This window comes from Neoarius graeffei, chromosome 3 (genome assembly GCF_027579695.1).
Source record: "Neoarius graeffei isolate fNeoGra1 chromosome 3, fNeoGra1.pri, whole genome shotgun sequence".
Classification (NCBI taxonomy): Eukaryota; Metazoa; Chordata; class Actinopteri; order Siluriformes; family Ariidae; genus Neoarius; species Neoarius graeffei.
In genome coordinates this window covers 61,683,681-61,972,038 of record NC_083571.1, presented here as the reverse complement: position 1 = coordinate 61,972,038, position 288,358 = coordinate 61,683,681, and the positions used below count along the sequence as shown (strand labels likewise).

The 288,358-nt window shown below is 43.2% G+C and overlaps 7 protein-coding genes and 1 non-coding gene across 12 annotated transcripts in view; 5 read left to right on the top strand and 3 right to left on the bottom strand.

Moving 5' to 3' along the window:
• The first annotated feature begins 78,470 nt into the window (after positions 1–78,470).
• On the top strand, positions 78,471–140,226 carry dctn1a (dynactin 1a). 3 transcript variants are annotated; one of them, XM_060917075.1, is made up of 29 exons: positions 78,471–78,608; positions 79,046–79,091; positions 101,899–102,147; positions 102,290–102,371; positions 104,285–104,319; positions 109,643–109,666; positions 110,402–110,566; positions 110,805–111,002; positions 111,677–111,881; positions 112,080–112,158; positions 112,504–112,663; positions 114,931–115,035; positions 116,593–116,784; positions 116,906–117,022; positions 118,709–118,861; positions 119,005–119,165; positions 119,248–119,416; positions 119,545–119,613; positions 120,329–120,541; positions 120,639–120,800; positions 120,930–121,061; positions 121,201–121,326; positions 121,548–121,690; positions 121,774–121,940; positions 122,049–122,179; positions 124,072–124,264; positions 124,650–124,723; positions 124,805–124,894; positions 138,866–140,226. In XM_060917075.1, exons 3-29 carry the CDS (start codon positions 101,923–101,925, stop codon positions 139,001–139,003), a joined length of 3,708 nt encoding a protein of 1,235 aa, XP_060773058.1. In that variant the 5' UTR covers positions 78,471–78,608; positions 79,046–79,091; positions 101,899–101,922; the 3' UTR covers positions 139,004–140,226. The 3 variants fall into 3 exon arrangements, with proteins under 3 accessions (XP_060773058.1, XP_060773057.1, XP_060773059.1); XM_060917074.1 differs by lacking the exon at positions 79,046–79,091; XM_060917076.1 differs by lacking the exons at positions 79,046–79,091; positions 109,643–109,666.
• Positions 140,227–140,833: 607 nt separating this feature from the next.
• epdl1 (ependymin-like 1) lies at positions 140,834–150,311 on the bottom strand. The gene is made up of 6 exons (XM_060917081.1): positions 150,151–150,311; positions 147,374–147,408; positions 145,574–145,708; positions 142,103–142,280; positions 141,603–141,690; positions 140,834–141,426 (listed from the first exon to the last, which is right to left on the bottom strand). Exons 1-6 carry the CDS (start codon positions 150,224–150,226, stop codon positions 141,309–141,311), a joined length of 630 nt encoding a protein of 209 aa, XP_060773064.1. The 5' UTR covers positions 150,227–150,311; the 3' UTR covers positions 140,834–141,308.
• On the bottom strand, positions 150,289–197,743 carry alpk1 (alpha-kinase 1). 2 transcript variants are annotated; one of them, XM_060917078.1, is made up of 15 exons: positions 197,630–197,743; positions 196,692–196,841; positions 192,969–193,123; positions 191,101–191,299; positions 190,959–191,018; positions 183,732–183,818; positions 174,823–174,899; positions 169,988–170,083; positions 169,660–169,764; positions 167,568–169,455; positions 155,660–155,813; positions 155,313–155,475; positions 152,929–153,115; positions 152,577–152,794; positions 150,289–150,369 (listed from the first exon to the last, which is right to left on the bottom strand). In XM_060917078.1, exons 2-14 carry the CDS (start codon positions 196,789–196,791, stop codon positions 152,598–152,600), a joined length of 3,468 nt encoding a protein of 1,155 aa, XP_060773061.1. In that variant the 5' UTR covers positions 196,792–196,841; positions 197,630–197,743; the 3' UTR covers positions 150,289–150,369; positions 152,577–152,597. The 2 variants fall into 2 exon arrangements, with proteins under 2 accessions (XP_060773061.1, XP_060773060.1); XM_060917077.1 differs by lacking the exon at positions 150,289–150,369 and having other exon boundaries at positions 151,306–152,794; positions 197,630–197,742.
• Positions 197,744–197,787: 44 nt separating this feature from the next.
• cldnd1a (claudin domain containing 1a) lies at positions 197,788–209,787 on the top strand. Of its 2 annotated transcripts, none has more exons than XM_060917079.1 (5): positions 197,788–197,978; positions 200,721–201,393; positions 201,492–201,599; positions 202,329–202,466; positions 205,481–209,787. In XM_060917079.1, exons 2-5 carry the CDS (start codon positions 201,096–201,098, stop codon positions 205,699–205,701), a joined length of 765 nt encoding a protein of 254 aa, XP_060773062.1. In that variant the 5' UTR covers positions 197,788–197,978; positions 200,721–201,095; the 3' UTR covers positions 205,702–209,787. The 2 variants fall into 2 exon arrangements, with proteins under 2 accessions (XP_060773062.1, XP_060773063.1); XM_060917080.1 differs by lacking the exon at positions 197,788–197,978 and adding an exon at positions 199,418–199,496.
• Positions 198,144–198,238, top strand: trnar-ucu (transfer RNA arginine (anticodon UCU)). Its single transcript has 2 exons — positions 198,144–198,180; positions 198,203–198,238. It is a non-coding gene; the product is annotated as a tRNA-Arg (tRNA).
• A 753-nt stretch (positions 209,788–210,540) lies between the features above and the next one.
• On the bottom strand, positions 210,541–222,843 carry LOC132882581 (N-acyl-aromatic-L-amino acid amidohydrolase (carboxylate-forming) B-like). Its single transcript, XM_060915674.1, has 7 exons — positions 222,808–222,843; positions 220,423–220,670; positions 217,185–217,380; positions 216,674–216,767; positions 214,619–214,726; positions 214,305–214,417; positions 210,541–210,738 (listed from the first exon to the last, which is right to left on the bottom strand). Exons 1-7 carry the CDS (start codon positions 222,841–222,843, stop codon positions 210,541–210,543), a joined length of 993 nt encoding a protein of 330 aa, XP_060771657.1.
• Positions 222,844–233,182: 10,339 nt separating this feature from the next.
• dctn6 (dynactin subunit 6) lies at positions 233,183–239,558 on the top strand. Its single transcript, XM_060915954.1, has 7 exons — positions 233,183–233,243; positions 233,876–233,940; positions 236,297–236,402; positions 238,192–238,280; positions 238,423–238,470; positions 238,791–238,933; positions 239,248–239,558. Exons 1-7 carry the CDS (start codon positions 233,215–233,217, stop codon positions 239,344–239,346), a joined length of 579 nt encoding a protein of 192 aa, XP_060771937.1. The 5' UTR covers positions 233,183–233,214; the 3' UTR covers positions 239,347–239,558.
• A 12,944-nt stretch (positions 239,559–252,502) lies between these two features.
• The window catches only part of rbpms (RNA binding protein, mRNA processing factor), a 76,376-nt gene continuing 40,520 nt past the window's right edge, over positions 252,503–288,358 (top strand). The window contains exons 1-3 of the mRNA XM_060917073.1: positions 252,503–253,019; positions 274,530–274,607; positions 286,082–286,120. Coding sequence (XP_060773056.1) covers positions 252,963–253,019; positions 274,530–274,607; positions 286,082–286,120 — 174 coding nt within the window. The 5' untranslated portion in view covers positions 252,503–252,962. The remainder of the gene's footprint in view (positions 253,020–274,529; positions 274,608–286,081; positions 286,121–288,358) is intronic.

Sequence of the window (288,358 nt, the reverse complement as noted above, 5' to 3'; positions counted from 1 at the left end):
GAAGCTGACTTAAATGAGTAAGTAGCTGATGTGCCAAAGAGCTGCAAAACATCATCAGGCAGCTTGTGCTCATAGCAAGCCTCACCAGACAGCTTCAGACCAAATCGGACATACAGGATGGAGTTAAGGGTCTGCAAGGACATCCGATTTCTAAGTTTGCTTTTTACCACACTCATCTGACTGAATAATCTCTCGACTTCAGCATTCGAGTGTGGCAAAGACAACACAGACACAGCAGCCATGGCAAGTTCCTGAAACGGGTTATCAGCTGCATCCCTGAACTTCCAAATCTCACTCCAGATGCCCACTGTGTTTTTTGTTTCATTCCACTTACTAAAATGGATGACACACCATTGCTGGACAAGCTTGGACATTGGACATTAACTTTGAACTCTGTCTTATTTTTTGGACACTTAAAAGCCTGTGATTTTTTTTCTGTTGGATTTTGTAACCTGGGACTTGATCTTTAGATTCCACGGTCTGCTGATTATAAATTATTTTTGAACTTTGAACTTTTGTGCCAAGTACTGTTTTGCCATTTTGATTTTCTAATTTTTTTTGTGCTTTTTTATGACTGACCTTTTTGCCTATTTGGAACTGGAGTATACATGCTAAAGATTTATTTTGATTGTTTGACCTGTTGCTCTCAGTAAAGACTTCCTTTTTTGAAAACGCTAATTCTCTGCATCTCTGTCCTGAATCTCTGTCTCCTTCCGAGGGTGGCCTTGAGGTTTAAGATGTTCAATCTCCATCTCAACCCAAACCGTGACACTTGGTGACTGCGAAATGCAGTTTAAGCACCTCCCACTGGTCCAAAATGCGTGAAACCGCTGGTTCAATGGAGAGCCAACGTGTAGTACACACCTTGGTTATTTGTAAGGGTTTCTCCCCACAGTTGATAGTCTCATATAGTGCTTTGTAGGCCTCCCTGCACTTTGGAGACACTGAAAACCAGTTATAAGTCTTCCGTACCACATACTCCACACTACGGGGGATGGTGTCATTGGAAGCATGGCTCACAGCAAGCTGCAGAGAGTGACATACTGTACACAGCACATAAGAACCAGATCTTTAAGGCCATACTCCTCCTTCAGCATTATATGAACCCCATTGTTAATCCCAGTCATAACGGAGGCATTGTCAGTCCCTATCCCCAGGAGTTTCTCTTTTTTAAGACAACACTTCTCCAGGAAAGCCACAACAACTCAGGCTATAGATCTGGCATCTCCTCCCTCCAACTCAACTAGCTCCAGAAATGTTGAGACAATTGTGTGTTTGGTGTCACTGAAGTACCTTATCACAACCCCCAAGTACTTAGAAACACTTACATCCATGGACTCATTGAGGAGAAGGCTGAAACACTGGTCACCCATATCTGCAACCAACTTTTTTAGAAAGTATGGTGCTAGAACACCATTAATCATTTCCGTGCACTTTGTCCTGTGCATTTTGAAGTGAGTAGCAGCAGTGGAGTCTGAGAAAGCAGCTTTACATGCTTCCCCAATGTGATCACATACCAGCAGGGAACAGCGTTCAGTAAGAGCTAATGCCATGGTGGCTTCAGCCTTTTTTGCAGAGTCAGTTTTTTTACACATTAATGGCAGCTTGCTTTAGGTGGAACTGTTATAAGGCTTTGCCTTTTGAGTATGTTTTTGAGTTGCCATGTGTTTTTGGTTTTTTTATGCCACAAAGTTTGGTGTAGAAATCAGCCTTACAATACAGGCAGTATGCCCGTGTATCATCCCCAATAAACTGTTTCAACCAGCCTTTGAATTCAGGGTTTGATTCCCACTCCTTTCTGTATTTCTGAGTGTACAGTTTAGACTGAGACATGATGAGCTAGCCAGCTAGATGTTTAGCTTACACTGGGGCAAAAAAGTATTTAGTCAGCCACCAATTGTGCAAGTTCTCCCACTTAAAAAGATGAGAGAGGCCTGTAATTTTCATCATAGGAACACTTCAACTATGAGAGACAGAATGGGGGGAAAGAATCCAGGAAATCACATTGTAGGATTTTTAATGAATTAATTGGTAAATTCCTCGGTAAAATAAGTATTTGGTCACCTACAAACAAGCAAGATTTCTGGCTCTCACAGACCTGTAACTTCTTCTTTAAGAGGCTCCTCTGTCCTCCACTCGTTACCTGTATTAATGGCACCTGTTTGAACTCATTATCAGTATAAAAGACACCTGTCCACAACCTCAAACAGTCACACTCCAAACTCCACTATGGCCAAGACCAAAGAGCTGTCAAAGGACACCAGAAACAAAACTGTAGACCTGCACCAGGCTGGGAAGACTGAATCTGCAATAGGTAAGCAGCCTGGTGCGAAGAAATCAACTGTGGGAGCAATTATTAGAAAATGGAAGACATACAAGACCACTGATAATCTCCCTCGATCTGGGGCTCCACGCAAGATCTCACCCCATGGGGTCAAAATGATCACAAGAACGGTGAGCAAAAATCCCAGAACCACACAGGGGGACCTAGTGAATGACCTGCAGAGAACTGGGACCAAAGTAACAAAGGCTACCATCAGTAACACACTACGCCACCAGGGACTCAAATCCTGCAGTGCCAGATGTGTCCCCCTGCTTAAGCCAGTACATGTCCAGGCCCGTCTGAAGTTTGCTAGAGAGCATTTGGATGATCCAGAAGAGGATTGGGAGAATGTCATATGGTCAGATGAAACCAAAATAGAACTTTTTGGTAAAAACTCAACTTGTCATGTCTGGAGGAGAAAGAATGCTGAGTTGCATCCAAAGAACACCATACCTACTGTGAAGCATGGGGGTGGAAACATCATGCTTTGGGGCTGTTTTTCTACAAAGGGACCAGGACGACTGATCCGTGTAAAGGAAAGAATGAATGGGGCCATGTATCGTGGGATTTTGAGTGAAAACCTCCTTCTATCAGCAAGGGCATTGAAGATGAAACATGGCTGGGTCTTTCAGCATGACAATGATCCCAAACACACCGCCCAGACAACAAAGGAGTGGCTTCGTAAGAAGCATTTCAAGGTCCTGGAGTGGCCTAGCCAGTCTCCAGATCTCAACCCCATAGAAAATCTTTGGAGGGAGTTGAAAGTCCGTGTTGCCCAGCGACAGCCCCAAAACATCACTGCTCTAGAGGAGATCTGCATGGAGGAATGGGCCAAAATACCAGCAACAGTGTGTGAAAACCTTGTGAAGACTTACAGAAAACGTTTGACCTCTGTCATTGCCAACAAAGGGTATACAACAAAGTATTGAGATGAACTTTTGTTATTGACCAAATACTTATTTTCCACCATAATTTGCAAATAAATTCTTTAAAAATCAGACAATGTGATTTTCTGGATTTTTTTTCTCATTCTGTCTCTCATAGTTGAAGTGTACCTATGATGAAAATTACAGGCCTCTCTCATCTTTTTAAGTGGGAGAACTTGCACAATTGGTGACTGACTAAATACTTTTTTGCCCCACTGTATGTCAGAGGCGTACACACAGTGGACGATGTGAGTAAGTGACTGAGGCTGTGTGAGTAAAATACAGTGATTTATTTTAGTGTGACAGTGAAGAAACATTTACATTTACATCCCACTCTCTAAGCCAGGGCGGGAATAGCAGCGGCTTTGCACATGATGCGCGATTCATTAGAAGTCTGGAGCGGAGAGGAGAGGAGTGCCCCCACCACTCCTCTCCGCTCTGACTGCAACTGGGACTGCTGCGCAAGGCCGCTGTGACACTGACTTCCTGTGAGTGCTGTGGGACGGTGGAGGGGCTCACGGCAGCACCTGCTGCTCGTTGAGGACAGTACCTGCAGAAATATACGTGCGTTCATGTCAGAGTCTCCAAAACACAAGAAAAGTCTCCAATAACACCAGTAAATTCACTAGATTTGTCGCTAGTCGCTTTTGACAATAAAAGTCAGCAAGAAGATTTGTAAAGTCGCCAGATTTAGCGAGAAAGTCATCAAGTTGGCAACACTGGAACCGGCTCTCCTGTGTTGAGCCATGCGCCTGTGAAGCGGTTGTTTTGTTTCCCCAATATACGAGTCCATGCATTCCTCACTGTACTGAATTGCATACACTACGTTGTCCTGTTTGTGTATGGCTATTCTGTCCTTAGGGTGGACCAGTTTTTGCTTCAGGGTGTTACTGGGTCTGAAATGTACCAGAATGTTGTGTTTACAGAAGATCATCCTGAGTTTCTCAGATAGACCAGAAATGTAGGGAATGACAATGTTCTTGCATTTGTTCCTGTTATCCTCCTTGTCCATTATGTTCCTTTTTCTGCTCTTGAAGAAAGACCAGTTGGGATACATGCAGTTCTGAAGTGCTTTCTTGATGTGATTCTGCTCCTCTCTTTTCCCTCTACCGTTGTAGGAATGTTCTGAGCCCTGTGTTGCAAGGTCCTAATGACCCCCAATTTGTGTTCCAGTGGGTGGTGAGAGTCGAAGAATAGGTACTGGTCTGTGTGTGGGGGTTTCCAGTAGACCTCGATGCTAAGGCTTCTGTCTTGTCTAATGTGTACATCACAATCCAAGAAGGCTAGCTTATTCCCACTGATGTTCTCCCGAGTGAAATTGATGTTAAAGGAAAAGGCAACTTTTGTACAAAATCACCACAAATAGACAGATAAATATATAAAGTAATCGATCATGGAATTTATAGAGAAAGAACAGACCGCATAACAGTATCTTTTAACTTTTAATAATATGGGCTTGCGCTGAGCTCAGCAAAGATGCGTTACGCCATATTGATCTACTGCGTGACGTCATGCGGCCCACCACTGAAAAGAACTCTTCAGTGCTTCATGGTAATAAGGTAAAAAACCAGTACAATCGCTTCTTCAAAGTTTCACCAAATGGTTTTATTTATGCAACTTAAAGCTCATAATACTGTATAACTTTGGTTGAGTAAAAACACGGAGCAAAAACATGGCTGAATCCTGAATGACTCCTATTTGGATTTGTCCTACCAAGCCTACTGCGCATGCGTGAAGCGGCTCGGCTCGGTTTTCCCTTTCGGGCGCTCTCGTTTTCTGTTAGAATTTGGTAAAGAAAAAAATAAATAAATATTATTTACCAGCTTACCGGGTCCATGAACATAAATCTGACAGCTGACAAGGTCGGGATATAAACGAATCGAATACAAGCCACCCGCCGGGACTCCTAATCACAGTAATCTGTTTGTAAACACTGTTTTCATGGGCTCAGTGATGTCACAGATCAGAGGGAGGCGCATTAATGAAAGATTCTGATTGGTTTATAGTTGCCCACAATCTCAAAATGGCTGCCTCCTCCAACTTCGACTCCTCTGTGTCAATTCATGATTTCAAAGTTAAAAATATTTTTTCATGTTCGATATATAATGGAAATAATTAACGGAATTGATTACGTATATGTTTTTCTCCTATTACACACCTGGTTTGTACAAAAGTTGCCTTTTCCTTTAATATCCACTGCATTGATGTGCTTAGAGAAGGCTTCCACCTCATGGGTTTTGATTTTAACCCAGGTGTCATCCACATATCTGAACCAGTGGCTGGGAGCAACTCCTGAGAAAGTGGTCAAAGTTTTATGTTCCACTTCCTCCATGTAAAGATTGGCCACAATAGGGGACACTGGTGAGCCCATGGTACATACATGCTTCTGTCTGTAGAAACTTTCATTAAACTGGAAATAAGTGGTAGTCAGGCAGAGGTCAAGCAGGGTGCAAATCTAGTCCGTGGTGAGTCGAGTTGCTCTCTTTTACCACCCACAGTTCCTCAGGCCAGGACTGTGCTGTCTATCTTCATCTTAACAACAAAGGACACTCATTTCAGGATTGCAACGTACACATTTTAGCCAGAAAGGATCATTAGTATGAGTGAGGAGTTAAAGAAGCCATTTTTGTCAACCTGGAACGGCCATCACTGAACAGAGGTGTGATCTAAGGCTACATCCACACGACAACGGCAACGAGATGTTATTTAAAAATATATCGCGTCCAAATGGGCAACGATCAGTAAAATATCAGGTCCATATGGCAACGCAACGCTTGCTGAAAACGATGCAATACACATGCCACACCTCTAGGGGCGCTGTAAGACGGTCCCTTCGGAGACACCAGAACAATAGAAGAAGTAAGGACGCATGCGCATAAACTATTATGCGCGAGACTTTATATTAGCCACAAAGTCAGGAAAATCTGTTCATAAAATTACATTATAATGACCAAATACAATGAAAAGTATTTTTCCAGTCTCACCTGTGAAAGGTAATCCCATGTGATCTCGTTTGGACGGCAAACCTGTTGGTACAGTTAAACGCAGCTAATCTTTATTCTCCACTTTGACCTTTCCAATATGGCGGCGAGGATGACGTATGATTCTACGCGGAAGCCGGCGTCTTTAATGGTCCGGAATAAATTGAATACTACACGTTGATGGATTAATTTGTTGTTTCTCACCTGTGAAAGGTAATCCTATGTGATCTCGTTTGGACAGTAAACCTGTTGGTACAGTTAAAGGCAGCGCATGAATCTTTATTCTCCGCTTTGACCTATCCAATATGGCGGTGAGGATGACGTATGATTCTACACGGAAGGCGGCGTCTTTAATGGTCCGGAATAAATTGAATACTACACGTTGATGGATTAATTTGCTCCTCTACGCCCTTTTTGAGGAATGTACTGTAGGACTAAAACCAACATCTGAAGAGGTGAGATCGCTCCTTTTTTCCCCTATTTTTGCTGGCGGGATTGACTCTGCCCTAAGGGCAGAGTCTCTCTCTCTCTCTCTCTCTCTCTCTCTCTCTCTCTCTCACTTTGCACCATTACACAATAAATATTCACAGTGAAAATCTTTTGTAAGCGCGTTTCATGAACCAAGTTATAGGATTTGTTGACAACTCGCATCACATCGCAATGAGAAGATCATTGGCACTACTGGTGTTAAGAATCAGACCATTTCATAAATGAATATTTTGCTGTAGAGCTGCAGTGTTTGCACAATTGCATGTTTTTGCTTCACTATTACTGTCACTATTCTGCTTCTTGCATTACTACTGTGAACTAACACTGAACATAATAATAATAATAATAATAGTAATATCCAAGCTCGTGTTTCACTCTCACTAGTACTCTGTAAGGCTTTTTCCTGGTGATATCCTGGTGATATTCGTTACACTTCTACCCGGCGTGAAGCACTCACAGTCATGTGGTTGTGACGTCATCGTAAACAAATCCGTTCTACTCATCCAGACGACTTCACAACGGCAACGTTGCCAGATCTTTCCACTCTGGAACCCGTTCTCAAAAAGATTGCGTTTTGGGCACCCAAAACGCCAGTGCCGTGTGGACGCCAGGCCTAAACGATAAGCAATTGTATCGGAGTCACCTGAATCCATTGCCGTGTGGACAGGGCCTAAGACATCATTTATCAGCCACCTACAATGCAGTCCTTGGTACACTTCCCAGACAACTGAATGCACACCAAAACCCAGCTGTTTTCAGTGACTCACAGGAGGACAGAGAGAACCAGCAATCCATTGATCACCCTAACGACTCTCGAGGCCATTCACACCCAGCCCCCAGTGACCCACACCAACAGGATGGCTCACAGACACCTTAGGATTGCTTTTCATCAATGAGAGGATAAATACCTGATACTCCCTAGTCAGACAGAACTGAAGAAGCCTTTCGGATAAGAGGTGAAAAGTCTTCAAGAATCTTCAAGCAAGTCCAGTTGCTCTCTTTTACCACCCACAGTTTACTATGACCTGGATGACTGAGAATCTTCACAGACTTGCAAGCTAAGTTATTTATGTTAGCAGCTTTAAATAGGCCTTCCCTGATTGGATGTTCTCTTTTTTCTCTCTTTTGAAGTTGAAAAGACAAATGAAAAACACTGTACGTCATATTACCAAGAAACTGGAAAGTGTGAATTTCTGAAGACTTTCTCTGTGGGAGAAAACTTACACACTTGCAAAGTGCTGCCACTGGCAACTCCTTCAATAAAATATTACATAAGTACAGTATCTCCTTACAGAAAACATATCAGTGAGGATACACTATGTGTTCAATAGTATGCCATCTGACCACCATACCTATATGTGCTTGTTGAGCATCTCGTTCCAGATTTAGTCCTCCTTTTGCTGTTAGAATCATCTCCATTCTTCTGGGAATTTTTTTTAAAGCATGGCTCTGGGGATTTGCCCATTCAACTGCAAAAGCATCTATAAATCTGTGAAGTCAGATACTAATTTTGGGTGCAGTCTGCGTTTCAGGTCAGGGTCCTGTGCAGGCTGCTTGTGTTCTTCCACTCTAATCTTGGCACACTATTTATTGTGCAACTTTATTTTAAAATAAAATTTAAAGTGCAGTAAGAAGCTATGGATGTTTTTCTCTCACATTGTAACTACATGACTGAAAAATCAGTCATTTATCTCTGGTCTTTACTCACAAAGATGGTTTGTGTTCTGTGCTTGTAGCCAGATTTGGACAGAGATTGTGGGAAGACTGACAATCAGTAAGATCTTTTATAGCCTTTGTCTGAATGAAACTGCCTTATCATATGTAGTGTGACTATTTTTATGTGTATAACCTGCTAAGTCAGCATTAATTAAAAAAAAAGTTTATTAAAATGTATGCAAAAAAATAAAAAACAAAGTGCATTAAAACAAACTCAACTGTAAGATACTGTAAAATAAAAAGCTATAGTATATATTTCAGTTAACTGTAAAATACTTTGAAAGTACTTGAAAAAAATTCATATTGTATTTTTCATGAACAGTACGAATATGTACATTTTAGTGACAGTAATGTTAATTTTACAGTAATAATGACAACTGTATTGGCAATTTATTATTATTTGTTTTTACAGTGTACAGTTTATGAAACTACATTTACAAATTCCAGCTCTTCTTGTCAGGGATTGGTAGGAGACGGATGCAAGTGCAGAAGTGTTTATTAAGAACGGAGTGACAACAGGCAAGTTGAGACAAGCTCACAAACGTTAAACTAGCGAAAGGTCAGGCGAGGCACAGACTAAATCAGACAGAGACAAAAACGGAAACCAGGAAACCTTACACGGTGAATAAGGTTCGGTAATGCACACTAACGTGACGCAATACTTCGCACTGAGCATGCGTTTAAACAGTCTTTATATAGGTGCACAGATTGCGACTTAATCACGTGTAGGTGTGCCTCATTAACAGCGCACTTGCAAGCATCCGCTTGGCGCATGCGCAGTCCGGAGCGCGCCCAAGAGTCATTTAAACCGGCTCATCCAATGCGTGAAATTTTGAGGAGTGTTCGAGTTAGCCCTAGGAGGCAAAGACGAAACTGAGGGCTCCAGTCACCGTGGTGTTTTTCTGGGTTTGGTTGACTTCGTGACACACACACACACACACACACACAGTCACAGAATCAGTTCACTTTTGATGTTTTCAATGTGCATTTTTATATTTGCCACACTTTGCTCTGAGAATTAGCACTTTGGTAATATCCTTGGTAAATACCAGTAATTGCAAGATCTAAAGATCCACTCATCTATTTATTCAACTGCTATTGTTATGTTAGCCAACTATTTCCAATGTTTTGTTACAGTAAGTGCACTTTCCTGTTGTCCTTAAGTTGCACAGTCTGTAAAATTCTTGCTGGTCATGGAGTTTGAAGTACAAAATCTATTTACAGAACATTCTGTAGAACAGTACTTTCAAGATTGGCAAATAAATATGTATTAGTTTTTAAAAATATGGTTTCCTTTCTTATTTAGTTGTTGGACATACCTTTTATAAAGATATCATTCACATCATACAACATTGAAATAATGTGAATAGTGAATAGGGCGGGGCGGCACGGTGGTGTAGTGGTTAGCACTGTCGCCTCACAGCAAGAAGGTCCGGGTTCGAGCCCCGTGGCCGGCGAGGGCCTTTCTGTGCGGAGTTTGCATGTTCTCCCCGTGTCCGCGTGGGTTTCCCCACAGTCCAAAGACATGCAGGTTAGGTTAACTGGTGACTCTAAATTGACCGTAGGTGTGAATGTGAGTGTGAATGGTTGTCTGTGTCTATGTGTAAGCCCTGTGATGACCTGGCGACTTGTCCAGTGTGTACCCCGCCTTTCGCCCGTAGTCAGCTGGGATAGGCTCCAGCTTGCCTGCGACCCTGTAGAACAGGATAAAGCGGCCAGAGATAATGAGATGAGATGAGTGAATAGGGCGTAATTGGAATTGGTCATTGTGGAGCCAAATTATTCTTCGATTGTGAATGTTGTTTGCAACTTTACACCACAGCCTATAGCTTAGGTAGCTACAGGGAAAAGATTTCTGTAATGTGCTGCCATCTAGTGGACAGAAGTGGCATGGAACTGTGATATGCAGAGAGAAAACAAAAAAAGAGGCAATAATGTCTGGCTACCTATTAATGTACCTGTTGAATGAGTCACCTTATGACATTATTGGATAATTTTCTCCTCCTGAGAAAATTTTCAGGACCCGCCACTGGGGCATAGTTTAATGTATTCTGGTAGTGTAGGAAGGGGCATAGTATTTCATGTTTAAGGAATACAGTGCCTTGAAAAAGTATTCATACCCCTTGAATTTTTTCACATTTTTCCACCTTACAACCACAAACTTAAAAGTTTTTTATTGAGATTTTATGTGATAGACCAACACAGAGTAGCACATAATTGTGAAGTGAAATGAAAATGATAAATGGTCTTCAAAATTTTAAACAAATAAAAATCTGAAAAATGTGGTGTGCATTAGTATTCAGCCCCCTGTACTCTGATGAGAGGCGAAACGTCTTCAAGAATCTTCAAGCAAGTCCAGTTGCTCTCTTCTACCAACCACAGATTACTATGTAACTGGATGACTGAGTATCTTCACAGATATGTTTCTACACACTTTGGGATGAGACCCCTTCGACTGGTGCGGGAGTATGAGAGGACTTCCAGAAAACTGGCAGACATCTTAGGCAGAGAGGATCATTCATTTTTGTCAACCTGGAACGACCATCACTGAACAGAGGTGGTGTCTAAGACATCTTTTATCAGCCACCTACAATGCAGCCATCAGCATTCTGATTCGGATTCTATGATGATCCATGAGAGGATAAATACTTGATACTCCCTATTAGTCAGACAGAACTGAGGAAGCCTTCAGATGAGAGGCGAAATGTCTTCAAGAATCTTCAAGCAAGTCCGGTTGCTCTCTTCTACCAACCACAGATTACTATGTACCTGGATGACTGAGTATCTTCATAGATAAGCACCCTGAGGCATTTATGATCATTTTTGGGGACTTTAATCATGCTACTTTGGACTCTACTTTGGCTGCTTTTTACCAGGCTGTGGACTGTCCAACTACGAACAACAGGACAATTGACTTGCTGTATGCTAATGTGAGGGATGCATACAGAGTCACACCCCTCCCCCCACTAGGGAAGTCTGACCACAACCTGGTTCGTCTACAGCCGAAGTACACCCCCCTGGCCCAAAGACAGCCTGCAACAACTAGCTCCATCAGGAGGTGGTCCCCTGAAATGGAAGATGCCCTCAGAGACTGCTATGACACCACAGACTGGGATGTGCTGCTTAGCCCACACTGTGAGGACATAGAGAGGCTGACACACTGTCTGACAGATTACCTCAACTTCTGTGCAGACGTGGTTTCCCCCACTAAGACTGTACGGTGTTACCCTAAGAACAAGCCAGGGGCAACACAGGAAGTCAAAGCTGTTCTCAACAGGAAGAAGGCCGCCTTCAGGAACAGGGACAGAGAGGTGATGAAAGCAGCACAGCAGGAGGTGAAACGCTGCATGAGGGAAGCTAAGGACAGCTACAAGAGAAAGGTGGAGCAGAAGCTGAAGGAGAACAGCATGAGGAAGGTCTGGGAAGGTGTGAAAACCATCACAGGCCACAACACAAAGACCAGAGTCGTTGAGGGGACAGTGGAGCGGGCGAATGAGTTGAATGACTTCTTCAACCGGTTCAACCAGCCCACGACCCCCACACCCTCCCCCTCACTGCAGCCATCTCTCCTTCCCTCAACACACCTCCCCGCAGTCATTGCAGCAGCCCCCTCCTCCCCTGCCTCAACACAGACTCCTCCATGCATTACTGCAGACCAGATCAAAGGTCAACTGAGGAAGCTTCACCCCAGGAAAGCAGCAGGCCTGGACAAGGTGTGTCCCCGATTACTGAAGACCTGTGCTGCTGAACTGGGTGAACCACTCCAGTGCATTATCAACCTCAGCCTGCAGCTGGGGAGAGTGCCCACCCTCTGGAAGACATCATGCATCATTCCAGTTCCCAAGAAGAACCGGCCCAGCGAGCTGAACGACTTCTGACCGGTGGCACTCACTTCACATCTGATGAAGACGTTGGAGCGGCTCTTCCTCAGCCTCCTCAGACCCCAGGTGCAACATGCCCAGGACTGTCTGCAGTTTGTGTACCAGGCAGGTGTTGGTGTGGAAGACCCCATCCTCTACCTGCTACACCGAGCCCACTTGCATCTGGATAAGGGAAATGGCACAGTGAGGATCCTCTTCTTGGACTTCTCGAGTGCCTTCAATACCATCCAGCCCCTTATGCTTTAGGACAACCTGCACAGGATGCAAGTGGACACCTGCCTGGTCACCTGGATCGCCAGCTACTTCACTGACAGGCCGCAGTACGTCAGCCTGAAGGACATCACGTCTGATACTGTGATTAGCAGCACCGTAGCACCCCAGGGCACGGTGCTGGCCCCTCTTCTCTTCACCTTGTACACCGTAGACTTCTGCTACAACTCGGAGCTGTGTCACATTCAGAAGTTCGCCAATGACACAGCCATCGTGGGGTGTATCAGGGACGACAGACAGGAGGAGTATAGGAGCCTGGTGAGGGACTTTGCTGTTTGATGCAACAGGAACCATGTGCAGCTCAACACCTCGAAGACCAAGGAGCTGGTCACTGACTTTGGGAGGTCCAGACCAAGGTCGCGACCAGTTCTGATTGAGGCTGTGGATTCCTACAAGTACCTCGGGCTGTGGCTGGACAGCAAGCTGGACTGGACTTGCAACACCAACCACCTGTACAGGAAGGGATAGAGCAGGCTGTACTTCCTGAGGAGGCTGTGATCATTTAACATCTGCAGTAAACTCCTGTGGATGTTCTATCAGTCCGTGGTCACCAGTGTCCTGTTTTACACCGTGGTGTGCTGGGGGAGGCAGCACATCCAAGAAGGACACATCCAGGCTGGACAAACTGATCAAGCGGGCCGGCTCTGTGGTCGGCATGAAGCTGGACTCTCTGGTGATGGTCGCAGAGAAGAAGACTATGGACAAAATACTGAACATCATGGACAATGCCAGTCACCCTCTGCACACTGTTATCAGCAACCAGAGGAGCCTGTTCAGTGACAGAATGCTCCTTCCCAAGTGTAGGACTAACAGACTTAAAAACTCCTTTGTCCCTCACGCCATCAGACTGTACAACTCCTCTCTTGGGGGGAGGAGGGGTAACAGGAGGACAGAGGACGGGAAGGAGCAGTAGCCTAGCCTAACAATAAGCAATACCGGACAATGTGCAATATAATGTGCAATATAATATGCAATACCACTTTTGTTGGACCTTTCCGCCCTTCCTCTTCCCCGTATCTTATTCTTAGCTTTGATATTTGTATATGCAAATGCCTAATTTAATTTAATTTATCTAGAAGTTTTTCTCTATTTGTATTCACTGTTTATCCTGTAATGATGCTACTGGAATTTTAATTTCCCTGAGGGAACCCTCCCAAAGGGATCAATAAAGTTCTAATCTAATCTAATCTAATCTAATCTAATCTAATCTAATCTAATCTAATCTAATCTAATCTAATCATTTGTGACAGCAGGGGTATGGAGTTTGCAGTTTACTGGCAATTTACTTTTGTTTGTTTTCTGTGTGTTTGCGGAGTACGGAAGTGTATTGCTGCCAGACTCAAAAAAAAAAAATTGGCTTATGGCCCTTTTCCACTACCCTTTTTCAGCTCACTTCAGCTCGCTTCAGCTCACTTCAGCCCGACACAGCTCGCGTTTCGACTACCAAAAACCAGCACGACTCAGCTCGTTTCAGCCCTGCTTAGCCCCTAAAACTCGCACCGTTTTGGAGTGGGGCTGAAGCGAGCCAAACCGTGCCGACTGAGGTTGGGGGCGTGAGCAGACACTCCCCTGTGCACTGATTGGTGAGGAGGCGTGTCCTCACATGCCCACACACGCCCCGCGAGCACGCTGGGATCTGTAAACACCGCAAACCCGGACGGAGAATAATTATGAATTACGAGAATTTCTGAAGCCTTATGCGCCTCGCCTCATCTATACGCTCTTGCCAGTATCTGTTGGCGTTGTCGGTGACAACAAGCCACAGCACCAAGACCAGCAACACTAACGACTCCATGTCCTCCATGTTTATTGTTTACTATCCGGGTCGTGAGACTACCGCTTAAAAGCTCACTGAATCAGTGACATACAGAGCATCGTGGACGAGTTCGCGGAGCGCAAGGCTCGTCGTATGCCCTTCAAATAATGCGCGCAGTATAGGCTATTGATGTTTTATTATGAGCCATGTACAGTATGTCGCCTAATGTTTTTTTGTTTCTGAGTTACATGTTCGTTTGAAGGACTTAATGTACAAAATAACATAGTTGCACCCCGTAGTGTTGAAATTGGTAAACACAGTGCATTCAGTGAGGTTTGCACCGCCCTCCTTTTATTTCTGACTCTTCCTGTCACCGTTGCAACCTCTGAGCGCTCATTCGTATGCCCTTCAAATAATGTGCACAGTATAGGCTATTGCTGTTTTATTATGAGCCATGTACAGTATCCTAATGTTTTTTGTTTCTGAGTTACATGTTCGTTTGAAGGACTTGATGTACTAAATAACATAGTTGCACCCGGTAGTGTTGAAATTGGTAAACACCGCAGTTGCGGACATTTTGTAGCCTAAAATGATGTTATGATAAGCTTTAATAAAGGGCCCGGTCATTTGCCCCGCCCCCGGCCCGGCTCTGACTTGTTCCGCCACTGTCACTGATGTCACTGTTTGCGCTGCTTAACAACATCACGTGACGTCCACCCACTTTCGCTAACTCCACCCAATGTGTCCACCCACTTCCAGCCAGCACGGTTCAGCGCGGTTGTAGTCGAAATGCAACTCCAACAGCCCCGCTCAGCTCGACTCAGCTCGACTCGGCACGGCACGGCTCAGCCGCGTTTGTAGTGGAAAAGCGGCATTAGTATCAAGTAATTACGTGAAAACTTTCCTTCTGGGGGCGGCACGGTGGTGTAGTGGTTAGCGCTGTCGCCTCACAGCAAGAAGGTCCTGGGTTCGAGCCCCGTGGCCGGCGAGGGCCTTTCTGTTCGGAGTTTGCATGTTCTCCCCGTGTCCGCGTGGGTTTCCTCCGAGTGCTCCGGTTTCCCCCACAGTCCAAAGACATGCAGGTTAGGTTAACTGGTGACTCTAAATTGACCGTAGGTGTGAATGTGAGTGTGAAAACTTGAGCAATGTAATGAAGTACCGTTTGTTGCTATTTTGTTTTATTTTATAATGTTGTGACACTCTTGCAGATTAGGGAATGAGGAAGTGGGAGACAGGCTTGACAACTCAAGGTGTGTGTTATTTTTACTTTGGGATCACTTTTCAGTGACTTTCTATTCCTGCTTTTAGCACGCACGCGCACACACAGAGAGAGAGAAAGAGAGAGAGAGAGAGAGAGAGAGAGAGAGGGGAGAGAGTATCAAGTAATTACGTGAAAACTTTCCTTCTGGGGGCGGCACGGTGGTGTAGTGGTTAGCGCTGTCGCCTCACAGCAAGAAGGTCCTGGGTTCGAGCCCCGTGGCCGGCGAGGGCCTTTCTGTGCGGAGTTTGCATGTTCTCCCCGTGTCCGCGTGGGTTTCCTCTGGGTGCTCCGGTTTCCCCCACAGTCCAAAGACATGCAGGTTAGGTTAACTGGTGACTCTAAATTGACCGTAGGTGTGAATGTGAGTGTGAATGGTTGTCTGTGTCTATGTGTCAGCCCTGTGATGACCTGGCGACTTGTCCAGGGTGTACCCCGCCTTTCGCCCGTAGTCAGCTGGGATAGGCTCCAGCTTGCCTGCGACCCTGTAGAAGGATAAAGCGGCTAGAGATAATGAGATGAGATGAGACTTTCCTTCTGGTGCGCGTGCCAAAGCATGGAGGACTGACACTTCTGTTGTAGACTTTTTTTCTAAATTGCACAGATTCCATAAATTGTAGTCAAACTGTTTTTAGTATTTTTCAGTGAATTAATCATTTGTTTGTTTAGTGAAATGAATCGTTCAAACTGAAAACTTGAGCAATGTAATGAAGTAAACCGTTTGTTGCTATTTTGTTTTATTTTATAATGTTGTGACACTCTTGCAGATTAGGGAATGAGGAAGTGGGAGACAGGCTTGACAACTCAAGGTGTGTGTTATTTTTACTTTGGGATCACTTTTCAGTGACTTTCTATTCCTGCTTTTAGCACGCACGCACACACACAGAGAGAGAGAGAAAGAGAGAGAGAGAGAGAGAGAGAGAGAGAGAGAGAGAGCTCTGGGTAGCTCAGCTTTCTCTTTCTGATTACTGACTTCTCTCTGCTATGGAAGCGTATTGCTGCCACACTCAAAAAAAAATTGGCTTAGTATCAAGTAATTACATGAAAACTTTGTTATAACAATATCTTATCACGTTTTTACAATATATTTATCATGTAATAACATGATATCACGTAATTTCATGATATGAAATTATCACGTAATTTCACGATACAAAATTGTTATTTCATGATATGAAATTGTTATTTCATGATAATTTCATATCATGAAATAACATGACAATTTCATGTTATAACATGATAATTTCGTATCACGAAATAACATGATAATTTCATATCATGAAATAACATGATAATTTATCATGAAATAACGTGATAATTTCATATCATGAAATAACGTGATACTATCATGCTATTTCATGATAAATATATTGTAATAACATGATAAGATATTGTTATAACAAAGTTTTCACGTAATTACTTGATACTAAGCCAATTTTTTTTTGAGTGTGGCAGCAATACGCTTCCATAGCAGAGAGAAGTCAGTAATCAGAAAGAGAAAGCTGAGCTACCCAGAGCTCTCTCTCTCTCTCTCTCTCTCTCTCTCTTTCTCTCTCTGTGTGTGTGCGCGTGCTAAAAGCAGGAATAGAAAGTCACTGAAAAGTGATCCCAAAGTAAAAATAACACACACCTTGAGTTGTCAAGCCTGTCTCCCACTTCCTCATTCCCTAATCTGCAAGAGTGTCACAACATTATAAAATAAAACAAAATAGCAACAAACGGTACTTCATTACATTGCTCAAGTTTTCACACTCACATTCACACCTACGGTCAATTTAGAGTCACCAGTTAACCTAACCTGCATGTCTTTGGACTGTGGGGGAAACCGGAGCACTCGGAGGAAACCCACGCGGACACGGGGAGAACATGCAAACTCCGCACAGAAAGGCCCTCGCCGGCCACGGGGCTCGAACCCAGGACCTTCTTGCTGTGAGGCGACAGCGCTAACCACTACACCACCGTGCCACCCCCAGAAGGAAAGTTTTCACGTAATTACTTGATACTAAGCCAATTTTTTTTTTTTTGAGTCTGGCAGCAATACACTTCCGTATTCCGCAAACACACAGCAAACAAACAAAAGTAAATTGCCAGTAAACTGCAAACTCCATACCCCTGCTGTCACAAATGATTAGATTAGATTAGATTAGATTAGATTAGATTAGATTAGATTAGATTAGATTAGATTAGAACTTTATTGATCCCTTTGGGAGGGTTCCCTCAGGGAAATTAAAATTCCAGTAGCATCATTACAGGATAAACAGTGAATACAAATAGAGAAAAACTTCTAGATAAATTAAATTAAATTAGGTATTTGCATATACAAATATCAAAGCTAAGAATAAGATACGGGGAAGAGGAAGGGCGGAAAGGTCCAACAAAAGTGGTATTGCATATTATATTGCACATTATATTGCACATTGTCCGGTATTGCTTATTGTTAGGCTAGGCTACTGCTCCTTCCCGTCCTCTGTCCTCCTGTTACCCCTCCTCCCCCCAAGAGAGGAGTTGTACAGTCTGATGGTGTGAGGGACAAAGGAGTTTTTAAGTCTGTTAGTCCTACACTTGGGAAGGAGCATTCTGTCACTGAACAGGCTCCTCTGGTTGCTGATAACAGTGTGCAGAGGGTGACTGGCATTGTCCATGATGTTCAGTATTTTGTCCATAGTCTTCTTCTCTGCGACCATCACCAGAGAGTCCAGCTTCATGCCGACCACAGAGCCGGCCCGCTTGATCAGTTTGTCCAGCCTGGATGTGTCCTTCTTGGATGTGCTGCCTCCCCCAGCACACCACGGTGTAAAACAGGACACTGGTGACCACGGACTGATAGAACATCCACAGGAGTTTACTGCAGATGTTAAATGATCACAGCCTCCTCAGGAAGTACAGCCTGCTCTATCCCTTCCTGTACAGGTGGTTGGTGTTGCAAGTCCAGTCCAGCTTGCTGTCCAGCCACAGCCCGAGGTACTTGTAGGAATCCACAGCCTCAATCAGAACTGGTCGCGACCTTGGTCTGGACCTCCCAAAGTCAGTGACCAGCTCCTTGGTCTTCGAGGTGTTGAGCTACACATGGTTCCTGTTGCATCAAACAGCAAAGTCCCTCACCAGGCTCCTATACTCCTCCTGCCTGTCGTCCCTGATACACCCCACGATGGCTGTGTCATTGGCGAACTTCTGAATGTGACACAGCTCCGAGTTGTAGCAGAAGTCTACGGTGTACAAGGTGAAGAGAAGAGGGGCCAGCACCGTGCCCTGGGGTGCTACGGTGCTGCTAATCACAGTATCAGACGTGATGTCCTTCAGGCTGACGTACTGCGGCCTGTCAGTGAGGTAGCTGGCGATCCAGGTGACCAGGCAGGTGTCCACTTGCATCCTGTGCAGGTTGTCCTAAAGCATAAGGGGCTGGATGGTATTGAAGGCACTCGAGAAGTCCAAGAAGAGGATCCTCACTGTGCCATTTCCCTTATCCAGATGCAAGTGGGCTCGGTGTAGCAGGTAGAGGATGGGGTCTTCCACACCAACACCTGCCTGGTACACAAACTGCAGACAGTCCTGGGCATGTTGCACCTGGGGTCTGAGGAGGCTGAGGAAGAGCCGCTCCAACGTCTTCATCAGATGTGAAGTGAATGCCACCGGTCAGAAGTCGTTCAGCTCGCTGGGCCGGTTCTTCTTGGGAACTGGAATGATGCATGATGTCTTCCAGAGGGTGGGCACTCTCCCCAGCTGCAGGCTGAGGTTGATAATGCACTGGAGTGGTTCACCCAGTTCAGCAGCACAGGTCTTCAGTAATCGGGGACACACCTTGTCCAGGCCTGCTGCTTTCCTGGGGTGAAGCTTCCTCAGTTGACCTTTGATCTGGTCTGCAGTAATGCATGGAGGAGTCTGTGTTGAGGCAGGGGAGGAGGGGGCTGCTGCAATGACTGCGGGGAGGTGTGTTGAGGGAAGGAGAGATGGCTGCAGTGAGGGGGAGGGTGTGGGGGTCGTGGGCTGGTTGAACCGGTTGAAGAAGTCATTCAACTCATTCGCCCGCTCCACTGTCCCCTCAACGACTCTGGTCTTTGTGTTGTGGCCTGTGATGGTTTTCACACCTTCCCAGACCTTCCTCATGCTGTTCTCCTTCAGCTTCTGCTCCACCTTTCTCTTGTAGCTGTCCTTAGCTTCCCTCATGCAGCGTTTCACCTCCTGCTGTGCTGCTTTCATCACCTCTCTGTCCCTGTTCCTGAAGGCGGCCTTCTTCCTGTTGAGAACAGCTTTGACTTCCTGTGTTGCCCCTGGCTTGTTCTTAGGGTAACACCGTACAGTCTTAGTGGGGGAAACCACGTCTGCACAGAAGTTGAGGTAATCTGTCAGACAGTGTGTCAGCCTCTCTATGTCCTCACAGTGTGGGCTAAGCTGCACATCCCAGTCTGTGGTGTCATAGCAGTCTCTGAGGGCATCTTCCATTTCAGGGGACCACCTCCTGATGGAGCTAGTTGTTGCAGGCTGTCTTTGGGCCAGGGGGGTGTACTTCGGCTGTAGACGAACCAGGTTGTGGTCAGACTTCCCTAGTGGGGGGAGGGGTGTGACTCTGTATGCATCCCTCACATTAGCATACAGCAAGTCAATTGTCCTGTTGTTCCTAGTTGGACAGTCCACAGCCTGGTAAAAAGCAGCCAAAGTAGAGTCCAAAGTAGCATGATTAAAGTCCCCAAAAATGATCATAAATGCCTCAGGGTGCTTATCTGTGAAGATACTCAGTCATCCAGGTACATAGTAATCTGTGGTTGGTAGAAGAGAGCAACTGGACTTGCTTGAAGATTCTTGAAGACATTTCGCCTCTCATCTGAAGGCTTCCTCAGTTCTGTCTGACTAATAGGGAGAATCAAGTATTTACCGTAAAATACCAAATAATAGCCGAGTTCCAATTAACCGCCGAGTTCCCTTTAACGGCCGGGTGTACGCGTGTGTTGTGACAAATAAAGGCCGGTTCCGAATACCCGCCGGGGTCTAAAAAAAAAAAAAAGCGTCCGAACGTTCTATCTAGAATCTTGAGGCCCAGCACTTTTCTGGTTTTTAAACGATTTTGCATTGCATAGTTTTCTACCGAAACAATATGAATGAATGAATGAATGAATGAATGAACTTATTTCTATAATACTGTTTACAACATTTTGTTACGTGATAATAAACATGCCATTTCAATGTTATAATCTTGGTCTACCGTAATATTTCTTGAGGAATGCAACTCTGTAACTTTTGACAGATGTCTTAGCCACCCCTTTGGGTATACCCAACGAAAGCCAGCGTGTGTGGTGACATTGAGGACTGCGGGTTTCCAAGGTTGGACTGCTGCTTCTGTTAAACGACCTAAATTGCCGAATGCATGCGTCAAAGCACACACTGAGTTTTATTAAAGACCTTATACCATTTCACTTGCCCTTACCCATTCGGATCTGGAAGACGCTTTACAAAAAAGGTGAGAGCGTTCTAACATGCATTTCAGTCTGCTCGCGGCCAATCTAATCCAAGGGGCCTTTTCAACAAGTAATCTGTCGTGCAAGTTGGGCAGAAGCACGCGTCAGGCAGGCAACATGTAGGCCTACAAGTCAGTAACCTATTCAACTAACTTTCATCCGAACTTTAAGTTTTCTACGGGGTCGAGCCACCGTACCAACTCACTCGGGGAATAGGCTCATATCGGCCAAATAGGGAGACGTCTTGGAGAGAAACGTGATGCAAGATGACAGTATGTAGCCACTGCAGGTCACTTATTTTTTCAGCATAAGAAAAAACCCTTTGGTTTGACACTTCGCACCCTAATTATGTTGCTTCAACGTCGCGCCCTCCATGCAATTTCAGATTGACAGACATCGCGAAGCGCAAAGGGTGGAGGCTGCATGGGTGAGGGTGATAGCAAGTGACCATAACTTTGCAGAGTAATTAAATCATAGTGCTGCGCACAGACAATGGTGTGGTTTCTTGATTATTTTGTAAAGCATGCGCTTAACTAGTCATTAACAGGAAAAGGTGTGTGATTTATCCTTTATCCACCCCGACTGTGCCATGCGAAGATGCATTCTGCGTCTTCAAAATTCCCCGAAGTCGGCACCGTGCTATCTGTAATCTAACTCTAAACAAACTGTAAGTTATACTGGTTAAAAGTAGGCCTATCTGAGAATGATTTTTTTCCCCGTTTTGAGGTAGATTTTGGGGAAGGTATTTGTGAAGAAGGAATTAATCGCCTGTTCCAAATAGCCGCCTAGTCTCTAATACGCGCCGGGTCTCTTACGTGATTGAGACAAATAATCGCCCGGGCTATTATTTGGTATTTTACGGTATCCTCTCATGGATCATCATAGAATCCGAATCAGAATGCTGATGGCTGCATTGTAGGTGGCTGATAAAAGATGTCTTAGACACCACCTCTGTTCAGTGATGGTCGTTCCAGGTTGACAAAAATGAATGATCCTCTCTGCCTAAGATGCCTGCCAGTTTTCTGGAAGTCCTCTCATACTCCCGCACCAGTCGAAGGGGTCTCATCCCAAAGTGTGTAGAAACTTATCTGTGAAGATACTCAGTCATCCAGGTACATAGTAATCTGTGGTTGGTAGAAGAGAGCAACTGGACTTGCTTGAAGATTCTTGAAGACGTTTCGCCTCTCATCAGAGTACAGGGGGCTGAATACTAATGCACACCACATTTTTCAGATTTTTATTTGTTTAAAATTTTGAAGACCATTTATCATTTTCGTTTCACTTCACAATTATGTGGTACTCTGTGTTGGTCTATCACATAAAATCTCAATAAAAAACTTTTAAGTTTGTGGTTGTAAGGTGGAAAAATGTGAAAAAGTTCAAGGGGTATGAATACTTTTTCAAGGCACTGTATTCATTAAACATGAAATACTATGCCCCTTCCTACACTACCAGAATACATTAAACTATGCCCCAGTGGCGGGTCCTGAAAATTTTCTCAGGAGGAGAAAATTATCCAATAATGTCATAAGGTGACTCATTCAACAGGTACAGGTATAGGTAGCCAGACATTATTGACTCTTTTTTTTGTTTTCTCTCTGCATATCACAGTTCCATGCCACTTCTGTCCACTAGATGGCAGCATATTACAGAAATCTTTTCCCTGTAGTTACCTAAGCTATAGATAGTTTTCATTGACGTCACAGCATTCTGGGGAACGCCCCCCCAGCCGCCATCTTGGGGGGCAAACAAAACGGACCATCGCCATTACCAGCTACGTTATCTCGGACGAATTTATGAAGTTATATAGTCAGTTTTCTAAAATAAAGATCAATGTCGGCAAAATCAAGCAAACGGAAGTATATAGATACATTGGATGACATCTCACGACAACGGTATGCAGCCAAACTGGCCATGATTGGGGGAATTGACACCTACAAAGTGGACAAAGATGCATTTTCAAGTGACTATGCAGGGCTGCCAGCCATATCGTACCCTGATATTGTGAACTATTTCTTGAATAGTAAAAGTGCCTACACACTTGACGACCTCAAAGCATACAAGTCGCTGGAGTCATACAATTATTTTGTCTGTGGCTGGGTCCGTGAAGTCCACCATATAAAAACAAGTGACAGTCGTGTCCTAATTATTGCCAAGGTATGTAAACATTGGAATTTTAGAGCTCTCAACACTGCATATAAATATGTGTGTGTATAATATCGAGTTGATTTAAGACAAATTTTACATCCATTAGTGGTATTACAGTACACTCAGCGGTTCCAGTTAGGCATTCTCCAGAGATTGTTTACATGATGTTTTGGTTTCCAAAAATAAACTTAAACACAATTGATTGTTTATTTAAACAACTTACCATTTATTAAATGATCGGAGCAGACTTTGCTGTGTTTGGAAGGCTGATAATCCTTGCGGTTGATTCTCGCAATCCATAGATTTCTCCTTTGTATGCTGAGTTTCTTTGTTTGCTCGCCTTCGTGCTCCCGTACAGTGGGAATTCCATAAAAGCTCCACTTGACTTCATCATCTGACCTATTACGACAGCCGTGAATACAACAGGTGTGCATCATTGCTAGCTTTAAATAGTAATAATGTAACTATAAATGTAAATAATATATAAATAAATGTAACTCACGCGTTACTATAATGACAGGCGTACTAACACCTTCTGCGCGCTTCAGCAGCGCATTGATACGGAGCTCAGATAACAATGCGCTGCCGAAGCGCGCAGAAGGTGTTAGTACGCCTGTCATTATAGTGCGGACTTTCCATAGCATAGAAAATCGTTACGTTTCAATTTGTGTAACTGAACTTGTTTCATATCATTGGTCATATAAACCTATGTAAACAGGAAAAACGCGGAAGAGTTTGGTCGCATCTAACTACAGCCCCCAAAAAAACCGTTGGCCATACTGAGCCTAGCTACATTGCTAACAGGAGTGACAGCGCGTCTGACTGCGTCTGACTGACTGGGAGGTCGCGCGAAGCTCGGACAGGTACAGAGCAGCTCGTCTCAATTCAGAAAAGAGCATATTTCATTATGGAAGTACGGTGGGCTGTTCCTTTAAGTCTAGGCTGAAAACATATCTGTTTAGTCAAGCCTTTGGTTAATGGTGTTTATGAGGTAAAGGAGTAGATCTGGAGGGTCCTCAGACATAGTGTTTTGGTAAACTTGGATGTATGGATGCTGTCAGCCCCCCACTCACTTACTCACTCGAGTTTGTTGACCATGTAGTGGCTGGCTGCTTTATGTCCTGGGGCTCCCTCATGCTTGTGTTACCTTCTGGCTTTCCCCTTTTAGTTATGCTGTCATAGTTAGTTTTGCCGGAGTCTCTGCTTGTACTCAGTGCAAAATGTATACTGTTCCTACTTATTCAGGTGACATTGGGCATACCTAACAACCTGTGTTTTCTCCCCCCAATCTGTCCCTCTGAGTTACATGTCAATCCTGAGATTGAGATGCTGACCTCTTCTGCTCCTCGGACCTGCCTGATCCATCCTGATGTGCTACGTCTAGTTGGAGTCTCATCACATCGCTCCTGTGGAGGACGGCCCCATATGGACAGTTGAAAGTCACACTTGGAGGATGCTCTGGACTCTTACAGTAATGCATTTATGGCTGAGGACTACAGTTGACTTGCTAACTTTAGAACTGCAGTTGTCATGAACAGTTTTGCACTCAAGTTTCCTTCAATGAAGAGTTATAACATCAACGAAACTGACTTCATGTTAAAACTGTTAATGTTATAGCCATGTTGACTGCTGTTGCCCATATGAGGATGGGTTCCCTTGTGAGTCTGGTTCCTCTCAAGGTTTCTTCCTCATGTCATCTGAGGGAGTTTTTCCTTGCCACCGTCGCCACAGGCTTGCTCATTGGGGATAGATTAGGGATAAAATAAGCTCATGTTTTAAGTCATTCAAATTCTGTAAAGCTGCTTTACAACAATGTCTGTTGTTAAAAGCGCTATACAAATAAACTTGACTTGACTTGACATTCTGAACATTTTCCTTTTGTTTTCTGACATCTGATGAAACACAAAAGTATTTCCTATTGAGTTAATAATTCGCCATGTCAAAATAAGCGAAACTTTCCTCCTCCTTCTGGCATGAAGAGAGGTAAGCAATTTATTATATATATATTTTTTCCATCAAAGTTGCATTTTGTGGCTTCGAAGCTAAGTTTTAGTGTGCTGTTTCTAGAACACAACATCAAGAAAACGTGGAAAAATACACTATGGCAGAGTGATCGACATTGACAAGATTGTTGACATCTTTGCCATTCGTCATCCACGACACCTTTTACTTAGAAACATTTTGGCCGATGAGCAGGAAGACAACAAGAATAGAGAGATCTGCATCTGTTGACTAGGGTAAGATGTTGAGCCACTATCCATACACTACCGGATAAAGCTGATTTGGCCTAATCATTGTCCGACATCTCAACAGCTCGCAACATGAGATGAAAGAATGATGCAAAGACCGCGTTATTTTCTGAAATGTATTCAATGTATTTTTTCATTTACAAACCTGCAGGTACAGTATGTACTCAGGCTGCCAGTCGGTGTGTGACCCCCCCTTTGAAAAATCCTAGCTATGCCCCTGTGAATGACTACAAAATGTCAATTTTATTTGTTGGAGTATATCACCTGTAGAACAGGATAAAGAGGCTAGAGATAATGAGATGAGATGAGATGAGATATCACCTTTATCTTTTGGCATTGTATCAAAGAGAAAGTAATATTTGCTTGTTTAAATATGACAGACACTTCTTCTAAGGAAAAATCTGGCAATTTTTAATTGTGTAAACACTGGTGAGAACCAGAACACTGACTTAAATTAACCTTAAAATTAACCAGACTCTGAATACGAGGAACTTTCAACTTATAAATATTAATATAACTTTTGGACTTACAGTAATTCACTAATTATGAAAACACATTGTCTGTAATGGTGCTGAAATGTTAATGCAAATTTGTGTTATGCCTTTCCTACTGTATCACTGATAAATATTATGAGCAGATGAAGATGTGCTTTAACCTCTTTGGGATAAAATACTGCTTCAAATCAATTTTAAAACCTTCAACAAAACAACACAAGCATACCTGACAGTAAATAAAGGAAAGAAACATGAATAATTGCTACAGGTGGGCTGGAATCTGGGGGAACAGCAAAAATTTAGAAATATATGAATGATCTTCGACCTGGCGACTTGTCCAGGGTGTACCCCGCCTTTCGCCCGTAGTCAGCTGGGATAGGCTCCAGCTTGCCTGTGACCCTGTAGAAGGATAAAGTGGCTAGAGATAATGAGATGAGATGAGATGAATGATCTTCAATATATAATTCTATATATAATATAAATTTCATTTTGGTTAGGGATTGGGTTTGGTTTAGGCTGCATTCATTGTTGAAATTGCTTTATTATTCAGTTCTACCCAGAAGCAACACAATTTATATCCACTTTATTATCATTATATAGATTATACATAAGTATGCAATGTAAGAGGATGCCAAACAAACAGCGTACAACATCGAAGTGTCATCAAATTATCTACTGTCTCATTAATGGAATCACACAAAATAATATAAATGGTCATCACTAAACCATCTTCTCCCTCAAGTTAAATGTTTGTTCATAAGCACATGTTCTAAGTTTTTGTAGTTCTAATAAAATTGTAGCAGCCAAATATCCAGATGACTACATAATTTATCAATGTTAATATCACATTAAGATTTAGATTAATGTCAATATCACTGATATTGCTCAACAGCTGCAAAACAAAACCTTTGAAAAAAAATAATCATGTTTTATATTTGGGGCATAAAAGGACCATAACACTGCCCCTCACTGCCACCAGTCATTGCCAAATTGCTTCACTTCTCATTTAAATCAAGTTAAATGTCATGAGGATGCATAACAGTTAATGCCACATTCCAAGTATTTTTGTCATGTCTTTTTTTCTTGTCTTTTACATCATGTTCACACAGGAATTTGTGATTCAGACAGGTTTACATTTCTCCCAGTAAGTTATCCATATCTGTCTTTCTCGTGATATTTATACATGCTCTATCTATCTATCTATCTATCTATCTATCTATCTATCTATCTATCTATCTATCTAATGTTTGGACACACCTACTAATTACATTGTTTTTCTTTATATTTATTAGTTAACGATACTTCATGTCTTAAAGTAATGATGGATGTCATTTCTCTTTACTTAGTCGAGCAGTTCTTGACAAAATATGGATTACTACAGTTGTCGAATAGGGCCATTTACTGTATCTTTATTATTTACTATTTACTGTTTGATTATTTAAAACATATTAAGAAGGCAAGACCTCGGAATGAGTAGGTGTGTCCAAACTTTTGACTGGTACTGTATGGTATCTGGTCATTTCGCACAAAAGTCTTTTCACACAAGTCACTTCGTACAAATGAAATGACATTTACAGACTAAAAGTTCAAGCCAATTTTATTGTTTTATAACAAAGACAAGGGCGGGTGGTGCATAAGGGCGATTGGGTGACGCACTGCCAAAACGAAAAAAAAAGTGTTTTTTTTTTAAACAAACTTTCACCAGTGCTGCTCTAGGCCATTTTAATCTGTCTCTGGGTATCATTGTCCAATCAGGGTGGTCTTGCTTCTAGAGTACCGCCCCTTTTGGGGCGATTTCAGTCACGTTGAAAATCGCCCAAGAGTTTACTGATAGAGTCCCATGTTAATATTTTTTTTTTCTCCTAACTGACACTTCAATGCAATCTCTACGGGTTCGGGGGGGGGGGCTTGCCCTAACATGCTTTCGTCACTGCGAAGCGTGGCAAAGTTGCGTTCGATCCTCTCAGTTTCTGAGGTGAGATGGATGTGGAAAGCAATTCAGTGCGGTCCTTAAAAGAAGTTCCATTTAGTTAGCGATCAAATCGAGCTAAATTGGCAACAAAACAAGCTGGACCCCCTCGACCAAATCTAAACATAAAACAAATTTCGACAAATGGGGGAAATCATATACTCGAGGTTTTACTTCAACATGGTACCAGCGCAAATCCTGGCTAGCTGGCTGCAAGGACGCCTCAGCGGTTTTCTGCTACCCCTGCTTACTTTTCCACCCTGGAGGTGGCTCCACGGACAACACTACTTGAACGGTCACTGGAGTTTCGGGCATGCATCATTTGTCGGAGAAAATAAAAAAACATGAGTCATCAAAGATTCACATGGGCAGCTGCCTGAAATTTTCGGCTTTTGGGAGAGTGAACATCGCTACACAACCGGATGAGGGCTACAGACTAGCAGTTCGCTGCCACAACGATGAGGTGAGCAAGAACAGGCACATATTAAACCGGCTCATCCAATGCGTGAAATTTTGTGGAGTGTTCGAGTTAGCTCTATGAGGCAAAGACGAAACTGAGGGCTCCAGTCACTGTGGTGTTTGTCTGGGTTTGGTTGACTTCGTGACACACACACACACACACACACACACACACACTGACTACGTTTACATGCACATCCAAATCGAGCTGCTGTCGGTAATCGAGCTGAAGGTCCCAGCAGGGTGCCAGAGAAATCCAATCGTACATGCACACAACTGAAATCGGGCTATTGTGTGAGGTGCATTGTGCACCCGAGCCACAGGTGGCGCAACATGCCCCATCGTGTTGGTACACTTCCGGTTGTCGTCATGAAGAAGAGCTATTCAAGAGTGTAAACAAAGTTATCAGTTCCGTGTTCTCCATTGCGCGTTTTTCTCCTGTCCATGAATTTTAATATATTCAACTCCTTAAGCTGAATGAGCATGAACTCTGTCTCCTCATTGCTCCAGAAGTGCACGTTTCTGCTTGCCTGTGGCAGTGGGGGCGTGGTCAAGTGCCGGTCTGTGACAGGAGGGCGGAGCCAGGGAAGGTAAGTGTCAGAATCACTTCACCTGACGGTAATTAACCTGTGTTTGTGTGTCTTCCCAGTAACCGCGCCCTATTTAAGGAGGCAGAGGGAGAGCAGAGGGGACAGCTCATCCCGGGACTAGAACACAGCGCACGCGCGTGTGTGTGTGTGTGTGTTTTTCTCTCAAGAATAAAAGTAGGCTGTTAAACTGAAAAGTCTGACAATAAAAAGCCTATTAGTACCAGAAGCTTTGTCCTGCCATCCTCTGTGCTCCACCCACACTTCAGAGAGCTCTACATCACCATTTTCTCTTCTTCGTTTGTTCCTCCTGACCTCTTCTGCTGCTCGCTACTACTGTTGTCATGCCGACCGAGGCTGTTGTGTTTCCCGCTTGTGGTCTCGTCACTCGTCACTTCCGGAAGTAGCTCGACAACTAGCTCGATAGGGTATACATGCACAAAGTAGCTCGGCAGAAATCGCATAAACTAGGTCGTGTAGCTCGATTCCGAGAAATCAAGTTCGGTTCAATTTCAGCCGAATTAAGGTGTATACATGGCATTTTGAACTTCGATTTCAGTCGAGCAACAGCAGAAATTCGATTCTCTCTATGTGCATGTAAACGTAGTGACAGAGTCATAGAATCAGTTCACTTTTGATGTTTTCAATGTGCATTTTTATATTTGCCACACTTTGCTCTGAGAGTTAGCACTTTGGTAATATCCTTGGTAAATACCAGTAATTGCAAGATCTAAAGATCCACTCATCTATTTATTCAACTGCTATTGTTATGTTAGCCAACTATTTACAATGTTTTGTTACAGTAAGTGCACTTTCCTGTTGTCCTTAAGTTGCACAGTCTGTAAAATTCTTGCTGGTCATGGAGTTTGAAGTACAAAATCTATTTACAGAACATTCTGTAGAACAGTACTTTCAAGATTGGCAAATAAATATGTATTAGTTTTTAAAAATACACAAATTTATAAAAAAAAAATAAACACTAGATAAGAACTACACACAGACTAAACACTCAAATAGACAATATAAACAGTATAAACACTCTAGATATGAACTAGACGTAGACTAAACACTCATATGTACACACACACACACACACACACACACACACACACACACACACACACATAAATTGGTTCAAATAACCAAACAGTCAAGGGCACTTGAGGTATAGCAGGTAAACATGAAACATGAAATAAGCAGTATAAACAAACTAGCAGCTGTTAAGATGAGGTAGTGTGGAATAGTGCAAATGAGCAAGGTAAAGTGAGATGTGCGGTCACCTGAGTTCAGTTCAGTGTGTTAATGAACGATGAGATGTATGTATGTGCGTGTGTGTGTGTTGGGGGGGGAAACTGTGAGGATGACATGTCAGATGCTGAAGGGGGGTGTGCGAGCAAAATCTGTGGCAGGGGGCAGAGGGGGGAGGAGGGGCAGAATAGGGAGGGAGTTGAGCCTCCTGACTGCCTGGTGAAAGAAACTGTTCTTGAGCCTGCTGGTTTTGGCCCGGAGACTCCGCAGTCTCCTCCCTGACGGCAGCAGGCGGAAGAGGCTGTGAGATGGGTGGGTGGGGTCACCTGCAATCCTGATGGCTTTGCGGGTGAGGCGGGAGTTATAAATATCCATTAGAGAAGGGAGAGAGACACCAATGATCCTCTCAGCTGCTCTCATGATGTGCTGCAGAGACTTGCAGCAGGACACAGTGCAGGCGCCGTACCACACGGTGATGCAGCTGGTCAGAATGTCCTCGATGGTGCCTCTGTAGAAAGTGTGCATGATGGGGGCCGGGGCTCTTGCTCTCCTCAGTTTGCAGAGGAAGTACAGACGCTGTTGGGCTTTTTTGCCCAGTGATGCAGTGTTGTTGCTCCAGGACAGGTCTTCAGAGATGTGCACACCCAGAAACTTGGTGCTGCTCACCCTCTCCACTGCACTTTTTTGAAAGCAAAAAAGAGTGAATAATGTCTGGCTACCTATAATGTACCTGTTGAGTGAATCACCTTATGAAATTATTGGATAATTTGCCCCTCCTAGAACTGCCACCTTATTGTGGTGGAGGGGTTTGTGTGCTTGAATGATCCTAGGAGCTATGTTGTCGGGGGCATTATGCCCCTGTCAGGGTTTCCCAAGGCAGACAGGTCCTAGGTGACAGGCCAGACCAAGAGCAGTTCACCAAAACCCTTATGGAGAAACCATCAAGGACCGTGACGTCCCCCGGTATGGCGCAGCCGGGGCCCCACCCTGGAGCCAGGCCGGGGGTTGGGGCTCGTATGCAAGTGCTTGGTGGCCGGGCCTTTGCCCATGGGGCCCGGCCGGGCTCAGCCCGAAGAGGTGACGTGGGCCCGACCTCCTGTGGGTTCACCACCCACAGAGGTAGCAGTAGGGGACTGGTGCAGTGTGGATTGGGTGGCAGTCGAAGGCAGGGGCCTCGACGACCTGATCCCCGAATACAGCAGCTAGCTGTTGGGACATGGAATGTCACTTCGCTGGGGGGGAAAGAGCCTGAGCTTGTGCGGGAGGTTGAGAGGTACCGGCTAGAGATAGTCGGGCTCACCTCCACGCACAGCTTGGGCTCTGGAACCCAGCTCCTCGAGAGGGGCTGGACTCTCCACTTCTCTGGAGTCGCCCATGGTGAGCGGCGGCGGGCTGGTGTGGGCTTGCTTATAGCTCCCCAGCTCAGCCGCCATGTGTTGGAGTTTACCCCAGTGAATGAGAGGGTGGCCTCTCTGCGCCTTCAGACTGGGGAGAGGGCTCTTGCTGTTGTTTGTGCCTACGGGCCGAATAGCAGTATAGAGTATCCGGCCTTCTTGGAGTCCCTGGGAGAGGTACTGCGGGGTGCTCAGACTGGGGACTCCATTGTGTTACTGGGGGACTTCAATGCTCACGTGGGCGACGACAGTGACACCTGGAGGGGCGTGGTTGGGAGGAACGGCCTCCCTGATCTGAACCAGAGTGGTGTTTTGTTATTGGACTTCTGTGCTAGTCACGGTTTGTCCATAACGAACACCATGTTTGAGCATAGGGGTGTCCATAAGTGCACGTGGCACCAGGACACCTTAGGTCGGAGGTCGATGATAGACTTTGTTGTCGTTTCATCTGATCTCCGGCCCTATGTCTTGGACACTCGGGTGAAGAGAGGGGCTGAGCTGTCAACTGATCACCACCTGGTGGTGAGTTGGATCCGCTGGCGGAGGAGGAAGCTGGACAGACCCGACAGGCCCAAACGTATGGTGAGGGTCTGCTGGGAACGTCTGGCCGAGCACTCTGTTGGGGAGGTCTTTAACTCCCACCTCCGGGAGAGCTTTTCCCAGCTTCCGAGGGAGGCAGGGGACATTGAGTCTGAGTGGACCATGTTCTCTACCTCCATTGTGGACGCAGCTGTTCGGAGCTGTGGCCGCAAGGTCTCCGGTGCCTGTCGTGGCGGCAATCCCCGAACCCGGTGGTGGACAGCGGAAGTAAGGGATGCCGTCAAGCTGAAGAAGGAGTCCTATCGGGCCATGTTGACCTCCGGGACCCCTGAGGCAGCTGACGGGTATCGGCAGGCCAGACGTGCTGCAGCTCGGGCAGTTGCGGAGGCAAAAACTCGGAACTGGGAGGAGTTCGGGGAGGCCATGGAGAAGGACTATCGGTCGGCCGCGAAGAAATTCTGGCAAACCGTCCGGCGCCTCAGGAGGGGGAAGCAGTACTCTGCCAACACTGTTTACAGTGCGGGTAGGGAGCTGTTGACCTCGACTGGGGACATTGTCGGGCGGTGGAAGGAATACTTTGAGGATCTCCTCAATCCCACCGTCATGTCTTCCATTGAGGAGACTGAGGCTGATGACTCAGAGGTGGACTCATCCATTACCCAAGCCGAAGTCACTGAGGTGGTTTGCAAGCTCCTCGGTGGCAAGGCACCGGGGGTGGATGAGATCCGCCCTGAGTATCTCAAGTCTCTGGATGTTGTGGGGCTGTCTTGGTTGACACGCCTCTGCAACATCGCGTGGCGGTCGGGGACAGTGCCTCTGGAGTGGCAGACTGGGGTGGTGGTCCCTCTTTTTAAGAAAGGGGACCGGAGAGTGTGCTCCAATTATAGGGGAATCACACTTCTCAGCCTCCCGGGGAAAGTTTACTCTAGGGTACTGGAGAGGAGAATTCGACCAATAGTCGAACCTCGGATCCAGGAGGAACAATGCAGTTTTCGTCCTGGTCGCGGAACACTGGACCAGCTCTATACCCTTCATAGGGTGCTCGAGGGTTCATGGGAGTTTGCCCAACCAGTCCACATGTGCTTTGTGGATCTGGAGAAGGCATTCGACCGTGTCCTCCATGGTATTCTGTGGGGGGTGCTTCGGGAGTATGGGGTTCGGGGCTCTTTGCTAAGGGCTGTCCGGTCCCTGTACGAACGGAGCAGGAGTCTGGTTCGCATTGCCGGCAGTAAGTCAGACCTGTTCCCAGTGCATGTTGGACTCCGGCAGGGCTGCCCTTTGTCACCGGTTCTGTTCATAATTTTTATGGACAGAATTTCTAGGTGCAGCCAGGGGCCGGAAGGAATCCTGTTTGGGAACCACAGGATTTCATCTCTGCTTTTCGCAGATGATGTTGTCCTGTTGGCTTCTTCAAACCAGGACCTCCAGCATGCACTGGGGCGGTTTGCAGTCGAGTGTGAAGCGGCTGGGATGAGAATCAGCACCTCCAAGTCCGAGGCCATGGTTCTCAACCGGAAAAGGGTGGCTTGCCCTCTCCAGGTTGGTGGAGAAGTCCTGCCTCAAGTGGAAGAGTTTAAGTATCTCGGGATCTTGTTCACGAGTGAGGGAAGGATGGAGCGTGAGATTGACAGGCGGATCGGTGCAGCCTCCGCAGTGATGCGGTCGCTTTACCAGTCCGTCGTGGTGAAGAAGGAGCTGAGCCAAAAGGCGAAGCTCTCAATTTACCAGTCGATCTATGTTCCAACTCTCACCTATGGTCATGAGCTTTGGGTAATGACCGAAAGAACAAGATCACGGATACAAGTGGCCAAAATGAGTTTCCTTCGCAGGGTGGCTGGGCACTCCCTTAGAGATAGGGTGAGAAGCACAGTCACTCGGGAGGAGCTCAGAGTAGAGCCGCTGCTCCTCCACATCGAGAGGAACCAGCTGAGGTGGCTCGGGCATCTTTTTCGGATGCCTCCTGGACGCCTCCCTGGGGAGGTGTTCCAGGCATGTCCCCCCGGGAGGAGGCCCCGGGGAAGACCCAGGACACGCTGGAGGGACTATGTCTCTCGGCTGGCCTGGGAACGCCTCGGTGTTCTTCCCGAGGAGCTGACCGAGGTGTCTGGGGAGAGGGAAGTTTGGGCTTCCATGCTTAGACTGCTGCCTCCGCGACCCAGTCCCGGATAAAGCGGAAGAAGACGAGACGAGACGAGAAAATTTTCAGAACCCACCACTGAACAAAGATAGACACACACTGACTGCTCTGAAGAAATGTGGACAAAGGCATATCAAGGCATGTTACAAGTTTGAATGTGTGTCTGATAACTTTTATCCTTTACAGTCTATTCAGTCTTATGAGATCATGGCTGCATTGTTTCTGCATTGTTGTTGCATTTGGTTTAATTTTGGGTTCATCAAACAGTTCAAGCTCATAGGCAAGATCAATAGTGTTTCATAGGAGCTACAAAAATATAAGAAACATACCGATGCCCTTCACTCCCCTAGTCATCACCAAATTGCTTCACTTCTCATTGAAATAAGGTTTAATGTTATGAGTGTGCATAACAGGTAATTTCACAATACAAGCGCTTTTGCTCAATTCATGTCATGTTCACATCCTGTCTTTGTGCTTCAGATGGGTTTACATTTCTCTTTGTAAGTTAGGTATATCTGTCATTTTTGTGAACAATCTCAGCCCTCTCTGCCTTTTTCCCATTCTTGCCATGCATATAATTCACAAGTGTCACCACCAAAAAAAGCTACATTCACGTAAGAAGCCATCACTGCAGTGGCCTGATTACTCTGTGGGTGTCACAAATCTTATAAGGCCATCTGAAATCCATTAAAAAGCTAACTGACTGTGTTTCTTTTGATTAAATTCTTTCTGCCATTTAAAAACAGACTGAAATGCTAATGAATGAGCAAATAGGTTTAGCAGGTAGGCATACAAGGTGGGAAGATTGCATTTTGTCAATTCGCATTTACATATTACGAGTCCTTTTAGATATATTTTATGGAATGTAATCAGGCTTATAAGCACATTAAGCTCTCACTGTAAAAAAAAAAAGTCAATGTAATTTAAGGTGAAATACTTTTGAATAGCAACATCTCATCTCATCTCATCATCTCTAGCCGCTTTATCCTGTTCTACAGGGTCGCAGGCAAGCTGGAGCCTATCCCAGCTGACTACGGGCAAAAGGCGGGGTACACCCCGGACAAGTCGCCAGGTCATCACAGGGCTGACACATAGACACAGACAACCATTCACACCTATGGTCAATTTAGAGTCACCAGTTAACCTAACCTGCATGTCTTTGGACTGTGGGGGAAACCGGAGCACCCGGAGGAAACCCACGCGGACAACATGCAAACTCCACCCAGAAAGGCCCTCGCCGGCCACGGGGCTCAAACCCCGACCTTCTTGCTGTGAGGCGACAGCGCTAACCACTACACCACCGTGCCGCCCTGAATAGCAACAGTAACTGTAAATTAAAAAAAAATCAAAATATCAAAACACCCTACAATGTTGTAAATAGTAATAACAATCCTTTTATTTTTACTGTAACAATTTGTAAAACTAAACACATTTTGCTATATAAAATACTGTCTACCTGCAGAAGTAAAGGTGAAATAATGTGTTAAACAAATTTAACCTTCAATTTTAAATGCTCAGAATGTTACATTGTGATGGCCCGCTGGCATGTCTGCATCTGCATTTGTGTTCTGTTGTTGTGTGTTGTTTCAGTAGGCATGGCCGCATCCCATTGCTGGAATTGGAGACACCTGGGCGTGGTGTCTCCACGCCTTTAAAGGGCACATCTGGGGTAAATTCAGGAGCAAAATCAATGTAATTCTCCTATTTTATATTAAACTTTGGTCAAGTATCTGTCACATTTTGTATTTTGTGAAATATTTTTACCTTGCGCAATACCAGAAAAATTCAGTTGAAATCAAGCCATTTGGGGCGAATTGGTCCACCTCTGAAAAAACTTTGCATTTGAATTTCCCGGGAAACATTGATTTTCGTGACGTCACGTGTGGGACGCCTCCTTCTGAATCCTACGTCAGCGCTGGTTTCTTTATGAGGAAACGACCTGGTGGTTTTCTGCAAATTTCTTCAACGTTATCACGTAATTATTAAAATGGTTAATAGATGTATCGTAGGAGGGTGTAGCAACACCAATCATGATGGGATTAGTACTCAGCGTTTTCCAAAAGACCAGACAATGAGAAAGAAATGGGAGCGCTTCCTCTACACGGGCTGTGCACTGAGACTGCATAAAGCTCTCTCAGCCTGCTGGTGGTTCTGCAGGTAACATCACGAATCTGGCTCCAGACTCCCTTGGGATTTTTCCAGACGCGTTTTGTTATTTTATTTTTTTCTGCTTTAGACAGATGGCCTTGTGCAAAATTACCCTTCTGGATGAGTGTGTAAAGCAACATACTTTCATATTAAAAAAACGAAAATGGTCCAGGATATGCACTTTAAATCTGGCTTCCCCCTCATCCCAGTGGAGCTCTCTTTTCTCCCATCACCGCTTTGTTTCGTTATGTCTGTCTATATTGATGTTATTTTGTTAGAATAAATTGCTTGTTATTTCGGCCTTAATACTGTGTCCTTGCTTTTTGTCATGGCTCTTAAGCCAGGTCATGACAACATATGCAGACTTTACTTGGTAATTTGGTGTAACACTCTTGCAGGTGACCAAAAGGCGAAGCTCTCAATTTACCGGTCGATCTACGTTCCGACTCTCACCTATGGTCATGAGCTTTGGGTAATGACAGAAAGAACAAGATAGCGGATACAAGCGGCTGAAATGAGTTTCCTTCGCAGGGTGGCTGGGCGCTCCCTTAGAGATAGGGTGAGAAGCACAGTCACTCGGGAGGAGCTCGGAGTAGAGCCGCTGCTCCTCCACATCGAGAGGAACCAGCTGAGGTGGCTCAGGCATCTTTTTCGGATGCCTCCTGGACGCCTCCCTGGGGAGGTGTTCCAGGCATGTCCCCCCGGGAGGAGGCCCCGGGGAAGACCCAGGACACGCTGGAGGGACTATGTCTCTCGGCTGGCCTGGGAACGCCTCGGTGTTCTTCCCGAGGAGCTGGCCGAGGTGTCTGGGGAAAGGGAAGTTTGGGCTTCCATGCTTAGACTGCTGCCTCCGCGACCCGGTCCTGGATAAGCGGAAGAAGACGAGACGAGACGAGACTCTTGCAGGTTAGGGAATGAGGAGCTGGGAGACAGGCTTGAGAAAGTTTTGCTGATGCATTTTATTTTTACTATTTCACTTTTCAGTGACTTTAGTTTTGTTTCTTTTTCACACATGCACAGAAAAACATGGTGCTGGCTAAGTCACCAGGTCATCGCAAGGCTGACACATAGGTGGTGTTTACATTAGACCGTATCAGCGGATCATCAAATTAACGTTTTTACAACGATTCGCGTGCACACAGCAACGCCAATACACGATTCGCATGCACACAGCAACACCAATACACGGATACGCTCGGCTCCGCAGGCATCCTGCGCTCCAAATCACTCTGCCCTGAACAGCGAGTGCACTCTGGAGGGTGCGCACTCCGGCCCTGCGCAGCTCACAGAGCGCGCGAGTGAAGCGCACAAGCAGTGATTTGGGACAAATAGCAGGAAGTGAAAGTCCGTGCCGTTTTTCAGCAGTTGCATCACATGACCAACGCCAGCGAATCAAGAAGGTGGATGTCACAGTGACGTTGTCCAATGACGATGTCAGCTAGAGCTCAGCACAGCGTATCCTCGTTCCTCAATGTTTACACAGCACCGGATCAGATACGAACTGGATTGAATACGTGGGCCCTGGCGGATTCAATAATAGTTTATGCGCATGCGTCCTTACTTCTTCTATTGTTCTGGTGTCTCCGAAGGGACCGTCTTACAGTGCCCCTAGAGGTGTGGCATGTGTATTGCATCGTTTTCAGCAAGCGTTGCGTTGCCATATGGACCTGATATTTTACTGATCGTTGCCCATGTGGACGCGATATTTTTTTAAATAACATCTCGTTGCCGTTGTCGTGTGGATGTAGGCTAACTTGCATGTCTTTGGACTGTGGGGGAAACCAGAGCACCTGGAAGAGAACATGCAAACTCCACACAGAAAGACCCCCCTCGGCCACTGGGCTCAAACCCAGAAACTTCTTGCTGTGAGGCAACAGTGCTAACCACGACACCACCTTGCTGCCCATTGAGCAAAACATGTCCGTATGAATCACAAAAAAAAAAAAAAGTGTCTTAGTGTTTCATAACCTGTTCTCAACTCAATATGCCATGGTTTTTGTTAAAGTAAAATTTAACAAATTATGATTATTCAAAGTTTTATGTACATTTTTTTAAGAGCTGTGTTAAAAGCTATATGCTCTATAACTCTTGATATAAGTTACAGGGCAGCACGGTGGTGTAGTGGTTAGTGCTGTTGCCTCACAGCAAGAAGGTCTGGGTTCGAGCCCCATGGCTGGCGAACGCCTGTCTGTGTGGAATTTGCATGTTTGCCCCGTGTCTGCGTGGGTTTCCTCCGGGTGTTCCGGTTTCCCCCACAGTCCAAAGACATGCAGGTTAGGTTAACTGGTGACTCTAAATTGACCGTGAATGGTTGTCTGTGTCTATGTGTCAGCCCTGTGATGACCTGGCGACTTGTCCAGGGTGTACCCTGCCTTTTCAAACCCTATCAAACGCCTTTTCAAGGTCTACAAATGTTAAGTACAAATGTTTTTGCTTGGCCAAATACTTTTCTTGTAGCTGTCTGAGGATGAAAATAGCATCAGTGGTACCTTGTCCTGGACAAAACCCAAACTGCATTCCATCAATGTTGACATAACCTCTGATGATTTTCTCCACCACTCTCTCAATGATCTTAAGTACCTGTTTTGTAAGCTTCAAGCCTCTGTAGCTGCCTCGAATCAATGCATCGCCTTTACCTTTAAGCAGACTAAGGATTATGCTTTTGTCCCAGTCTGTAGGGATCTTTTCCTCTCTTACAATAGCATTGGCCAAATCCACAACAACTTGGCAACACACCTCGGGGGATGCACGCAACATTTTGACAACAATGCCAGAAGGACCAGCTGCTTTGACCGTTTTCATTTTCTTCAGTGCATCGAAGACCATTTAATGAGTGATATAACATGGTGGTCCCGCGACAGGATCTGCTGGGGGAAGGTTTTGAGACCAAGGAAATCCGATGTTGAGTAGCGATTCATAGTGTTGTTTCCAGGCCTTCTTTTTAGCATCCTCATCAAATGCCATGTTGCCATTATCATCAAGAATACATTTCTCACCTACTACATCTTGGTTCTCTCTGCGCATTTGTTTTGCCACACGGCAGATGCTGTCTGTGCCTGAATCTATGCCAGCAAAGGTGATCTCTTCGGCATTCCTCTTGGCAAAATAAACTGCAGTTCTAGCCTGTCATTTAGCTGCCAGGTAATCCTCTTTGCTACGCCCATTTTTCCAGGCTTTCCACAGCTTGCATTTCTCTTTCACTGGGCTGCTGACATCCTCATTCCACCACCAGGTTTGTCTTCTCCATAACCCCTTCTTTGTCCAGCCACAGGTCTTATCAACAGCATATAGGAGGCTGTCTTTGAGTTCCGTCCATATATGTTCAACATCACCACCTACCATGTTGTTAACACGCTCCTGAAAACAGGTCTTAAACTCATTGCATACGTTGTCCTCTTTCAGCTTCCAGACACACCTTTTAGGCACAAACTCTTTCTGCCGATTCACCGAGTGTGACAGCTTGACATCGCGTACCACTAACTTGTGCTGGATAACACATTCCTCATTTGGAATCACTTTTGCATTGCGCACCAGTTTGAGGTTGCATTGCTTGACCAGGATGTAATCCATTTGACCACGATTGCCCCCAGACTCATACGTCACCAGATGATTATCTCTCTTCATGAAATGGGAGTTGGCTACAACTAGGTTGTTGGCAACAGCAAACTCAAGTAACCTTTCACTCTCTGTGTTTCAAGTGCCATAACCCTTTCCTCCATGAACACCATCATATCCAGCAGCCATCATTCCAATGTGTCCATTGAAGTCACCACATTGGAAGAGGATCTCCAAAGCACCTATCTTGGCTACACTGTAAAAAAGAATAGTTGAGAATACTTGAAATTTCAAGGCAACAGTCTGCATTAATAATTTTATGTTTTGCCAACGATGTGCCCATGATAATCCAAACTATGATAACACTGTTATCTTTATTAAGAATTCTTAATTAAGTCAATTTTCAATTCCTCATTCTGCCAACATAGATTTCTCTTTTTGCTGAACAGTGGCATTCACAGTAGTACAAAAAGGCAATTGAGGTTCTCACAATTTTTGGGGGGGCTTTTTTCACCTTTATTTGGATAGGACAGTGTAGAGACAGGAAATGAGCAGGAGAGAGAGATCAGGAAATGACCTCAGGTCAGAATCAAACCCAGGCCCCCAGATTTATGGTATGGCGCCTTATCCACCTGAGCCACGACAACATGAGCTTCAACCGGAGAGAGAACCACATTGCCCAGCCCTTGCATTTGGGAGCGGAAACCACGTGTCTTGGTCATTCAGAGCATGCGCTGAATAAACACCTGTGACAATTATGTATTTTCAATTCAGATTATTCACTATTGTATATTTACACATCATTGAGGTGCACCCTATCAGTTTGATGTGGATTTTTCTTGATGTGGATAATTCTAAAAAATAGAATTATGCTTTGTTCAAGTAATTCCATATTCACAATTGAATGGACAAGAAAATATGAATAATTATTAACGAACAGAAAAATCCACATCAAACTGATAGGGTGCACCTCAATGATGTGTAAATATGCAATAGTGAATAATCTGAATTGAAAATACATAATTGCCACAGGTGTTTATTCAGCACATGCTCTTAATGACCAAGACACGGGGTTTCCTCTCCCAAATGCAAGGGCTGGGCAATGTGGTTCTCTCTCTGGTTGAAGATCATGTTGTCGTGGCTCAGGTGGATAAGGCGCCATACCATAAGTCCGGGGACCTGGGTTTGATTCTGACCTGAGGTCATTTCCCGATCTGTCTCTTTCTCCTGCTCATTTCCTGTCTCTATCCTATCCAAATAAAGGTAAAAAAAAGCCCCCCCCAAAAAATTGTGAGAACCTCAATTGCCTTTTTGTACTACTGTGAATGCCACTGTTCAGCAAAAAGAGAAATCTATGTTGGCAGAATGAGGAATTGAAAATTGACTTAATTAAGAATTCTTAATAAAGATAACAGTGTTATCATAGTTTGGATTATCATGGGCATACATCGTTGGCAAAACATAAAATTCTTAATGCAGACTGTTGCCTTGAAATTTCAAGTATTCTCGACTATTCTTTTTTTACAGTGTACAGTTGCTAGTAGATCTTGATAGAAAGAGTCTTTCTCATCATCACTGAGGCCAGCTTGTGGAGCATAGGCTGATAGCACAGTCACAATACATTTTCCAACAGTGAGTTTGATGAGCATGATTCGATCGGATACACGCTTCACATCATAGACATTTTCCACCCACTTTTCAGCAAGCAGAATACTAACACCTCCAATGCCCTTCTCATTACCAACCCAAAATAACTTGTACCTTGAATCTTTCCCTGTGATCATTCTGGCGGATGCTCCTCTCCACCGGACTTCCTGAATGCCACAGATGTCAATGGTCTGCCGGGACAACACTTCCACTACTTCGCCTGATCTCCCTCTCATTGTTCCGACGTTCCATGTGCTAACTCTAAAATTCTGATGTGGTCGCTGACTATTGATCTGACTGGGTCCACATCTAACACCAGTCCTACCATATGACACCTTCAACCATATGGTTTCCAGTCCCACTCTTACGAACTTTACTGATAACTGCCATAAGAGAAAAATTGAAGCAATATTTTATGGTTGGATGCCCTTCCTACCACCAACCCCCAACCTGGAGGACCAGGAGATCACACTTAGTCTAGCCTCTACACTTCGACCTGTAAGGCATGGGTGGCCCTACCAGGAGTTTAATACTCCAATTGACATAGTTCTAGGAGTCACTGAAGCACACAAACTACCCTACCACAATAAGGTAGTGATCTCTTTGGGGTAGAGCATGACAATTTTGATGGATGACAATATTGGGCATAAATCATTAAATAATTACTAACATATTGAAGACAGTTGACATTTTTATTTTCATTATATAAGATAATATCTTTTAGAGTCAGGGCATTATGGCACAGTGGCTAAATCTTTACAAAAAGACCTGCTGCATTCAAAAAACAAATGAATAAATGTTTAACTACCATGAATAAATTCTTCTAAATGTCTTCTGGTGTTTGATAATGTCACCATGCGGTCACAGGCAGGGAAAAATTCAGATCAACCAATAAAATCATGTCAGTTCTCACAGTCTTATCAAATCCTGATGAATAAAAAAACAAGCAGTTCAGCCCAAGTATTCCATGTCATTTTATAGCAGAACAAGATGGTAAGATTTCCATTTAGGATCGTCGTTGAACCAGTTTCATACCATACAGCCCCGCCTAGCAGTATTGGCACCCCTTAATTTTATTCACAACTTTTGTAATATCTCCAGAAATAAATGGAAATGGACACAATTTGCAATACCAAGATCTTTTAATTGAAAGTCCAAAGGAACTGAAAAGTTGTTTTCGTTCAAAATAGGCATTTTAATTTCTAAAACAACAAAAAACAGAAATACAGCAGGTGCAGGAATATTGGCACCCCTCCTTAGTATTTGGTTGCACACCCTTGGGCAGCGAAGATGGCCTCCAAATGTTTCCTGTAGCCATCAATGAGCTTCTTGCATTTGTCTTGTGGTATTTTCTCCCACTCTTCCTCTGCTATGCGCTCTAGGTCTTGGATATTTGAAGGATTCCTTCTGCCAATGGCAGATTTCAACTCCCCCCAAAGATTCTCAATTGGATTGAGGTCTGGACTCATTGCTTGCCATTTCAAAACAGTCCATTTTTTCTTTTCTAACCATTTTTGTGTGCTTTTAGATGTGTGTTTGGGGTCTTTGTCCTGCTGGAGTACCCAAGATCTTCGCCTCAAACCGAGCTTTCTTACACTGGGCAGGACATTTTGCTCCAAAATCTGTTGATAATCTTCAGATTTCATAATCCCTATGACATGGGTAAGGCCTCCAGTCCCAGATGCAGCAAAGCAGCCCGACAGCATTATTGATCCTCCACCATGCTTGACTGTTGGTAGGGTGTTCTTTTCTTTGAATGCTTCATTGCAGTGCCTGTAAACATACTGCCTGTGAGAATTCCCAAAAAGCTCTACTTTTGTCTCATCTGTCCACAGGACATTTTCCCAGAAGGACTGTGGCTTGTCCAGGTTCTCTTTCGCAAACTCCAGATGCTCCTTTTTGTGTCTTTTTTTCAATAATGGGGTCTTCCTTGGCCTCCACCCACGTAGCCCTGCTGTGTTGAGTGTGCGCCTTATGGTGCTTCTTGAAACAGTTACCCCAGACTGTTCCAGGTGGGCCTGCAGGTCCGTAGATGTTAACTGAGGTGATTCTGCCACCAATCGCACCAACCTTCGACGACTTCTATCAGTGATTTTTCTCTTACCCCCACGCCCAGGGAGGTTCTTGACAGTTCCATGCTTCAAAGATTTCTTAATAACATTACGCACTGTTGACACAGGGATACCAAGCTCTTTGGAGATGGCTTTATATCCTTTGGAGCTCTTGTGTTTGTCAACAACTGCATTTCTTGTTTCTTCAGACAGCTCTTTTGTCTTCACCATTGTGAAAAAGGGACTGAGTGAAACAGTTGGTTTTTCAAAACACAAATCTCATCATTCATTGGCCATTTCATGTCACATGGGCACAGACAGGTCTTCACAGGTGATTTCCATTTGTAATTTACCATAGGTGAGTCAAATTAGGTTTAGTTAGATTAGGTTTTAGGACTAACAGCAAAGGGTGCCAATACTAGTGATACAGCAAGATTTACCTTTTTCATTTTTTTCACTCCAATTGTTTATTTTTTTATTTTGTTGATACTTTGCTCTTTTATATTAACCACGAGCTATCTGTAGAAAAATTCTGCATCACTACATCACTTTTGTTCAGGAGATGCTTAACTTTAAGTACATAAACTTCAAGGTTGCCAATACTACTAGGCGGCACTGTACATAGCACAAATAAGGTCATAGAGCTTGAATGCACAAATACCCTGACAGATTGGGGCGGATCCAGGAAAATGGGAAGGGAGGGCGTCAAGCCAGTAAAGGTGGGGTTCTGGGGGGCCACCAGAGGCTCAGTTCTCAAGACTCAAGGGATTTCAAGCAGATATTCTTCAGAGTTGTTGCAAAAATCAACATCTCTCACATACCTATCCAGCTGTTGTCGTAAAAATCAAAGTGCGGCTCGCCCCCAAACGGCACATGTACCATGTACATACACAGGGTATAGTAAGTACAGGGATATCCTATTAATGAATACAAGCAGTGGCTGGACAGCCAACATGCGTGTGTACGCAGTAAGTCTGCTGCAGCATCTTATCATTTTGGCTTGTGAACATGTATGTTAATGATAACAAACATAAAAGCATGGCGCACAGCCTTTACATGCAGTCTACAGTGTAGTCCAGGAGTACAGTATGTTATTACAGTGCAGGATATAAGGAATTTTAAGCAGACTGTCACAGGACAGACAAGTCTGAAAAGGGTCGCAGGCAAGCTGGAGCCTATCCCAGCTGACTACGGGCGAAAGGCGGGGTACACCCTGGACAAGTCGCCAGGTTATCACAGGGCTGACACAGAGACAAACAACCATTCACACTCACATTCACACCTACGGTCAATTTAGAGTCACCTATTAGCCTAACCTGCATGTCTTTGGATTGTGGGGGAAACCAGAGCACCCAGAGGAAACCCACGCAGACACAGGGAGAACATGCAAACTCCACACAGAAAGGCCCTCGCTGGCCACTGGGCTCGAACCCAGGACCTTCTTGCTGTGAGGTGACAGTGCTAACCACTACACCACCATGCCGCCCCTAGTGTACCATTTGGAAGAAAATTAGAAGTAGATTCGACCCATATCTTTACAATTTTTCATGGGCCATCTGGTTTGATGCTTTTGAAATACAGATGGACAAATGTGAAAATTACCAGTTAATGTCCCCCAGTACAGCATTATTTCCCACAAACACTGTTATTGTGTCAATGCAAGAAGTTCCCACACCCTGTTAAACTCCAACAGGACTCACCCAGCTCGCTTTTCACTGCATTTGTGTCACAAGTGAAAAAACCTAAGCTAGGACTTACTATTACATATAAATTTATACCATAAACTCTTCAGCGCAATCCCACATAATGATTTATTTAGTTTATTTTTTTAACCTCCTTAATTAAATAAAAAGCGGTGGGCATATCTTAATATCTGCAATACTAAAACTTTTTTTTTTCTGGACGGGGGGCCCTGGGTGCGCTCTCACCCTTAAATCTGCGCCAGTCAGATCTCATAATATCTCTGTATTTAAAGGCACAAATGATGAAGATCTCATGTTCTACTGTGAATCAGCTATCTCATAAATGTCTTGGTGACATAACCCTTGTTGCTGTCTTGTGACTTACTGGAAGGAATAAAAAAGGCAGCCAGAAATTCCCAGTGTCAACATGAAGCAGGAAATATATTTCCACTGTCAACAATAAGTTCTTTTCACGCCCAGTGACACATTTGCATGACCTTTCATTTTATGTTGTCTCTACACTTCAGCATATTCATTCCTCCATTCCTCTGTCTCATACATTCCTGCTGGATTTACCCCCGAAGGTTTCTAATGTGTATGAGAACACAGTAAGATGTTTATCGTAAATATACAGTAATTAAATAGTTAACATGCAGCACAGATTTGTTGCTAAATAATTGCACATAATGTTGATTTGAAATTAGCTTATTACAGATTACAATAATGCCATGAATGAGGCATGAAAATAAACTATAATAGATTAAAAACAGGAAAATTGAGTTGACAAAAATATTGATGTAAAGTGGATTGTTTGCTCAAAACCGTGTAGGTTTTATAAAACATTAACTGTGGTTTTCATTAGGACTATCATTAACATGCGACATGCCCACCAGTGAGTTACAAGAGAGTCGAATCTTTGAACCAGGTCTTTTAGGTGAATGTTGAGACCTGACTTGATTTTTCTTAATTAAGGACACAGCAGGCTCAATAATATGAAGCCATTTGGGAGTCAGAAGTGTCGACCTGACACTGAAAAGAGTTGGAATACATGATTATGCATCAACATCTTCTTCTGCTTCTTCTTTGGCTGCTCCCGATTAGGGGTCGCCACAGCAGATCTTTCGTCTCCATTGCTCCCTGTCTTCCGCATGCTTCTCTACTACACCTGCCACTTTCATGTCCTCTCTCACCACATCCATGTATCTCCTCTTTGGCCTTCCTCATTTTTGTTTGCCTGGCAGCTCCATCCTCAACATTCTCCTTCCCACATGCTCTACATCTCTTCTCAGGATGTTCCCATACCATTGAGTTGACAAAAATATCAATGTATTTTTGTCAGTCTCATCTCTCTTAGCTTAATTCCCAAGCTCTCCACATGTGCTGTCCCTCTGATGTGCTCGTTCCTTATCCTGTCCAACCTCGTCACTCCCATCGCAAACCTTAACATCCTCAATTCTGCCACCTCCAACTTTGCCTCCTGTCTCTTCGTTAAGGGTACGGTCTCCAATCCATACATCACAGCTGGTCTCACTACTGTCTTATACATCTTACCTTTCACTTTTGCTGGGACTTTCCTATCACAAATGACTCCCGAAATCCTTCTCCAACTGCTCCACCCTGTCTGCACTCTCTTTCTCACCTCACTATCGCAGCCTCCATTTTTCTGCACAGTTGACCCCAGGTACTTGAATTCACCAACTTTCTTTATGTCTACTCTTTGCATCTTCACTACACTCTCATCCCCATTCTCATTGATGCACATGTATTCTGTTTTGCTACTGCTCACCTTCATTCCTCTTCATTCCAATGCATACCTCCATCTCTCCAAACCCAACTCAACCTCCTTTCTACTTTCACCACATATCACAATATCATCCTCAAACATCATGTTCCATGATGACTCTTGCCTCATTTCGTCCATCAAGCTATCCATCACTATGGCAAACAAAAAAGGACTCAAAGCAGACCCTTGATGGAGTCCCACCTTCACCTTGAACCATTCAGTTGTTCCAACTGCACACCTCACTGCTGTTTCACTGTTCTCATACATGTCTTGCACCACTCTAATATACTTCTCATTCACTCCACTCTTTCTCATACAATACCATAACTCATCTCTCAGCACTCTTATCGTATGCCTTCTCCAGGTCTATAAACACACAATGTAGCTTTCTCTGGCCTTCTGTGTACTTCTCCATTAACATTATTAAAGCAAAAATTGCATCTGACATGCTCTTCCTTGGCATAAACCTGTACTGCTGTTCACAGATTGCTACCTCTCTTCTCAATCTCACCTCCAACACCCTTTCCCATAGCTTCATGGTGTGGCTCATCAATTTTATCCCTCTGTAATTACTGCAGCTCTGTACATCTCCCTTATTCTTGCATATTGGGACGAGCACACTCTTTCTCCATTCATTCGGCGTTCTCATTCTCAAGGATCTTATTAAACTATCTTGTTAGGAACTCCACAGCCGTCTCACCCAAACATCTCCAAGCCTTAATCGGGATACCATCTGGTCCGACTGCTTTCCCAGTCTTCATTCTTTTCATGGACTGCCCTCACCTCATCCTTACTAACCAACTCTGCTTCCTGATTTGCTGTCTCTAACGAATCTGACCTTTTCTCTCTTGGATTCTCCTCATTTAATAAATCCTCAAAGTACTCTTTCCACCTTCTTAATACACTCTCTTTGTTTGTCAGCACATTTCCATTTACAAGCCCGATTCCAAAAAAGTTGGGACAAAGTACAAATTGTAAATAAAAACGGAATGCAATGATGTGGAAGTTTCAAAATTCCATATTTTATTCAGAATAGAACATAGATGACATATCAAATGTTTAAACTGGGGGGGGCTTGCCTTAACGTGCTTTCGTCACTGCGAAGTGTGGCAAAGTTGCATTCGATCCTCTCAGTTTCTGAGGTGAGATGGATGTGGAAAGCAATTCAGTGCGGTCCTTAAAAGAAGTTCCATTTAGTTAGCGATCAAATCAAGCTAAATTGGCAACAAAACAAGCTGGACCCCCTCGACCAAATCTAAACATAAAACAAATTTCGACAAATGGGGGAAATCATATACTTGAGGTTTTACTTCAACATGGTACCAGCGCAAATCCTGGCTAGCTGGCTGCAAGGACGCCTCAGCGGTTTTCTGCTACCCCTGCTTACTTTTCCACCCTGGAGGTGGCTCCACGTACAACACTACTTGAACGGTCACTGGAGTTTCGGGCATGCATCATTTGTCGGAGAAAATAAAAAAACATGAGTCATCAAAGACTCACATGGGCAGCTGCCTGAAATTTTTGGCTTTTGGGAGAGTGAACATCACTACACAACCGGATGAGGGCTACAGACTAGCAGTTCGCTGCCACAACGATGAGGTGAGCAAGAACAGGCACATATTAAACCGGCTCATCCAATGCGTGAAATTTTGTGGAGTGTTCGAGTTAGCTCTATGAGGCAAAGACGAAACTGAGGGCTCCAGTCACTGTGGTGTTTGTCTGGGTTTGGTTGACTTCGTGACACACACACACTGACTACGTTTACATGCACATCCAAATCGAGCTGCTGTCGGTAATCGAGCTGAAGGTCCCAGCAGGGTGCCAGAGAAATCCAATCGTACATGCACACAACTGAAATCGGGCTATTGTGTGAGGTGCATTGTGCACCCGAGCCACAGGTGGCGCAACATGCCCCATCGTGTTGGTACACTTCCGGTTGCCGTCATGAAGAAGAGCTATTCAAGAGTGTAAACAAAGTTATCAGTTCCGTGTTCTCCATTGCGCGTTTTTCTCCCGTCCATGAATTTTAATATATTCAACTCCTTAAGCTGAATGAGCATGAACTGTCTCCTCATTGCTCCAGAAGTGCACGTTTCTGCTTGCCTGTGGCAGTGGGGGCGTGGTCAAGTGCCGGTCTGCAACAGGAGGGCGGAGCCAGGGAAGGTGAGTGTCAGAATCACTTCACCTGACGGTAATTAACCTGTGTTTGTGTGTCTTCCCAGTAACCGCACCCTATTTAAGGAGGCAGAGGGAGAGCAGAGGGGACAGCTCATCCCGGGACTAGAACACAGCGCGCGTGTGTGTGTGTGTGTGTGTGTGTGTGTGTGTGTGTTTTTCTCTGAAGAATAAAAGTAGGCTGTTAAACTGAAAAGTCTGACAATAAAAAGCCTATTAGTACCAGAAGCTTTGTCCTGCCATCCTCTGTGCTCCACCCACACTTCAGAGAGCTCTACATCGCCATTTTCTCTTCTTCGTTTGTTCCTCCTGACCTCTTCTGCTGCTCGCTACTACTGTTGTCATGCCAACCGAGGCTGTTGTGTTTCCCGCTTGTGGTCTCGTCACTCGTCAATTCTGGAAGTAGCTCGACAACTAGCTCGATAGGGTATACATGCACAAAGTAGCTCGGCAGAAATCGCATAAACTAGGTCGTGTAGCTCGATTCCGAGAAATCAAGTTCGGTTCAATTTCAGCCGAATTAAGGTGTATACATGGCATTTTGAACTTCGATTTCAGTTGAGCAACGGCAGAAATTCGATTCTATGTGCATGTAAACGTAGTGACAGAGTCACAGAATCAGTTCACTTTTGATGTTTTCAATGTGCATTTTTATATTTGCCACACTTTGCTCTGAGAGTTAGCACTTTGGTAATATCCTTGGTAAATAACAGTAATTGCAAGATCTAAAGATCCACTCATCTATTTATTCAACTGCTATTGTTATGTTAGCCAACTATTTACAATGTTTTGTTACAGTAAGTGCACTTTCCTGTTGTCCTTAAGTTGCACAGTCTGTAAAATTCTTGCTGGTCATGGAGTTTGAAGTACAAAATCTATTTACAGAACATTCTGTAGAACAGTACTTTCAAGATTGGCAAATAAATATGTATTAGTTTTTAAAAATATGGTTTCCTTTCTTATTTAGTTGTTGGACATATCTTTTATAAAGATATCATTCACATCATACAATATTGAAATTATGTGAATAGTGAATACGGCGTAATTGGAATTGGTCATTGTGGAGCCAAACTATTCTTCGACTGTAAATGTTGTTTGCAACTTTACACCACAGCCAGTGAAAAGATTTCTGTAATGTTCTGCCATCTAGTGGACAGAAGTGGCATGGAACTGTGATATGCAGAGAGAAGTCAAGTCAAGTCAACTTTATTGTCAAATATGCTATGCATGCTCGACATACAGCACAGATGAAATTTCAGTTCTCTCTGACCCACGGTGCAAACAGGCAATGCAATAAATAAAAACAGAATAATTGAAAAAAACAAACAACAATATAAACAGTATAAACACTCTAGATAGGAACTAGACATAGACTAAACACTCCGACAAACAATATCTCATATCATCTCTAGCCGCTTTATCCTTCTACAGGGTCGCAGGCAAGCTGGAGCCTATCCCAGCTGACTATGGGCGAAAGGCGGGGTACACCCTGGACAAGTCGCCAGGTCATCACAGGGCTGACACATAGACACAGACAACCATTCACACTCACACCTACGGTCAATTTAGAGTCACCAGTTAACCTAACCTGCATGTCTTTGGACTGTGGGGGAAACCGGAGCACCCGGAGGAAACCCACGCGGACAACATGCAAACTCCACACAGAAAGGCCCTCGCCGGCCCCGGGACTCGAACCCGGACCTTCTTGCTGTGAGGCAACAGCGCTAACCACTACACCACTGTGCCACCCTCCGACAAACAATATAAACAGTATAAACACTAGATAAGAACAAGACATAGACTAAACACTCAGACAATATAAACAGTGTAAACACTAGATAAGAACTACACACAGACTAAACACTCAAACAGACAATATAAACAGTATAAACACTCTAGATATGAACTAGACGTAGACTAAACACTCATATGTACACACACACACACACACACACACACACACACACACACATAAATTGGTTCAAATAACCAAACAGTCAAGGGCACTTGAGGTATAGCAGGTAAACATGAAACATGAAATAAGCAGTATAAACAAACTAGCAGCTGTTAAGATGAGGTAGTGCGGAATAGTGCAAATGAGCAAGGTAAAGTGAGATGTGCGGTCACCTGAGTTCAGTTCAGTGTGTTAATGAACGATGAGATGTATGTATGTGCGTGTGTGTGTGTTGGGGGGGAAACTGTGAGGATGACATGTCAGATGCTGAAGGGGGGTGTGTGAGCAAAATCTGTGGCAGGGGGCAGAGGGGGGAGGAGGGGCAGAATAGGGAGGGAGTTGAGCCTCCTGACTGCCTGGTGAAAGAAACTGTTCTTGAGCCTGCTGGTTTTGGCCCGGAGACTCCGCAGTCTCCTCCCTGACGGCAGCAGGCTGAAGAGGCTGTAAGATGGGTGGGTGGGGTCACCTGCAATCCTGATGGCTTTGCGGGTGAGGCGGGAGTTATAAATATCCATTAGAGAAGGGAGAGAGACACCAATGATCCTCTCAGCTGCTCTCACGATGCGCTGCAGAGACTTGCAGCAGGACACGGTGCAGGCACCGTACCACACGGTGATGCAGCTGGTCAGAATGTCCTCGATGGTGCCTCTGTAGAAAGTGTGCATGATGGGGGCCGGGGCTCTTGCTCTCCTCAGTTTGCGGAGGAAGTACAGACGCTGTTGGGCTTTTTTGCCCAGTGATGCGGTGTTGTTGCTCCAGGACAGGTCTTCAGAGATGTGCACACCCAGAAACTTGGTGCTGCTCACCCTCTCCACTGCACTTTTTTGAAAGCAAAAAAGAGTGAATAATGTCTGGCTACCTATAATGTACCTGTTGAGTGAATCACCTTATGACATTATTGGATAATTTGCCCCTCCTGAGAAAATTCACCCCTCCTAGAACTGCCACCTTATTGTGGTGGAGGGGTTTGTGTGCTTGAATGATCCGAGGAGCTATGCTGTCGGGGGCATTATGCCCCTGTCAGGGTTTCCCAAGGCAGACAGGTCCTAGGTGACAGGCCAGACCAAGAGCAGTTCACCAAAACCCTTATGGAGAAACCATCAAGGACCGTGACGTCCCCCGGTATGGCGCAGCCGGGGCCCCACACTGGAGCCAGGCCTGGGGTTGGGGCTCGTATGCAAGCGCTTGGTGGCCGGGCCTTTGCCCATGGGGCCCGGCCGGGCTCAGCCCGAAGAGGTGACGTGGGCCCGACCTCCTGTGGGTTCACCACCCACAGAGGTAGCAGTAGGGGACTGGTGCAGTGTGGATTGGGTGGCAGTCGAAGGCAGGGGTCTCGACGACCTGATCCCCGAACACAGCAGCTAGCTGTTGGGACATGGAATGTCACTTCGCTGGGGGGGAAAGAGCCTGAGCTTGTGCGGGAGGTTGAGAGGTACCGGCTAGAGATAGTCGGGCTCACCTCCACGCACAGCTTGGGCTCTGGAACCCAGCTCCTCGAGAGGGGCTGGACTCTCCACTTCTCTGGAGTCGCCCATGGTGAGCGGCGGCGGGCTGGTGTGGGCTTGCTTATAGCTCCCCAGCTCAGCCGCCATGTGTTGGAGTTTACCCCAGTGAACGAGAGGGTCGCCTCTCTGCGCCTTCAGATTGGGGAGAGGGCTCTTGCTGTTGTTTGTGCCTACAGGCCGAATAGCAGTATAGAGTATCCGGCCTTCTTGGAGTCCCTGGGAGAGGTACTGCGGGGTGCTCAGACTGGGGACTCCATTGTGATACTGGGGGACTTCAATGCTCACGTGGGCGACGACAGTGACACCTGGAGGGGCGTGGTTGGGAGGAACGGCCTCCCTGATCTGAACCCGAGTGGTGTTTTGTTATTGGACTTCTGTGCTAGTCACGGTTTGTCCATAACGAACACCATGTTCGAGCATAGGGGTGAGAAAATGTATCATTTAAAGAGAAAAATTAATGATTTTAAATTTCATGACAACAACACATCTCAAAAAAGTTGGGACAAGGGCATGTTTACCACTGTGAGACATCCCCTTTTCTCTTTACAGCAGCCTGTAAACGTCTGGGGACTGAGGAGACAAGTTGCTCAAGCTTAGGGATAGGAATGTTAACCCATTCTTGTCTGATGTAGGATTCTAGTTGCTCAACTGTCTTAGGTCTTTTTTGTCGTATCTTCCGTTTTATGATGCGCCAAATGTTTTCTATGGGTGAAAGATCTGGACTGCAGGCTGGCCAGTTCAGTACCCAGACCCTTCTTCTACACAGCCATGATGCTGTAATTAATGCAGTATGTGGTTTGGCATTGTCATGTTGGAAATGCAAGGTCTTCCCTGAAAGAGACGTCGTCTGGATGGGAGCATATGTTGCTCTAGAACCTGGATATACCTTTCAGCACTGATTGTGTCTTTCCAGATGTGTAAGCTGCCCATGCCACACGCACTAATGCAACCCCATACCATCAGAGATGCAGGCTTCTGAACTGAGTGCTGATAACTTGGGTTGTCCTTCTCTTCTCCTCTTTAGTCCGAATGACACGGCATCCCTGATTTCCATAAAGAACTTCAAATTTTGATTCGTCTGACCACAGAACAGTTTTCCACTTTGCCACAGTCCATTTTAAATGAGCCTTGGCCCAGAGAAGACGTCTGCGCTTCTGGATCACGTTTAGATATGGCTTCTTCTTTGAACTATAGAGTTTTAGCTGGAAACGGCAGATGGCACGGTGAATTGTGTTCACAGATAATGTTCTCTGGAAATATTCCTGAGCCCATTTTGTGATCTCCAATACAGAAGCATGCCTGTATGTGATGCAGTGCCATCTAAGGGCCCAAAGATCACGGGCACCCAGTATGGTTTTCCAGCGTTGACCCTTACGCACAGAGATTCTTCAAGATTCTCTTAATCTTTTGATGATATTATGCACTGTAGATGATGATACGTTCAAACTCTTTGCAATTTTACACTGTCGAACTCCTTTCTGATATTGCTCCACTATTTGTCTGCGCAGAATTAGGGGGATTGGTGATCCTCTTCCCATCTTTACTTCTGAGAGCCGCTGCCACTCCAAGATGCTCTTTTTATACCCAGTCATGTTAATGACCTATTGCCAATTGACCTAATGAGTTGCAATTTGGTCCTCCAGCTGTTCCTTTTTTGTACCTTTAACTTTTCCAGCCTCTTATTGCCCCTGTCCCAACTTTTTTGAGATGTGTTGCTATCATGAACTTTCAAATGAGCCAATATTTGGCATGAAATTTCAAAATGTCTCATTTTCGACATTTGATATGTTGTCTATGTTCTATTGTGAATACAATATCAGTTTTTGAGATTTGTAAATTATTGCATTCCGTTTTTATTTACAATTTGTACTTTGTCCCAACTTTTTTGGAATTGGGCTTGTACATCTTTCATCACTCTTACCTGCTGTACATCCCTCGCTTCCCTGTTTCTCTGCCGAGCTAATCTGTACATGTCTTTCCCTCTGTTGCGCTTTGTATGGGTGGGTGGAGCACAGAAGGACGACAGGCCAGAACTGAGTTCACAAAACTTTTATTGTTGCTTTTCAGCTTTCTTTCACACTCTCCCAGTCACCTGCACGCACACACACAAGTCGTCTGGTTGGGGAGAGAGCTCCCTTCCTCTACTCTCTCTCTCTCTCCTTATGTAGGGCACGGTTACTGGGGAAGACACACAAACACATGTTAATAGACACCGAGTGCAGTGATTGTGCCACTTACCTTCCCTGACTCTGCCCTCCGGTCACAGACCGACGCTTGACCATGCCCCCACTGCCACATACCCCCACCACCTGACTCAGGCTGGGCGGCCGACTCCCCCCCCCCCCCGACGGGAAAGGAGGTCCGCCACGACCATTTGCGCCCCTGGCCTGTGGATCACCTTGAAGTTAAAGGGCTGGAGTGCCAGATACCAACAGGTGATCCGCGCGTTGGCATCCTTCATGCGGTGGAGCCACTGGAGAGGTGCGTGGTCCGAACAGAGGGTGAAAGGGTGTCCCAGCAGGTAGTAGCGGAGGGCGAGGACCACCCACTTGATGGCAAGGCACTCTTTCTCGATGGTGCTGTAGTGCCCCTCACGCACCAACAGCTTTCTGCTGATATACAGCACTGGACAGTCCTCCCCCTCCACCTCCTGGGACAAAACAGCCCCCAGCCCTCTGTCCGACGCATCCGTCTGTAACATAAAGGGGAGCGAAAAGTCAGGGGAGTGTAACAGTGGCCCCCCCACACAGTGCAGCCTTCACCTCAGAGAAAGCCCGCTGGCATTGCTCCATCCACTGGACCGGATCTGGTGCCCCCTTTTTAGTGAGATCAGTCAGCGGGCTGGTGACATCCGAATAATTATGTATAAACCTATGATAGTAGCCAGCCAGCCCCAGGAACTGTCTCATCCCCTTTTTGGTCTTGGGCCTCGGGCAGGCCGCAATCGCTGCTGTCTTGTTAATTTGGGGACGCACCTGCCCATTGCCCAAGTGGAAGCCCAGATACCGTACTTCCACCCGCCCAATCGCACACTTCTTCGGGTTGGCTGTGAGACCCGCTCGCCTCAGCGACCTAAGGACGGCCCTCAGGTGTTGCAGATGCCGCGGCCAGTCATTACTATAGATTATTATGTCATCTAAGTATGCGGCCACATAGGTGGCGTGGGGGCGGAGGACCCTGTCCATAAGCCGCTGGAACGTAGCGGGCACAGCCCAAAAGGAAGTGTAACATATTGGTGTAAGCCAAACGGTGTGGAAAAGGCCGTTTTTTCTCGGGATAGTGGAGTCAAGGGGATCTGCCAATAACCCTTTGTCAAATCCAGTGTCGAGTAAAAGCGAGCCGTGCCTAGTCGATCCAGCAACTCATCAATACGAGGCATTGGGTACGCATTGAATTTAGACACCGCGTTGACTTTTCTATAGTCTACACAGAACCGGACCAACCCGTCGGCCTTGTGCACCAAGACCACTGGGCTGCTCCAGTCACTGTGGGACTCCTCGACGATGCCCATTTCGAGCATGGCCTCGGGTTCTTCCCGAACCACTTTTTTCTTGTGTTCGGGTAGCCTGTAAGGGCGGCTGCACACTACCACCCCCAGGGGCGTCTCGATGTGGTTTTCTATGAGGTTGGTGCGGCCAGGCAGGGGCGAGAACACGTCCGAAAATTCGGTCTGCAACTGGGCAACCTCCGCGAGTTGGGTCGGGGAGAGGTGGTCTCCACAGGGGACCGGAGAGGTATGTGATGTCAATGTTCCCCTTTGAACCTCCGGCCCCAGCTCCGGCTTCTCCGGAACCACCGACACCAACGCCACGGGGACCTCCTTGTTCCAGAGTTTGAGCAGATTTAGGTGGTAAATCTGTAGCCCCCCACCCCTGTCCATTCGCCTCACCTCATACTCGACGTCCCCGACTCGCTGTGTGACCTCAAAGGATCCTTGCCACTTGGCGATCAATTTGGAGCTCTATGTGGGCAACAGTACGAGTACTTTATCTCCCGGTGCAAACTCCCTAAGGCGCGTACCCCTGTCGTACAGGCGGGTTTGCCGTTCTTGGGCCTGCCGCAAATTCTCCTGGCTCAGGTGTGTGTGTGTGTGTGTGTGTGTGTGTGGAGTTTTGCACGCAGGTCAATAACGTATTGAATTTCATTTTTGCTCAGGGAAGGTCCCTCCTCCCAATTTTCTCGCAGTACATCTAGGATGCCACGCGGCTTACACCCATATAATAATTCGAATGGGGAGAACCCCATGGAGGCTTGTGGGACCTCTCGCACTGCAAATAACAAGGGTTCGAGCCATTTATCCCAATTACGTGTGTTCTCGTGAACAAATTTTTTAATTATATTCTTGAGTGTGCGATTGAACCGTTCGACTAAACCGTCTGTTTGTGGGTGATAAACGCTGTTGCGGATCGGCTTAATTCCCAATAACCCATACAGTTCGCTCAGTGTGCGTGACATAAACGAGGTGCCTTGATCAGTCAGAATCTCTTTGGGGATTCCGACTCGGGAGATGACGCGGAAGAGCGCCTCCGCAATACTGCGTGCTGAGATATTACGAAGAGGCACTGCTTCCGGGTATCGCATTGCATAGTCCACCAGAACTAAAATAAAGCGGTACCCTCATGTTGACCGATCTAATGGCCCGACGAGATCCATCCCAATTCTTTCAAACGGGGTCTTGATTAATGGGAGAGGGCGCAAAGGCGCTTTTGGAATGGCCGCTGGATTTACTAATTGGCATTCGCAGCATGCCGTACACCACCTACGGATGTCGCCGTGAATCCCTGGCCAGTAGAACCAGGCCATTATTCGGGCTAGTGTCTTATCCCGCCCCAAGTGTCCAGCCATGGGATTAAAGTGAGCCGCCGGGAATATTAATTCCCGGCGGCTCTTTGGAATCAAAAGCTGTCATCGGCTCCTTAGTCTGAGTGTCCTGCGTCACTCGGTATAATCTATCCCTCATAATGGAGAAATAGGGGAAGGACGGGGTGGTGTTTGGCTGGAGCGTTTGACCATCGATTACTCTCACTTGGTCAAACGCATGCCGCAGAGTCGCGTCCCACGACTGTTCTAACGGGAAATCCGCAAGGGATTCCCCAAGAGAAGGAGGAGGAGCCTGCGGCTCCTCCCTCTAACACGGTGATGACGTCGACGGCTCTGTGACAGCTGCTCCAGCCAATGCCACACCGGGACCTCCCCCTGCTGAACTACGGCAGGATCCACTCTTCACTAAATTCCTCGTTAACTCCCGAAATCCCGGCCAATCAGTCCCCAAAATTATCGAGTGGGTAAGGCGAGGACTAACTGCCGCCTTTACACTAAATTTTTCCCCTTGAAAAAGAATGTGGACTGACACTAAAGGGTAGTTGTGAACATCCCCGTGCACACACAACACCTTCACCAGTTGTACTCCCCCCAATGCCTCGTCTTGCACCAGGCTTTGGTGGATTGAGGTCTGATTACAGCCAGAGTCCACCAGCGCCTGATATGTATCCCCTTGGATACTCACCGGTATGAGATACGCTCCGGCCCAATCGAGGGTGGCTCCTGGCGCGTAGGGGATCCAAACCACCGCGCCCACCTCCGTTGCCGAGCACTGCTGCTGGAGGTGGCCCGTCTCCCTGCAGCGCCAGCAAACCGGCCCGGGCTTTCTCTCTGCATCGGCGCTCTAGGGCTCACTCACCTGAGGGGGGGGAAGAGAAAGACACAGAAGTGGGAAACGGGAGGGCACCGTGGGTGCAGCGGGCCAACTGGGGTGGAGCCAGCCCCCGCGGTGAGGGAACGGGGCAAGGACGAGACACAGAAGGGGAGGGGGAGAGAGAGAGAGAGAGAGAGGAGAGGGGAGAAGAGGAGATCTGCTGTCCTGCCATCAGAACAGCCGCCAAATGGTCCTCCGCCAGCTCGATGGCCTGATCCAGCGACGCCAGGCGATGGCACTGGACCCACTCCGCGGTCCCTTTGGGTAGTCGGGCAATGAACTGTTTCAGTACCACCTGATCAACGATTCCCTCGGCGTCATGATTGTCAGCCCTCAGCCACCGCCAGCAGGCGTCCCGGAGTTGCTGGCCAAACACGAACGGCCGGCCGACTTCCTCCAGGTGCAGAGCATGGAAGCGCTGTTGGTGTTGTTCGGGGGTGCGCTCCACACGCTGGAGGATGGCCTGGCGGAGGTCCGTGTAGACCAGCTGGCTGTCGGCGGGGAACTGTAGCATGGCCAGCTGCGCCTCGCCCGTTAGCAGGGGGAGGAGGCGCGCCGCACGCTGTTCCACCGGCTAGCCTGAGGCCTCTGCTGCCTGCTCAAAGAGCGTGAGGAAGGCCTCAGGGTCGTCATGCGGGCCCATCTTCGTTAGGGTGAGGTGGGAAGGGCCCGCGGTGGTGGAGGTGGTGGACCCCGCCGACGCAAGGAGGTGCCGGAACGCCTGTCGATCTTCCTGCTGTGCCAGCACCAGGGCCTCGAACCTTTGCTCCTGCTCCTTCCGGAGGGCGAGCAGCACCTGGTGCTGGCTCTGCTGGGCTGTGGCAAGGGCGTGGACCAGGTCTGCGAAGGGGGAGGACTCCATGGGGCTGTTCTCCTCTGTGCTCCGTCCTGGGTTTCGGCACCACTGTTGCACTTCGTATGGGTGGGTGGAGCACAGAAGGACAGCAAGCCAAAACTGAGTTCACAAAACTTTTACTGTTGCTTTTCAGCTTTCTTTCACACTCTCCCAGTCACCCGCGCACACACACACACACACACACACACAAGTCGTCTGGTTGGCGAGAGAGCTCCCTTCCTCTACTCTCTCTCTCCTTATGTAGGGCCCAGTTACTGGGGAAGACACACAAACACACGTTAATAGACATCAGGTGCAGTGATTCTGCCACTTACCTTCCCTGACTCCGCCCTCCAGTCATAGACTGACACTTGACCATGCCCCCGCTGCCACACCCTCCTTCTTTGGTCTCCAGTCTTTCGTACAACTCCTGGTATGCATCTGCTTTCGCCTTCGCTACCGCTCTTTTTGCCTTCTGTCTTGTCTCTCTGTATAACCGCCTGCTTTCCTCGTCTCTCTGATCATCCCAATTCTTCTTTGCTAGCCTCTTCTCTTTTATAATTTCCTGCACTTCTTTGTTCCACCACCATGTCTCCTTGTCTTCCTTCCTCCTTCCCGATGACCACCCTAGCACCTTCCTTGCTGCTTCTCTTACTAGTACAGCAGTAGTATCCCAATCTTCTGGCAGACTTCCATGACCACTCAATGCTCGTCTCATTTCTTCCCTAAACTCCTTCTGATGTTCAACCTCTTTTAGTTTCCACCACTTAATCTTCGGCTCCACTATTTCATGCTTCCTCTTTTTCACTTTCAAGCTCATCCTGCACACGACCACTTGATGTTGTCTAGCTACACTCTCCCCTGCCATCACTTTACAGTCTCCAATCTCCTTCAGGTTACCCCTTCTGCAGAGTATGTAGTCCACCTGTGTAGATCTTCCTCCACTTATCTGTGAAGATACTCAGCCATCCAGGTACATAGTAATCTGTGGTTGGTAGAAGAGAGCAACTGGACTTGTTTGAAAAGTCTTGAAGACGTTTCGCCTCTCGTCTGAAAGGCATCCTCAGTTCTGTCTGTCTAATAGGGAGTATTAAGTATTTATCCTCTCATGGATCATCATAGAATCCGAATCAGAATGCTGATGGCTGCATTGTAGGTGGCTGATAAAAGATGTCTTAGACACCACCTCTGTTCAGTGATGGTCGTTCCAGGTTGACAAAAATGAACAATCCTCTCTGGCTAAGATGTCTGCCAGTTTTCTGGAAGTCCTCTCATACTCCCGCACCAGTCGAAGGGAACTCATCCCAAAGTGCGTAGAAACATATCTGTGAAGATACTCAGTCATCCAGGTACATAGTAATCTGTGGTTGGTAGAAGAGAGCAACTGGACTTGCTTGAAAAGTCTTGAAGACATTTCGCCTCTCGTCCGAAAGGCATCCTCAGTTCTGTCTGTCTAATAGGGAGTATCAAGTATTTATCCTCTCATGGATCATCATAGAATCCGAATCAGAATGCTGATGGCTGCATTGTAGGTGGCTGATAAAAGATGTCATAGACACCCACCTCTGTTCAGTGATGGTCGTTCCAGGTTGACAAAAATGAACGATCCTCTCTGGCTAAGATGTCTGCCAGTTTTCTGGAAGTCCTCTCATACTCCCGCACCAGTCGAAGGGAACTCATCCCAAAGTGTGTAGAAACATCTCTGTGAAGATACTCAGTCATCCAGGTACATAGTAATCTGCAGAGGTGGAAAAACCCGGGTGCAGAAAGTGAAAACCCTGCCACATTTTTGCTCCAGCCAATTCAATGAACCAGTTGATCCTAATTACCACATCCCCTAAGCCAGGTTGATGAGCTAATTGGTGAAATCACCTGTGTTGAGAGCACAGGCAGAAGGAAAACCTAAGCAGGACTTTTACTTTGTCAATCCAGTTTTTCCACCTCTGGTAATCTGTGGGATGAGTTCCCTTCGACTGGTGCGGGAGTACGAGAGGACTTCCAGAAAACTGGCAGACATCTTAGCCAGAGAGGATCGTTCATTTTTGTCAACCTGGAATGACCATCACTGAACAGAGGTGGGTGTCTATGACATCTATCAGCCACCTACAATGCAGCCATCAGCATTCTGATTCGGATTCTATGATGATCCATGAGAGGATAAATACTTGATACTCCCTATTAGACAGACAGAACTGAGGATGCCTTTCAGACGAGAGGCGAAACGTCTTCAAGACTTTTCAAGCAAGTCAAGTTGCTCTCTTCTACCAACCACAGATTATCTTCCTCCACTCTTAAATGGTCACCCTGTGCTGCTCTTTCTTCTTGAAGTATGTATTGATTATTGCCAAATTCATCCTCTTTGAAAAATCAACCACCATTTGCCCTTCCACATTTCTCTCTCTTACACCATATCTGCCCATCATGTACTCATCTCCTCTGTTTCCCTCACCAACATATCCATTGAAATCTGCTCCTATTAGCACGCGCTCCTCCCTCAGTATACTTTCTACCACTTCATCCATCTTTTCCCAGAAAGACTCTTTCTCTTCATTCTCACATCCAACCTGTGGGGCGTATGCACGCACAACATTGATTACCACTCCTTGAATCTCCAACTTCATGCCTATCACTCTATCTGACACCTTCTTCACATCAATCACACTGTTGATCAACTATCTCCTCAAAACATTACCAACACCATTTCTCTTTCCATCCACTCCATAATAAAACAACTTGCATCCATCTCCAATGTTCTTGGCCTTGCTTCCTTTCCAGCTCGTCTCCTGCTCACACAAAATGTCCAATTTCCTTCTTTCCATCATACCTGCTAACTCTCTCGCTCTGCCAGTCAATGTTCCCACATTCAATGTTCCTACCCTCAATTCTAAGCTCTTTCCCTTCCATCTTTCACGCTCTCTCCTAACACACCTCCCCCTCTCTTTCTCCTTCTCCGTTTTGGCACAACAGTAGCGCACTTTCCACCGGCACCCTGTTGACCAACAGTACCAGAGGCGGTCACTGTTGACCCGGACCCCGACCGATCCGGTATGGTATTTCTCTTTTCATTGCGCATGTTAGATTTGGCACAGTTTTACGCCGGATGCCCTTCCTGACGCAACCCTCTCCAATTTATCCGGGCTTGGGACCGGCGCCAAGAGTACGCTTATGCACCCCCAGTGGCTGGATTGATTATGCATCAACATGGCAGTAAAAATTTCTTCAATAAGTTTCTTTTTCAATATCGTGCTGATGAGAATCTCAGATGAACAGACAAGCTGAAACCATAATGCCACCTAGAGGCGTAGCAAAAAAAAATTACTAAATTTAATTTAACTTCCTGAATTTTAAAATTATATTTTATTATGATGTACATATAGATAGATATATAAAGTCAGTGGCTTAATGAAATAAAGGGTTTTTAATCATAAAATAAGAGCAATTATTACCTTTAAAATACAACCCCAATTCCAAAAATGTTAGGACACTGTAAAACATAAATTAGAAAAGAATGTGAAGATTTGTAAATCATGGACACCTTATATTTCACTGAAAATAATACAAAGACAATATATCAAATGTTGAAACTGAGAAATGTTATTGATTTTTGAAAAATATATGCTTATTTTGAATTTGATGCTAGCAACACATTTCAGAAAAGTTGGGACAGGGGGCAACAAAAGACTGAAAAAGCTGTGTAATGCTAAAAAACAAACAAAAAAGACCCCTAATTTGGTTAATTGGCAACAGGTCAGTAACATGATTGGGTATAAAAAGAGCATCCTAGAGAGGCAGAATCACTCAGAAGTAAAGATGGGGAGGGGTTCACGGCTTTGTGAAAGACTGCGTGGGCAAACAGTGCAACAATTTAAGAATAATGTTCCTCAATGTAAAATTGCAAAGAATTTGGGGATCACATCATCTATGGTCCATAATATCATTAAAAGATTCAGAAAATCTGGAAAAATCTCTGTATGCAAGAGACATGGCTGAAAACTGATACTGGATGCTTGTGATCTTCAGGACCTCAGGCAACACTGCATTAAAAGCAGACACGTGTCTGTAGTGGAAATCACTGTATGGGCTCAGGAACACTTCAGAAAACTATCATCTGTGAAAACAGTTAATTACTGCACCCATCCACAAATGCAAGTTAAAACCATATCTAAGCAATATCCAGAAATGCCGCCACCTTCTCTGGGCCTGAGCTCTTTTATAAAGGACTGAGGCGGAGTGGAAAATTGTCCCAAGGTCTGACAAATCAAAAGTAGAAATTCTTTTTAAAAATCATGGACACCACATCCTCCAGGCTAAAGAGAAAGGGATCACCCAGCTTGTTATCAGTGCACAGTTCAAAAGCCAGCATCTGTGATGGTATGAGGGTGCATTAGTGGACATGACATGGGTAGCTTGTACATCCAGGAAGGCATCATTAATGCTGAATGATACAGTGGTCCTTGAAAGTTTGTGAACCCTTTAGAATTTTTGATATTTCTGCATAAATATGACCTAAAACATCAAGTTTTCACACAAGTCCTAAAAGTAGATAACGAGAACCCAGTTAAACAAATGAGACTAAACTATTATACTTGGTCATTTATTTATTGAGGAACATGATCCATTACTACATATCTGTGAGTGGCAAAAGTATGTGAACCTTTGCTTTCAGTATCTGGTGTGACCCCCTTGTGCAGCAATAACTGCAACTAAACAGTTCTGGTAACTGTTGATCAGTCCTGCACACTGGCTTGGAGGAATTTTAGCCCATTCCTCTGTATAGAACAGCTTCAACTCTGGGATGTTGGTGGGTTTCCTCACATGAACTGCTCGCTTCAGGTCCTTCCACAACATTTCGATTAGATTAAGGTCAGAACTTTGACTTGGCCATTCCAAAACATTAACTTTATTCTTCTTTAACCATTCTTTGGTAGAATGACTTGCGTGCTTAGGGTTGTTGTCTTGCTGCATGACCCACCTTCTCTTGAGATTCAGTTCATGGACAGATGTCCTGACATTTTCCTTTAGAATTCGCTGGTATAATTCAGAATTAATTGTTCCATCAATAATGTCAAGCCATCCTGGCCCAGATGCAGCAAAACAGGCCCATGATACTACCACCACCATGTTTCACAGATGGGATAAGGTTCTTGTGCTGGAATGCAGTGTTTTCCTTTCTCCAAACATAACACTTCTCATTTAAACCAAAAAGTTCTATTTTGGTCTCATCCATCCACAAAACATTTTTTCAATAGCATTCTGGCTTGTCCATGTGATCTTTAGCAGACTGCAGGTGAGCAGCAATGTTCTTTTTGGAGAGCAGTGGCTTTCTCCTTGCAACCCTGCCATGCACACCATTGTTGTTCAGTGTTCTCCTGATGGTGGACTCATGAATATTATCGTTATCACAAACATTTGCACCCCACATGGATGTGTCCTCAGCCCCATCCTCTACACCCTGTTCACCCACGACTGTGTTGCCTCCCACAAGGACAATATCCTGAAGTTTGCAGACGACACCACAGTGATAGGACGCATCACTGGTGGAGACGAAACGGCCTACAGGAGGGAGGTGGCCAGTCTGGTGTCATGGTGTGAGGACAACAACCTCACCCTCAACACGGAGAAGATGAAGGAGATGATAGTGGACATGAGGAAGGAGAGGAGACCTCATTGGCCACTGTTCATCTGGGAGCTTGAGGTGGAGAGAGTGAGCAGCTTCAAATATCTGGGTGTTCAAATCAGTGAGGACCTCACATGGACACCTTACACCACACAGCTGGTTAGCAAAGCTCAACAGTGACTGTACTTTCTGAGGAGGCTAAAGAACTTTGGTATGTCGCCCAAGATCCTCAGCAACTTCTACAGCTGTGTGATTGAGAGCACCTTGACCAACTGCATCACTGTGTGGTACGACAGCACTACGGCTATGGACTGCAAATGCCTGCAGAGGGTGGTGAAGACTGCTGAGAGGATCACCAGTATTCCACTGCCCTCTCTGCAGAGCATCTACCACTGCAGAGTCCACAGGAGAGCTGCCTCCATCCTCAAAGATCCCACCCACCCCCAGCATGGATTGTTCACACTTCTACCCTCAGGCCGGAGGTACAGAAGTGTGAAATGCATGACTGTCAGACTAAATAACTCTTTCTTTCCCACCACCATCAGACTCCTAAACAGCTGACAGGAGTCTATAACCATGGACTACCTCCCTGTAAACTGTCCTTGACTGTTTACATCTGTTTGCACATGTTTGCATATTACTGTCCTTTTCGCTGCTCCGTTCGATCATTGTCTTATTTTTGTATTATACTGCCAATTTTGCACTCAAAAGCGAGTCAAAGAGTCCCATATATATGTTTTGGGTACGTACGTTGGGGGAGTGCCTGTTAGAGAACACACTCTGTCTAGGCCGTCGGCATGGTGAGGTAGGGTGGCCAGTTCCTTTCCTCGCCGCCTTTGACTTTCCCAGTGTTTTTCCACCAGGTCCCCATTCACTGCTGGGTGGAGCAGTGAATGGGGACCATGCGAGCCCCAGATCCCCGTTGAGCTGAGGCTTGAACCGGGGACCGTTCGCTTAGCAGCCAAGCGCTCTAACCACTTGGCCACCTGCGCTCCTATTTTGCACTACATTACCTTTATCTCTCATCTCATTATCTCTAGCCGCTTTATCCTTCTACAGGGTCGCAGGCAAGCTGGAGCCTATCCCAGCTGACTATGGGCGAAAGGCGGGGTACACCCTGGACAAGTCACCAGGTCATCACAGGGCTGACACAGACAACCATTCACACTCACACCTACGGTCAATTTAGAGTCACCAGTTAACCTAACCTGCATGTCTTTGGACTGTGGGGGAAACCGGAGCTGTGAAGCTGTGGAGCTTTTGTGTTTTACAGAAACCAACAGGGAAAAGTTTACACAGACACAAGATGGCAGCATTTTGTGTCCACTGGATCTAACTCAACTCGGCTGTCTGTTTGTTTCCCCAGAGCATATACAACGTGTGGTATACTGGTATATTCTTACTTCCATGTGAAATATATTTGCAGACAGACTTCAAATTGGTGGACATTTTAATTAGAAATGTGTGATAATTGTAAATTAATTATTATATAATAATATTACAATCTATTTAGACATGACCTATATAGACAATTATGTTGAAGGTATTTTCTCACTTAAGCTGAAAAATAGCTTAAATATCATATTATGAAATAAACTCTATTATACAATCAACGGCCTGTGTAAATAGTGCGCAGACTTGACACAGAGAATGATGAAAACTGTTCCTGGCGCCGGTGACTGTCGCAAACATAGATATACACTGAACAAAAATATAAACGCAGCGGTCCATATTTTATGAAATACAAATGTTCAGATAGAAATTCATTTTCATTTTTATTTTCTATGTGCCTGAGCCCAGTCCAGACGAGAACATCGTCGCCCAGCAGTCAGGTCCAATCCTCGATGAGGTCTACGTGCATGGAGGCCAGCTTCTCTGAGTCGGTTTCTCACAGTTTGACTGCTGACCCTGCAATTGTGTCTCCCCATGGTCTCATCTGCGGTCCGTGTTGCAGTCCGGCACCGATCATGCAGGTGGGTCAGACGGATATGCCGGTCTTGTGCTGGAGTGGTGACACGTGGCCTGCATGCATGTGGCATGTTGTCTGTGGTGCCATGCTGCTGAAATCGTCGTCGGAGGCGGACTATCGTGGAATAGCACCCCCAATTGACTCCCTACAGCTCTGATGGACATTCCAGCCTGCAGCATGCCAATGGCTCGTTCCCGGTTGATTCTGGTCATCTGTGGCATCTTGACATTTGAACATTGTCATTTTAGGGTGGCCTTTTATTGGCCCCACATAAAGGATGGTCATGACATGCATTACTCAGTGAAATTTTTGTCTGCAATGGTCACACCCGACTGGATCATGGATTATCTCAAGTCTGGGCACTGCTCAGAACTTGAGTAGAGGGACGTTTTTTTTTTCAAAAAATGTTTACTGGTATGCTATACTATCATTTGATGTGGGCAGAAAAAAAAAATCAGTATCGGATGTACAAAATAAATAAAATCTTTAGGTGCTGCGTGTATATTTTTGTTCAGTGTACATAGAAGACTCGATGCCTCGTCCCCGTTGCCCGTCAACGAAGTCGAACGTCTGCACATGGCGGCCATCTTACCTCAGACAGCTGGCTTACCCATTACATTGTGTTGGTAGCGATATGTACTTTTCAGATGACCGTAACTTCCTCAAATTTCAATCGATATTCAAACGGTTTGGTTTGTTATATAAAAAAAAACCAAACGGAAGTATATATTTATGATATTAATGATGAATAATCATTTTATGTTTTAAAAAAAAAATACATGCTGAAATTCCTATGCTGTGAGAAGCCTAACACTGCATACTTATGGATAACTGCGGCCTTAGGACAAATAACCATACAATTTATTTCCAATTTTTAGTGAAAATATTTTTACATGTGATAGGGCCGTAGGGGAAGCTAAAGTTAAATAAACAGCTTACTCACTTACAACCTCACACCCAAATGTAACAATACAGTATGATACTGTTGTCCTAGCCCGGCTGCTCATATCAGGAACTGTATTGGACATTATTTCACTAAGTAAATAACGCTACCGATCTCGTCTCGTCTCGTCTTCTTCCGCTTTATCCGGGACCGGGTCGCGGAGGCAGCAGTCTAAGCAGGGAAGCCCAAACTTCCCTTTCCCCAGACACCTCGGCCAGCTCCTCGGGAAGAACACCGAGGCGTTCCCAGGCCAGCCGAGAGACATAGTCCCTCCAGCGTGTCCTGGGTCTTCCCCGGGGCCTCCTCCCAGGGGGACATGCCTGGAACACCTCCCCAGGGAGGCGTCCAGGAGGCATCCGAAAAAGATGCCCGAGCCACCTCAGCTGATTCCTCTCGATGTGGAGCAGCAGCGGCTCTACTCCGAGCTCCTCCCGAGTGACTGTGCTTCTCACCCTATCTCTAAGGGAGCGCCCAGCCACCCTGCGAAGGAAACTCATTTCGGCCGCTTGTATCCGCGATCTTGTCCTTTCGGTCATTACCCAAAGCTCATAGGATAATCGGTAGCGTCCCCTCCTTGAACTGCCACCTTATTGTGGTGGAGGGGTTTGTGTGCTTGAATGATCCTAGGAGCTATGTTGTCGGGGGCATTATGCCCCTGTCAGGGTTTCCCAAGGCAGACAGGTCCTAGGTGACAGGCCAGACTAAGAGCAGTTCACCAAAACCCCTATGGAGAAAAATCCGAGGACCGTGACGTCGCCCGGGATGACGCAGCCGGGGCCCCACCCTGGAGCCAGGCCCGGGGTTGGGGCTCGTATGCGAGCGCTTGGTGGCCGGGCCTTTGCCCATGGGGCCCGGCCGGGCTCAGCCCGAAGAGGTGACGTGGGCCCGACCTCCTGTGGGTTCACCACCCACAGAGGTAGCAGTAGGGGACTGGTGCAATGTGGATTGGGTGGCAGTCGAAGGCAGGGGCCTCAACGACCTGATCCCCGGACACAGCGGCTGGCTGTTGGGACATGGAATGTCACTTCGCTGGGGGGGAAAGAGCCTGAGCTTGTGCGGGAGGTTGAGAGGTACCGGCTAGAGATAGTCGGGCTCACCTCCACGCACAGCTTGGGCTCTGGAACCCAGCTCCTCGAGAGGGGCTGGACTCTCCACTTCTCTGGAGTCGCCCGTGGTGAGCGGCGGCGGGCTGGTGTGGGCTTGCTTATAGCTCCCCAGCTCAGCCGCCATGTGTTGGAGTTTACCCCAGTGAACGAGAGGGTCGCCTCGCTGCGCCTTCGGATTGGGGAGAGGGCTCTTGCTGTTGTTTGTGCCTATGGCCCAAATAGCAGTATAGAGTATCCGGCCTTCTTGGAGTCCCTGGGAGAGGTACTGAGGAGTGCTCAGACTGGGGACTCCATTGTGTTACTGGGGGACTTCAATGCTCATGTGGGAGATGACAGTGACACCTGGAGGGGCGTGGTTAGGAGGAACGGCCTCCCCGATCTGAACCCGAGTGGTGTTTTGTTATTGGACTTCTGTGCTAGTCACGGTTTGTCCATAACGAACACCATGTTCGAGCATAGGGGTGTCCATAAGTGCACGTGGCACCAGGACACCTTAGGTCGGAGGTCAATGATAGACTTTGTAGTCATTTCATCTGATCTCCGGCCCTATGTCTTGGACACTCAGGTGAAGAGAGGGGCTGAGCTGTCAACTGATCACCACCTGGTGGTGAGTTGGATCCGCTGGCGGAGGAGGAAGCTGGACAGACCTGGCAGGCCCAAACGTATGGTGAGGGTCTGCTGGGAACGTCTGGCCGAGCACTCTGTTGGGGAGGTCTTTAATTCCCACCTCCGGGAGAGCTTTTCCCAGCTTCCAAGGGAGGCGGGGGACATTGAGTCTGAGTGGACCATGTTCTCTACCTCCATTGTGGACGCAGCTGTTCGGAGCTGTGGCCGCAAGGTCTCCGGTGCCTGTCGTGGCGGCAATCCCCGAACCCGGTGGTGGACACCAGAAGTAAGGGATGCCGTCAAGCTGAAGAAGGAGTCCTATCGGGCCATGTTAACCTCCAGGACTCCCGAGGCAGCTGACGGGTATCGGCAGGCCAGGCGTGCTGCAGCTCGGGCAGTTGCGGAGGCAAAAACTCGGAACTGGGAGGAGTTCGGGGAGGCCATGGAGAAGGACTATCGGTCGGCCTCGAAGAAATTCTGGCAAACCGTCCGGCGCCTCAGGAGGGGGAAGCAGTACTCTGCCAACACTGTTTACAGTGCGGGTGGGGAGCTGTTGACCTCGACTGGGGACATTGTCGGGCGGTGGAAGGAATACTTTGAGGATCTCCTCAATCCCACCGTCATGTCTTCCACTGAGGAGACTGAGGCTGATGACTCAGAGGTGGACTCGTCCATTACCCAAGCCGAAGTCACTGAGGTGGTTTGCAAGCTCCTCGGTGGCAAGGCACCGGGGGTGGATGAGATCCGCCCTGAGTATCTCAAGTCTCTGGATGTTGTGGGGCTGTCTTGGTTGACACGCCTCTGCAACATCGCGTGGCGGTCAGGGACAGTGCCTCTGGAGTGGCAGACTGGGGTGGTGGTCCCTCTTTTTAAGAAAGGGGACCGGAGAGTGTGCCCCAATTATAGGGGAATCACACTTCTCAGCCTCCCAGGGAAGGTTTACTCCAGGGTACTGGAGAGGAGAATTCGACCAATAGTCGAACCTCGGATCCAGGAGGAACAATGCGGTTTTCGTCCTGGTCGCGGAACACTGGACCAGCTCTATACCCTTCATAGGGTGCTCGAGGGTTCATGGGAGTTTGCCCAACCAGTCCACATGTGCTTTGTGGATCTGGAGAAGGCATTCGACCGTGTCCCCCGTAGTATTCTGTGGGGGGTGCTTCGGGAGTATGGGGTTCGGGGCTCTTTGCTAAGGGCTGTCCGGTCCCTGTACGAACGGAGCAGGAGTCTGGTTCGCATTGCCGGCAGTAAGTCAGACCTGTTCCCAGTGCATGTTGGACTCCGGCAGGGCTGCCCTTTGTCACCGGTTCTGTTCATAATTTTTATGGACAGAATTTCTAGGCGCAGCCAGGGGCCAGAAGGAATCCTGTTTGGGAACCACAGGATTTCATCTCTGCTTTTTGCGGATGATGTTGTCCTGTTGGCTTCTTCAAACCAGGACCTTCAGCATGCACTGGGGCGGTTTGCAGTCGAGTGTGAAGCGGCTGGGATGAGAATCAGCACCTCCAAGTCCGAGGCCATGGTTCTCGACCGGAAAAGGGTGGCTTGCCCTCTCCAGGTTGGTGGAGAAGTTCTGCCTCAAGTGGAGGAGTTTAAGTATCTCGGGATTTTTAAGGATAAACGCTACCGATTATCCTTAAAAAAATGATGTATTATCTTACTGGTGAAAGGTGATCCCGCGTGCCCTAATTTCCAGACATCGCCGGTTCAAGCAACCGAAAGCCGCGCAGAAGTCTGGCATCTCGTCACAGTCAGTAATTTAATTTCCTCTAGAAATCATAATGTAAGTTGTTTTAAATTAACCAACCCCAAAATGAAAACCATGTGCAAGTGCAACTTCAGTTATTGAAAATATTATCTCATGACCTTCCATGTAAAATTACTTGGTGCTACGAGCTAGCCTAGCATGAAACACAACTTTGACAAAGCTGCATTAAGTCGTTTTTGAAGAGAAAAGGTACGATTTTAGCATGTTCAAGTACCCAGAATTACAACCACATTAATAATGTTTTAAGAAATCAAACCATTTGTATATACGTCAAAATTTCAGCGAGATAAGAGTATAAACATTTAAGCATCTCAATGGTCTTACCTCAGTGTACCGCAAATTCTGTGGAAAAGCTTTCCTGTGGTAAGATGGCCGCCCTGTGCGGACATTCTGGAATACGCGGTGAGGCATCTAGTTTTCTATGTATGTCTATGGTCGCAAACACAGGTATTCCAGACACGTTAGCATTGTCGCCATGTTGGAGGGGGCAATCGTGCAAAACAGGCTCAAGGACTTCAATCGTTAACAACAGAGGTGTGTGAGGGACTGTTGTTTAAATGCCACTCCTGTTCCTGCACGCACTCTGCATTTCTTTACTCAACATGTAGCATGGTGGATTTGTACTTGTAACAGGTTCTATTTTAATATTATTCATTCCTGTTACTTCTCGTTATGGAAATTAAAAATAATTGTCTTTGATTCATTACACTGGTTCGATGTTAGTAATCTGTTATTTTAAAACACTGTTTACTTACTATTTTCTCAACAGTAAATTTGTGATCATATCTAATTTTTGGTCGACTCAATCCAGTGTTTTTAGTTTTTTTAGTTTTTTTTTTTTTTTAGATTATGGCGTGTTCTTTTTCCAATGGTTTAGAGTCTTTTTTTTTTAGGTTTGGGTGCTCTTTAATCCAAGGTATTCTAGATCCACAGCCAAAAGAGAGAGAAAAAAAATCTCTGACTAAGGCACTCCAAATTAAAATGTCTTTAATATTTTAGACAAGTCCTACATGGACAAATTAAAAACAAAGGCTTTGTTTTTAATTTGTCCATGTAGGACTTGTCTAAAATATTAAAGACATTTTAATTTGGAGTGCCTTAGTCAGAGATTTTTCTCTCTTTTTTGGCTGTGGATCAATCCAGTGTTTATCATGACTTAATTATAATACAAAGTTACTTGATCAGTTTATTTAGACTATATACCAGTGCTTTCCTAACAGATTTTAAGGGTCAAAGTATTAAAATGTATATTTATTCATTCATCATTAGGAACCACTTTATTTTGTTAGACTGGCAGTGAATCAATTGTATGAATACACACTAGATGGGATGCTAGTTCATCAAAGGGCACCAAACACAATTATTCACACTGAAGGGTAATTTAGCACAACTGAGCCACTTTCTTGCATCTTTTAAAGAAGTGGGAGGAACCTGGAGAACCTGAGGTACTTATGATCAAAGCCAGAATCCTGGAGTTGTGAGGTGATGAGATGATGCAAGATCAACCATATCAGCTTTGTCTAGTATTGTGTTTCTTGATGAATTCATTTAGAAATGTATTATATATGCAACAAAGCACATATTTCAAAAATAAAATAGAATTTAAAGTGAGTTGCAGCCAGTTTAATAATCATCTCTTGGACAACAATCCATGGCAGGGCATACAGAGCATTATCAACTACAGAGGCCATGTAGTGACACCCATGCCCCTTTTCCACCAAAGCAGTTCCAGGGCTGGTTCGGAGCCAGTGCTTAGTTTGGAACCAGGTTTTCTGTTTCCACTGACAAAGAACTGGTTCTGGGGCCAGAAAAACTGGTTCCAGGCTAGCACCAACTCTTTGCTGGGCCAGAGGAAAGAACCGCTTACGTCGTGGGGGGGGGCGCGGAGTTGTTAAGACCAACAACAATCGCAAGACCGCGAAAGGTCGCCATTTTTAAGCGCCAAGAAGCAGCAGCTGTACAAACACGAAGTCATCCATTATTATTGTTGTTGTTGCTGCTTCTTCTTCTCCGTGTTGTTGTTGCTTCGATATTCACGCCAAGGTTTATGCAAACGCAGCAACGTAACTGACGTATACAGTGACATAACTGACGTATACAGCGACGTAATGACGTGGCTCCCCTTAGCACCACAAGCTATGGAAAAGCAAACTGGTTCTCAGCTGGCTCGCAAGTTGAACGAGTTGTGAACCAGCACCAGCACTGGCCCCAAACCAGCCCTGGAACTGATTTGGTGGAAAAGGGGTACCAGAGGTTCAGATGTATCACTGGCAGAGGAGCTGAACTGCTTTTTTGCACGCTTTGAGATACAACAGCATATAGCCACTCCACCGCTGCCTGCACCAACCTCTAGCCCCCCTCACTGACTGTCGAGGAGCATGACGTGAAGCGGGTGCTCAGGGCAGTGATCCCCAGGAAAGCTGCTGGCCCAGATGGAGTGCTGGGGAAGGTGCTCAAGGCATGTGCTGACCAGCTCTCAAGAATTTTCACTTCCATCTTCAACTTCTCCCTGTTACAAGCTGTCGTCCCATCCTGCCTGAAATCATCCACAATCATCCCTGTTCCAAAGAAACTTACCACAGACAGTCCCAAGGACTATCGCCCAGTCGCTCTCACACCTGTCATCACAAAGTGATTTGAGAGGCTGGTTCAACATCATAAAGCCTGTCTCCCTCCCAGCTTCAGCTTACATCAGTATGCCTACCATGCAAACAGATCTACTGAAGATGCAATAGTCACAGCTCTACACACTGCCCTATGCCACCTGGAGCAGCAGGGGAGCTATGTGAGAATGCTCTTCATAGACTACAGCTCGGCTTTTAACACCATCATCCCAGACATACTAGTTGTGAAGCTGTTGGACTTAGGCCTTCCCTCACTCACCTGTTCCTGGATAAAGGACTTTCTGACAAATCGCCCCCAAACAGTGAAACTCGGCCTTCACTTTTCCTCTTTCCACATGCGCCGCACCAGCTCTCCCCAGGGCTGCGTGTTGAGCCCCCTATTCTATTCTCTTTACACACACGACTGCACTCCTGCCTACCCTGGAAACACCATCATTAAATTTGCTGACGACACCACTGTGGTTGGGCTGATCTCAGGCAGTGATGAGGTGAACTACAGGAACGAGGTCCTGAGGTAGACAGAGTGGTGCTCAACAAACAATCTGTTACTGAACACCTCAAAAATTAAAGAACTCATTGTCGACTTCAGGAAGAACAGGGCTGGCCTCACCCCCCTCTACATCAACTGTGACTGTGTAGAGAGGGTCAACACCTTCACGTATCTCGGCACCCTTATCTCTGAAGACCTCTCCTGGTCTGCAAACATCACAGCAGTTATCAAGAAGGCCCAGCAGCAACTACACTTCCTGAGGGTGCTCAGGAAGAACAACCTGGATAGTAAGCTGCTGGAGACCTTTTACAGATCCTGCATCGAGAGCCTGCTGACGTACTGCATCTCTGTGTGGTATGCCATCTGCACTAAAGCAGACAGGCAGAGGCTGCAGAGAGTGATTAAGACAGCGCAGAAAATCGTCAGCCACCCTCTCCCCACCTTGGACAATATCTACAACTCTCGCTGCCTCACCAGAGCTAGAAAGATTGTTAAGGACAGTTCTCACCTGGGGGCGGCACGGTGGTGTAGTGGTTAGCGCTGTCGCCTCACAGCAAGAAGGTCCTGGGTTCGAGCCCCGGGGCTGGCGAGGGCCTTTCTGTGCGGAGTTTGCATGTTCTCCCCGTGTCCGCGTGGGTTTCCTCCGGGTGCTCCGGTTTCCCCCACAGTCCAAAGACATGCAGGTTAGGTTAACTGGTGACTCTAAATTGACCGTAGGTGTGAATGTGAGTGTGAATGGTTGTCTGTGTCTATGTGTCAGCCCTGTGATGACCTGGCGACTTGTACCCCGCCTTTCGCCCATAGTCAGCTGGGATAGGCTCCAGCTTGCCTGCGACCCTGTAGAAGGATAAAGCGGCTAGAGATAATGAGATGAGTTCTCACCTGAGCCATCAGTTGTTTGACCTACTGCCCTCTGGGACGTGTTACAGGTGCATCAGGTCTAGGACTAACAGACTCAAGAACAGTTTTATCCCTAGAGCCATAACCCTGCTGAATGCCAACATGCACTAAACCCACTCCCTGTTGACTGTTCCATATTATTTATTATCTATCATTAGTTATCTACCTCAATAGTGCAATAATAACCAATGCAATATCCATCCATTATCTGTAGTCGCTTATCCTGTCCTACAGGGTCACAGGTGAGCTGGAGCCTATCCCAGCTGACTATGGGCGAGAGGCGGGGTACACCCTGGACAAGTCGCCAGGTCATCGCAAGCAGGGCCGTTGACAGCTTTGGCTGGGCCCGGGACAAAATAATCTGAGGGCCCCCCCCCACACACACATACGCGCACATCGCCACACAGCAACCACCCACACCCAACCCCTCTTTTCACAGTCTCCATTCACTCCAACCCTTAAATAACAGGTATTCCAAGCCCATTATAACAGTCAACCATTTTATTTCAACATTTCAACATATTTACAGTTTGAACATTTCCTTAGTCTGCAACTATTCAGGTGCAAAATGCAATGCGCCGGACTTTTGCTGTGGCAAAGTCGTCAATAAGATCATTGAAGTCCAGCTTCTTTGCAAGTTCGCGCTCTATAGAGAGCATAGCCAGCCCATTGAGCCTCTCCTGTGACATGTTTGAGCGCAGGTAGTTGATAAACCAAAATGATTGTTTACGGGATGGAACTGGGCCTCAATGAGAACGGAGTTATGGCTTTCCCAAAATCTGAACATAGAAGCATCACCACTAGTGATGTGTACAGTGAGTTTTTCAGTGTATTTTTTTGTCTTGTTTTTCATAAACGTCCTTTCCGTACTCGATTTAGAATGTTACAAAAAAAATTGACACCCTCCCAACCACGTAACATTAGCCTATCTGACCTGGGGGCTGACACGTTTATTACGGATAAACCAAAAGGATTACAACGCTCCCTGGATATAGAACTGGACCGAGAAGATTTCAAAATCTTAATGTGTAAGCAACAACAATAAAACAGAGGTTGTTTTATTCATTTAGGGCTTATTAGGCTACTTTCATTAATTGCGCTTTTCATACAGGCCTATCATTTTTCACTTGAGCAAGGGAATTGTTTGAAGAGTATCCAGTCTAAGTGAAAGTTTAATGTTTTGCAACAGACTAACCTCAAAACACCCCATTTATAGCCCATTCGTTACATTAAACTCTATCTAGCTGGCAATGTCACATGCCGTCGTATCTACACGGGATGATTTCCAACAAAATAAGGTTTAATTAACAAGAGGCAGCGTTCCACGGGCTTTCAGCTAACCGGAGTCCAGCTCAGCGCAGCTCAGCAAGTGTGCCTAAAACATTTGGATATGATTGCCACATACATATACAAACAGCCACTCAAATCTCCACTGCCAAGCCTCTACCTCTCCAACGCCAGATCCATGTAAACAACACGGACGATTTGGAATTACCTTATTCTATTCTATAATCGGCTGGTCAGTGCTATACTCAATACTTAAGTGACTTACCCATCCAGTGAGGATTATTTTGTTTACAAGATGCCACATCTGAGTCACTGACAAATCCTGAATTTCTGTAAAGATAACTGTGCAGAGGTTTATAAGCACGCAGTGCTTCACCACTGAACAGCGAGGGAAAGTTAATGAGGTAATTATACACGTCCGGGTATTCCGCTGGCAGTTCAAAATCCGGTCGTGAAAACTCCGTCCGGAAAGCCATAAGGGTCACAAATCTGTAGCTCGTTTATTTTAGACATATATCTAGTTATCTGTTCATTAGAAAAATGAGCCGTGTAGTCCGTCGGTTGAAACTTATCCATTCTGTACACGAGTGCAGCAGTATTCAGCGGTGTTTTTGACCGACAAGATGGCGGTTGTGTACTTTCCGGTCACGTGACTGCAAGATCTCTATAGTGCCGTGTTATTTGGCGCCTTAATCAAAGACCAAACCATTTCTGCATTAGGGGTGGTACGTGGGTTCTTGAATCTATTTTCGAAGACAATAAAGGCAAAAGAACCAGAAATCATTCATTGAATGCAAATATAGCACATTTTTCTCCCCCAAATCAACACATTTTGAAATGAAACAGAATGATTAATGGCATCTTCATGAGGGACCAGTTCTGGGCCCCCCCTCATGCCTGGGCCCAGGACAAAATACCCGGTTGTCCCCCCCTGTCGACGGCCCTGATCGCAAGGCTGACACATAGACACAAACAACCATTCACACCTACGGTCAATTTAGAGCCACCAGTTAGCCCAACTTACATGTCTTTGGACTGTGGGGGAAACCAGAGCACCTGGAGGAAACCCACGCAGACATGGGGAGAGCATGCAAACTCTACACAGAAAGGCCCTCTTCGGCCGCTGGGCTCAAACCCAGGACCTTCTTGCTATGAGGCGACAGTGCTAACCACTACACCACCATGCCGCCCCCAATGCAATATGCACTTTAAAAAAAAAAAAAGATGTATGTTGTGTGTTGTATGTTTTGAGGACTGTTGTATTTTGTGGTCTTTTTTTTTTAATTTATGTCATCTTGCACTTTAAGGTTAGCTTTAAATTTCGTTGTATGTATTACAATGACAATAAATTCTAGGTGACATGGTGGTGTAGTGGTTAGCGCTGTCGCCTCACAGCAAGAAGGTCCGGGTTCGAGCCCCGTGGCCGACGAGGGCCTTTCTGTGTGGAGTTTGCATGTTCTCCCCGTGTCCGCGTGGGTTTCCTCCGGGTGCTCCGGTTTCCCCCACAGTCCAAAGACATGCAGGTTAGGTTAACTGGTGACTCTAAATTGACCGTAGGTGTGAATGGTTGTCTGTGTCTATGTGTCAGCCCTGTGATGAGCTGGCGACTTGTCCAGGGTGTACCCCGCCTTTCGCCCGTAGTCAGCTGGGATAGGCTCCAGCTTGCCTGCGACCCTGTACAACAGGATAAAGCGGCTAGAGATGATGAGATGAGACAATAAATTCTGATTCTGAATAAGTAGAAGGACCTTTCCAATATGGCGGACGCGTTGTCGTATGCTTGTACCTAACATCAATGGCGTCCTGCGCAATTTTTGCGCAGCTTTGACACAGAGAATGACTCCGTCTGCTTGTTTCCGGCGCCGGCGACTGTCGCACCTATTTGTGTTGGTGCTTTATTATTGTCCTAAACAAGCGAATGATTTGTTACTTTCAGCTGTTTAGAGTGAAGCTGGACGCTTTTCTGGGGTAAACAGTTTATAAGAGTTATCAGGTAAGGGTTGAATAAACTGTTTTGTTTTTGTTAGGTAAATCACTATAGTGCTCACGTCATCTACAGTTTGCCGCTGTTTTCCTTAGCCATCATGCTAAAGGTGAATTTTCTTCTGAATTGCAGAGAAGGTTTTGAACGACTGATAGTTTTAAAGAGCAAAAACAAACTACTTTTAAAAAAACTGGAGTGAATATGGGGAAGGTTGAACTAGCTAGCTAGTTAGGAAGTTGACTAGCTTGCAGAGAGGTAAGGGTTAATGTTAGCAAGAAAACACTTTTTCTAGATAACTCGAATTATGGGTTAAAAGTGTGAATTATTTATATTACATTTATTTATATAAATGCGGAATTATTTATATAACACTGATAAATGTATATGCGTTGTTTCTGCTGAATTCTTGATTCTGGTTCGCCTGAAGGTATTAATTCATTCTCTAGATAACAGCAGCTGAGGAAGTAGTTCCGGCTGGAGGACAAATCACAGGTTTGGATTAATGCGCCTGATGGAATACGTCATCGTTTATATAGCAACAGCTTGCAGTGGGACTTGTACAGTGGGCGAGTTTCATAATTGAACCTCATTTACAAAGAAAAATGTTTATTTGATTAAAAAAACCCTAAAGCTTTCTGGAGGGGGAGTTTTTGGAGATACGTGTGTGTGTGTGAGAGGACTATCTCGGTTATTCAGCAAAACATCCAACTTTTTTTTAACCCCCCTCTCTTAGTAAATTAAACCCTAGTAAAGAAAACTGCATTTATACAGAAGTATAAATCAGTCACCTTCCGCCCGTTTACAAAATACAGACAAATCATGGGAAATAAAAAACATATAGTGCAAAGCACAGATCTTTTATTCATGGATATACTCATCTCATCTCATTACCTCTAGCCGCTTTATCCTGTTCTACAGGGTCGCAGGCGAGCTGGAGTCTATCCCAGCTGACTACGGGCGAAAGGCGGGGTACACCCTGGACAAGTCGCCAGCTCATCACAGGGCTGACACATAGACACAGACAACCATTCACACTCACATTCACACCTACGGTCAATTTAGAGTCACCAGTTAACCTAACCTGCATGTCTTTGGACTGTGGGGGAAACCGGAGCACCCGGAGGAAACCCACGCGGACACGGGGAGAACATGCAAACTCCGCACAGAAAGGCCCTTGCCAGCCACGGGGCTCGAACCCGGACCTTCTTGCTGTGAGGCGACAGCGCTAACCACTACACCACCGTGCTGCCCTAATGTATTATTATATATTTTTTTATTTATTAAGGAGTCCAGTCTTCTTACGTCATCAAATAGTTTAAAATACAAAGTCTTCCCAAACCCTAGATATAGTAAGTCTCCTTAATAGAAGTAACATATATTATGAACTGGGTTAAAAATTCTAACCCATGTTGAAAAATTCCACCTGACCTTCAATTCTGGCCTGTAACATATCCGTGAATAAAAGCTCTGTGCTTTGTAGTACATTTGTTATCTTCCTCGCCGGCCATGGGGCTCGAACCCAGACCTTCTTGCTGTGAGGCGACAGCGCTAACCACTACACCACCATGCCGCCCCTATTCATGGATATATTTTCTGTGAAATATAAAGAAAGCACAACTTTTATTCATCACACGCAGGGGCGGACTTACCATTAGGCAAACCAAGGCGGTTGCCTAGGGCCCCCAAAATTTGGGGGCCCCTAACAGTCAGCCCCGTCACGGTAAACACCAAACAATATATATGTAATCTTAATTTGTCTCTGATATTAAGTAGTCAACGATATAAATGGAGAAACGCACCAAAATAGCATCAGAATATCGAATTCATGTGTATATAGTATTTGTCCCAGCACCCCCACCCCCCCACCCCCCACCCCCCGGTTGTTTTACATTGGACTAGTCCATGATCTGACGACGTAGACAGGTGCGCGACGGAAATTCAAACCAAATCAGAGGGAACTGTAAACAAGATGAAGCGCAGTTATATGAGTGGTTGCGCTAAACGAAAAAAAAAGGGCACAAAGCAAAAAGAATGCAGCTGCACTTCTGAAACTAACTACCTTTTTCAAATCGCCTGAGTCTGCTACAGCCTCAACCTCCGCTGTTGAGGAATGTTGTGCTCCAAAAGACTTTGGAGAAGCCAGCAACAAGTAGGACTTTCTCATATGATTATGATAAAAATGGACATTTGGAGATAAAGGACTTTTCAGTAATGTACTGGCTGCAACCTTTAAAAACTCATACCTCTCTCTTTCTCTACCCCCCCCCCCCCCCCCCCCCCCCCCCCAAACACACTCTCACTCATACACACACACACACACTCACCCACCCACCCCATTATGGAATGGTGATGGAATACATGAACAATGGAATTTTGAAGATTAAGGACATTTCAATAAAGTACTGGCTGCATCCTTTACAAACTCTCAATCCCTCTGTATCTGTCTCTCAACCACTGTATTGCCTGTCACAAATTGGCTCTCTCCCTCCCTCACTCACTCCCTCTCTCTCGTACATTTATCTTGGCATCAGTCTTATCCCATTGAAATGTAGAGGTTTCGATAGAGTAATATCCATTTGTGTTGTAGTTCTGATAACAGTAAGATCATTTTGTATCTCTGGTAATGTGTATCTGGTAATATATCCATTTGTGTTCTACTTCTGATAAGAATAAGATCATTTTATATCTGGTAATATGTATCTGTGGAGTAAAAATAATAATTGGATTTCAGATATCCTTGTTTTATTAAAATATGGAGATTGACTCTTAAAATTGGCTATCTCTCTCTACTGTCTCTTCTTTTTCTGTTTGCCTTGCCGCTCTCTCTCTTTCTGGTTTGATCTGAGCAATAAACACTGTCAGAATTTTGGCAAATGCTGGAGTAATCTCAAACCTGTTTCACTGTGGAGCTTATTTGGGGCACATTGTTAGTGGCAGTTTGCTATCTTTTTTTCTGAATTTACAGCAAGGAGATATGGCATGTGCCAAGTAGGGATGACCATTATTCTGTATGTGTGTTTCAAGACTGACTTTTGAGGGCCCCATGTCTGTATTTCGCTTAGGGCCCCAAAATGGCTAGAACCGCCCCTGATCACACACTTGTGAAATTCCTCTCTGCATTTAACCCATCTGAAGCAGTGAGCGCACACACACACCCAGAGCAGTGGGCAGCCATGCTAACATTGCCCGGGGAGCAGTTGGGAGTTAGGTGCCTCGCTCAAGGGCACCTCAGCCCAAGGCCGTCCCATATTAACCTAACCGTACGTCTTTGGACTGTAGGGGAAAATGGAGCACCTGGAGGAAACCCATGCAGAAACAGGGAGAACATGCAAACTCAACACTGAAAGGCCCTCGCTGGCCGCTGGGCTCGAACCCAGAACCTTCTTGCTGTGAGGTGACCGTGCTAACCACTCCACCACCATGCTGCCCACATAGTTAAAATTAAATAGTAAATTAATAAAGTAAGCATACAAACGCATGGATTAAAGTTTTCCGTCGTGTGACGGATTTCCATCAACTGAACTCTCCCAAGTCCAAATGTGAGGTCGGTGCTGATCTGAGGAGAATTAAAATGACGGGTGGTTGGGTAGAGATCGGGTTATAACACTGTGTTGCAATATCATCAACTATCAGCAGGGTTTATTTAACTTTTTTGTTTTTGAGCCATGCTTTGTGTCGTTCATTTCCTATGTTTGATCATGTTTAAACGTTCGCTGTCTACGGTGCGGCATTAAAAAAACATGCGCTGTCAAAATTGGCAAAATACATTCCCATGTGCTTGGCGTGCTTGTGTCTGACCATTTCTGTTTTGTATTAAATTAAATCTTGCCAAAATGACTTAGTTCAAACCTGGACAGATAGAAATAGAGCATGTTAAAAAATAAACCCCGGAAAGCCCGCTCCTCTGCTTCAGCCAGACTTGAAGACCCGACGGTGCAATGCTTGCAGACTGTCAGAAGTAATTAGACCTAAATTTATAGCTAACAAATCAGCAGACGCCCAACAATTATTATTTTCGTTAGGCCAATGTGTAAGGTATGTTAGAACCGTGCCTTATAGCCTACGTTATATCACAATTTAAAGGACGTTTGAGGAGTTGGAAGCTGCGAGCGCAATGATGTTCCGACATGCGCTAAACTTTATTCCCTGAAAATCATACACCAGCGTTCAATGCCCCAAACAGTCAAAATGTCTAGAAGACTACGGTTAAATAATAATCATAGCCTACTAAGTTAAATTACGTCAAAACATCTGTTTCTGGCCTATGAAATGATGGAGGAAAATGAGAACGAACGCAAAGTCGATAGCAGCCAACTTCACGCGATCTTTTAGGGAACTTAACACTCGTGTTGGCCACAATATTTCTCTTAATACAATCTTGAATTGTTTTTGAAGTCGTATTCAACACAAAGTAAGGTCAAATTATAATTTTAATTTAAGCAAAGATCCAAACTTTTTTCTATATTGACATCGAGCACAGAGGAGCACGTCATTCTGCTTTCGGTTTCGGCAGCATGGATGCGCTTTACATGAAAGAAGGCACTGATGTGTCTGCCATCGATAAAGGTGTAAAAACAAGTGGAGGTGGGCTTGGCTGTACGAAATAGGTGAAAACGGAAAGCCATTTAGTTCATGGTGCAAAAAACTAAACATTGCAGGCGCTTGCATTTGTGTGGTTTGCCACAAAAATAATATACGGAAGCAATAGAAAGAAAGTGCAATAAATTGAATATATTAATCCATTAATTAATTGATAATAAAGTCATCAGTTCTAAGTTAACCATTCTCAGAATTTCATCGAAATCCACCCATACCCCCCCCCCCACCCCCCGTAAATTTTCAGTCAAATAATTTTTTTTTGCTTTAATCCATGCAAATGTAGGTAAAATATCAGGCCTTTCAATTACATGAAACTTGCGACGGATAACGTCGTAGGTGCTCAAATTAAGGTCAAGCGCCCAAAATATGCTACTGAAAGTTTAAAAAAAAAAAAAACGAAATGTTGATTAAATAAACTTGGCTGCATAAAACCCAATGTCTTGACTTTCTTCTTTAAAAACACTGGAATTAGCATGTATTTCTCGTAATTGATGCGAAATCCACACCATTCCCATGTTGTTCCGGGTATATCGAACTAGCCGTAAGCCTCACACAGAGCATGAATTCTCCATTAACAGCGATCGGCATATCATGATTTCGTGGAGGAGCGAGACTCGCATACCAATGACCAGAGCAGGATTTCCACATTAGGTAAATCATCTTTCTTCTTTTTTTATGGCGGTTGGCAAACAGCTTTTAGGTGCATTACCGCCACCTTCTGGACTGTGAACCAGAACGTTTCACACCCTGTTGTGCTAAATTCTCCTAATAATTCCTGTATCATATAAAAACCTAAAAATAGCCCTGTATTGCACATTATCTGTCCTCAACTGCAATATCTCTCTGATACCTAGTGTCATATGATTTAAATCAGGTAAAAGACTGAATAAAAGAGAGCTATTCAGGACACGACTGTGTGTATTTAATATACAGCTTGCATCTTAAGGCCTCTGCATGCTCTTGCGACAAGGCTTTCGGAGATAGCTTTTCGCAGACAGTTGTAATTTATCATTGAGCGGGGAGTAATAGGCGTGCGCAATGTTATTCACCGCCACAACACAAGGGGGCGCGAAGTCGCGAAATCGCTAGGAGTAGTTGGTGGGTGTGGTTAGTGGAGTGTTTATCCTCCGGTTACTTATAATGACTAGAACTGGAGTCGTATAGATGTACGTACTTCCTCGATCAACCGCTCTTCGTGCTGCTCCATCTTCGCTCGTGTTTTTAAAAATGGCGGTCGTGAAAACAAACCAAACCGGGAAAGTAGGGAAGCGGAAGTGCATGTACAGCAGATGTAGAGTGGACCAATCAGAGCCCTCTTTGTCTGCGAGGCTGTCTGTGGTGGTCACAATTTTTGGGAGGTGCGCGCAGAGCATCTGCGAAAGGGGGGGGCTACGCAGACGCCATCTGCAAGGACTGGGTTGTCAGCGTAAATTGGCCTTTACACTTGCGCAACTGTGTGTATTTGGGTGGAATCAGTGACTTGTACCCCTTTTCCACCAGATCAGTTCCAGGGCTGGTTCGGGGCTGGTGCTGGTTCACAACTCGTTCAACTTGCGAGCCAGCTGAGAACCAGTTTGCTTTTCCATAGCTCGGCGTGCTAAGGGGAGCCACATCATTACGTCACTGTATACGTCAGTTACTTCGCTGCGTTTGCTTGGCGCAAACATCGAAGCAACAACAACACGGAGAAGAAGAAGCAACAACAGCAATAATAATGGATGACTGCTGCTTTACTGCATCCATGATATCTTGTCGCTTATTTAAAAATGGCGCCCTCTCGCGGTCTTGCTATTGTTGTTGGTCTCAACAACTCCGCCCCCCCGCTGACATATATGCAGTTCTTTTCTCTAGCCAGCAAAGAGCTGGTGCTACCCTGGAACTGGTTTTTCTGGCCCCAGAGCCAGTTCTTTGTCAGTGGAAACAGAAAACCTGGTTCCAAACTAAGCACTGGCCCCAAACCAGCCCTGGAACTGCTTTGGTGGAAAAGGGGTAATGGAGCTTGGTCCTCTTGTTGTTGATAGTCTTAGTTTAAATGAAAGGCCAGTGTCTAAGATCTTTTACCCGACTCCATACTGTGAATTGCGCTGCCGATTCTTGTGATGTGACTGCAAAACCTTTTGTGTCGCAGGTCGGCTACAGGTTTCTCTTTGATGGCAACAGTGCAGAACTTGCTTTTTCATTCCCAGGCTCCTTTCCTCCAGGCTCTCCTCAGGCCCCGACACATCTTTTAAATACTAACTAACTGTATTCTAATTATTTTTGTCATGTACATCAGGAGGAATTAATGCTGTAGACATTTTGTAATAAAGGTAAAAATAATTTATAGATTTCTTTATTTATTCATAACTTTTTGTAGTTAAAAAAGCAGCAGCAGGTTTAAACAGAGAGCGCTGGGAAAACAGCACTTTGCGCATGCGGAAAAGCCCAAATTACCCTGGATCATGACGGGAAAAGCCCAAATTCAGAAATACAGGGTGTAGCCCAAATTATGTAATTGAAAGGCCTGAATATTTTTATAATGAACTTCGGTGGTCCAAACATTTTAATTGTTCTAGACTTCTTAATTTGTGTTTTTTTTTTTTAAATAACTGAGTTTACAATTCTGGCATCTCGGATTGAACCATTTCCTGCATTTTGTACAATTGAACATAAATCCAAATCCTGGCATTCTACCCAGTGTGGGGAAATAAGGCCGAACCGGGGGACATTGATCGATAATTTTCAAATGTGTGTCTGTATTTCAAAAGCATCGGACCGGCTGGCCCATGAAAAATTGTAAAGATATGGATCTAATCTACTAGCAGTTTTCTTCCAAATGTTACACTGGGAGAATACATTAGCTATGTCGTAACACAGTTTGTGAAACAGGGCCCCCCGGAGGCCCGACTTAAATTCATAACTCTGCCACCAATTGTCCTAGCCCTGTCAAAATTTACAGGCATCGCCCTTTCGAACCAGCCCAGGCACGGCCTGGTCCTACCAGGGCTCAGCTTGTTATTCGCCAAGGAGTCTCCAAAAACTTTGTGAGCACTGGTTCCATCTGCAGGGATTTAAAAATTCATAACTCAGCCACTGAAGGTCCCAGCCCCGTCAATGTTTACAGGCACATCCCTCTCCCCGAGACCTTTCAAATGAGCACAGGTGCGGCCTGATCCAACGTTAAAAGCCAGCGCAGCTCGCGAAAAACTTTAGCACGAGCCCTGCTTCCAGCCGCACGCGCTCAGGGATTTAAAATTCATAAAACTGCCACCGAAGGTCCTAGCTCCGCCAAAATTTACCGGCACGTCCATTTCCCCCAAGTGGCGCACTAAATAAGACGACAATAATACACTCATTATTCACTGTTTTTATTGCACGATGCAGCTGAACTAGTGTTTTAGGGTTGACAGTATCTGATTGATCCAGTCAGTTGATTTAAGAGTTCAGTTTACATGAAACTTTGCAGTACAGTATTAAGTGCCAAACTGCCAATCAGTGGTTGTGTTGCGTGCTTTTCCCCCTCCTCCCCCCTCTATCTCCTGTCAATCAGTAAGGTCATATTTATCTACTTTTCCGTGAGGTAAAATGAAATTCACATTACTGTCACATAAATTCTCATCCTCCGCAATGGACACTTAATTACCGTTATGTATAAAAACGCACAGATTTTTTAAAAGCTTTTATTTCTCAGAGACATGAATTTCTTCATTTTGTTATAATATGTTCCTTAAAGAGGAACTGAAGTCATTTTAAACTTGCTTTTATTTCTTAATTAGCGTGTTATTCAATTACATTTTCGGTTTTAGTAACCTTATATCGTGACTCGTATTGGCAACTAATTACAATTAAATATTACAGGTAGTTGTCGACTTATGGACCCTTTTCACGTGACGTCACGACAAACGCGGCCGCCATTTTGGACATGTACTACCAGTAGTTTACCACAGCCAGCATTGAGGAACGGCAGCAAAGAAAGTGTTTATTTTCAGCAAGACTTCCATCATGCCACTATATTGTGGTGTACCTGGATGTAGTAACCATCAACAAACAAGGCAAGGGTTATCATTTTATCGGATCCCGGTAGATGCTGACCGACGGAGAAGATGGATAGCGGCATACCAGCGCTTGTGTAGTGACCACTTTGTTGGAGGTAAGACGAATAAAATTAGCCAGAAAAGGCATTACATTGCTGTTAACATTCCATTCTAGTTTACTGTAATTATGATCTGGCAGCTATTTACACCGGATCCAGTGTAAATAGCTGCCGGAGCCAACGTCCGAGCTAGCGCTGGCTCCGGAACCTCGGACGTTGGCTCCGGCAGCTATTTACACTGGATCCGGTGTAAATAGCTGCCAGATCATAATTACAGTAAACTAGAACGTCCGAGCTAGCTCGCTAGCGCTGGCTCCGGCCGGCCGCGAGCCAGCGCTGGCTCGGAGCCAGCGGTGGCTCGCGGCGGCTCGGAGCCAGCGGTGGCTCGCGGCGGCTCGGAGCCAGCGGTGGCTCGCGGCGGCTCGGAGCCAGCGGTGGCTCGCGGCGGCTCGGAGCCAGCGCTGGCTCGCGGCGGCTCGGAGCCAGCGCTGGCTCGCGGCGGCTCGGACGTTGGCTCCGGCAGCTATTTACACTGGATCCGGTGTAAATAGCTGCCAGATCATAATTACAGTAAACTAGTAAATACAGTTTTCTGCATCTCGCTCCTTTTTCTTTTGTTTGTCGCCTTCCTCGCATTCAAACCGATTCGAGCCGAAGTCCACTACATGTCCAAAATGGCGGTCGCTGTTATGAAGGTCACGTGACTGAAAAGGGTCTATGACTGCGTTTGGTTACGACTGACCGGTCGTAAACCGATCTGGTCGTAAGTCGGCCTATGTTAAATGAACGTAAGTATATTGTGATGTGTAATGATAGTGTAATCATCTTAGTCTTATTTTATCAACATTTTTCTTATTTCATTACCTTGGCTCATTATTTGGTTTAAGTCAAACACTGCATACTACACTGCGTACAGTACAATTCGTTTAATATGTGCAAAACAAAAAATACGAAATACAGGTGTGAAAAATTGAAAACATTTTAGTTTGAAACATACCAAAATACAAATGTAAAACATAGCAAAATACAAAACTTGGTGACCACTGGCATCACTGGTGCTTGGCTGTGGTTCGTCTACGTCATCATCAGCTGTTGCAGCGCTCGGGCTGGTGGGAGGATTTGCAGTGAGAGGCTGCCGGGAGCTGGGGCGGAAACTGTCGTACGCGGCGAGAGGCGCTGCCGGGAGCTGGGGCGGAAACTGCCGTACGCGGCGAGAGGCGCTGCCGGGAGCTGGGGCGGAAACTGCCGTACGCGGCGAGAGGCGCTGCCGGGAGCTGGGGCGGAAACTGCCGTACGCGGCGAGAGGCGCTGCCGGGAGCTGGGGCGGAAACTGCCGTACGCGGCGAGAGGCGCTGCCGGGAGCTGGGGCGGAAACTGCCGTACGCGGCGAGAGGCGCTGCCGGGAGCTGGGGCGGAAACTGCCGTACGCGGCGAGAGGCGCTGCCGGGAGCTGGGGCGGAAACTGTCATAAAGTCGATTGGTCGTAAGTTGCATAGGTCGTAAGTCGACGACTACCTGTATCCTTATCGGCCTATTCGGTTTTTAGCCGTGTTGAATTTAGTTCATTTGGTCCACGGCAGGCGTCGCTTTTCCGCGTGATCTTCACCAGACTTGTGCGAGACTTCGAAACGTAAAGTGTCAGCCAGGTGTCAGTGCCGCCATTTTGAAAACTGTTTTCCAAACAAAATATTGCACAAAAACGAGTTTAAATGATGATTACTGCCTACTTTTTTTCAAACTTTCCTGATTGCTATCAAAACAAACAAAACTTCCGGCTTGATTACATCAGCATTCGAAAGAGGGCGCACACGTCTTTTGACACCGTTGGCAGATGTTGGTCACTTTGATTTCTGTCCTACGATGTCTCGCACAGGTCTCAACGAATCTCGTTTATGGCCATTGCTTTGACATATGGACTGATATATTACAGAGCATATTTCAAACACTCATAACTTGCTATAGCAGCGACAAAATAGCTATCAAAAATGCATTCCCATATTTAATAAAATGAGAAACAGAATTTTGATGATAATTTGCCTTCAGTTCTCCTTTACGTGTTCGTGTTTTTCTTAATTTCTTGATGACAAAGAAATTTGAAAAATTGTACTCGTTAATACGTTTATTGGTAATGAGTTACTTCATGTAATCATTTAATTTTGATGGACCACAGTGTTCATTTAATTTGCTCATTTGTGTAAATGTGTTTTGTTTTTTTGTTTTTTTAAATCTGCAAAAAATTTCTATTTAATGGTCTCCCTTCCTCATTTACCGTATCAGTAATGAGAATTATTCTGGATCATGCTGCACAATTTAATTGTAATTAAATTGTTACCATAATACTTTTAGCAAAAAATAAGTCCACATTCTATTTTAGTTACTAAAGTTAGAAATCAGTCAAATGAGGTGGATGATCTTTTGATGCCAGTGTGACATCCTTCATGAGAATCACCCGAATAGAGTTTTTTTTTGTTTTTTTTTTTTAATTTTTTTTTTTTAATATAAATATAATTTTCTGGGCGGCACGGTGGTGTAGTGGTTAGCGCTGTCGCCTCACAGCAAGAAGGTCCGGGTTCGAGCCCCGGGGCCGGCGAGGGCCTTTCTGTGTGGAGTTTGCATGTTCTCCCCGTGTCCGCGTGGGTTTCCTCCGGGTGCTCCGGTTTCCCCCACAGTCCAAAGACATGCAGGTTAGGTTAACTGGTGACTCTAAATTGACCGTAGGTGTGAATGTGAGTGTGAATGGTTGTCTGTGTCTATGCGTCAGCCCTGTGATGACCTGGCGACTTGTCCAGGGTGTACCCCGCCTTTCGCCCGTAGTCAGCTGGGATAGGCTCCAGCTTGCCTGCGACCCTGTAGAACAGGATAAAGCGGCTACAGATAATGAGATGAGATAATTAAGTTCTCGTCCAGCAGATTTTAGTCTGAATGCCAAATGATGTTACCGTGTCTAGTTTTGAGTCATTTTGTTAGTTACTTGGAATCTCGTCCTCGAAGGTTTATATAAGCAGCTGATATTCTGATATGTTACATAAAAGTTTAAATACTATCGAAGAAGTTGAAAGCTTCTGTTACCTAGGCCAGCCTTTCTCAACCGGGGTGCCGTCAAAAAATTATATATTCTAACATTGAAATAAATAAAATGAATTAAAATTCCAAAAAACGATAGTTACACTAATGCAGATCATCGCCGCCTCATGCATCATCAAAATTTGTCTCACGGCCCCCTTTCCCATGTCACAACGTCACTGCTGGGGTCAGCGTGACTGCGTATATTTATACGGGGGTGCCTTGAGAATTTGCACACTTCTGAAGGGTGCCGTGACTGAAAAAAGGTTGAGAAACGCTGACCTAGGCAACACTATTGACTGCGGTCAAGGTGCAGAGAGAGCAGTTCAAACCAGAATATCAGCTGCTTGGTCAAAATGGAGACTGATATTTAGGCCGAATCCCATTTCACCCCTTGGACCAACCCCTTGGCCCTTCCCCTCCATTTTGCGCGTTCACGTGAAGGGGTAGGGGTATCCCAATCCCAGTTAACGCGGAGGGGTAGGGGAAGGGGTAGGGCTTCTGTACCCCTCCAAACGGAGATTTTCCTGGAGCTGACTCCGAACGAAGGGGTTTGAGTGATTTCCCACAATGCCATGTGGATTTCAGCGAGATTTCATGCGGATTTCAGAAAGATGGCGGTTCCCGCGGCGAAAGATTGTCATAAATGTATTTTCTCCATTATTTACGTGTTTTAAGTTGTTATCCAGAGGAAACCCCCCGCTTGATTCGCTTTCGAGCTGAGAATGAGCAGCGATTTCTGAAATCCAAGCTGCTGCTAAAAAGCTTTGGGAGTGAGTATTGTTTTCGGTTGCTTGACTGCGTACGTTTTGTTCTGTTATTCTCGCTTTTATTGTTTACATGAGTGTTCTGACACCTCATTCTGTCGGATGTGGTGCACGAAGCGCCAAAGATATCCCATTCAGTGGTGTTAGTTAACAAATCACACCCTGCCAGCAGAGATTTCTGGCTCTGACTGTAGCGGCTGGTCGCAGCCAATGATGCATTTGGTTGCGTTTTGCTAACGTAAACGCTGACGGAGGTACGCGATGATGTATGCGATCATTGAAGGGCTATCCCAATACGTAAGGGTTGAATTTCAAGCCCTATCCCTTGTAGCTCAGTTTCAAGGGGAAGGGCCAAGGGGAAGGCGGAGGGGAAGGGGGAGGGGTAGGGGTAGAAATTAGAATTGGGATTGGGCCTTAGTCTTTTGACGACTCAAGGAATTCCCCTAAAAAGCAGAGTACAAGCGTACTGTGCATGCATTAGGCCCGTACTTGTATACAGAGCAGAAACACGGCTGATGACTGACTAGGAACCTCGAAAACATGGTGAAGAGATGTGATTGCCATGTATCAGAGCATCTGGCAAATATACTGTACATTGGGAAGAGGGAATATCAAGTGAGGCAGTGATCGAGAGATGTCAAGTGGAAAGCATACGGAATTTAATGAGAAGACAACGTTTGAGATGGTTCGGGCATATCAAAAGAAAAGAAGAGTAGTGTCGTACGGAGAGCATCAGAAGCTGTAATTAGTGGAAGACGCCCCCGAGGAAGGCCCCTGAAAACATGGAAGAAGTGTATAGATGAAGCTCTGAGGGAACTTAAAGTGCATATAAGTGTAAATTCAGGAGCAAGAGCAATGTAATTCTCCTATTTTATATTAAACTTTGGTCAAATATCTGTTGCATTTTGTGCAAATTTTTTTTACCTTGCACAATACCAGAAAAATTCAGTTGAAATCAAGCCATTTGAGGCGAATTGGTCCACCTCTGAAAAAACTTGGCATTTGGATTTCCCGGCAAACATTGATTTTCGTGACGTCGCGTGTGGGACGCCTCCTTCTGAATGCTACGTCAGCGCCGGTTTGTTTGAGGAAACGACCTGGTGGTTTTCTGCAAATTTCTTCAACATCATGTAATTATTAAAATGGTTAATAGATGTATCGTAGGAGGGTGTAGCAACACCAATCTTGATGGGATTAGTACTCAGCGTTTTCCAAAAGACCGGACAATGAGAGAGAAATGGGAGCGCTTCATGTGAGGCACCCGGAAGCCGAGGGCCAAAGCAGAGCCGAGAAAAAGACCAAGAAAATCGGCGATTCACAAGTTGACTGTTGCCAGGGTGAGAAATAAGAGACGATACTCTAAATTAGGTGTTCCTGTGTTTGTGTGGTACACGGATGATGTTATTTATTGACACACGTAAGTAAACAACACGAAAGCGCTGGGCAATAATACACTTACTTCACATGTATCAAGGGATATGTGTGTCAGGGCTTGAGATCTTGGGACCTATCAAACACATTAAATGTATTTACAACCCTGCTTAGCCGATTCCATGTGTAGCTTATGAAATCTTTCTCCTACAGTAGCCAGTACTCTTCTAAATGAAGAAATATATAAATACAAAATAGTAATTAGAAAAATTATTTATGTAACAATAGATAGATGAGCATCGATACATGAATCCATGGGTTTAGAAGCTCAGGCGACAATTCCATATTGCAATACAAAATCGCTAGCTGCTAAACTTGGTCTACACAGACTGTGCACTGAATCCATGCAAGCTCTCGCAGCCTGCTGGCGGAGCCACGTGATGCCACGAATCTGGCTCTAGACTCCCTTGGGATTTTTCCAGACACGTTTTATTTTATTTTTTTCTGCTGTAGACAGATGGCCTTGTGCAAAATTACCCTTCTGAATGAGTGTGTAAAGGGACATACTTTCATATAAAAAAAAAAAACACGAAATTGGTCCAGGATATGCACTTTAACTTCAAAGAAGAGATGGTCTATAACGGACTGACCTGTAGCTCATCCAACCCCATGAAATATGGGAACAAAAGGACGTTAAACGAAAAAGAACAAAAGTTTAACTCTATGTAAGAATAGTCGTGGTGTTAATTACAAAATTTCTTATAGATTTATTATAAACAGGGCTCGAAACTCGCAGCAGTCCGGTCGCCCAAGGCGACTTAATTTGTCATTTGGCGGGTAATTCCTGTCACTAGCCAGCCCGGCTGGCTAGTTGAAAATAAAAAATATATATGAAGCGAAGATTCAGACACACCGTCAACTAAAGCCGCCACATATTAAGCGTGTGCCGTGTCTGTGTTAATCGATGAGTTTATCGGCAGGACGGAAAATACTGAAGAATTCCGAATCATATTGTGTACGAGTCCAGGCTGTCGGTTTTTTCACTACTGCGCATGCATATAACGCATCTCATTGAATATCGCAGTAATCACGTTATCAAATTCAATAGATGTGGCCACATTATCGCCCATTTAAACACGTGTTTTTGTTGTTTACATCTACATCTGCCAAAGCTACGTTGCGATGTGGAATTTTCTGAAAGGTGTACAGAAACCGCCAGAGACGGGGACAAAGCGACCTTGGTCTGAAGAGGAGAAAAAGGCCGCCGATAAAGCGTACGAGAAGGAGAAACGACAAAGGACTTGTAAGCAAACGTGGGAGCAGGGTAGGCCTTGGCTGCGATTAGGGATGTTAACCGATGACCGTTTGACCGGTGGTTGACCGAATCAACGTCAACCGGTTAATTTTTTTTTGGTTGTCGGTGAAAAAAAAAAATCAATCGTTTTGAAGCTGCCGATTTTGGAGCGGAGAACCTGGAATTCTGTGTTGTGAACGCTTGGGCCATGCCATGCGGTGTAAGGACGACAGTTGACAAATCAGAAACACCCATTCAGTCATGTCCCGCCCTCCCGCCCCAGTTAAAGACAGCTTGACAAATCAGAAACACCCATTCAGTCATGTCCCACCCTTCCGCCCCAGTTAAAGACAGCTTGACAAATCAGAAACACCCATTCAGTCATGTCCCGCCCCAGTTAAAGACAGCTGACAAATCAAAAACACCCATTCAGTCATGTCCCGCCCCAGCTGAACACAGCTGCCACTTGGCGAAAGAAAAAAAGTGTAGACACAGGGTTTTTAGCTTACAAATTACTATTTTGTTTTTTTTTAATTATTATTAGAAGGTACATGGAGTTTAGTCCTGCCTTGGCCAGTGCATTCTGAAAGTATGTTTCGGTCTGTAGCCAACAATGCATGTTATTGCAGATCATATCTCTCCACACAAACTAAAGGCGCAGATGCCGACTTTTTCACGGCTTTTTCATGGACTGTAACGGCATTTGCTTATGTAGTAATTTTAATACAGAATTTACTCTGAAATTATTCAGACACTCCAACGCCCCCCCCCCCCCCCCCCACAAAAAAAAAATCAGATCTGCACAAGCCATGAAAAAGGCGCGGCGTTTGCATCCCTGTTTAAACTCATAGGTTAACCGACTTTAACCGGCTAATGAGGCTCGGTGGTCGGTCAAGATTTTTTTTTAGTTTTCGCCATCCCTAGCTGCTGATTTTTATGGAATAATTAATTTTTTTTCAAGTTGATTCCTAGTCAATATGAAGCTCCTAATGCTTTCTCTCTCATAAATGGTTAAATACAGAAAGCATGTTGGACATATTTTGGGTGCTATACAGGGTTGTCCCGATCCGATATTAGGATCGGATCGGCCGCCGATATCAGCAAAAAATGCGCATCGGGATCGGATCGGCAGGCGCGGAAAAATTCCGATCCAGACTCCCGATCCATTTTTAAAAAAAACTCCGCTCCGGGTTTTCCAGCGCACCGATTTAGATAATCCATTCCAGTTTTTTGCTCTGGTTTCCCCAAAATCCGGTCCGCATTTTCCAGCACACCTTCAGCACCAGCATTAGCGTCTTACAATTTACCTCAGTGGCATCTTCTACATTATCACGGCGATGTAAATTTAGCAGTAGTTTCACGGTAAAGATGTCAGCTGTGTGGGATCATTTTACCCTAAAGGACGACAAAGACGAAGAGGTGGAGTGCAACATATGCCACAATAAAGTCAGGCGTGGTGGTAAAGCTGTAAGAAGTTTTAATACAACCAACTTAATAAAGCATTTAGCAAAATACCACCATAAAGAACACGAAGAGTATCTTAAAAAAACTGCAGACAAAAAGAAAGGTCCTACACAACTAACACTAGCAGATTGGGGAGTAGAAGGCATTTTTGTTTTTAAATAGTTTACAGTATTATTTGCACTGATTTTTAAAGCCTTGGTTTACACTTGTTCAAGAGAAGAGTACTGATGCTGAGTTAATAGACTATATTATAGATACAGATAAGGTTGTTTATGTGCTTTGCTTTTTTGATACAGTTTACAGTCTTATTTGCACTTTTTACTGACCACTGATGCCATTTCTGTTTTTTTATTTATAATGCTGTCTATTTTGTGTTTATCCCTGAATAAACAGGTCAGTTTCTTGTTATCAACCATTGTGTATTATTCAAACTCACCTAATTCAGCTGGCTAGCTGTTCTCAAGAGTACTAAAACCCTTTTCAACATGAGTCTGACAACTAGGTAAGGAAGGTAAATAACTTTGAACTTTAATACATGCTCGGATAGGCCGGTATCGTATCGGCCAGTATCGGTATCGGATCGGAAGTGAAAAAAAATATCGGTATCGGATCGGAAGTGCAAAAACCTGGATCGGGACATCTCTAGTGCTATAGTCATGATAGTAAGTATATTTGTTTTCAATACTCATACACCAAGTTGCCAAGTTTTCCAATATATTATTATTTGTTGATGTTATATTTTGGTGCTCTGTGTTGTTCTCATTTATGTATTTAACAACAGTATCAAAATACTCGGGTCTTGAAATAAATGCACATTAGTCATGAACAATGGTAACTACTCTCTTTTGCGTTATTTTTGACAGAAGTAAAATTCATACACGAACAAATTTTGGCGAGTTGATTTTCTGTTTGGCTAGTTACTTTGGAAGGTAACTAGTCCGGCTGGCTGGTGAGAAAAAATATGAATTTCTAGGCCTGATAAACATAGTATAAAAATAGCCATTGTTGACACAATGTTTCATGAGTGTTATTATAGCACCTTTATATGAGTACCAGTCAGTTGGAACCAACTGGAACATTCTTGCCCCCTGTATATATATATTTTTTTCTTTCTTTCTAGGCACAGAACTGACTTGTGTGTGCTACTGTTTTCTTGGGTAGAACTTTAAGCATGTTTTACTTGCATCTTCTGACATTTTCTCATCTCATTCATTATCTCTAGCCGCTTTATCCTGTTCTACAGGGTCGCAGGCAAGCTGGAGCCTATCCCAACTGACTACGGGTGAAAGGCGGGGTACACCCTGGACAAGTCGCCAGGTCATCACAGGGCTGACACATAGACACAGACAACCATTCACATTCACACCTACGCTCAATTTAGAGTCACCAGTTAACCTAACCTGCATGTCTTTGGACTGTGGGGGAAACCGGAGCACCCGGAGGAAACCCACGCGGACACGGGGAGAACATGCAAACTCCACACAGAAAGGCCCTCGCTGGCCCTGGGGCTCGAACCCAGGACCTTCTTGCTGTGAGGCGACAGCGCTAACCACTACACCACCGTGCCGCCCTGACATTTTCTTATAAATTATATTCAATTTGTAGTGAAATTAGCAACTAATGTCTAGTGTAATTTGGCCTTTGAAGATCACAAAAATGTGCCTGGAAACAGCTGAGAAGCCATCTCCAGGCATCTAAAGCCCTTCAGCTTCCGGGGCCTTAAGGCGGTCCCCGGACCCCCAGATACATTGTTCCGGGCCTTTAGCCCATCATTCGGACAGACAGAGAACTTTTCAGACTTGTCTGTTTAAAATTCCTTATTTCCTGCACTGCTACATACACGTGCAGTAAAGTTTTATTTCATAAGTGAATTCCGTAGCTTCATCTCGTTTACATTCATGGAAGATAACAAATGTACTACAAAGCACAGAGCTTTTATTCACGGATATGTTACAGGCCAGAATTGAAGGTCGGGTGGAATTTTTCAACATGGGTTAGAATTTTTAACCCAGTTCATAATTTGTTACTCGTATTAAGGAGACTTACTATATCTAGGGTTCGGGAAGACTTTGTATTTTAAACTATTTAATGACGTAAGAAGACTGGACTCCTTAATAAATTCAAAATATATAATATATTAGGGCGACACGGTGGTGTAGTGGTTAGCGCTGTCGCCTCACAGCAAGAAGGTCCGGGTTCGAGCCCCGTGGCCGGCGAGGGCCTTTCTGTGTGGAGTTTGCATGTTCTCCCTGTGTCCGTGTGGGTTTCCTCCGGGTGCTCCGGTTTCCCCCACAGTCCAAAGACATGCAGGTTAGGTTAACTGGTGACTCTAAATTGACTGTAGGTGTGAATGTGAGTGTGAATGGTTGTCTGTGTCCATGTGTCAGCCCTGTGATGACCTGGCGACTTGTCCAGGGTGTACCCCACCTTTCGCCCGTAGTCAGCTGGAATAGGCTCCAGCTTGCCTGCGACCCTGTAGGACAGAATAAAGCGGCTAGAGATAATGAGATGAGATATTGTATTATTATCACTCCTTCCAGGTCTAGTGGTTCAGGTCTTGGGTTAAGAATCGGAAGGTTCAGAGTTCAAATCCTGGTTAAGGTATCTTAGAAAATACTAATTAGGTGGATAGGAATAGGCAGACAAGAGGAAATACTGGGTAGGTGTAGACAGAGAGGAAGTGGGTGGAAGAAAGAGACAAAAGAAGTGATGGAAAATCCTTTTTATGATCTTTAGGAAATTATGAACTAGGTTAAAAATTTTAATCTAGGTTTTAAAAAAAAGAAATCACCTAGGTTGAAGTTTTGACCTGTAACAGATATGATCTTTGAAATACAAGTAGTTAAACTTAAATAGTAAATTAATAAAGTAAACCAGCGGTCTCAAAAGTAGCCGGTCACCGGCGGCAAATTGCCGGCTATGGCTTGTTATGCCGCCGGCTATTGTCAGTCGAGTCACAAAATTTAATATTAAATATTTCTGACAGCAAAAAAAGTTGTGAACGTAAATTACATCCACTATGTCATGTATGTCCGTTGCCGCATCAACTGTTGCTGCGTTCATGTGCTATGGGAAGATGATATTTTCCAGTTGGGAAGTGGTATTTACCAGTGTGTTGTGTTCACATGCTTTTGTTGTTGTTGACAAATTAAAGATGGTGGACCAGATTCAAGTTAGCAATAGTTAGTTAGCTATCATTAGCAATAGCGTCTGCTCTGGATAGGTAAAAACAAACCATAACACATTTTTAAAGGAAACAGATTTCTAATGTATTATATTACACTTGTTAATGACGCAACATTGCATAGACACAAAAAACTACCCACTAGTACTAGTAAAAAAAAACTTTAGTAGCGTACAATGCTTAACATTCAAGTGTCTTGTACCGCTTGCCGCCATGTTGAAAAGGTTAAAGTTCATCTCATCTCGGCAACTCGTGTATCAAAATTTTCTACGAGTTGCCCAGTGGAAAATACCACAAGAGGGGGCGTTCATGTGTGCTTTCCATGTCGGCGTTTGGTATTTACCATAATTCCCATAGCACATGAATGCAGCATGTGTTTACATCCTCGACACGAGTGCAGCCATTACTGCCTGTGTTGCCAGATTGCGCGTTTGCCCGCCCAATTTGGGCGGTTTTAAGTGCATTTTGGCGGGTTTTGAACATATTTTGGGCTGTAAAACGTCAGCAGTATCTGGCAACATATTTTTTTACTTAATACAAGAAATTAATGGATGCCACCGTTTTTGCCAAAATGATATTTTATTTTCCATTGTTCAGGCAGCTTCAGCATCATACTGTGAGATTCTGTTCAAATTGTTTTTTTTTTCTTCTATGAAGCCTGAGCCATTTATTTTATTAGTTTATAATTATTGTTTAATTTAGTCTTCAGGAGAGACTGCCTGCGCACAGCACTAGTATTAATAGTTTTTTTTTTTCTTACATGAAAGCTGAGGCATTTATATTATATTTTAAGGTATCTTCATGTTGTGCTGTGAGGTTCTCTGCACTTTAACTTTTGAACCGACAGGTGCATTTGGATAAGTAAAGCCTATTTTTCTGCATTTTTGTAGTCCTGGTAATCTTTTATATTGGTAAAGTTGTTTATAGGACCATTTCTCAGTGTCTGTTTTTTTTTAATCAATAGTTTTTCAGTAATAACTTAATATTTAACATATCACTCAATTTTAAACAACCCCCGCGCCTCCCCCATAGTCTCCAAAATTTCTGTGGGAAACACTGGCGTGCGTAACAACGCTAATCAAGCTTAAGCTAGACGACCCGCCTCAAATACCCGTTCCGGGTAAATGTTATCCCAATTTTAGATGGCCTGTTCCAAACCATCCCGCCCCATGAAAAATTCGTACTTGCATATCCATCCATCCCTCCCTCCCTCCCTCCACGCTTTGCATGCATTATGTCTGCCGCTTAAACTTTGCCCCCTTTTGGCAAAAATGGCATTTCAGAATTGTGTTCTCTATATCTCTCTTAGATGTTCCGTATCTCTTATCGAAAGACTCCTCTGCCAATTAGTATTGGCTCGACTTTATCTGAGGCTTCTACCTCCATCATGTAGCTACCATCGGCAGATCACCGTGGAGACGGTCTTTGTGACATCTGTGTCATTGTTCCGTAGACTCATAGCACCAGCCATAAAATTAACTATCCGTGAGGCATCATTTGTGTGAATTCTGTAATAGAGTGGGGGAAAAAGCCCCCCTTAAGGAAAATTCAGTTTTTCTCCAAGTTGAGATGAACCATGTGTTTAGTTTTAATCATAGTTTTTGACAACAGTGACATGAACAATAATGCCACCTAAAGTTTGCCTAAAGTTAATACTTTTTTTTTTTAAACAAAAACAAACATTGTGCCAAGGGGGCCTTTTACCCCCCCAGTGGGGTAAAAGGCCCCCTGAGGTGGGGCAATAGGCTCCCTCACTCAAAAAAAGCTGTTTGGATAGCAAAAGTGTTTACTTAAGCCTATAATGTGAAAGAAACAAGAAAATATCCCTGAATTAATGAGTAGATGCATTATTTTATTATATTTTGCATTTTAATTTCAAATTTTTTTTTATTTCAATTATTTTTAATATTAAGTTCAAATTACTTGCTTTACTCAACCAGGTAAGCGAGATGTTATTAAAAACTATGTATCTGCTATTCAGAAATGTATGAAATACAGTAATTATGATAAAAGGAAACGATGCCCCCTGGGGGCCATTTACCCCGCCATTAAGGGGGCGTTTTACCCCACAGACTACACTTTTACAAAAAAGGGTCTTGCTTTCAAAATGTGATTCAACTTTTTATACCTAATGTATTTTTTTCAACGTACTGACTTGTCTACTCATACCACATACACAGCTGTGATATCTGACGAAATAGCAGCTATCTAAATACAGTTTTACTGATATCTGAAAATGATATCACTTACCATGAAATTTGATTTCTGTCCGCTGCGTTGCTGATATGCGATCCACAGTGGATATTTGTATATCCCCGTTGTCAAGCCAGTCCATAGCAACAATAGAAATGTAACTTTGCGCCATCTGGTGGTTATTTTGGGTAAAACAGGCCGGGGGCGTATTACCCCATGGGGGCGTATTACCCCACTCTATACTTAAACAGCCATCACCAATCTGTAAATTACGAGCATCCGTGATGCATTTGTGTTAAAATCTGTAACCACTCTGTATTTTGTATCCTCATATATAAAAATTTCCATGAATCCGTAGTCCCTGACTCGTCCATATTTTGTCAACCACCTCTGCTTCTACTGAAGGCACCTGCCGCTTATGAATAATGTACCTACTTTACAGAACTTTGTCATAAATTAATTTACATAGCACCTTTCTGAAGCCTGAGAGCCAATCCCTGCTCTGGTTGGCCCTCGTTTGCGAGAAGCCTGCTCCCTCCTCCTCTTTTTTATTTTTTTTTATTTTTATTTATTTATTAAGAAGCTCTTAAGACAAGGGAAGGGAATCCTTCTGCTTTTGTTTTTGCGTTTTATTAATCAACATCTTACCATAAAGATAAGCTGCAGGATGTCTCTGGTGAGGAGGAATTCCTGTGCCCCCAGGGTGAGTGAATAGGGTATAAAATATTTGTCCTTGTTTGAATGGTTCTATATAAAACAATCAAGTTTTAGAGATTTGAGAGGGAGAATTTTTACACTGAATTGAAGTTCTGTCCCACGTTTTAGTAATGTTCAGGTCTGACTTTCCCATCAACTTTGAACAAATGCACTGTGGTGTGTGTTTTTTTTTTTTTTTTTAAATGTAAACTCACCGTGTTGAGAGCACTGAGCTGTTCTGTCTTCTCCGTTAAACAGAACGTGCTGCTTTCTCTTGTCTGGCTGAAGGAAAAGGTGAACGGTTCAATATTTCTGTGGTGAAAGATCTTTTCAAAGCAGTCACATTTGTCCGAGTGGTGGTGTTTAAAATATTTTGTTTGCTGTAAATGTGTAATTTTGTCAGTTTAATGTTAGTGTGATCAGAGAGTTTGTTTGCGATTTAAAGAGGGGAAAAAAAAGCCCATCCCGGTCATGCACTAATAGCATGTGATGCGCAGAAGTATTTTAGCGCCGTAGGGAAGCGCGCGCACTGTGCTGTGTGTCCATCTTACTAAGACTGGGTCTTTCTGTCTGTCTCTCAATATCTCCCCCTCTAGCTGTCAAGTGGAGCAATAACGAGGATGAGTGCGGATGGAGGGAAGCCGGTGAAGGTGGGCTGTCTGGTAGAGGTGATTGGAAAAGGGCAGCGTGGCACTGTGGCGTATGTCGGCGCAACACTCTTCGCCTCAGGGAAATGGGTTGGGGTCATTCTGGACGAGCCAAAGGGCAAAAACGACGGTACTGTTCAGGGCAAGTCCTACTTCACCTGCAAGGAGAATCATGGGATATTTGTCCGCCAGTCACAGGTCAGGACACACACACTCGCACAAAGACGTGGATGTGGACAGACTGAAATTATTATTGGCTACAAATTATCCAAAACATCTCAAACCATTCACACACACCCAGTGATTTGTCGTTGTCTCTTTCCTGTCACTGTGTCATCAGATCCAGCTGATTGAAGATGGAGGAAGCACAGCGACTTCACCAGATACACCCGAGTCCGGGATCGCCAGAGTGCCTCGGAAAGGTAGCAAACTCTGCTTATGACTCCTCACAGAAATCGGGCCAAATAGAAACGGAGTGAAATATCAGTGCAAATAGGTTTAAGATTAACGATCAGAATGACTGGAAACGGTGTCAGAAAGGATTGGCCTGGTTCGAAATCTGGCCAAAGATTAGAGTATATACTGTAGCAACCAAGCCATTGGCTTGAGTAAGAATAAATGCAGTTGTTGGCATTAACAGGATATCAGCATCAAGAGAGAGAATATCAATCAATCAGTATCCTTTATTTAACCAGGTAAAAGACTCCTTGAGATTAAAGGAACAGTCCACCGTATTTCCATAATGAAATATGCTCTTATCTGAATTGAGACGAGCTGCTCCGTACCTGTCCGAGCTTTGCGCGACCTCCCAGTCAGTCAGACGCAGTCAGACGCGCTGTCACTCCTGTTAGCAATGTAGCTAGGCTCAGTATGGCCAATGGTATTTTTTGGGGCTGTAGTTAGATGCGACCAAACTCTTCCACGTTTTTCCTGTTTACATAGGTTTATATGACCAGTGATATGAAACAAGTTCAGTTACACAAATTGAAACGTAGTGATTTTCTATGCTATGGAAAGTCCGCACTATAATGACAGGCGTACTAACACCTTCTGCGCGCTTCGGCAGTGCATTGATACGGAGCTCAGATATCAATGCGCTGCCGAAGCGCGCAGAAGGTGTTAGTACGCCTGTCATTATAGTGCGGACTTTCCATAGCATAGAAAATCACTACGTTTCAATTTGTGTAACTGAACTTGTTTTATATCACTGGTCATATAAACCTATGTAAACAGGAAAAACGTGGAAGAGTTTGGTCGCATCTAACTACAGCCCCAAAAAATACCATTGGCCATACTGAGCCTAGCTACATTGCTAACAGGAGTGACCGCGCGTCTGACTGCGTCTGACTGACTGGGAGGTCGCGCAAAGCTCGGACAGGTACGGAGCAGCTCGTCTCAATTCAGATAAGAGCATATTTCATTATGGAAATACGGTGGACTGTTCCTTTAAAATCTCTTTTCCAAGAGTGACTTGGCCAAGAGGGCAGCATGAACAGTATTACAATAAAAATACATCCATACAAACAGACAAAATACACCTGGTGCAACATTACAGATGAAATAGTATTCCGTTAAAATGCCATAAAAGCTCAAGGTTAAGAATTCAATAAAAAAGCGTAATAGAATTTTAAAAGCAAGTGCAGTGAACGAGAGGTATTTTCTTTATCTTTGAGAGTGGATTTTAAATTCACCCAGAGTTATCAGCTTTGACAGTTTCAAGTCCCTTTGTAAACCGTTCCAGGATATGGAAGCATCCATCCATCCATCCATCCATCCATCCATTATCTGTAACACTTATCCTGTGCAGGGTCTCAGGCAAGCTGGAGCCTATCCCAGCTGACTATGGGCGAGAGGTGGGGTACACCCTGGACAAGTCGCCAGGTCATCGCAGGGCTGACACGAAGGCAGACTTGTCTCGCCGATCTATGCTGAATCACACCAAGCATTTTGTTTTGAAATCAATAAAATAAATCACAATTCCGCCTTACCTTTTGAATAGTTTTAGACCAAACTTCGTAGCATCTTTAGTGCTTTAAGGAACATTTTCTTTCATAATTTGTAATTCTTCCTCACTTACGGTGACGAAGCGATTGGCCGCCGTTTTGCCGAGTTGCTCGAGGCGATTATCGAGTAGTAGTCCAAATCTCTTGATCAATCAGAGCGTGCAATTTCCTATGATCACTTGCGTATTTATGCTAATTCTTAATAGAATCATTTTATTATAATAAATTTGACATTTTAAATTAAACACTGCAAAATACACAGTTACAATATTAATAATTATTTAATCTGAACTGATTATTAAATTTGTCTTTAATTTGTTTCATTGTTACAGAAATTGCAGAAACGCCTGGAAAAGGAGCCAAACAGGTTTGTTGTTCTTTATTTCCTTAATTTAATTCCGAGACCTTAATTATTGATCCTCTTCTCACTTTTATGTATTTGTATGTTTTGTGTATTTATTTAATGGACTAAATTTATTTCGTTGGTTGTTTTATGAGCCTCATGGTGCTTTTCCACTGACGCACCACTACAGTTAAATTACTATCTCCTCCATAATACACAGCTGAATATAGAGTTTAATCAAAGACCAATTGAAGAATGAGTTTGCTGTTCAATATCACTTGTACACGAAGGTTTTAATTAGGTATATCAGACACTCGCTGGCCATGCTGTGAAAATTCTGCATGTAGACGCTCCTTTAAGTTTCCAAATCTGTCATTGCTTAACTCTTGAATATTTTCTATCGTGAATGCTATCATTAAAAAGCTTATTTCTGCTTTCCAAAGAAATTGATCAGGTTAAGATCTGTTCAGTACTTTGGGAGTAACAGCAGGCTGAAGTTGGCACAACAGAGTTCACTCTCTGCTCACGGGACGTCAGGAAACTGTCGGGGGTTTTGAGTCACGGGGAAGCGGTCAGTCTCTCTTCTGATTGGTTTCTGACTGGATTACTCAGGAATATCAGTCAGATAACTTTTATAGGGATGTTCTCTCGCTCTCACTGTTTCTGATGAAGTATTCAGCAAAATTTTCCGTCTGCTAGTTTTGATGTTATGATTCACGGGAGACTCAAGTGAGTTTTCATCTCTTTTTCTATTTTATTTTTTCAAATCAAACTGATTTCATGTAAATAACTTTTTAGAATATAACTGTAGTTTTTGATGAAAAATATTGAGATTTTAGTGGTCGGAATGAGATTTAAAAAAAAAAAAACGGAAGTCAGAATCGCGAGTGTCAATTTCAATTCAATTAAATGTTATTGTTTATTGGATGTGGCTCGCACAGTTTTATCGAGGTTTGCCTTGAAAGCTGTGAATATTAATCAAAATAATTGTTTATTCTTTCATATAAACACTAGTAAGCCCTACTTGGAAATACAAAGGCCTACAGAGCCCAAAGAGGGAATTAGAAATAATCTTTCATTACTTTTTATTTTGATGGAGAATGGTAGATGTGAAAGACATTCAGTGCTTATTTATGCATAGTTTTATAATTGATTTCTCCTTTTTTGTGATGTTTAAATGAGAGTTAAGATTAGCTTTATATTGCACAAATAAAGCTATTTGGTGAAACTTTGAAGAGTGTACCGATTTAACGGTTTTATCTAATTGGCATAATTAATACTAAGTGCTAATTTGCATAATTTGGTTTTATGAATTTTTTTTTTTAACTGTCAGTATATAACCATCTACAGTGGGGCAAAAAAGTATTTAGTCAGTCACCAATTGTGCAAGTTCTCCCACTTAAAAAGATGAGCGAGGCCTGTAATTTTTATCATAGGTACACTTCAACTATGAGAGACAGAATGGGGGGAAAGAATCCAGGAAATCACATTGTCTGATTTTTAAATAATGTATTTGCAAATTATGGTGGAAAATAAGTATTTGGTCATAACAAAAGTTCATCTCAATACTTTGTTATATACCCTTTGTTGGCAATGACAGAGGTCAAACGTTTTCTGTAAGTCTTCACAAGGTTTTCACACACTGTTGCTGGTATTTTGGCCCATTCCTCCATGCAGATCTCCTCTAGAGCAGTGATGTTTTGGGGCTGTCGCTGGGCAACACGGACTTTCAACTCCCTCCAAAGATTTTCTATGGGGTTGAGATCTGGAGACTGGCTAGGCCACTCCAGGACCTTGAAATGCTTCTTACGAAGCCACTCCTTCGTTGCCCGGGCGGTGTGTTTGGGATCATTGTCATGCTGAAAGACCCAGCCACGTTTCATCTTCAATGCCCTTGCTGATGGAAGGAGGTTTTCACTCAAAATCTCACGATATATGGCCCCATTCATTCTTTCCTTTACACGGATCAGTCGTCCTGGTCCCTTTGCAGAAAAACAGCCCCAAAGCATGATGTTTCCACCCCCATGCTTCATAGTAGGTATGGTGTTCTTTGGATGCAACTCGGCATTCTTTCTCCTCCAAACACGACAAGTTGAGTTTTTACCAAAAAGTTCTATTTTGGTTTCATCTGACCATATTGACATTCTCCCAATCCTCTTCTGGATCATCCAAATGCTCTCTAGCAAACTTCAGATGGGCCTGGACATGTACTGGCTTAAGCAGGGGGACACGTCTGGCACTGCAGGATTTGAGTCCCTGGCGGCGTAGTGTGTTACTGATGGTAGCCTTTGTTACTTTGGTCCCAGCTCTCTGCAGGTCATTCACTAGGTCCCACCGTGTGGTTCTGGGATTTTTGCTCACCGTTCTTGTGATCATTTTGACCCCACGGGGTGAGATCTTGCGTGGAGCCCCAGATCGAGGGAGATTATCAGTGGTCTTGTATGTCTTCCATTTTCTAATAATTGCTCCCACAGTTGGTTTCTTCACACCAAGCTGCTTACCTATTGCAGATTCAGTCTTCCCAGCCTGGTGCAGGTCTACAGTTTTGTTTCTGGTGTCCTTTGACAGCTCTTTGGTCTTGGCCATAGTGGAGTTTGGAGTGTGACTGTTTGAGGTTGTGGACAGGTGTCTTTTATACTGATAATGAGTTCAAACAGGTGCCATTAATACAGGTAACGAGTGGAGGACAGAGGAGCCTCTTAAAGAAGTTGTTACAGGTCTGTGAGAGCCAGAAATCTTGCTTGTTTGTAGGTGACCAAATACTTATTTTACCGAGCAATTTACCAATTAATTCATTAAAAATCCTACAATGTGATTTCCTGGATTCTTTCCCCCCATTCTGTCTCTCATAGTTGAAGTGTACCTATAATGAAAATTACAGGCCTCTCTCATCTTTTTAAGTGGGAGAACTTGCACAGTTGGTGGCTGACTAAATACTTTTTTGCCCCACTGTATGTGCCTGCCAATTTCCTTGTAAATATCTTGAAAAATAAAGTTTGAAGAAAAAACCATTTGATCTCATTGGTTAATGAGGCCCATTTAGGACTGTGTTCTCCTCATACATATTACGGCAATTTTCTAAAAAATTTTTTTTAAATATTTGATTTCTAATGTCTCAAGAACAGAAACATTTTAATTCTGTAAAAAGTATGTTCTGAATTCCATGAGACCAGTTTTGTGCAATTTGGATTGAATTTGAATTTTCACCTGATATGTCTAGTTTTAACACAGTGTTATTTCACATATTATCTGTTTTAAAAAAATTTTTTTAATGCTTCCAGACTTTTGGTCTATAGTGTATGAAGTATTAGGTATGTTTATTGTTTGTTTCTGACGATATCCGTTTGACTTTGGACGGTAAATTAAAGTATTGAAGCTAGAACTAAAACACATGGTGCGTGACCTAACAGAGTTACAGCTTACGTCACTAGATTGGGTCCTTTGAACTATTCCTCTAAGTGAACCAAACCTTTTAATTCACCGTCCGGAGCTGCGTCTAGAAAGATTGCTCATGCAGCAGTTTCAACCCTTACAGTTGAGGATTTATACAATAAATAATTATGAGGCATGTAACAATTCACCCAGTTCATGGTTCAGTTTGGTTCATGATTCGATTTTTTTTGGGGGGGGCGGAGATAAATGAAAATTTTGTTACCAAAAATGCAGCATTTATTTTCCTATTCTTTATCAATTTAAATGTTCTGTTTGTTTCATTTTATTAATAACCAACAATGATAAACCCACATTCGTAAATAGACTAACATAGGCTATTAACTAAAATATTCCTTTTTATTAAAAATGAAAGTTGCTAACAAAGGCCTTTTCTTAATAAACATTTGTACTTCCTCCATTTGCTTCTCTTCATCTTCCAGCAGTTTGTTTAAAAAAAAAAAGGGCTCCAATTTCTTGCTTAATCTGTTTACAATCTCACAACAGCTCTTTTCCATTTTGTGTGTGTGTTTTCACAGCATTAGAGCTGTGTTACTTCCATCTTGAAGTATTTTTTACGGTATCGTACCACATGCTGTCTAAACGATGCAGTTACAGCTTGGGGGGGGGGGGGAACTAAGAGATTAGGCAGCCTGATAATGATTGTGATTCATTTTTTTTAAATTTAATCAATTCGAAGAGTCATAAATTTGTATCGCAATTTATCACGTGATATGTCTAATAGTTATGAATCCTTTTTATGTGGAACAGAAAGCTTCCATATGATAGTAACAGGATGCATTTAATGTCTGATAACTACAGTATAGTCTATTAGTGAACGTTTTCGTGTTTATATACTAAAAGCTGCAACTTGAAAAGAATGAATTCTTCATGAATCATGCATTTGTAGGTTTTTTTATTTTATTTATTTATCCCCCCCCCCCACCTTGTAGTGTGATTGTTCGACTCTGAAACTTCTTTGTAAAATTAGCTGAACCTGCATCGGACTGCTGTCAGTGGAAAAGCTCTACTGAGCTGTTTGAGACACTGTTAGTCAGCTTTATTTATGAAAACTTATTGTCTGGGACTTTTATTATGGTTTGTTTTTTAATGAGTATACTGACTGAAGATGTTCTCTCACATGCATGTGTGTGTATTTGCTAACACGATGTTAAAGACTCAAGCTACAAAGAAGGTACAGCTGTTTTAAGTATCTTGTGTTCACTGGCTCTTGGTGTCATCTCACTTGGTTTGGTTCCCCATGGAATGGATCCATGACTGTCATTTTCATTTTATATCCCCCCCCACCAAAAGTCACATTTACTCGGTCTTGTTTCATCTGATGAAGTTATGTTTTCATTACAGCAACACACTCACTCATCACCTGGTGGATCACTGACATTTGGTCTGAAATCATTTTCAGTGTGAAGTTATCACATTGATGTTATGCCATAGTGTAGATAATAATTAAGGAGAAAATGTGATGTAGCAGAGACACAGACAAACATCACTTCATGTCAGAATTAATAATGCTGTTGTTGCTCACTCCTGTGTGTTTATACCTTTGAAATGCCTGGTCTTTTTCTTTCCCTCCTTTCCCCTGCCTCTTTCACTTTTCTGCTTTCGTTCTCACGGTTTGACCCTCTCACGACTTTTGTTGTTTATTTTCCCCAAAAAAAATTTATTTTATTTTTGCTTGCTTTCATTGCGCCGCCACCACCTATTTTAATTTATTTATTTTGGGCTTTCTCTCACACTTGGTCTCCTGCTCTGTCTGCCTTCTCTCTTTTTTTTTTTTTTTTTTTTGTCTGCCTCATTATTATTTTTTATTTTCATTGCCTGTCTGTCTGTCTTTCTTTTCTCTCTCTCGTTTGTTTTGCTTGTTTCCCCCCTCTTCCCCCGATGTCATGTCCTCCAGGCCGCTGTGCGCCGTAGTACCAAGGTGAGCCTAAACACAGCAGCCACAGACTCTGGGGAAATGTAGTTTCTGCAGTAATTCACAAATGCATGTCTTCTACTATGGTCACTCTTAGGACCATTACACACTCAAAGTAACCGTTCAATAGATTAGCGTTCAGACTGTACAAACTCATACACTCTGTTCATATGCAGTGGCGTACTCTGGGACGACTCTCCTACTCCAACTCCCTCCCCTCCCTCGTAACGGTATGTTCAAAAGTCCCAAATCTCCCCTACTTCACCTAAGGTGGTGGTACAGTCCAGTCATGGAGGTGCTGCGGAAAGACGCGTCTCTAAATATCCAGAAAATGCACGATTGTGGAAAAAATATTCACTTAATCTCAGCATTTCCTCCTATGACTGAGCTCTGTGGTGTGCTTTTTTTTATAAATGTATAGCATTATACTGAGCACAGTTGGTGGTTCATACATCTCCCGGCAAAGTCAACCTCTTGACATGGAGTCCCTTTACACCCCCCACCCCCCAAATCTGGTGGCACTAAGGATTTTCATGTCAGCTTGTCAACACCGAGGACCATCATTTGGTCATTTCTTGTGCACTGAGGAGAAGAATTAAAATAGGCTGTCTTTCTTTGTTTTGTAATGAACTTAAAAAAACACACACACACACAAACCTGTATTTCTCTATCTTTATTGCTTGTCTTCTCTGCTCCTCCTTCTCTCTCCATGCCTCTTTCTCGTTTCCGTCTTCCCTACAGACTGGCCGTCCCTCTGGTGCTGGTACAGATCTCTCAGGCTCAGTCTTGGTGGAGAATGAACCTGCCACTCCTTCCCAGAGTGCACTGGGGGCTCCCATAATGCCACAGCCCAGCAGGACCCCTAGTGAGCCTCCCAGCAGCCTTGCTCCCTCTATCTCCAGCAAAGTGAGACTTGGGGGACGGGAATGAGGTCTTTCCTGTTTGACCCAAACCATAAATACTGTAATGATATTTAGAAAAAAGTACACTTCATATGTAATCACGAAACAAACGCAAGCACACACATTCGTTTGGAAAAATAGCTTTTACATTTCCTTATCCAGCTCATTCCTGTTTTTATTTCTGTCCTTTACTTTTAATCCTTAAGTGCCTAACAGGTTGATTAATTCTCACTTTGTCTCAGGAGGAGGAGGCTCTGCGTGCTCAGGTGAAGGATCTCGAGGAGAAGTTGGAGACTCTGCGTATAAAGCGGACCGAGGACAAAGCGAAGCTGAAGGAACTCGAGAAGCACAAGATCCAGCTGGAGCAGCTACAGGAGTGGAAGAGCAAAATGCAGGAGCAGCAGAATGAGCTGCAAAAACAACTCAAAGAAGCCAAGAAGGTAACCCACAGGCCTAATGCTCCTAAAGTAAAATGAACATCAGAAACGGCATCAAGCATATAAAAGAAAAGAGCTTATAATGGGGGGAAAATAGACACCCTAAGGTGTTTTGTCCATAGTGTCATGAAATCATGAGAAGTTGGAATTGTGACGATGCCACAGTTGCACCTTAAGCCTAGGTCACAACCGGACGTACGATTTTTTGGCCGTGCGATTTTTGGCGTTTCCCAAATCGCTGCGTGGTTTTTTGTTTTTTTTTTGTTCGTGGAGAAAGACGCACATTGGCCGTAAGTTTGTCTTGCAACCTGAAAAAACCGTAAGCGCCTGTAGAGTTTGTTTGACATGACAAATAACCTCTGCGGCCAGTCTACGGCTCGAAAATCAGCACGTCACACGCACGCCCTCCATGCGTTTCTTGCACGTAGACCAGCCGTAGGAGCACGTACGGCCGGTTGTGACCTAGGCTTTACTTACACGTACACGATAGTTAATTTCCACCAACAACCATGGAACTGTAATTTTAGCCAATTCTGTGAACCAGACCTATAAAAGAGGCTGATATTAAGATGGGAAGCAAGTGAATTTAATACAGCATCTTTCACTGAATCATAATTTCCCTTGTTACTCTTATTAAATTTTCATTCTTGCTTGCCTTGTTCTGTGTATGTGTGCAGGAAGCACGTGAGGCTCAGGAAGCTAAAGACCGCTACATGGAAGAGATGGCAGACACGGCAGACGCAATCGAAATGGCCACTCTGGATAAAGAAATGGCTGAGGAAAGGGCGGAGTCACTACAGCAAGAGGTGGAGAGTCTGAAGGAGAAAGTGGAGGAGTTAACCATGGACCTGGAAATCCTTAAACATGAGATTGAAGAGAAAGGTGGAACACACACACACACATGCTGTACACCACTGACAGACTTCTACTAAAATGGACAGTGTTACATTTTGTATTGGAGTATTGTAGGATAACTGATGATGAAAACATTCTAGGACTGGCTTTTGAACAGTGCATTTAATTATGGGTCTCGGGTTTGACTCTCGCATTCTTGTTTCTTTATTTTCTCTGCATGCGCAGGTTCAGACGGTGCAGCCTCCAGTTATCAGGTGAAACAGCTGGAGGAGCAGAACGCACGACTGAAAGAGGCATTGGTCAGGTGAGCATTTTGCTGTGTTTTCCTCATTTTATTAAAAATTGTTTCAGCAGAACTAAGAGTTATTTATTTGCTCGTGAAGCCGTCCCAAGACATGGTTAGCATGGTATTCTGTGGATGGACATGGCTCAGAACTCAGCATCCTGTCAAATCTTTATTTATTGGTGTATTTTTGCTCTATTTATTGTAAATTCTGCTATCGTCGATATAAATTGTTGCCACTTTTGCACCACATGCAAACTGTTTATTTCCTACTGTATCCTGGGTCCACTATTTAAAAAAAAAAAGTGCCTGGCTCTTGTGCTGGATGAGGTTATTCTAACGGCTGCTTGTTGGCTTTGTACCTAGGATGCGTGATCTGTCTTCATCTGAGAAGCAGGAGCACGTGAAGCTACAGAAGCAGATGGAGAAGAAGAACTCTGAACTGGAGACTCTGAGAGTGCAGAAGGAGAAACTGCAAGAGGAGATGAAGCAGGCTGAGGCCACCATTGATGAGCTCAAAGAGCAGGTCAGAAAAAGGACAAGCATCCATCTAAGTATAGTATGACACAGCCTTTTACTCTGTACAGTGGTGCTTGAAAGTTTGAGAGTCCTTTAGAATTTTCTGTATTTCTGCATAAGTATGATCTAAAACATCAGATTTTCACACAAGTCCTAAAAGTAGATAAAGAGAACCCAGTTAAACAAATGAGACAAAAATATTATACTTGGTCATTTATTTACTGAGGAAAATGATCCAATATTACATATCTGTGAGTGGCAAAAGTATGTGAACCTCTAGGATTAGCAGTTAATTTGAAAGTGAAATTAGAGTCAGGTGTTTTCAATCAATGGGATGACAATCAGGTGTGAGTGGGCACCCTGTTTTATTTAAAGAACAGGGATCTATCAAAGTCTGATCTTCACAACACATGTTTGTGACAGTGCATCATGGCATGAACAAAGGAAATTCCTGAGGACCTCAGAAAAAGCGTTGTTGATGCTCATCAAGCTGGAAAAGGTTACAAAACCATCTCTAAAGAGTTTGGACTCCACCAGTCCACAGTCAGACAGATTGTGTACAAATGGAGGAAATTAAAGACCGTTGTTACCCTCCCCAGGAGTGGTCAACCAAAGAGCAAGGCGTGTAATAGTCTGCGAGGTCACAAAAGACCCCAGGGTAACTTCTAAGCAACTGAAGGCCTCTCTCACATTGGCTATTCAAGTTTCAAAGTGTTTGTCATATGCACAGTAAGGGACATGTCCTCTTGCACAATGAAATTCTTAGTTTGCTGTCCACCATGAATGCCAATTACAATAGTAAATAGGTGGAAGAACGAATACAAAGTAAAGACAATATAGTGCAAAATAAAAGCAACAAAAAAATTATATATAGTACAAAATAAAGGTATTAATCAGGTTGGAAAAGGTTATAAAACCATCTCTAACGGGTTTGTACTCCACCAATCCACAGTCGGACAGATTGTGTACAAATGGAAATTCAAGACTAATAGTAATTGTCAGCGAGGTCACAAAGGACCCCAGGGTAACTTCTAAGCAACTGAAGGCCTCTCTCACATTGGCTAATGTTCATGAGTCCACCATCAGGAGAACACTGAACAACAATGGTGTGCATGGTAGGGTTGGAGGTGAAAGCCACTGCTCTCCAAAAAGAACATTGCTGCTCGCCTGCAGTTTGTTAAGGATCACGTGGACAAGCCAGAAGGCTATTGGAAAAATGTTTTGTGAGACCAAAATAGAACTTTTTGGTTTAAATGAGAAGCGTTATGTTTGGAGAAAGGAAAGCACTGCATTCCAGCATAAGAACCTTATCCCATCTGTGAAACATGGTGGTGGTGGTGGTAGTATCATGGTTTGGGCCTGTTTTGCTGCATTTGGGCCAGGACGGCTTGCCATCATTGATGGAACAATGAATTCTGAATTATACCAGCGAGTTCGAAAGGAAAATGTCAGGATATCTGTCCATGAACTGAATCTCAAGAGAAGGCGGGTCATGCAGCAAGACAACGACCCTAAGCACACAAGTCGTTCTACCAAAGAATGGTTAAAGAAGAATAAAGTTAATGTTTTGGAATGGCCAAGTCAAAGTCCTGACCTTAATCCAATCGAAATGTTGTGGAAGAACCTGAAGCGAGCAGTTCATGTGAGGAAACCCACCAACATCCCAGAGTTGAAGCTGTTCTGTATGGAGGAATGGGCTAAAATTCCTCCAAGCCGGTGTGCAGGACTGATCAACAGTTACCGCAGACGTTTAGTTGCAGTTATTGCTGCACAAGGGGGTCACACCAGATACTGAAAGCAAAGGTTTACATACTTTTGCAACTCACAGATATGTAGTAATGGATCATTTTCCTCAATAAATAAATGACCAAGTGTAATATTTTTGTCTCATTTGTTTAACTGGGTTCTCTTTATCTACTTTTAGGAGTTGTGTGAAAACCTGATGTTGTTTTAGGTCATATTTATGCAGAAATATCGAAAATTCTAAAGGCTTCACAAACTTTCAAGCACCACTGTACATATACTGTGTGATTTATTTTTAATAATATAAAAAATATGAATGATGATTCTTTTATTTTGCATCCTTATAACTTTTGCAGTTATGTCTACACTATAAATATGTAACCCAATTAAATTACAAAGAGGTGAACATTGCATCCACAGAACCCTGGTGCTACAGTGCAGGGGTTTAGTTATGCAGTTTGCGAAACTTGGAACTTGTTAGCACTTAATATAAATTTTTAGATGGCAAATAAATGGTACGGTGTATTTTAGGTGGATGCTGCACTAGGAGCAGAAGAGATGGTGGAAACTCTGACCGAGAGAAATCTGGACCTAGAGGAGAAAGTGAGAGGGCTGAGAGAGACCGTCACTGACTTGGTAAGACATGCAACACTTTGCAATCGGAATAACTTGCTCTCCAAATACAAGGTGGACAGGAAACATAACATAACTTCAAAAGAATCAGCTTGAAGGATAAAATGTGCAATACAAATGGGAATTGAATGCTAAAGAGTAAAAGCTTATGCCATTTACAGCCCAAATTATTATACATTTTTAATATTGAACTACTGTACTGGTTTACTGGGGGGGGGGAATTCAGATGTTGAAATGATGACCTGAATATATGCAGATGGAATGAATATTTTGAACTGAATAAACACAGTCTGTTATCTTGAGCTAATATGCTGAAAATTAGTGTATATATTTAACTAAATGATGTGGTTTACCTAATATTCTGATATCCTGAGAAAAACATACTGAGACTCTAATAATATATTTTAAAAACTGCATAAACACAAACTTATTTAAAAAAAAATTCAGGACATGGAGAACATTATACAGTTGCGTGAAGATATGAAGTTTATCTTTGAGTGGTGAAAATATTCACACGTGAGTGAAAATATTTTCAACATAATCATCAACTTCATCTTTCTGCACCACCATGTAATGTTCTTTATGTTCTATGGAAACGTCCACAAAAAAATATGCAAGTTAATCAAGAGAACTTAAATTTTGAACCAGTTTGCCATTTTGACAGTGCACATCTAGTCAGTGGGAAGACACTGGGAGTGACATCATCGGAGTGAAATATCGTGAATTATTGTACGTACATTTTTTTTTTTGATGGAATATAAACATATATTCTATTCCCTTCTAGTGGGTTTTATTTATTTGGTTTAATAGCATGCAATATTGTTTGCATATCGCTTATCCTACATGTATTACATCACTCTGCCCAGTGGAGAATGGGTATTGAATATGGTTTACGATATTGCATGGTTGTCAAGACAACATGACATCATGCCTCACAGATGTAGAACTTCCGTGCTAGCGAGTGACTGTGACAATTTGAAAACCAACGTAGCTGCCAGATTTGCTTCGTTAAATATGGAAGATTTTGAAAGAGAGAGACAGATAATAATAATGATGATATTAGCTGGCTTTTTTCATGGTATATCAGATATATTCCATTTCAGCTAGCATGATACTGAACGAGTGCTGAAGAAGAGTATCATGCTTGCTGAAATGGAATATACGATCTACCACTCAACACCAGCCAATATTATTTAAATGTAAGGCAGGTCCATGATGTAGTTCATATGGAAAAATGAGTTTTTCAACACTAAGAGAATTTTTATTTTTATAGTATATAATTATTAGACACATTCACAAACAAAAATTACCCAAATTTATCCAAACAATTGATCGACGTCACTTGTGAGGAAATAGAGATTTGTCGTGGTTTTGGTTCTCAATGTCCGGGATGTAGCTCGTATGAAAAAGATGAGTGGTATATTTCCCAGTAAAACACTCGTGTCCATATAATATACCAGTATATAGAACTGAAATCCTGGCTATACACGGTCTAAGCTGAAATTACAAACATGTTGGACCCTTCCCTACACTGTTTTTATTCCATCCCTGGTCCTGTAGGAAGCAATAAATGAGATGAACGATGAGCTGCAGGAGAATGCACGAGAGACAGAGCTGGAACTGCGTGAGCAGTTGGACCTGGCAGGAGCTCGAGTCCGAGAGGCCAACAAGAGAGTGGAAGCAGCTCAGGAGACTGTGGCCGATTATCAACAGACTATCAGTAAATACAGGGAGCTCACGACTCACCTACAGGTCAGACATCGGGGAGTGACACAGAATCAGTAGATTGAAAGAATTTTGGTGCTTTTTGGTATTTATCTAGTGGACTGTAATTTTCTAGTCTTTCTACTCCATTTCCTCTTCACAAAAACAGGAAGTGAATAGAGAGCTGACCAATCAGCAGAGTGCCACAGCCGAGCAGCTTCAACAGCCTCCTACCGAGCTCTTCGACTTCAAAATCAAATTCGCAGAGACCAAAGCTTACGCCAAGGTACAACTTCCTCTATGGATCCAGCTCTAATTTAATACAGTGCCTTGCAAAAGTATTCATACCCCTTGAACTTTTTCACATTTTTCCACCTTACAACCACGAACTTAAGTTTTTTTTTTTTTTTGAGATTTTATGTGATAGACCAACACAGAGTAGCACATAATTGTGAAGTGAAACGAAAAATGATAAATGGTCTTCAAAATTTTAAACAAATAAAAATCTGAAAAATGTGGTGTGCATCAGTATTCAGCCCCCTGTACTTTGATACCTCTAAATACAATCCAGTGCAATCAGTTGCCTTCAGAAGTCATCTAATTAGTTAATAGAGTCCTACTGTGTGTAATTTACTCTCAGCATAAATACACTTGTTCTGTGAAGGCCTCAGTGGTTTGTTAGAGAACACTGAAGAACAAACAGCATCATGAAGACCAAAGAACTCACCAGACAGGTCAGGGATAAAGTTCTGGAGAAGTTTAAAGCAGGGTTAGGTTATAAAAAAATATCCCAAGCTCTGAACATCTCAAGAAGCACTGTTCAATCCATCATTCAAAAATGGAAAAAGTATGGCACAACTGCAAACCTACCAAGACATGGCCGTCCACCTAAACTGACAGAGCGAGCAAGGAGAGCACTGGTCAGAGAAGCAGCCAAGAGGCCCATGATCACTCTGGAGGAGCTGCAGAAATCCACAGCTCAGGTGGGAGAATCTGTGCACAGGACAGCTATAAGTCGTACACTCCACAAATCTGGCCTTTTTGGAAGAGTGGCAAGAAGAAAGCCATTGTTGAAAGACGGGCATAAGAAGCCATGTAGGGGACACAGCAAACATGTGGAAGAAGGTGCTTTGGTCAGATGAGACCAAAGTTGAACATTTTGGCCTAAATGCAAAGCGCTATGTGTGGTGGAAAACTAACACTGCTCATCACCCTGCACACACCATCCCCACTGTGAAACATGGTGGTGGCAGCATCATGCTATGGGGATGCTTTTCTTCAGCAGGGACAGGGAAGCTGGCCAGAGTTGATGGGAAGATGGATGGAGCTAAATACAGGGCAATCCTGGAAGAAAACCTGTTGGAGGCTGCAAAAGACTTGAGACTGGGAAGGAGATTCACCTTCCAGCAAGACAATGACCCTAAACATACAGCCAGAGCTACAATGGAATGGTTTAGATCAAAGAATATTCATGTGTTAGAATGGCCCAGTCAAAGTCCAGACCTAAATCCCATTGAGCATCTGTGGCAAGACTTGAAAATTGCTGTTCACAGACGCTCTCCATCCAATCTGGCTGAGCTTGAGCTATTTTGCAAAGACGAATGGGCAAAAATTTCAGTGTCTAGATGTGCAAAGCTGGTAGAGACATACCACAAAAGACTTGCAGCTGTAATTGCAGCAAAAGGTGGCTCTACAAAGTATTGACGCACGGGGGCTGAATACTAAAGCACATCACGTTTTTCAGATTTTTATTTGTTTAAAATTTTGAAGATCATTTATCATTTTCATTTCACTTCACAATTATGTGCTACTCTGTGTTGGTCTGTCACATAAAATCTCAATAAAAAACTTTAAAGTTCGTGGTTGTAAGGTGGAAAAATGTGAAAAAGTTCAAGGGGTATGAATACTTTTGCAAGGCACTGTATATTATATATATTTCATGAAAGTTGCACAGCTGTGTTTTTGTATGTAGGCCATTGAGATGGAGCTGCGCAAGATGGAGGTGCAGCAGGCAAACAGGCAAGTGTCACTGCTCACGTCGTTCATGCCCGACTCCTTCTTGAGGCACGGAGGAGATCATGACTGCATCCTGGTGCTGCTACTCATCCCCAGACTCATCTGTAAGGTACTACAGCAGTGCAGGAGTCTTATTGAGTATGGGTAATCACCAGGAATGTTTGAGGATTAAGCACAGGAATGTTCACACCATCCACTGGAGCAGACCGTAGATCTGAAGATTAATGCTAATTAGTCTCTGTGCTTCTGCAGGCGGAGTTGATCAGTAAACAGGCCCAGGAGAAGTTTGATCTAAATGAGAATATTACAGAACGCAGTGGGCTGCGTGGATCGGCGGGGGAGCAGCTGAGCTTCGCCTCGGGCCTTGTATATTCCCTCACAATGCTCCAGGCTACACTGCACAAATATGAGCAGTACGGATCATCAACATGCAGACATGGTCTTTTCTTTACGCCTAGAAAACAAATATGTAAAATTTCTCTTTTCTTCTGTCAGGGCACTAAACCAGTGTAGTGTGGATGTGTTTAAGCGGATGGGGACTCTGCATTCTGAGATGAGCGTACACGAGCGTTCTCTCGACTTCCTCATTGACCTACTGCATAAAGATCAGCTAGATGAAACGGTGCAAGTGGAGCCTCTCACCAAGGCCATCAAATACTACCAGGTATGTACATGTTATTCACTGATCATTGAGATAAACACACAGGGGAGTTTAGAAAATGAAGATGTACTGTAAAAACTCATGCACACCGATACACTGAATTGGATCTTCCATGTCTTTTCCTGTTCTAGCAACTGTACGGCATCCACCTGGCTGACCAGCCTGAAGATTGTACCATGCAGCTGGCAGACCACATCAAGGTACACACCGAGCGACCGTAACTAAACTGTGGTTGGTAGAAGAGAGCAACTGGACTTGCTTGAAAAGTCTTGAAGATGTTTCGCCTCTCGTCCAAAAGGCATCCTCAGTTCTGTCTGTCTAATAGGGAGTATCAAGTATTTATCCTCTCATGGATCATAATAGAATCTGAATCAGAATGCTGATGGCTGCATTGTAGGTGGCTGATAGATGTCATAGACATAGTTTCTATATATGTTTCTACACACTTTGGGATGAGTTCCCTTCGACTAGTGCGGGAGTATGAGAGGACTTCCAGAAAACTGGCAGACATCTTAGCCAGAGAGGATCGTTCATTTTTTGTCAACCTGGAACGACCATCACTGAACAGAGGTGGGTGTCTATGACATCTATCAGCCACCTACAATGCAGCCATCAGCATTCTGATTCGGATTCTATGATGACCCATGAGAGGATAAATACTTGATACTCCCTATTAGACAGACAGAACTGAGGATGCCTTTCGGACGAGAGGCGAAACGTCTTCAAGACTTTTCAAGCAAGTCCAGTTGCTCTCTTCTACCAACCACAGATTACTATGTACCTGGATGACTGAGTATCTTCACAGATATGACCGTAACTAAACATTCAGCACCACCTGTAACGACCCTTACAGCACCATAAAGATGGATGTTCTTGCTGTATAATTGTAGTCACTGTTTGTGTCTCTCACCTCAGTTTATCCAAAGTGCCCTGGACTGTATGGGGACAGAGCTAGGGCGCCTGCGTTCCTTCCTGCAGCCTGGGCAGGAAGGGGCGGAGCTCACGTTGCTGCTGAAGGACCTGGAAACTTCCTGCGGAGACATTCGTCAGTTCTGTAAGAAAATCCGCAGGAGGATGCCTGGGACTGATGCGCCTGGGATACCTGCCGCACTCTCTTACCCTCCTCAGGTATGTGCTTGTTAGTGTACATAGCCATATCTATGTGCTTTTACTCATCAGTGTGTTTTATATATTCATGTGTGTGTGTGTGTGTGTGTGTGTGTAGGTGGGTGAGACCCTGGCAGAAAGCAGGAAGCAGCTGAGTTGTGTAGTTGCAGTGCTGCAGGAGACAGCAGCAGCAGGAGCTCAACTCATCGCAACCCTCTCGGAGCAGGAGGGGCTTGGCGCACCCACTCTCGAGGATGGAGTCTTTAAAGCAGTAGAGCAGGTAAACACACACTTTGCTTCATGTAACATTGAGCTGTGGTGTGGAAACAAACATATACGAGAGATGTTTGCATATTTCACTGACTGTGTGTGTGTGTGTGTGTGTGTGTGTGTGTGTGCGCACGCATAGATTTACGGTTCTCATGGTCAGAATCCACGCGAGTGTCTGCGCCAGTCATGCAGCACAGTCATCGCAACCATGAACAAGATGGCCACTGCTATGCAAGAGGGAGAGTACGATTCTGAGAAACCGCAACATGTGGTGAGGGATACATACACACAGTGCGCTGTGCTTTCTGTCCACAAACTTCAGAATCTTAAAATCAGTACCACACACAAACACAAAAAAAAAAAAACCTCTGCCCATAATCCTACTGTGTGTGTGTGTGTGTGTGTTACAGCCTCCCCCTGTAGAGATGCGTTCTGCTGCTCTGAGAGCTGAGATCACTGATGCGGAAGGACTCGGTTTCAAACTGGAGGACAGAGAGACCGTCATCAAGGAACTTAAGAAGTCCCTCAAGATCAAGGTGAGAGAGACAACCCTATGTCAAGTAATGACAGTTCTGTAAGTTACATTAATAGCTTAAAATAACTTGCATCTTGTCCTGAAAAACACACATTTTCTGTTCAGAATAATAAATTTTACAAACGGTCCTTAGACAGGGAGGAAAAAAAAACCAGAGCATGCCTACCTATGATGATGCCTGTAATATTTCTGTTACATCATATGTTACATCTTCTCTCTCAGGGGGAGGAGTTAAGTGAGGCGAATGTGCGGCTGAGTTTGCTGGAGAAGAAGTTGGACACATCTACTAAAGACGCGGATGAACGAGTGGAGAAGATCCAGACCAAACTGGACGAGACAAACACACTGCTGAAGAAAAAGGAGAAGTGTGTGTTGTGTGGGTGTAGCTGTGTATGTGTCTGTAAGAAACGTTATTTTTTTCATCTGTTATTTGTGTGCGCGCATGCAGGGAGTTTGAGGAGACAATGGATGCACTGCAAGCTGATATTGACCAGTTAGAGGCAGAGAAGGCAGAGCTTAAACAGAGACTCAACAGCCAATCACGGATGACTATCGAAGGGCTGCGTGGAACACCAGCATCCGGCATTGCTTCTATTGTCACAGGAGGCACTACAGGTTACTTACACACATACACAGGATCTGATCACACTGTGTAGGCTTAACTATCATTTGCAATGTTGAACGTACTTGGTAAGGTGTGTGTGTGCGCGCGTGCACTCACAGGAGGTGTCGTCTCTGGTATAATGAGTGTACCGGGTACTGTGCAAGTGGTGGATTCTCCTCTTCTGAAGCAGCAAATGGATGTTCAGAGGTTCGCAATCAAACACCTGAAGAATGAAAACTACAGACTCAAGGTGAGCCACACATGATGGGGTCATTGGACGATCACAGGAGAATAACAGAATCCTTTATTAAAATGTATTATGCAAGGAATCATACAACCCTGATTCCAAAAAAGTTGGGACAAAGTACAAATTGTAAATAAAAATGGAATGCAATGATGTGGAAGTTTCGAAATTCCATATTTTATTCAGAATAGAACATAGATGACATATCAAATGTTTAAACTGAGAAAATGTATCATTTAAAGAGAAAAATTAGGTGATTTTTAAATTTCATGACAACAACACATCTCAAAGTTGGGACAAGGCCATGTTTCCCACTGTGAGACATCCCCTTTTCTCTTTACAACAGTCTGTAAACGTCTGGGGACTGAGGAGACAAGTTGCTCAAGTTTAGGGATAGGAATGTGAACCCATTCTTGTCTAATGTAGGATTCTAGTTGCTCAACTGTCAGGTCTTTTTTGTTGTGTCTTCCGTTTTATGATGCGCTGAATGTTTTCTATGGGTGAAAGATCTCGACTGCAGACTGGCCAGTTCAGTACCTGGACCCTTCTACGCAGCCATGATGCTGTAATTGATGCAGTATGTGGTTTGGCATTGTCATGTTGGAAAATGCAAGGTCTTCCCTGAAAGAAACGTCGTCTGGATGGGAGCATATGTTGCTCTAGAACCTGGATATACCTTTCAGCATTGATGGTGTCTTTCCAGATGTGTAAGCTGCCCATGCCACACGCACTAATGCAACCCCATACCATCAGAGATGCAGGCTTCTGAACTGAGCGCTGATAACAACTTGGGTCGTCCTTCTCCTCTTTAGTCCGAATGACACGGCGTCCCTGATTTCCATAAAGAACTTCAAATTTTGATTCGTCTGACCACAGAACAGTTTTCCACTTTGCCACAGTCCATTTTAAATGAGCCTTGGCCCAGAGAAGACGTCTGCGCTTCTGGATCATGTTTAGATACGGCTTCTTCTTTGAACTATAGAGTTTTAGCTGGCAACGGCGGATGGCACGGTGAATTGTGTTCACAGATAATGTTCTCTGGAAATATTCCTGAGCCCATTTTGTGGTTTCCAATACAGAAGCATGCCTGTATGCGACGCAGTGCCGTCTAAGGACCCGAAGATCACGGGCACCCAGTATGGTTTTCCGGCCTTGACCCTTACGCACAGAGATTCTTCCAGATTCTCTGAATCTTTTGATGATATTATGCACTGTAGATGATGATACGTTCAAACTCTTTGCAATTTTACACTGTCGAACTCCTTTCTGATATCGCTCCACTATTTGTCGGCGCAGAATTAGGGGGATTGGTGATCCTCTTCCCATCTTTACTTCTGAGAGCCGCTGCCACTCCAAGATGCTCTTTTTATACCCAGTCATGTTAATGACCTATTGCCAGTTGACCTAATGAGTTGCAATTTGGTCCTCCAGCTGTTCCTTTTTTGTACCTTTAACTTTTCCAGCCTCTTATTGCCCCTGTCCCAACTTTTTTGGGATGTGTTGCTGTCATGAAATTTCAAATGAGCCAATATTTGGCATGAAATTTCAAAATGTCTCACTTTCGACATTTGATATGTTGTCTATGTTCTATTGTGAATACAATATCAGTTTTTGAGATTTGTAACTTATTGCATTCCATTTTTATTTACAATTTGTACTTTGTCCCAACTTTTTTGGAATCGGGGTTGTACCAATTATCATAGAATCATCAAACTTTTTTGGGATCAAGTACGAATCAGAAGAATTGTAAACGAATCATCTTCCAAGAATCAAAGAACCTAGAATCTTCACGGAATAAAGGATAAACAGTTATAGACTCATCTAATGGTTGTCAAACAACTATTGTTAATCAGTGCAACAGAATCTTCATTCACTACAACATTGACTGCTGACCCTAGGCAGAGAAGATGAAGGCCCAGCTGGCATCTCTTCCTCCTCTGAGCGTGCCCAACATGGCCGGTGTGATGAAGGATGGCTCACTGAGTGACGGCGTTTCCGGAGCGCTGTACCGGAAAACGGACCTGTTGCTCAGCAACCTGCTCAAGATGAGTGCCGGTGTCAAAGTGGTGGACATCACCGGAAAAACACCTGGTGTGTGTGTGTGTGTGTGTGTGAGAGAGAGAGAGAGAGAGAGAGAGAGAGAGAAAATAATTTTCTATTGTCTTGTGATGTACATCACATTATGCAAGTCGTCCATTTTGTTGCTTGTATAAGTGGACAATATTTAAAAAAAAAAAAAAAGTATTTATCGGCCACATTAATGCAGCAGATAACTTTTATTTGTAGAATATAGCTGAATAATATTTCTTGAATTGATGTTACAGAAATAATCAGCAGTGTTAATGTCTTACTCAAGGAAGATTATGATACCATTAGCTACCATATTAACAGAATTAATCAAATTGCACATTTTTCAGCTTCGACACTGTGTGTTGGAGAGAGCGTATGAACACTGTGTTTCCCTCTCATTCTGCAGTAAGTGCCAGTGCTCAGCTGTTAGAGCAGACAGCGAGACTACAGGCTCTGAGTGATGCCTTAGACAAACTGAAGGTCAGAAGCATAAACACAAGCAACAATGCAGTTCATTTGCAAAGATGATTTTCTTCATACTTTTTTTTTTCCCCCTCTCAGAATGAAGTATCGGAGCATGTTGTAAACCAACAGGTGGGCGCTCAAGTTCGCTCTGATTTTGCTACATTCCCTTCGTCAACTTTCATCAAGGTGAGACCACCCACACTTTCACATCAGCCTTCCTGATTCTCCTCTCGTGACATCACCACCAGACTTTGTCACGCTATGTCGGTGAAAATCCTAGTTTAAATGACACACATATTTGACAAATTATATATTATGTACGTCACATTTCATGTAGACATAGACAGAAATAAAGTAATACAGACACCTAAATAAATTCACTCTTCCCTATGACTCCTGAAAATATAGTTATGATCATTTTCACACACAATGTGATTGTGAATAATGAGCCTTTGATGATGGGGGGAGTGGAAAAAACACCAAAGTGGCATGATCGAGCAGACGGGAACTGTTGTGACGTAGATCAGGGAATCTCCAGAAACTGGAAATGCATGCACAGCGTCTGAAGCCAGGACTTTTAAACATCGTTTTCCATCACTACCAAAGGAATACAGAGAAGCCCAGTCACTTAATACATGGATTAAAGTTTTCCGTCGCTACGACAGATTTCTGTCAACTGGGAGCGCTAAAGGTCAATAATGAGATTGATGCAGAGCCGAGGAAGAAAAAAAGGGGGGGTAGGCCCATAGGTCTGACACCGATGTGATTTACACTGTAGAACTTCACCAAGCTGCTGTGATTGCCTGTTGTTGAACCCTTTCTTGTGCTATGTTTGAGTATATGTAAAGGAATAAGTTGTTGCGCTAGATAGGCATAAATAAATAAATACAGCCTCCGCTACTGTCTAGTCCCGGGGAGGCTCGGCGTAGGCCACTGATGAAACTATTTGGCTGTCCTACTACTAGGCAACTAGGTTACTTGTCTGCTACTAATACTAGGCCTTTTGTAGTAGTAGTAATAATGATATTTGCCTATTGAAAGGTGATCAGTTGAAAAAGTTGAAGCTGCAGCAAGACCTATGCTATTAAGCCTTTTGTAGGTTAAACAGGCTTCGGCAGACAACGTTCTGAAAAGGCTGTATTTTTCTTTGGTTTGATTAGCCTACGATTTAATCTTTAAACATTATGGTTTCAGCAGTTCGCTTAAACATTGGAGGCTACAGAGTCGGGCTGCAAGATTTCCCGACACTTGTTTAAGATGACAAACTTCATAGTAAGGAGAAAATAATTCCACAGTATTTAGTGCCTCGTCAGTCTCAAAAATAATCGTGAAGGACCAACGTGAATTAAGTCCCAAAAAAACATCTCGTAGGCCTATATTTTACATTTTCAAAAAAGTCCGGAATTGGAAGTCGGTCAGTGGAGTGTAATGAAGTGTCTCATTCACTCAGCACAAAAGGTCGGAAAACAGTGGAAAAAACAGCTATTGCTTAAATAGGCTACTAATGGTTTACATTAGTAATTTAATGTATGTGACAAATAAGTTCACTGATTAAATGGATAAAGAAGCCAATACTCCGAAGCTCAAAATTCAGGAAAGTGGCTCCGGTGTCACAAGTGCACAAGAACAGTTATTTGAAAGTTAACCTGATGAATTTGTGCGTGCATGTGCGATTTCATGAAGAACCGGGACAATTGGCATTCGGTGAAAGATTCACACCTATGACTCATTATATTCGCGCGCGCCCTCTCGCCCACTGTTGCTTCGTTTTCCCGATTTACACGCGTGTCTGAAGATGGAGTTTTCAGAAATCTCCACTCTGCCCAGAGTTTGCAAAAGTAGCTGTTTTCAGTGACTGAAACCTCCGTATAGGTGTGAATGAGCGGTGCAACCGAATAAATAAATATGCGTCTTTTTTTATCCGGCTACATGTAGGCTATCACTGCGCAAAGCCTCTAATGTTGAAATGGTAGTAATATTTGTTAAAATAATAGTAGGCTAATTTCCACATTAATTGGTAAAATGGCACAAGGGATGTGATGGGGGGATGGCCGTTTTTATAAGGGGGATGATTTGAGATTTTTATTTCAGAAGGGGGATGCCTCCCCCCACATCCCCCCTCAACTCGAGTACTGCGTATAGGGCCACCTGACATAGGCCCTTCGATTTCCATCACTAGAGCGCGTCAAATTACTTTCGGTTTTGCCAGCATGGACGCGCTTCTTTTAAATGAAGGCACAGATGTGTCAGACATTGACAAAACGGTAAAGAATAAGTGAAGATGGGCTTGGCTAAATGAAATGGGCGATAATGGCAAGCCATTTAGTTCATGGTGCAAAAAGATGAAAATGGCAGGTGTGCGCTTTTGTGTAGTTTGCCATAAAAAAAAAGTCTATGGAAGCAATGGCAAAAAACTAGATGCCTTTGGCTTCACTGCGAAGAAGCAGAAAAAGTGAACTTTCACTTTACTTTTCTTGTTTCCTGGTTTTATGTCAACAGATTTTCTTATTTTTCTTTCTGTTCCACTCTTTTGAAAGCATGGTTCAAGTTCAACTGCACTTGCACTTTTCTCTGAACCACTGTTGTGCATTAGGCTACTAAAGTATTGTTGAAATAAATTTGCACTTTGCGCTGAAAACTTGATGTTTCATCATTTATAGCCAGTAATGACAATGGTAAAGTCTTGCCTTAGCTTTAGTCATTGTTAAAATTATGTAAATGTACTATAAGTAGGGGCCGAGGGGATAATGGACAACACGGCGTTTAAAATTTGACGCATCGCTGACGTGGTAGGGGCCAACGACATGGAGCTTTTTTTTTTTTCAGTCAGATTTTTTTTGCTTTAATCCATGTTAATAACATGGCAGTTTATTTAGGAATATTGTGACATTTAATGCAGTATTCCTTTGTGGTGCTTTACAATACTGAAAAGGTTGTAAAAATAATACTGGCACCTAAATAAATTCACTTCTCGATAACTGGGGAAAATAAAGCAATCTGATAGACAGGTGGTGCACTCTATTATACACACACTCCATTGCTCCTGAGTGGTGAAAATGCTTGAAAACAATGACAAACACAGGCTTGAACAGTGGGTAGGTACTCTTAGGTAGCTGGGAAAATATTTTATTTTAGCCTTCAGGTAATAAAATAAGTCGAGTAGATCTACACTAGCACTGTTCTGGTACACTGGCTGCAGTCTAGTGACTACTTTCCACTCCAGTTGTGTACACTAAGCCAGTGTTTCCCAACCACTGTGCCGCGACACATTAGTGTGCCATGAGAGATCATCAGGTGTACCGTGGGACATTATCCAATTTCACTTAATTGTTCCGAAAGTTATTTATTTACTGCAAATAATTTGTCTTCGTTCGTCTATGCCAGCGACGTATAGTGACCGGCAGAACAATTAAATACTCTTCTAATAGATGGCAGCAGGTAGCTAATTAACCTGTGTATCTACCTGTTGCCATTCAAACCATAGAATTAGCAATGCTTCAGGTGGGACAGCGGTGATAGCGATAGCAGGGATGAGTTTTCCGTTTATTGGCGGATTTCCGCTTTTTCTGAGTAAAAATCGACCTTTTTATATTATGCCAAATCTGTTGATATATATATATATATATATATATATATATATATATATATATATATAATTTTTTTTTTTTTTTTCCATTTATTGAGGGGGTTGGGGTATGTTCCTTCGTGATACTCAAGCATAATTCATTCCTACGACGGTGTTACATGTTTACATTTTCGCGATCTTTAGTCTCACTAAGTCTCACGGTAGAATACGTGTTATCTACAATGTAATTGGCCAAAACATCGATGGCGAGAGCATGATGGCCAATCATAACAGTTCTTACAAAAGAGAGGACTGACAAGCTTTTGTCTTTGGCCAAAAAGCTGAAGTCGAAATGATCAAATGAGAAGTGACTGTGAACTATAAATAATTGTATAAAGTGTACATAGACATTATCCCATAAACTTAGCATTCATTTGATTTAATACATTGAACATGTATATGATAGTCAGTAAATCTGAATTAATGCTGACAGTTTTGAAAACTTAAATATTTCAAAAGACTTCTTGAAGAAATCATATGCAACTAATGAGGACATGGGGAGAAAAGGTCAGTCACCCTAAGAAATGTTATTTAATATATGAACATTTTGATAATTAATAGAACTTAAGTTTAATTTAATTTAGTTTGTCATTTTTTGTTTATCATAAATTATAACCATACCCTTGAATGTAGAATGTGATTTTATTTTGAATTCAAACAATACTCCTATTGATTTGATACACATTTTCATGTAAATAATATAAAAAAAGACAACAGATTTTTTTTTTTTAATCTACTACAGCTCAGATTGCAGGAAAAGTGGTTTGTAAGGCCTTATTTTTCAAAATTTTCCCCCCGTTGGCTTTAGTATGTATGTAAAATTGTAAAATATGTGCTGTGGCTCAAGAAAGGTTGGGAAACACTGCAATAAGCGACACATCTCTGTGCCACACTGTGCTTTTGGAAGGTCAGTATTCAGTAGGCAATTGCTGAATTGGAACAAAAACAATTATTTTATCTTGGCCTGAGTTATAACTTACTGACAGGAATTACTATTATACTAACAATTACATCAGTAAAAGATTCTAACAGCAGCTGATATTGGTAACTATTAATGTGAACAAAAACAGGTGGTCTGTTACAATCATCCCTCCGCCATGTCCACTTGTCAGCTTGCCGAGATCTGAGTGGCAGTCGCTCACCTCATTGTGGTCATCAGTGTGATGGTCCTGGTATGGCTCAAACCGGTAGGGCTCTATCCCAAGCTCTACATTCTCCCTCTCCAACCTCCTCTTCCCCAACTAACTCCTCTTTATCCCCATCATACAAGACATGCGCTGGTTAGCGCTGTCACCTCACAGCAAAAAGATCTGGGTTCGAGCCCCGTGGCCGGCGAGGGCCTTTCTGTGCGGAGTTTGCATGTTCTCCCAGTGTCCGCGTGGGTTTCCTCCGGGTGCTCCGGTTTTCCCCACAGTCCAAAGACATGCAGGTTAGGTTAACTGGTGACTCTAAAGTTGCATTTCGACTACAACCACGCTGAACCGTGCTGGCTGGAAGTGGGTGGACACATTGGGTGGAGTTAGCGAAAGTGGGTGGACGTCAGGTGATGTCGTTAAGCAGCGCAAACAGTGACATCAGTGAGCTTTTAAGCGGTAGTCTCACGACCCGGATAGTAAACAATAAACATGGAGGACATGGAGTCGTTAGTGTTGCTGGTCTTGGTGCTGTGGCTTGTTGTCACCGACAACGCCAACAGATACTGGCAAGAGCGTATAGATGAGGCGAGGTGCATAAGGCTTCAGAAATTCTCGTAATTCGTAATTATTCTCCTTCCGGGTTTGCGGTGTTGACAGATCCCAGCGCGCTCGCGGGGCGTGTGTGGGCATGTGAGGACACTCCTCCTCACCAATCAGTGCACAGGGGAGTGTCTGCTCATGCCCCCAACCTCACTCGGCACGGCTTGGCTCGCTTCAGCCCCACTCCAAAACGGTGCGAGTTTTAGGGGCTAAGCAGGGCTGAAACGAGCTGAGTCGTGCTGGTTTTTGGTAGTCGAAACGCGAGCCGTGTCGGGCTGAAGCGAGCTGAAAAAGGGTAGTGGAAAAGGGCCATAAATTGACCGTAGGTGTGAATGTGAGTGTGAATGGTTGTGTGTGTCTATGTCTCAGCCCTGTGATGACCTGGCGACTTGTCCAGGGTGTACCCCACCTTTCGCCCGTAGTCAGCTGGGATAGGCTCCAGCTTGCCTGCGACCCTGTAGAACAGGATAAAGCGGCTAGAGATAATGAGATTGTGAGTTCGCCATTTTTTTTTTTAAAGTGCTGTCCGAATGTATCATGAGAATTATGACGACTGAGAGGAGCACCTGGTGCAGCAACAAGAGAATATTTAAATAAAAATGGTAAGAGAATAGAAAAGCTAAAATGGAGAGGACTTCCGGTCGGAACACCGTCAAAATGGCTGCATAGTGAGGGAGCTCCCGGTTGAACCAGAGCAATTAGAGAAATACCCCCATACAAACCAAACAAATCATTCCGCAAAAAGCGTAGAGAAAGGGGATAAAAAGCGATATCACCACCTTGAGCAGTAAACGTCGTCTGAAGACAGGTGGGAGAGAAAGGCGGAACGCAGCAACAAGTAGCAGCTAGCAGGTTTGAGCTAGCAAACAACGCGGTGCAGTGCGGAGAAATGGCCGACTTGGATCCGATTCTGCAAGAACTAAGAGGGCTTCGCCAAGAAAACAAAGGACAATTAGAGACAATAAGAGAAGAAATTGTTAAGGCGAATACCAGACTAGACGAGGCGGAAGGGCGAATTGAGAAAGCAGAAGAGAGGATCCAAAACACAGAAGACGTCATCACGGCTATGCTAAAGCTACACACCAAGCTGGAGGACAAGTTGCTGGATCTGGAAAGCCGCTCCAGGCGTGAGAACATAAGGATCTATGGGGTGCCGGAGGGATCCGAGAAGGAATCAACCATGATGGTCTCATTTGTGGAAAATTTACTCCATGAAGGTCTCAAGCTAACACACGACATGCCAGACCTGCAGATTGAAAGAGCTCACCGGTCGCTGGGACCGCAGCCGCCGGGGGACGCGCCGCCACGCTCCATTGTAATCAAGTGTCTAAGCTTTAAAACAAAAGAGATATTACTCTGCAACGCATGGCAGAAGAAGGGATTTACCTGGCAAGAAAACCGCATAAACCTGGATCATGACTACCCACCTCTAATACTCAAGAAAAGAAGAGATCCGCAGAGATCGGCAAAATGCTGAAGGAAAGTAAAGTTCAGTTCCAGACCCTCTTCCCTGCCAGGCTACGCATGAGACACGAGGACGGAACCAAAACCTACGAGACGGTAGAGGAGGCATCAGAAGACCTGCTGAGAAGAGGCTACTCCTTGACAACCACCACACCTCCGGAGACTCTCATGGAGCAGGTGCAGCGGCTGACCTGGAAGAGAGTGGACAGACGAACAAAGAAGGGCACAGCCGAACGGGATCAAAGCTACAAGGAGAAGCTCCGAGCCTTCAGGAGACCATCACCGATCCCCTCCAGGACTTGAAGGTCTTAACCCACGCTCGAAGATGGCGGCGTGAATTGTGAAATCTTGTATAATGTACTGACTGTAATTAGTGGTGAAGATCCACAAATTTTTCCACTTTGGACTTTTTTCTTCTCTTAAACACCCCCCCCCCCCCCCCCCCCCCCCCGACATGCGACTGTGGCAGGTAAGGGCCTCTTCCTCCGGTCTGAGGAGGAGGGAGACTGTTCCCTTCGAGCCGCCTCGGATTATCAGACCCCTACATAGGGAGTCATATGGACAAATTGTGTTCACTTTGATGTTGTTTAGAGTGTTGGTTGTTTTTTCCCTGCCGGTTCTTGCAGGGAGGGGGAAGCGCACTGGGTTTTTGAGAGGGATGGAGGGGGAAATCACACAGATGCAAAACAGGGCTTGAAAAATAGCGTCATTTTAATATAAATGGAGTACTCAACCCAGTTAAAAGGGGGAAGATCTTGTCAAAATTAAAGAAAGATAAAATCCAAATAGCCCTCTTACAGGAGACGCACCTCAACGACTCCGAGCATACGAAATTGAATAAATCAGGATTTGAACATATATTTACTTTTCTTCACATGGATCGGGGAGACGGAGAGGAGTGGCAATTCTGATACCCAGTGCGGTAAATTATGAACACACATCAGAACATAAGGATAAGGAAGGCAGATTTATTATGGTTACAGGGAAAATAGACGGTACTGTGATAAGTCTCCTTAATGTGTATGTGCCACCGGGCAGTGACTGGTCCTTTTATAAATGTGGTTGATTTAATGACAACAAAAAGTCAAGGGATTTTAATATGTGGCGGAGATTTTAACATCCAATTAAATCCCAGAATTGACTCATCAAATGGGAAATCCGACGCAAAAAATATTAGCAGACGATTAAATACTTGGATGCGTGAAGTGGGGATTGTGAATGTATGGAGAGAGATAAACCCGATGAGCCGAGACTATTCACATTACTTGTGCGCTCACAATGTTTACTCACGCATCGACTACTTTATGCTTAAAGGAGATCTTTTCAGGGTGAGTAACTGTGAAATAGGACCTAGTACTATCTCAGATCATGGTCCCATCTATATGTCAATCCATTTGAATAATAACAAGAAATCCACTCTCTGGAGACTGAACTCAAACATTCTGAATAACCCAGTTATCAAAGATAAATTGAAAAGCGAAATTAAATTGTATTTGGAAAGTAACGATAATGAAGTGACCCCACCCATTCTCTGGGATGCATTAAAAGCAGTGTTGAGGGGCAAAATAATAGCCATCTCTTCATATGAGAAGAAAATTATGGAGCAAAAACTCAAATTAGAAGAGGACTTGAAGAGACTACAGAAAGAACACGCAAAGTCTCTCAAAGATGACGACAAATGTAAGATTAAAGAATTAAAAGAAGAAATAGATTAAATAAATACTCAAGAAATTCAGAAAAAGCTCCTTTTTACAAAGCAATAGTACTATGAGACAGGTGGGAAATCACTGAAACTTCTATCGTATAGGTTAAGAAAACAACAAGCAGATAGAACTATATATAAAATAAGAAACTCCGAAACGAATGTAGTAGAAACAAGCCTGGAGAAAATACAACAATGCTTCCAAAAATACTATAAAATATTATTATATACACAACCATAGATAAGTAACGACAACCAGATCAATGCCTTTCTGGCCCAGGTAAATTTTCCAAAGATCACAGATGAACAAAATGGAAAATTGATATCTAAAATAACAAAGGAAGAAATTCAAACAGCAATTAGGAGAATGAAAGGGGGGGGGGGGGGGGGAGTCTCCAGGGACAGATGGTTTTCCCACAGAATGGTACAAAACAATGCAAGATCAGCTAATTCCAACATTATTAAAAACATTCAACTGGGTTTTGGAGAACAGAAATATCCCCCCCTCATGGAGGGAGGCAATGATTTCGATCATACCTAAGGAAGGGCAAGACAAATTGGAGTGTGGGAATTACCGACCCGTAAGTCTTCTAAATAATGGCTATAAACTATTCACCTCCATATTATTCCAAACAAATAGAATTGATATTACCAGTGTTAATACACAAGAACCAGACCGGCTTTTTCAGACAAAGACAGACCCAAGATAACATCAGGAAAACACTGCACGTTATGAGACAAGTCACACATCAAAAACTGGAGACACTGATATTAAGTTTGGACGCTGAGGAAGCATTTGACTCAGTGAGGTGGTCGTTCTTATATAAAGTGCTTTCGAAATTTGGCTTCCATACAACTATAATTGACACGTTTGCAGCACTATATAACGAACCAACAGCTAGAATCAAAATCAATGGAAACTTGACCAACTCATTCACTCTGGAAAGAGGAACGAGGCAGGGGTGTTGTGCGTCGCCACTCCTCTTCGCTTTGTTTATAGAACCCATGAGTCAACTAATTAGGCAGAGGACTGATATAAAGGGGGCAACAATGGCATCTGGGGAGCAAAAACTGGCCCTATTCGCCGATGATTTATTGATCAGTATAACACAACCTACTCAGACCCTCCCAAAACTGATGAAATTGCTAGAGGAATTTGGTTTAGTTTCTGGTTATAAAATTAATATTAATAAAACCAAAGCATTAACATTTAATTATGACCCTCCAACTTTTAATTAAGACCATGTACAATTGGAAGTGGGATGCTGAGTCCATTAAATATTTGGGTGTCTCATTACCTAGGGACTTCAAGAGACTGTATAACATCAGTTATAGCCCACTAAATTCAAAGATAAAAACTGATATACAAAGATGGAACGTTATTCCCTTTTTCAGTTTAAGCTCCCAGATAGTCGATCAGGATGAATATTCTTCCACGGATGTTGTACCTTTTTCAATGTTTACCAGTTAAAATACCATCTAAACAGTTCTTAGAGTGGGACAGATTAATAGCGAGATATCTGTGGCAAGGGAAAAGGGCCAGAATCAAATTTAGAACGTTCCAATTAAGAAAAGGGGGGAATAGACCTTCCCTGCTTACAGGACTACTACCATGCAGCTCAGTTGAGGCCTTTAATCTGCGTGTGCTCGCCTACATACACTGCAGCATGGGAGGAAATAGAAGGAACGACGATAAAGGGAATTCCAATAACAGCTTTTTTTTAAGTGACAAACTACAAGAAGAACAGGAGATCCCAGAGGACTCTGTAACAAGCAACTTCCTGAAGTCCTGGCAGGAAATAGTCAAAATTTGCAGACTAAAAGACGCATCTAAGATTGAGGTGGTGTGCCTATGATTCAGACTTTACGCCAAATAAAACTGACGGCACATTTAAGACATGGATCACAAAAGGTTTAACTACCTGTTATTCATTTGTCCACAAGGGGGCATTTCAGAGTTTTGAGGCCCTACAGAAGGATCATGGTCTAGGGAGAGGAGATTTTTTTTTTTTTTTAGGTACCTGCAAGTGAGACATTATTATAACAAAAATATTAAAGAGGCGTTAGAAAAAGAGGAGTCAGGGTTCATGGAGGTATTCTTATCATTAACTAAGTCCAAATCTTGCAACAAAATTATCTCCAAATTATATAATGCTATACAATTATCCAAACAAGAGAATACAGAAGACATAAAGAGGAAGTGGGAAACGGAAATAAGGATAATAATTACACAGGAGAGCTGGGAGAAAATGTGTCAACTACAGTGGATCTCAACCGGGTCAAACACATGGCGGGAGTTCTGTTGGAAAAGTATAACAAGATTTTTCATCACACCCATTCAAAAACGTCATCAAGGTAGCGGGGACGCTTGTTGGAGACTCTGTGGGTTTAATGGAGCCAACCACTTCCATATCTTTTGGGACTGCCAAGCAATAAAATCCTACTGGGAAGAGATCCACAAACACATATTAAAAATATATTTAATGTGACCATTCCATTAAAATGTGAAACGATGTTCTTGGGTAATATAATGTTTGGAACATAAAAGACAAAAAACTGCTGACTATACTGTTGGCAGCTAGTAAGAAACCATTTCACTAGGAAATGGTTAAAAGTGGAACCTCCCACCATCGACGAATGGATTGAAATTGTTTGAGATTTATGTTATGGAAGAGATTTTTTTTTTTCCCCTCAAAGTTGAGAGAGAAAATTTTTGTAAGATCTGGACCAAGTGGACTGAATATGTAAAACCAATCAGATCTGATTTTATTTAACTATACTCATGCTTTGTGTGAACCTACGCTCTTTTATATACACACACACAGTTAGGTCCATATATATTTGGACACTGACACGCATTTTGTTTTTTTACCTGTTTACTGAAATATATTCAAGTTATAGTTATATAATGGACATAAAGTCCAGACTTTCAGCTTTCATTTGAGGGTATTAAAATTGGATGAAGGGTTTCAGCTCCTTAACATGTGCCACGCTGTTTTTAAAGGGACCAAAAGTAATTGGACAATTGACTCAAAGGCTATTTCATGGGCAGGTGTGGGCAATTCCTTCGTTATGTCATTCTCAATTAAGCAGATAAAAGGCCTGGAGTTGATTTGAGGTGTGGTGCTTGCATTTGGAAGATTTTGCTGTGAAGAAAACATGTGGTCAAAGGAGCTCTCCATGCAGGTGAAACAAGCCATCTTTAAGCTGCGAAAACAGAAAAAACCCATCCGAGAAATTGCTACAATATTAGGAGTGGCAAAATCTACAGTTTGGTACATCCTGAGAAAGAAAGAAAGAAAGAAAGCAAGCACTGGTGAACTCATCAATGCAAAAAGACCTGGACGCCCCCAGAAGACAACAGTGGTGGATGATCGCAGAATAATTTCCATGGTGAAGAGAAACCCCTTCACAACAGCCAACCAAGTGAACAACACTCTCCAGGAGGTAGGCGTATCAATATCCAAATCTACCATAAAGAGAAGACTGCATGAAAGTAAATACAGAGGGTTCACTGCATGGTGCAAGACACTCATAAGCCTCAAGAATAAAAAGGCTAGATTGGACTTTGCAAAAAAAAAAACATCTAAAAAAGCCAGCACAGTTCTGGAAGAACATTCTTTGGACAGATGAAACCAAGATCAACCTCTACCAGAATGATGGAAAGAAAAAAGTATGGTGAAGGTGTGGTACAGCTCATGATCCAAAGCATACCACATCATCTGTAAAACATGGAGGAGGCAGTGTGATGGCTTGGGCATGCATGGCTGCCAGTGGCACTGGGTCACTAGTGTTTATTGATGATGTGACACAGGACAGAAGCAGCCGGATGAATTCTGAGGTATTCAGAGACATACTGTGTGCTCAAATGCAGCCAAACTGATTGGTCGGCGTTTCATAATACAGATGGACAATGACCCAAAACATAAAGCCAAAGCAACCCAGAAGTTTATTAAAGCAAAAAAGTGGAATATTCTTGAATGGCCAAGTCAGTCACCTGATCTCAACCCAATTGAGCATGCATTTCACTTGTTAAAGACTAAACTTCAGACAGAAAGGCCCACAAACAAACAGCAACTGTAAACTGCTTCAGTAAAGGCCTGGCAGAGCATTAAAAAGGAGGAAACACAGCGTCTGGTGATGTCCATGAGTTCAAGACTTCAGGCAGTCATTGCCAACAAAGGGTTTTCAACCAAGTATTAGAAGTGAACATTTTATTTACAATTATTTAATTTGTCCAATTACTTTTGAGCCCCTGAAATGAAGGGATTGTGTTTAAAAAATGCTTTAGTTCCTCACATTTTTATGCAATCACTTTGTTCAACCCACTGAATTAAAGCTGAAAGTCTGAACTTCAACTGCATCTGAATTACTTTGTTCAAAATTCATCATGGTAATGTACAGAACCAAAATTAGAAAAATGTTGTCTTTGTCCAAATATTTATGGGCCTAACTGTGTGTGTAACTTTTTTTTTTTTGTGGGTGTGTGAGTGGTGTATTGATTGCATGTAGGGGTGCGCTCCCCGGTTCTGATGTTTGTGTTATTGCTTCCACCTGGAATGGTTTGGGTCCGTGGAAGAAAGCTCCAGAGGGGCAGTATATACATCATCGCTGTGTCCTTGACAAACTGAGTTAATGTACATGTGTAGTGATGTGCCTTTCTGAATAAAAAGAGAATTTCAAAAAAAGAAAAGCTAAAATGGAATGACAGATAAAATGGAAGAATAAAAGTTTCGATTTGGAGCGAGGAGTTAATCAAAAGCCTCAAATTTGATTTAATAAAAGGCAGCAGTAAAGAAAAGTATTCAGCCTTGATTTAAAAAAACTGAAAGAAGCAGCAGACGCACAGTACTTTTGTATTGATTAATGTGGGAAATATGCGCAGTATAATATGTATTTATCACAAATACACGTGCGTGTTTATTTTGAAAACCCACCAGCCGACTGATCTGGCACGTTTTAATTGTGCAACAGTAATGACATAACAGCGTGACAGAGTAGTGTCAGTGGGGTTTTTGTTTTTTGGGGGTTTTTTTGTTTTTTTGTTTTCTTTTTTTTGGGGGGGGGTGTTTCCATTTTACCAATGAGCTCACTTATATCGTCCTCCATATAGAATTCCCTAGATAGGGAGTAGTGAATGAGTGGGTGATTTCAGACACAGCTCACAGCTCGTGTTCGATCATGAAAATGTGTTCTGTCGGCAGGGGTTCACCGATCTACGTTGTTTCCGGTTTGGACCATTTTCAGCAGAAGGGAATTCTAGGCATCATTTCGTGACGGGAGGTTTAAATATTTTATTTTGTTGAATTTTCATCTCCACACCTTACAATTACCTCGAAAATTGCAAGTTTGTGTTAAAATCTATAAAATGAGACAGAGGAGACCTGTTCATGTCAGTATCGCTAAGTGGTACAGAACCTTTTTTGAAATGTCAAGTAGGAGAAAATGTACACGAAAATAAATAACAGCCAAACACAGACATAATACAAATAAAACACGTCTATATCCGTTCAGCCAGGTTTGTGGGTGTTTTTGTGGAGGGTGCTGGGTGGGATTTTTTTTTTTTTTTTTTTAATTTGATATTTCTATATTGGACTCGTGTATATAAACTTTCTGACTCTGTCTTCCAGGCGGAGGGGGAGAAGAAGTGTGGCACTGTTCTGGTGGGTAAAGTGATGATCCCATGTGCTCGGGGTAAAGAACAAGCCCATTCTCTCATCCTGTCACAGCATCAGCTTCAGCGTGTGCACCACCTCCTCATGACCTAAATGCTTCATTTCATTGGACCACTTCAGTCCGGAGAAGACTGCTCCACCTATCAGACACACCCTTTCACAGCACTTCCTGTTTCTCTCAGGAACTTCAGTCCAGGCTTTCAGTTTTCTTCCAAACCAAAGAGAATCGCCTCTCTTCAGTAGCTTCAGGTTATTTGAGATCAAAGGATATTCAGGCTCTGCTTGTACAAACCTAATTTTTTTTTTTTTGTACTTTATACTTGACTCTGGAGAATTTGTACATCAAATGGGTTTGGCAAAAAAAAAAATCTGAATGGCTAAAACACTACCATGAACAATTATTACAAGTTCTTACATGTTCCTAATAACTTTTGCCATTTTGGATGTCATTTCTTTGACTGTGACGCATTTAGAGATTCTTATGCAATTTTTAATGTGTGTAGCAAATAAATAAATAATGTGGTTCAAATTTTAGCAAAAAAGGTAAACTGAGTAGGTAAAACTACATCGGTAAAAATGGACTGAAATTCTGGGTGTTAGTCCCATGAAAAAAGTATTTACAGATTTATGCAATTTTTGATTGTTGGCAATGGTTATTCTGAAGCTCACTCCTTTTTTAAAAAGCTTGCTCACTTTAGAATCGTATTCACAAGGGATGCACAAACCTTTTTCATTTTCAGTAGTCATCTTAATATCAGAGATGAGTGCTATTCAGATTTTTTTTTAACTTTAATAATTACAAGCAGCCTGCTTGCTGTTTTCTTTTTCAGTTAATTGAAAGCTTAAATGGTTAAGCTGAAACAATACTGATACGGAGTGTCGTTCGTGCACATTTAATGTATAACAAAGGGGAGCACTAAATACCTAGTTAAAATGATTGTTTAAATAGAAAATAATTGGTTCACTTGCATTTCTCTTTAACACACAGAAAGGACCAAATCAAAACCAGGCTGCATCTCTGCATTTTCAAAAGTCCTGTTCATGATTTCTAATGACCAGGAAATCTGCCTCTTAAGAATCTGCCAAATCGTTATGGATCGTATTGAATTCAGCCCTCTCCCTTTAACCTGTGCTAAAATGTTCTTGCCATTTATTATTGCTTATTTAAATGTCTTTCTTTGCTGGTATAGAAGGATAAATGGTTCATACCCTTTAACTAATGACATTTCATTTCTGGCTAATGTTGACTCGTAATACAATAATGACTTTTTTTTTTTGCATTTGAACTTAAATAAAAGTAAAAAGAAATTATCATGCATTTTGATGTGTACAGAATTCCAGATGTGGATATTAATATTGACCAAAAATAGAATGCCTGCATGAATTCATTGTATACAACTGATCAGTAATATTAAAATCACTGAGACGTGAAGCGAATAACATTCTTGTTACAGTGACACCTGTCAAGGGGTAGGATATATTAGACAAGTGAACAGTCAGTTCTCAAAGTTGACGTGATGGAAGCAGGAAAATGGACATGTGTAAGGATTTGAGTGACTTTGCCAAGGGCCATGTTGTGATGGTTGGACAACTAGGTTAGAGCATCTCCAAAACAGTAGGTCTTTTAGGGTCTCCCCAGGATGCAGTGGTTAGTATCTACCAAAACTGGTCCAAAGAAGGACAACTGGTGAACCAGTGTAGATATATAAAATAAGAGAGAGAGAGAGGAATGAACTTATGACACAGAAGGTTCAATCAAAGTGTTGAGGACTTGATGTAAATTAAAAGAAAAAAAAAATTATAGACTTTGATTATCCTGTATGTTTCCCTGCACTTTCACCATCCGTTATCAATACTGTTGTTTTTATACTACTTTCAGAATGGTACAGATTTTATCAAAAACACTGACCACCAAGACGCTAATGAAAGGCAAAGCAAAACTTATTTACTGATTTGTGTTTAGAAGAGGAGAGCTATTCCAATACTTTTTTTTTCTTCCAGAGGATAAATTCCTTCTAAAACAATTCTATTTATGGTACAATGCATACAATTCATGCAGACACAAGCCAACAGCTTCAGTTAAATCTCATATCAAGCATCACAATAGGGAAAACTGATTTCAGCGACTTTGACCATGGCATGGTTGTTGGTGCCAAAAGGGCTGGTTTGAGTATTTCAGAAACTGCTAATCTCCTGGGATTTACTCACACACACAATGGTGCTGATACAAAATATAACATCTGACAGGAAATCTACAGTATCTCAAATAATCACTCTTTACAAACGTGAGCAGAAAATCATTCTAGATAGACAGAACAAGCACACTGCATTTAAACTTTCCAAACTTTAAGTGCATTAATGTTCAGTGATGTGGTTCATATGAAGCACGAGTATTGACTCAGAAGAAAGCACTGAAGAAATCTGCTTCCTCTCCTGTTTCCAGTTTAGCACTCTGACAGAATGGTGGAGGAATGAACACGGATGGATTCTTAATCCCACGAATGATGTTAAAAAAGCTGAAACAATCACATAAGACAGGGTTTGTCTCTCTTAATTTGGCTATACACAATGAAACAGATGAACACGAGTAAACTTTGTGTATGCATATTACTATATCAAGCAAAGTCTGGCTTTCCACACGAATAAAGTGTATTCATGTTAACTTTTCTCACTCACACACACGCATGCTTACTTGGTCACAATCCAGCCAGGTTTTGGTCTGTTGAAGAGGGCACTGACAGGAAGGCAGCCAAATTCGGTGAATGTCAGCATATACTGACCTGGGGGGGGGAAGAAATGCCTGCTATTAGTGAGAGTCTCAATACAAAGTAAAATAATTTATTGTATTAAATAAGTCTCAAATCACACAATATACACAACATTTCTACCTTAAATACTATTTTGTAGAGTACTAATGTTTATAAACATCTCCATTTTGCAATAACTGAAATGTCATTGAGCCACCAAGACAGAACATGCAGAATAACCGTCCACTGTAGAAACCAAAATGGCTGCCCTAAAGTTTCGTCACTTGGTGCATTGGCTACTGCAGTGGTCTGTGATGACTCTACATCCAGTTTAGGAGCAGATTCAGTACAATAAAATGAACAAATTGTACTGTTTTACGATATTTATCACACAAGGTCAGTGTTAACACCCATTCTGGGCGAAGGTTTGCTTTGGTGCGTGTACCTTGGTTCTCTCCAGCCCATGAGTTGACGAGCAGACCTTCTCCAGGTGCAGAGAGACTCCCGATCACGAACTGTCCAATAAGAGTCGAGTTGTAGGGGATCTTCATCGGGTGGAACTGGGATGTCAGCTTCTGCTTTTGGCATGTCTTCTTATCAGAGTCGATCAGGTACATCACATGCTGATGAGAGCATGAACAAGTCAAATCATCAGCTTGAGTGGTCACCGTTTCTCTGTCTTGCTTTATTGCTTCAAGTGTTTAAAACATTTTAAATGGATCCTGAATAAACTTACCACCTTTACTGTGGTAAAAGGAGTCTATTAGTAAGGAGTGGAAAGTAATGAACTTCACTACATTTATTTTTGATCACCATTAGTATAGGTAATCGTATGGGGCCGAGTAAAATTAAGGATTAATTTCGCGAGTGATTTCGAAGTTTTTGACGAGGGCAATTTCAAAACTTTGAAATCACAAGTGAAATTAATCCTTAATTTTACGAGGAACCACATGATTACTTGTTTATAATATATAGGGCCAAATTCATACTTCAGAAGCCATTCAAGTTCACAACATTTGTCATTCACGTTTTCTGAACCAATCAGGGTGCGAGACTGTCTTGCACGTTCGAATCAGTTTCTAAAGCGTCTTTCATCATGACACGACGACACGACATGAGGATTTTGAAAGTGGTTTACAAAATTTTATTGGAACTTCTTTACAAAAGCCATTTTGTTGACAAAATTTGCTAATTTTTGTAACCGTAACCAAGCAACGAACTAGCCAATAGCATTTCAGAAATACAGCCCCGTGTTAAGGAAAAAAGCCCTCCTTGATTGACCAATCAGAATTGAGTAATTTGGCCCTATGTATTATAACAAAAATAATAATTCATTGAATCTTGGAACACCAACTTAACAATTAAACATGCAGATTTTAAATAATTTTTTAAAAACTTACAGCTAATCACAAAAAGCAGTGCTGAAACTACAATTCAGGTGCCACATGCTTTAGTGAACCAGCCAATCCTGGACCCAATTTATCAGCTATCTTCAGTTTTATATTCTTCAAATTAAATAGCAAATTATGCAAACCAAAGCCAGTGGAGATATCGGTGTTTTATGGCTCAACATCCAACCTGCAGAAACATGTACAGGTACGCCATTAACTCGCTTATTGAACTAGACTACCTCGCCAGATCTTGTTGTTTTACAGTATGAAAGCTATGCATTAAACTTAAGATGTTGCTTTAATGTTCAGTCGTGATTGCCTAATGTGATACAGTATTTCTAAATGCTGCAACAGCCTTCACTGTCAGAAATAAGGGTACAGTAGGAGTCCATTTCTGTCCCCCAAGGTACAATCTACACTAATGTACCCCTTAGGGCTTTTTATTGGACATCATGTGTACCCTTTTAGGGCCAAAAAGGTACATATATGTTCCTAAGCGGTATATAAAGGGTACTGCCCCAGTGACAAGCCATTGTACCCCTAAAGGATAATAATGCACTTTGTTTTCTGAGACTGTATAGCTAACAGTCAGAATAATGTGTAAGGGACTATTTACTGTAGCGCTCCTCAATACCTAGCTAAATAACTAACAAGCCTATCAAGCTACTTAAACCCTTGGTGGCATTTGGCGACGTTAGTTAGCCAGCTGATTTTAAGCTACCTTTCTTTATATACTGTTAATAATGGACGTGGTGCTCAGTTTAGGACAGCCCACATGATCAGCTAAGAAATTTTGCATTCTTGGGATATAGAACATTTCCAGATTAGTTATGCTGATATAACAGGATCCAGTTTGTTCCAAGAGGAAGTGAGATGGCCCATGTGACCTTTTGAGAAATTATGTTCCTCATTGGGGTTTCCACTGATGCCCCCACCACCCCCCACTACATTCTCAAAATTAACATTGTGTTTGTTCCTTAATTTTAGGTTTCCAGTGTGTGTGTGTGTGTGTGTGTGTGGAATATCCTTAATAATCTATTCTTACCATAGTGAATTAGTACTACAATAGCAGTAACTTTATTGGGCGGCACGGTGGTGTAGTGGTTAGCATGGTCGCCTCATAGCAAGAAGGTTCTGGGTTCGAACCCAGCGTCTGGCAAGGGCCTTTCTGTGTGGAGTTTGCATGTTCTCCCCGTGTCCGTGTGGGTTTCCTCCGGGTGCTCCGGTTTCCCCCACAGTCCAAAGACATGCAGGTTAGGTTAATATGGGATGAGTCTGAGGTGCCCTTGAGCGAGGCACCTAACTCCCAACTGCTCCCCAGGTGCTGTTAGCATGGCTGCCCACTGCTCTGGGTATGTGTGTGTGCGCTCATTGCTCACATGTGTGTTCACTGCTTCAGATGGGTTAAATGCAGAGAGGAAATTTCACAAGTATGTGATGAATAAAGTTGTGCTTTACTCAAGTCAGTATGTTTGTACTAATTCCATCTCAGTGTGTCAGTGACCTTTAATATGTTTAAATGTGTTAGTGGGTTAACGCTCTTTCTGTGAAGGTAAAATGAGTGTGGTGAATGTGGAGGCCCCCAGTAGGTGATACTTTATTTTCACTTATTAAGCGTAGATAGCAGCAAGCCCCCTTGTTAGCTGTTTGGCAGTTATTTTGGCTATTTCATAGACAATACTCTGATGCTAATGCTAGCAAAATCATTTCATAAGACACGTTAGCACAAATGAACAGTCAGGTGATGACATGTGACATTAGCTTAAGTAGCATGCGCAATACAGTGTTGTTGATTTCAGTTATGGAAACAGTATCCATGATGTCAGTGATCACCACTTGGGGGAGGGGTTGTTGGTGTTGTACTTAATATGCTACATGGACCACTTAGCATTATTCTGATGTACTCATGCTAAAAGAAGAAGAAGCCTTTGTCACATGTACACTCAAGCACAGCGAAATTCCTCCTCTGCATTTAACCCACACACACACACACATTCAAACAAGTGAGCACTGAGCGCACACACATACCCAGGGCAGCTATGCTACAGCACCTAGGGAGCAGAGTTGGGGGTTAGGTGCCTTACTCAAAGGCAATTCACCCATGATACAGAGGGAGGGGAAAGTGCTGTTTATTCACTCAACTCCCCTCACATTTTTACTGCTGGTCCCAGTAATCAAACCAGTGATTATATGGGTTCTCTAACCTTCAGGCCATGGCTGCCCCCAAAAGGTACATATTATCCCTCATGCAGCGTCAGCCACATTTTCTCATTGTGTGTAAAGTATTTATTTATGATCGAAAAGCCAGTCATTATACTCATATTAATGTTAGCTGAGTTCTTATTAGACTAACAGATCCAGATTGTTCCGAGAAGTAGTGAGATGATCCACGTGTCCATTTAGGATATTCTGTTCCTCATTGCTGTTCTCCCTAATTTACATCCTGAGAACTAACATCATATGAAATATAAGGTTGTGTGTTTGTTCCTCAATTTGGTTTCCTAAAAGCTGTGTGTGTGTGTTACCTCATTGTAGAGTAGCAAAGCATCTTTAACAAATGTTTGGTTCTTATACAGAACAAACTCTCCAAAACGGATGCGCTGCAAAATAGCATCATATGCGTACTTCCCATATATGCTGTAACCGCCATTTTGAGTTGCCTGAGAAAGAGAAAGAGGCAGTGAAAGGCAGTGTAAGAAATATAATAATAATAATAAACTTTATTTGCCAGGTATGTGAACACACACGAGGAATTTGACTCCGGTTTCACTTAAAAATGGAGGGGTGGGGGTATGGGCAATCTTGAACAAGAGAGTATAAAAGACATATATGTTCTTGCTCACTCACAGGTGTTAAGAGTTATATTTAGAAGTGATGTACTGTATATCATCACACTGTTGGCTTATGCTATGTACTGTGTACGGGGCTAAACTGCTCCTGTGGGAATGAGTACGTGTGTGTGTGTGTATAAAAGATAAGGCTTGAAAAACCATCACTATAAATCATTAAATAGTGAACTTTCTGACAGGTCTGATTTCACAGATTGTGACACATTTCTGATGCTTCTCTGTGCAGAGGAGTTAGCAGTTGATGCTAAAGTGTAATTTCAATCATGACTTCAGAGGTAGCTAGCTAGCAAAACCGTTTACCTCAGTTATAAACTAGTGTGTGCGTGCTCTGTGGCCATGTTTCCCATTTACTTCACAACACCACTTTGACCAGGATTGATTTAAAACTGTGATTAACGTTTGGCTATGGTTATAGGAAGGCTGGTAATAAATACAGTACCGTGCCAAACTCTTAGGCCCCCTATTTTTTTTCCATATAAACTTTGTTATAGATTTCTATTTTATGACTTCTACATTGGGCGGCACGGTGGTGTAGTGGTTAGCGCTGTCGCCTCACAGCAAGAAGGTCCTGGGTTCGAGCCCCGGGGCCGGCGAGGGCCTTTCTGTGCGGAGTTTGCACGTTCTCCCCGTGTCCGCGTGGGTTTCCTCCGGGTGCTCCGGTTTCCCCCACAGTCCAAAGACATGCAGGTTAGGTTAACTGGTGACTCTAAATTGACCGTAGGTGTGAGTGTGAATGGTTGTCTGTGTCTATGTGTCAGCCCTGTGATGACCTGGGGACTTGTCCAGGGTGTACCCCGCCTTTCGCCCATAGTCAGCTGGGATAGGCTCCAGCTTGCCTGCGACCCTGTAGAAGGATAAAGCAGCTAGAGATAATGAGATGAGATGAGACTTCTACATTATCGAGTCAGCACAGAAACATTTTCAAGTTCCAAACGTTCATTTTCCAGCAGAAAATTAAATGTTACAGAAAAAAAGTTTGTATCGGAGCAGCATATTCCATAAGAGAGCACTTTTCAGATTAAAAAAGAAGGCTGCTGGGTTTTGGTGCAAAATGAAGAAGCGAGTGTAACAGTCAAAGTGTCCAGAAGAACTGTGGCTGGTTCTGTAAGATGCTCAGTAAAACCTACAGCTCATTTCCGCATCAAACTGCACTCATTGTACCAGAGACTTTTGTTTTTTTTAAAGCAAAGGGTCGTCTCACACCAAATATTGGCTTTGTTTCATTTATTATGGCTGTTTATAGTATTTTTTTTCCATGTTAAAACATTTAATTTCATTATTTTTAAGCCGTTTTTGGTCGACAGCATTTCTTTACATGGGCCTAAGACTTTTGCACAGTACTGTATAAAACACTGTAATTTGGAAATTATGATACAAAATAAACGGCAGATGTGATCCATACTAGATGAAAAATCTCCATATGATTAGCTGATGGTAAATGTATTGAAAAAGGAATGAAAAGCGTTCAACACTTACCACACTGAGGCTTCCTTCGAGGAGAGGCGGACTAGCTGTAAACACACAAATGCAGGCATTTATTATTTATTTACATCCAAACGTATTGCATTGTGTGGCAATCATATGAGTTTCCCTTCATATTCTCCAACCATTAACAGGTCCTGATATGAAAGAAAGAAAAAGAACAACTTTATTCATCACACTTGTAAAATTTCCTCTCTGCATTTAACCCATCTGAAGCAGTGAACACACACGTGAGTAATGAGCGCACACATACCCAGAGCAGTGGACAGTCATGCTAACAGCACCCGGGGAGCAGTCGGGAGTTCAGTGCCTCACTCAAGGGCACCTCAGCCCAAGGCCACCCCATATTAACCTAACCGCATGGCTTTGAACTGTGGGGAAACCGGAGCACCCAGAGGAAACCCACACAGACACAGGGAGAACATGCAAACTCCACACAAAGGCCCTCGCCAGCCGCTGGGTTCGAGCCCAGAACCTTCGTGCTGTGAGGCAACCGTGCTCACCACTTACACCACCGTGCCACCCACGAATTACTGAATGTGATCAGATAAAGTCGAAGCAAAGATACGCACCTAACAGTTATTCCACGAAACCGTAGCCGATGTAGCACTGAGTTGTCTATAAGCCATGTACGATGAGATTGAGTGGAATAACTGTTTCATTATATCCACATTCACAGAGCATTTTATTATTTTGCAAATTTCATCTCATCTCATTATCTCTAGCCGCTTTATCCTGTTCTACAGGGTCGCAGGCAAGCTGGAGCCTATCCCAACTGACTACGGGCGAAAGGCGGGGTACACCCTGGACAAGTCGCCAGGTCATCACAGGGCTGACACATAGACACAGACAACCATTCACACTCACATTCACACCTACGGTCAATTTAGAGTCACCAGTTAACCTAACCTGCATGTCTTTGGACTGTGGGGGAAACCGGAGCACCCGGAGGAAACCCACGCGGACACGGGGAGAACATGCAAACTCCACACAGAAAGGCCCTCGCCGGCCCCGGGGCTCGAACCCAGGACCTTCTTGCTGTGAGGCGACAGTGCTAACCACTACACCACCATGCCGCCCCTATTTTGCAAATTTGATAAATAAAAACTTTACACAAAAAAAAAAAAAGGCAGACAAAATAATTTCCGCTTAGAATGTAAACAAACCGGTGAAATGATCAGTAGCAATTTGTGGAAAATGCTATAATAATAATAATAATTCTTGAATAAAAAAAAAAAAAGATATGTTCTGGGCGGCACGGTGGTTAGTGCTGTTGCCTCACAGCAAGAAGGTCCGGGTTCGAGCCGGTGAGGGCCTTTCTGTGCAGAGTTTGCATGTTCTCCCCGTGTCCGCGTGGGTTTCCTCCGGGTGCTCCGGTTTCCCCCACAGTCCAAAGACATGCAGGTTAGGTTAACTGGTGACTCTAAATTGACCGTAGGTGTGAGTGTGAATGGTTGTCTGTGTCTATGTGTCAGCCCTGTGATGACCTGGCGACTTGTCCAGGGTGTACCCTGCCTTTCGCCCGTAGTCAGCTGGGATAGGCTCCAGCTTGCCTGCGACCCTGGAGAACAGGATAAAGCGGCAAGAGATAATGAAATACTGATAATTAAATACTTTTATTCCATATTTTGTTGCTTTTTTTGTATTGGGGGGGGGTTGTTTTTGAGTAGAGTTCTTATTTCGTCCTCAGTTAGTTCAGCAACACGCGCCGCCATTTCATGCTGTGGTCAGCATGAAGCTGGACTCTCTGGTGACAGTGGCAGAGAAGACATCTATGGACAAACTACTGAACATCATGGACGATGCCAGTCACCCTCTGCACACCGTCATCAGCAACCAGAGGAGCCTGTTCAGTGACAGAATGCTCCTTCCCAAGTGCAGGACGAACAGACTTAAAAACTCCTTTGTCCCTCACACCATCAGACTGTACAACTCCTCTCTGGGGGGGAGGAGGGGTAACAGGAGGACAGAGGATGGTAAGGAGCAGTAGCCTAGCCTGACAATAAGCAATACCGGACAATGTGCAATCTCACCTCATCTCATTATCTCTAGCCGCTTTATCCTGTTCTACACGGTCGCAGGCAAGCTGGAGCCTATCCCAGCTGACTATGGGCGAAAGGCGGGGTACACTCTGGACAAGTCGCCAGGTCATCACAGGGCTGACACATAGACACACACAACCATTCACACTCACATTCACACCTACGGTCAATTTAGAGTCACCAGTTAACCTAACCTGCATGTCTTTGGACTGTGGGGGAAACCGGAGCACCCAGAGGAAACCCACACAGACATGGGGAGAACATGCAAACTCCGCACAGAAAGGCCCTCGCCGGCCACGGGGCTCGAACCCGGACCTTCTTGCTGTGAGGCGACAGCGCTAAACACTACACCACCTATATGTAAATAATTTATTTTAATTTATCTAGAAGTTTTCTCTATTTATTTTCTCTGTTTATCTGTAATGATGCTGCTGGAATCTGAGGGAACCCTCCCAAAGGGATCAATAAAGTTTTATCTAATCTAATCATTTTGTTTTTCTCTACTCACGGTATATGAGCTGATAGCCTAGTAGTAGAGTAGCCAATCAGAGCGCGCGATTACTCATATCCAGTGAATGTAGATAGAATAATAAATTATAGATCGTGATAATTACTTGTTATTTTATCACAACTTACGATATCAGGACATTATCATCAATTTTCTAAAAACAAGTGACAGTCACATCCTGGGTTTTATTTATTTATCTTTGAGCTGAGAACAGTACTTACTGCACGGGCGAGGTTTCTGGGCCAAGCAGCCTCCTGCCACAAACACCAGCAAAGCACAACACAACCAGAACTGCATGTCTTTCCACTGGAGTGTTTTCACTTCTGCTCGCTTCTCCTTATATATAGTGCCTCACTGACACCAGCACACTGTAAACACACTCTGACTTCCTGCTTTTCCAGCCTAGGCGGACTCAGCGTGTTAAAGGTTGCTGTGTGGCTCTGTGGAAGATAACATGCTTGTGTAACCTGACCTTATCTTACTAATCAATGTTTGTTTGTTTGTTTTTTAAATCTGATCAAATATTGCATGACAAAGTATAAACTCGGGAGGAAAAAAACCACATGCAGTGATGTGGGAAGAAGGTGCACAGATTTTCTGTCATGCTTACACAAGTCCCATGATTTAATAAAAACAACAATGACGTTGCTGTCATCTGATCTGTCTACATGCAGTGGAGCCAATACACTGTAGATGGTGCACAAGTTAGTCTTCGAATTTGGTGTGCCTGATTAAACGTTTATAAATTCACACACCCCTACATCCATCTGCTGTATCTCATCAGCCAATCCCTTGACAGCAGCACAATGCATCAAATCTTGCAGATACAAATCAAGAGCTTCGGTTAATGTTCACACATCAGAATGGGGAAAATTGTGATCTCAAAGTGTGACTTTCTTTCACTGTGGCATGGGTGTTGGTTTGAGCCAGATGAACTGCTTTGAGTATTTCAGAAACTGCTGATCTCCTGGGGTTTTTCACACAAACAGTCTGTAGAGTTTAAACAGAATGGTGCGAAAAACAAAAAAACATCGAGTGAGCGATGGTTCTGTAGGTGGAAACGCCTTATAGATAAGTGAGCTCAGAGGAAAATGGGCAGATTGGTTCGAGCTTTTTTGCCAGGAAGGATATAGTAATTTGCAAAATAGGGGCGGCACGGTGGTGTAGTGGTTAGCGCTGTCGCCTCACAGCAAGAAGGTCCAGGTTCGAGCCCCGTGGCCAGTGAGGGCCTTTCTGTGCGGATTTTGCATGTTCTCCCCATGTCCACGTGGGTTTCCTCCGGGTGCTCCGGTTTCCCCCACAGTCCAAAGACATGCAGGTTAGGTTAACTGGTGACTCTAAATTGACCGTAGATGTGAATGTGAGTGTGAATGGTTGTCTGTGTCTATGTGTCAGCCCTGTGATGACCTGGCGACTTGTCCAGGGTGTACCCCGCCTTTCGCCCGTAGTCAGCTGGGATAGGCTCCAGCTTGCCTGCAACCCTGTAGAACAGGATAAAGCGGCTAGAGATAATGAGATGAGATAATCACTCTTTCCAACTGTGGTGAGCAGAAAAGCATCTCAGCATGCAACGGCAGAAGATCGCATTGGGTTCCACTCCTGCAGTCAAGAACAGGGATCTTAGAATCAACAACAAGTTCCTATTAAAATGGCCAGTGAGTGTATTTGCACATAACTAACTGCAAAACAATTTAATATTGGGGATTTCCACAACTAAACATTCCTCCCCCACCCAGAAAAAAATGATGATAAGCTCTAGAAAAAAATTTGTTCAACAGGTTTTAAAGCAACTCATGACCTGTTTAAAAATTATTCCAGAGCAATAGGAATGCCAACACTGAAACACACACACACACACACACACACCCAAAACATTTACTAAGCTGTAACTATCATTTATTTAAGTCTCTTAAAAACACAGAGGTTGTAGTCATGTCATCAACAGCAACAACAACAAAAATCATCAGAACCTACTGTATATGAGAGAAATGACCAAAAAATAAAAATGAATAACATTGTGCAAAAATTACTCTGACATTCTACAATTCCCTGTAATTTGTAGGAGATGATATGTATGGCAGTGTCTTTCAAATGGGGTAGCAGATGTACTTGGGGTGCATCCATCCATCCACCCATCTATCTATGTGCCGTTAATGCTGCCCTCTCTGAAAACATGAACATGTAAACAGTTGTAATATTCATTTATTCATTCATCCATTTTCAGTACTGCTTATCCATCGTGAGTCTGGTGTGATCTGGAACCAATCCCGGCTGAAACTGGATAAGAGGCGGGGGACACCTTGGACAGGCCGCCAGTCTATCGCAGGGCTAATACAGAGAGACAGACAGCCATTCACACACACACACACACACACACACACACACACACACATACATATCCAATTTAGAGTAGCCAATTGGCCTCATCTGCATGTCTTTGGATTGTGGGAGGAAACCGGAGCACCTGGAAGAAACCCATGCAGGAATGGGAAGAACATACAGTACAAACTCCACACAGAAAGGCCTCGTTTGACCAGCAAGTTCGAACCAGAACCTGCTTTCTGTGAGGTGACAGAGCTAACCACTGCACCACCGTGCTGCCCGATATTGTGAAAAAAACATAACAGTAGTTTGGACGATCACTAACTCAGTGATGTTTGTTATTGAGCTAATTTTCACTCTGTAGTGGGAGTGTACGTAGCGCAGCTCTTGTACAGATGGAGTTGCAGTGCTTTCCGTGCTGATCCTGTAGGAACTTCCTGATACCGGTGTGGTGGAAGTTATTGACAGATTTGGGCTTCCTGAGTGTGTGGATTTGAGGATCGGTAAGATACATCAATCCTTTCCCATTTGCAGTCATCCAGCCTGATGAACACATACACATGTTGAGAATATTAATTTGTGTGTGCTTATTTTGCATACACAGGTTAAATCAAATTAAAGGCCAATACAATCTTAAAAAGTGTATTAGTAAGGCGAGTTTCCTTGTCCTCTGGTACCTTGCAGGTCTACCACCACCTCTTGGCCATTAGAGAACTCATAAGTGAAGTGTCCAAACGCGATGCCGTATTTTGTGGTCAAATGATCATGGTTGATTTTCGTCGTATTGTTGGTCAGTTTCACAAATTCCCCCAGCATGTATGGCTCCACCGAAACACAGGCCAAGATGGTGTCAGACTCCAGGAGCTGGAAACAGAAAACCGACCAGGTTTCAGAACTGGAACAGTGTCAAATAAATGTGGAACTACAGTATATCAATAAGGATGATGACAGAAAGATAGGTACAGTGGTGCTTGAAAGTTTGTGAACTCTTTAGAATTTTCTATAGTTCTGCATAAATATGACCTAAAACATCAGATTTTCACACAAGTCCTAGAAGTAGATAAAGAGAACCCAGTTAAACAAATGAGAGAAAAATATTATACTTGGTCATTTATTTATTGAGGAAAATGATCTAATATTACATATCTGTGAGTGGCAAAAGTATGTGAACCTTTGCTTTCAGTATCTGGTGTGACCCCCTTGTGCAGCAATAACTGCAACTAAACGTTTGCGGTAACTGTTGATCAGTCCTGCACACCGACTTAGAGGAATTTTAGCCCATTCCTCCCTACAGAACAGCTTCAACTCTGGGATGTGGGTGGGTTTCCTCACATGAACTGCTCACTTCAGGTCCTTCCACAACATTTCGATTGGATTAAAAGGTCAGGACTTGGACTTGGGCATTCCAAAACATTAACTTTATTCTTCTTTAACCATTCTTTGGTAGAACGACTTGTGTGCTTAGGGTCATTGTCTTGCTGCATGACCCACCTTCTCTTGAAATTCAGTTCATGGACAGATGTCCTGGCATTTTCCTTTAGAATTCGCTGGTATAATTCAGAATTCATTGTTCCATCAATGATGACAAGCCATCCTGGCCCAGATGCAGCAAAACAGGCCCAAACCATGATACTACCACCACCATGTTTCATAGATGGGATGGTGGACTCATGAACGTTAACATTAGCCAATGTGAGAGAGGCCTTCAGTTGCTTAGAAGTTACCCTGGGGTCCTTTGTGACCTCGCCGACTATTACACGCCTTGCTTTTGGAGTGATCTTTGTTGGTCGACCGCTCCTGGGGAGGGTAACAATGGTCTTGAATTTCCTCCATTTATACACAATCTATCTGACTGTGGATTGGTGGAGTCCAAACTCTTTAGAGATGGTTTTGTAACCTTTTCCAGCCTGATGAGCATCAACAATGAGATTTCTGAGGACCTCAGAAATCTCCTTTGTTTGCGCCATGATACACTTCCACAAATATGTGTTGTGAAGATCAGACTTTGATAGATCCCTGTTCTTTAAATAAAACAGGGTGCCCACTCACACCTGATTGTCATCCCATTGATTGAAAACACCTGACTCTAATTTCACCTTCAAATTTACTGCTAATCCTAGAGGTTCACATACTTTTGCCACTCACAAATGTGTAATATTGGATCATTTTCCTCAATAAATAAATGACCAAGCATAATATGTTTGTCTCATTTGTTTAACTGGGTTCTCTTTATCTACTTTTAGGACTTGTGTGAAAATCTGATGATGTTTTAGGTCATATTTATGCAGAAATATAGAAAATTCTAAAGGGTTCACAAACTTTCAAGCACCACTGTATGTGAGTTAAGGCAGACTTCAGAATTATTAGCACCCTTCATAAAAATGTGTTTTTGTATGTTTAATTGGTTTCAGAATTGATCTTGATCACCACAATTAATATTCAGTGTATTTTCATCCGCCCTTGGACAGAAAAACAGCACTCAGACTCTTCCAGGAATATCTCATATTCAGAGACACTCATAGAAAATCCTCCATGCAGAATATTTCAATCTTCTTGATTATATTTATGTTTTAAGGTTTGTACATGTAGACGACCTTTTTCAATTCAGTCCATCTTTTTTGCTATTGATTTAGATGTATTTTGGGGGTTAGATCCATCTACGATCTGAAATCCTGGTGAAATTCTGGTACTTATCAGAATTCATTACACCATCAATATTCACAAGAACCTCTGAACCACCAGCAACAAAACTGCCCAAGTGCATCAGTGTTCCACTGCCGTATCTGCCTGCATTTCTTGAAAAGTTCTTTAGGGGTATCAATTATTTTTGAGAGAAATAAAACAAGTTCTTCTCAAGGGAATAATTGTCCATTTTCTCCATTTGTTTCACATGAAAATTTAAATAATTGTGTGGAATATTGTTTCTCCAATCATTTGTACTTGTTCTTGAAAAATTCAGGGGTTGGTACAGACAGATGGATGGACGGATGGATGGATAGATGGAAACACAAACTCATAGCTGGCTAAGCATAAGTATAAAGAGTGATTGCGAGTGTGTTACCAGCAGTAGCTCAGAGGGAAGGTAGAAAATCTGGGTGGTGATATTGTTCTCATAGAGGCGCTTGTTGAACTCCATGACATAAAACTGAGCCGTCATCTGTCTTTCCACATCGCCAAGGTGTGTGTCAATCTTCCTTTCTTTCAAATACTCCTTTCCTACATAACTTGGAGTGTGTGACAAGAAAACAAGTTAGCACTAATTATTTTTGACCCAATAGCATAGACTGAGCCTGTCTGACGTGCTATGCAATAATGATTTAAAATTACAAAATTGTGACAAAAGGTTTGGCAATTTTTGTGATATGAGAAATGAATCTTAACAATTTTTTTTATTTTTGTGGTTCTAACCTTCCCAGCAGTAATTCCTGGTGTAGATACTGAACTCTAAACGCTTGTCTCTGTCCTCCTTCGACATCCATCTTTAGCACCTCACCCACATACACATTCGTTTCACAGGCAGTCCATGAGTCTGTCGTCTTGGAGTATTTCAACACAAGTGCACCTAAAATAGAGTATATTAAATATAATACTGTATTAACAGCATGGATTAAATCTGTAATTAGACTGGTCAACAATTTTTCAGAAGCTGTCTGCTTTAGAGATGTTTGTTATGAAATTTGGTGTGTGTTGAATTCAAATATGACAAAACAGCTGATTGACTATGGGTTCTAAGATATTTAAGATTTTACATTTTATACTTATGTACATTGTGTAGATAGTAACGGTTTAGGTTTAAGTATAAATTGTAAACTTAGGTCTCTTCATGTGTTTATGGTTGGTTTACATGATATTTCACCTGTTCTCTTTATGTAACACTAAAAAAAAAATCAGCAAAAAAGTTTATATAAATAAAATGTATTATGAACCAAATGGCAATGAACAATTATGTAGGAGTACTGAATAGGTTTAGTCCTTATTCAGTGTGTACTCAGTGCTTTTTGGCAGCTGTATTCATGAAACGGAGCATCTCTTGTCAAGCTTGTCAAGCAAAGACTTAAATCTCGAGTGCATAGCACTGTATGATTTTTTTTCAGCTGATGTGGCAATTTGTTCAGCAGAGTGATGCAAGTTGACTTGTGATTGCATCATCAGTGACTTCTAGGAACATGTTCTACTTCCTTGTCTCCAGACCGCCAGATGGCGCAGTTTAGACTGTGTGAAACCCCTTACGCGAGCCGCATCTCTTGCCAAGAATTTATACCCAAGTTGTCAACTCGTGACGTATGGCGTGCCCTAAATGATAAAACAGTAGCACACACGTCAATCATTGCCTTTCGCTTTCTCGCCGTTGTCGAGATCAGACGTGGATACAACACAGCTATCTTACGGAGTTGTCTCCAACAGCTGGCGCCACAGTTTTACCCTTCGGATCGGATTGAATATATCATCACCAGTGGATTCCAGTTTAGAAAAGCTAGTCTTAGAAGAAGGCGAGTTATCTTTGCTGTGCAGACCCACCACACCGGTCTAGCACGCTGACTAGCATTCGCAGCTAGGTACAGTCCAATGCCCACACCCCGGCATTGGAACACTGTATTATAATCACCTCACACTCGTCTGAATGTATGCTAGCGCCCAGCCCCCGGCGCAACACATTTTCTTAAACCATAACCGGCGCTATCCCCGGCTCGGCATCGAGAGGTAAGTTCAGTTGCGTGGTGACAGACCTCTCCACTGGTCTAGCACAATCAGTAGCGCACTAGCGCCCAGTCCCCAGTGCAGCAGCACAATGGCAAAACGACCACTACCTGTCCCCATTCCCCGGCGCAGCGTAGCAAAACAATAAATAAAGAGCACCTGTTTACCCGTGCCTTTTTCCGCTTTACAAGTGCAAGGTGCTCAGCCCCCAACACCAAAACATTTGTATGGCCTCAAGCTTACAGTGAATCAGATTGGATTACAGCACTGTTAACAAGCAGTTCTCTTGTGTGTTCTCTCCATGACACATAACGTTAACTGATTGTGTGTTAATAGGCTACAATAATTAATACAATAACATTAACACAATTGGTAAGTATGGCCTGGTGTGTTCTGTGTGGTACACCCATGGAAGTGGACGATCTACATGATCGCAGCCCCAGCTGCCTGGGAATTAATCATCTCAGAGAGGCTATGACTGATCCATGTGTGCATTGTAGCCTGCTCTCTATACAACAGCAGGCACGATTAGCAGGCATTGATGGAAAAGAGGACTGCCTTCTCTCTTCTCCTCCAGCTCAGGAGCGCGCAGGTAAGCGCCCAGTGGCTACACGCCCAGTGGCTTCGCATGCTCCCCCAAAAGTGAAAAAGCCCAAACGTTCACAGGAGCTGACACGCAGGGTAGATCAATTGACAGAGAGTGTTGCACAGATAAGAGAGATGCTTATTAGCAGAGGTGGAAAGAGTACTAAAATATTATACTCAAGTACAAGTACTGTTACTCTGATGAAATTTTACTTAAGTACAAGTAAAGTTACCAGACAAAAAATCTACTCAAGTAAAAGTAAAAAGTAGATCATTTAAAATGTACTTTGAGTAAAAGTAAAACATTACTTTTAACAATGGGTGTTTTCTGCCTCCATTGTGTTGTGCAAAAATGAAAAAGAAGAGGAAACAAGGATATATGTACATCTCAACCCAGATGTTTTATTTAAAGGAAGTGTATCAAATTGAATGCTTAGGATAATGCTGCATTAAAACTGAGACAAACAAAAAAGGTCAATACACACAGTCATGTCGTTTACATCGCCCTGACCACACACAAAGCATTGTACACGAAATATGAAAGTGAAATGTTGCACCGAAATCTCGTAGCTTGCCTGTGTGCACTGTGTGTTATTGAACAATTCAATTCAAACATTATTTGTTTTGCTTAGTATTCCTTTCTGGCCTGTTGGATGTAGAATGGTAGGAGGACTGATCACGTCAGGTTGGCGAGCTAACTTGCTTGCATGATTAGCCAACCGAATAACAGACTAGTTACCGTTATGTTACAGTACCAACAGGTTGCTACTTCAACATTAGCAATGCCATCCACTATTTTTGGAATATAACCAGCCTATTGTCGGTTTTACTATGGAAAGGAAACATTATGATCAGGGGCGCAGATACGTTTTTTGAACTGGGGGGGACAAAAAACTGGGGGGGGGGGGGGACAAAAAACTGGGGGGACAAAGCTGCCAGCAAACCAACCCCAACCCCGATATGCCTGTCAAACTTGTTGTGGGTAACCATAGCAACCAAGCTCGAGCTCGCAACCTGTGCAGTCTGTGCAGCTCAACCAACCGAATATCAGTCTTTGTTTTGTTTTATGTGAGTTGTTGCAACTATGTATACACTGCTGTGCACCTCAATAAACCGAATGGTAATTAGTTTTTTGATTTTTCCGTGAGGTTTGCCTTACGCAAAGAAAGACAGCATAGATGTTTTTTCCTCCCTATAAGTGGGGGGGACTGAACGAGGTGAATTTAAATCTGGGTGGGACGAATCCCACCCGTCCCACCCTCTATCTGCGCCCGTGATTATGATGCCAATGACAATACTTACCTCAACATGCTTGCGCAGATTAGACGTCGAATTTTTGTATGCCGCAATGGTTGTCTTCTTGGGCACACAATCTGCATTGCATAATGAAACTGTCACCCCTTTTCTCTACAAAGCTGAAGTGATCACGTATGTAGGGCCAGGGGTGCACTTCATTACTGGAAGAAATTGCGTTTTCTGCAGGGTCGTCCACCACAGGTTCCTCGGTCTCCTCCATGTCCGCAGGGGCGCTTTATCAACACCCGTGGCCCAGGGGCTAGGCCCCTCATAGGCTACCTGTCAACCCTACCCTTACCGTTGGCCAGGAAAACACTCTTATTTTATTTGCAATACGTGTCAAGCATTTACAGTGTAAGCGCGTAATTAGCCTAGAAGCCTACGATAGGTTACGTTTGGCTCAGCGTAGCTGCGCAAGGCCCACGCTCACATCGCTCAACACATCCGACCACAGAGGGAGAGAAGAACGCATGCATTATCATTACAGAGCCAGTTCTGATTATTACCACGGACAGGACAGTGATACTGCGTAACTTTCACGCAGGGGCATGGCCAGAGATAACCACACAAGTGCGCGTGCACTAATGTAGACCTATGTGTTGTAAACATAAAACACACACACCTACAGACAAGTCCTTTTAAAAAATAAAATACATAAAAATAGCTCGGCGGCATGAAAACAAACATTCACTGCAAGACAAGGTGCCCTAGAATCGCCATCAGTTTTTAATATCTATATGGACTTTGTTGTCAGGATTGCACAGCATGAGATATCAAAACTGTACCCAGATACAGGCTTCAAGTTCAGATATTGCATTCCAAATGAGGTATCCACAAGAGAAATGCGTACGAAAGCACGAGCATCAGGAGAGGGTTGCATAACAGAGATTCTATACGCAGATGATCAGGCCATACTCGCTGGATCCATCGAGGAGCTTCAGAATATTCTTCAGTTGTATGATAAGACCTACACCCGCTTTGGTTTACAAATATCATATGTCAAAACAGAAACAATGGCTTTTAACGTCAATGAGGATATCAAATGTAAACCAAGTATCATTTCCCTTGGCGGCACTAATATTAAAAACATCTGCACCTTTAAATATCTTGGTTATAATGTCAGCAACTGTGATGAATCCTCACACTTCCTGCATGCTAGGATAAGTGCTGCATTCATGAAATGGAATGAACTGAAACACGTTCTAACCGACCACCGAATACTACTAAAAACCCGTATAAAGTTCCTAGTGGCATGCGTTCGATCTCGTCTCCTGTACAGCACACAGGCATGGCAACTATCATCCAGTGAAATTCAGAAAATTGAGGTAGTGTGGCACGGCTTCCTAAGGAAAATGATTAAAGGTGGATATAAACGAAAGAATGCCCCTGACCAAAAGAACACTACAAATGAAGATATAGACTAGAGCTACAAGATGTCCAATGCTGACCTCCGGAAACTGACAGGAACCCAGGATATAAAACTATCCTGCTACGTACAACAACTAAAATATATTGCTCACGTTTGCCGGATGGGCAATAACCAAGTGCAAAAGCAGCTCCTGTTTGACAAAAATGGTTACAAATGGATGAAATGGGAAAATCTGCTGGGCATAGACACCCAACAGATAAGACGTATGATGATGGACAAATCAAACTTTGAGCAACTGCTGCAACTGCTACAGCAGAAGCACCCCTAGAGAGTTTAACTTTTGACAGGGGAACATGATGATGATGATGAAGGTACTTGGCTCAGCGGCCACATGAAATGTAAACACCATGGACAGCGGCCAAACTCATAACTCTACAGACCGAAATACACAAAACCAAGTCCTACTAGGGTCTATTTTACCGATCTATGTTCAAGCATCATGCAAGTCTTCCTTCTCCTTGAATAAGACCGTGCATTCAACTGCCTTTTTGACATGACTGCATAGAAATACCACTTGCAACAATATTTCATGCACTCCATCAAGAAAAAAGTTAAACATGAACACGGGCATACTGTTTTGAGCATACAATTTTTTAAAAAGAAACTAGCTACATCAAAGTCCTTCAATAAACCCATCCTTTAGCGCAAATGAGCTTAACCTAGTTCAAAGCATGACGCTAGCAGTAGCTGCATAAGGCAAAATCATGTGGGCCTTTCGTCAACAACAAGCCATGGCGGGCAAACATTAATAATCAAGTGTCCTTACCTTAAAACATTGTCTTGACCACAGAACTTCTCAAGTATTTCACTTAAATCCACACGGGTTAACAACACACCCAACACAGCTAGCGAGAAATGTGGATATGCGCTAGCTTTGTATTGCTATTCCCCTCAGTATGCTTACTCTGTCTGCTGCCCGAACTGTGAAAATTATAGGCTACAATCTTTTCATCAATTTCTTCAGTAGATGCCGTTTTAGACATTTTATTATCCCCATCGAAATATGCTATTATACTAACAGGATTATAACTCAAATCACACGACATGTATTCAAATCACAACTGATTTATTTTACTGTTGGACAGATCACAGCATATCTAGCCTAGCTACACATAGCCTAGCTGCTGGTACGGCCGATAACTGATAAGTAGCTGATATTCTGAACAGATTGGTGATCCTTACCTTAAAAAAGTCTGTGACTTTAGGCAACGATTCTATCATTACCTGTATCTCTCTCTTTTTTCCTTTTATGTGCCCCACTAACATGTGAACGCTTCATCTTTCAAAGCCTCTAAATTTGTGTCTCTGTAGTCTGCAGTCTTTGGCGCGCTTTCGTGCGTGACGTTACATTTTGTTACATTTTATTCTGGTACAGTTGTGGGTGTTCGTTTCGCGAACCACATCCACCATGTCTCTTACAGCAGGCTACTGTGCGCTCATTTATTTCTAACCTTATTTCTATCCGTACATTAATGTAGGCCCACGATTCCGACAGTTTATTATTTTATTAATATTACAAGGCCCCTGATTGGCTGTGGCCCAGGGGCTTGAGCCCCCCGAAGCCCCCCCTTAAAGCGCCGGTGCATGTCCGCCATCGTCTGTGTGAGACTCGCGCGCGCGACAACTGTCCTTCCCATGATTCATTTCCAGAACGCATTTCCCCTTCTCCGTTTTAGCCTTTTTTTTTATTTATTTTTTTACTCAGTAACGGTTGTGATGTAAAATGTACCGAAGTACACTACTTAAAAGAAAACATACTTAAGTAAAAGTAAAAGTACACTCTTTAAAAATTACTTGAAAAAGTATAAGTACACAAAAAAGCTACTCAAGTACAGTAACGCGAGTAATGTAATTCGTTACTTTCCACCTCTGCTTATTAGTATGCATTCACAACATGCATCACAGCCTGGCTCTCAGACAGAGGATGAGGCCCCTCTGCCTGCTTCACAGCCAATCCTGCCTCCATCTCCCCTACACAGAGAAAAGGATACAGTTTCTCTTGCTGCCACAGATAGCTTGTTTCCTTTGGGCAGAGATTTTTTCATTCCCAGATGACCATGTTGCCTTCCACTCTCCTGCTACAAAGAGTGGCAGGGAGTCAGAGGATAAGCCAGAATCATCAGTGGTCAATGCCACTCTAGCAGGAATCATTCGAATGGCCCTGGCAAAGCTTAACATAGAACCTCTTCCTCAGAGTCTGGTGCAGACAAACCGTCTTTGCCGCTTATCCACACACAGCAATGATCTCTTTATCCCTCACTGTGAGGACTGTGTTAAGATGTTTACTAAAGCACTAAAGGAGGCAAATACCAGCAGAATGGACTGTCCCACTAGACTGTTGGCTTCCATGGCAAACCCAGGCTCTGCAGGCCTGGGCCCCATGCCACCGGTGGAGTCAGTAGTGGTGTCACTGTTTGCCCCACCTGATGAAGCCCTTCGTGCTGACCCGCGGTGCCCTAGCCCAGAGTGCAGACGCACTGACAATTTGTTGTGTAGAGCTTATAACACTCAGGCTACAATGGGGTGGGTCCTGAATACCATGGCCCATCTACTACTTGCTTTGCAGACAACCCTACAGCCAACCTCAGATGTGGCTGCCTCTGAGTTGATAGACACTGCTCTTCAGAGTGTGGGGGCAATGACTAAGCAGTGTGGTAAGTCTATGGGACTGCTCCTCCAGGCCCGCAGGCAGATCTGGGTAGCACAGTCCCCTCTTCCTGATGCAGCTAGGAATGTCTCGTGCCAACTACCCTTGGCCCCTGGGCAGGTGTTTGGCCCAGCAGCGCAAGAGGCTCTAAACCGCCACCAACTTGCTTCTGAAACACACTCCCAACATGTGAAACTGAGACCTGCTTTCAGACAACCTCAGGCATTGCCACCACCTACCTTTTGCGGCGCCCCTTCCTACCGCCGCCATACAGCAGCCTTCCAGCAGCCTCAGCGGAGGCAAACAGAACATGGCTTTCCCCAGCGTGGAACACGTGGCAGACCCCCTACCTCTTTTCCAAGGGTAACTCACAGCCGTCCCCCTAAAGCTGCACACCGCCCACAGTCACGAGACTGATGGTGCGCGGCTGGCGGCAGGGCATTTTACTCCTCAACAGCTGGAGTACTGGGGCTCAACAACGCCAAACCTGTGGGTCCTGAACACCCTCAAAGGTGGTTATCGCCTTCAATTTCGACGCTGGCCTCCTCTAAACTTAGGGCTACGTGTCACGCGTGCTCAAAGCCTGGAAACACGTTCTGCCCTACTATCGGAAATTCAGTCCCTCTTAAACAAAGATGCCATAGAAGAAATAGACCCCCAGACACGTCGGGAGTGTTCTCCACCTACTTCGTCGTACCCAAGAAAGATGGTGGGCTCCGGCCAATACTAGACCTACACCATCTAAACACTTACCTCAAGCAGCTGCCCTTTCGTATGCTGCGTACTTCAGACGTGCTCCACTCAGTGGAGGCGGGAGACTGATTCATTACAGTGGATCTACGAGATGCGTATTTTCACGTACCCATTCATCCTCAGCACCGTCTCTTCCTTCGTTTCCATTTCGAAGGTCACTCATTCCAGGTCAAGGTGCTTCCTTTTGGGCTATCACTGGCCCCCTGGGTCTTTACCAGGTGCATGTGCGAGGCCCTGTCTCCATTACATCACCAGGGCATCCGCGTCCTACCCTATCTGGACGACTGGCTGCTTTGTGCACGGTCCCCAGAGCAAGTGCGTGCGAATGCTCAGATACTACTCAATCATGTTTCAGCTCTCGGTTTGACGGTGAACTTCAAGAAGAGCACACTGGAACCGACTCCGACCATCGACTTCATAGGCATTCACCTGAATGCAATCACGCTACAAGCGTGCCTGACTCAGGGAAGAATTCGCAACATACTGGGGCTGGCCACACGAGTCCGGTCGAGTCAGACCGTCCGCTATAGCCTGCTGCTGCTTCTTGCAGGCATGTTGGCGGCTGCAACACCTGTTATTACATTAGACAGGCTTCATCTCCGGCCTTTTCAATCATGGCTGAGGGTCAAGAGACTCTCAGCTCAGACCCAAAAGCGTGTGCTGGTGTCGATGACACCAAAGGGCATTGCCTCCCTGAAGCAGTGGGCACTGAGATCTTTTCTTCTGAGGGGAGTCACACTGGGACCACCCCCAGCTCAGAGGGAGGTCATCACCACGGATGCCAGTCAACACGGCTGGGGTGGAGTGTGGAATCACCAGGGGATTCATGGTGTGTGGCAGGACAGGTTCCAGTCCTGCCACATAAACTACCTGGAACTGCGGGCTGTCTGGCTGACGCTACAGCACTTCAGAGGACAGCTGGAATGCAAACATGTCCTTATTCGGTCGGACAACACTCCAACAGTATATCACATCAACCACTGGGGGGGGATGAGGTCCTCCTTGCTGAACACCCTAACCAGGCAGATCTGGCTGTGGGCGGATGCACACCTGCTATCTCTGAGGATGATACATGTGCCCGGGAAGAAGAATTGTGTAGCGGACACTCTCTCTCGGGGCGGGTCCCTCATGGGGGAGTGGTGCCTGAATAAGGAGGTAGTTCAGATGATTTGGAAAACATACAGACAAGTGGAGGTAGACCTATTTGCCACCAGAGAGATGACCCACTGTCCGAAGTGGTTCTCACTGCGGGGCGAGCCTGGGTCCCTGGGGCAGGATGCGTTGGCCCATCAGTGGCCAAACCTGAGGCTGTATGGGTTCCCTCCGTTCCCACTGATATGGCAGCTACTCGAGCGCATACGGACGACCAACCAGCCTGTGCTTCTGGTCGCGCCATACCGTGTATACAGTCCCTGGTTTTATCTTCTGAAAGCACAGTTGACAGGTCCACCCAGCCCTCTACCAGTCAAGACAGACCTGCTGACCCAGTTGAATGGCAGTCTGTGGCACAGACACCCTCAGAGACTGAAGCTCTGGGTCTGGCCCTTGGGGGCTCATCCGGCATACTGGAATGTTCACAGGGGGTCAGGAACACTCTTCTAAATGCTCATTCTCCATCTACATGCCTGTTGTATAGTGGCAAATGGAAATATTATTCAGCATGGTGTTCTGAACGCAGTATTGACCCAGTGGCAAGTACTTTGAAGAACATTTTGGAATTTCTGCAGGGCCTTTTGGAGGCTGGTCGCTCTGCATCGACCCTGAGAGGATATGTGGCTACGATGTCAGCCTACAGGGGTCCAATTGATGGGCACCCTGTCAGGGCGCATAAGATGATTGTGACCTTCCTGAAAGGTGCAAAATGTTTGAATCCACCTCACAAATGCATCGCACCTCAGTGGGACCTCCATATTGTGTTGAACAGTCTCTGTAGCCCTCCATATGAACCTCTGGGGAGTGCTGACATTAAGTGGCTTTCAATGAAGACTGCTTTCCTGATTGCAGTGGCCTCAGCGAAAAGGGTAAGTGAGTTGCAAGCACTCTCCGTCAACCCACTGTGTCTGCAGTGGGGGCCAGAGATCTCATGAGTAATGTTGTGGCCGAACCCTACTTTTCTACCTAAAGTGTTGGGTCCAGATTTTGTTAACAGGCCTCTGATTATTCCTGCTTTGGATCCTTCAGATAATATACTGAACATGGACCTTTGTCCTGTTAGGGCACTTAGGCAGTATGTGACAGTCACAGCAGACTGGCAAACCACTGACCAATTGTTTGTGTGCTTCAGTGACAGATGTAAAGGGGGGGCCTTGTCTAAGGATAGGTTGGCTCATTGGATTACAGACACTATATCTTACGCTTATTCTTCTACAGGCCATGACATGCCGACGGCAGTGAAATGTCACTCCACTTGTTCTGTGTCTACCTCTTGGGCTGCCCTGAAGGGTGTGAGTCTATTGGATATTTGTTTGGCCGCAACCTGGACGTCAGCCTGCACATTTTCCAGGTTCTACAGGATAAATGTTGCTACTAGTTCTTCATCATGCATGCAGGCTGTGTTTAGCGCTACTCCATCTGTTCATTAGCTGTGGACAACAGCAGTTCCTTTCATGGGAGGTGTGAGCTTTACAGCCTCCACCAGTTCTTGATTGTTACAAATACAATAATAGAAGTGTAACTAATCTGACTTGTTCAATAAAGTGAAGTCAGTAACATAACACTAGTCTGTGGTGTTTTTTCCTTTGTTATGTCTTACGTATTAGTTGGACCCTCGTGACAGCTTGGACATAAGTCTTCCACACAGTCTAAACTGCGCCATCTGGCGGTCTGGACACAAGGAAGTAGAACGCTGGTTACATAGGTAACCGTGGTTCTACGACTGGTGGAAGACCGCCAGATAGACCAGTCACTCGGGACTCTGGTTCTGGTGAGAAAGGCTCCAGGCAATGATAGACGTGTGTGCTACTGTTTTATCATTTAGGGCACATCATACGTCACGAGTTGACAACTTGGGTATAAATTCTCGGCAAGAGATGCGGCTAGCGCAAGGGGTTTCACACAGTCTAAACTGCGCCATCTGGCGGTCTTCCACCAGTTGTAGAACCACGGTTACCTACGTAACCAGCGATATCATGTATGATGCAATACCGGCTTCAGATTGCATCATTCATTGTTTTGCCAAAAAAGTAAGTACTATCCAAACCCAATCATAGATTTATTCATAGAGCCAATCTTGAAAACTAGAGCCAATGAACAATTTTAAGTTTCATTTTCGTTCTCAGCGACCCAGAATTAGTAAAGTTTGACTGTATTTATTTCGGAAGCATTTTGGCTGTAGACCAGTGTTATACTGTAGTCATATTAAAGACAGTTACTGTATTAGTAATAGTTATTAAAAGTTACTCAAATAACCACTCTGTGAAACTGCAGTGCACAGAAAAGCATCCCAGCACACATGACACATCAGTGCTTGATGTGAATTGCCAACCACATTGGGTTCTGCTCTGGTCAGTCGGCAACAATGCTAGCACACCTTCAAATGTTCATCCTTAACACATTACAACTGATTGATATACATTTATGAGCTGATTTTTTTTTAATTTGTTCTGTCTTTCCTTGGCACCCCAGTCCATGGTAGCCAACACAGGCCAAAAGCATCCAAGCATCCTGATAGGCTAAATTTGTTAGCTGGAAAGGAGAGTGTCTCGAAATGACAGTCAAAAAATAAACTAAACCAGATGTGTCCAATCCTATCCTCCAAGGCCTGGGGTGGCTGCAAGTTTTCATTCCAACCAAACTACAATGAAAACCTGTAGTCAAACCAGTCCTTTACAGACAAAATGGAAAACTTCTGAATTAGATAAACATACATTTCATTTTGGCCAAATTGTAGGACTAATGAAGGAACCTACTATAAGCTTTGTTGTAATTGCGGAGTTGAAATGGTTTATCTGGAAGCCTCTTCAGTAGGCAACCTTGGCACACTCCTGAGAGGAGAGATCTGTAGTCCTGCTGTGTCAAAACTACAGTTCCCATCTTGCAACCCTGAAAACAACCATTACAACAGTTCATATTGGAAAGAACGCTGTTGTGCTTGTTGGATGAACCCTGATCGCTATCTGCATTCTCTAACATTTTTCCAGACATCTGAGAATGTTCGTAGGCGTCGTCTTTAGTTTCAACAGGAGGAGAAACCTTTATGTTGCCTTTCATAGGTTTGTTTGCTGCAGTTGTGTTTCCTTGTGTTGCTTCAGACTGATCAACCTGAAAAAATTCACATGAGCAGAGTTCAGTCGATGGTAACGACTGTCTGTGTTGGAAACTTCCAATCTGCGCCTTGCTTGCATCATTTCCTGTGAGGTAGAAAGGACTAAAGTGTTCCTTGTTAATTGATGATACTGAAGAATTGAGGTTTAGATACTCAAAGGAACTACCAGGACCACCCTCGCTTGGTAACGTGTCACAGTTTGGATTGACGACTTGCTTGTTCTCTAAGACCTCAGTAAAACCTCCAATTTGAGGTGATCTAGAGAATGAGATACTTTGCCATGAAGAACCCAAGCTACTAATGGACCCTGATGAAGTTCTTGTCTTTTTGTCTTTCCCATCAGAATTACTGGTGACTGGACAATTCTCTTCACTTTCCAAGGTGGTGCAAAGTTCTGGATTTGACTGCTGTTGACTAGCGCTATCTAGAAAAGAAAAATCTGTGCAAGCTTGATGGTTAACATTAGACATACTAGCTCCTGTACCACCATCATCGACGTCTTCACTTCCCAAAGTGGTGCAAAGCCCTTGCATGTTCTTCTCTGGATGACTTGTGCTAGCTTGACAGGAAAGATCTGGTCTGGTTTGATTGCTAGCATTAGCAGATTTACCTTCAATATCTTTATGTCTCTTCTGCTTGTTGTCATGACCATCATTATCATCTACTTCTGTGCAACAGAAAGGATCAACTAGAACTGGTGAACTCCCACTGTTATCAGACAGACTTGTCCACGAAGATCCTAAACTGCTGCGTCCTCCAGACATTCTTGAAATTTTAGCTTGTTGGTCTTTTTTATCTGGCTTCTTTTCCTCACGATCCATTGTATCAGAGACTGTTTCTGCAAGCTGATCTAAAATTTTGGGCTTAGCTAAAAAATTTTTGTTTTCGATCCCCAGCTGATGTTCACTTGATTTCTGGCTTGCGGTATGACAGTCTGTTCCAAGTGACTCAGTTGGCGTTTGGACAGCTGTAATGCAGTTAGCATGACTTGCATCTTGATGGTTTCCTGCACAGTTCTGCACAGAAAAAGCTTCACATACCGATCTGTGGTGCTTCTGAAAACATTCCATGACCTTTGCAAAATCATCCATAGTGAACGGGACTGGTCTGTCCTCTATGGCACGATAACTGTCAGGAATATATGAACGTGGGTCAGAATTAGTGAAGGGCTTCGTTTTGAGAAGTGCCTTAACACGTTGTAGCTTCACCATGACTTCAGAAGAAAGTGCGTTCTTATCAGAGTCGTCTTTAAAGCAGTAAGAGTAAAAAAGAACCACAGCTTCCTGGCAAGCCTGAAAAGCCGCGTTGACCTGCTCACTTGGACCAAACATCCATTTGTTGGTTGTGGCTAAGCAATAAGCAGTTCTGATGAGTGTGTGTAGTTCCTGTTGACTAGTTACCACTTCATGCTCTTTCTTCGTTAGCAAACCATTCTCAAAGGCTTCCTTAGCCAAAGCGAGATATGTGTGCTGATTTGGAGCAGGACAGTCTTTGGAAAAACTGTAGGACAGGAGGCATGTTCCTTGAGTAACCTGGAGAAAGTTTGTTGAGTAAGAAATCAAGATTTAGCCAGAAAGAACAAACAACACATTTCTAAATTTGCTTAGAAACAAACAAGGAACAAGACAAAGGTGTTTCTTCAAATATTAAGATTGTAATAAGTTTGAATTTTAGAATGTGGGGCATTTATTGGTGAAAAAGAAAGAGTTTAAAAAAAACAAACAAAAAAAACGTACCATGTGTGTAAGTACATACAGAGAGCTGAACTGACTGTACACGGTGGCCATTTTGGCAGCCTGAGCTGCGCACAGCAGTCGATGACTACAATCTCCTAAAAACCCCTGTTCAAAACATTTTTTAAGTTAATGTTGTTGCTGTTTTTACAACTAGCATTTGTAAACATGATATTTTATTATTTCATATTTCCATCTCTTATTTTAACCACCACCTCCCATCAGCATGGGAAGATTTTAACCTAAAACCTGCAATGGTTTTGCTCTACTATTTAAAGGGACGATCTGGCAGGACACAACATGGCAAGGAATAGGCGTTCTTCTATCCTACCAGGTTGATATGAGGCTTTTTCTGAAATGTAGCAAAGTCTTTATCATTCATAGAGACCAAGATGTTAGCCAGAAGCCCAAGAGATGCTCCAATACCCTGGAATACACAAACACACAATTATCGATTACTGCCAGAGGTGGAAAGTAACGAATTACATTACTCGCGTTACTGTACTTGAGTAGCTTTTTTGTGTACTTATACTTTTTCAAGTAATTTTTTAAAGAGTGTACTTTTACTTTTACTTAAGTATGTTTTCTTTTAAGTAGTGTACTTCGGTACATTTTACATCACAACCGTTACTGAGTAAAAAATAAATAAATAAAAAATAAAAAAAGGCTAAAACGGAGAAGGGGAAATGCGTTCTGGAAATGAATCACGGGAAGGACAGTTGTCGCGCGCGCGAGTCTCACACAGACGATGGCGGACATGCACCGGCGCTTTAAGGGGGGGCTTCGGGGGGCTCAAGCCCCTGGGCCACAGCCAATCAGGGGCCTTGTAATATTAATAAAATAATAAACTGTCGGAATCGTGGGCCTACATTAATGTACGGATAGAAATAAGGTTAGAAATAAATGAGCGCACAGTAGCCTGCTGTAAGAGACATGGTGGATGTGGTTCGCGAAACGAACACCCACAACTGTACCAGAATAAAATGTAACAAAATGTAACGTCACGCACGAAAGCGCGCCAAAGACTGCAGACTACAGACTACTGAGACACAAATTTAGAGGCTTTGAAAGATGAAGCGTTCACATGTTAGCGGGGCGCATAAAAGGAAAAAAAAAAGAGAGAGATGCAGGTAATGATAGAATCGTTGCCTAAAGTCACAGACTTTTTTAAGGTAAGGATCACCAATCTGTTCAGAATATCAGCTACTTATCAGTTATCAGCCTACCAGCAGCTAGGCTATGTGTAGCTAGGCTAGATATGCTATGATCTGTCCAACAGTAAAATAAATCAGTTGTGATTTGAATATGTGTCGTGTGATTTGAGTTATAATCCTGTTAGTATAATAGCATATTTCGATGGGGATAATAAAATGTCTAAAACGGCATCTACTGAAGAAATTGATGAAAAGATTGTAGCCTATAATTTTCACAGTTCGGGCAGCAGACAGAGTAAGCATACTGAGGGGAATAGCAATACAAAGCTAGCGCATATCCACATTTCTCACTAGCTGTGTTGGGTGTGTTGTTAACCCGTGTGGATTTAAGTGAAATACTTGAGAAGTTCTGTGGTCAAGACAATGTTTTAAGGTAAGGACACTTGATTATTAATGTTTGCCCGCCATGGCTTGTTGTTGACGAAAGGCCCACATGATTTTGCCTTATGCAGCTACTGCTAGCGTCATGCTTTGAACTAGGTTAAGCTCATTTGCGCTAAAGGATGGGTTTATTGAAGGACTTTGATGTAGCTAGTTTCTTTTTAAAAAATTGTATGCTCAAAACAGTATGCCCGTGTTCATGTTTAACTTTTTTCTTGATGGAGTGCATGAAATATTGTTGCAAGTGGTATTTCTATGCAGTCATGTCAAAAAGGCAGTTGAATGCACGGTCTTATTCAAGGAGAAGGAAGACTTGCATGATGCTTGAACATAGATCGGTAAAATAGACCCTAGTAGGACTTGGTTTTGTGTATTTCGGTCTGTAGAGTTATGAGTTTGGCCGCTGTCCATGGTGTTTACGTTTCATGTGGCTGCCGAGCCAAGTACCTTCATCATCATCATGTTCCTCTGTCAAAAGTTAAACTCTCTAGGGGTGCTTCTGCTGTAGCAGTTGCAGCAGTTGCTCAAAGTTTGATTTGTCCATCATCATACGTCTTATCTGTTGGGTGTCTATGCCCAGCAGATTTTCCCATTTCGTCCATTTGTAACCATTTTTATCAAACAGGAGCTGCTTTTGCACTTGGTTATTGCCCATCCGGCAAACGTGAGCAATATATTTTAGTTGTTGTACGTAGCAGGATAGTTTTATATCCTGGGTTCCTGTCAGTTTCCGGAGGTCAGCATTGGACATCTTGTAGCTCCAGTCTATATCTTCATTTGTAGTGTTCTTTTGGTCAGGGGCATTCTTTCGTTTATATCCACCTTTAATCATTTTCCTTAGGAAGCCGTGCCACACTACCTCAATTTTCTGAATTTCACTGGATGATAGTTGCCATGCCTGTGTGCTGTACAGGAGACGAGATCGAACGCATGCCACTAGGAACTTTATACGGGTTTTTAGTAGTATTCGGTGGTCGGTTAGAGCGTGTTTCAGTTCATTCCATTTCATGAATGCAGCACTTATCCTAGCATACAGGAAGTGTGAGGATTCATCACAGTTGCTGACATTATAACCAAGATATTTAAAGGTGCGGACGTTTTTAATATTAGTGCCGCCAAGGGAAATGATACTTGGTTTACATTTGATATCCTCATTGACGTTAAAAGCCATTGTTTCTGTTTTGACATATGATATTTGTAAACCAAAGCGGGTGTAGGTCTTATCATACAACTGAAGAATATTCTGAAGCTCCTCGATGGATCCAGCGAGTATGGCCTGATCATCTGCGTATAGAATCTCTGTTATGCAACCCTCTCCTGATGCTCGTGCTTTCGTACGCATTTCTCTTGTGGATACCTCATTTGGAATGCAATATCTGAACTTGAAGCCTGTATCTGGGTACAGTTTTGATATCTCATGCTGTGCAATCCTGACAACAAAGTCCATATAGATATTAAAAACTGATGGCGATTCTAGGGCACCTTGTCTTGCAGTGAATGTTTGTTTTCATGCCGCCGAGCTATTTTTATGTATTTTATTTTTTAAAAGGACTTGTCTGTAGGTGTGTGTGTTTTATGTTTACAACACATAGGTCTACATTAGCGCACGCGCACTTGTGTGGTTATCTCTGGCCATGCCCCTGCGTGAAAGTTACGCAGTATCACTGTCCTGTCCGTGGTAATAATCAGAACTGGCTCTGTAATGATAATGCATGCGTTCTTCTCTCCCTCTGTGGTCGGATGTGTTGAGCGATGTGAGCGTGGGCCTTGCGCAGCTACGCTGAGCCAAACGTAACCTATCGTAGGCTTCTAGGCTAATTATGCGCTTACACTGTAAATGCTTGACACGTATTGCAAATAAAATAAGAGTGTTTTCCTGGCCAACGGTAAGGGTAGGGTTGACAGGTAGCCTATGAGGGGCCTAGCCCCTGGGCCACGGGTGTTGATAAAGCGCCCCTGCGGACATGGAGGAGACCGAGGAACCTGTGGTGGACGACCCTGCAGAAAACGCAATTTCTTCCAGTAATGAAGTGCACCCCTGGCCCTACATACGTGATCACTTCAGCTTCGTAGAGAAAAGGGGTGACAGTTTCATTATGCAATGCAGATTGTATGCCCAAGAAGACAACCATTGCGGCATACAAAAATTCGACGTCTAATCTGCGCAAGCATGTTGAGGTAAGTATTGTCATTGGCATCATAATCACGGGCGCAGATAGAGGGTGGGACGGGTGGGATTCGTCCCACCCAGATTTAAATTCACCTCGTTCAGTCCCCCCCACTTATAGGGAGGAAAAAACGTCTATGCTGTCTTTCTTTGCATAAGGCAAACCTCACGGAAAAATCAAAAGACTAATTACCATTCGGTTTATTGAGGTGCACAGCAGTGTATACATAGTTGCAACAACTCATATAAAACAAAACAAAGACTGATATTCGGTTGGTTGAGCTGCACAGGCTGCACAGGTTGCGAGCTCGAGCTTGGTTGCTATGGTTACCCACAACAAGTTTGACAGGCATATCGGGGTTGGGGTTGGTTTGCTGGCAGCTTTGTCCCCCCCAGTTTTTTGTCCCCCCCCAGTTCAAAAAACGTATCTGCGCCCCTGATCATAATGTTTCCTTTCCATTGTAAAACCGACAATAGGCTGGTTATATTCCAAAAATAGTGGATGGCATTGCTAATGTTGAAGTAGCAACCTGTTGGTACTGTAACATAACGGTAACTAGTCTGTTATTCGGTTGGCTAATCATGCAAGCAAGTTAGCTCGCCAACCTGACGTGATCAGTCCTCCTACCATTCTACATCCAACAGGCCAGAAAGGAATACTAAGCAAAACAAATAATGTTTGAATTGAATTGTTCAATAACACACGGTGCACACAGGCAAGCTACGAGATTTTGGTGCAACATTTCACTTTCATATTTCGTGTACAATGCTTTGTGTGTGGTCAGGGCGATGTAAACGACATGACTGTGTGTATTGACCTTTTTTGTTTGTCTCAGTTTTAATGCAGCATTATCCTAAGCATTCAATTTGATACACTTCCTTTAAATAAAACATCTGGGTTGAGATGTACATGTATCCTTGTTTCCTCTTCTTTTTCATTTTTGCACAACACAGTGGAGGCAGAAAACACCCATTGTTAAAAGTAATGTTTTACTTTTACTCAAAGTACATTTTAAATGATCTACTTTTTACTTTTACTTGAGTAGATTTTTTGTCTGGTAACTTTACTTGTACTTAAGTAAAATTTCATCAGAGTAACAGTACTTGTACTTGAGTATAATATTTTAGTACTCTTTCCACCTCTGATTACTACATACAGCCTGACTGCGAGTAAAACACTCATCTTCATTTACAATGCTAGACCACATGGAAAGCAGGACAAGAGCAAGAAAACAACTTAAACGGTCAGCATTAATAATAACAGGAAACTATGACCATATAAGGAAAGATATCCATCAGCACTACACTGTACATTGTCATCATACTGTACTATTACATGTTATTTGTCTATTACAAGATCATATGAAATTTATGCAGAAGTATACAGATAGATAATATATTTACCTTTTTATCAGGAAGAGGCAACACATGAAAACCGACAAGCGAAGCCCAGATGAGTTCTGCCGCCTCCAGCCACAAACCTACAACACAGCACACGCAATTTATACACACACACACACACACACACACACACACACACACACACACACACAAACATTCAGTCTCTGACCTTACATTACACCCAAAATTCAAAGTAGAACATTTATACTTGCAATAATATTACATTTGCAGTTTTTAAAAAAATATATTTTTATTCGGAGGCAAGGCACATCAAAACTAGTCTGGTTAACACCAGACCATATCACAAGTGAAATATGGTCTGGAATCCGCCTATTGAATTTCTCGTAGGGGAGGTGTGGTTTACGATTGTCAACGGCCATTTATTGGACGTTGCGAATGTCTATCATTTGGCATATACGTAGCCCATGGCCAATCATGGCAGTTGTACCCGGTGACATAGTTAGAGCGACGAAGAAGACAAAGAGATTTTTTAAAACAAACTTTCGCTCTAAACTATTCAGAACAGTGTCTAAAGCTTGATCGAAAGTTTGGTTCGTATCGCTCGCCGCCATGTTAAATGTGATCTGTAAACAGTCCCAAATAAATTACAAGCTTCCGTTTGTCGAGTAGTACGCGTCACCGTCTTTCCACCCCTCCCCACTCTCTGATTGGCTCCCTAACTCAGGCGAGCCTTTAGACCATAGTTTCCATGCTGTCTTTTCAGATCGGAACGATTGTGCAAAGCAGCATGGGATTTCCCAGGCTACATCAAAACAGGAATCAATGCCAAATCTACATTACGTACCACACCATCCCTGCACAACAATCCGCAAAATGCACACACCGATACCACAGAAATACTGTGCATCTCGATGAATTAAGAGCAAGGCATACAGTCTACCTCCTAGGATGTTTTTTTCCATGCGAAAAAGAACAAGACATTACACAATTCAAAGAAAATAATAAAAAATAAATAAATAACTGGGTGACACGGTGGTGTAGTGGTTAGTGCTGTCGCCTCACAGCAAGAAGGTCCGGGTTCGAGCCCCGTGGCCGGCGAGGGCCTTTCTGTGCGGAGTTTGCATGTTCTCCCCGTGTCCACGTGGGTTTCCTCCGGGTGCTCCGGTTTCCCCCACAGTCCAAAGACATGCAGGTTAGGTTAACTGGTGACTCTAAATTGAGCGTAGGTGTGAATGTGAGTGTGAATGGTTGTCTGTGTCTATGTGTCAGCCCTGTGATGACCTGGCGACTTGTCCAGGGTGTACCCCGCCTTTCGCCCGTAGTCAGCTGGGATAGGCTCCAGCTTGCCTGCAACCCTGTAGAACAGGATAAAGCGGCTAGAGATAATGAGATGAGATAAATAACTGGAAGTTCTATTATGTGATAATTAAGTATTAAAGCTGCACAGTACAAATAAAACCAAAAGACAAAAAAAAAGGGAGAGGGAGAGAGTCCGTCAGTCAGGGGGCAGGGACTGGAGAGAGTGGAAGAATGTAAGAAAGGGAAGCCACTTGTTATAAAATTTAGTAGCGTTACCTTTCACTGAATATCTGATCTTTTCCAACTTTAGAAAAGACATGGTGTCAATGAGCCACTGACTACTAGAGGGAGCTTTAGTCGACTTCCAGTGGAGAAGAAGGTGGCGTCTTGCCAGTAAGGAAGTAAAAGCTAAAATATCTAATTGATTAGAGGTAAACTGGTTATGGTCCTCTGGGAGCCCGAATATGGCAACATGGGGGGAGACTTTTCTGGTCACTGAAAGTATTTTTGACATGGTATCAAAATAATTCAACCAGAAGCGAGAGAGTAGCGGACAAGAGTAGAACATATGGGTTAAATTGCAGGATGAGGCATGACATTTGTCGCATTTGTCGGCAATACTGGGATAGATTTGCGACAGTCGAGCTTTAGAAAAATGGACTCTAAACAGTACTTTAAGTATTGAGTGTATAAGCGCAGGATGAGCTTGTGTGAATTTTCTTAAGAACAGTGTCCCACCAGTCATCCTCCAAGTTTAGATCCAGTTCATCTTCCCAGGCAGTCTTAACTTTAGTAACTGGTGAGCAATCAAAAGAAAGAAGTTCATTATAAACTTTAGAAATAAATGATTTTTGAAGTGGATCGTGGTTTAAAAACACCTCCCAGTGTAGAGTAGGTGGTGAGGAAGGAAAAACTGGAAACAAAGCTTTAGCACAGTGTCTAATTTGAAAGTATCGAAAAAGATGAGAAGGTGGGAGATGAAATTCTCTTGAGAGATCTGTAAAGCTGTGAAAAATACCATCCTTGTAAAGGTCTTTAAAACATTTCAGGCCTTTATTATGCCATGTGAGAAAGGTTGAATCTGTAAGTGGAGGTCGAAATAAATTATTCTTTAGTAAAGGAGCTAATGTAGATGCTGACTTAAATTTGAAGTACTTCCTAAACTGATACCAAATTTGAAGTGTGGAGTGAACCACTTGAATATTTGTAAAGCCAGAGAGGTTAGATGGAATAGAAGAGGTAAGTAGAGCAGGTAAGATGGATGAAACACATGACTGTGCCTCCAAGTTGCACCACAGCAGATTCATAGATTTGAACCAAAATAAAATTATGTGAATATGTGCCACCCAATAATACAGTTGGAAATTCGGAAGTGTCAGTCCACCATTGAATTTACATCTCTGAAGTGTGGATTTACAGATCCTGGGAGCCTTTCCACACCATAAGAAGTCAGAAATAGTTTGATCAATTGTTTTAAAAAACTGCTTTGGCAGGAAAAGTAGGAGACAATGGAACAAAAATAGAAATTTGGGCAAGATGTTCATTTTAACTGCGTGAATTCTTCCAATTAACGAGAGAGGCAAGCTTCTCCATCTTTGGAGGTCAGATTTAACTTTAGACATTAAAGGTAAAAAATTAGCAGAAAAAAGTGAGACTTTAACGTTCTGGTAACGCTGATCCCAAGATACCTAAAGCCAGACAGGGACATCTGACTGTGTGAGCTGTGATGCTGAAGCACTGATAGGATAGCATTCACTTTTAGAGATATTCACTTTATAGCCTGAAAATGATCCAAATCTCTGGAAAGCAGATAAAATTGTGGGAATGGAAAGGACAGGATCTGAGACATACAACAATAAATCATCAGCATAAAGTGACAACTTAAATTCTGTGCCCAATCGTGAGATCCCTCTAAAAGTGGAGGAGGACCTCAGAAAGATTGACAAGGGCTCTATAGCTAGTGCGAAAAATAGGAGATAGGGGACACCCCTGTCTGGTACCACGGATTAGAATGAAAAAACTGGATTGGATGCCATTAGTGGAGATGCTTGCTTGTGGAGATGTATAAAGGAGATGTATCCATGAAATGAACCCTTTTCCAAGTCCAAATTTCTTTAGTACAGTAAATACCATAAATAGTCCCATTCAACCCTGTCGAATGCTTTTTCGGCGTCAAACGAGATTACTACTTCGGGTGTTGTTGTGGTAGTTTTAGAGTAAATAATATTTAGGAGCGTGCAGACATTAAAAAAATAACTGCCGCCCCTTAACAAATCCAGTTTGCTCATGTGAGACAATAGTTGGTACAATGTTTTCCAGGCGACAGGCCAAAGCTTTAGCAAGGCTCTTAGCATCTACATTGATTAATGAGAGAGGTCTGTATGAGCTGCAGAGATTTGGATCCTTATCTTTTTTTAAGAGGAGACTTATGGAGGCTTGCCTTAAAGTGGGAGGGAGAGTGCCATGTTCCAGTGATTCTTTATAAACAGCATGCAGTAAAGGGAACAGTTTTTCCTGAAATCTCTTAAAAAATTCCACTGGGCCAAGAGCTTTGTTATTTTGCATGCTACTCACAGCGAGAGTGATTTCTTCTACCGTTAATGGTGAGTCAAGTTTTTTAGCAGCATCTAAGCTTAACACAGGAAAATTGAGGCTATCTAGGAATGAATTCACTTCAGTGGTGTCAGGTGGAGATTCAGACGTATATAAAGAGGAGTAAAATGAGTGAAAAATAGAATTAATGGTGGTGGGATCCTTATGCAATGAGCCAGATGAATCTTTTATCTGAGGGATCATACGTGAGGCTGCCTGGCGACGTAGCTGTGAGCCAGGAGCCGACTTGCCTTGTCGCCATGTTCATAATACAGTGCTCAGCGTAAATGAGTACACCCCCTTTGAAAAGTAACATTTAAACAATATCTCAATGAACACAAATAATTTCCAAAATGTTGAAAAGACAAAGTTTAATATAACATCTGTTTAACTTATAACATGAAAGTAAGGTTAATAATATAAACTTAGATTACACATTTTTCAGTTTTACTCAAATTAGGGTGGTGCAAAAATGAGTACACCCCACAACAAAAACTACTACATCTAGTACTTTGCATGGCCTCCATGATTTTTAATGACAGCACCAAGTCTTCTAGGCATGGAATGAACAAGTTGGTGACATTTTGCAACATCAATCTTTTTCCATTCTTCAACAATGACGTCTTTTAGTGACTGGATGCTGGATGGAGAGTGATGCTCAATTTGTCTCTTCAGAATTCCCCAAAGAAAATAGTTTCTTTACACCACAAAGGTGAAGGCTACAAGAAGATCAGCAAAGCTTTACTTATCAGTCAGAATACTGTAGCAAAAGTGGTACAAAAATTTAAGAAAGATAGAACTGCAACCGGGGCGGCACGGTGGTGTAGTGGTTAGCGCTGTCGCCTCACAGCAAGAAGGTCCTGGGTTCGAGCCCCGGGGCCGGCGAGGGCCTTTCTGTGTGGAGTTTGCATGTTCTCCCCGTGTCCGCGTGGGTTTCCTCCGGGTGCTCCGGTTTCCCCCACAGTCCAAAGACATGCAGGTTAGGTTAACTGGTGACTCTAAATTGACCGTAGGTGTGAATGGTTGTCTGTGTCTATGTGTCAGCCCTGTGATGACCTGGCGACTTGTCCAGGGTGTACCCCGCCTTTCGCCCATAGTCAGCTGGGATAGGCTCCAGCTTGCCTGCGACCCTGTAGAAGGATAAAGCGGCTAGAGATAATGAGATGAATGAGATGAGATGAGAACTGCAACCATCTCACACAGACGTCCAGGTCGTCCACGGAAGTTAACACCTCGACAGAAGTGTCTTCTGATGAGAAGGGTTGAAGAAAATCGGTATGCAAGTTCACTGTAGTTATCTAAAGAAGTAGAAAGCCAAACTGGGGTGACTATTTCCTGTGACACAATACGGCATACACTGCAGAGGAATGGCATCATGGATGCCGTCCACAAAAGAAGCTTCTCCTAAAGCCCAGGCACAAAAAAGCCTGCCTAGAGTTTGCCAGGGCCCATGCTGACAAAGATGAAGACTACTGGGACTCTATACTCTGGAGTGATGAGACCAAGATAAATGTTTTTGGAACTGATGGCTTCAAAACTGTATGGTGTCGCAAAAGTGAGGAATACAAAGAAAAATGCATGGTGCCTACAGTGAAACATGGTGGTGGCAGTGTCTTTATGTGGGGCTGCATGAGTGCTGGTGGTGTCTGGGAGCTGCATTTCATTGATGGCATCATGAATTCACAGATGTATTGCTTTATACTGAAAGAGAAGATGCTACCATCACTCCGTGCCCTTGATCGTCATGCAGTTTTCCAACATGATAATGATCCTAAACACACATCTAAGGCCACTGTTGGATTTCTGAAGAAGAACAGGGTGAAAGTGATTCAGTGGCCAAGTATGTCTCCTGATCTGAACCCAGTTGAACACCTATGGGGAATTCTGAAGAGACAAGTTGAGCATCACTCTCCATCTAGCATCCAGTCACTAAAAGAGGTCATTGTTGAAGAATGGAAAAAGATTGATGTTGCAAAATGTCACCAACTTGTTCATTCCATGCCTAGAAGACTTGGTGCTGTCATTAAAAATCATGGAGGCCATACAAAGTACTAGATGTAGTAGTTTTTGTTGTGGGGTGTACTCATTTTTGCACCACCCTAATTTGAGTAAAACTGAAAAAAATTGTAATCTAAGTTTATATTATTAACCTTACTTTCACATTATAAGTTAAACAGATGTTATATTAAACTTTGTCTTTTCAACATTTTGGAAATTGTTTGTGTTCATTGAGATATTGTTTAAAATGTTACTTTTCAAAGGGGGTGTACTCATTTATGCTGAGCACTGTATGTGGAGCGTGATCGTAAGAGAAGTCGCTCTGCATCACTAGTGGTGATGAGATCAAATTCAGTCTGTAAATCAACACGTTGTTTAAGCAAACTGGGAGAGGGGCAAGTAGCGAGTTGTTGGTCCAATTTGGTGATATTGATAGAGTGTTCTTGCAATTTGGCTTTGTGGGACTTATTCAAGTGGGCAGAGTAGGAAATAATTTGTCCCTGCAAGTATGCTTTTAATGATTCCCACAGCAGTGAACAAGAAACTGGTTCCATATCATTTTGATTTATAGAGATATAATCATCAATTTTAGTTGCAGTAAATTCCGTGAACTTATCATCTGAGAGAAGTAACGTATTGAACCTCCAAGGTGTTGAGTACCAGGGTTGTGAAGAGAACTGAATATCTAAAGAAAGAGGAGCATGGTCAGAAATAACAATAGGGTGATAATTAGCAGACAGTACTTTGGGAATTAGTTTAGCATCAATAAGATAATAATCAATCCAAGAGAAAGACTGATGCATCTGAGAAAAGAAGGAATATTCCTTGGTACAAGGGTTATAAAATGTCCAAGGATCAGTGCAACCGTTCTTGGACACAAAATCTGAAAGTGACCGACATTAAAGAAGGGGTCAGAGATCGTGGGTTAGAGTGGTCCAGGTTGGGATCAATTACACAATTCATGTCCCCTCCAATTATAAGAAGGCTGTTGTTGAATGAGGGAAGACATTCAAAAAGTTTATTCATAAAGTGTGGATCGTCAAAATTGGGGGCATATATGTTAACTAATAAAATGGGAATATGGAATAGTGTGCCTGTAACAATTAAGTATCTGCCGTTTTTGTCTGATATCACCTTAGAAGCTGAAAACTGAATCGACTTACCAATTAAAATAGCAACCCCCCTGGCTTTAGAGTTGAAATTTGAGTGAAACACCTCGGAAACCCAGGAACATTTAAGTCTGACCTGATCTTTGACGCGCATGTGGGTTTCCTGCAGAAACACTAGGTCAGCTTTAAGACGTTTCAAATGAGCAAATATCCTTGATCTCTTAATTGGACTCCCCATGCCTTTAATATTCCAGCTCAAGAATCTCACAGAGGACCCAATATGTGGAATATCAGAAGTACTAGCATTGGTGGACATACAGTATGTTAATTTCCTAGAGATAGAAATAGACTGAATGCGGACCCCCAGGGAAGGAAGGAAGAGAGGGGGGAAAAGAAAAAAAAAAAAAAACACACTTGCAGATTGAAACCCCATCACCACCACCCCACCCCACCTACAACAACCCCATCCCCAAACGATGGAGAACCCAGTGCTAACTCCACAAGGAGTCAGATCCCCAAAACAAAAACTTATGGCTTTAAGCATGACTATCGAGCTTCGGTTTGAGCTCCTGCAGGCCTAGCAACATTTGACAGACCGGTACAACCAATCAAGTCCAAGTTGAAGTGAAAACTGAAAAGCACATAATGTGTGTATATGAGAATAGTAAAGTGAAAAGAAAAGAGGAAATAAATGAAATAAAAAAAAGTGATAACTGTCAATATTAACTGTCAATGCTTCCTCAAAGTTGTGTATCATTTCTCGGTTCTCTCACTATTGAGTGATCTGATGAATCCGCTGGCCTCTTCTGGTGATTTAAACTCCTTCTCTGCACCGTTATGAGTGACTCGGAGGCGCGCCGGGTAGAGCAAACCAAAGCGAATCCCCGGTATTTCGCGGAGCCGGCGTCGGACATCATTAAAGGAGGCTCGGGCACGGGCCGTCCTCGGAGTGTGGTCGGGGAAGACAGAAAAACTCATGTCTCCAATCTTGATCCGTTGCTGAGCCCTGGCTCGGCGCAGTATGTCCACACAGTCTGTATGGTAGTGTAGACAAGCGATTATGGGACGAGGGCGCTCTCTGGGCTTTGGCTGGAGAGTACAATGAGCGCGGTCCACGAGAGGCTCCTTCTCGAGCTTAAAAGCCTCCTTGAGCAGAGAGGAAACAGCTGTAGCAGTAGAAGACGTGGAAAAATCTTCAGGAATGCCCACTAACCATATATTATTGCGCCGCGATCTCTCCTCCAAACCCTCGCATTTATTGTCCAATCTCATCAGTTCAGTTGACAGATGCTCCACTTTAGCCTGTAAGGTAGTAATGTCATCAGTGCAGGAGGACAGCGATGTCTCCATTTCACCTACGGTGGTCTTCAGAGTGCACACATCAGACTGGATGGTTGTAATGCTAATAGATAACTCCGACTTCACTGCCTGTAGCTCATTCTTGATGTTTGACAAGTTCTCGGTCAAGGCAGCCTGAAGCTCAGTTTTGAAAATAGCCGCCATCTCAACGCGGAGTGACGAGAGCAGCTCAGCCTTTAAGTCGTGGGAAGCAGTGCCGCCTGCAGCTTCGACCAGGCAAGAAGGGAGGTCACTACGAGGCAGGGATGCAATGTGCGAAGCAGGCCGCAGTGGTTGTATAGGTACTTTAGCTTTTGGAGGCATTTTGGCCAGCAAAAAGATGGCGTTAAATTTGGATTATGATGGTGGGGAAAACACACCGAAAGAAAAATACAAAAGGTATGCCTAAAATAGTTTTTTTTTAAAGGTTGTTGCAGGAGCTCAGAGGAACGCGTCCTACTCCATTAGTTGCTACACCGGAAGTCGCAGTTTTCTATAGATGAATGAATCCTACAATAATGCAATCATATTACCATTGTGCTGTCGGCCTTCTGTGATAAAAGGTTAGCTATATATGCTAACATTTACTCACATTTTGGTGTGCCTGAATCATACCTAGCCTTTGTAGCACCTGTCCCCGAACTTGCACGCTGACTGACTGAACAAGAATCCGATCACAATCCCGCTGGTATTTCCAACATCCTGCAGCACAAAAATATAAGACGGTAAAAGGATATGTCACTACTGAGAAGGAGAATTTTCCACAGTTTATCCTCATTATTTAATAAACAGTTCATTAAATACACACACACACACACACACACACACACACACACACAAGTGCATCTCAAAAAATTAGAATATTGTGAAAAAATTCAATATTTTCCATCAGTTATTTAAGAAACTGAAAATGTTACATATTATAGACTCATTACACATAAGCTAAAATGTTTCAAGCATTTTTCTATTTTAATTTTAATCAGTATGGCATACAGTACAAAAACATAAAAAAACCCATCTCAAAATATTAGAATATATTTCATTTCGAGTTTGAGTAAAACAGTATGAACACAGTGTATCTCTCGGTCTAGTTCAGTACATACAACCACAATCATGGGGAAGACTGCTGACTTGACTGTTGTCCAGAAGATGATCACTGATGCCCTCCACAAGGAGGGTAAGCCACAAAAGGTCATTGCTGAAAAGGGTGGCTGGAAAAGGTGCACAAGCAACAGGGATGGCCGCAGTCTTGAGAGGGTTGTCAAGAAAAGTTGATTAAAAGAACTTGGGAGAGCTTCACAAGGAGTGGACTGAGGCTGGTGTCAGTGTATCAAGACCCATCACGAACAGACATCTTCAAGAAAGGGGATACAACTTTCGCATTCCTAATATCAAGCTACTCCTGAGCCAGAGAAAATGTCAGAAGTGTCTTATCTGGGCTAAGGAGAGAAAGAAATGGACTGTTGCTCAGTGGTCCAAAGTCCTCTTTTCAGATGAAAGTACATTTTGCATTTAATTTGGAAATCACGGTTCTAGAGTCTGGAGGAAGAGTGGAGAGGCACAGAATCCAAGGTGTTTGAAGCCCAGTGTGAAGTTTCCACAGTCTGTGATGATTTGGGGTGCCATGTCATCTGCTGGTGTTGGTCCACTGTATTTTATCAAGTCCAAAGTCAACACAGCCATCTACCAGGAGATTTCAGAGCACTTCATGCTTCCATCTGCTGACGAGCTTTTTGGAGATGCCAATTTCCTTTTCCAGCAGGACTTAGCACCTACCCACAGTGCCAAAACTACTACCAAATGGTTTGCTGACCATGATATTACTGTGTTTGATTGGCCAGCCAACTTGCCTGACCTGAACCCCATAGAGAATCTATGGGGTATTGTCAAGAGGAAGATGAGAAACACCCGACCCAAAAATACAGATACGCTGAAGGCCACTATCAAAGCAACCTGGGCTTCAATAACACCTCAGCAGTGCCACAGACTGATCACCTCCATGCCACACCGCATTGATACAGTAATTCATGGTAAAGGAGCCCCAACCAAGTATTGAGGGTATAAATGAATATACTTTTCAGAAGTTGGACATTTCTGTATTGTAAATCCTTTTTTTGATTGATCTTAGGGAATATTCTAATAATTTGAGATACTGGATTTCTGATTTTCATGAGCTATAAGCCATAATCATCAAAATTAAAACAAAAAAGGCTTTAAATATTTCACTTTACATGTAATGAATATATAATATATGAAAGTTTACCTTTTTGAGTTAAATAATGAAAAAAAGGAACTTTTTCATGGTATTCTAATTTTTTGAGATGCACTAGTATGGTCCTGACAAATTTATACAATGCTGTGTAAGTCTTTGGCACATGTAAAGAAATGCTGTAGACCAAAAATGGCTTAAAAAAATAATGAAATTAAATGTTTCAATATGAAAATAATATGCCCCTCCTTGAACTGCCACCTTATTGTGGTGGAGGGGTTTGTGTGCTTGAATGATCCTAGGAGCTATGTTGTCGGGGGCATTATGCCCCTGTCAGGGTTTCCCAAGGCAGACAGGTCCTAGGTGACAGGCCAGACTAAGAGCAGTTCACCAAAACCCCTATGGAGAAAAATCCGAGGACCGTGACGTCGCCCGGGATGACGCAGCCGGGGCCCCACCCTGGAGCCAGGCCCGGGGTTGGGGCTCGTATGCGAGCGCTTGGTGGCCGGGCCTTTGCCCATGGGGCCCGGCCGGGCTCAGCCCGAAGAGCTGACGTGGGCCCGACCTCCTGTGGGTTCACCACCCACAGAGGTAGCAGTAGGGGACTGGTGCAATGTGGATTGGGTGGCAGTCGAAGGCAGGGGCCTCGACGACCTGATCCCCGGACACAGCGGCTGGCTGTTGGGACATGGAATGTCACTTCGCTGGGGGGGAAAGAGCCTGAGCTTGTGCGGGAGGTTGAGAGGTACCGGCTAGAGATAGTCGGGCTCACCTCCACGCACAGCTTGGGCTCTGGAACCCAGCTCCTCGAGAGGGGCTGGACTCTCCACTTCTCTGGAGTCGCCCGTGGTGAGCGGCGGCGGGCTGGTGTGGGCTTGCTTATAGCTCCCCAGCTCAGCCGCCATGTGTTGGAGTTTACCCCAGTGAACGAGAGGGTCGCCTCGCTGCGCCTTCGGATTGGGGAGAGGGCTCTTGCTGTTGTTTGTGCCTATGGCCCAAATAGCAGTATAGAGTATCCGGCCTTCTTGGAGTCCCTGGGAGAGGTACTGAGGAGTGCTCAGACTGGGGACTCCATTGTGTTACTGGGGGACTTCAATGCTCACGTGGGAGATGACAGTGACACCTGGAGGGGCGTGGTTGGGAGGAACGGCCTCCCCAATCTGAACCCGAGTGGTGTTTTGTTATTGGACTTCTGTGCTAGTCATGGTTTGTCCATAACGAACACCATGTTCGAGCATAGGGGTGTCCATAAGTGCACGTGGCACCAGGACACCTTAGGTCGGAGGTCAATGATAGACCTTGTAGTCGTTTCATCTGATCTCCGGCCCTATGTCTTGGACACTCGGGTGAAGAGAGGGGCTGAGCTGTCAACTGATCACCACCTGGTGGTGAGTTGGATCCGCTGGCGGAGGAGGAAGCTGGACAGACCTGGCAGGCCCAAACGTATGGTGAGGGTCTGCTGGGAACGTCTGGCCGAGCACTCTGTCGGGGAGGTCTTTAACTCCCACCTCCGGGAGAGCTTTTCCCAGCTTCCGAGGGAGGCGGGGGACATTGAGTCTGAGTGGACCATGTTCTCTACCTCCATTGTGGACGCAGCTGTTCAGAGCTGTGGCCGCAAGGTCTCCGGTGCCTGTCGTGGCGGCAATCCCCGAACCCGGTGGTGGACACCAGAAGTAAGGGATGCCGTCAAGCTGAAGAAGGAGTCCTATCGGGCCATGTTAACCTCCAGGACTCCCGAGGCAGCTGACGGGTATCGGCAGGCCAGGCGTGCTGCAGCTCGGGCAGTTGCGGAGGCAAAAACTCGGAACTGGGAGGAGTTCGGGGAGGCCATGGAGAAGGACTATCGGTCGGCCTCGAAGAAATTCTGGCAAACCGTCCGGCGCCTCAGGAGGGGGAAGCAGTACTCTGCCAACACTGTTTACAGTGCGGGTGGGGAGCTGTTGACCTCGACTGGGGACATTGTCGGGCGGTGGAAGGAATACTTTGAGGATCTCCTCAATCCCACCGTCATGTCTTCCACTGAGGAGACTGAGGCTGATGACTCAGAGGTGGACTCGTCCATTACCCAAGCCGAAGTCACTGAGGTGGTTTGCAAGCTCCTCGGTGGCAAGGCACCGGGGGTGGATGAGATCCGCCCTGAGTATCTCAAGTCTCTGGATGTTGTGGGGCTGTCTTGGTTGACACGCCTCTGCAACATCGCGTGGCGGTCAGGGACAGTGCCTCTGGAGTGGCAGACTGGGGTGGTGGTCCCTCTTTTTAAGAAAGGGGACCGGAGAGTGTGCCCCAATTATAGGGGAATCACACTTCTCAGCCTCCCAGGGAAGGTTTACTCCAGGGTACTGGAGAGGAGAATTCGACCAATAGTCGAACCTCGGATCCAGGAGGAACAATGCGGTTTTCGTCCTGGTCGCGGAACACTGGACCAGCTCTATACCCTTCATAGGGTGCTCGAGGGTTCATGGGAGTTTGCCCAACCAGTCCACATGTGCTTTGTGGATCTGGAGAAGGCATTCGACCATGTCCCCCGTAGTATTCTGTGGGGGGTGCTTCGGGAGTATGGGGTTCGGGGCTCTTTGCTAAGGGCTGTCCGGTCCCTGTACGAACGGAGCAGGAGTCTGGTTCGCATTGCCGGCAGTAAGTCAGACCTGTTCCCAGTGCATGTTGGACTCCGGCAGGGCTGCCCTTTGTCACCGGTTCTGTTCATAATTTTTATGGACAGAATTTCTAGGCGCAGCCAGGGGCCAGAAGGAATCCTGTTTGGGAACCACAGGATTTCATCTCTGCTTTTTGCGGATGATGTTGTCCTGTTGGCTTCTTCAAACCAGGACCTTCAGCATGCACTGGGGCGGTTTGCAGTCGAGTGTGAAGCGGCTGGGATGAGAATCAGCACCTCCAAGTCCGAGGCCATGGTTCTCGACCGGAAAAGGGTGGCTTGCCCTCTCCAGGTTGGTGGAGAAGTTCTGCCTCAAGTGGAGGAGTTTAAGTATCTCGGGATCTTGTTCACGAGTGAGGGAAGGATGGAGCGTGAGATCGACAGGCGGATCGGTGCAGCCTCCGCAGTGATGCGGTCGCTTTACCGGTCCGTTGTGGTGAAGAAGGAGCTGAGCCAAAAGGCGAAGCTCTCAATTTACCGGTCGATCTACGTTCCGACTCTCACCTATGGTCATGAGCTTTGGGTAATGACCGAAAGGACAAGATCGCGGATACAAGCGGCCGAAATGAGTTTCCTTCGCAGGGTGGCTGGGCGCTCCCTTAGAGATAGGGTGAGAAGCACAGTCACTCGGGAGGAGCTCGGAGTAGAGCCGCTGCTGCTCCACATCGAGAGGAATCAGCTGAGGTGGCTCGGGCATCTTTTTCGGATGCCTCCTGGACGCCTCCCTGGGGAGGTGTTCCAGGCATGTCCCCCCGGGAGGAGGCCCCGGGGAAGACCCAGGACACGCTGGAGGGACTATGTCTCTCGGCTGGCCTGGGAACGCCTCGGTGTTCTTCCCGAGGAGCTGGCCGAGGTGTCTGGGGAAAGGGAAGTTTGGGCTTCCCTGCTTAGACTGCTGCCTCCGCGACCCGGTCCCGGATAAAGCGGAAGAAGACGAGACGAGACGAGACGAGATGAAAATAAAATACTAGAAATTTAAGTAAGCCATAATAAATTAAACAAAGTCAATATTTGGTGTGAGACGAACCTTTGCGGTAAAAAAAAAAAAAAAAAATAGTAGTAGTCTCAGGTACAGTTAGTACAGTTTTATGCGGAAATGAGCTGTAGGTTTTACTGAGCATCTTGCAGAACCAGCCACAGTTCTTCTGGACACTTTGACTGTCACACTTCCTTCTTAAATTTTGCACCCAAACCCAGCAGCCTTCATTATGTTTTCCTTTTTAATTTGAAAAGTGATCTCTTATGTAACATGCTGCTCAGATACAAACTTTTTTTTTCTGTAACATTTAATTTTCTCCTGGAAAATGGGCGTTTGGGACTCTAAAATGTTTTTGTACTGACTCAATAATGCAGAAGTCATAAAAAAAGAAATCTATAACAAAGTTTGTATGAAAAAAAGGTGCCTAAGACTTGCACAGTACTGTATTTCTCCTCTACATTATTGTAGTACAGTGGTACTTGAATGTTTGTGAAACCTTTAGAATTTTCTATATTTCTGCAGAAATATGACCTAAAACATCATCAGATTTTCATACAAGTCCTAAAAGCAGATAAAAGGGAACCCAGTTAAACAAATGAGAGAAAAATATTATACTTGGTCATTTATTTATTGAGGAAAATGATCCAATATTACATATCTGTGAGTGGCAAAAGTATGTGAACCTTTGCTTTCAGTATCTGGTGTGATCCCCTTGTGCAGCAATAACTGCAACTAAACGTTTGCGGTAACTGTTGATCAGTCCTGCACACCGGCTTGGAGGAATTTTAGCCCATTCCTCCATACAGAACAGCTTCAATTCTGGGATGTTATTGGGTTTCCTCACATGAACTGCTCACTTCAGGTCCTTCCACAATATTTCAATCGGATTAAGGTCAGGACTTTGACTTGGCCATTCCAAAACATTAACTTTATTCTTCTTTAACCATTCTTTGGTAGAACGACTTGTGTGCTTAGGGTCGTTGTCTTGCTGCATGACCCACCTTCTCTTGAGATTCAGTTCATGGACAGATGTCCTGACATTTTCCTTTAGAACTCGCTGGTATAATTCAGAATTCATTGTTCCATCAATGATGGCAAGCCGTCCTGGCCCAGATGCAGCAAAACAGCCCCAAACCATGATACTACCACCACCATGTTTCACAGATGGGATAAGATTCTTATGCTGGAATGCAGTGTTTTCCTTTCTCCAAACATAACGCTTCTCATTTAAACCAAAAAGTTCTAGTTTGGTCTCATCCATCCACAATACATTTTTCCAATAGCCTTCTGGCTTGTTCACGTGATCTTTAGCAAACTGCAAACGAGCAGCAATGTTCTTTTTGGAGAGCAGTGGCTTTCTCCTTGCAACCCTGCCATGCACACCATAGTTGCTCAGTGTTCTCCTGATGGTGGACTCATGAACATTCCAGCCTGATGAGCATTAACAACGCTTTTTCTGAGGTCCTCAGAAATCACCTTTGTTCGTGCCATGACACACTTCCACAAACATGTGTTGTGAAGATCAGACTTTGATAGATCCCTGTTCTTTAAATAAAACAGGGTGCCCACTCTCACCTGATTGTCATCCCATTGATTGAAAACACCTGACTCTAATTTCACCTTCAAATTAACTGCTAATCCTAGAGGTTCACATACTTTTGCCACTCAGATATGTAATATTCAATCATTTTCCTCAATAAATAAATGACCAAGTATAATATTTTTGTCTCATTTGTTTAACTGGGTTCTCTTTATCTACTTTTAGGACTTGTGTGAAAATCTGATGATTTTTTTGGGTCATATTTATGCAGAAATATAGAAAATTCTAAAGGGTTCACAAACTTTCAAGCACCATTGTATATCATTGTGCCTGCTGTTGTCAGACAATCAGAACACACACACACACACACACACACACTCACTGTATAATAACGAATTTGGGAGTTTGGTTTGAGAAATATAATTTCATTTGGGTCCAAATTTGATTTTCAGAAGACTTACCAGTTGCTCCATTGTTATTTATCAGACTACTCAGGATATACTCTGCTTTCTGTAGTTTACCTGAGAGGAAAAACAGGCCATTACTGTTTTCTCAGAGTAAAACTCGATTTATTAACATTTTACTGTAGAACGACGATCACACCAGTGTTGAGGTAGACTCTGGCCTGCCGAATTATGATCTGAGGGGCAACCGGGGTTTCTGGGTAGCGCATGTGTAGAGCTTTAGCAATCTTCAGCAGTGTGTGAGAGCCGTCTATCCAGTAAAGAAAGCGGTCCAGCAGAAAGACAACGGACATCGCCCATGCTGGCTCAGCAGCCATGATAGACGCTCTGAGGAAGGCCTGTTAGGAGCAGAAAAGTGGTTAGAATAATGATAAGCAAGGACACTTAGGTCAGTAAATCATTTGCGAAGTTGAAATGACAGTTTTTGTATTATTATTATTACAACCCTGATTCCAAAAAAGTTGGGACAAAGTACAAATTGTAAATAAAAACGGAATGCAATAATTTACAAATCTCAAAAACTGATATTGTATTCACAATAGAACATAGACAACATATCAAATGTCGAAAGTGAGACATTTTGAAATTTCATGCCAAATATTGGCTCATTTGAAATTTCATGACAGCAACACATCTCAAAAAAGTTGGGACAGGGGCAATAAGAGGCTGGAAAAGTTAAAGGTACAAAAAAGGAACAGCTGGAGGACCAAATTGCAACTCATTAGGTCAATAGGCAATAGGTCATTAACATGACTGGGTATAAAAAGAGCATCTTGGAGTGGCAGCGGCTCTCAGAAGTAAAGATGGGAAGAGGATCACCAATCCCCCTAATTCTGCGCCGACAAATAGTGGAGCAATATCAGAAAGGAGTTCGACGGTGTAAAATTGCAAAGAGTTTGAACATATCATCATCTACAGTGCATAATATCATCAAAAGATTCAGAGAATCTGGAAGAATCTGTGTGTAAGGGTCAAGGCCGGAAAACCATACTGGGTGCCCGTGATCTTCGGGCCCTTAGACAGCACTGCATCACATACAGGCATGCTTCTGTATTGGAAATCACAAAATGGGCTCAGGAATATTTCCAGAGAACATCATCTGTGAACACAATTCACCGTGCCATCCGCCGTTGCCAGCTAAAACTCTATAGTTCAAAGAAGAAGCTGTATCTAAACATGATCCAGAAGCGCAGACGTCTTCTCTGGGCCAAGGCTCATTTAAAATGGACTGTGGCAAAGTGGAAAACTGTTCTGTGCAGTGGCTACGTAGAAGAAGGGTCTGGGTACTGAACTGGCCAGCCTGCAGTCCAGATGAAAGAAAACCCATAGAAAACATTTGGGGCATCATAAAACGAAAGATACGACAAAAAAGACCTAAGACAGTTGAGCAACTAGAATCCTACATTAGACAAGAATGGGTTAACATTCCTATCCCTAAACTTGAGCAACTTGTCTCCTCAGTCCCCAGACGTTTACAGACTGTTGTAAAGAGAAAGGGGATGTCTCACAGTGGTAAACATGGCCTTGTCCCAACTTTTTTGAGATGTGTTGTTGTCATGAAATTTAAAATCACCTAATTTTTCTCTTTAAATGATACATTTTCTCAGTTTAAACATTTGATACGTCATCTATGTTCTATTCTGAATAAAATATGGAATTTTGAAACTTCCACATCATTGCATTCCATTTTTATTTACAATTTGTACTTTGTCCCAACTTTTTTGGAATCGGGGTTGTATTTGTAGCAGTAGTATGGACCAACCAGTATAAAATTGGTTAATTTTAAAGATTCTACAGATGTATCAGCACTGGTGAACAACCCCAACAAAGACCCCGATGCCATCATAAACAACTCCCAAACAAACTATGAGATTGTATGAAGCACTAGTTATGCACAGAAAGTGACTCTTTGATTATAAACACGGCAAACTTTTTACTTACATTTGTTAGTTGTTTAGAAATTGATTTATTCATATATTATATTCATATTACTGCTGAAGTTGATACCATTAGCTGAGGTAGATGTCTGCCAATGAGCTCTGTAGTGTTCACTTTGTCTTCTGATGCCACTGAACGCTTGTACTGCCATTTCTCCTCAACAAATGGCCACTTCATGTCCACCGCCTCCTGCAGCAGTGTGTTCAGGTCAGCCGACAGTACACCTAGGGATCAAAGGCTGGTTGTCAGACAGTTTAAGACAAGTGTTATCACAGTGCATGAGCGATCAGATAGCGAGTACTAGTCTAACCTATAATGTTAGTTCCTATCATCAGATGGGATTACATCTGTAAGTCATATATCTTACACATCAAGGTCAAGGTATCTTTATTGTCCCAAAACAGGGAAATGGGCTTGCAGCCAGAAAGATGCACACAAAGATATTCATACACAACAACAGACAACACATCATGGGCAGGGTCCGTACAAATTAAACATGAGCACTAGACAATTACAAACATGAAGCTAACTGCCATTCAGCACCTGGATGGCAGTGGGGACAAAGGAAACCTTAAATCTCTTAGTCCGAAGAGCAGGCACCCTCCACCGACGGCCTGAGGGCAACAGTACAAACTCAGACCGAAGGGGATGATCTACACACTCTAAGATCAAAGAAGCCTTCCTGAACATTGTCTGTTATACAGATCAGTTAACTGGACTTGACTTCTCCCTGTAACCTTACTGGCCACTTTAACAAGGTTACCAAGCCTGTTTTTATTGGCCAGGGTCAGATTTCCATACCAAGCAACAATGCAGAACATAAAAACTGATTCAATAAAACTTCTATAAAAGAGGGTCATCATGTCTGAGCGAACATTAAAAGAGTACATTTTCCTCAAAAAATAGAGCCGTTGCTGAACTTTTTTTGCTGTGAAGGCAACATGAGCATCAAAGCTTAATTTGTTGTCCACAACCACTCCCAAGTATTTATAGCTGTTTACCAGCTCAATATCTACACCTTTAATGCTGGTTACTACAGGACAAGGACTGGACGTTCTAAAGCTGATCATCATATCCTTTGTTTTAGACACATTTAATTGGAGAAAGGATTCATCGCACCAAGATACAAAATCATTTACAATGGGCCCATGAATTAGCTCCTCCCCTTCAAGAAGGCTCACAATGACAGAATCGTCAGCAAATTTAATAATGTGTCTATTTGCATAGTTGCTGCGACAGTCATTAGTGTACAGAATGTATAATAATGGGGAGAGACAACAATCTTGAGGAGATCCAGAGGAGGATTGCAGCTGATTTGAAAAGCAGCCATTAACCCTCACACACTGGGACCGATTGGTCAAAAAGTCCAGTATCCAACCAACAAGATTAAAATCCAATTTAAAAAAATTGATTAGCTTCTCTGCTAACAGATGTGGCTGGATAGTGTTAAAAGCAGATGAGAAATCTACAAACAACAGTCTAGCCTGAGCTTTGGATCCCTCAAGATTCCGATACAGAAAATGTAGCAGTGTGACGGTGGCATCCTCCACACCTTATACCTGGCCTATAAGCAAATTGTAGGGGGTCCAAAAATTCTTCTACTTGTAATAAAACTTCCTTTTTAATGAGCTTCTCCAACGTCTTCATAACTAAAGATGTCAGCGCCACAGGCCTGAAATCATTTAATGTAGAAGGCTTATTAATCTTTGCAACAGGGACAATAGTGGAATGTTCCCATAACTTAGGGACCTTTTGTTGCTGGAGAGACAGCGTAAAAATAAAATGGAAAATGTTGCACAGCTGTTCAGCACAAGTTGCCAGAACATGGCCACAAATATTGTCAGGTCCTGGACTCTTACTCTTTTTAATTTGTTTTAAGTGTTTTTCCACACTCTGGACATCCAAAGCAAAAGCAGGAGGAGCTCTGGTGGTGTCCTTTAATGTATTCACCATATCAGTGAAGTTGCAAACATTATCTCTTGTAATTTGGCTGATACTGTAACAACTGGCAGGATATTGTTGGGCCATATAATTTTTGTTTTGTTCCACCTGACGCTATGTTCAATACATTCAGAGACGGCGGCAGGGAGTTTTGGATGGGGGGGGCAGCAACATGTCGCACACCAAAGGTGTGCCAAATCTAAGGGGGTCCGGGTGCATGCCCCCCTGGGAAATTTTTAACCCTCTAAAACACTATTTCACACATTTTGAGAGGCAAATTTTGGTTGAGTAAAGCTAAGTTTATACTGAAAACTTACCTCGTTATCATCAAGCAACTTGGGTGCCTTTGTCGAGCCCAAAAAGTTTGCAATGGATATTTGTCTGAACTTCTCTTCATACTGATTTTCAGTGAGTGGTCAGGGTAGCAAGCAAATTCATGTAGATCTAGAGCAGCATCAAGTTTTTGGGCACCCAAAACTGCTTGTACGCCTTGTGAACACTATCTAGCCATTTGGACAGGACACAAGTTATCAGTCAGATACAAATGTAGTGACACTGTCATAGCCTTGCTGTCACAGGGGTCCCCGCTTTGGCGTGAGTATCCAAGGAGACCAGACATGTCTAGACAGTTGCCACGGCAACGGGTTAATTAGTCCACAGAATATTCATAAATCACCTTGTCCACTAAAATTAAGGAGTTTTGCAGTTCTGCGTAAGCCAAATAAGGAAAAATCCCAGAAAGTGGAGGCAATCGGTGACGTCAGGGCCAGGCTAATTTGCATCAGTTTTGGTGCGAATGGGTGCTACCATCCTACAGTACAAAGGGATGCCACCGGGGCGCCGGGATAAAGGGACGCAGTGGGATTTAATAAGGGAAAACAAAGGCGCACCGCGGGCTGTTTATTCACACTACTCTCTCCTCTTCTTCCTTATAAATAGTCAAAGGACTCCCATCGTAACTGTGCCCCCCCCACATAATTTTTTTTTTTGGGGGGGCCCCCCGCCACTGACATTCTACAGATCATGTATTAAACTGAATTGAAGTTTTAGAGCTGAATAATAATCAAAATGGGTCAAGCAGACTTGGTCAATCAAGCCTCTGAATGTTCACCAATTATACAACCTTAAAGTGCATATTCTGGACCAATTTCGTGTTTTTTTTATATGAAAGTATGTCCCTTTACACACTCATCCAGAATGGTAATTTTGCGCAAGGACATCTGTCTACAGCAGAAAAAAAATAAAATCACAAAATGCGTCTGGAAAAACCCCAAGGGAGTCTGGAGCCAGATTCGTGACGTCACCTGCAGAAGCGCCAGCAGGCTGCGCGAGCTTTGCACGGTTTCAGTGCACAGCCTGTGTAGACCAAGCGCTCCCATTTCTCTCTCATTGTCCGGTCTTTTGGGAAACGATGAGTACTAGTCCCATCAAGATTGGTGTTGCTACACCCTCCTATGATACATCTGTTAACCATTTTAATAATTACGCGATAACGTTGAAGAAATTTGCAGAAAACCACCAGGTCGTTTTCTCATAAACAAACCAGCGCTGACGTAGGATTCAGAGGGAGGCATCCCGCACGCGACGTCACGAAAATCAGTGTTTCCCGGGAAATCCAAATGCCAAGTTTTTTCAGAGGCGGACCAATTCACCTCATATGGCTTGATTTCAACTGAATTTTTCTGGTATTGCGCAAGGTAAAAAAAATTGCAGAGAATGCAGAATGTGACAGATATTTGACCAAAGTTTAATATAAAATAGGAGAATTACATTGATCTTGCTCCTGAATTTATCCGTGATATGCACTTTAACCTAAAACCAACAAACCCAGATTGAAAGGGAAATCATTACCTCTGCCATTCCTGAACATCTCCTTGTCCACTGCAGTGAGATCTCTCCTTGCCAGGTGGAGACACTCCTCCAGCTGCGCCACTAACTCCACAGTGTTCATAACTTCAACAGCATTCAGTTTTCTTCAGTGCCTTAAACCGTGTTAGATCACTAAACAGAGTCGCAGGAGGAAAAGCCACTCATCCAGATGTTGCTTAACATGCTGTAGATGGTTTGTGGTTGAGACACACAGATATTTCATATGGGAAAATCCCCTGTGTTGAAACACCTACAGTTTTCAACTCTTATTAACCCCTTCGGACATAACGTGTACAATTGTACACATGAAGTTCTATAGCATTTTTCCTTGTGTCCAAAGGGGTTATTATATTGTTTAAGATCTAACAGGTTTAGTTAACTCAGTGCAATGTAAGTATTAAAACATTTTAGGCTTTAAAACACTTTGGAGGAAACTAATCAATAATGGTATGATGCATAGTTACTGTTACCACCTTGGTGTTGATTATTTTCTATACCAGAAGTGGTGTATTCCTTGAATACAACAACAATTTACCAGTGCTAACAATTGTTTTATTTATTAAATTATGACACATCAATCATACTTTTTATCCATTTATATCAATATCAATGATGTACATTTATTGTTAAATAACACAGTTTTAAACATGGTTATTAGATTTTGATTTATATAGATTATCCTCCATACAAGTCAATGTAAACGAGCTGTTACTATAACAACGATTAAAAACGACGAATCAGCAATGAATCAAGACCGTCTGGCCAATCAGAATGAAGGATTCAGTATTAGACTTAATTAATCTAGTGTTGAAATAAAAGTTCAGTCAACACTGCTCAAATTTCTTTCAGTGACGTAAAAGTGTTTTAAAAGCCCCCTTTTCATTTAATATATACCTTATTCCCGTATTAAATGTTCATACCTGATGAAAATATCACCTATCGGACACAAATCGTGGCTGTTGTGCTCTTCCCGAGTTGTCACTGTAGCTTCAGATTTTCCAACTTCCGAGTTCCGTGTCGCTGTTTGTTTCCTATTGGACTAAAAAATGACGTCATTACGTAGACGTAAATTGCGATATTATTGTAGACATGAAAAATACTGTGTGCCAGTCGTGCAGGTTAATTTACAGTCAAACCAGAAGTGATGATCAATTCCTAATTTTGCTTTCATGAAGGATGTCATTAATTAATTTGCATGCAAATTACTCAAGACGAAACGCCTAAAGATGCCCATGCTAGCTTCTGCCAGCCTTAGCTAAGTGGACGAAGGTAATGTCGGGATTTTTTTTTTTTGAAAATGCGATATAAGTAATGCCAATTTGGTATATTTTTGCTGATCTGAAAGCTGGGATACCTCTGGTCTTGCCACCATAACTGCTGTGTAACAAACTTATCTAGAGTTAAAAGACCCGGATGTGAGCGTGTGCAACAGGTGGCTCCGTGGCGCAATGGATAGCGCATTGGACTTCTAGGCACTAAGCACTAGCGAAGTGATTCAAAGGTTGTGGGTTCGAGTCCCACCGGAGTCGCATTTTTTTTTTTCACAAATTAAAAAATAGATATCGTTTTAGATGTATGATTGAAAATTGCTAAATTAATAATAATACAACCTGATACATATTAATTAGCAAAATTATATCTCATCTCATTATCTGTAGCCGCTTTATCCTTCTACAGGGTCGCAGGCAAGCTGGAGCCTATCCCAGCTGACTACGGGCGAAAGGCGGGGTACACCCTGGACAAGTCGCCAGGTCATCACAGGGCTGACACATAGACACAGACAACCATTCACACTCACATTCACACCTACGGTCAATTTAGAGTCACCAGTTAACCTAACCTGCATGTCTTTGGACTGTGGGGGAAACCGGAGTACCCGGAGGAAACCCACGCGGACACGGGGAGAACATGCAAACTCCACACAGAAAGGCCCTCGCCGGCCCCGGGGCTCAAACCCAGGACCTTCTTGCTGTGAGGCGACAGCGCTAACCACTACACCACCGTGCCGCCCGCAAAATTATATATTAAATATTATTAAAATTGGTTGTTCCTGCTTCACTGATGAGAGGTCGCCTCTAGAGGGGGCCATTTTACACCACAAAACTTGGCCCAGGAGAACCCTCTGTCCTATACTTGCTGCATTTATGTGTCTGAGCAAGGGGTTCTCTAGGGAGCTGTGAATTACATAAATACAACATTAAAGCATTCTAATTGTGTTTTTGGTTGATCTTGGAAACAGGTTTCCTTTTTTTTCATCCTGTTTCATCCATTTATCTTGAGTTCAAATGTCTGGAATCAAAGAACTGATTCTTTTAGAGATCGAACCCCAGCCCTAGACTTATGTGGAAAGCACTCTGATAAAGTGATCATTAGTCATTTTTTTCACATTACTATTAAAAAATGAAGTCTGCTTCTTATTTTGTTTTTATTGTCATTATGATAAGAACATGTTCTCCTTTTTAACCTCATTCTGTTTGAAAAGTCTTTTCAGCAATATAATTATATCTTCTTCTATCAGCTGCTCCTGTTTGGAGTCACAGTGGATCTGTTCTGTATATTTGATTTGGCATCATTTTTACACCAGATGCCCTTCCTGATGCAACCCTCCCCAATCTATCCGGGCTTGGGACCGGCACTAAGTATGCACTGGCTTGTGCAACCCCAGTGGCTGGGTGTTTTTACTAAATCTGCATGTCTTTGAATTGTGGAGGAAACCAGAGTACCTGGAGGAAACCCACACAGACATGGGAAGAACATGCAAACTTCACACAGAAGTCCCTGTCGGCTGTAAGGTTCAAACCTTTTTTGCTGTGAGGTGATAGTGCTAACCACTACACCACCATGCTGCCCCAACAATATAATTATATAATAATTTTAAAAAGGTAATAAAAATGTTAACATGAGGCCTGCCAGTGTGTCACGATAACTGTAATAATAGTAATAATCTGTATTATAATACAAAACTATAATCTGTGCATTAATAATAATAATAATAATAATAATAATAATTAGATTATAACAGCAAGAATACAAAAGATGCAGTTCAAAGGATGCCGAATCCCACAGGTGCTGCGTTGTTTGATTTTCAAGATAAATGACAAGATTGACAAGCTCATAACTTGTGCTAACAATATAATCACTTGTTCTCACACGATAATACTAACTTGTACACATAAGATTAAAAAAAAATCATCTTTCAGGACTTTGAGTCCCTAATTATTGTTGACCACAGTATAAAGAGTTAAAACACCTTGCTCCATGATAACATACACTACCGTTTAAAAGTTTGGGGTCACTTTGAAATGTCCTTATTTTTGAAAGAAAAGCACTGTTCTTTTCAATGAAGATCACTTTAAACTAATCAGAAATCCACTCTATACATTGCTAATGTGGTAAATGACTATTCTAGCTGCAAATGTCTGGTTTTTGGTGCAATATCTCCATAGGTGTATAGAGGCCCATTTCCAGCAACTCTCACTCCAGTGTTCTAATGGTACAATGTGTTTGCTCATTGCCTCAGAAGGCTAATGGATGATTAGAAAACCCTTGTACAATCATGTTAGCACAGCTGAAAACAGTTGAGCTCTTTAGAGAAGCTATAAAACTGACCTTCCTTTGAGCAGATTGAGTTTCTGGAGCATCACATTTGTGGGGTCGATTAAATGCTCAAAATGGCCAGAAAAATGTCTCGACTATATTTTCTATTCATTTTACAACTTATGGTGGGAAATAAAAGTGTGACTTTTCATGGAAAACACAAAATTGTCTGGGTGACCCCAAACTTTTGAACGGTAGTGTAAAAGATCTTGAAATAGGACTAAGGACAGCAATTTTTCAGTAAGAAATCCAGAATTTCAACTTTTGGCAAATTAATAAATTGATGAAATAAATAAATGATTGATTGATATGATTTTGAGGAAAAATTATCTATTTTTCCTCAAATACTTAATTAATTAGACTCAGGTCGTCAGATAAAAAAAATGACAGAATTTAATGTAATATGTTTTTCAGTGAAAGATTAAGAAGGACAGCAAGCTTGACAGCCCTTTCAGGACTATAATACCCAGCATTCTCTGCTCCTGCCTGCTGACCGGAAAAGGAAAGCGTACGGATTATTTACAAAATCTCAACGGCAATACAATGCTTTTTTTTCTGTCCTAAGAATATGATGAGTACTATTTGTTTATAAATGTAACTCATATAAATTCAGATTGCATTTTCATTTGAAGCCTTGTTGCTAAGTAACAGATGAAATGAAATGGATTGCTGAGTGACAGATGGACGCTGCGCCGCGACAGATGGAGCTTCATTTCATCTGATGTGCGGATCATCAGGGGGAAAAGAGGACACTGGAGGAAACCCGGTCGGATCGGGGAGAGACACTGCATGATGGTGGACAACCGCTCCGCCACGGCGCTGGTGATCGCGTGCGTGCTGAGCACTCTGGCCACGGTGTACCTGTGTGTGGCGGTGGGCACGCGCCACTGGTACCAGTACACGAGCCCGCAGGTGCGTCACGAGCACAACGCGACCGAGCTGCGCGCGCTGCACCAGGAGCTCGGCGACGGAGAGTTCGATGAGAAAACCGCGAGCGACGCGATGTTCCGCCTCAACGGCACCGTCGGCCTGTGGTGGAGGTGCGTGCGCGTGCCCGCCGACCGCAACCGCTGGTACCGCGAGCCAGGTGGAGTATTATTATTATTATTATTATTATTGTACTAATCATAACCCTTGGCCCACATAAGAAAATACAAAAGTTATAGAGTGTGTGTGTGTGTTTAGATCCTGAGATGGACACAGAGTGTGTGAGCTTCACACTGTCTCAGCAGTTTACACCCAAATACACAGAGCCAGGCAACCACAACAGCGGAGAGGACATGATCCGCACCTGTGAGGCACACACACACACACACACACAGACAGAGAGAGACAGACAGACAGCGAGAGACAGACAGCAAGAGACAGAGAGACAGACAGCGAGAGACAGAGAGACAGACAGCGAGAGACAGAGAGACAGACAGCGAGAGATGGAGAGACAGACAGACAGTGAGAGACAGAAAGACAGACAGTGAGAGACAGAGACAGACAGCGAGAGACCGACAGACAGACAGTGAGAGACAGACAGCGAGAGATGGAGAGACAGACAGACAGTGAGAGACAGACAGTGAGAGAGAGAGAGAGAGAGAGACAAACAGCAAGAGACTAAAAGACAGACAGTGAAAGACAGACAGACAGTGAGAGAGAGAGAGAGAGACAGACAGCGAGAGATGGAGAGACCGACCGACAGACAGTGAGACAGAAAGACAGACACTGAGAGACAAAGACAGAGAGACAGACAGACAGCGAGAGACAGACAGACTGAGAGAGAGACAGACAGCGAGAGAGAGAAACAGACAGAGAGAGACAGACAGACAGAGAGATAGAGAGACAGACAGACAGCAAGCATATATTCATGGTAGTAGCCAAAGTTTTTAGGCTGTAATGTGACTTCTCTAGTATTTAATTCCACCTTTTTATATTTATAACGTGTGTGTGTAATAATATACAGTGTATTTATCATAAAGTACATGTACCACATTTATTAATATATAAATGTATTTGTGTCCTTGCTCTCTATAGATCTGTGGAGGTGTCAGTTTCTCTTGCCCCTGTTCTCTCTGGGTTTGGTGTTAGTGGGAGGGCTGGTGGGATTCTGTGCTTGTTTGTGTCGTAGTTTCAGTCCCACGCTGGGCATTGGACTCCTCCACCTTCTTGCAGGTCAGGACCTTTTGGTTCTTAGAGAACACACAACAGCATCCTCCATTAAACACCAACATTTGCTTATTAGACACCACCATTCAACATCAAACACCAGCACTCTCCATCACACATCCACACACTTTCAAACGCCATCACTCTCCCAGAGGTGGACAGTAACGAAGTACATTTACCTGAGTACTGTACTAAAGTATACTTTTTGAGTATCTGTGCTTTACTTGAGTATTATTTTTTTGGGCAACTTATGATTAACTTCACTACATTTGAAAGGCAAATATCATACTTTTCACTCCATTACATTTTTATAAGGAATAAAGAGTTGTTTCGTTTTAACAACTTTGTCTGCCTAAAACGGAGCACATCACAGCCTACAAAAACTTGCCGTCCAACTCATGGATTTGCCCGCCAAGTTGCCATAGCCTTGTCCACGGTTAACGTTAACACATAGCTAGTTAACTTGGACACCGTTATTAGCATGTAAAAACGGAGTTACGCTAACATGAATAACATTAACTTACCTGAAGTCTCTCATCTCATCTCATTATCTCTAGCCACTTTATCCTGTTCTACAGGGTCGCAGGCAAGCTGGAGTCTATCCCAGCTGACTACAGGCGAAAGGCGGGGTACACCCTGGACAAGTCGCCAGGTCATCACAGGGCTAACACAGACACAGACAACCATTCACATTCACACCTACGGTCAATTTAGAGTCACCAGTTAACCTAACCTGCATGTCTTTGGACTGTGGGGGAAACCGGCGCACCCGGAGGAAACCCACACGGACACAGGGAGAACATGCAAACTCCGCACAGAAAGGCCCTCGCCGGCCACGGGGCTCGAACCCAGACCTTCTTGCTGTGAGGTGACAGCGCTAACCACTACACCACCGTGCCGCCCTTACCTGAAGTCTCATCTCATCTCATTATCTGTAGCCGCTTTATCCTGTTCTACAGGGTCGCAGGCAAGCTGGAGCCTATCCCAGCTGACTACGGGCGAAAGGCGGGGTACACCCTGGACAAGTCGCCAGGTCATCACAGGGCTGACACATAGACACAGACAACCATTCACACTCACATTCACACCTACGGTCAATTTAGAGTCACCAGTTAACCTAACCTGCATGTCTTTGGACTGTGGGGGAAACCGGAGCACCCGGAGGAAACCCATGCGGACACGGGGAGGACATGCAAACTCCACACAGAAAGGCCCTCGCCGGCCACAGGGCTCGAACCCGGACCTTCTTGCTGCGAGGCGACAGCGCTAACCACTACACCACCGTGCCGCCCTTACCTGAAGTCCTTTCAGAAATATGTTTTAGCATAATCTTGCCAAATAAACAAAATGTAGAAATCTTTCTTTTCTAGTAATGTTAGCTACCCAATATGATTTTGAGTTTGAAAAGAGTTTGCTAGCATGTCAGGTGGAGCTTCACTGACTAGCTAGCTTATTGTTAAATCACCATGATTCCACAGGCGGATTTATATGTGTATGAATACATACAATTACGCGCGCACACACACACGAGACCTGTGAGATGGACAATATTGTACTGATCAGTCACAACAAATTGCTGGCATTTTTTGTTTTGATGTCAGATGATAGTCTTGCAGATTTTTTTTTTTTGTCTTGCTTAACGCAGTGTTGCTGTTAGGCAGTTATTAAGCTTGAGGTGTGGACCTGGATTTTAAGCAGGTTGGACTGTCATTTTTATTTTCTGAGCAAGTTGCATTTACAGCTATTCCACTGTCTTCCTGATTAACATACACATACATGTGTGCACACACTACCAGAACTGGGTCAGAACACTACTATGCTGCTTTGTGGGGGGAGGAGAAGTAAAAAAAAATTACAATTAAAAAAAAAAAAATTAAAATGACAATGGCTCTTTTTCAGTTCAGTTGTGTTGCATTTTGTAACATTCTACCAGGTGTTTATTCTACAGGTTCTACAAGCTAGTCAGTAGATCCAGTCGGTTGCTTCAGATGCATTGGATTTTGTAAGCATTTGTGGCAATAATACAACAATGCGTTCACAGAAAATGTACTTAAGTATTTTTAAAAGCATGTACTTCAGTACTTTAACTTAAGTAAAAATTTGACTGTATAACTTTCACTTGTATTGGGTAACATTTGACCAGTAGGATCTGTACTTTGACTTAAGTAATGAAGTTGGGGACTTTGTCCACCTCTGCACTCTCCATCAAACTTTAACTCTCTTCATCAGACATCAGCTCTCTTTATCAAACATTAGCATTCTCTATCAAGTACCAATATTCACCATTAAATATCAACATTCTCTGTTAATCATCAACATTGTATATTAACTACCAGCAGTCTCCACCTAGACTCTCATTAAACACCAACATTTGATCAATAGATATGAAATCCAAAGTTCTCCATCATTAAATCCTTCAAACACCAATAAATCTCCATCAAGCGCCAACACTTCTCCATCAAGCACCAATAATTCTCCATCAAACACCAACAAGCACCAACATTCTCCATCAAACACCAACAATTGTCCATGAAGCACCAACAGTTCTCCATCAAGCGCCAACAGTTCTCCATGAAGCACCAACAATTCTCCATCAAGCACCAACAATTCTCCATCAGACACCAACAATTCTCCATCAAGCACCAACAATTCTCCATCAAGCACCAACAGTTCTCCATCAAGCACCAACAATTGTCCATGAAGCACCAACAAATCTCCATGAAGCACCAGCATTCTCCTTCAAACACCAACAATTCTCCATGAAGCACTAACAGTTCTCCATTAAACACGAACATTCTCCATTAAACACCATCACACAGTGTAATTTCTGTAGTAAATACACTATTAATACTACTAAACTGCGAGCCTTATGTAGCTTCTGTAAAAACTGTGATTCAACAGGTTGCTGGCTGAATCAAGTCTCTGATTTAAACCAGTCACCTCAACTCTTGCGCCATGTCTTTCCCTTTCTGTCTGTCTGTCTGTCTGTCTGTCTCTCTCTCTCTCTCTCTCTCTCTCAGGTGTGTGTTCTCTGGGCTGTGTGTGTTGTTTTCTGGCGGGTATGGACCTGCTACACCGTGTCTCTGTTATCCCTGACCAGGTGGATGGCTCTCTTGGCTGGTCCCTCTATCTTGCGCTCATCTCTTCTCCACTCTACATGATGGCTGCCGCGCTACTGGTGTGGGCCGCTCGCAGTCATAGCAAGAACTACTACCGCTTTACCGCCTACCGAGTGGCCTAGAGCATGCATTTCAAATTATTACAGTCAGGCCTGTGTCCCAAATCACATAATTCTGCACTAAACACACATACAAATCTTACATATTAACTTACTAAATAGTATGTAAACATACTATTACACCAACATACTATGGTAGCAAGTGATATGACAATGTTGTCAAACTACTGTACTAAATAGGCTGGAAAATTAGTCTACAGCCATGCAAAATAGTATGGAACAAAGCCACGCCCCATACAACAGAACTAAATAATACAGCGTATTAGTATACCACAATTCTACCATGCAAATTAGTATCAGAAAACAGTACTACACCATACTACTGTATTAAATAGTACGATAAAATAGTATGCTATCGTAGTATTGTGCTAAATAGTGTGACATGCTAGATAGTACATTAGCATACAAAATAGCATGGCAGGATAATACATTAATACTCCATCAGACTACTGCACGAAATAGTATGGTTTATTGGTACACTAGTATACTACTGTACTAAATAGTATAGGGGAAAAGTACATCATCACACTACTATATTAATAATATACACTGCCTGGCCAAAAAAAAGTCACATTTGGCTTTAAATAAGCAAATACGTAAGAGCCCTTGATTGGCTAATTACTGCAGTGATTAATATGTTTCAGCTGTCAACAATTGTTTTAACCCTAATTGATGCAGTGAGTAGCTTCTCATTTCTTAAACAACCATGTCGGAAGATGTATCCCATCGTCATGGAAAAGATGTTGCTGTGTTTCGGAAGGGTCAAATTATTGGCCTGGATCAAGCAAAGAAAACAACTAAGGAAATTGCTGAAATGACTGGGATTGGGTTAAGAACTGTACAATGCTTTATTAAAACCTGGGAGGATAGTGGTGAACTGTCAATGTCAAGGAAGAAATGTGGTCGGAAAAAACTCTTAACTGAGTGTGATCAGAGATCACTTAAATGCTTGATAAGATGAATCGTAAAAACTCGAAAATAGAACTCACGGCTCTGTTTAATAGTGAAGTTAAGAGCATTTCCATACACAATGTGATGAGAACTAACAGGATTGGTACTAAAGAGCTGTGCAGTGATGAGGAAACCACTTGTTATTGAGGCTAATCAGGAGAAAAGGCTTCACTTTGCAAGGGAGAATAAAGATTGGACTCTGGAGCAATGGAAAAAGGTCATGTGATCTGATGAGTCCGGACTGACCCTATTCCAGAGCGATGGGCGTGTCAGGGTAAGAAGGGAAGTGCATGAAATGATGCGTCCATCGTGCATCGTGACCACAGTACAAGCCTCTGGAGGCAGTGTTATGATCTGGGGTTGCTTCAGTTGGTCAGGTTGAGGCTCAGCAACGTTATGGGGCAATAAAATTAAATCAGCTGATGACCTGCATGTACTGAATGACCAGGTTAGCATCAGATCAATGGATTTTTTTCTTCCCTGATGGCACGGTCATATTCCAGGACACCAATGCCAGGATTCAGTGGCTTCAAATATTGAAAGAATGGTTCGGGAAGCATGAGGAATCATTTCCACACATGAATTGTCCACCACAGAGTCCTGACTTTAACCCCACTGAAAGTCTTCGGGATGCTGGCGAAGACTTTATGGAGTGGTTTGACTCTCCCATCATCAATACAAGATATCAGTGAAAAATTCATGCAACTATTGATAAAAATACATATTGTGATGTTGTATAAAGAAACAATGTGTAATCAAAGCTAAAAGCTGTCCAACAAAATATTAGAGGGTGCACTTTTTTTTTTGGCCAGGCAGTGTACATAAATAAATAATGGTGTAGTATCAGACTACTGTACTAAATAGCATGTCAAAATAGTCCACTGCTATACGACCATACTAAAATAATAGTCATGCACATGCTACCATACTAAATTATATTGTGCACTAAACACAAGCACATATGTGTGTTAGAGCAAGAGGGAGTGTGTCCTGATAATCCGAAATCAGCGGATGGAGATGAGATGGCTATAAAAGCTAGCTGGGTGTGTGCAAGTGAGCAGAATGCTGTGTGGACACTCGCTGTTAGAGTCTTCGTCATCTTTAAATGACAGTTAAATGCAGACGCTAAATGCTGCAATGAGGTGCCAACATTTATGGTTTAATCAAGTTTTGATCCGTTGCTATGGCAATACAGCAGACAACAGGAAACTGGCAATCAGACCAAACATTTTTTTAAAAAATTACTTGACTTATCTAAAGGGAAAGCGTGCAGGAGGTTATTTTTGCTCTGGCATGATTTTATCTCAGTGAAATTTAACCAGTGAATTCATGAACCTCGCTGTCTTGAGTCGATACAAACCAAGACTGTGGTCTCTTTGGTTGTTAAAAAAAATGGAGGAACTGTTTGTTATTAATTTGTGACACACCAGACTATTTTATTTTGCTGTTTTCTTAATGTCCTGGGGGAGGGTGTACATTAGCATACACTAGAATAATTTTAGGGTAAAACCCTGCTTTTCTCTCTCTCTCTCTCTCTCTCTCTGTCTGCTAGGAGTTTACAAAATTGGCACCTCTGATATTCATTCAAGCAAGGCACTTTAATGTTTCACGCTTTAATGTTGCATAAGTGTATACTGACATGACACTCTGTTAATGCAAATCCGTGTGGATGCGAGTATGTGTGTGGAATTAGAGAATTCACTGGAGGGTTTCTCACATAAACTGTGAAGTGTTTAATGGCACAATGTAATAAAGAAGCACAGAGAGCACTTTTTCACCGACACAGCGTCAACACTTAATCAGGAACGTTTGTCTAAAATCAGTTTGGTTACATTTGCACAGTCCTGCAGAACCAGAATCAAACAGGTTGGGGGTCATTTCGTCAGCACGGAAAATTTTATTAACAGGTTTAAATTTAAATAATGGCATAAAAATAATTTTGTTTACTCAAAGTGATAATGTGAATAGCATGTGAAAATCCCATATCTGGATCTGGTGGTGTGATGGTTCTGCTCTCAAATACCCCTTTTCCACCAACAAGGAACAGGTTCTTGAACCAATTCCGTTCAGGATTCTTTGAACCTTAGTGCCCACGTTTTCACCAGTTTTGAGTGGAACCGTTGTAATCAAGGATGAGTCATGAACAGAGGACGTTTCTCAATGGACAACAGGAGTAAATAGTAGGAGCGAGATGGTGGAGCACATTGACTGATTACCTTTGAGCTTTTGTTCTGTTCTTGCGGATATTTGTTTTCGGTCCGTATTTTCTGAAAATGTTTCCTTTTCAATTGTATTCTCCGTTGTTGCACTCTGCTTCCTCTCCAAACATGCCCACTGATGTCATCACGGTTTGTGCTGGAAAAACCAGCTATATTTTAGTTCCAACTGGGAACCAACTTTTTCAAGTTCCAAACCAATTTATTTTTGGTTGAAATGCACTGAACGGTTCAAAATTCAGTGACCCATTCCCTGTTGGTCAAAAAGGGGTAAGACTGGTGGAAATGAGAACCAGTTCTGGTTCCTGCATCAGCTCTGTGTTGGTGGAAAAAGAAAACACGGCACCATGTTTATAGATGAAAGAAAATCAGGTATGGATTCAGGCACAGCATCCTTTACTTTGTATATTATTCTTCTGTTCAACTTTGCATATTGTTTTTTGTGTTAATATTGCATGTGTTCCAGTGTTCAGCAGACCAGGCTATTGTTAAGAATCCTGATGATACATAAGCATAAACCTTTTATAACTTATTTATTTATGTATTTATTTATAATTATTTAATTATTATTGAGTTATTATATTTATTCCTATTAACATATTTCTTTTTACATTTTGTTGCTTATAGATGGAAGTGTAGTTTTTTTTAAACACCAAAGCATATAAGAATTAGCGTTAACAGTGAATAGTGAACCTGAACCCTTTATATTGAGCATGTGATAAACCAGCATTGTGAACGTACTGCATTAATATGCAAACCAGTGACACTCCCTTTGTAAGCTTTTCCCCTGAGGTTTGGATTCATTAACTGGATCTGTTCTATAGTTATTGCATTTTGATGTTATTGAACTTGCATTTGTATGAAATGGTCGGAATGAATCTGAATTAATTGCAACCTTTTAACTACAATAAAATTACTTTAAAAAAAAGAAGAAAAAGAAAAATGTATTTCTTCATCACAGGCCAAGCAAACCCCTCCAAGTATAGAGCTGAGGGTCAAGGTTCTTGTTCGGTCTTGAGATTTGAACCAATAACCTTTTGCTCACTAGAACAGATCCTGAAAGTGTCAAGTGGTTTGAGTGAATTTTGTATTCTGTGGATACTTTATTTTGAAGCAGGACATGTTGAGGTGCTTATCTTCAAGATTTTCCCAAAGAAATAAGTATCTACAACACCGAATTTTTGTCATTTCTGAAAAATTCATTTTATCAGCCAGATGTCAGTAACACTAAGAGACGTACAAAGTTGTGAAGAAATTCCACCAATTTTTAACGCATGGACACTTTAAATGGCAAACTACTACCTCACCATATGAAGGTATGGACTGAAGCTGCTTCTCCACTCAATGAGGTTCTTCATCAGTTCTTCATGGGAAATTCCAGGCTTTTAAACACTGTGTGATTCCCATCATTGAGATAACCAGATAAACATGTTAAAACTTTAGTATTCTAGTTAGATAAGTGGAGTGGTATATCTTGTTTAGAGGTAATGGGCTAGTAGTTGAGGATAGATGTTGGTGTTCTGGTTAGAGTAGAGGTTTTGAGCTTCAGGGTTTCAATATGGCGTAGTAATGGGTTATGGCATGACTGAAAACCTTCAAGCATGTATTTAAGAAGTCCAATCTGTATCACACTGGAGTCTCTGCATCTCTCGTCTTTCTTTCTTGGGTCTCTCGTTCACGTTTTGCTGCATTGAACGGCTGGAATCTCCACCTTCCTTCTCCTCGCTAGAGACAGAGCGACACCTGTCTCGTAGAACGCACACTCATTGATGAAGAAAGGATAAAGCGGCTCTTTCCCTTTGTACCTCCGAGTCTCTCCAGAGAAAGAGAGGAAGACAGGGTCACCCGGGTGCAGGAGACAGAAATCTTTATCCTGAGAAAAGGAGACAGGAGGAAGTACAGTGGTGCTTGAAAGTTTGTGAACCCTTTAGAATTTTCTATATTTCTGCATAAACATGACCTAAAACATCATCAGATTTTCACACAAGTCCTAAAAATAGATAAAGAGAACCCAGTTAAACAAATGAGACAAAAATATTATACTTGGTCATTTATTTATTGAGGAAAATGATCCCATATTACATATCTGTGAGTGGCAAAAGTATGTGAACCTTTGCTTTCAGTATCTGGTATGACCCCCTTGTGCAGCAATAACTGCAACTAAACGTTTGCGGTAACTGTTGATCAGTCCTGCACACCAGCTTGGAGGAATTTTAGCCCGTTCCTCCATACAGAACAGCTTCAACTCTGGAATGTTGGTGGGTTTCCTCACATGAACTGCTCGCTTCAGGTCCTTCCACAACATTTCGATTGGATTAAGATCAGGACTTGGACTTGGCCATTCCAAAACATTAACCCTTTGGTGACTGACCCCTTGAAAATGGTTCCTCCAGGAACCATGACGTTTCAGTTGTCAAGACAACAGAAAAACTAAAATACAAATACAAGAGCATTTTGTTTTGTGCACAAGAGCATTGTGACACATCTTTCTGTTTTTGTATTTTAGTTTTTCCGTTGTCTTGACAACTGAAATGTCATCGTTCCTGGAGGAACCATTTTCAAGGGGTCAGTCACCAAAGGGTTAACTTTATTCTTCTTTAACCATTCTTTGGTAGAAGACCTGTGTGCTTAGGGTCGTTGTCTTGCTGCATGACCCGCCTTCTCTTGAGATTCAGTTCATGGACAGATGTCCTGACATTTTCCTTTAGAATTTGCTGGTATAATTCAGAATTCATTGTTCCATCAATAATGGCAAGCCGTCCTGGCCCAGATGCAGCAAAACAGGCCCAAACCATGATACTACCACCACCATGTTTCACAGATGGGATAAGGTTCTTATGCTGGAATGCAGTGTTTTCCTTTCTCCAAACATAACGCTTCTCATTTAAACCAAAAAGTTCTATTTTGGTCTCATCTGTCCACAAAACATTTTTCCAATAGCCTTCTGACTTGTCCAAGTGATCTTTAGCAAGCTGCAGACGAGCAGCAATGTTCTTTTTGGAGAGCAGTGGCTTTCTCCTTGCAACCCTGCCATGCACACCTTTGTTGTTCAGTGTTCGCCTGATGGTGGACTCATGAACATTAACATTAGCCAATGTGAGAGAGGCCTTCAGTTGCTTAGAAATTACCCTGGGGTCCTTTGTGACCTCGCAGACTATTGCACGCCTTGCTCTTAGAGTGATCTTTGTTGGTCGACCACTCCTGGGGACGCTAACGATGGTCTTGAATTTATTCCATTTGTACACAATCTGTCTGACTGTGGATTGGTGGAGTCCAAACTCTTTAGAGATGGTTTTGTAACCTTTTCCAGCCTGATGAGCATCAACAATGCTTTTTCTGAGGTCCTCAGAAATCTCCTTTGTTCGTGCCATGATACACTTCCACAAACATGTGTTGTGAAGATCAGACTTTGATAGATCCCTGTTCTTTAAATAAAACAGGGTGCCCACTCACACCTGATTGTCATCCCATTGATTGAAAACACCTGACTCTAATTTCACCTTCAAATTACCGTAACTGCTAATCCTAGAGGTTCACATACTTTTGCCACTCAGAGATATGTAATATTGGATCATTTTCCTCAATAAATAAATGACCAAGTATAATATTTTTGTCTCATTTGTTTAACTGGGTTCTCTTTATCTACTTTTAGGACTTGTGTGAAAATCTGATGATGTTTTAGGTCATATTTATACAGAAATATAGAAAATTCTAAAAGGTTCACAAACTTTCAAGCACCACTGTAACTACAGATTCTTGGCATCTAACAATTGAAGCACAGCCTTGTGAGACTTTAAGCATTTTTGAGAAAATGGGTGTGAGTTTTGGCTTGCAAAAGTATTCATCCCCCTTGGTGTTTGTCCTGATTTTAGGAGGGTTAGCACAATTTGATTTACACAACATGCCTACCACTTTAAAGGTACACATTGTTTTTTTTATTGTGACACAAACAATAATTAAGATGAAAAAACAGAAATCTGGAGTGTGCATAAGTATTCACCCCCTTTCGGATGAAACCCCTAAAGAGCTGGTCCAATCAATTCACTTCATAAGTCACATAATTAGTTGATTAAGATCCACCTGTGTGCAATCAAAGTGTCACATGATCTGTCACATGCTGTCTGTATAAATCAACCTGTTCTGGAAGGACCCTGACTCTGCAGCACGACTAAGCAAGCAACATGAAAACCAAGTAGCCTCCAAACAGGTCAGAGACAAGACAAAGTTGTGGAGAAGTATAGATCAGGGTTGGGTTATAAAAAATATCCCAAACTTTGAATATCCCAGGGAGCACCATTAAATCCATTATAGCAAAATGGAAAGAATATGGCACCACTACAAACCTGACAAGAGAAGGCTGTCCACCAAAACTCACAGACCGGGCAAGGAGGGCATTAATCAGAGATGCAACAAAGACACCAACGATAACACTGAAGGAGCTCCAAAGATCCACAGTGGAGACGGGAGTATCTGTCCATAGGACCACTTTAAGCCATACACTCCACAGAGTGGGGCTTTATGGAAGAGTGGCCAGGAAAAAGTCATTGCTTAAAAAATGACATTTGGAGTTTACCCAACAGCACGTGGCAGACTCCCCAAACACATGGAAGAAGATTCTCTGGTCAAATGAGACAAAAATTGAACTTTTTGGCCATCGTGGGAAATGCCATGTGTGGCGCAAACCCAACACCCTAAGAACACCATCCCTACAATAAAGCATGGTGGTGGCGGCATCATGCTGTGGGGATGTTTTTCATCTGCAGGGACAGGAAAGCTGGTCAGGACTGAAGGAAAGATGGATGGCACTAAATACAGGGCAATTCTGGAGGAAAACCTGTTTGAGTCAGCCAGAGGTTTGAGACTGGGACGAAGGTTCACGATCTAGCAGGACAATGACCCTAAGCATACTGCTAAAGCTACACTGGAGTGGTTTAAAGGGAAACATTGAAATGTCTTGGAATGGTCTAATCAAAGCCCAGACCTTAATCCAATTGAGAATCTGTGGCATAACTTGAAGATTACTGTACACCAATGCAACCCATCTAACTTGAAGGAGTTGGAGCAGTTTTGCCTTGAGGAATGGGCAAAAATCCCAGTGGCTAGATGTGCTAAGCTAATAGAGACATACCCCAAGAGACTTGCAGCTGTAATTGTAGCAAAAGTTGGCTCTATAAAGTATTGACTTGGAGGGGGGGGATACTTATGCACACTCCAGATTTCTGTTTTTTCATCTAAATTATTGTTTGTGTCACAGTAAAAACAACAATTTTCACCTTTAAAGTGGTAGGCATGTTATGTAAATCAAATGATACTAAACCCCCCCCCCCCCCCCAATCCATTTTAATTCCAGCTTGTAATGCAACAAAACAGGACAAATACCAAGGGGGATGAATACTTTTGCAAGGCACTGTAGCCTATCTGCTTTCTGGAAAACAAAACCTGTAGGTCTGGGTGCACAGCAGCTGTGATGGTGTGTGTGTGAGAATCTTGAGGGTATTTGATGTTCTCCACCATCGTATAAACATCCACTGAGCCGCCCTCAAACCAGGTCCCTGAAGATAAAAGGAGAAAGAGGAGTTATAAGGCACAATGACCTATTAGTATAGGATGTTTCTCCACTAATCAGAACTCAGGAACTGATCAAGAGCCTTAGACAAGTGGAGAAACATCTCCAGTACACACACAAAGACTCTACTACTATTAGATATTCTTCTACCTTCAAAGCATGCTGGGTAGTGTAGCCTCCTTGGTACCTGAGTTGAACAGACGAACCCAATCAAGTGTGAGTTGAACAGCTTCCTGCATGGCAGTAAAAACGTTGGCTCTGATCACGCCATGTGGCTGAGGACCAACCTCCATCGCTGCACAGGAAAAAAAAAAAAAAAACTTGTTCAGATAGAAATGTAGTCTTTATTTTTTCTTTTAAATGGCTAAGACAACTTTTTATTCAGCATGACATTTAAATAACTACTTTCACTTAGATTTTGCACATGGGGCAAAAAACTGTGTCAAGCCTTTTCAAATAAATTGCTTCATTGAAAATCGGGATGAAGTGGCGTATATCGGAGGGCGTTTAGAAAGAGTTCATAAATTAAGAGATGTGTATAATTCTGAAGAGTGCTTGAGTCAGCACGGTTCAGTCAAACGGAGAAAAAACTGGCAAAGGAGTCATTCATCCAAAAAATGCTTGAGTCACTTCGAATAAATTTATTAATTTGGCAGATTTTTTTTTTCCAATCTAAGCATATAACTGAGCAGTTGCGATTTTAGACTCTCGCGTAAAGGCTCAACAGTGGCACTGTGCCAGTCCTGTGAAAGAGAGAGACGCAAGGCTGGCGAAGTGATTCATTTAACTCCCAGAAGTGGAACTAGAAGTGTTGCACCAGAGTAAATATTTAATCAACCATGTCCTGTCGTTTTGATGAGTACTAAATTGTTGATGCCAGAAAGGCTGGATGGAGTCTTTCAGAAACTGCTGCTTTCCTGAGATTTTCACACAACAATTTACTGTAGAGTTTACACAGAATAGTGCAGTGGCGAACTGTTACTGTTAGAGCTGGGACTTGAGCTCAGCCAAAACTTAGCCAGACACACCAAAAAAGCAACAGAACAAAGGATTTTGCAAAGGATTAGCGGCAGGCTGCCAGGTTGCTCCGTCGTATGTAGTTGTTGATGTTGATTTTAAAAGTAACTAAATAAATTACACAGGGAAATGAATATTGAAGTCTGAGTGAAAAATACTGTGGCGAGCGTGCAGCGTGGAAGAAGAGTCTGGAGACAGAAATCTTAGTTTCTCAGTCATTAGCCTGTGTTAGTTACTCTCTATAGCACTGGCTTGACCGCTTTGTTAGCATTTGCTAAAACTAGTGACGAACCCTACATGGGCTGGAAGGTGACTTCACTGCCGCGCTGACTCGCGGTTAAGCTCACGTTGGCCTTCGAGAAGGCTGAGTGATAAATATTTGGTCTCTCCCACTATAAATCAAAATCTGTTTGGTTAATTCATCTGTCACTTCCTACATAAACATACACTGCCATGGCCTTCTGTCCCAGCAATGAAGTCCTAACCAGTGAGTGAGCAGCTCTAAACTCTTCTCAACCTAGAGACAACAAACAAAAAAATCTCATTGGATGACTCTATTTTAATGTTTTCAGGACAGTAACCCTTTCATTTCTGAAGCAAATTTGATAGAAAATGAGGCCAAATTAAAATTAGAAGAGAATAATTATAATGAAATTATGAAAGAAGTTAAAGAATGAAAGAAATTAAATATAACATTTGAAATTCTGATATATTTGGGCTTTCTCTGAAGGCCTAGAAGGCCCTGATGGATCCCCTCTGAAATAGTGTAACAAAAAAACACACACACAAAAAAAAAAACCTCCAGTGAGCAGCAGTTCTGAGGAGAATGTCCAGACTGGTTTGAGCTGACAGGAAAGCAATAACCACATAATCACTCTTTACAGCCATGATGAGCAGAAAAGTATGTCACTGGTCTTCTGTTACAACGGCAGAAGACCACATCAAGTTCTACTGGTGTTTGCCAAGAACGAGAATCTGAGGCTATAGTGGGGAAAAAGACCAGGTGATGTCCATCTCAAGGTGTTCTGAAATGCTTTTCTGTTCACCGTGGTTGTAAAGAGTGGTTATTATAGAGGTTTTTTTTGTCAGCTAGAACCAATCTGGCCTTGTCTTCTGACCTCTTTCTTTTGTCTTGATATGACATTTGATGCTGAGCCTTTATAAAATGATAAGCTCTCCTGATATCCTATCAAGTGTGTGTGAGAGCAGCTGCACGCAGACTCACCAAAGCCATGTTTTCCAACAGAGTGCAATGTGTAAGCCTCGCTCTTAGGAACATCATAGTGGACATACCGCACTGGAATGGTGGCCAACTCCCTCTGAAAACACATATGCACATAAATCCGATACAAATTCCTGATTAAACCCCAAAATACCAGACTCGTCAACTGAAAATCAAAACGCCTTTTCATAAACCTTTAGGTACTGATCCTAAATCATCTGAAGTTATACGAACCTGAAGTGCTTATAAGTCCTTTAGCTAAACCACAAGCCTTTATCCTGCTAAAGCATGACATTACATGCCCTCATCTTCAACTCTGAATCTCCTGCTTAAAGCCAGTTATTTTTAAAATCCTACTCCAAAGTTCGTATCTTTTAAACCCACGCCTCCAAATTTCTTCAAAAATGTTATGATCTGTGCCTGAAGTGTCATTAATTCAGTGAATGAAACAGCAGTAAACCCTATGTTTGTTGGTTTGTCGGAGGACTGTGCCAGATGGATGGGTTATTCTTACCTGCAGGTATTTACAGATGTGCAGGCTGATCCAGTCGTTGTCGGAGTGAGCGATGAGGCAAAGGCCAATGTTCGCAGTGCTGCTGTGAAGATCACAGAGCAGATCCACCGCTTCAGAGCCACCTTTCGGACCTAGTAGAGCGTTCAGCTCCTGAGCGCGGACAACCTCATACGGGGTCACTTCAGAAACAGGGGCGCTGAGACGGGGGCAGATTTATTTTACTTTAGAATGGAGGAAAGTCAAGTTTACAGGCTCACAGAAGAAAATGAGGGAGGACAAAAGAGAGAAGAGAAAGATAGATATTTAAAGAAGGGTGAGAAGGAAAAAAAATGGTGAGAGAGGAACAAAATCTTAAAAAAGAGCAAAAAAGTAAGCAAGAGTCAAAGAGGAAAATATACTAAGAACACTCTCGGGAAATGAAGTACATTATTGTACCTTTAAAGGTACAAGGGCTTGTCAGTGTACTTATTTATACCCTTTATATACTGATTGGGAACATACAGTGGTGCTTGAAAGTTTGTGAACCCTTTAGAATTTTTGATATTTCTGCATAAATATGACCTAAAACATCATCAGATTTTCACACAAGTCCTAAAAGTAGATAAAGAGAACCCAGTTAAACAAATGAGACAAAAATATTATACTTGCTCATTTATTTATTGAGGAAAATGATCCAATATTACATATCTGTGAGTGGCAAAAGTATGTGAACCTCTAGGATTAGCAGTTAATTTGAAGGTGAAATTAGAGTCAGGTGTTTTCAATCAATGGGATGACAATCAGGTGTGAGTGAGCACCCTGTTTTATTTAAAGAACAGGGATCTATCAAAGTCTGATCTTCACAACACATGTTTGTGGAAGTGTATCATGACACGAACAAAGGAGATTTCTGAGGAGCTCAGAAAAAGCATTGTTGATGCTCATCAGGCTGGAAAAGGTTACAAAACCATCTCTAAAGAGTTTGGACTCCACCAATCCACAGTCAGACAGATTGTGTACAAATGGAGGAAATTCAAGACCATTGTTACCCTCCCCAGGAGTGGTCGACCAACAAAGATCACTCCAAGAGCAAGGCGTGTAATAGTCGGCGAGGTCACAAAGGACCCCAGGGTAACTTCTAAGCAACTGAAGGCCTCTCTCACATTGGCTAATGTTAATGTTCATGAGTCCACCATCAGGAGAACACTGAACAACAATGGTGTGCATGGCAGGGTTGCAAGGAGAAGGCCACTGCTCTCCATAAAGAACATTGCTGCTTGTCTGCAGTTTGCTAAAGATCACGTGGACAAGCCAGAAGGCTATTGGGAAAATGTTTTGTGGACAGATGAGACCAAAATAGAACTTTTTGGTTTAAATGAGAAGCGTTATGTTTGGAGAAAGGAAAACACTGCATTCCAGCATAAGAACCTTATCCCATCTGTGAAACATGGCGGTGGTAGTATCATGGTTTGGGCCTGTTTTACTGCATCTGGGCCAGGACGGCTTGCCATCATTGATGGAACAATGAATTCTGAATTATACCAGCAAATTCTAAAGGAAAATGTCAGGACATCTGTCCATGAACTGAATTTCAAGAGAAGGTGGGTCATGCAGCAAGATAACGACCCTAAGAACACAAGTCATTCTACCAAAGAATGGTTAAAGAAGAATAAAGTTAATGTTTTGGAATGGCCAAGTCAAAGTCCTGACCTTAATCCAATGGAAATGTTGTGGAAGGACCTGAAGTGAGCAGTTCATGTGAGGAAACCCACCAACATCCCAGAGTTGAAGCTGTTCTGTACGGAGGAACGGGCTAAAATTCCTCCAAGCCGGTGTGCAGGACTGATCAACAATTACCGCAAACGTTTAGTTGCAGTTATTGCTGCACAAGGGGCTCACACCAGATACTGAAAGCAAAGGTTCACATACTTTTGCCACTCACAGATATGTAATATTGGATCATTTTCCTCAATAAATAAATGACCAAGTATAATATTTTTGTCTCATTTGTTTAACTGGGTTCTCTTTATCTACTTTTAGGACTTGTGTGAAAATCTGATGATGTTTTAGGTCATATTTATGCAGAAATATAGAAAATTCTAAAGGGTTCACAAACTTTCAAGCACCACTGTATACAGTACTGTGCAAAAGTCTTAGGCCCCCTATTTTTTTCATACTAACTTTGCTATAGATTTTTATTTTATGACTTCTACATTATCAAGTCAGTACAAAAACGTTTTAGAGTTCCAAACGTTCGTTTTCCAGCAGAAAATTAAATGTTACAGAAAAAAAGTTGGTATCTGAGCAGTATATTACATAAGAGAGCACTTCCATCCATCCAATTTCTGGAGCCGCTTATCCTGTTCTACAGGGTCGCAGGCAAGCTGGAGCCTATCCCAGCTGACTACGGGTGAAAGGCGGGATACACCCTGGACAAGTTGCCAGGTCATCACAGGGCTGACACATAGACACAGACAACCATTCACACTCACATTCACACCTACGGTCAATTTAGAGTCACCAGTTAACCTAACCTGCATGTCTTTGGACTGTGGGGGAAACCGGAGCACCCGGAGGAAACCCACGCGGACACGAGGAGAACATGCAAACTCCACACAGAAAGGCCCTCGTTGGCCGCTGGGCTCGAACCCAGGACCTTCTTGCTGTGAGGCAACAGTGCTAACCACTACACCACCGTGCCGCCTAAGTGAGCACTTTTCAGATTTAAAAAAAAAAAAAAAAAAAAAAAAAAAAAACCATAATGAAGGCTACTGGGTTTTGGTGCAAAATGAAGAAGCGAGTGTGACAAAGTGTCCAGAAGAACTGTGGCTGGTTCTGTAAGATGCTCAGTAAAACCTACAGCTCATTTCCGCATCAAACTGCACTCACTGTACCTCAGACTATTTTTTTTCAAAGCAAAGGGTTGTCTCACACCAAATACTGATTTTGTTTCATTTATTATGGCTTATAAAATTTATAGTATCTTTTTAATGTTGAAACATTTCATTTCATTATTTGTAAGCCATTTTTGGTCTACAGTGTTTCTTTATATATGCCGAAGACTTTTACACAGTACTGTATGTACCTTTTGGCCCTTGAGGTCCAATAATGAGCCCTAGGGGGTACATCAGTATAGATTGTACCTTGGGGGACAGAAATTGACTCCTACTGAAGCCCTATTTCTGACAGTGAAGGAAAAACAGAGAACTCAGTTATTCCTAATAACATTAGTCCTGTCTGGTATGTGTGTGTGTCCGACCTCAGTGTAGTGTGTGTGAAGCAGCGGTTGAGGTCCATCTCCGTGTAACGTACACACTGCTGTACAGCACGTGGGTTCGCCATCACCGTTACCATAGTAACCGGATCCACCATGCTGCCCTTCCGCTTCCTCCTCATGCTCTGACGCAGCAGGTAAACCCCCGCCAGCTCGTTGCCATGGGTACCACCACACAGGGCTACGCGGTACAGAGCTGGGATGGTCACTACTTCTGGCTGCGACACATGAAACTATTTATTAATTAAGACCATGAATCATTTCGCAGTTTTTTTAATTTATTAATTTTACAATTCCCCTTCACTATGTTGTGTTCAAGATGTTTCGAACATACCAACAACAGCACACACTAAAGATACACCTATTAGTATAAGTATTATTATTTCTTTGAATCATATTTGTCACCATTTTATGTGAGTTTTGCTGTCTTTGCACCGCCATCAGATTAAAATGCACTTTTGAGTGATTACATTCTTCTTTTGTGTGATGATAATCAAAACGAAAGTCAGTTTAATACAACCCCGATTCCAAAAAAGTTGGGACAAAGTACAAATTGTAAATAAAAACAGAATGCAATAATTTACAAATCTCAAAAACTGATATTGTATTCACAATAGAACATAGACAACATATCAAATGTCGAAAGTGAGACATTTTGAAATTTCATGCCAAATATTGGCTCATTTAAAATTTCATGACAGCAACACATCTCAAAAAAGTTGGGACAGGGGCAATAAGAGGCTGGAAAAGTTAAAAGGTACAAAAAAGGAACAGCTGGAGGACCAAATTGTAACTCATTAGGTCAGTTGGCAATAGGTCATTAACATGACTGGGTATAAAACGAGCATCCTGGAGTGGCAGCGGCTCTCAGAAGTAAAGATGGGAAGAGAATCACCAATCCCCCTAATTCTTCACCGACAAATAGTGGAGCAATATCAGAAAGGAGTTCGACAGTGTAAAATTGCAAAGAGTTTGAACATATCATCATCTACAGTGCATAATATCATCAAAAGATTCAGAGAATCTGGAAGAATCTCTGTGCGTAAGGGTCAAGGCCGGAAAACCATACCGGGTGCCCATGATCTTCGGGCCCTTAGAAGGCACTGCATCACATACAGGCATGCTTCTGTATTGGAAATCACAAAATGGGCTCAGGAATATTTCCAGAGAACATCATCTGTGAACACAATTCACCGTGCCATCCGCCGTTGTCAGCTAAAACTCTATAGTTCAAAGAAGAAGCCGTATCTAAACATGATCCAGAAGTGCAGACGTCTTCTCTGGGCCAAGGCTCATTTAAAATGGACTGTGGCAAAGTGAAAAACTGTTCTGTGGTCAGACGAATCAAAATGTGAAGTTCTTTATGGAAATCAGGGACGCCGTGTCATTCGGACTAAAGAGGAGAAGGACGACCCAAGTTGTTATCAGCGCTCAGTTCAGAAGCCTGCATCTCTGATGGTATGGGGTTGCATTAGTGCGTGTGGCATGGGCAGCTTACACATCTGGAAAGACACCATCAATGCTGAAAGGTATATCCAGGTTCTAGAGCAACATATGCTCCCATCCAGACGACGTCTCTTTCAGGGAAGACCTTCCATTTTCCAACATGACAATGCCAAACCACATACTGCATCAATTACAGCATCATGGCTGTGTAGAAGAAGGGTCCGGGTACTGAACTGGCCAGCCTGCAGTCCAGATCTTTCACCCATAGAAAACATTTGGCACATCATAAAACGGAAGATACGACAAAAAAGACCTAAGACAGTTGAGCAACTAAAATCCTACATTAGACAAGAATGGGTTAACATTCCTATCCCTAAACTTGAGCAACTTGTCTCCTCAGTCCCCAGGTGTTTACAGACTGTTGTAAAGAGAAAAGGGGATGTCTCACAGTGGTAAACATGGCCTTGTCCCAACTTTTTTGAGATGTGTTGTTGTCATGAAATTTAAAATCACCTAATTTTTCTCTTTAAATGATACATTTTCTCAGTTTAAACATTTGATATGTCATCTATGTTCTATTCTGAATAAAATATGGAATTTTGAAACTTCCACATCATTGCATTCCGTTTTTATTTACAATTTGTACTTTGTCCCAACTTTTTTGGAATCGGGGTTGTATTTGTTTGCACTGCATAGCCTGCAAAGTCAAATTTTATTCTTTTTGATGAAGTGATGTTTTAAAAAAAAAGAAATTACATTTCTTATTGAATTGTTTTCACCCTTTAAAGTAAGTTTTTATAACATACAAAATGATGATGAACTGTTCTATCGAGCTGGATGGTTATTATATTGAGAGTCTCCAAGCCGCACATCCATGTGGTATTAAGTTTTCAGTCGTGTTTGCATGAGTTGGTGAGCTCTTACCTTACTTCTGAGATGGAACTGGTGTTCTCTATCCATCGCTTAGACTCACACACGATCCTGATCCTTAGTTTGGAGCACCACCTTTGGCTTTTGACTTAGAGCTCTATCTGAGGTGAGCTAGCCTGAGCCTGAGCTTGGTCTGGAGTTGCCATCGTTAGCACGGCTGTGTTCTGTCCATCCTGAGTTGCTGAGAGAAGTTTTCCAGCTGTCCAGTTTCTTTTAGCTGCTGCATTGCTCTCTGACCATTCTCGCCTCTGTAGTATGGTTTAACTGACTCAGCAGTCACATCCTGCCTCTCTCTCTCTCTCTCTCTCTCTCATTCACTCACACACATTCATGCTGCTCCTCTGAATTTATAGTGAGTTTGGGTGTGTGCTCTGCAGTGCACCGTTCACCCCAACTACCCCTCTCTCTCTCTCTCACACACACACACTCACTCACTCTCTCTCTCACACTCACTCTCTCTTTATCTCTCTCTGAGAAAGAGACCACTGCAGATTTATGCAGCCAGGCAATCTGCTGCCCTGCACATTTCAGTGTGTTTTCCTGCTCTCACACACTCATTATCACCTCTTAAAGAATGTGTTAGTGTGCTAAATTGATTCAGGTGTCCCGGAGCAGGGGGAAAAAAAAAACCTCTGAGGGTATAAAGGAGTCTGATCAGAAATGGTGCACTGGCAGAACATGAATTTGAGGCATACAGCAATAAATATCAGGAGATATATATATATATATATATATATATATATATATATATATATATATATATATATATATATATTAATCACAAGCAAATGAGAATAAATTTTAACTTAAAAATAAGTGCTGAATTACTCAATATAATACACTACTGACAGAAAATTATGTTAATAAGTCAATAAGTATATTATTGGCTTATTCATCTTAAAGTGTATAAATTCAGTAAATACAGTGAAACTATGGTAGCCTGTTTCAAGGCGGCGCAGTGGTGTAGTGGTTAGCGCTGTTGCCTCACAGCAAGAAGGTTCTGGATTTGAGCCCAGTGCCTGATGGGGGTCTTTCTGTGTGGAGTTTGCATGTTCTCCCCATGTCTGTGTGGGTTTCCTCCGGGTGCTCTGATTTCCCCTAAAGACATGCAGTTAGGCTAACTGACTACTCTAAATTCCATAGGTGTGAATGGTTGTTTCCCAAGCCCAGAAATGGGAGGGTTGCAGGAAGGGCATCCAGTGTAAAACTATGCTCCAATTAATATGACATGTGGATCAAGAGGGTCCACATGGACCCCAGCTTGGCAACAGTGCTAGACAAGGAAGATGATGATGATATGGTAGCCTGTTTCACTATCTAGATCAGGTTGCACTCATCCTGGCTCTCTTCCTCCCGCAACAACACAGCAGTGGAGCTTACTTTTTCTTCCTAAAGGAGTTCTGCTCAGTGGTGTCATTTGGTAATTAATCATTGTCCATCATCCAACCCCACTGGGATGTGACAGAATAATCGCCTCAACATCCTCAAGTGGTTTAATAATTTACATGAAGTAACTAATTTATAAAACACATTTTTAAATTCAGTTACTCTGTCTCTATGGGTCGACAAACAAACAAAAAGGACAAATGCCAATTTTAAGGACATGAGGATTAGAGTACGATACTTATGGTCATGATTACACTTTCTCAGCTCCTCGTCAAGAGAAAGATGGGGAAGAGGATGAGCATGATGTAGTAAGGAACTTACAGGCTACCCATGTGGGTCACAGGGTGACGACATTGCAATTGGTACTTGGCAAGCAAACAAGCACACTGAAAGACTCAACAAAGTCTGAAGAAATCCACCATGGTGGTCTGGAACATAAAGAAGCAAAACTGTCTCGTCTCGTCTTCTTCCGCTTATCCGGGGCCGGGTCGCGGAGGCAGCAGTCTGAGCATGGAAGCCCAAACTTCCCTTTCCCCAGACACCTTGGCCAGCTCCTCGGGAAGAACACCGAGGCGTTCCCAGGCCAGCCAAGAGACAGAGTCCCTCCAGCGTGTCCTGGGTCTTCCCCGGGGCCTCCTCCTGGGGGGACACGCCTGGAACACCTCCCCAGGGAGGGGTCCAGGAGGCATCTGAAAGAGATGCCCGAGCCACCTCAGCTGATTCCTCTCGATGTGGAGGAGCAGCGGCTCTACTCCGAGCTCCTCCCGAGTGACTGTGCTTCTCACCCTATCTCTAAAGGAGCACCCAGCCACCCTGCGAAGGAAACTCATTTCGGCCGCTTGTATCCACGATCTTGTTCTTTCGGTCATTACCCAAAGCTCATGACCATAGGTGAGAGTTGGAACGTAGATCGACCGGTAAATCGAGAGCTTTGCCTTTTTGTTCAGCTCCTTCTTCACCATGACAGACCGGTAAAGCAACCGCATCACTGCGGAGGCCGCACCAATCCGCCTGTCGATCTCACGCTCTATCCTTCCCTCACTCATGAACAAGATCCCAAGATACTTAAACTCCTCCACTTGAGGCAGGACTTCTCCACCAACCTGGAGAGGGCAAGCCACCCTTTTCTGGTCGAGAACCATGGCCTCTGACTTGGAGGTGCTGATTCTCATCCCAGCCACTTCACACTCGACTGCAAACCACCCCAGTGCATGCTGAAGGTCCTGGTTTGAAGAAGCCAACAGGACAACATCATCTGTGAAAAGCAGAGATGAACTCCTGTGGTTCCCAAACAGGATTCCTTCCGGCCCCTTGCTGTGCCTAGAAATTCTGTCCATAAAGATTATGAACAGAACCGGTGACAAAGGGCAGCCCTGCCAGAGTCCAACATGCACTGGGAACAGGTCTGACTTACTGCCGGCAATGCGAACCAGACTCCTGCTCCGTTCGTACAGGGACCGGACAGCCCTTAGCAAAGAGCCCCGAACCCCATACTCCCGAAGCACCCCCCACAGAATACCATGAGGGACACGGTCGAATGCCTTCTCCAAATCCACAAAGCACATGTGGACTGGTTGGGCAAACTCCCATGAACACTCGAGGACCCTATGAAGGGTATAGAGCTGGTCCAGTGTTCCGTGACCAGGACGAAAACCGCATTGTTCCTCCTGGATCCAAGGTTCGACTATTGGCCGAATTCTCCTCTCCAGTACCCTGGAGTAAACTTTCCCTGGGAGGCTGAGAAGTGTGATTGGAGCACACTCTCTGGTCCCCTTTCCATGCATGAAAATCCCTCACCTTTCGGCGAAATTCACCGTTTTGAAACCAAAATGGGTGACCTACGTGAATCGTGTAGATCCGATGAGAAAAAAATTGGGGGGGGGGGGTGTTTGATATTGACCCAAAGGGCAAGGAGGTCGCTTCGCATCCATAGACAGTTCGTGCCGGTTTGCGCCTCCTCCTCCTGCTTTGATATTGACGCCATAGCGACGAGTACATCTCGCTGCGAAGGGCAAGCGGCATCATTTCGCGCCTCTTCTCCTGCTGGCCAGAGCGTGCACACATCAGTCAGAGTGCAGACCAGACCACCAGACCGCTGGAAGCTGGATTGAGTCATCGGACTGAATTTCCTACTTTTTTCAAACTTTCCTGATTTGCCATCAAAACAAACAAAACTTCCGGCTTGATTATGTCAGCATTTGAAAGAGGGTGCACGCGTCTTTCAACAATCCCTGTGTCCAAAATTGCTCACTACTCACTATATAGGGCACTGTATAGTGGAGACGCCATTTTGTAGTGCTGTCTGTGCTGAAAGAAATCAAATTAAAAGTCTCAAATTTGATTTGATAAAAGACAGCAGCAAAGAAGAAAGTATTCAGCCTTGATTTAAAAAGAGCTGAAAGCTGCAGGTACTTCCATATCTTGGCAGGCTGAGTGGTATGCTGGGGCACCTCTTGCCAGCAGACCAGGATATCCAGAGGGAACTTGTGCGGTTCAGTGTTGACCTGACCATCCCCAGCTTCAAGGAGGGAGAGAGCATCGTGGAGTGGTGGGGTCATGTCTTCGACAAACCAGACAAGTGCCCCTCCCTGGGTGCACTGGTTAAGTGTTGCCTCTCCATCTTTCATGGACCTAGAGTTGAGTCCTCATTTAGTCTGATGAATGATGTAATTGATCAAAGGAGTGGCAACATGAATGTGGAAACATTTAATGCAATACAGACGGTCAAGTACACGCTGATGTCCAGGGGGAAGACAGCTATGCAGCTCTTTAAAAGGGAGGACGTGAAGTTTGGGGAAGTGGACAGAACATTGTGCAAGAACATTAACTCTGCAGCAGCCACATACAAACACCAGCAGAGGGTGAACAAGGAGGAAAAGCAGCAGCAGCAGAGCAAGTATGGCTCTCAAGCAACTTGCAGTGCTCAGCAGGCCAAGAAACAGACTGCTGAAGGAGAGAAGCGGGCAAGGCTGAAACATGTGGCAACTCGGCGAAAGTGGGCCATGGAGACACTGGTGGTCCGGGCAAATCTCTCATTCTCATCTCATTATCTGTAGCCGCTTTATCCTTCTACAGGGTCGCAGGCAAGCTGGAGCCTATCCCAGCTGACTACGGGCTAAAGGCGGGGTACACCCTGGACAAGTCGCCAGGTCATCACAGGGCTGACACATAGACACAGACAACCATTCACACTCACACCTACGGTCAATTTAGAGTCACCAGTTAACCTAACCTGCATGTCTTTGGACTGTGGGGGAAACCGGAGCACCCGGAGGAAACCCACGCGGACACGGGGAGAACATGCAAACTCCACACAGAAAGGCCCTCGCCAGCCCCGGGGCTCGAACCCAGGACCTTCTTGCTGTGAGGCGACAGCGCTAACCACTACACCACCGTGCCGCCAGTCCAGGCAAATAAAAGGAAAAAATGATCACTATTCCTTGTGTGTTCTCCACTTTCTTCATTCTATTATTCGCATTTTTTTCCAGGGCATAATTTCACGATAATTACATGTATTTCTACTGTATGTTCTTGTGCAAATGTCAATACAGTATACTTAGTAAGGAGGCTATAATATTTATTCTGGGGGAGGACCCCCCAAACAAAATAAAACAACACCAGAGGCCACGTCACCACTCGCGCACCCTTCTCACCTTTTTCACCCCTGACCCGTTTTCATGCCTGCCTTTCTTAAAAAGAGGGACCACCACCCCGGTCTGCCACTCCAGAGGCACTGTCCCCGACTGCCACGCGATGTTGCAGAGGTGTGTCAGCCAAGACAGCCCCACAACATCCAGAGACTTGAGATACTCGGGGCGGATCTCATCCACCCCTAGTGCCCTGCCACCGAGGAGCTTGCTAACCACCTCAGTGACTTCGGCTTGGGTAATGGACGAGTCCACCTCTGAGTCATCAGCCTCCGCTTCCTCAATGGAAGACGTGACAGTGGGATTGAGGAGATCCTCGAAGTATTCCTTCCACCGCCCGACAATGTCCCCAGTCGAGGTCAACAGCTCCCCACCCGCACTGTAGACAGTGTTGGCAGAGTACTGCTTCCCCCTCCTGAGGCACCGGACGGTTTGCCAGAATTTCTTCGAGGCCGACCGATAGTCCTCCTCCATGGCCTCACTGAACTCCTCCCAGTTCCGAGTTTTTACTTCCGCAACTGCCCGAGCTGCGGCACGCCTGGCCTGCCGATACCCATCAGCTGCCTCAGGAGTCCTGGAGGCCAACATGGCCTGATAGGACTCCTTCTTCAGCTTGACAGCATCCCTTACTTCCAGTGTCCACCACCGGGTTCGGGGATTACCGCCACGACAGGCAACAGAGACCTTGCGACCACAGCTCCGAACAGCTGCGTCGACAATGGAGGCAGAGAACATGGTCCACTCAGACTCAATGTCCCCCGCCTCACTTGGAAGCTGGGAGAAGCTCTCCTGGAGGTGGGAGTTAAAGACCTCCCCGACAGAGTGCTCGGCCAGACGTTCCCAGCAGACCCTCACCATACGTTTGGGCCTGCCAGGTCTGTCCAGCTTCCTCCTCCGCTAGCGGATCCAACTCACCACCAGGTGGTGATCAGTTGACAGCTCAGCCCCTCTCTTCACCCGAGTGTCCAAGACATAGGGCCAGACATCAGATGAAACAACAACAAAGTCGATCATCGACCTCTGACCTAAGGTGTCCTGGTGCCACGTGCACTTATGGACACCCCTATACTCAAACATGGTGTTCTTTATGAACAAGCTGTGACTAGCACAGAAGTCCAATAACAAAACACAACTCGGGTTCAGATCGGGGAGGCCGTTCCTCCCAATCACGCCCCTCCAGGTGTCACTGTTGTCGCCCACGTGAGCGTTGAAGTCCCCCAGTAGAACAATGGAGTCCCCAGTCTGAGCACCTCTCAGTACCTCTCCCCGGGACTCCAAGAAGGCCGGATACTCTATACTGCTATTCGGCCCATAGGCACAAACAACAGTAAGAGCCCTCTCCCTGATCCTAAGGCGCAGAGAGGCGACCCTCTCGTTCACTGGGGTAAACTCCAACACGTGGTAGCTGAGCTGGGGAGATATAAGCAAGCCCACACCAGCCCGCCGCCGTTCACCATGGGCGACTCCAGAGAAGTGGAGAGTCCAGCCCTTCTCGAGGAGCTGGGTTCCAGAGCCCAAGCTGTGCGTGGAGGTGAGCCCGACTATCTCTAGCCAGTACCTCTCAACCTCCCGCACAAGCTCAGGCTCTTTCCCCCCCAGCGAAGTGACATTCCATGTCCCAACAGCTAGCTGCTGTGTTCGGGGATCAGGTCGTCGAGGCCCCTGCCTTTGACTGCCGCCCAATCCACACTGCACCAGCCCCCTACGGCTACCTCTGTGGGTGCTGAACCCACAGGAGAAGCAGAACTGTATGTTTGCTAATAACTATCTCTTGAGCAAATCAGTTTTAATAAATATTCAGTCCTGGATTTGATAATAAGAGTTTGCATGTTCTCCCGGTGTCTGTGTGGGTTTCCTCCGGGTGCTCCGGTTTCCCTCACAGTCCAAAGACATGCAGGTTAGGCTAATTGGTGGCTCTAAATTGACCGTAGGTGTGAATGTGAGTGTGAATGGTTGTCTGTGTCTATGTGTCAGCCCTGTGATGACCTGGCGACTTGTCCAGGGTGTACCCCGCCTTTCGCCCGTAGTCAGCTGGGATAGGCTCCAGCATGCCTGCGACCCTGTAGAACAGGATAAAGTGGCTAGAGATAATGACATGAGAGTGAGAAGTCTACAGTGGTGCCTGAAAGTTTGTGAACCCTTTAGAATTTTCTATATTTCTGCATAAATATGACCTAAAACGTCATCAGATTTTCACACAAGTCCTAAAAGTAGATGAAGAGAACCCAGTTAAACAAATGAGACAAAAATATTAGATTTGGTCATTTATTTATTGAGGAAAATGATCCAAAATTACATATCTGTGAGTGGCAAAAGTATGTGAACCTTTGCTTTCAGTATCTGGTGTGATCCCCTTGTGCAGCAATAACTGCAGCTAAACATTTCCGGTAACTGCTGATCAGTCCTGCACACTGGCTTGGAGGAATTTTAGCCCATTCTTCCATACAGAACAGCTTCAACTCTGGGATATTGGTGGGTTTCCTCACATGAACTGCTCGCTTCAGGTCCTTCCACAACATTTTGATTGGATTAAGGTCAGGACTTTGACTTGGCCATTCCAAAACATTAACTTTATTCTTCTTTAACCATTCTTTGGTAGAACGACTTGTGTGCTTAAGGTCGTTGTCTTGCTGCATGACCCACCTTCTCTTGAGATTCAGTTCATGGACTGAATCTCATGTGTCAGCCCTGCGATGACCTGGCGACTTGTCCAGGGTGTACCCCGCCTTTCGCCCATAGTCAGCTGGGATAGGCTCCAGCTTGCCTGCGACCCTGTAGAAGGATAAAGCGGCTAGAGATAATGAGATGAGATGAGATGAGATGAGATGAGATGAGATGAGATGAGATGAGATGAGATGTTCTCCCGGTGTCTGTGTGGGTTTCCTCCGGGTGCTCCGGTTTCCCTCAAAGTCCAAAGACATGCAGGTTAGGCTAATTGGTGGCTCTAAATTGACCGTATGTGTGAATGTGAGTGTGAATGGTTGTCTGTGTCTATGTGTCAGCCCTGCGATGACCTGGCAACTTGTCCAGGGTGTCCGTAGTCAGCTGGGATAGGCTCCAGCTTGGCTGCGACCCTGTAGAACAGGATAAGCGGCTACAGATAATGAATGGATGGATTTGGTAATGTGGTAGATGTCTGGGATGACAGTCTGTTATATTAATGTGTGTTTGGCATCATATGAAGCTAATGGTGGGACTGGTGATGTGTTTTTCACTCTTGTGCTTTTCTGTAGAGCTGAAATATATAAAATAAAGCCAAAAGAGGCACATGAAAGTCATAATTTTATTGCATATTGTGCCTTATTCTCGTGCACATGACAATGAAGCTTAAAATTTGAGCTTGAACTTTGTGTAATTTTCCATTCTATTTCAAACAAACAAATAAAGAAGGAAGGAAGTTGTGCAAACACTAAATATGTTTTTTAAGGTAGTTTGTTGGTTTTGCGGGTGGCACGGTGGTGTAGTGGTTAGCGCTGTCGCCTCATAGCAAGAAGGTCCGGGTTCGAGCCCCGTGGCCGGCAAGGGAGTTTGCATGTAGAGCCCTGCAGTCCCGCGGGACCCGACGCAGTGCAGCACGGGACAAATTTTGAAAGCTCATTGCGGGCGCGGGCGGGAGTGCACAATGCGGGAGCGGGCGGGAGAGGTGATAAGCTGCAGTCCCGCTAACTAAAAACGTGTTTAAAATAAAATTTATAAATTATTAATTTATGTCTATCGTATATAATTTGTGCTGGATATTTTATTTGGCATTCATAAAAACATTTTAAGATGCCTAAATTTGCGGATGTGGTCTAATCTCGCGTACGTTTCCGATTCCTTTCCGCTCTTCCATGTTTGAGATCTCCGATCATGGCAGAAGAGCAGAGCTCCTCTAGTGAAACTTACAGTGCTTCAGAAGTAAGTGCTGCTTTAAAAAGAGGTACATTTACCATTAAAAAGTCAAGAGTATTAGTCCTAAGTATTAAAAAGTATTAAAAAAAGTATTAAAAAGTATTAACTAATATTAAAAAGGACTGTATATCGCACAGATTGTTCAATTTAAAGCTAGAAATAGACAGTGTATAATCTGAGGAGCTGGTTGTGGTTGCGCAGCACTTCGTATGAGAGGAGAATGAAATCGCGGTTGGAATCATAACGCCACAGACTCAGAAGTGGGAGTGGGAGTGCGCAAAGCGAGAGCTGTCAATCAAAGCGAGAGCTGTCAATCAAAGCGAGAGCTGTCAATCATGAGCGCATGCAGCGCTCAACTTGGAATGTGTCAGCAGAATGTCAGAGTCTAAACAATAAACTTACAATAAATGAAGGATCGGTCAGTGGAGAGCTCAGCTAAGCTCAGCATGTTTAATTCCCCAAGCCAATGACAAGAACTTTCGTGAGAAATAACGCGAATGTCTGCATCATGCGGGATTTGCGAGCGGGAGCGGGACAAAATATGGCAGGCGCGGGGGTGTCGTGGCTCAGGTGGATGGGGCGCCATACCGTGGATCCGGGCGACCCGGGTTCGGTTCTGGCCCGGGGTCGTTTCCCGGTCCCTCCCCGTCTCTCTCTCCTGCTCGTTTCCTGTCTCTGCACTGTCCTATCCAATAATAAAGGTGGAAAAAAGCCCAAGAAAAAAAAATATATGGCAGGTGCAGGCGGGAGCGGGACTGAAAATCATAATTCTTTGCGGGAGCGGGACTGCACAATGCGGGAGTGGGACTGAAAATTCTGTCCCGCGCAGACCTCTATTTGCATGTTCTCCCCATGTCCGCGTGGGTTTCCTCCGGGTGCTCCGGTTTCCCCCACAGTCCAAAGACATGCAGGTTAGGTTAACTGGTGACTCTAAATTGAGCGTAGGTGTGAATGTGAGTGTGAATGGTTGTCTGTGTCTATGTGTCAGCCCTGTGATGACCTGGCGACTTGTCCAGGGTGTACCCCGCCTTTCGCCCATAGTCAGCTGGAATAGGCTCCAGCTTGCCTGCGACCCTGTAGAACAGGATAAAGCGGCTAGAGATCATGAAATGAGATGAGATAAGATGTTGGTTTTGTTGTTAGTTCACAATGTTTATTAAAATAAACAGGAAATAAAATGACCCTGTTAAGCTTTTTTTTAATATTATGAGCTTTCTGTGTAAAATTATTTCTCAAAACATATCGTTAATGAAGTGTAAAGAAGCCAAAGAAAAGGATGAATCATGAAATATTAAGTGTAATAACGACATAGCATTTCATTGTTTTCCCCACAACTTGTCGGGAAATATGTGCGATTCCAGCGATATCCAGCAGATGGCAGTAAAAACGTTGCATCAACAATCAGACATTCTTAATCGATTCTTACAGCCATCTTTAAACAGGACGTGCAATCGAGTAAAACATAATTGATTCAAAGATGGCGGACCCCAAACAAAATCAGAAAAGGTCTGGGTTTTATTTAGATGTTCGGGGTTTCCCTCTCCCGTTTTGTTTTTGTATTATTTGTACATTATAGTAATATCGACATGTTATCGTGAGGTTTTTTTTTCAAATGCAAAGCATGTTATTCAGTTTAATTTTAATAAGTTTAATGCTACCACACCCGTGTAACGTTAGGTAGCTAAAATGCTAAACTGGAGCTAAAATGCTAACTGTTTGCATTCATTTCGAATTATTTGTATGTTTTATATCTCCTTCCGTAACAGGTTTATACTCTCTAAAATGGATGTTTTAGCCTGGAGCAGATTATTCGCCTTGTTTTGGAAAATCCTAAATCCTTACGGTTTGGACATTTAGTGCCCTAAATGAGGTCATTTCTTAACTCGTGCAGTGCGCTTATGTAGGGAGCTTGTAGCCATTTGGGACTGAGACATCATTGTACCTACATATCAGCTGAAAGCCAACCTCTGCTTCTTTTTCAACTTTTATTCAGCAGTATTTAACATCAGAGCAGGATAATTATAATTTAGGTTTGCAAGAAACAAATATTGCAGTAACGTCTGCAAAGTAAAGGTGATATAGTGATAATTAAATATAATAATGCATATTTTATACATGTATGTTTTATATCTGTGCAGTGTTAAAATAGCTGCTGGTGCAGTGGTGTGTGTGGAGAGTGAAATCAGAGGCGATGTCACCATCGGTAAGCTTTTTCCCAGTTTTGAGTGCATCATATTTGAGTTGTTTTTGCGATAGGGGAAAGAGGGGGTTCGGGGGCCACACTAATTTTTTTTTTTTAAATACATCGTATAAAGAATGCAACTTTATTGACAGTGTAATAGAGCACACACACAGATATTAACTGACGTTAAATTCAATTATAAAAGTGCAACTGTTTTTCAACAAGTTAACTTATTTTTTTTACAGTAGAGCCGATTGCCCACAGGCGTGGGGTAAAAAAATCTAACTTTCTATTTCATTTTGCAGGATACAGTTATCATGCATCCCGTTTGGCTCCTGACTAATCTGCAATCATGTCTGACATGCTGCTAATAAATTATATACATTTTCAATGTAGTGGGGCTGTATACCCCACATGGCCTATTTCCCCCTTTTCCCCCTTTTTTTTGTCTGATATTCATCCATTAAAGGAAAAAAAAGAATCCCTTGTGCTAACACAATTATTTTCTGTTTGTATCCCTCTCTAGTAATCAACTTTTTATTAAATTTTTTTTTTTGATAAATAGAATGAAGATACAAGTTATTTAAACTACACTGACCCTGAGTAGGATAAAACAGTTATGGCCCTTTTCCACTACCCTTTTTCAGCTCACTTCAGCCCGACACGGCTCACGTTTCGACTACCTTAGAGCAGCACGACTCAGCTCGCTTCAGCCCTGCTTAGCACCCAAAACTCGCACGGTTTTGGAGTGGGGCTGAAGCGAGCCAAACCGAGCCGAGTGGGGCTAGGGGCGTGAGGAGACACTCCCCTGTGCACTGATTGGTGAGGAGGAGTGTCCTCACACGCCCCGCGAGCACGCTGGGATCTGTAAACACCGTAAACCCGGAAGAAGAAGAATTACGAATTACGAGAATTTCTGAAGCCTTATGCGCCTTGCCTCATCTATACGCTCTTGCCAGTATCTGTTGGCGTTGTCGGTGACAACAAGCCACAGCACCAAGACCAGCAACACTAACGACTCCATGTTTATTGTTTACTATCCGGGTCGTGAGACTACCGCTTAAAAGATCACTGATGTCACTGTTTGCGCCGCCTAACAACATCACGTGACGTCCACCCACTTTCGCTAACTCCACCCAATGTGTCCACCCACTTCCAGCCAGCACGGTTCAGCGCGGTTGTAGTCGAAATGCAACTCCAACAGCCCCACTCAGCTCGACTCAGCCATGTTGGTAGTGGAAAAGCGGCATTAGTAAAGCTGAAGGACGTAATTAATTTAAGATCGGAACTTACAATCATTCATGACTGTTTTGTTGTAATTTTGTGTTTGGTTTCCTGACTTGTGTTGTGTCCCGCTGAATCGGCGTCACCCGACATTGTTAAGGAACTAGTGGAGGGAGATGGACAGAGAAATGTGTGTGTTTTTTATTACTGAACTCCTACACTTGTGCAGAGTGTCAGGATGGCAAAAAAGACTGAAATATCACACACAGTCTCAATCCATGTGTCCAGGAAGTGAATAAAAAAAGCAGATTGAGTTTCTTTCACAACCCTATTTGCATATGAAACGATTTTTTTTTAATGAATGATAAAGCTGTGGAGTCTATTATAGTATGTCCAGTTTAAACAATAATCAAGTACTTTCTTGAATTGAACACTCAGCTGCTGTGTTGTACACTGACCGGACAGTTTAATAGAAACTTGTTCTTGATTCTAAGATCCCTGTTCTTGGCTGCAGGAGTGGAACCCAGTGTGGTCTTCTGCTGTTGCATGCTGAGATGCTTTTCTGCTCACCGCAGTTGTAAAGAGTTGCTATGAGTTGCTATATCCTTCCTGGCAAAAAAGCACGAACCAATCTGGCCATTTTCCTCTGACCTCTTTTCAACAAGGCATTTGTTTCCACCCACAGAACTGTTGCTCACTCAATGGTTTTTTTTTGTTTTTCGCACCATTCTGTGTAAACTACAGACTGTTTTGTGTGTGAAAACCCCAGGAGATCAGCAGTTTCTGAAATACTCAAACCAGTCCATCTGGCACCCATGCCACAGTGAAAGTCACACTTTGAGATCACAATTTTTCCCGTTCTGATGTTTGAAGTGAACATTAGCTGAAGCTCTTGATTTGTATCTGCATGATTTGATGCACTGTGCTGCTGTCAAGGGATTGGCTGATTAGAGAACTGCATCAAACAGCAGGTGGATGGGTGTTCCTAATAAAGTGGCTGCTGAATGTATGTCATTTGATATACCTTTTTAAGAAAATAGGAAGCCGTAAGCCTTAACAAGCACCCTGAGGAACCAAAAGCCCTCATGTTAGGTTTGATGATTGTCATTTTAGCATCTAGTTCAGGGAGTTCAAAGCTATTACTCTGTCGCAGGGCCGAGGACGGTGATCCACCCAAAAGCCCGGATCATTGCAGACGCTGGTCCCATCATCATAGGAGAAGGCAACTTGATTGAAGAGCAAGCTCTCATTATTAACGGGTATCTATTATGTGTTTATTTCCATTTAAAGGTTAGTATTTAGAAAGTATTTACTTTCTTACAAATAACTGATTGGACTGTACATTTTTTTTAAATCATTTAATTACGCAGCATGTTTTTAACCTGTTTTACAGTTTATACAGTTGTGCTCATAAGTTTACATACCCTGGCAGAATCTATGATTCTTTGGCCATTTTTCAGAGAATATGAATGATAACACAAACATCTTTTCCACTCATGCTTAGTGGTTGGGTGAAACCATTTATTGTCAGACGACTGTGTTTTCTCTTTTTAAATCATAATGACAACAGAAACTACCCAAATGACCCTGATCAAAAGTTCACATACCCTGGTGATTTTGGCCTGATAACATGCACAGAAGTTGACACAAATGGGTTTGAATGGCTACTAAAGGTAACGTCCTCACCTGTGATCTGTTTGCTTGTAATCAGTGTGTGTGTATAAAAGCTGAGTAAGTTTCTGGGATCCAGACAGACTCTTGCATCTTTCATCCAGCCACTGACATTTCTGGATTCTGAGTCATGGGGAAAGCAAAATAATTGTCAACGGATCTACGGGAAAAGGTAGTTGAACTGTATAAAACAGGAAAGGGATACAAAAAGATATCCAAGGAATTGATAATGCCAGTCAGTAGTGTTCAAACTGTGATTAACAAATGGAAAATCAGGGGCTCTGTTAAAACCAAGCAAATGCCACAAAGTATCTCGCCTACAATACGCCAAACAGCACAGAGACAAGCCTCAAAACTTCTGGAACAAGGTAATTTGGAGTGATGAGACCAAAATTGAACTTTTTGCATAACCATAAACGTTTACATTTGGAGAGGTGTCAACAAGGCCTATGATGAAAGGAACACCATTCCTACTGTAAAGCACGGAGGTGGATCGCTGATGTTTTGGGGATGTGTGAGCTACAAAGGCACAGGAAACTTGGTCAAAGTTGAAGGAAAGATGAATGCAGCACGTTATCAGCAAATACTGGAGGCAAATTTGCACTCATCAGCCCGGAAGCAGCGCATGGGACGTACTTGGATGTTCCAACATAACGATCCAAAACGTAAGGCCAAGTCGACCTGTCATTGGCTACAGCAGAACAAAGTGAAGGTTCTGGAGTGGCCATCTCAGTCTCCTGACCTCAATATCATTGAGCCACTCTGGGGAGATCTCAAGTGCGCAGTTCATGCAAGACAGCCCAGGAATTTACAGGAACTGGAGGCTTTTTGCCAAGAAGAATGGGCAGCTTTACCATCTGAGAAAATAAAGAGCCTCATCCACAACTACCACAAAAGACTTCAGGCTGTCATTGATGTTAGAGGGGGCAATACACGGTATTAAGAACTGGGGTATGTAAACTTTTGATCAGGGTCATTTGGATGTTTTTTGTTGTCATTATGATTTAAAAATAGAAAACACAGTTGTTTATCAATAAATGGCTTCACCCAACCACTAACCATGAGTGGGGGGGAAAAAAGTTTGTGTTATCATTCAGATTCTCTGAAAAAAGGCCAAGAAAGCAAAAATTCTGCCAGGGTATGTAAACTTATGAGCACAACTGTATGCTGCATTGCTGTTTTGTAGCTGGTTTACTGTCAGAGAAATATTGTGATACAAATAAACGGTCATGAAAATGTCAGTGTGTGGTTTTTTTTTTTGTTTTTTAAATATTAGACCATATCTTTATTTTGACACTTTTTACTCTCCACTAAAGCCATGGAAAATCAATAATAAATAATCTTAAATATCTTGTTTTTGTGTGTGTTTCTGCTCAGTTATCCTGAAAACATCATGCCTGATGCAGAGGGATACGAACCGAAGCCCATGACGATAGGCACCAATAATGTTTTCGAAGTTGGCTGTGGTATGCTTAGCTTTTTAAAAAATTTTATTAATTACAGTTTTTTAAAGCATTAACACCAAAACTGATTGTCTCACTACAGTGAGTTGTAAATGTGTCAGTGTATTGTTTCAGAAGCAGTCTGACTTTTGTCTGATGTTTCTAGTTTCCCAGGCCATGAAAATTGGGGACAACAATGTCATTGAGTCTAAAGGTAATGCAGCTTCTTCCAGTCATTTGTATCCGAGTCTTTCACTCAAAACGCATAAAATGGTCAAGTGTAAAGATTTGTGGATTTGAAATTTTCAGCTGGGTGACAAAATAAAGGAAAATCATATATCATAAAGGAAAATCAGTGTATATAGTGTGTTCAGTGCTGAGCCAGTTCAAGTCACCAGAACAGCAGAATATCTTTCAAGATATTACTGAAAATAAATAAATTTTAAAAAGTGAAAACACAAGTTTTGATGCAATTACACTCCATGTTATATCGTGAAGAGTTTAAAAGGTCTTATGACGACTCTATCCTTTTAGCTGACGTGGGCCGTAATGTGATCCTGACGAGCGGCTGCATCATTGGTGCGTGCTGTCGGCTCAACACGTGTGAGGAGATTCCAGAGAACACGGTCATCTACAGCTCCAACTGCATGAGGAGGGTACAGACCGAGAGACCACAGGTAACACACACCATCACACAGCAGGGAATCTCAATCGTTTTGCAGCCAGAGACACTTTTAGCTGTAAAATAAATAAATAAATCCACAGACCCTCCTTAGTACAGATTCACATATAATAGGTTCATTTTTTTCTCCTCTAGAATTGTACAATTTCCATCTTGTAATTACGTTTAAAAATAAAAATCAGACCCCTTGACTATGCTTCATGGACCCTACTTGTATTTTTTTCCCCCTTTTTAAATAATTTTCTCTTTATTTCTGACACATTTTTCTTTCCATCTCCTTTTCTCCATTTGTATTCGATCCTTAAACAGCCCCAGACTCTGCAGCTCGACTTCCTGATGAAGATTTTACCCAACTATCACCATCTGAAGAAGACGCAGAAGGTTAACCCGACTCCTGCACGGACCTGAAATCATTCTGCATCATAGCTTTGCTCTTATAAATGCTCACAAAAACAATAACCTGTGCTAACTATGAGAGCTTTTTTTTTTTTCCTGTTTGTCTTACTTCATACCCTAATGCTCACTACACTCAAAGATTATGTGCTGTCTTGTATTCAATTCTGATTTATTTATTGTTGTCTGATATTAAAGGCATTCTCATCCAGCTGTTCTGATCCAAATGCTGTTTCTGTTCTGTGTTTGATCCACCAGGTGGCACCACTTTAGAAAAATTCCAGCTTATTAGAGATTTATGCTGCATTCATGTGCTATGGGAAGATGATATTTTCCAGTTGGGAAGTGGTATTTACCAGTGTGTTGTGTTCACATGCTTTTGTTGTTGTTGACAAATTAAAGATGGTGGACCAGATTCAAGTTAGCAATAGTTAGTTAGCTATCGTTAGCAATAGCGTCTGCTCTGGATAGGTAAAAACAAACCATAACACATTTTTAAAGGAAACGGATTTCTAACGTATTATATTACACTTGTTAATGACGCAACATTGCATAGACACAAAAAACTACCCACTAGTACTAGTAAAAAAAAAACTTTAGTAGCGTACAATGCTTAACATTCAAGTGTCTTGTACCGCTCGCCACCATGTTGAAAAGGTTAAAGCTCAGCTCATCTCGGCAACTCATGTATCAAAATTTTCTACGAGTTGCCCAGTGGAAAATACCACAAGAGGCGGCGTTCATGTGTGCTTTCCATGTCGGTGTTTGGTATTTACCATAATTCCCATAGCACATGAACGCAGCATTACAATCACTGGCCACTTTATTGGAAACACCCATAATACACCTGCTGTTTGATGCGGTTCTCTAATCAGCCAATCCCTTGGCAGCAGCACAATGCATCAAATCATCTCATCTCATTATCTGTAGCCGCTTTATCCTGTTCTACAGGGTCGCAGGCAAGCTGGAGCCTATCCCAGCTGACTACGGGCGAAAGGCGGGGTACACCCTGGACAAGTCGCCAGGTCATCACAGGGCTGACACATAGACACAAACAACCATTCACATTCACACCTACGGTCAATTTAGAGTCACCAGTTAACCTAATCTGCATGTCTTTGGACTGTGGGGGAAACCGGAGCACCCGGAGGAAACCCACGCGGACACGGGGAGAACATACAAACTCCACACAGAAAGGCCCTCACCGGCCGCTGGGCTCGAACCCGGACCTTCTTGCTGTGAGGCAACAGCGCTAACCACTACACCACCGTGCCGCCCCTGCATCAAATCATGTAGATCTAAATCAAGAGCTTCAGTTAATGTTCACTTCAAATATCAGAATGGGAAAAATTGTGATCTCAAATTGTGACTTTCACTGGGGCATGGGTGTTGGTTTGAGCCAGATGGACTGGTTTACACTACTGTTCAAAAGTTTGGGGTCACTTTGAAATTTCCTTATTTTTGAAAGAAAAGCACTGTTCTTTTCAATGAAGATCACTTTAAACTAATCAGAAATCCACTCTATACATTGCTAATGTGGTAAATGACTATTCTAGCTGCAAATGTCTGGTTTTTGGTGCAATATCTCCATAGGTGTATAGAGGCCCATTTCCAGCAACTCTCTTTAAATCGCTCTTTAGAGAAGCTATAAAACTGACCTTCCTTTGAGCAGATTGAGTTTATGGAGCATCACATTTGTGGGGTCGATTAAATGCTCAAAATGGCCAGAAAAATGTCTCGACTATATTTTCTATTCATTTTACAACTTATGGTGGGAAATAAAAGTGTGACTTTTCATGGAAAACAAAATTGTCTGGGTGACCCCAAACTTTTGAACGGTAGTGTAAGTATTTCAGAAACTGCTGATCCCCTGGGGTTTTCACACACAACAGTCTGTAGAGTTTACACAGAATGGTGCGAAAAACAAAAACCGTTGAGTGAGGGACAGTTCTGTGGGTGGAAACGCCTTGTTGATAAGAGAGGTCACAGGAAAATGAACAGGGGTGGGTTTCCCAAAAGCCTCTTAATGCTAAGAGCATCTTAGCTGAGAGAGAGTGTTCATTGTTCTATTCGCTCTACCATTTACCTCTGATCTTTATGCTGTGATGCTTTTGGGAAACTCAGGCCAGATTGGTTAGAGCTGTCAGGAAGGATATAGCAACTCTTTATAACCATGGTGAGCAGAAAAGCATCTCAGCATGCAACAGCAGAAGACCACATTGGGTTCCACTCCTGCAGCCAAGAGCAGGATCTTAGAATCATGAGCAAGTTTCTATTAAAGTGGCCAGTGAGTGTATTTGCCTCTTAAGATGAACATTACAGCAGATTTGAGCTTTAATGAAGAAAAGACAAGCAAAGTAGCCAGCTTGCTAGGTGAGAATGCTGACTGTAGATATGAGAGTTATTCTAGCACAATATGGGGTCTGGTCCAAGAAACATACTACGCTGCTGCAGAATCAAGACAATGTTAAACATCAGGATCATGTTTAATGTTTTACACAACATTTGTAGTTAGTAATTTGGCTATTTTTTTCATTTCACAGGTAAACAATTTTCCGGTTGAGAGTACACTGTGCATGTTTTGGCTGCTGCTTCTCACTGGAACTTTTCATTTTTCTTTTCTTTTTCTTTTGTTTGTGTACTTTGATGTTTGTTTTTTTGTTTGAGTGTTTTGTCCGCCAGTTATGGCGTAGCTCCGGACCTAGTTTTGGGCGTTGGCTTCCTTCAGGCCTTGGTCCGCTGTGGGTGATGCCTGTGTGCCTCACTATGGACTGCAGTGAGCTCGTTGCTCTTTTTAACATCAGGGTTGTCCAGTGCTTTGTGCGGTGGTGCTTTTGTACTTGGTGTGGTATTCCGAGCGATGTTGCCCGGCGGCATCGCGTTGGCTGTGCAGCTGGTTTGGGACATAGCAGCGCTCTATGCAGTGGTGCTTCTGTGCTTGCTTTGTGGATCTATGGCGTGGTGTTCCGAGCGGTGGTGCCTGTGCAGGTGGTGTGGGATTTATCTTCGTGCGCCTGGTGGGACTGTGTTAGCTATGCCATTGGAATTACATCCTGACCCTCTTTTGGTGGACTCTTTTTTTTCTTTCTTTCTTTTCAATTGTAAAGCGAACCTGGGTGTGAGAAAGGCACTACATAAATTGAAATTCTCTCATCTCATCATCTCTAGCCGCTTTATCCTGTTCTACAGGGTCGTGGGCAAGCTGGAGCCTATCCCAGCTGACTACGGGCGAAAGGCGGGGTACACCCTGGACAAGTCGCCAGGTCATCACAGGGCTGATACATAGACACAGACAACCATTCACACTCACATTCACACCTACGGTCAACTTAGAGTCACCAGTTAACCTAACCTGCATGTCTTTGGACTGTGGGGGAAAACAGAGCACCCAGAGGAAACCCACGCGGACACGGGGAGAACATGCAAACTCCGCACAGAAAGGCCCTTGTGAGCCACGGGGCTCGAACCTGGACCTTCTTGCTGTGAGGCGACAGCGCTAACCACTACACCACCGTGCCGCCCAAATTTAAATTATTATTACTATTATTATTATTATTTAAATTGTGTGTCACACAACTAATTGAAATCCTATCTCAAAAAACTCTGGTTCTGATTTTATGAATTTTGGTTTGATGCCAATTTAAATCAAGGCAAAACAAAATAAAACCCTAAAAGAAAATACACTGCATTTTGAAATGCAGCTAAATTATTGTACTTATAAACAAGCTCCATGTGTACAAAAGACAACCTGGCAGCCTTGGTATTAGTAATGAGATGAAATACAGCAATGAATACCATGACCAGTGTTTGTATACATGCGCACACAGTTTTGGATATACAGTACCAGGCAAAAGTTTGGACACACCTTTGAATTCAATGTTTATTCTTTATTTTTATTAATTAAAAGACACTTCATGTCTTAAAGCAATGATAGATGTCGTTTCTCTTTACTTAGTTGACCGATTCTTGACATAATATGGATTACTACAGTTGTGGTGTGGAATAGGGCTATTTACTATATTTTTATTATTTACTATTTACTGTTTGGTCTGAAATGCATTAAGAATAGGGTGACCAGATGTCCCTGTTTTTGGTGGCCTGTCCCCGGCTGGAGCTGTCCCTGGAAATGTCCCTGTTTTTAACTGTGACCGACAGAGTTTATGGTATAAATTTATATTTAATAGTAGGTCCTAGCTTAGGTTTTTTTCGCTCGTGACAAGAATGCAATGAAAAGCAAGCTGGGTGAGTCCTGTTGGATTTCAACAGGGAGTGGGAACTTTGTGCATCAACCTAATCCTTTTATGTTTATGGTATCATTAACATGCATATTCACAAGCCAAAATGATAAGATGCTGTAGCAGGTTTACTGCGTACACACACGTAGGGGAGAGCGGGGTAAGATGAGCCACTTTTTACATTTTTCATCATAACTACATTTTAAAGCCATTTTTGCTTCCAGTCTACACACCATACCAAATTTCAAAGTGTACTGTTACTATCTGAGCAAAACATAATTGATAAGCTCTTATGGTTAGAGTGATATTACCTCTTGAAAAAAAAATGTCAAGTGGCTCAACTTACCCCATATCTGAGCTCCGTATCAATGCGCTGTCGAAGCGTGCAGAAGGTGTTAGTACGCCTGTCATTATAGTGTGGACTTTCCATAGCATAGAAAATCGCTACGTTTCAATTTGTGTAACCGAACTTGTTTCATATCACTGGTCATATAAACCTATGTAAACAGGAAAAACGCGGAAGAGTTTGGTCGCATCTAACTACAGCCCCAAAAAATACCATTGGCCATACTGAGCCTAGCTACATTGCTAACAGGAGTGACAGCGCGTCTGACTGCGTCTGACTGACTGGGAGGTCGCGCAAAGCTCGGATAGGTACGGAGCAGCTCGTCTCAATTCAGATAAGAGCATATTTCATTATGGAAGTACGGTGGACTGTTCCTTTAAAGTGGTAGGCATGTTGTGTAAATCAAATTGTGCTAACCCTCCAAAAATCCATTTTAATTCCAACTTGTAATGCAACAAAACAGGACGAACACCAAGGGGGATGAATACTTTTGCAAGGCACTGTACACCGTATTTTAATGTTTACACTGCACACGCAACGACTGCATTTGTTCTACCTATTGATAAACACCCAGGGAAAAAAAGTTTGAGGAGCTTTCTGTCTGCTCACATTTCTTTGAGAAATCAGTGTCTCTCCTATATGAAAGGTATCGTAATATAATATAATTATAACAATTATTTTGAGATGAAACATTTAAATAATATTGGTTGGCTTTTTTTCGTGGTATATCAGATATATTCCATTCAGTTAGCATGATATTGAACTTGTCTTCAACTCGTTCAATATCATGCTAGCTGAATGGAATATATCTGATATACCACGAAAAAAGCCAGCCAATATTATTATTATACATACACATTCCTTTCAGGTGTTCAACACATCATTCTCTTTCAAAATTCTCTCAAAATCTTTCGTATTTAACGAAGCAAACCTGGCAGCCATGTTTGTTTTCAAATTGTCACTGTTGCTCACTAGTGCAGAAGTTTTACATCTCCGATGTGTGATGTCATGTTGTCTTGACAACCATGCAATATCGTAAACCATATTCAACGCTCATTCTCCATTGGGTAGAGTGACGTAATACACGTAGGATAAGCAATATGCTAACAATATTGCATGCTATCAAACCAAATGAATGAAACCTGCTAGAAGGGAATAGAATACATGTTTATATTCCATTGAAAAGTGCCCTGTATGTGTAATAATAAATAATATCAGTCTGGTATAGTACTTATACAGTGGGGAAAACAAGTATTTGATCCCTTGCTGATTTTGTTGGTTTACCCACTAAGAAAGACTTGATCAGTCTGTAATTTTAATGGTAGGTGTATTCTAACATGTGGAGACAGAATATCAAAAAGAAAATCCAGAAAATAACTTTTAAATATCTATATTAATTTATTTGTATTTTATTGAGAAAAAGAAGTATTTGATCCCCTAGTAACCATCAAGAGTTCTTGTTAATACAGACAAGTTAGACTCTCCAAATTACCTTGTCACCTAAATCGAAGACACCTGATATCACTAATGACTTGTATAAAAGCCACCTGGCCACAGAATCAATCAGTTTGTCAGACTCCAAACTCTCCAACATGGGAAAGACTAAAGAGCTTTCTGTGGATTTAAGGGAGAAGATTGTAGACCTGCACAAGACCGGTATGGGCTACAAAACCATTAGCAAGAAGCTGGGCGTTAAGGTGACAACTGTTGGTGCAATTGTGCGCAAGTACAAGACTCACAACATGATCATCAATCGACCTAGGTCTGGGGCTCCAAACAAGATCTCACCTCATGGGGTTTCCAGGATCATGAGAACGGTGAGAAATAGACCTAATACAACATGGGCAGAGTTAGTGGATGATCTTAAAGCAGCTGGGATCACAGTCACCAAGCAAACAGTTGGTAACACTTTACACCGCAATAGTCTAACATCTTGCAGTGCTCGCAAAGTACCCCTGCTTAAGAAAGCACATGTGCAGGCCCGCCTGAATTTTGCCAATGAACATCTGAATGACTTGGAGAGTGACTGGGAGAAGGTGTTATGGTCAGATGAGACCAAAATTGAGCTCTTTGGCATCAGTTCAACCCGTCGTGTCTGGAGGGAGAGACATGCTGCTTATGACCCCAAGAACACCATCCCCACTGTCAAGCATGGAGGTGGTAACATTATGCTTTGGGGGTGTTTTTCTGCACAGGGCTACTTCACCGTATCAATGGGAGGATGGACGGAGCCATGTACCGTAAAATCCAAAGTGAAAACCTCCTTCCCTCTGCCAGGAAGCTTAAAATGGGTCGTGGATGGGTCTTCCAGCAGGATAATGACCCAAAGCATACAGCCAAGGCAACCAAGGAATGGCTGAAGAAGAAACATATCAAGGTCATGGAGTGGCCCAGCCAGTCTCCGGACCTGAATCCTATAGAAAATCTATGGAGAGAGCTGAAGCTCAGAGTTGCCAAGCGACAGCCACGGAATCTTGATGATTTAGAGGTCATTTGCAAAGAAGAGTGGACCAAAATTCCTCCTAATATGTGCAGAAACCTGGTCATCAACTACAAAAAATGTCTGACCTCTGTGCTTGCTAATAAGGGGTTTGCCACAAAGTACTAAGTCCTTTTGGCAAGAGGGTTCAAATACTTATTTTCCTCAATAAAATGCAAATAAATTAATACAAATTCTTTAAAGTCAATTTCTTGATTTTCTTTGTGATATTCTGTCTCAGCATGTTAGACTACACCTACCATTAATATTACAGACTGATCGAGTCTTTATTAGTGGCCAAACCAACAAAATCAGCAAGGGATCAAATACTTGTTTTCCCCACTGTATATGTGTGTGTGTGTGTGTGTGTGTGTGTGTGTGTTCCTGGGAGTAACTGTCTCAAGAGTGGTAATAAGGTAGTGAGGGGGAGCTGCATCCTATTCATGTCATAAACAGCTGGAGTTTCTCCATGTCCATAGCTCAGAAACAAGGAGATGCGTGTGTGTGTGTGTGTGTGTGTGTGTGTGCGCGCCTATTTATCCATGTGTATTTATGGAATAGTGTTTTATGCATAGTATGATACACACTCACCAGCCACTTTAATAGGAACTTGTTCTTGATTCTAAGATTCCTGTTCTTGGCTGCAGGAGTGGAACCCAATGTGATCATCTGCTGTTGCATACTGAGATGGTTTTCTGCTCACCATGTTTTTGAGTGATTATATGAGTTACTGTATCCTTCCTGGCAAAAAAGCATGAACGAATCTGACCATTTTTTCCTCACCTCTTTTCAACAAGGCATTTGTTTCCACCCATAGAACTGTCGCTCACTCAATATTTTTTGTTTTTCAAACCATTCTGTGTAAACTCTAGAGACTGTTGTGTGTAAAAAAAAAAACCCAGGAGATCAGCAGTTTCTGAAATACTCAAACCAGTCCCTCTGGCGCCCATGCCACAGTGAAAGTCACACTTTGAGATCACAATCTTTCTGATTCTGATGTTTGAAGTGAACATGAACTGAAGCTCTTGATTTGTATTTGCATGATTTGATGCATCATGGATTGGCTGATGAGATAACAGCAGATGGATAGGTGTTCTTAATAAAGTGACATACGTGTATATATAAAATCTCATATCATTATCTGTAGCCGCTTTATCCTGTTCTACAGGGTCGCGGGCAAGCTGGAGCCTATCCCAGCTGACTACGGGCGAAAGGCGGGGTACACCCTGGACAAGTCGCCAGGTCATCACAGGGCTGACACATAGACACAGACAACCATTCACACACTCACATTCACACCTACGGTCAATTTAGAGTCACCAGTTAACCTAACCTGCATGTCTTTGGACTGTGGGGGAAACCGGAGCACCCAGAGGAAACCCACGCGGACACGGGGAGAACATGCAAACTCCGCACAGAAAGGCCCTCGCCAGCCAGGGGGCTTGAACCCGGACCTTCTTGCTGTGAGGCGACAGCGCTAACCACTACACCACCGTGCCGCCAGTATACATATATATCTTGAACATGACCCCTTGAGCTGTCACTGACATTTTGCTCTACTTCCAAATGCCTTAGGCTGCAAGTTTTTTTTTTGCAATAAAATGCATTTACACCCTCCATGAAAGTTACCTGGCCATAAAGGAACATCTGACAGGACAGATACATACGGTAAATATAAATGTCCCATTTCAGAAGGCTTGGAGCTTATAAATCACTTACATTTTTCATTCAAATAGCTTTTTAATTAATAAGCACTATAATATACAGTATGAGACACAACACGTCTATACACTAAAAGAAATAGAAGCTATAAGGGAGGATGTGTATGAATATTTCACATGAAGATCATTAATGATGGTGCTCTAAGCTCTTACATTTGGATATTTATTTTTCTTTGCTATATTTGTGTATCAGGAATTTTGAAAGAAAAAAAAGGAAGTATGCCTTTAAGACAAACTGAAGTAAGAGAGTTAGTTAATGCTTGAACAACAAGCAATATTCTGTAAAATGCTAAAGTTGAACAGTAACCACAGGGATAAAATATCACAACCTTGGGATGTGAGAAACATTTTTTTTATTAGTATAATTGCAGTAACTACTCAACTATAGATCACAGCCATGAAAACAGACTCTTTATCAGAGTAGTAAAGAAGGGAAGGGTGTATATGCCAGTCAAGGAGGCATAAAAAATTGAATACACACAAAAACATATATTCATGAAAGCCTGTAGTGCAAAGGTCAGTCTGTAGCCAGGCAATATTACTGTCATAAGTGAACTTCACCTGGTAAAACATTTACGTTCACAAACATTTACGTTCACAGAGTCTGCAAACATTATAATAATAAAATGAATAAAAAAATCAACAGGGGCGGCACGGTGGTGTAGTGGTTAGCGCTGTTGCCTCACAGCAAGAAGGTCCGGGTTCGAGACCCGTGGCCGGTGAGGGCCTTTCTGTGCGGAGTTTGCATGTTCTCCCCGTGTCCGCGTGGGTTTCCTCCGGGTGCTCCGGTTTCCCCCACAGTCCAAAGACATGCAGGTTAGGTTAACTGGTGACTCTAAATTGACCGTAGGTGTGAATGTGAGTGTGAATGGTTGTCTGTGTCTATGTGTCAGCCCTGTGATGACCTGGCGACTTGCCCAGGGTGTACCCCGCCTTTCGCCCGTAGTCAGCTGGGATAGGCTCCAGCTTGCCTGCGACCCTGTAGAAGGATAAAGCGGCTAGAGATAATGAGATGAGATGAGAAGTATTAACATACTGTATTTATAACTTTGTTATAGAATATGGTGAAAATAAATCTTTATTATTTGAATAAATCAATTTATTTTGACAAAAAGTCAAATATCTGACAATAGCTTCTTATAATGTAATATTGAACATGTAATGCAGTATTGAATATGTAGAAGGTTACAGGTACAATCCCATCAAGCATTTACATGCCTGATATTTTCCTATCAAACAGATTATCCGAGGTTTACACCATCTTGTTCAAGCTGATTAAATTATCTGTTTACATGAAGAAATTTCATTCTGCTCGAGCTTGAATCCGATTATTAATGGATTATTAGGCTTCATGTCAATGTAGCTACATTATCAATTGAAAACATTGTATGGTAGCTAGCTAAAAGCTAGCTTTCCTCAGCTTGTCCTCATTAGTCAGTGATTGTTGAATGGAAAATTGAATCTATTTACCTGAATTCATAACACACACACACGTTTCTGAATTTTAAAAAGCTTAATCTATACCGCTTATCCTTCAGGGTAGTGGGGAACGCTGGAGCCAATCCCAGTTGAATACAGGTGAGAGGCAGGGGTACACCCTGGGCAGGTTGTCAAATCTTACAGGGCTAACACAGAGATGAGCAATCATTCACACTCATGGGCAATTTAGAGTTGCCAGTTGACCTAATTCACATCTTTGGACTGTGGGAGGAAACTAGTGCCCCCAGAGGAAACCCACACAGACACAGGGAGAACATGCAAACTTGATATGGAAAGGCCCCAGTTGACTGCAAGGCTTGAACCCAGAACCTTCTTGCTGTGAGCTGAACGTGATAATCACTCCACTATTGTGCCACACTCCTGTTGGACTAACTTTCCTAAAATACTTTTCAGACAATGGAGAATTGTGGACTCACAAATAATGTTTATTCATATTCTTTGTCCCATAGACGGCAATTGCTGTAGGGGCACCACTGATGACATTTAAACCTCTCCAAGCTTGATGAATGGACAATTTAGAGTAGCTACCGTAGTTTGCCTAACTGCATGTCTTTGGACTGTGGGGGAAACTGGAACACCCGGAGGAAAACCCACACAGACACGGGGAGAACATGCAAACCCCACACAGAAAGGCCCCTGTCAGCCACTGGGCTTGAACCCAGAACCTTCTTGCTGTGAGGCAACAGTGCTAACCACTACTCCACCATGTCACCTTCATCCATCCATCCATTATCTGTAGCTGCTTATCCTGTTCTACAGGGTTGCAGTCAAGCTGGAGCCTATCCCAGCTGACCATGGGCGAGAGGCGGGGTACACCCTGGACAAGTCGCCAGGTTATCGCGGGGCTGACACAGAGACAAACAACCATTCACACTCACATTCACACCTACGGTCAATTTAGAGCCACCAATTAACCTAACCTGCATGTCTTTGGACTGTGCGGGAAACTGAAGCACCCAGAGGAAACCCACGCAGACACAGGGAGAACATGCAAACTCCACACAGAAAGGCCCTCGCCGGCCACTGGGCTCAAACCCAGAACCTTCTTGCTGTGAGGCAACAGTGCTAACTACTACACCACCATGTCACCTGTTTAGTCATATTGCTGTTTGCAAAACAGTGGCACAATGACATAGTGCATAGCCTTGCCTCCTCATAATTCGAGTCCCTGGTTCAATCCTGTGGTAGTCTGGGCTCCCAGATTCCAGGCTGTATCCAGGGATGGTGTTTGGCCCTGGATACAGCCGCAAACATCATGTTCCATGGTGACTCTTGCCTCACTCGAAGTGAGGCAAGAGTCACCATGGAACATGATGTTTGTGGATGATATTGTGATATATGGTGAAAGGAGGTTGACTTGGGTTTGGAGAGATGGAGGTATGCATTGGAACGAAGAAGAACGAAGGTGAGCAGTAGCAAAACAGGATACATGTGCATCAATGAGAATGGGGATGGGAGTGTAGTGAAGATGCAAGGAGTAGACGTAAAGAAAGTTGGTGAATTCAAGTACCTGGGGTCAACTCATCTCATCTCCTCTAGCCGCTTTATCCTGTTCTACAGGGTTGCAGTCAAGCTGGAGCCTATCCCAGCTGACTACGGGCGAAAGGCGGGGTACACCCTGGACAAGTCGCCAGGTCATCACAGGGCTGACACATAGACACAGATAACCATTCACACCTACGGTCAATTTAGAGTCACCAGTTAACCCAACCTGCATGTCTTTGGACCATGGGGGAAACCGGAGCACCCGGAGGAAACCCACGCGGACAACCTGCAAACTGCGCACAGAAAGGCCTTCGCCGGCCACGGGGCTTGAACCCAGACCTTCTTGCTATGAGGCAACAGCACTAACCACTACACCACTAACCACTACACCACCGTGCCACCCCATCCTAAATATTTCCAGAAAATTCATAATCTGTTCATTTCAAGAAAGCACTTTATCCTAGTCAGGGTTGCACTGAATATCCCTGAAACACTGGCCCTGGATCTTCTTCTTTTGGCTGCTCCCGATTAGGGGTCACCACAGCGGCTCTTTCGTCTCCATTGCTCCCTATCTTCCGCATCCTTCTCTACCACACTTGCCACTTTCATGTCGTCTCTCACCACATCCATATATCTCCAAGGTACCTAACCCCTAACTGCTCCCCGGGCGCTGTAGTATAGCTGCCCACTGCTCTGGGTGTGTGCGCGTGTGTTCACTGCTTCAGATGGGTTAAATGCAGAGGATGAATCTCACTCTGCTTGAAGTGTGCACGTGACAAATAAAGGTTTCTTCTTCTGAAGAAGAAGACCTGGCGACTTGTCCAGGGTGTACCCTGCCTTTCGCCCGTAGTCAGCTGAGATAGGCTCCAGCTTGCCTGCGACCCTGTAGAACAGGATAAAGCGGCAAGAGATAATGAGATGAGATATTAGGATGTTTCATTTTGACCCATTGCTCCAGAAGTAAAATCAATCAATCAATCAGTCAATCAATAAAAATGACAGTTGAACCAAAAAAAGTCCAATATAGCCTCTTGGGCGGCATGGTGGTGTAGTGGTTAGCACGGTCGCCTCACAGCAAGAAGGTCCTGGGTTCGAGCCCCGTGGCCGGCGAGGGCCTTTCTGTGTGGAGTTTGCATGTTCTCCCCGTGTCCGCGTGGGTTTCCTCCGGGTGCTCTGGTTTACCCTACAGTCCAAAGACATGCGGTTAGGTTAACATGGGGCGGCCTAGGGCTGAGGTGCCCTTGAGCGAGGCACCTAACTCCCAACTGCTCCCCGGGCAATGTTAGCATGGCTGCCCACTGCTCTGGGTGTGTGCGCGTGTGTTCACTGCTTCAGATGGGTTAAATTTCACAGGGGCGTGGCTTGTTGTCTAGGCGACCAAAATAACGGCCACCTGGAAAACTCGGAGCCTCAGTGTTCACACAGCACGGAAGATAACGATCTATCCGAAATTGTGTGAAAACACGCCATTTCTGACTGAGGAGGTCTTAGTGTGGGATATAGGGGGAAAAGAAAACAAACAAACAACAACAACAAAACAACCGCCTGTTCACGCGCTCCTTCCTTCCTGTGATGCGCGCGAGCGGAACTCTCCCACAAGCCGCGGACTCTTGAGAAGCAGAGACGCGCTCGCGCTGCGAATCTGAATCCACGCACGCGCGCAGAGCTCGCGCTCCAGCAGCTGCCCCAGCTTTCCTGTCGGAAGAGGCGCAGAGTCGCAGCGCGAGGCGGCTTTATTCAGTTTAACCTGAACGATAATGCCTTTTACTCGACTGGTGCGGTAAATCTGGATACTTTTCTCAGCGTAAACTAGCGGAGAAGGATTAAAAAACAAACAAACAAAAATCTTATCATTTCCGTCAAAGATGAACAGCCAAATGGAAACCGAGCCCAGCGAATACAGCAACGGTCCCGAGGAAGAGGTGAGTAAACTTGATTAAAGGTACAATAAACATTTTTAAAAATGTTTTACTTGTCCAAATAACTTGAAAGATAAGTAAAATATAAACTTTTAAGCCGTGACCTCAGTACAAGTCTATACAGTGGTTGCGAAAACCGGTTTGGGAAACTGAATTCCGGTCCGGAAGGTTTGTTTTTGTTTGTTTGTTTGTGCCTCCTGACAGTCATTTTGTAGACACTCGAGCTTCTTGAACATGTGTGTGAGTGGGGGTTGGGCTCAAGGACTTTAAAAAAATCATTCAAAAGTCAAACTTAACTGTTCCTGTTACTCTTATCTAATGCACCTTTAATATATTAGAAAACACTACGAGTTTATTTTCTTTCAGGATGCTACTAAAGAGCATGTCCATGTTCCCATCCTACTCTGATGTACTGTTTCCTGTATGCAGTTTTGGACTTGGTGGCTGAATACCAAACAGTTCCCTGGAGACACTGTAGTGCACTAAGTAGGCTGTGGAATGTCAGGCCTATGTATGTATGTATGTAGTGTGCATATGTAGGGAGTATGGAGCCATTTGGGATGTGCTTTAACGTCAATGCTTCCTAGACAGAAAGTTGATATGAATTTGGCTGAAACTGTGTTGTGTAAAGAAAAATAACATCTATATGTATGTAGTACTAGCAATCATTGGGCGGCGTAGTGGTTAGCGCTGTCGCCTCACAGCAAGAAGGTCCTGGGTTCGAGCCCCATGGCCGGCGAGGGCCTTTCTGTGTGGAGTTTGCATGTTCTCCCCGTGTCCGCGTGGGTTTCCTCCGGGTGCTCCGGTTTCCCCCACAGTCCAAAGACATGCAGGTTAGGTTAACTGGTGACTCTAAATTGACCGTAGGTGTGAATGTGAGTGTGAATGGTTGTCTGTGTCTATTTGTCAGCCCTCTGATGACCTGGCGACCCGTAGTCAGCTGGGATAGGCTCCAGCTTGCCTGCGACCCTGTAGAACAGGATAAAGCGGCTAGAGGTAATGAGATGAGATATATATATATATGTATGTAGTACTAGTAGGTGGTGTAGTGGTTAGTACGGTCGCCTCACAGCAAGAAGGTTCTGGGTTCTACGTTCAGCGACCGGCAGAGGCATTTCTGTGCGGGATTTGCATGTTCTCCCCGTGTCTGTGTGGGTTTCCTCCGGGGGCTCCGGTTTCCCCCACAGTTCAAAGACATGCGGTTAGGTTAATATGGGACGGCCTTGAGTGAGGCACCTAAGTCCCAACTGCTCCCGGGCGCTGTTAGTATGGCTGCCCACTGCTCTGGGTATGTGTGTGTGCTCATTGCTCACGTATGGGTTAAATGTAGAAAGGAAATTTCACAAGTGTGTGATGAATAAAGTTGTTCTTTCTTTTTTTCATTTGTCTCTGTGTGTCAGCCCTGCGATGACCTGGTGACTGACCTTTCTTTCTTTCTTTCTTTCTTTCTTTCTTTCTTTCTTTCTTTCTTTCTTTCTTTCTTTCTTTCTTTCTTTTATTCAGTTTTACCTAGTAAAAATTCATAGTCTGTAGTATTCCATAATCTGCTTATTGATTTATAAAGGAGCACCGATAATCAGTTTATTGCAATGTTAAACATAATCAGTATTGATATTATGGATAACTGTTACTTCAAAGCAGCAGGCTGCCTACACAGGGATCATTGTGAATTCAGTTATCCATCCGTTATCTGTAGCCGCTTATCCTGTACAGGGTCGCAGGCAAGCTGGAGCCTATCCCAGCTGACTATGGGCGAGAAGTGGGGGACACTCTGGACAAGTCACCAGGTCATTGCAGGGCTGACACACAGACAACCATTCACACACTCATTCACACCTACGGTCAATTTAGAGCCACCAGTTAACCTAACCTGCATGTCTTTGGACTGTGGGGGAAACCGGAGCACCCGGAGGAAACCCACACGGACACGGGGAGAACATGCAAACTCCACACAGAAAGGCCCTCACCGGCTGCTGGGCTTGAACCCAGAACCTTCTTACTGTGAAGGCCTCTGCATGCTCTTGCGACAAGGCTTTCGCAGACAGCTTTTCGCAGACAGTTGTAATTTATCGTTGAGCAGGGAGTAATAGGCGTGCGCGATGTTATTCACCGCTACAACGCAAGGGGGCGCGAAGTCGCGAAATCGCTAGGAGTAGTTGGTGGGTGTGGTTAGTGGAGTGTTTATCCTCCGGTTACTTATAATGACTAGAACTGGAGTCGTATAGATGTACGTAATTCCTCACTTCCTCGATCAACCGCTCTTCGTGCTGCTCCATCTTCGCTCGTGTTTTTAAAAATGGCGGTCGTGAAAACAAAACAAACCGGGAAAGTAGGGAAGCGGAAGTGCGTGTACAGCGGATGTAGAGTGGACCAATCAGAGCCCTCTTGTCTGCGACGCTGTCTGCGAGGCTTCTGCAGTGGTCACAATTTTTGGGAGGTGCGCGCAGAGCGTCTGCGAAGGTGGGGGGGCTACGCAGACGCTATCTGCGACACCGTCTGCGAGGACTGCGTTGTCAGCATAAATTGGCCTTGAGGCGACAGTGCTAACCACTACACCACCATGCTGCCCAAATTCAGTTGTTATTGTTACAACCCCATTTCCAAAAAAGTTGGGACACTGTGTAAAACATAAAGAATGGGACAACATTTCTCTTTCAAAACTACAGCAATTGGTCTCTTCAGTTCCCTAATGTTTACAGAGTGTTGTTAAAAGTAGAGGTGATGAAACACAGCGGTAAGCATGCCCCTGTCCCAGCTTTTTTGAAACGTGTTGCTGACATCAAATAAAAAATGAGCATATATTTTTCAAAAAAACAATAAAATTTCTCAGTATCAAAATTTGATATTTTGTCTTTGTACTACTTTCAAAGATATATAGGGTTTCCATGTTTTGCAAATTATCACATTTGTTTTTATTTACAGTTTACAGTGTCTCAACTTTTTTGGAATTGGGGTTGTATTGTTGTTGTATTATTATTATTATTATTATTATTATTATTATTATTATGGGCGGCACGGTGGTGTAGTGGTTAGCGCTGTCGCCTCACAGCAAGAAGGTCCTGGGTTCGAGCCCCATGGCCGGCGAGGGCCTTTCTGTGTGGAGTTTGCATGTTCTCCCCGTGTCCGCGTGGGTTTCCTCCGGGTGCTCCGGTTTCCCCCAGAGTCCAAAGACATGCAGGTTAGGTTAACTGGTGACTCTAAATTGACCGTAGGTGTGAGTGTGAATGGTTGTCTGTGTCTATGTGTCAGCCCTGTGATGACCTGGCGACTTGTCCAGGGTGTACCCCGCCTTTCGCCCGTAGTCAGCTGGGATAGGCTCCAGCTTGCCTGCGACCCTGTAGAAGGATAAAGCGGCTAGAGATAATGAGATGAGATTATTATTATTATTATTATTATTATTATTATTATTATTAAGTTATTTGTGTGGAAAAAAGTGAAACTGTTATTTAAAAGCAATGCTCCTGGAAATTTTATATGAAATTTTATATGAAAGTTAAAAAACAAAAACATAATCATGTGAACGATGTGTGATCATTTTTTGAACATGAATGAATTATGGGAGAAATTCCATGTTAAAAAAATACATAACAAAACATGCAATGTGTTCAAAGGCACAGGTTGTGCTAAGATAATCTCATCTCATTATCTCTAGCCGCTTTATCCTGTTCTACAGGGTCGCAGGCAAGCTGGAGCCTATCCCAGCTGACTACGGGCGAAAGGTGGGGTACACCCTGGACAAGTCGCCAGGTCATCACAGGGCTGACACATAGACACAGACAACCATTCACACTCACATTCACACCTACGGTCAATTTAGAGTCACCAGTTAACCTAACCTGCATGTCTTTGGACTGTGGGGAAAACCGGAGCACCCGGAGGAAACCCACGCGGACACGGGGAGAACATGCAAACTCCACACAGAAAGGCCCTCGCCGGCCACAGGGCTCGAACCCAGACCTTCTTGCTGTGAGGCGACAGCACTAACCACTACACCACCGTGCCGCCCTGCTAAGATAATATTCGTAACATTCATAAAAATTAATAATTTTTTTTTAATTAGAGCTAGCAAATAAATGTCAGATTTTCTTTGAAGGCAAAAGGAAAAAAAAACACCACAATTTCCACTGAAATGTTTAAAGTTCTATTTTTTTTATTTGACTTTGTCTAAATGAACCTTGCTTAACTTAATGTATTAAAAGCTCTCAGAATAAAGAAGAAGCCTTTATTTTTCACATGCACCCTCAAGTACAGTGAAATTCATCCTCTGCATTTAACCCATCTGAAGCAGTGAACACACACAAGTGAGCAGTGAGCACCCAGAGCAGTGGGCTACAGAACTGGGGGAGCAGTTGGGGGTTCAGTGCCTCGCTCAAGGGCACTTCAGCCCAAGGCTGTCCCATGTTAACCTAACCGCATGTCTTTGGACTGTGGGGGAAACCGGAGCACCCGGAGGAAACCCATGCAGACACGGGGAGAACATGCAAACTCCACACAGAAAGGCCTCCATCGGCCGCTGGGCTCGAACCCAGAACCTTTGTGCTGTGAGGCAACAGTGCACTACCGTGCCGCCCATGAATGAACATAAATGCATGTTTTTTAAAGCAGACCTTATTTTCATATGTGCAGATTTAACAAAAACACGTATATGGTATGTCCTAGGGTCATCAACAAATCTGAAGCATTACATTTTATTAGAAACGGATGATACTTGGATTTTCTTTTGCTTTTATAGCTCCTGCAAATATTCATCATGTGCGTTCAGATAAGATTCCTCTGGGCTTCTCCGAGCATTCCTCACATCTTTGATGAATAGAGTTTTGCAATGAAACGCTGTGTTAGATTTCCTAATTAAGAAACCGATTAGTGTGTTACAGTCGATTCATTTTCTTTGGCTAGACTTCTGAGTTTCAGTCCGTAATATCCTGATCTTTTAGAAAGCCAAGAAAAACCCTGTGTGTGCATGCGTGTGTTAGTTCTTTATTTAGTACTTTTGCATACAATCCACAGCAGATCATACATCATGATACGATGTATCGTCTTTAAATCTTGTGCATCAATGTGCGAATATTCCCACTTCATCCATCTTCAATTTTATTTGGACATTTAATTTGCTGTGTGTCAGACAGGAACACAGAAGTAGAGCTTGATAATTACATTTTTTTTGTTATGATGGCTTCAAAATCATCCCACAGGCAGGTTTAATCATCTCTATATAAAAACACCCTGCTCTTTTCTCTGATGTTATTAGTTATAAAAGAATAAATCACCTACTGAGAGAACAAACCCTTACAGGGCTGTGCAGCGTGACTACATCGTCACATGCGCTGAGGAAAATTCTTTCTGGCCGAGAAGGGTCACATGAGGGAAAGAATTGCTGCTCAACCATAAAAAGATGATGATCGATAGAGTGTTTACTCATCGATGCAAGAAACAAGCAAGCAAAGGTGGCAGTTAATTTAAAAATTTTTCACAAGTCTGAGTGTGGACGAATGAACTCATGAGGTAATAAAAGCTCCAACATGCTGATCAGGAGACTAAAACATGGTAGCTGACATAACTTAAGATATGATGAACCGGTTTGCTAGTTAAACGCACTGAGTCAGGAACATCACCCGACACACAGTGCTGTTAGGCAAAAATAATAAACGCTAGAGTGGTGTGATACAAGGCAGGTTATTTTCCTATAACAGCAAGTGTGTTATGTTTATTTATACCGCAGCACAGCTGAATTCTCAAATCTGATTGGCCAGAAGGTGTACATTATTTTTATGTCGCAGCACGGCTTCGAAAGAAGCTCGGGCTGTAACTTAATATGCACATTAATATTAACGCATTCGTTCTAATACATTATCATTTTTATAGTAACAGTTGTTTCGCAGGGACTTGTACATCCAGGTGCTCCGTGTAATCTAAAACTAATAATAAATATAAGTAAAATGTACAATTGTTGATGTGGTGCTTTTTTTTTTTTACAAGAAAAAGCATTTATTTAACGTTTATCGTTTGTAAGCACTTTGTTAAGCAAACCGCACGGCCTGTCGTGTTATCCTTTACATACGCATGCGCGCGCACACACCACAGAGACTTTTAATTATAATTTCTTGATGAATGTCACGTCAAACTTTGTGCTGTGGAACATCAAGTTATTCCTTGTTATCACTTACATTATAAACAGTCACTGATTCACCAGGATCACCTTTTCTCTCTCTTAGTCATCGCAGACTTTTCATGAAGTACTGTGAGTGTTGAAAAGAAAAGCACCTTATGGAGGAGACTACTTCCATAATTGTTAAATAAACCAAAATTTGACTACATTTAAGTTATTCCACGAAATCGAGTCGTGCATGAGCTGATAGCTATAAGCCATGTACGATGAAACTGAGTGGAGTAGCTGTTTTATTCTGTCTATTTTCACTGGATTTTGAGAAACGGAGCATTTTTATTTTTTGCAAATTCGATAAATAAAAAACTTTTTTATACAAAACGTCCGATAAAATAATTTCCGCTTAGAATGTAAACAAACTGGTGAAATGACCATAGCAATTTGTGAAAAATGCAATAATAATTCTTGAAAAATAAAAAAAGATACTTTTGTTCCATATTTTGCTGCTTTTTTTGTTGTATTTTTTTGTGGTTTTCTTCAGGTTTTTTTGGCATTTGGCAAATCAACTTAACCTCCTAGGGCTTAGCGGTCACATGCGTGGACAGCACTTTATGGAAATTCGGAACAGGAATCCACATATGTGGACATACTTTTTCTCTAAAAGTACATCTTATCAAAAGATGATGCTTAGTTTTTATTCTAATCAGGTTCCAATAAGCCCAAATAGCAAAGAGAAATAAAAAATGCATGTAAAAAAACAGCTTGGGCCTTAGGAGGTTAAAGGTGAATTACCACCACTGACTGGGCTGGAGTGTGGAACAGGAGATATTTGGGGGGGGACCTATATTCCAAGCTATTTCTGTTTCTTTTAAATACTTGACGATGATTTTTGGGGTTTTGTTTTCAAGTAGAGTTTTTATTTTGTCCTCGGCTGGTTTAGCAACATGCTCCGCCATTTTGTTTTTCTCTACTCACGGTATATGAGCTGATATCCTGGCAGTAGAGTAGCCAGTCAGAATGCACGATTATTCATATCCAGTGACTGTGAATAGAATAACAAGGATTATACATTTTTATTTGTTCAACAACATGTCTGGAAAAAAATCTTGGCTTATGCACAGCGTCCACTGTAGATGTGACATGAAGAGCTTAAAGGTCATAGGCAACAGTCGGAGGTGAAATGTAGAATATCAACTTTATTGTCGAGAAGAACGACTCAAAAAGCGAATTCAATCTTCCTGGTGTCTAATTTGCACCCTAAAATTGAATAAAACGGTTAAAATATACTGTTTCGCGCAGTTTCCGAAGGTTTGTTTATATCTCACTTATGTGCACTTTCACCGCCAGGGGACCATCGTTGTGACATCATTTAAGCCAAACAGACCGGGAGCAGCTCTGTGTTTACCTGCGAACTGAGCACATGTTTAGGAGGTTCATTTATCTAACCAATTTCTAAATATCTCATCTCATTATCTCTAGCCGCTTTATCCTGTTCTACAGGGTCGCAGGCAAGCTGGAGCCTATCCCAGCTGACTACGGGTGAAAGGCGGGGTACACCCTGGACAAGTCGCCAGGTCATCACAGGGCTGACACACAGACAACCATTCACACTCACATTCACACCTACGGTCAATTTAGAGTCACCAGTTAACCTAACCTGCATGTCTTTGGACTGTGGGGGAAACCGGAGCACCCGGAGGAAACCCACGCGGACACGGGGAGAACATGCAAACTCCGCACAGAAAGGCCCTTGCCGGCCACGGGGCTCGAACCCGGACCTTCTTGCTGTGAGGCAACAGCGCTAACCACTACACCACTGTGCCGCCAATTTCTAAATATACTTTTTTTTTTTTTTGCTGGAGAGAAACATACAGGGCTAATTTTCAACAATTCCGTGATGACATATACCAGGACATTTAATGGGGTTACCCACTGATGCGCAAAGGGGCACACACACATAATCCCTGTAATAGAACGTGGATTCGTTTATATTGCTAATTTATTGCTAATATTAATACAAGCATTGTACCATTTATAGCCTACTCTAAACACACACAAACATTAATCATGTTAGCAGGTAGCCATTGCAAATCAACTTCAATTTAGTGGCCACTTTATTAGGAACACTTGTGTAAAACCATGCACAGACATTTACACTGAGCATGTCAGCCATTGTCATGTTAGCAGGCTAGCGGTTAGCATGTTAGCTGTGACTAATCAACTTCAACTTAATGGCCACATTATTAGGAACACGTGTGTCTGTATGAACACACATATATTTAGCATGCAAATGGCATGTGAACCGTTAGCATGTTAGCATGCCCGCGGGTATCATTTTAGCGGTGACAAATTAACTTCAGCTTAGTGGCCACTTCATTAGGAACACTTGCGTTCGGACACACACGCAGATATTTATCATGTTAGTCAATAGCATGTTAGCATGCTGGCAGGTAGCCATGACAAACTATCCCTTTTGTCTCATTTCCACAATGATTGTGCAGGATCCCTCAGGATTCTTTACTTGAAAAATTGCAAGCAAAGGTAAAAATGTTTACCTCCAGTCTTTTTCCTTTTTGCTTGAGCATTGCTGGCGTGTTTCTTCTTTGACTGCTTGCTTTTGTGCTCGAATTTTGTCGGAACAGCATCAGGTTTGAGCCTTCTCTGTCCGACACTGACACCTAAACTCTCCAACAGATGGGGATTCTTCAAAAATGAATCCTCCTCGAAGTGATCAGAGCATAGAGCGGCGTATTTACCCGGCTGCCAACCTTCTCGCTTCACATGCACAATCCACTCTCTCCTCCTCTTTTGGAAAAAGGTAAAAATGTCTTCCTGAACGAGTCCCGTTGTCACAGTTCACTGCACAACAATAACGCATTGGTTTTCTTTGGAAATTCCTGAACGCACGTCTGCACTCAAGCCGAACGGCAATGTTAATAAACGGAAGTGGACTCAACTCAAGCGGTTTGTTTGGCTTAAATGACGTCACGCGCCGAGTGGTCACGGAAATAGCCGACAGAAATTCGCCACGATCTGCGCTAACTTATTTTAATTATTACTTATTAACAATACGTCTTGGGACCAGAAGAAAATTACAGAGGGTTTTTTAACATATAAAGTTTCAAATGTGCATAAAATTAAAATCGTTGCCTCTGAGCTTTAAGCTTAAGAGTTACACATGTTTGGGTTATAGATATAACGCTAAGATAGCACACAACTGTGAAGTGTGTTTAGTTTAAATATCAAATGAAAATGTGCTACAAAAGTCAATATGGAGTTATGCAGTTTTTTGTTTTTTTTTGGTTTGTTTTGAATCCCATACATTGACAGCCATAGCTAGCTATAGATGTTTCATAAGCCTATAGTTTATACATAAAAGTTAGGCCTGTTTATGTAAACTGCAGCAAGTTTTAAGAATCCAGTACCTACTGAGATCATGACTGCTGCCAAAAATAATTCTTACCAACTACAATTTTTTGCTTTCGCACCATTCCCCCAAGCGAGAACTTGCATTGTTTCCAGTTCTTCTTCTTTTTTTTTTTAAAAATAAATCCTATATACAGGATGCCATTAATTTCGAGCTCTGCATAAGACTTGATTACTTCTACCTACACACTGCGGTTCTTTACAGCTAGAACCCTAAGGCCAGACTGTAATAATCTTCACTCTCTGTAATAAGAATCCTATGCTTTTTGTTTCAGTTCTTCTGAGTGTCCCTGTTAACAATATGCTTGGAAAGTCCACCATGACACTGTCATGAAATAACGATTTATCTTAAAAACGATTAGCGCCACGTGTAGTAATGTCTTTATAACTGTATTGTGTCTCACATCTGTTTCTCACAAATCCCGTAAATGTCACCTGGCAAATCCAGCTTTTGAGTCGTGAGAAATGAGTTTGCGAGAGCAGCATCTTAGATGAGGGCAGGTCATGTGAGCAAAACAGTGTTCATGGTCATGTGACTACGGTGACCTTTATAAAACTTTCTCCCTGGAAAATAAAGATCCTTGATGACAGTTAGGCAAGGAGAGAGGAAGTATGAATGCCTTTCCCACTGTGTGTGTGTGTGTGGGAGAGAGAGAGAAAGAGACTGACTTCCTGTGCCCACCTTTTTTGATCCCCTTAGTACAACTAGAAATTTTTTTGGTATGTGTAGCTCAGTATGTCCCTCGGTGTAGCTCTGCGTGTCAGCACAAGGCCAGATGCAGAGCTGCCTTTGTAATAGATGTGTGTACATACTGCTGTCATGGTTTATTTTTAAAAGCTCTGGGGGATTTGTCATCTTATCTCAGCCATTTGTCTGCCATTTCAAAAGACAAAAAGGCTTAGCGTCAGAAACGGCTGTCCGAGACCAAGTGTGTGTGAGAGAGAGAGAGAGAGAGAGAGAGAGGGGAGTAGAGCAACACAGGAGTAGGTATTCGTCAATTATCAGTTACACAATATACCATGATATTCAAACTCCATTCTGATTGGCCAGAAGGTGTCAAATCATTTCTACACTCTGGTTGAATTCTAGCGGCACTCCACTGCGTGTTGTGCTCCATCACACCACCCTGGTGTGCATTACTTTATTCCTTACATAACAGCAGCACTGACAGTAGAAATAGGATAATAATCAACTTTAGGGTGATACGGTAACTCTGCTTCACATCAGGGCTGCTGTCGTTGGTTATTTTCTGATAACAGTACTCCTCCAAGTGTTTTATTCCTATATATTGAGTAATGTAAGCTGTGTTTACCTGAACAGCTGTGTTCTTCATCCATACTTGCCAACCCTCCCGATTTTGGCGGGGGGCTCCCGATTTTAGCCTCCGTCTCCCGCATCCCGATCGTATTTGTTAAAAACTGGATAATCTCCCGGTTTGGGGAAATCCCTACCGCCAAGTTAAAAATACTCCAGATTATGTCCAATCAGAATCGTATGAGAAACACTGCTGACGTCAACTGATTTTGAACCAATCAACGAACAGAACAACAGTCACTTCCGTAATGTAGGATTCACCCAGGCTGTCTGACACTTTTTACAAGCAGTTATTCATCATGGCCAGTAAACCCAATACCAAACAGCAAAAATATGAATGCAAATACCAGGTTGCATGGGAGAATGAATTTCCATGGATAAGCAAATGTTGGACCAGCCAGTTACACATTTTAAGGTAAAGATACCTTAAATAAGAATACAATGGACATTTTCAGTGTGAAATTAAACTCGTCTTCCATACCATTTCAAAAACAAACTGCAGAGACTCAGATTGTTGGCGCGCCCGCGTCTAAGACGCACTATTTTGAATAATGAACGCATTGTCGAGAGGGGCGGGGGCCAATATTGACGCAAGCATTTTGTACCCTATTTGGAACGTTTCATGGCGTATTACAGACCGTCCAGGATTTCGCGATGTTGCGATTTGCAACTTCAACGCAAATTCAACCAATCCCCGCGAATTCAGGGCGGTGTTGCAATTATATCCAATCACCGCAACTTTCCCGCAAATTTGACCAATTGTTGGCGTCGTCTTGAGGTGACGTCGACAAACTACCTTCCGCCTTACTTCCAATGTTGCCAGATTGGGCAGTTTCCCGCCCAGTTGGGGAGTTTCAAGTGCATTTTGGCGGGTTTTGAACATATTTTGGGCTGGAAAACGTCAGCAGTATCTGGCAACACTGCTTACTTCCGTGTTTCCGTTCAAGAGAAGCAGCATGTGTGAGTCAGTGTTTATGTAGGCTTAAATTCTGTTACTGAAAGTGTTATGTTTACAGTGAAGGACTGTGTGCACTTTACAGTAATTTTTTTACTTAATACAAGAAATTAATGGATGCCAACATTTTTGCCAAAATGGTATTTTATTTTCCATTGTTTAGGCAGCTTCAGCATCATACTGTGAGATTCTGTTCAAATTGTTTTTTTTCTTCTATGAAGCCTGAGCCATTTATTTTATTAGTTTATAATTATTGTTTAATTTAGTCTTCAGGAGAGACTGCCTGCACACAGTACTAGTATTAATAGTTTTTTTCTTACATGAAAGCTGAGGCATTTATATTATATTTTAAGGTAACTTCATGTTGTGCTGTGAGGTTCTCTGCACTTTAACTTTTGAACCAACAGGTGCATTTGGATAAGTAAAGCCTATTTTTCTGCATTTTTATAGTCCTGGTAATGTTTTATATTGGTAAAGTTGTTTATAGGACCATTTCTCAGTGTCTGTTTTTTTAATCAATAGTTTTTCAGTAATAACTTAATATTTAACATATCACTCAATTTTAATCACAAAAAGAGAAAATCGCAACAATTTCTTGCAACTTTCACTTCCTCCCGCAATGTAATCGCAACAAAAACCTAAAAAACACCGCAACTTTCATCGCAATTTTTTGGAAAACCCCCTGCAACATCAGACATTTTAGCCCGCAACAATCACAAAAAAGGCCCGCGAAATCCCCCAGACTGGTATTACTTGACTTCATGGTCTCAATATCGAAAATCTTGCACAAATATGCAACTTCCAACATAATTATCTGGATATTCAACAGATTTCAGCACCGGATGAATTTGTTTTGACCGCCGCCATATTGAATATACGTCGGACCTGTTCGGGTATTTCCGCCGCCCCGTTTGTAGCGTCCCAAGCGAGTAAAACCTGATCCAAGTCTTTCACTAGGTGGCATCTTACGGTCTATGTACGAATATTCGAAAGAGACAAGAAAACATGGATAAGAAAAATACATCTATTTTGTCATTCTTCGGCAGAAAGAGAGTACATTCACCTGAAAAAAACTGATACCCCTGATACCCAAGGTAATTAGTCATACTAGATTTACAACAACAACAACAACAACAACTACTACTACTGCAACATCACTACAACAGCAACCACTACTACTACTACTACCACTACCACTGGTGACTACTACTACTATAGATCTACACCAAGCTGAAAACAAGTTAATAAAATAAATTATAATTTACAAGGAGGAGATAATATAGATGTGATATATAGTGGCCTGTGGTTGAATTCCAAAATATTGCCACTGATTAAACAATATCTCAATATATTTGGTTGAAGCATTGATTTTTGTCTGCTTCATATGGCTTCTAATACCAAAAAAAAAAACAGAATTGAGAAGAAAAAAACAGCCCCTGGGCTGCCCCAGCTGTTCATTGGGCTCGCTTCGCTCACTAGGTTCGCTTCAACTGAAGGATAATCACTGGGCCCCCCATTGTAGAAATGGGCCCCTGTTTTTTCCCAGGAGGGGCCCTGTGGGCCCCTTGACCTGCAAAACAATCTGAGTCTCTGAAACTGTACAACTTCTAAAGTGTTTAGTGAAATTTTGCCTGACAGAGAATTTGTTTGAGTGTATTTGAATAGTGTGGTAGTGTCTTAGTGCTATTTTGAATTTATGTTTGAAAGTTTTAAGTGAAAGTTTACAAGTGAATTATCTGGAAAGTGATTGATTTTGATAGAGTTTTGAGGTTTTAAGTGAAAGCTTACTAGTGAGTGTATTTTGGTCGTACTAAAATTTTGCATTCGAGTGAATTTCTTTGTGGAGTATATTTTGATAGTATGGTAGTATTTATAGTGCCATTTTTAAATTTTGTTTGAAAACTTTCAGTCATAGTTTGCAAATGAGCAAATTCCTCTGATGCATTCCGATAGGATTTGGATAGGATTTCTAGTGCTTTTTAAAAATTCTGTTGGAAAGTGTTTAGTGAGAGAGATGCATTTTAGTAGTACTAAGACAGTCTCATCTCATCTCATTATCTCTAGCCGCTTTATCCTGTTCTACAGGGTCGCAGGCAAGCTGGAGCCTATCCCAGCTGACTACGGGCAAAAGGCGGGGTACACCCTGGACAAGTCGCCAGGTCATCACAGGGCTGACACATAGACACAGACAACCATTCACACTCACATTCACACCTACGCTCAATTTAGAGTCACCAGTTAACCTAACCTGCATGTCTTTGGACTGTGGGGGAAACCGGAGCACCCGGAGGAAACCCACACGGACACGGGGAGAACATGCAAACTCCGCACAGAAAGGCCCTCGCCGGCCACGGGGCTCGAACCCAGACCTTCTTGCTGTGAGGCAACAGCGCTAACCACTACACCACCGTGCCGCCCACTACTAAGACAGTGCAGTATTTATTTAATTGAGTTGTTACTATTTTGGTTAAATCTTATTAAAATTTAATTTATATATATTATAGTTCTCTGTATTTTTACATGAGCTTACAGAAGGAAAACACATTTGATGCAATCCAGTAATACTTTCATTCACTGTGACTATTTTAAGAAATTATAAGCATTCTTCTAAAGCATCACTTGTGTTATTTTCTGTGGGTCTCTGTATGGATACAATATTCAGGCATGAGATTTTTCAGCTCAAAATCTGATTTAAGACTTCCCTTTCATCATTGTTTATATTAAAATTCAAGACGAGTATTATTTCAGATTTTTCACTCTGAGCTCTCTCATGCCTGATACATGAATCCCATAACCTACAGTAACTGACAGAACAATATCAACAATTCAAAAACTCTTTAATTGTATGTATAAATTTCAAATTGAGATCCACTGTTTTTATCGTTTCAACCGTGCATCAGACCCTCGTCCAATTGAAAATGTCATTCACACACTTTTCTCCCCCATGAGAATTTTGAAAAGTTGGCAAGTATGTTCATCATGTGGAGTTTTCCGGTTGACACAATATTGGGATTTTCAATGATCTCATCCGATTAGTCATCAATGTGCAGTACAATTACAGCATCGCTTTATTCACACAGAGTCATTTCCGAGTAGTTTACCATGATCTTCGTTTTTGTCTAGTTTTCATTGTCTTTGTCCTTTTGACATCATCTGTATTAAATATTTACCAGTTACGATACCAATTTTTTTTTTTAAGTTTTACCGTCCTTACTCATAAAAGGGGCTTCTTAATTTGTCTACTTTTAAACTATTTTAGATTATTAATGTCGATATTAACACTGAAGTAACACATGGAATTATGCAGGGACCAACAAAAATGTTAAACAAATCCAAAGATTTATATTTTAATTTCCTAAGAGGGTTTTTTTTTTGATGAAGCTTTACACACACTGCATTTTTTTTTTTCAACCAGTTTCATGAGATTTATTATAAATGGCTGATTTAAAACATGTTGATTCAGAAATCACTTTTTGATGGACATTATTGTTGAACTTTTGAGTGTCATTGTACAGTGGTGCTTGAAAGTTTGTGAACCCTTTAGAATTTTCTATATTTCTGCATAAATATGACCTAAAACATCAGATTTTCACACAAGTCCTAAAAGTAGATAAAGAGAACCCAGTTAAACAAATGAGACAAAAATATTATACTTGGTCATTTATTTATTGAGGAAAATGATCCAATATTAGATATCTGTGAGTGGCAAAAGTATGTGAACCTCTAGGATTAGCAGTTAATTTGAAGGTGAAATTAGAGTCAGGTGTTTTCAATCAATGGGATGACAATCAGGTGTGAGTGGGCACCCTGTTTTATTTAAAGAACAGGGATCTATCAAAGTCTGATCTTCACAACACATGTTTGTGGAAGTGTATCATGGCACGAACAAAGGAGATTTCTGAGGACCTCAGAAAAAGCGTTGTTGATGCTCATCAGGCTGGAAAAGGTTACAAAACCATCTCTAAAGAGTTTGGACTCCACCAATCCACAGTCAGACAGATTGTATACAAATGGAGGAAATTCAAGACCATTGTTAGCGTCCCCAGGAGTGGTCGACCAACAAAGATCACTCCAAGAGCAAGGCGTGTAATAGTCGGCGAGGTCACAAAGGACCCCAGGGTAACTTCTAAGCAACCGAGGGCCTCTCTCACATTGGCTAATGTTAATGTTCATGAGTCCACCATCAGGAGAACACTGAACAACAACAATGGTGTGCATGGCAGGGTTGCAAGGAGAAAGCCACTGCTCTCCAAAAAGAACATTTGCTGCTTGTCTGCAGTTTGCTAAAGATCACGTGGACAAGCCAGAAGGCTGTTGGAAAATGTTTTGTGGACGGATGAGACCAAAATAGAACTTTTTGGTTTAAATGAGAAGCGTTATGTTTGGAGAAAGGAAAACACTGCATTCCAGCATAAGAACCTTATCCCATCTGTGAAACATGGTGGTGGTAGTATCATGGTTTGGGCCTGTTTTGCTGCATCTGGGCCAGGACGGCTTGCCATCATTGATGGAACAATGAATTCTGAATTATACCAGCGAGTTCTAAAGGAAAATGTCAGGACATCTGTCCATGAACTGAATTTCAAGAGAAGGTGGGTCATGCAGCAAGACAACGACCCTAAGCACATAAGTCGTTCTACCAAAGAATGGTTAAAGAAGAATAAAGTTAATGTTTTGGAATGGCCAAGTCAAAGTCCTGACCTTAATCCAATCGAAATGTTGTGGAAGGACCTGAAACAAGCAGTTCATGTGAGGAAACCCACCAACATCCCAGAGTTGAAGCTGTTCTGTACAGAGGAATGGGCTAAAATTCCTCAAGCCGGTGTGCAGGACTGATCAACAGTTACTGCAAACGTTTAGTTGCAGTTATTGCTGCACAAGGGGGTCACACCAGATACTGAAAACAAAGGCTCACATACTTTTGCCACTCGCAGATATGTACTATTGGATCATTTTCCTCAATAAATAAATGACCAAGTATAATATTTTTGTCTCATTTGTTTAACTGGGTTCTCTTTATTTACTTTTAGGACTTGTGTGAAAATCTGATGATGTTTTAGGTCATATTTATGCAGAAATATATTATTTTACTGCCTTGTGGCTATGCTATTCTGTTTATGACTGTTTTGATTATTTCATTTTTTATATCATTTTTTTTTTTACTGTTCGGAATAAATCAATCAATATAGAAAATTCTAAAGGGTTCACAAACTTTCAAGCACCACTGTACATGGTAGGTAGCTAGCTAGATCTGTATTTCCAGGTTGTCTAGCAACAGTGTTTTCATGATTTTAAGGTATTGGAGAATGAACAAGTATGAAACGGAGACAACTGAACACCCTACATGAGAAGTGAGACAGCTGCTTTCAGCCTCTCTCTCTCTCTCTCTCTCTCTCTCTCTCTCTCTCTCTCACAGCATGACCTGAAGGCTTTTGTCTTCTCTTCACCAGTAGAAATGTGAAATGTTCATAATTTCATCGCTTTTATTAAATGAAAGTCAGATTTCACTTGGTCTGAATCTCTCTCTCTCTTTCTCTCCCCTTCTCTGTTTCTGTTTATCTGTGAGTGTCTCTCTCTGTCTGTCCATCTTTGAGTGTCTCTCTATGCATCACACTTCCTCAATAAGTTTCTCTCGGAGTGTCTTTGTCTCTTTTTCTGTCTGTCTCACTCTGCAAGTGTTTCTTTCAGTCTCTCTCTCTCTCTGTCCCTGTTTCTCTGTGAGTGTCTCATTCTGTATGTATCTGTCCCACTCTCTCTGTGACTGTCTCTCGAAGTGTGTGTGTGATTGTCTCTCTATCAGTCTCGCTCTGTGAGTGCCTCTCTGAGTCTGTCTCACTCACTCTTGGAGTGTCTCTGTAAATGTCTCTCTCTTTCCCTGAGTGTGTCTGCGTGTCTCTTTCTTTCAGTGTGCGCGCATGTTTTGATCAGCTGTTGTGCGTTTGTTATTGTATACTCTTCTGCCCCTCTTTCAAGTGTTGCTTAGTCAGTGCAAGTTTGATTACCACACTGTTGCTTAAGAAATAAACAGTTTGTTATATTGTGAACAATATGCTGCCATGCGTTCCTTTCATTAATGATTCACATGAGTGTGGGAGTACAACTTTCTGAAATCCAGCAGTCCATATGAAACTATTCTGTTTCACTTTCCATCACATCAAACTGTTTACAGAGAGAGCGTTTGTTTATAACTGTTACGGCCTGTTCCGCTCTTATCATGACTGCGACGTCTCACTGCTCCGTGTGCTTCCTGTCAGTGTGTGTTGGTCCAAAATACGGTACAGACCGAAACACCAGTGAAGGTTTGATATGTGGAACATTCGTTGTGTGTGTGTGTGTGTGTGTGTGTGTGTGTGTGTGTGTTTAATCCTTTCATCACTCTCAGTCTGTGCTGTAACAGTGAGCCTGTCTGGCCTCCGCAATAAAACCCCCCTTTTATGGTCATGAGTCATGAGGGAGAGAAAGAAAGAAAGACTGAGTAAAGTAAGGCATGAGACACTCCTCACTCCTCAGCTGAGATTCAGGAGTGTGTTGAACAGGTGAGCTTGTCCCATTTTGTGTGTGTGTGTGTCCAGCCAAGGAGAAAACTAAAAAGAAGTGTTGGCTCAGTCTCTGGTTCACTACACATACCTTTATATACTGAAGTAAACAATTAATTCCAAGTGTGTGTGTGTGTGTGTGTGTGTGTGTGTGTGTGTGTGTGTGTGTGTGTGAGGGAGAGCGAGAGAAAGAGAGGGGGAGATTAAAAATTAAAATCACTAAAATGCCAGGATCTTTCAATAATTTGGATGATAAATCATCTGAACACTTCCCCATGTTCTCCAAATGTTCCACATTTCCTAATTAGCCAGCCAGCTAGCTCTTCCATAACTAGCTCACAGTTGTCAAACGTTGATATGAGCGGGATTTCAGAATCTAAAGTACTATTTGGACAGGATTAGATTTCCAGACATGCTCTCTATTCTTTAAGTAATGCTGCTGGAGAACATCTGGAGCCATTATGATTGATAATTATATAATTTCTACTGGTCCTTCCCTAGAAGGCAAAATGCAGCCTGATCTTTCCAGACATGTGCACATGCAGTTCGTAAAAATGACTGAAGTGATGGACTTCAGTCCCAACTGAATCCCAAGTATTTTTTTTTTAAACAATGGCTAAATCTGTCAGAATACACAATAACAGTCTTGTTCATCACGAACATTCAATAACTCAGATTAGAATAATAAAAATGACTGAATTTAGTGATGATCTGGAGGGAAAAACTTTTTTTTTCTTTTTTTTTTTTTACCAAGAACTGAATAGCTTTGTTACTAATGCTAAAGTTGTACTGAGAAGCTAAACACTAATAACCAGTCAAAGCATGCATGATTGACATCTTGACGTTTCGATAGTGTAAAAAAGTAACTTTGGTTTATTTTGATCCCAAACATGTTCAGTATTGTAAAAATGGCGTCATTCGTTATGACCTTTTTGTCTTCTTGTGTATCAGTAAACCTTTCATAACCGCTCTCTTATCCTGCTCCTTGTAAAAACAGCTCTTGTGTTTACCAAAGTTGTGATTTCACAGCTGTCCAGCCAAGTGCTAAACCCCCTCCTGGAACTAACTGATAGATTCCCTATCTCAGATTCAGAAAAGAGAGATGAGATGATACAAGTGAGAGCTTCTAAACTGGCCAGATTAATCAGAGCCTCCAGTTGCTAGGTTATCTCTGTTTGTTTTGATGCGTAACTGGCAGCTGATCTCACTCAGGTCTTTACTTGGATTGGACTCAGAGTGGCGTGTCGATCGCTGAATAGACCTGTGATGATCTGCTCAGTTCAAAGAATGTTTATAGAAAATGTGTAGCTTCTCGCAAAAGATTGTCCATTTGATGCCACATGTTAATTTAAAACTTAAATCAGTGCATGAGTTTTTAAGATTTGTCTGTTTTGCCCTCAAGAGGTTAAATAACATACGCAATAACAGCTGCCTCTTTGATTCTAAGCTAGACTTTGGTACTTTTCTTATCCAAAGTGAAACCAAAATTCCTCCTCCGTGTTGTCAAATCCCCACCCCCTTCTCCCAACACCAAGGTCTGAGCTCCATCAAGCCTGTCACTTCCTCATCCCCAAGTGTATCTATGCCGCCTTATGATCTAGTAGAATAACATTTAAAAAGCAAATTTCTGGGGAGAAATTAAAAAAAAATCTGCAGATATCAGTATCAGGAAAACTAACTGTTCGAATTAGACAGTTTCCGGAACCCCCCACTGTGGTTAGTTGAAAAATTGGGTCACGTGTACTCCAGATAAATTTGCATAGTTTTTATGAATGGAAATGCAAGCCCTGTCAAAATCCATGCAGCGCGAACAGCGCGCCAGTTTCAATGCGTAAGATGCGTCACCCGATTTTGGGGCATCAATGTGGTATTACTGAAGTGCCTACTCCAGCACGACTTGAGTGTACACACTGTCTTTCACGGTACAAGGAAGACCTGCATCAAGACAGTCCTCTGTCCTGGCATTCAAGTGGTTGAACGATCTCTCCCTGGCTGTCCAACCACCTGAATCACTAGCTGTCTTTTTAAAAAAAAAAAACCTTAGAAGACCCACCTCTTCTCAACACTTGAATTGGCACTTTATTTATCTATTAAAAATGACTGGAATGCTAAAACTCCTTACTGAAGGCCAAAGTTGTATTACATGTGCATCCTTTCACATGTTGTATGCAGTAAATCGAATCCTGGCGTGTGTACCCTCCTGGTGTGGGTTGTTTAGGCAGATTTGATCAATAACACAGAGGTGACGGCCAACAAAACCAGCCTGCGTCCAGTTCTGAATCGATCCAGCTGCAGAAAGTGAGCCCGTCATGTTGTGTTATGGGTTTTTATCCCCTGCCGGCTGAAAGGCCCGAAGGGGGTTTATGTCGTGGTGATGTCCGTCCTGGGAAGGGTACTCCCCTTCTGAAATCAACTCCTCTCACAATTTTTGGAGGAACTTCACACAACTTGACGAGACATTGTTATATGTGGTTAGAGCACCTATTGTAATTTTGTTCAATTCAGTCGCATTTTACCAGAGTTGTGGCCCTTGATTAACAAGCCTGTACTTTCACAGTTTCATGAAGGTGTGCTTGCCTTCTGACATCAACTCCTCCCACAATTTTTGACAAACTTCTCAAAGCTTGGCAAAAGGCCTTGTTATATGACAGTAATACGCATATTGCGATTTAATTTCATTTGTGAAAATTTTACCAGAGTTTTGACCCTTGATTAAATAACTTGTACTTTGACAATTTCACGACGGTGTACGTTCTTCTGAAATCAACTCGCAATTTGTGGAGGAATTTCACCAAACTTGGCAAATGGCTTTGTTATATGACGGTTATACGCAGATTGAAATTTCTTTTAATTTGGGCAAATTTTACCAGAGTTATGTCCTTGATTATTAACAAACTTATACTTTGGCAATTTCATCAAGGTGTGCTTGCTTTCTGAAATCAACTCCTCTCAATTTTTGGAGGAATTTCACGAAACTTGGCAGGATTCTTTGTTATATGTCAGTAATACGCATGTTACAATTTCGTTCAATTTATTTGCATTTTACCAGAGTTATGGCGTAGTTGCCAGCGGGAGATATTTTGCTCTCGGAGCACTCTTGTTGCAGAATGTTGTTAAACCGACTGCTAAAAAAAAAAAGAATCATCTGTGATAACCGTTCTCCATCTCCACTACACAGGTTCGGACTCTGTTTGTCAGCGGTTTGCCATTGGACATCAAACCCCGTGAGCTTTACTTGCTGTTCAGGCCATTTAAGGTGAGTTACTCAAACACCAAGAATCCAAACCAAGCACAGAGGAAAACAACAGTCCCAACCTTAACCTCATGCTAGTCATTTTAAATGTAATTTCTGAGATGCTGACAGTTAGTGAATAAGTTTTCACTATTCAATAAGCTTAAATATATCAACAGAATCGTGACATTTACATCTTGTACTTCCTGTTATAGTTTGCTTCATATGGTAACTCTTTGGTAAATATTTCAGGGCAAAAGTATGATTATGTCCTAAAAACATCTTGACACAGCATTTAGGATTTATGAAAAATGTATTGGAGTACAGGGGTTTTTTTGGGTACACTGCTATCAGTACAACACAAAATGGTAATCTTTCTATATTTTTAATCCGTTGATTCCAAGACAGAAAGCCTTAAAGGGATCCTCCAGTGGATTGATTTTCAAACTTCTTATTTTATGTAAAATTAGTCCTCTGATGCCCCTTTTCCACCAAAGCAGTTCCAGGGCTGGTTCGGGGCCAGTGCTTGGTTTGGAACCGGGTTTTCTGTTTCCACTGACAAAGAACTGGCTCTGGGGCCAGAAAAACCGGTTCCAGGCTAGCACCAACTCTCTGCTGGGCCAGAGGAAAGAACCGCTTATGTCAGCGGGGGGGGGGGGGGCGGAGTTGTTAAGACCAACAACAATAACAAGACCACGAAAGATCGCTGTTTTTAAGCGACGAGAAGCAGCAGCTGTACAAACGCAAAGTCATCCATTGTTAGGGCCCGAGCCCTATGGGCGAAGGCCCTATTGTTCTTGTAAGAGTTCACTATTATTAGGGCCCGAGCCCTATGGGCGAAGGCCCTATTGTTCTTGTAAGAGTTCACTATTATTATTCTTCCGTCTTCTTCTTCTTCTTCTTCTTCTTCTTCCGTCTTCTTCTTCTTCTTTATTTTTCTCCGCTGTTGGGCCATTTTCGGGGCGCTTGCCATGGGCGAAAACGCACGAAATTTGGCACCAGTTCCGAGAATTGCCACCGCTACTCAGAACCAGAAGCCCAAACTTGGCCGGGGCTCAGGGCCTCCATAGCGCCCCCTAAGTCGTTGTGATTTTGGCCTCCCGCATTAAGGTGCCTGGTTGCCATATAGTTTGTAGTAGTGGCATGCCATTTGGTACACATATGTATCTCACTAAGCCGGACAAAAATGTAATGCCAATGAATTAGCCACGCCCAACAGGAAGTGAGGTAATTTCACTTTTGTGCGAAATGCATGGCCACGAAGACGGCACAACTCCTCCTAGACCGTTCATAGGAATGTCACCAAAATTGATACACATCGTCTACAGACATGGCTGACAAAAGTTACTAAATACGTTTCACGTAGGATTAACCGTTCAGAAGTTATACGTCAATCAATTTTCGATGCAAAATTTTACATGCTTAAAAATTCATAACAAATCTTCTGATTGCTCAAAACTGCTCATACTTCACACCCAAATCAGTCATTGGGCTTCTGACATGTTACCCAATTTCTGTGATATTTCGCCACTGGGGGCGCTATTTTTGGGCAAAAATTCCAATCTTTCCTCAAATTTGGTCAAACTTCACGGCCACCCTCTTTCTACCTCCCATGTCATGTATACCACATTTTGGAAATTTTCGTCCATGGGGGGCGCTGTTTTCGGCCGATGCTATTGCTCCAAAACGGGTTTTTGGTAAATAATTCCATAATGCTTTTCCTTCACACCACTTCCTTGTGATAGTACGTTGCTGTTGTAGACACCTATTTTTCCAACTCATAATCGCTCATGTACAGCATAGCGCCACCTACTGACATGGGAAAAACCAAAAAATTTATTCTTCAAAAATCTATATCACATCTTCTGTTTACTCAATTGTCATCAAACTTCATACGCAAACTCTTCATAGCTCACCTGACGTCTCCGCCAAATTTTGTGCACTTTCGCCCCTGGGGGTGCTGGTTATGGCAAAAATGATATTGCAGCTTCTGATTTGTCAAACTTGGCAAGCAAACTCTTTACAAGACCCTTTTTGGGGCGCTTGTCATGGTCGACAACGCACGCAATTTGGCTCCTTTTTCTTAGACTGCCACCGCTACTGAGAACCAGAAGCCCAGATCCAGGCGGGCCTCAGGGCCTCTACAGCGCCCCCTAACTCGTTGTGATTTTGGCCTCCCGCATTAAGGTGCCTGGTTGCCATGTAGTTTGTAGTAGTGGCATGCCATTTGGTACGCATATGTATCTCACTAAGCCGGACAAAAATGTAATGCCAATGCATTTGCCACGCCCAACAGGAAGTGAGGTAATTTCACTTTTGTGCGAAGTGCATGGCCACGGAGACGGCGCAACTCCTCCTAGACCGTTCATAGGCATGTCACCAAAATTGATACACATCATCTACAGACATGGCTGACAAAAGTTCCTAAATAGGTTTCACGTAGCATAAACCGTTCAGAAGTTATACGTCAATCAATTTTCAATGCTACATTTTACTTGCTTAAAAATTCATAACAAATCTTCTACTTGCTCAAAACTGCTCATACTTCACACGCAGATCACTCATTGGGCTTCTGACATGTTACCCACTTTCTGTGATATTTCGCCACTGGGGGCGCTATTTTTGGGCTAAAATTCCAATCTTTCCTCAAATTTGGTCACACTTCCCGGCCACCCTCTTACTACCTCCCATGTCATGTATACCACCTTTTGGGAATTTTCGTCCATGGGTGGCACTGTTTTTTGCCGACGCATTTGCTCCAAAACGGGCTTTTGGTAAATAATTCCATAATGCTTTTCCTTCACACCACTACCTTGTGCTAGTGCGTTGCTGTTGTAGACACTTATTTCTCCATCTCATACTCACTCATGTACGGCATAGCGCCACCTACTGACATGGGAAAAACCAAAAATTTTATTCTTCAAAAATCTATATCTCATCTTCTATTTACTCAATTGTCATCAAACTTCATACGCAAACTCTTCATAGCTCACCTGACATGTGTGCCAAATTTTGTGCACATTCGCCCCTGGGGGTGCTGGTTATGGCAGAAATGATATTGCAGCTTCTGATTTGTCAAACTTGGCAAGCAAACTCTTTACAAGACCCTTATTGGGGCGCTATTATTATTAAGGCCCGAGCACCGTTCAGTGCGAGACCCTATCGTTGCCATGTGTCCAATTCTGTGCTTTGTCGCCATTGCGGGAGTAATGTCTCTTGCCGAAGAAGCTGTGGAAGGTATTTCGCGGGGACGCATGCCCCCGCCCCCCTTGGCCGCTGGCGCGAGGGCCCGTCGAGGCCGCTTGCGGCTTTAATTATTCTTCCGTCTTCTTCTTCTTCTTTATTTTTCTCCGCTGTTGGGCCATTTTCGGGGCACTTGCCATGGGCGAAAACGCACGAAATTTGGCACCACTTCCGAGAATTGCCACCGCTACTCAGAACCAGAAGCCCACACTTGGCCGGGGCTCAGGGCCTCTATAGCGCCCCCTAAGTCGTTGTGATTTTGCCCTCCCGCATTAAGGTGCCTGGTTGCCATATAGTTTGTAGTACTGGCATGCCATTTGGTACGCATATGTATCTCACTAAGCCGGACAAAAATGTAATGCCAATGCATTAGCCACGCCCAAGAGGAAGTGAGGTAATTTCACTTTTGTGCGAAATGCATGGCCACGAAGACGGCGCAACTCCTCCTAGACCGTTCATAGGACTGTCACCAAAATTGATACACATCATCTACAGACATGGCTGACAAAAGTTACTAAATACGTTTCACGTAGGATAAACCGTTCAGAAGTTATACGTCAATCAATTTTCACTTCAAAATTTTACATGCTAAAAAATTCATAACAAATCTGCTAATTGCTCAAAACTGCTCATACTTCACACGCTAATCACTCATTGGGCTTCTGACATGTTACCCAATTTCTGTGATATTTCGCCACTGGGGGCGCTATTTTTGGGCAAAAAATCCAATCTTTCCTCAAATTTGGTCAAACTTCACGGCCACCCTCTTACTACCTCCCATGTCATGTATACCACATTTTGGGAATTTTCGTCCATGGAGGGTGCTGTTTTTGGCCAACGCAATTTCTCCAAAATGGGTTTTTGGTTAATAATTCCATAATGCTTTTCCTTCACACCACTACCTTGTGAAAGTACGTTGCTGTTGTAGACACTTATTTTTCCAACTCATAATCGCTCATGTACAGCATAGCGCCACCTACTGACATGGGAAAAACCAAAAAATTTATTCTTCAAAAATCTATATCTCATCTTCTATTTACTCAATTTTCATCACACTTCATACGCAAACTCTTCATGGCTCACCTGACACATACGCCAAATTTTGTGCACTTTTGCCCCTGGGGGTGCTGGTTATGGCAGAAATGATATTGCAGCTTCTGCTTTGTCAACCTTGGCAAGCAAACTCTTTACAAGACCCTTTTTGGGGCGCTTGCCATGGTCGACAACGCTCGAAATTTGGCTCCTTTTTCTTAGACTGCCACCACTACTGAGAACCCGAAGCCCAGATCCAGGCGGGCCTCAGGGCCTCTATAGCGCCCCCTCACGTGTTGTGATTTTTGCCTCTCGCATTAAGGTGCCTGGTTGCCATGTAGTTTGTAGTAGTGGCATGCCCTTTGGTACGCATATGTTTCTCACCAAGCCGGACAAAAATGTAATGCCAATGCATTAGCCACGCCCTACAGGAAGTGAGGTAATTTCACTTTTGTGCGAAATGCATGGCCACGAAGACGGCGCAACTCCTCCTAGACCGTTCATAGGAACGTCACCAAAATTGATACACATCATCTACAGACATGGCTGACAAAAGTTGCTAAATACGTTTCACGTAGCGTTAACCGTTCAGAAGTTATACGTCAATCATTTTTCAATGCAGAATTTTACATGCTTAAAAATTCATAACAAATCTTCTAATTGCTCAACACTGCTCATACTTCACACGCAAATCACTCATTGGGCTTCTGACATGTTACCCAATTTCTGTGATGTTTCGCCACTGGGGGCGCTATTTTTGGGCAAAAAATCCAATCTTTCCTCAAATTTGGTCAAACTTCACGGCCACCCTCATACTACCTCCCATGTCATGTATACCACATTTTGGGAATTTTCGTCCATGGGGGGCGCTGTTTTTGGCCCACGCAATTGCTCCAAAACGGGTTTTTGGTAAATAATTCCATAATGCTTTTCCTTCACACCACTACCTTGTGATTGTACGTTGCGGTTGTAGACACTTATTTTTCCAACTCATAATCGCTCATGTACAGCATAGCGCCACCTACTGACATGGGAAAAACCAAAAAATTTATTCTTCAAAAATCTATATCTCATCTTCTATTTACTCAATTGTCATCAAACTTCATACGCAAACTCTTCATAGCTCACCTGACATGTACGCCAAATTTTGTGCACTTTCGCCCCTGGGGGTGCTGATTATGGCAAAAATGATATTGCAGCTTCTGATTTGTCAAACTTGGCAAGCAAACTCTTTTCAAGACCCTTATTGAGGCGCTTGCCATGGTCGACAACGCATGAAGTGCGAGACCCTATTGTTGCTATGTGTCCAATTCTGTGCTTTGTCGCCATTGTGGGAGTAATGTCTCTTGCCGCAGAAGCTGTGGAAGGTTTTTCGCAGGGACGCATGCCCCCGCCCCCCTTGGCCGCTGGCGCGAGGGCCCGTCGAGGCCGCTTGCGGCTTTAATTATTGTTGTTGCTGCTGCTTCTTCCGTGTTGTTTTTGCTTCGATATTCGCGCCAAGGTTTATGCAAACGTAGCGACGTAACTGACGTATACAGCGACGTAATGACGTATACAGCGACGTAACTGACATATACAGCGACGTAATGACATACTGTATACAGCGACGTAACTGACATATACAGCGACGTAATGATGTGTCTCCCCTTAGCACCGCAAGCTATGGAAAAGCAAACTGGTTCTCAGCTGGCTCGCAGGTTGAACGAGTTGTGAACCAGCACCAGCCCTGGAACTGATTTGGTGGAAAAGAGGCATGTGTTATCTAGAGACCCATTGACCCGTCTTTTCGACAGCCAGTACTAGAAGTCAACGGGTAATTTTCTGCAACGACGAGCTTCAAAATTCCTATTAAAGAAAATTATGATGAAATAAAAACAAGCAACGTTAGGTGCACTGGCAGATCAAAATGAATGCCATTGGACGAGTGGGGACCCCTAACAACACAATAAATCTGCATCACACATGCATGTTTTTCCGGTACAATGTTTGCTCGCCCTTATTTCTGAAGCAGGATGTGATTTGCTGCTCAGAATAGGGATGTTAACCGATGACCGTTTGACCGGTGGTTGACCGAATCAATGTCAACCGGTTAATTTTTTTTTGGTTGTCGGTTAAAAAAAAAATTGTTTTGAAGCTGCCGATTTTGGAGCAGAGAACCTGGAATTCTGTGTTGTAAACGCTTGGGGCATGCCATGCGGTGTAAGGACGACAGCTGACAAATCAGAAACACCCATTCAGTCATGTCCCGCCCTCCTGCCCCAGTTAAAGACAGCTGACAAATCAGAAACACCCATTCAGTCATGTCCCGCCCTCCCGCTGCCACTCTGTGAAAAAAAAAAAGTGTAGAGACAGGCTTTTTAGCTTACAAATGACTATTCTGTTTTTTTTTTTTTTTTAATTATTATTAGAAGGCACATGGAGTTTAGTCCTGCCTTGGCCAGTGCATTCTGAAAGTATGTTTCGGTCTGTAGCCAACAATGCACGTTATTGCAGATCATATCTCTCCACACAAACTAAAGGCGCAGATGCCGACTTTTTCACGGCTTTTTCATGGACTGTAACGGCATTTGCTTATGTAGTAATTTTAATTCAGAATTTACTCTGATGAAATTATTCAGACACTCCAACGCCCCCCCCCCCCCCCCCCCCCCCCCAAAAAAAAAACGGATCTGCACGAGCCGTGAAAAAGGCGCGCCGTTTGCATCCCTGTTTAAACTCATAGGTTAACCGACTTTAACCGGCTAATGAGGCTCGGTGGTCGGTCAAGATTTTTTTTAGTTTTCACCATCCCTAGCTCAGAACTGATCGCACGCTCCCATTGGCCAGCAACCAACCACACTCCTTGTTTCATACTACAGCCAGGTTCAGCTGTAGGCGTGTGTGAAAGCTCTGAGACGTGTGTGAAATTTCTAATCAAAGATGTCCAGAAGTGCCAGCGACTGGGGTTTCTCCAGCTGCACAGACAGTCTGCACTGGCTACTCGAGCCCAGAAAAAAAAATTAAAAACCTTGCCTTTCAATGTTCAAGTGAATTATATAGTCTCCGCTGCCCATAATTTGCTGCAAATCCAATTATTTCACCATAAAATTGTTTTCGATTTGGGTCATGACCAGAAGCGGCACCATATTTGTTGATCGATTCTCATACTTTGATTGGCTGAGCTGGACCATGTGACCATGCCATAGCGTAAGTAGTTATGTTACAGAGCCAGGCAGCAGACTACAGAAGATAACTGAGAAAGCCAAGCACACAGACATCTGGAGGGAAAGTTCATACGTATTTTGCAAGTATTTTACAGGGAAATGATTAGTAATTTATTGGCTGAAAATGCACCAGAAGCCACCAGAAGGCATGTAAATTTCGAAATTTTCTGGGGGGCATGCCCCTAGACCCCACCTAGCATTAGCATATTAGCATTAGCTCCCTACTCTATCTATCTATCTATCTATCTATCTATCTATCTATCTATCTATCTATCTATCTATCTATCTATCTATCTATCTATCTATCTATCTAATTTATTTATTTATTTATTTATTTATTTTTTAATAAAGCTGGCTACTTCAGATTTTCTAGAGAACCCTGTCTAATGTTTGCATACGCTCAATATGTACATGTAAAGGTTAGCTTCTGTGGTTAGGAAAGCCATTGCTAATTTACCACACCATGCTAATCAGGACTGAGCATTGCAAAATTCGGCACAAAGGCTACATGTGTGATAAAATGGCATAAAATAAAGAATTTTCTTGAAATGATTTGAGTTGACAACTGATTCCTTTTTCAGAAATTCACTACCTAAAAGACCTTATTTTAAGAGCTTTTCCTAACTGCTTTTTCATGCCAAGATTGCACCAGAGGGCCCCAAATTTGCTTCAATATTTCAAATTTTCCTGGGGCAACATGCCCCTGGACCCCCCCTAGCAGTTTTTTGCTTGGCCATCAGACACCCTTCTCTCAATTTCTAGATAATACCTCAAATTAGTTGTAAATTTCAAAAATCAAACTTTCATTTTTGGAGACCGGATGGGCTTCCTGTGGTAGACGTACGCGATGACCTCAGTTAGTGGTCACTTGGAGCAACTCAGCTGTTTATATTCTCTGTTTATATCATAATTTTACTAGTTTTACATGTATTTTTACTGAATTTGTCAGTTTTTAAATAGGTATGCCTCATTGTGTAGCATATACTGTAAATGCCACACTGATGCTAAAAAGAAAGCATAAGCTGGAACTAGACTATTTCTGCAGAGAAAATGCAAAGTGTGCTTCCTCTGTCACTGACAGAAACTGGATCAGACATGAGACCTCGCGATGCAAAATAAATATATTTATTTTCACATGATCTACAGAAAGTGTGTGTGGCTGCGCGCTCTAAAATCTTTGTTTAAAATGGCTCAACTCACGGCTCAACTCACAGCACAACATGATGCTTTGCATTGTTTCAATAATGGATAAAGATTTTTACTTTTGTCTGTAAATATGCATACCTGTCAACCCATTTTGGAGTCCAGCTTTATAAGCCCTCACAAAAACCCTTGGTGAAGACAAAAATCCATCCATCCATCTATCTACAGTGCCGCCTAGTAGTATTGGCACCCTTGAAGTTTATGTACTTAAAGTTAAGCATCTCCTGAACAAAAGTGATGTAGTGATGCAGAATTTTTCTACAGATAGCTCGTGGTTAATATAAAAGAGCAAAGTATCAACAAAATAAAAAAAAATAAACAATTAGAGTGAAAAAAAATGAAAAAGGTAAATCTTGCTGTATCACTAGTATTGGCACCCTTTGCTGTTAGTCCTAAAACCTAACCTAACTAAACCTAATTTGACTCACCTATGGTAAATTACAAATGGAAATCACCTGTGAAGACCTGTCTGTGCCCATGTGACATGAAATGGCCAATGAATGATGAGATTTGTGTTTTGAAAAACCAACTGTTTCACTCAGTCCCTTTTTCATAATGGTGAAGACAAAAGAGCTGTCTGAAGAAACAAGAAATGCAGTTGTTGACAAACACAAGAGCTCCAAAGGATATAAAGCCATCTCCAAAGAGCTTGGTATCCCTGTGTCAACAGTGCGTAATGTTAAGAAATATTTGAAGCATGGAACTGTCAAGGCGTGGGGGTAAGAGAAAAATCACTGATAGAAGTCGTCGAAGGTTGGTGCGATTGGTGGCAGAATCACCTCAGTTAACATCTACGGACCTGCAGGCCCACCTGGAACAGTCTGGGGTAACTGTTTCAAGAAGCACCATAAGGCGCACACTCAACACAACAGCGCTACATGGGCGGAGGCCAAGGAAGTCCCCATTATTGAAAAAAAGACACAAAAAGGAGCGTCTGGAGTTTGCGAAAGAGAACCTGGACAAGCCACAGTCCTTCTGGGAAAATGTCCTGTGGACAGATGAGACAAAAGTAGAGCTTTTTGGGAATTCTCACAGGCAGTATGTTTACAGGCGCTGCAATGAAGCATTCAAAGAAAAGAACACCCTACCAACAATCAAGCATGGTGGAGGATCAATAATGCTGTGGGGCTGCTTTGCTGCATCTGGAACTGGAGGCCTTACCCGTGTCATAGGGATTATGAAATCTGAAGATTATCAACAGATTTTGGAGCAATATGTCCTGCCCAGTGTAAGAAAGCTTGGTTTGAGGCGAAGATCTTGGGTACTCCAGCAGGACAAAGACCCCAAACACACACATCTAAAAACACACAAAAATGATTAGAAAAGAAAAAATGGACTGTTTTGAAATGGCCAGCAATGAGTCCTGACCTTAATCCAATTGAGAATCTTTGGGGGGAGTTGAAATCTGCCATTGGCAGAAGGAATCCTTCAAATATCCAAGACCTAGAGCGCATAGCGAAGGAAGAGGGGGAGAAAATACCACAAGACAAATGCAAGAAGCTCATTGATGGCTACAGGAAACGTTTGGAGGCCGTCATCGCTGCCAAAGGGTGTGCAACCAAATACTAAGGAGGGGTGCCAATGTTCCTGCACCTGCTGTATTTCTGTTTTTTGTTGTCTTAGAAATTAAAATGCCTATTTTGAACGAAAACAACTTTTCAGTTCCTTTGGACCTTCAATTAAAAGATCTTGGTATTACAAATTGTGTCCATTTCCATTCATTTCTGGAGATATTACAAAAGTTGTGAATAAAATTAAGGGGTGCCAATACTGCTAGGCGGGGCTGTATCTATCCATTATCTGCAGCTGCTTATCCTGTTCTACAGGGTTGCAGGCAAGCTGGAGCCTATCCCAGCTGACTACAGGCGAAAGGCGGGGTACACCCTGGACAAGTCGCCAGGTCATCACAGGGCCGACACACAGACACAGACAACCATTCACACTCTCATTCACACCTACGGTCAATTTAGAGTCACCAGTTAACCTAACCTGCATGTCTTTGGACTGTGGGGGAAACCGGAGCACCCAGAGGAAACCCACGCGGACATGGGGAGAACAGCAAACTCCACAGAAAGGCCCTCGCCGGCCACGGGGCTCGAACCCGGACCTTCTTGCTGTGAGGTGACCGTGCTAACCACTACACCACCGTGTCACCCACAAAAAATCCCTACCAGCAAAAAATGAGACAACTATATGTTGTCTTTGAGGCATAATATATTGAAAAAGAAACAAGGGAAAAACTTCAATAGCACTTTTTTCCACATCATACTTTGCTCTATGAAGTTCATGATCATGTCCATCCTATAATTCACTTCATGAAGTTCAAGGTGAAGTCCATCAAATCAGTGCTCCTGATTGTACTGGGAGGCTGCACATCTAGAAACGTTATTCGGTTTCATGCAGATGCTTGACTTTTGAGTATGATCTTGATATCGAAGTCTGAGCTTTCAAACGCCTAGCAAACCTGACCGCGGGGCCATAATAGCTGAGATGTTGCGAATGAGACCTTCTGCCTGCATAACACGATGGTTTTGGGTTCAATTGTCTATTTCTTGTTTTGCATGTCATGTGCACGGTGGCCACATGGAAGAAGTACTTGCAGGATAAAAATGTTTTGGTGAAAAACTAGGAATCCGTAAGACTATTAGAATATGTCCGTAAGCCTGACAAAAAAAAAAATCCGTAATATTTACGCCTATTCCTTATGGGTTGACTGGTATGAATAACTGGCATTTTGAAATTAGTAGTAGATGATGATGGTCATCATTGTGGGTCTTATTTATTTATTTATTTATTTATTTATTTTTGTCGTCTTAGGGATATGAAGGGTCGCTGATCAAACTTACATCAAAGCAGGTGAGATACTGAGAGGTAACTTGTCTCTATATACTGTATGAATTTTTGCATACATTCTGCATGTCATATGAAATAACATGTAAAGCTCATATTGTTTGTATTTAGATCATGTGGTCTCTGTTGATTTTGATTCTCATGTGCTAAGCACAAATTAGGATTTGTTAGATTGTTCTTTAATAAGTTACAAGAGCCCTGATGACGTTCTGATGTTCTAGTTATTAGTGAGCAACTTATAAAAAAAAACATTATTCTATCCACATTCACTGGATACGAGCAATCGTGCGCTCAGATTAGCTACGACTAGGATATCGGCTCATATACCATGAGTAGAGAAAAGCAAAATGGCGGGGCGTGTTGCTGAACGAACTGAGGACGAAATAAAAACTCTACTCGAAAACAAAACCCCCAAAATACAAAAAAGCAACAAAATATGGAATAAAAGTATTTGATGGTAAGAACGTACCTTTTTTTATTTTTGAAGAATTATTTTCGCATTTTTCACAAATTGCTATTGTCATTTCACCCGTTTATTTACATACTAAAAGGAAATGATTTTGTCGGATGTTTTGTATAAAGTTTTTATTTATCGAATTTGCAAAAACTAAAAATACTCTGTTTTCTCAAAATCCAGTGAATGTGGATAGACTAAAACAGGTATTCCCCTCAATCTTGTCGTACATGGCTTATAGCTGTAAACTCATGTATGACTCGATTTCGTGGAATAAATGTTAATTGTAATATAATAACTCTAATAAGAAGTCTTCAACCAAGTGCTAGATCTGAGGACAGCTGGCTTGAAATACAGTAAAAGCACAGCTGTCATTGGATATTTGCTGTTTGTGTTTCAGCAGAGCTGCATGTGTTTGTACTGGTGTTGCTTGTCTCATTTTGTTTTGATGGATAAATTCCCACAAGGATCTACAGAAGGTTTCATATCTAGCTCTAGAGGATCACACTCGCACAGCAGCACTATATACACTTCAGATGTGCAAATTAGCTGAGACTGTGTGTGTGTGTGTGTGTGTGTGTGTGTGTGTGCGCGCGTGCGTACAGACAGAATTGGAGCATTCAGAGTTCATTCAATGTTTTATTCAAATAATAAATTGACATTGTTTTCTTCTCATACAACATGGTTTTCAACCCACAAAGTCTATTAGAATTTCATTCGTTCTGGTAAATTTTCCATCATCCAAGTGCTTGTTTTAACCCTTCCAAGTCACAGGATTAGTCTTCATCTCTCATTAGGTTCCACTTTGTTCCTGAGTAACTCGAGCTTGTGAACAGCATGTTACCGAGAACTGGACCATTAGCTGCAAGTGTATGTGATTTAATGGTGTAGTATGTACAATATAGTATGCAGCTGAAAAACTCCTTCACCAAGAGCTTTGCACACGGAAAAATATAGATAACTTTCCTCATGTATTTATTCAATGCATGTCTCCAACACGCCCATCCCATAAATCGCTGAAAGAAGTACAATTACATGTCCACTAGAGATTTAAAAAAATAAAAATAAAAAAATAAATATATATATATTTCTCCTGAGTGTTTCTCCCTTTATACGGCTGAAGAAATGAACGTTGAAGTGTTTCACATCCAAAAGTTTGCTTATCAATCTAAAACACCAGGAAGGAACATCACTGACTTCCTGTGGAGGAGGAAAAAAAACCCTTCAGCCTGTATCATCAGAGGTTTCCCAGAACAGTCAGTCGGTGTGTGTGTGTGTGTGTGTGTGTGTGTGTGTGCGCGCGTTCTAGCAGAAGGAGATGACAGCATTAATGTAAATCAGTCAATTCCAGGCCTCTCAAGAGACACAAAGACATGGCCATATATAGCAGTATGGCTCAGAGTCACTATTAATAACAGCCCTGTGTTCCTTCACAAGGGAGTGAGGAAGTGTGTGATCCAAAGAAAGAGAGAGAATTAAAGGAAACTGTGGGTAAGCGAGAGGGAGAGAAGAAAAGTAAATGTGATAGAGTGACCAGAAAGAAAGAAAGGGAGAGAGGAAAATGTGCGTATATAGCTCTCCCTCTTTCTAGTGAATGAACTCTGAATGGCCTCATCCTCCCTGCACATTTTTCTCTCCTGTTCATCACACACACACACACGTGCGCATGCTTGTCTTACTATCTGTCTGAGAACGTTCCACTGATTTATTAATGAACTTAATTAGTACTGTGCTACACCTTAATATACAGTAGTGCTTGAAAGTTTGTGAAACCTTTAGAATTTTCTATA

Bases quoted from the DNA above. Each gene is read 5' to 3' on its own strand.
- alpk1 (XM_060917078.1), bottom strand. From the start codon at position 196,791: ATGAACACTGTGGAGTTAGTGGCGCAGCTGGAGGAGTGTCTCCACCTG. The intron at 155,476-155,659 runs GTTAGAACCACA...ACACACTCCAAG, and splicing joins CAGGAATTACTGCTGGGAAG to TTATGTAGGAAAGGAGTATT. The intron at 153,116-155,312 runs GTAACACACTCG...TTCTGTTTCCAG, and splicing joins TTCCCTCTGAGCTACTGCTG to CTCCTGGAGTCTGACACCAT.
- dctn6 (XM_060915954.1), top strand. From the start codon at position 233,215: ATGGCGGACCCCAAACAAAATCAGAAAAG. The intron at 236,403-238,191 runs GTATCTATTATG...GTTTCTGCTCAG, and splicing joins CAAGCTCTCATTATTAACGG to TTATCCTGAAAACATCATGC. The intron at 238,934-239,247 runs GTAACACACACC...ATCCTTAAACAG, and splicing joins TACAGACCGAGAGACCACAG to CCCCAGACTCTGCAGCTCGA.
- epdl1 (XM_060917081.1), bottom strand. From the start codon at position 150,226: ATGCAGTTCTGGTTGTGTTGTGCTTTGCTGGTGTTTGTGGCAGGAGGC. The intron at 145,709-147,373 runs GTAAGTGTTGAA...TCTCTTTCTCAG, and splicing joins TCGAAGGAAGCCTCAGTGTG to GCAACTCAAAATGGCGGTTA. The intron at 142,281-145,573 runs GTAACACACACA...TGCTCTCATCAG, and splicing joins CTTTGCTACTCTACAATGAG to CATGTGATGTACCTGATCGA.
- dctn1a (XM_060917074.1), top strand. From the start codon at position 101,923: ATGAGTGCGGATGGAGGGAAGCCGGTGAAGGTGGGCTGTCTGGTAGAG. The intron at 104,320-109,642 runs GTTTGTTGTTCT...CATGTCCTCCAG, and splicing joins CTGGAAAAGGAGCCAAACAG to GCCGCTGTGCGCCGTAGTAC. The intron at 121,062-121,200 runs GTGAGGGATACA...TGTGTGTTACAG, and splicing joins CTGAGAAACCGCAACATGTG to CCTCCCCCTGTAGAGATGCG.
- LOC132882581 (XM_060915674.1), bottom strand. From the start codon at position 222,843: ATGGATAGAGAACACCAGTTCCATCTCAGAAGTAAG. The intron at 214,727-216,673 runs GTGAGTCTGCGT...TTTCCTGTGCAG, and splicing joins TGTTGGAAAACATGGCTTTG to CGATGGAGGTTGGTCCTCAG. The intron at 214,418-214,618 runs GTACCAAGGAGG...TTTTATCTTCAG, and splicing joins GGTTCGTCTGTTCAACTCAG to GGACCTGGTTTGAGGGCGGC.
- cldnd1a (XM_060917079.1), top strand. From the start codon at position 201,096: ATGATGGTGGACAACCGCTCCGCCACGGCGCTGGTGATCGCGTGCGTG. The intron at 201,394-201,491 runs GTGGAGTATTAT...GTGTGTGTTTAG, and splicing joins CCGCTGGTACCGCGAGCCAG to ATCCTGAGATGGACACAGAG. The intron at 202,467-205,480 runs GTCAGGACCTTT...TCTCTCTCTCAG, and splicing joins ACTCCTCCACCTTCTTGCAG to GTGTGTGTTCTCTGGGCTGT.